Genomic DNA, 288,358 nt, shown 5'->3' on the forward strand with positions numbered 1-288,358 from the left:
CTAGGATGTAGTAAAAGCTCTCTTAGTTAAGTTTATGCCTGTAGTTTAGGATTTTAGTTTAATAAGGTTCTTCAGTTAGGTTAAGGTTCTATTAGTTTTAAGCGAGCCCTGCCAGTAGGTAGATGTACAGACCTGCCTATAAGTATAAGTATGTGTGTTTATCCTTTAAGGTTTTCCTAATGTTTAAGTTAGAAATGTTATTTTTGAAATTTGTGTCTGAGAATAGAAGCAATAGCCAGTTAAGGTCTGATATTAAGTAACAAGGAAGTTGACTCTGGAATGCTGCTTAGACCAACGCCCAGCCGACCCTTTGACAAGAACAATGACCTTCTTTGGACTTGCTAATCAAATCTGTTGCCAGCACCCAAGGGTCACCCAGCCTTGGAAGATGTCACCCTGTTTTGCTATTGGACTGTTTGAAGTTTTACTCTCAGGATCCAGAAGCTCATTGGACTGTTCACATCCTTACTTTCAGGATCCAAGAATTCATTGGATCATTTAAATTTGTCTTTGTCTAACACTCCCAAGGAACCACCTCAGGCAAGAAGGTATAAGCTTTTCTTCTGGGATTTGATCTCATCAGCATGTGCAAAGAGATTGTTTTCTCCCTTTGGTGTTCTAGGATATTTCTCTGTATTAGATGGAAGGAGACCGCCCCCTTCCTGGGTTTTGAACTATGGGGGTGGGACTGCCCTACACCCCTTTTCTGGGTTACTGGGAAATGTATAAAAGAGGCTGATGCACAGCCATGTGGGGGTCCTTTTTCTGCTGAGCTGTGCCAAGAAATCACTTGCAATAAAATCCTTCCTGCTTTGAAGAAACGCCTGCTCCCTGCACCTCATTAAGTTGCTGAGCTGAAATCACTTATTGTTACTGGCAATTCACGGTAACGTATTGTGCCCCAGTGAGGTTCCTCCCCAACCCCACCTTCCCCAGACTGTGCCCCCATATCTCCAAAAGACTCCAACCCAGAGCTGGCAAACCTAATGGTGGGCTGGTTCTGGTGGGTTTTCCGGGCTGTGCGGCCGTGGTCTGGTGGATCTTGTTCCTAATGTTTCGCCTGCATCTGTGGCTGGCATGTTCAGAGGTGTATCACAGAGGGAAGTTTCTGCTTGAAACCTTTAAATTACCCACCAATTATAAAGAAAATCTTACTTTCTTTGAAGAAACATTGAAATTCCACCCTGTTTTCCTTACAACCACTTAGGCCATCCATCATGCCTTATAAACTTCTACACACTACCAAAAGGATATAAATTGGGGGGAGGGGTGGAATTTATATTCCTGGTGGCAGCTACCATATGGGGAAGAATGAAGGGAACAAATATTAGTTGGCATTTATTATATTTTTATTTATAAAGAAAAAAGAGTGGACATTGCATTTGGTGGCCACAGGTGGAAAGGGCACCACAGATGGGGTTTGGGGAGGGGAGAGACCTTCTGCAGAGTATAAGCCACCATTTTCTGCAGGGGAGATGACCTCTGTCATCTGGAGATCAGTTGAAATTCCAGGAGATCTCCAGTCACCATCTGGAAGCTGGAAACCTTACCATGCTGCTGTCAAGCCAGTAGCTGATCCACCTTTTCTCAGCACTTCTCTGCCAGCCACGTATACCATGTTATTCTAATTCACCCTTGTAGTTTCCATCTGTCAGAATGATGCAGTTCCTGGATTATGATGGTGCCACTACAGTGCCCCCCCTATATGGGCTGCAGTTTGAAACTAGGTATTCCACTACTCTGTCCAATATATCATTCTAACATCACTAGACATCACAAGCTACCATTAAGTACAAGGCCTCATGAATATAACATATAGTTACTCTTTGAATGTCCCTATTTAAGTGTATAAGTTAGAGAGTAATATTATTACAGCAATTTGTTGTCTGAGCCGCTTCCCAAAGCCAAACCTTTAAAAAATGTAAATAACCTCTAATCCTTTTATCTGCTCCTAGGCTTTGCTTGATTTTGTGAAGAGCACAGCAGAAACACTCCTATGTGAAATCCAATATATAAATACACATGAGCAGTGTTACCATACTGCCCTGGCATAGCGGAGGGAATGCTTATTCACAGGTATCCCTGCCCGCGTGCCCGCCTAAAGGATGATGCTGGTGTTGCAGAGATGGGAAGCCCAGTCTCTGCCAATAGCCAGGTCTACCTATAAGGAATTTCCAGGAAGTTTTTTTCTTTCTGTTCTCAAGCTCTCAGCTTGCTTGCCATAACAGCACATTTTCAGCCCACAGCCAAAGAAGAATGTGCCCTAAACACAATACAGTAGCCCTGCTGAATGGATACTCATTTCCAGCCACAAGAGGACCCCTAATGACATTGCCTCCGGATTATCTTAACCCAGATACTCCCTTCTATAACTAACTTCTCCTGACCACCTATTGTTTCTCGAACAATCCATCTGGACCTCTCCCAGAGGCTATCCTAGCACCTCCCAAAGATCATCCTGACACCCTGCAAGGCTGGTTCTTCACCCAATAAATATCCCACCTTCCAAAGGGCCAATAACCCAGTGCCACTGACACCTTTCCTTTGTCTCTGTGCCCAATGCGTTGCCCCCTTGAACCAGACGCTGGCCATTTTGGTGAGGCTGGCCGCAGACTGGCTGCCTCCTTGTGAGGCCCTGCCATGGTTTTGTCATCTCTGGCAGTGCCCCCGCTGGTTTCATCTTTGGGCGCTGCCAGCCCCTCCCAGCCTTAAGGCCGGCCTTAAGACCTGGTGCCACCAATATGGATAGTCTGTTATTATTGGAATTGATGCTGCATATTGAATTTAAATGTTTTTAGATGTTTTAAGTAACTTATTGGTTTTTATTATATTGTGAACCGCCTAGAGCCCCTTGGGGATGAGGCGGTCTACAAAATCTAATAAAATAAAAATAAATAAATAAAAATAGGTTCTGAACCCCAGATCTTCTTCACGTTACATATGTATATTCCAAACCCCTGTCTATTCCAAACCTATTTTCCAACCTATTTATATTTTAGGAACTCTGTGTGCGTGCGTGTGTGTGTGTGTGTATATGTGTGTGTGTGTGTGTGTGTGTTTATTACATTGAATCAAGTGCTTGTGAACCTCTTATCCCTACAATAAAGACTGTAAAATTTGCACTACATCCCTCTCTGTGGATTTTCTTCCAAGAGCTGATCTTTGAATATGTTTTTATTGGTATTAAAGATTCCCTACCCAGCCTCTTGCAGTATTAACAAGTAGCCTGCTCTGTGCTAATTTTCCCCACATTATTGAGCGACTGCATCTCCATGCTGGGTAACAGCAGGATGTCCTGGGTTTGAGTTTCTAGGAATTAGTTTGGTTTTGAGTGTTGTGGAGCTTATACCCAACCATTTTGTGCACTGCATGGATGTCATGTACCTGGTGAAATTAAAGTTTTCAGGAGGGAATTTTTTGGAGTAGGGAAAACACTTTAAAATGTAGCATAGATATTTGGATGGGACCTGAAAACTACTTCCAAATCCGTTCGAGTGAGACCGAATATTATGCTGCAGGCAGTGATGTCACTCAAATTTCTTAATTGCCCAGTTCAATACATGAATTTACCCAGCTCATAATGGACCTGGTAAGCTGCATTATAAATAGAATGCAATTTCCCTATGAAATTCTTCTCCAGCTCAGAATGCTAAAAGAGATTCTGAGCATGCACAATCAGCACTGAGCAAGCCAAAACCGGCTGAGCAGAACTTCTTTAATCCCTCATTCTTGATTAAATTCTCAACGGATTGACACGACCTTCAGGACCAGTTTATCTGACCAAGCAGCCTTTTGATGGATCCTGTGTGGTCTTATCAGGGTTAGTAGGTTTCTTTTCTTGCTTCTAACAAATGTTTTGTGCGGTTCTTAACTAGATTTAAACCCCATTCTTGTTCCTGGGTGTGTTTGTCAGAGGAATTTTCAGACAGTATTCCACCATGTCCAGGGGTGAGGGGTAGATGCAGAATAAATGAGACTGAACTACAGTTTCCAGGGGACAATACAGTCACACGCATGAATCAATATCATAATCTGGGCGAAGACTGAGGCCCCTTCCGCACACGCAAAATAATGCATTTTCAAACCACTTTCACAACTGTTTGCAAGTGGATTTTGCTATTCCGCACAGCTTCAAAGAGCACTGAAAGCAGTTTGAAAGTGCATTATTCTGCATGTGCGGAATGAGCCTGAGTGAATGCTAGGGTTTCTGTTATTAGATCTCCAAGTGTTTCATTTTTAAAAATGGTTATCAGGTGTGTGGTTGGGGGAACTCTCGGGATCTTAATATATGAAGGGGAAGCCTGACCTCATGCCATTTTCCCCATCTCAGACAGTCCGAAGGTACCTAGGTATATGTTTCCTCACTGGGAGAGCAGGTAGCTTCCCAAGGTCATTTCCCCATTCTGAAATGCCCCCTAAGTAGCTGTTATTTTCTCTGCTGAGAAAAACTACAAAAAAATCACAAATTGGGAGGGACATTTAAACTCCCTTCCCTTGTATTATGTCCCCAATCAGAATTTTGTTCCTACCACAAGCATAGCTATAAAGGGGCAGGGGGCCGCACCACACACCAAGCACACACCTTTGCACCCTCCCCCCTCCAATTTACCTTAGTTTAAAGCAGTCTGGTGAAAACTACACTTCCTGATGTAGAAAAAAGCAGCCTGGTGGGAACTACACTTCCCAGGAGACCTTGTGAGCTCCACTCTCCCAGGGAGGCCTTTGCAGGAGTTGCAAGGTCTCCTGGGGAGTGTAGTTCCCACCAGGCTTCTTTTAACTAAGGTAAGTGGGCTGCGTGGGGGGCACTGGGAGGATGGGACCAGGCGCCATTTTGCCCCAAGCACCATTCCCCCCTCCCACACACACACCCCTCTGGTTCCTACTGATAATCTATTACATTTCTAAAAACCACTGGAAGCTCTGATAACTTTTCTACCAGTGCCTCATCCAGTTTTGGCTCTCAGAATGCTGATGAACTTTTCCAAAATGCTCACTGAGAAAGTTCATAAACCTAGAGACTAACCTCTATGGCCTATGATGCATTTCTCATCTGCCCCACAGTGAGTATACATTCCCTTTGGGGCAAGGTTTTCAGCCCCAAACTCAAGGTGCCCCAAATCCCAAAAGCCCCATGGTTTCAAAGAGTGGACTAAGCATCCATTTGCCCTGCTTCACCTTTTCGGCTCCTCTGCACTTTCCCCACCCACTCAGGAGCAAATCCACCCACTTCCCAGCAGGCATTTCTGCGGGAGCAATGGGCTTTTAAAAATATATGTATATGCTAATGTTCTGTCGTGAGGGTGATAGAACAGTGAAACCTCCTATTTAAAAGTCGATAATTTTAAAGCTGGTAGTCAACCAGCCAGACTAGCAGCAACCTAAAAACCGTGGGAGATAATGGCAGCTCAGCTTGGAATAATCAATAGGGTCTCCTCACATGTACACAGAGAAACTCAGAGAGACCCCATTGTGGAGCAAACTGAATCCAGCTAGGTAGTGAATGCATAATGGGCCTATGTTTGTAAACACACAGGCAAATGCACACATACTCTCAAGAAACAAAAACTCTATTACTAACTATTTGGATGAACAAAAATTTAACCTATTTTAAATAAACTTTATCTGCAATCAGGATTTGCCTGTCCACCAGTACTTATGAGCTTCCTGTATACAGCATTTTGGAGCCAATCAATGACCACTGCCAGACCAGGTAACAGTTGTGGCTTCAAGTAAAGTAGACACCACAGAGGAATGTCCCCTGTCTTTTAGTGATACCCAAGCCTATACTGAGAAGGAAGGCTTCTCTGCTGTCTGATGTCTAGCTGTGAAGAAGTATATGAACAAGTGGAAGCTAGTTCAATTATGACTGTCTTTTTGGAGTAATATGGTAAGAGATCACAGGAACAATCTAGCCAGTCTGACGCATCTTTAATTTCTTTAGACCTCTTCATGCATTGCACAGAAGCAATGAGAGAGAAAATATGAGTGAGTCATACTATCCTTTCTTTAAGCACAGTGAGAGGTGGTATAAATCATTAATGCTTTCTGTCTTGCTATTTTGGTGGAATGGGCAAAGCAGGCAACAGGACATTCAGGTTCCACAAATTCTTCAAGTCATATAATCCATGGACTGGCCATTCTTAACTGTTTTCTAAGGGTCAAAGCTGTGTTCTACCAGTTGTGCTTATCCAAGGTCCAATATGACTAGCAGAGGTTCTGCCCCTGGGCCTGGAGAGCTGTCGACAGTCAGAGTGGACAGAGTAGACCAGTCTTCCTGACAATACACAAATAGGGGAGGGGGAGTATTTGTATATTTAACCTACCTCTAGATATTCCAAAGCTATGGTCTGGTCAAAAGGAGGGGAAGTCTAATCAGATGCCGCTGTACCTCTTTCAGTGTCCTGCAAAGCCATATCTGAGGCCTGAGTTAGCTGTGAGGCTGCTAAAACTTCCCTTGATGACTGTAAACAAGATGATGAGCCATCTGTGCTGCATCTTGTGCAAAACAGCTATGTGCACTTAGCTTGATGCATAGTCTTTGGAGATGCTATGCTGGCATCCTAACTGTTTTGCACAGATTGCCACACAGTTTAAACAAGACACTGAGCCCATGCTCAGCACATGGGAAGCTCTTTGCCTCATCAAACTCATATTTAAATTGAGCCTGAGGTGAGCAAGGAGCTAGAGGCAAACAAAAGACCAATTTGACTTTAATATTGATTTATTTAGAACATTTTTAATAAAGCAGTTCACAATCTAAATCTTACATTCCTTGCTGAACTTGTTTCAAGTATATAGAAAAAAATGCTACAAAATTGCTTTCCGTGTCTAAATTTAACCCTGGAATATGTGCAGAACAGATGAATGGGTTGGATTCTGTGAAACCATTCCACCTCCCACAGAAGTACCTCCACGAGTGGGACAGATCCATGTGATCCAATTTAACACACCCTTGAGCAAATACAGAATGCATTTCCAAAGTGCATCCATGTATCAGGAAAAGGACTTCCAGCAAGTTTAATCTCTAGTGTATCTCTGCCTAGAAATTAAGCACTGCACATTGACACATAATAACCTGAGATCATCTGTCGCGCAAGTCACTCTCTCAGCCCACTCTCCTCACAACGTTGCTGTTGTAAGGTTAAAATGGCAGAGGGGAAGGCAATGCTATAACCCACTTTGAGCTCCCATAAGGGAGAAAAGCCAGATATAAATATCTAAATGTATAATAGCAAGAGAACATAAACAAAGCATAATGGAACTATCCAAAAGGCCTAGAACGTTGTGCCAGTTTCCCTCTTCCCAAATTCTGAAACCAAAAATGACACAGTCAGTTAAACCTTTCATACTTTGATGTGGGGCTATGCAGACTTTTTGCTAAGGTGGGCTGTTAAAGTGAGTATGTAAAGGGCGGGAACTGGACTGTGCAGAATGACGAGACTCCTTCATTGTCTTACTGTGACCACTTTCAAAACTAAAAAACTATATAAATTCTGTTCTAATTTTTTTCTATTGGTAGCTAGGAGAGGAACTCATGTAGGCCATTTCTATCATTTGTTGATGCAAAGAGATCATTGCACAGTTATGATAGATCAGGCAAGGCAAGAAGGCAGCAGATGTTCAGAGAGATTTCAGGTGGAATTTTGATAAGGGAAAGATTAAGTTGTGTAGTAGTGGAGGAACAGAGAACATAGTCCAAGATCAGATTAGGCAAGAATTTTTGTTCTCTGTCCTGACACTTAGGATAAAGGACAAAAAACCTGTATCAAACAACTTTGGCAATCTCCAGATGATTCCACCATCCTCAAAAGTTGGGGGGGGGGGAGGTGCACCAAAAGGTTATACAGTACACTACTCTGCACCTTCAGCTATAAGTACTACCGTACAGATCATCATTCATATATTTTTCTTTTAAAATATTTATATACCATGGTCTGATCTGCCCCCCGTTGGATGGAGTTGAAAAACTTTCTATGTCAGAAAACATAGGTGTACTTTGGTCAAGATACCTACCTGTAACTTATCTACTATTTGTTCTCTCCAATATTCACCAATAGATTATGTGACGGGGACCATTGAGAACTGCTTGTTCTATCCTTAAACTAGTCATACAACACATGGGTGAATAATGTTCCCTCCCCATTTTTCCAATGAAAAGGAGTTGCAATCAGAAGTTATGTGTTGCGTAGGGAGGACTCAGCTGTATTTCATCAGGCCAGTTTCTGGGTCAAAATCACTCCAAACTGTGTTGGAGCGGGGGGACACAGGGAAAGCCCTGTTTGCAAGTGATATGTTCCAACCATATCATTCTATCACAAAATAAGCCTGAATGACCAGGGCCTAAAATAAACACTCATTATGAATTTCCCAGACCCAACTTGCCTACATTTCAGCCACATAGCAGCTGTAGGGAATGTCATTTTAAAGGTCTTGTTATGAATTCTGCACCTATAGCCATTTTCCATGGCAAAAACCATATAGAGGTTCCTATAGAATAAGTGGAACACAGCAACAGCTGGTGGCTTTTGCCTTTTTTGTTTTTTATTTGGTTGGAGCTTAAACTTTTCTGCCGATGTGTATACTGAGGCAAATAGTGCCTGTACTAGAAGTGGCAACTCTAGAAACTATATCAGATTCGTTTAAAAATATGATTTGGCATTCTTCCCAGACTCCACATCTGCTTTTCACTTCTACCTCTCAGTATTCAGCGGTCAGGCGCGTGTGCTGAGAGAATGCAGGATTAGTCTGCGACTTGAAAAGTAAAGGCTTATTCAGAGGCACAGTGAAGGTGTGCTCTAAATGCATGTGATTATTTTATTTATTGATTTAGATAACATATTTGCTGCCTCACCTGAGACCTTCTCAAGATAGCTTACAGTGCAATCCTGAAGGAGGGGGATGGGCTGTGGAATTCTCATGACCCCGTTGCCAGTGTAAATGCCACTCCAAACAGTAGAAGTAGTATCTACACTGGCAGCGGCAGATCGCCCCCCCCTCCCCATTTCACAGGTGTTGCCAGCATTTGGCTGGCCCCTGGAGACCTTGGAGTGTTTGATTCAGATTTGGGAGAATCAGATTCAAATTCCCACTATGCTATGGAAACTTGCAGGGTGACCTACACACAAACAAACCTACAGTAGTACTGTGAGGATGAAAATGGAGAGGAGAATGGTATAAGCTGCTTTGGGTCCCTACTGAGGAGAAAAACAGGATATAAATTAAGTTAGTAAATACATATAAATAAGTAAATAAACTAGGAAGGTCGTACTATTGCTATGGTGAATGTTGTGTTTATTTGTCTTTATTTCATATGAAATGTACACAATTACATCTCACCTTGTGCATCTTGACATTTATGATCTTTGGACCCTGCTATGGATGATTTTTTTTTCTTCCAGCCTGTGTACACTGTAACTGGGAGCACTGGGTTTTGGCACAAGCTTTCCCCCGTCCCACCCAGAAGTCACTTCCTATGTAGAAAGCCAGCATAGTTGCTGTTGGAACTCTAGCCAGATGGGAAAGTTCATTGAGTGAACCAGTTGCTCATACAGTTCCATTCCACTCATGCCAAAACAACCCCTCTGTTTTGTCACAGATTATATTTAGCATGGTTTGCCCCTGTGGGCTTGCCCCATGCAGTTGCGCTACAAATAGCAGTAGCAATCTTACCTCCCCGTCTGTACTCATATACTTCTTGCAGGGGAGAAGAATTGGAATAATCTGGGGATGGAGATTGAGGTCATTGGGATGAGAAAGGTCACAACAAAAAGGAAAGTTTAGTGTCTTTCAGAAGAATGAATTGACATCAATTCTCCGAGAGTTTAGGTGCCTGGATATTTTTTTCCTACAACCCCACCCACTCTTAGTAATGCTGCCTGCTTCCCTTCACTTACACAAGGTTTCCACTACGTGGAAGTCCCGTCCCAGCTGCAGACAATTTAACTGCCTTTCTGATTAAATTTACTATGACAAATTCCATATACAAGAAGAACCTTCCTACAGTACTGTTCACTCATACTCTTTCAAGTTCCCGTTCTTGCTAACTGAATCTTAAACAAAACTGCCAATAAAGTAGCAACAATAGTGGGAAATGGCATTTTGTAAAACTTCAAGGCATGAAACAGTGATTTTCAGAATATGTTCAAAGAAACCCCAGGGTTGTCGAAGGCTTGTTTTGGGTTTTCCAGGCTGTGCAGCCACGGTCTGGTGGTTTTAGCTCCTAATGTTTCACCTGCATCTGTGGCTAGCATCTTCAGAGGCATGCCGTGATAAGACATCTTTCTCTCCATGTCACAGTATTCTTTGGCAGCTGGCCTGGGATTTCTCTGAAAAGATCAGTACATAAACTCTCTTGAAAGGTAGTCTGCTCACATCTAGGACTGCCAGTAGGCCTGGGGAGGGCGGGGGGGCGAAGTCCTGTTCCTTCAATAATGTGTGGAAATGGTCAGCTGAAACTTTTTGTGGAAATGGTCAGCTGAAACTTTATGGTTAATCATGTCACCTAATAAATAACATCCCATTAAGCCTCTATTAAAGGGACAGGACACTTTTCCCTGCGGGGTATTTGGCAACCCTGCCTACTGCCAATGTGTTTATATTGCATAGTCACCCGAGGATGTCACCATTAATGCAAGACACCAAACCTGACCTAAAACATGCTCCTGAATCTTCTGCAGTATGTCAGGATTCTGTAAGGGATCCATTGATACAGAAAGAGTGTTCTAAAAGTGAAAAAATATGGAAAACACTGACAAATACAAATATTTATACCTATGTGGTCATATTAGCTCATTCCCACAAACCAATACAGTGGAACCTCGAATTTTGTCCATAATCCGTCCAAAATCCATTGACTAAATTCAAAATCAACTAAATTCGAGGCGAACTTTTCCATAGAAATTAATGCAAATCCAGTTAATTCATTCTGAACACCCAAAAATAATGGCAAAAACACAATTTTTGAGTAAAAATACAGTGTTTACTGAATATAAAAGACAACTTCACATGATGAAAAGACCATTTCAAACATTTAAGATGAACATTCAACCTAAACATGAACATTTAACCTGCAGAAACTTATTCTATGGAAGGAAATTCTGTCTTATGCACACATTCTGGGGTCACTTCCCACACATACACCCTAATTAAAGGAGCCAAAAAGTTCACCCTTTTGGTTTTCCAAAAGCTGCCCCACACAACACTAACTAGAATGAGCCAAAACTTTACTTTCTCCACTTCACTTTCTCCAGCAGCCCCCCCGCCCCAACTAAGCACTGCACGTCAAAGGAGGCAAAATGAACGTGCCACAAAGCAGGCAAAGGTTGCACCCCCTCCCCCCCATACACATCGCTTAATTACCTGGCACTAAGTAAGCTTTCTCACAACAGAAACTCTCAATACTGCACAGTAGCTCTGTTCTCTACAGTTCTCAGCACTCCCTTTGGTCCCATTACAAAAGGAAAGGGCAATTAGTTTCACTTTCAGCTTTTTTGCACCAAATGAAATTTGAGGCAATCGACGAAATCCGAGACAAATTTTCAGGGGGGAAAACCGACGAAATTCGAAACCGATGAAATTCGAGGTCAACGAAATTCGAGGTTCCACTGTAGGCAGCTGCTTTTGTACCATCTGTAGATTCTAAATACTATTCCAAGGAAATCCCAGGCAGATCATGTTACAGGAGCCCAACCTGCAGCATGACGATGGATGAGTCTAGAAGGGAGGATAGTTCTCTAACTATATATAACTGAGGGGCAAGGCTACACAGAACTTTTAAAAAACAAGTCAGGCACCGATTTCCCAGACCCAACTTCTCTACATTTCAGCCACATAGAAGCTGTAGGGAATGTAATTTTAAAGGTCTCCAGGGGCCAGCCAAATGCTAGCAACACCTGTGAAATGGGGAGGGGGGGGAGCGATCTGATGAAATAGCATCATGCAATGTCATGACATCACTTCCAGCTGCATACTCAGAAGCAATATCTCTGCACTATGCAATGCTCTGGCTGATTATACACAAGGCATCTGCTGCACAATGGGGGGAAATGTATGATTTCTTGTACAGATGTATTTCTTCAAGCCCCGCTTTTCATTTCTATTCTCTCTGTGGCAAGCAAGACCCCTTCTAGCATGAATTTAATTTTTGCTTCACAGCCAGAGTGGGTGGATTTTCCAGTGGGCACAGCTTTGCCCTGGACCTCTTCCCTCCGGTCACAGTCAGCCTGCCTAGTCTCAACCCCCCCTCCCTTGCATTGCTTTGCATGTTTCCCCCTCGCCCTCCTCCCTGTTGGCAACTCCTTCCTGCCTCTCTAAATTTCTTCACAAGAAAACACAGACACACGTACTGAGAGCTGTACTTGTATAACTCCCATCCATTTCTCCAGTTGATGTAACTGAATGGTTACAAATACTGAATGCTGCAAAGGGACCTACTAATAGAATTAACAAGGAAGTAACACATTAGTCCCTGTGGTAACAGAGATGGCACTGGAGCTCTTTTTGTGCCAAAGCCAGACCTGAAAAACTGAAATGGGCTAAAAGCAGAAGTGTCATTCAGATATACCTGTCCACATAATTATGTGCCAATGCCCACATAATTTTTCAGTTGATATACGTGGACATTCACACATGACAAGCTTTATAGTACAGCTTTCAAAGGGAAATGCTCTCTACAATTACAGTTACTAACAGCCTGCAGAAAAAAAAATTGACTTCTTTAATAGGGGTCTAATGGGGTATTATTTACCTTCATGTCATGAAAACTTCTGCTGCCTACTTCCACACATTCAGTCTCTATCAGTGGGACAGGTAATTTTTCTCCAGACCTGTTAGCAAACCTAGCTAAGCATTTGGTTCAGTATTTTCCTGATGACTGATGTCTCAGCGAAGTACTTTTCTTGTGTGGGGCCAGAGGTGGGCTGGAGATTGGATATTTCCATCATGCATCCCATCTAAATCAAATTGCAGTTTCCCTATATCAAGTGGCAGGGTAACTGATTCACCAATGCCTCATCAAGTGCCTGAGACTACACCCAGGGCACATTTAAAATCATGTTTAACTTTGCTTTCTTTTAAGAAAGCTTATTGCCTCACAGTGCCTCTACAGAGATAGTACTCATCTAGTATTGTAAAACTGGGCAGAAATAATGGCAAACAACAAGGTCACTGCATGCCTTTGCCTCATTTCCTCTCTTACCCCAGTAAGTGAAGTCTGTATTTCCTCTCTCCCTGCCCCCCCCCACTCACCCTCATCCAAACATGCTGTTTTAAAAAGGCAGCACTGTCTTTGCTTGCTTTTTTAAAGCAGCGCTGGAAAGGAAAGTTATATTTAAATAAGTAACTGCCCCATCCATCATATGAGGAGAAAAACTGGTCCTAAGGTGATATCCTAAAAAAAAGTCTTAAAAGTAATCCGGAAAAGTGCTCCAATATTTGTGGGATGTTTAAGTATGCAAAACAGCAATATGAAAGAGACCCCAGTTTCATAATACATAATGAACATCCCTTACTACTTCTGATGCATAGCACTTTTTAAAAAAATGTTTATTTGGAAATCCCAAGTTGGCCCCTCTGTGCTGGAATGAATGTCCCATGATGAAAAAGCACATTCATGAAATGCCAAAATAAAACAGCCAACCTATTGACAGCCAGTGTAACAAGAAGGGTCCAAACATACACTTCATTGCTACAATTCAGCCAGGTAAGCTTAGAGAGTTCATCTGTATAGGCCATGAAAAGATAACCCTAGGATGCTTTCAAGTGGAGGTGGGGGAGCTTATATCACCAAGCTGAAGGGAGCAATAGCTTCACCCCACTGGAATGCCCATCCCCCAACTGGACTACTTTTTAACTGTTTTGCTGCCAGACCTTTGTCCATCACCTTCCCTTCCATGAACTACTGCCTGGGAGAGGAAAAGATTCCAACACCCAACTACTTTATGCTCTTCTGACTTCTTGCAAGACACACTTTTTAATGTGGAAAGTCTTGTAATCACACTGTTCTGAAGTAGTGGGGTTTTTTTGGGGATATGGTATTATTTTGCAATTATTTGTTGCCTTCCAAGGCCTTTCCAAGTGAAATAATGTCAAAAGTCACTGAAGAAAGACATTCATAATATGAAAAGATACACAAGGAAGGGAGGCTTTTCATATGTTGAAATGGAGCCCCAAATTATGAATAAATTTATAAACCAGTCAGGAGGAGAGCTTTCCCCTGTAGAAATTTTGAAGCTGAAATTGTGCTATCGTGTTGCTCTCCCCCATCCCATTTTATTGGTGCCAGAAACTGAAGGGTAGTTCATGGGGAAAATGCAGGTGAATGAACTGGATAAAAGAAGTGATTCCTTTCATTCAAGCACAAAGCATACCTTTGCTCTCAGACACAAGAAAAAGATTGTGTGGATAGGCTTTCTGGAGTAAAACTGTTTTTTTACAGGTTTTTCATAAAGAAGTGTGTTTGTGTGTGTGTGGAAAGATGTTCACAATCTAACCATGAAAGAAAGATGAGGTCATGTACAGACGGGGAAAAAACTCCATACAAGTCATGTGGTTAAAACAGGGAGAATCCTCCATTTGCAAGCATCTCTGGTTAGATTATGAGAAATATGAAAATGGTCTGAAAAGCTGAAAGAACATTTTTGTGTCTTCAATGCCACCTTTTATTTATCAAACATTTTATCCTGCCTTCTCTCAACCTTCCAAAAATGGGTCCAAGGTTACTAACAATCCTAATACATACGGTAACTGGCTAAAGAATGGAATGAGTCAACAGCTCACTCTTAACCAGTCAGTGCGCAGGGCTCACTTCCAGCCGTGGAAGTAAGTCCTGCATGGGGATTGGTTGGTTGCCCTGCCAAGCCTGGAACCAACCTCCCCATCCCCCACCCACCCCTCACAGCCCCAAAGATAACTTGGGCCAATGGTGCAGCATCGCATGGTGGTCCACTGCTCTGCCAAGTCCAGAACCAGCCTCCCCATCCCCTTCACCCACCCTCTCTCACCCCCACACCCACCGGCAAGCCAGGCAAGTCTAGCTCCCTATCCACCCATCTTCACCCTATTTAGGGTTGCTGTATTCCTTACCGTATAGCAGGCTTGAATGCTAATAAGTATTATAGCAAGAGGTATTATATAACCCACCTCATTAAACAACTCCATGTACAAAATATTACCATCAAAAACAATTTTCACCTACTGTGTTCTGATTCAGCTACAAAAATCTCTCTGAAATCACAGCCTTACAAGATTTACGAAAGACAAGCAAAGAAGGTATTCTCCCCTGGAAGTTCATTTCAGAGGGAAGGGGCTATCATTGAAAAAACAACCATTGAGCTAATTCAGATCTTACTATCCTAGTGGGAGGTACTGCAAGCATTGCTGAGAGCAATGAAGTCGCTGCATGCATTCATACCACAAGAGACAGTCCTCCAGGAATTCTAAAAATATTTACACAAACAGTTTGCCTTCCTCACTGAATCTCACAGTAGATGTGAATGCTCCAAGACATGAAGTAGTTTGAAAGTAAGAACTAGCACCTGCTGAATGAGCTTCTGTATTTTGTATAAATTTCACCAAGGGCAGCCCAACTTCATGCAAGAGATCGTTCTAGGTCTGGTTCCTTAACTACCGAGTATACAATGTGTGTGCCAGGTTAAAAGGTTGATGGACTGTACAGGCCCATCCACTGAGAAAGCCACTATAGTACTGTGGTTGGAGTACTAGACCAGGACCTGGGAATCCTCCATTCAAACCCCCACTGTACCATGGAAGCTTGCTGGGTGATCTTAGGCCAGTCACTAACATTCAGTTTAACCTACCTCATAGGGTCATTGTGAAGATGAAATGGGACAGGAGAGCTGTGTAAATTGTTTGGGTTTCCACCAAGGAGAAAGGTAGGATATAAATGATGTAATCAAGTAAGCAAACACTTAAGAATAAAGGTTGCCTTGCTAGACCAAAGCATGGTCCATCTAGTCAGCATAGTGTTTCCAAAAACAGCCAGTCAGATGACAGCAGGTATTCACAAGCCGAGCATCAAGTTCTTCCTTTTTTTTAATCAGCATCTGATATTCTGAACTATAATGGCAGTCAACAGATATTTACTTCATGAAGTTGTCTAATCTCTTGTTAATGTGAGCTAATAGCTATTAACACACTTCGTAAAAGACAGCTCCATGAATTTATTGGATCATCAAGAGTCTCCAACTCTCACCTCCCCTCCCCCCTCCCCACATATATACATACCCGCGCCGTCTGTGAGTTTCATGCTGGTGCTTGAATGGCTGAGAGAGATCTGCTTTGAGTATAAACACTTCTACTTTAGGGATGAAGTGAGCTTTGACTTATGAAAGCTAGAATAAATTTTGTTAGTATTTAGAGCACAACTGGACTCCTTGTTAGTATTTAGAGCACAACTTGTTTAGTTGCTAGAGACTAACATGGCTACTCATCTGAAATTATCTTGACATTCCGGTGGCTTGAATACTAATCTTTTCTTCGGCTTCCACAATGAGTCCTCCATTACAGAGCTAGGTGCTTGCTGCTCAAGCACTTTGCATTACAGAAGCATGCTGCAGAAAAAGGGTTAGACCCCATATCTTTGCATACTTCAACACATTGATAAACTATACTTTTTTTCCCACAGCCCAAAGGCCACACATCAAAATGCTTAAAACAAACAAAATTAACCACCACTACTAGTCTACAAAATGGCTGCCATAGGTTATATACATGCACAATGACTGCCACAGGGACTGGATCGAATAACAAAATGCTTGGAGATTCACAAAAGGTTAAGTGGTTCCAAACCAAGCAACGTCTTGTGAGGTCTGGAGGCAGCTGTTTCCAACAAGGTGTTCCCTCTGCAGACATGAAAATGATGCTTTCTGGGCTTCTCTAAAGCACTTTCTACTGCAGTAAAGTGGAAGAAATTTAGGATTGACACTGCTTTGAAGAAAAGGTGCTATGGGAAAGCAACAAGTGGACATCAGGAAACACATTGGTTGGTGGGTGCAATAGTGCATAGTGTGGATTCTCCCCTCAATGACACATAAAGCCTCTGCTGGCTCCAGGATTTGTGGTCATACCCAGATCAAGGTTGCTCACTGGCCACTTCCCAGGACACTGGGGTGGGTGGGATTTATGATGTCCTGAGACACAGTAATGTCACTTCTGACTGTGTAACTGGAAATGACATCACTGCATTGTGGGAAGCTCTAGGATTCCTCTCCAAAAAAAATCCTCTAGAATTTTTAGTGAATCCTACAGTGTCCTGTGACACGGTGACATCACTTCTGGTTACATGTTAGAAGCGACATTGCAGGATGCTGTTTTACCCCTCTTGATGCCCTATCAAAGCAGTGGGGGGGGGGGGACACCAATGGTGGAAGGTCATTCACCAAAACAACCTAGCCAGCCTAACACTAATATAGAAGTTTTGTGCTAAGTTCTATTCATTCATTAGGCTATTATGTAAAAGATGCTCTGTTCTAAATAAGAGCTGAAGTGTACATTGAGTTTAGAAACCCTGCCTCATGCAGTACTGTCCTCTTTGAATTACCACTGGCTTCTGCCGCTCTATGGATCCCACACTTAAAACATGTACATCCCTTGTAGTGAACCTCAAAGCTAAAAGGGATACACCGCACGCCCTTCTTTCAACCAATACAATCTTCACAATCATACACCAAATATAGTTATGTCTCCTCAAACTGCTGTGGGTATGAAGAGAGGGAATCCATAAGTTAGTCATGTGTGTGAGAGAGAACAAGGCTAAGCAGACACCTGTTTAGGAAATTGCAAGAGTGCCATCTTGTGTTCAGCTTGTAACGCAATGAATACATTAGTCTGTGAATCATACATGCCCAGAAGAAAATCAGTGTCAGTCACTGGGATTCTCATGTTTTTTCTTAATTTTAGAATGGCATTTTACTCTAACTTAATCTGCTGATGGGGAAAGAGTATATCTTTAAAAAAAATGATTTTCATTTACTCTACTGATCTTTGTAACAGGCAAAAGATACATTGTAATCTGCCAGTAGGCTACTGGTTAGTTTGTTGGATCACTCAGGGAGCTTCCTTGGATTCCTTCAAAAAAGCCAAAGGATCTTGGTCGATTCTGGACTGTTATGCCAGAGTGCATCCTCAAGATTTCTTCACAGTTAAAGATTAAACCGAAGCTGAGGTTTGCTCTGTCATTTGCACAATTAGTCTGCCCACCCCTGCCCCATAACACTAGTGACTTCAGCAGTAGGGAACGTGCATCTTCTAAAATCCTGTATATAAAACCTATAGTGTAGAGCTGGTGAAAAAATCCCCATCCCAAATACAAAATAAGATCATTTACTTGTACCAAAATGGAAGCTCTGACAGAAAGAATCAGCCAACAAATGTCTTATAGTCAGTGGTGGGATCCAAAATTTTTAATAACATGTTCCGATGGTGGTGGGATTCAAACAGTGGCGCCGCCGCACACACACACCTCCAGTCCCTATTGGGCAGGGAGGTTGCTTTAGTAACCCCTTCTCGGCACTCAGAAAAAATTAGTAACCACTTCTAGAGAAGTGGTGAGAACTGATTGGATCCCACCTCTGCTTATAGTGCAGTTTTGGTTTTTGCTGATTATCTTGTTTTAAATTTAAAAATGGCTTGGGTTCATGTTCATAACTTTAAAAAATTCATATGTGCACTTAATCTTTTTCTGGCCACCACTCCCACTGAGTTTTGCTAGAAAAGGCACCATTTACATACATGTTCCTAAGTTATACTAAAGGTATCACTTATGACGTGATCCTAAGAAAGAACAGTGACTCAGAATGAGAGGTAGGAGGGAAGCTCCACACATCTTGGTTTCAACAGGGATTAAAAAGTAATGTCAGAATAGGAATGCCACTTCTGCTGAACAGCAAACATCTCTCCCTATTTAAAATCTGATATCAGCTTTTCACTTCAGGCACTGCAGCAGTGGAACAGGGAAATGTATTTTGAGCCATGTGAAGCAATCGGGCAAAGTAGCTATATGGCCTTTCCCCTGAGGACTGAAATTTCTTCCACACTGGCTAATTCTCTCAGGCTTCCAGGTCACTGCATGAGTTCATAACTGAGCTGCAATTTGAACAAGCATCTTCCTAGCTCATGGCTACTGTACTGTGTAGTGACTCTGTATAATTTAGAAACACATCCTTATAAGGGTGGGGGTTTCAGAGAATCCTTGCTGGCTAGAAAGGAGGACCACTGGCAATAAGTGTTACTAAGGGAAGCTAGGAGAATGCTGTGTTTGGCAATAAACTATGACATTTATTCATTCATTCATTCAACTTTTATACCACCCACCCCCGGAGGGCTCTGGGCGGTGTACAACAACTAATATGATCTAAAATAACAAGAAGAGCACATTCAATAAATACATACAATATAATTATTATTATTATTATTATTATTATTATTATTATTATTAATTCAATTTCTATACCGCCCGATCCCCAAAGAGCTCTAATAAAATTAGAGCTCTAAATCTCACATTAAAACCATTTAAAACAGCGCACAAAACATCACGTCCAGCAATCAATCTAAAGGTCCCTCTGAGCAGGGAACGGAAAGGCCCACGATGTAAAAGGCCGCAGATGATAAAAAGGGAAGGAGAGGGCACCATCAACATCCGGCTTCTCCAAAGGCCCGGTGGAACAGCTTGGTCTTACAGGCCCTGCGGAACTCTCCAAGGTCCCGCAGGGCCCGGATAGTTGGAGGAAGAGCGTTCCACCAGGCAGGGGCCAGAGCTGTAAAGGCCCTGTCCCTAGTGAAGGCCAGCTACCAGAAGAACGCAGAGGCCGAACTGGGACATGCGGGGTCAGATGGTCCTGAAGGTATGAGGGTCCCAGGCCGCGTAAGGCCTTAAAGGTTAGCACCAACACCTTGAAGATGATTCGGATCTCAACTGGGAGTCAATGCAGACGACACAACACCGGCAAGATATGATCTCTAATGGCACCACCAGTGAGCAGCTGGGCGGCAGCATTTTGGACCAGTTTCAGCTTCTGAATCAGACGCAAGGGCAGGCCCGTGTAGAGCAAGTTACAATAGTCTAACCTGGTGGTGACTGTTGCATGGATCACAGTGGCTAGGTCCACTTGGGAGAGGTAGGGGGTCAGCCGCCGGGCCTGACGCAGATGGAAAAACGTAACCCTGGTTACATGGGCTACCTGGGCCTCCATTGAAAGAGACGAATCCAGGTGGACCCCCAGGCTGTGGGCAGAGGAGGCTGGTGCCAATTTGGCCCCCTCCCACACCGGCAGTTGGAAATCCCCAGCTCCCCCTTCGCAGCCCAGCCAGAGGATCTCCGTCTTCGATAGATTCAGCTTCAACCTGCTCTGCTGTAACCAACCAGCGACCACCTCCAAACATTGCTGTAGAGCTGCAGGGGCAGCGAACGTTCCCCCCTCCATCAACAGAATGATGGTGTCTATCTTATATGATCGAGCCCTCTTACTTTGGTGTCTATCTTATATGATTGAGCCCCTAACTTATTAAACACTCAATACAGAACTACTCATCTCTAAGTTTCTTTCTGTTGTGAACAGGTATACATATAAAAATTGGAAGCATTAACCAGGACATGGAGGGGAGGTTGTTATAGCAACAAATATGATATGGGCAGCCCAATCCATGCGAGAGGGGGAGGGCTGAACGCTCACAAGGAGAGGCAGAGGGCTGCGTTGATTAGTTTGCCCTTTTCACTGGTGCAAGGGGCACCCCATTGGCGGGGGGGGGGGGGCAGAGGTGCCAGTGGCTGGCTGACCCTCAGCTCCGTGGAAGCAAAACCCAGAAGTCAGTGCAGCATAAGCCATTGGCAGCAATGGGGTGACTTGGGTGGCAGAAGGGATGTAGAGTTTCACTCCCTTCTGCACCACCCAAAGCTTCTTTGGAGGCTGTATGGCACTTCCTTTGCCACATTGCCTCCAGCCACCACCGCAGTCCCCCCTGAACTGGACTGCACTATTATGGATCAACTGCTGTACATTGTAGAACCTTTAACAATGCCGGCTATTTGAAAACAACTGGGACTTAGCTACATAACAGTGCTCCCATGTGTTAAGTTTAAATTGATCTTATTACAGTAGCATTTAGGTAGCACTCCCAGCTTACAAAACATTTTACATGCATTATTCTTACAATAGCATTGCAAATTACATCAATATTTTTATCCCTACACTGCAGACAAGAAGTTCCAGTTCATGGCAGAGGTGACATTTGAATTGACACTTTTCTAGATCTCAGCTCCTTTTAGCTACCACATTATGCTGCACCACCTCATGCTCTGCTCTGTAATTTTCCATCTGAGAATCCAAATACAGAAGAATGTCCACTATTTATTAGGGTTGGGAATACAGAGAACATCAGAGCCAGTCAACCCCCCATTTTAAGATGCAATGACAGTTGATCCAATCTTAACTCCAAATGATTTTTACATTGGCTTTGGCTCATTCTGCACATGCAGAATAATGCACTTTCAAACTGCTTTCAGTTTGTTGTCTGACGGCTTTCTTATGTTGTCTGACTGAATTGTTCTCCTATTTTGTAATCCACCTTGAACCTCAGCAAGAAAGGTAGGCTATCCATAAAATGATTCTCAAACTGTGATTGGCTTGAAGCTGTGCGGAATAGCAAAATCCACTTGCAAACAGTTGTGAGAGTGGTTTGAAAACGCATTATTTTGCGTGTGCGGAAGGGGCCTTAGATTTTTAAAGAGAGTTTTAAAACCTCACATTCACAAATGGCCAGTTCCATTTTGTTGGGCATCTGTCCCAAATGCTACCTTTACTTTGGTATACTCGGAGTATACCTTCAACAGGCCAATATTTTCCATATCACTTCACATATTCCTTCAGAATCTCCAGCTAATACAGATCACTGCAGAAGGGTTATTATTTAGAGATAGGCAGAATTTGCATATTACACTCATTTTGTGATCACTTCATTGCTTACAGACCACATAGCAGATTCAAGACAGTGTACTGGTTATCACCCACAAAGCCCTGCATGGCCTTGGATGCATAAGCCCACAGAACTGCCTCTCCGGGTCTGCTTGTCATGCCCCCACAGAGCCTTTGTTTATTTCCCCTTTAGTTTCCCCACAGTTAGTATGGGTTTAGCTATGTTTTGTACAGTATTCAGTGGGAGGGAACCGAATTTAGTTCTGTCCCTTTAAGAAGCCCTAGGGCTGGTGTTCTACGGCAGTTATTACCCAGCAACCTGTCTGATTTGGCAGTTAGGGGCCAACGGAAGCTGGGTGACAGCAACAAGTTAGATAGTCAAAGATGTTATAGATTCACAGTATTTAAGTTAAACAGTTATAGATGTTATAGTCTCACAGTATTTACAATAAATTCCAGACTCCAGAAAGTTTCTGCAACAAAGTAACCTTTATTTAGTTAGACCAGGGAGGAGTCAGGGTCTGTCAACATTGTTACAATTAAAGCTTTAAGTATTGAACTGTTAACTGAGTCAGTGAGTCTTACATTCTGCTTTAATGGCCGGAGTGCAGTGCCACCCTAGGATAACCACCCTGAGGGAGCAGAACAGGTTCCTAGCAGATATTTCCAGTTTCCTAAAAGGAAGGCGAGATCTGAAAGTTTCAGTGCCGATTGAGGAGAAGCAAGGCAAGGAGCCTTTGCAGTAAAAGGAACAAAGAAAGTCTGCTTTCGCTTAACTTAGAATAGCAGATTGGGTTCCTAAAATAAGCCCTAAAGAGAGAAGCTGGAGGCATAGGAAAGTTGAAAGTCTATACTTTGCTTCCAAAGACACCGGCAATGCACAGAAAGAGAAGAAACTCACTCAGAGCCAAACAAGCTCTATTTCTACAAAGAAAACAAATGCTAAGGAAATAAAAAGCCCCACTCACCAAAATGTTATAGCATCTTTTGCAGAGATCGAGGTGAATGTATTGCAGCTCAAATGCTCTAAGGCATTGGCAAGACCTCCTAGCAAATTTATCCAATCTGGAAAATGCACCTTGTACAAGAAGAAGAAATATTAAGTTGTAAGTGGGAGACCTTTAACAGCAGCGGGTAAATTCCTTTTATGGAAAGGTCAGCTAGGAGATCTGATTTCCTCCTCTACAAATGATAGTGAATACATCAGAGAGTCCTTGAAATATCAAGACAAAGATGGAGAAGGGATCAGAGAGAAAAGGCAAACTTCTTTAACAACATTATGTGTGGTTTTATCCAGCAAGTTTCAGGGATTTTAAAAGCAAAGTCAACAATCAATGAGATCCAGCACTTGGCACTTAAAGAAGTAAACAATCCACCAAACCAATCTGTAGACACTGCATCCCGCACGAGGGAATAGGAAGAGAGGAATAAGCCTTCACTCTCACATTTCCAAGAAAGGTTACACCTGGAAGTGCCAAGCAAGTGTGGCAGTAAATCTGCAACTAAAACCCTCGCCTCTTCCACACATCCCACAGAACAAAGAAGCACTAAGTCAGGCTCAAATTATAGTAGTGCCTCTTGGCTGGTTCCCAAAAGATTGGCTATGGAAGATGTAGAGAGCTTTAGAAAGCCAAAGCCGACTGATGCAAGCTGGTGACTGCAAAGAAACAAATGAATTTCTTAAAGAAGCGAAAAGAAGAAATCATTTGAAGGAACAAGAAACTCATTTGAAAGCCAAGGAAGCTGGAGTCAGGCACAGTTAAAAGCTCAGGAAGAGTCACCGACAAGCAAAAGTAGAAGCAGCCTTGTCAACACTAAAACAAAGAGCAAAGGCAGAGAAAAGCTGATAACTTGAGGAGCTCAAGTTTTGGGAGCAAGGCCTTAAAGAGAGTTTATTTACCTTCCGGCTCTGAGGAAATGGGAAGAAGATCCTATGGGATGCAAGGTATCTTCCTATTTAATCCAACAGACATCCAACCTTGGAGAAGTGATCTGCTGATTCCGGAAGAATTCAGGAGTGACAGAACATCTGGCAGCTGCAGAATCAGCACAGAACTAATGTCCTAGAGATGTGTCCAGGAGTGCAGGCCAATCCATGGTCCCAGTCTCCAACCACAGCATAGGGCATGGATTTAGCCTAGTAGTGGTGAGAGTCAGCAGACAGTACCCACAAAAGATAGAGCTGCCCCTAAGTAATCCAACAAGCAAAGTCAGTTATGCAAAATGAACAGAAGAATGAGAGGGAGGAAAACCTTTACAAAATCCAGTTGGGATGCCCACTCGATTTAGAGCTATACAGTTTTAGACATGGAGCAGAAGTCTCCTGAAGACACAGCTGTGTACACCTGGAATTATCAGCTTCCACAGTTATAATGCTCTACCTCCGCATCCATCCAGGCAAGCAAATCCCCATTATGCAACCCTGACATCCCAAATTTGTCCAGGCGTTTTGAAAGCCTACCCTTTCCAGAAATCCTAGAAAGATTTAGCAGACAAGAGGCATTCAAGTTTTTCTGATAAGCCAGAAGACTACTTACTTTGGAAAATTACATTCCAGAGAGCTCTCAAAGACCTGAAACTAGATCTTGAGGAAAGAGCTGACCTTGCTTATAGCTTGGTTGGGAACAACATCGTCAAGCATAAATAAGAAGAGTCTATGCAGCACATGTAAGAAACCCTCACATGGCTTTAGAGCGAGCATGGAGTAGATTAGACGAAAGATATGGAGCATCTTCAGAAATAGAAGCTAAAACTGCAAAGGCTTAAAACCTTTCCCAAACTTGCAATGAAAGATTGCAGAAACTGTGGAAGTTGACAGATCTGCTTTCAGAGATGGAGTCTGCAAAAAAAAACCCGAGCTGCCAGGACTTGCATGTTTGGATCAGCATTGACTCAAAGAGAAGTTATCGACAAGTTGCCCTCCCCCTGAAAGAGCAATGGGGTAAAGTTTTTTAATTACAAAGAGAACCATCAGCAAAGGTATCCACCATATTCATATCTTATGAATTTATATCAAGAATGGCTAAAGAAAGAAATGATCCTCAAACAGGATTCCCTTCTTTGTACCAAGGTGTTAGAGAAGAAGTCGTTCAAAGGTTTAAAAGGTAAACCTCAAGTTATGGTAAGGAAGACAGAGACAAATACAAACTCGAGTTAAACAATTCTCAAAGTAAGCCATTGGAAATTATGTGTCCAGTTCATAAAATTGCACAACCTCAATGACTGCAAAGAGTTCAGAGAAATGCCTTATGAAGAGCTGTCTACATAAAAGCAACAGAAACTGTGTTTTAAATGTTGCTCTTTAAAGAACCATATATTATGAATGCAAAGAAAGGTAAAGTGCCAAAATGCTCCAGTGAACAGCATTGTTCAGCATTGCATCCGCACAAAACCACTTCCAGTTACCAAAGAAAGAGACCAAAGAGGCAGAAAATATCCTGGAGAAACCATCACAACCAAAGGAGGGACAGAGCGGCAACAGCGACATGCACTGCCAGCCAATGTGATGGAACAAAAAAAAGATCATTACTTGCCATCGATTTGTCTGCATGAATGTTTACTCAAAAGCTTCACATCAAGCCCAGCATTATGTATGTGGCATTAGGCGCTACAAAGCGATACTTCATTAGCCACTCCAGAGTTTTTTTGAGATGTTTAACATACACACTCGAAGAGATAGAATATGTCATGACCACATGTAGTGGAAATCAAATCATGACAGGAAGAACAGCACCAGGATTTGTTCTGCAATCAACTGATGGGACAGAGCAATTTAAACTACCTACTCTCCTTGAATATGGGCATATTCCTAAAGGCGAAAGACAAATCCCAACAAGAAGCATCATGCGCACATCACAAGCACCTGGAGTCTATAGCAGACAAGATACCAGAGCTTGACCCAAATGCTAAGATTCTGCTGCTTATGCGGCTGGGTGTCCAGAGGTGTTAAGTAGTCAAAGAACAAGTGAAAGGTCCCCAGGAATGCCATTTGCTCAGAGGTTAGGGCTGCGGGGTGGACCCATTCTAGGCCCAGTTTGTTTGAACCACAAAAGAATACCTGAACATGCACACACCTTCTGCATGGGGTTTATGCCAAATGGACGTGCAGATGTTGGACTGCTTAAATCACATCCAGATACAACATCATAGCATAGAGGAGTTAGGTCATCAGTGTTTAAAATTACACAGTCCATGATGACCAGCCAGCCTTGTCCATAAATTAAAGCGTTCCTAGCCATAATGGAAGAGAGTGTGGCAGGGATGAGCAAAGGAATTGGATCGCACCTTTACCCTTCAAAGAACCCAGAGACAAGTTACCAAATGTCGTGTCATGGCACTGCAACGTTTGAAAGCACTCCAAAACATGGAAAAGAAACCACAGTTAAAGGAGGATGTTATTGCCTTCATTAACACCATGATAGAGAAGGGCCATGCCGAAAAAGCTCCTGTGACCATCAGCAGGGCAGAAAAACAAAGTCATGTACAGAAAAGCAAAAATCAGCTCGCTGTAAAATCGAGGCAAGTGAGAAGAGATGGTACTGAATCAGAACCTGAGATAGATGATTTGATGCCTAAGTTGATTGTTACATCCTCTGTGCAGCAAGAGGAGAGATGTGCACCAGGAAAGGAGATAGAAAACATCACAGATCCAGAAGATGATCTCATAATAAACAGTTGGCACTCTGAGAGGTGTTCCAGGGCATGTCACAAGAATCGAAAGTTGTTCGGACAAGTTAGAAAATAACAGGTCAACGACAGAAAGTAAAATGAAAATATCCTCTCAAACACAAAAGAATTTCTAAAAGCAGGAGGCTGCAAATGGCTTTTCAACTCCACCACATGTGTCCCATATGGGAGGAGCAGGGGAGAGTGATAGGGATAATAAAAGACTCCTGGATGCTATGCCTTTTGAATGTTGCAAGCAATCTTGCACACTGAAGTCTTAGTTACCTGATGACAGAGGTGAAGTCTCTATAGTCAAATAGTCAGCCTTTTGAACGCCTAATTTCTATCAGGACACAGAAAATCCAAAAAACAACTGTTAACTTTTTTTAATGCTCAGAGTGGACCCATTAGGGCAATCTATAGCTCCTCTAGATTTAAAAAGGCGAATAACAGCACTACAAACAATGGCAACAGGTGCAGTCTTTGGCTAATGCATTCTGGAAGAGATGGAGGGAGAGAATATTTAAGCCATTGTTACAAAAGAAGCAAATGGGAAGAACCCCAACCAGATCTTTCAAGTGAGGGAGGCGATGGTCTTGATGAAGGAAAAAGAATCTCCACGGAGGTTCTGGGCCATTGGACATTGTGATAGAAGTGAAGTTAACGCAGGAGAGGACCACAGAGTCGCGTATAGGTTAAAAATAAAGACAATCCTAAAAAGCAAACAGGTGTGAAGAAGAGACTTCTGCTTGAAATTGGATAAAGCCACAGTTCAGCTTTCCATAGGAGCAAGAGATGGAGATGGCTGCCTCCCTTTACATGAGAGCACCGTCGCGGCAGCCTCAACTCCAACAAACATACTTCTAGAAATAACCCTGAAAGCTTCAGGACCCCCCCTACAGTAAGTTGCTGCAAACAGGACAAACATGAAAAGAAGAGATTCTCTCTTTGTAGCCCGGTGGATAAAATGTCTTGTGGAAAGCATCCATTTTCTGCTACTTAATGACTTTAACCTGATTTTAAGAATGAAGATGGAGATTCTTCTTTTATTCAGAGTTCCTGAACGCTATGAACTTCAAGTGAAGACCACAAAGCAGTTTGAATTCTGCAATCAAGATTTATAGTTATAGTTAGTATAGAAGTTTACATGCGTTAGCTATAGTTGGTGGCTTATGTATTAGGGATAGATAGTTATTAAGAGTAGTACAGTAAAGGCAAGTTAAGTATAGTTAATGGAAGTTGATAAAGCTGCAAAACTTCCAGGAGGAAGTTTTGCAAGCGAAGTGTCATGCCCCGGGAGCTCTTTGTTTATTTCCCCCTTTTAGTTTCCCCACAGTTAGTAATAGGTTTGTATATGTTTTGGTACAGTATTCAGTGGGAGGGAACCGAATTTAGTCTCTGTCACTTTAAGAAGCCCTAGGGCTGGTGTTCCCATCTGACAGTTAATGCAGCAACCTGTCTGATTTGGCAAAGTTAGGGGCCAATCTGGAAGCTGGGTGACAGCAACAAGTTAGATAGTCAAAGATGTTATAGATTCACAGTATTTAAGTTAAACAGTTATAGATGTTATAGTCTCACAGTATTTACAATAAATTCCAGACTCCAGAAAGTTTCTGCAACAAAGTAGCACTTTTATTTAGTTATAGGACCAGGGGAGGAGCTGTGGGATGTCAACATTGTTACAATTAAAGCTTTAAGTATTGAACTGTTAACTGAGTCAGTGAGTCTTACATTCTGCTTTGGCCGGGTGCAGGGCACCTAGATAACCACCTGGGGAGCAGAACACTGCTATGACAGCTTCACCAGTCAGAGCAATATCTTCTGAAGGTTCCTCCTTCCAAAAGGATAAGACTGAGAGCTTCCTGTACACTAGTTCATGTGTTATGGCTCCCACCTTGTGGAATGGTCTGTTTGAGATGATCAGGAAGGATTCCACACTTCAATTATCCCACAGAATGTATAAACCATAAATGTTCGGGAGGCCATATTCATAAAGGAAATAGGGCTATATTATCATGCAGTGGCTCAGGAGAGTGCTTTTATAAGGGTTTAGGATTACACTGTTTATGGCGCTGTTTGTGTATGATCTTGTTTTTGCTGCCATGTCTTTTTGTGATCCTTGACCTAGTGCATTGTTCACTGGCTTTCTTATGTTGTCTGACTGAATTGTTCTCCTATTTTGTAATCCACCTTGAACCTCAGCAAGAAAGGTAGGCTATCCATAAAATGATTCTCAAACTGAGTTCTAGCCTTTTCCCATGAATGTTCATTGGTGATCTTTGGAGAACAAGTGGGATACAAATGTGTATAAGAAAAATTAAGGATTAAAAAAAGGATTATCTGCACCCAATTTTGCTCAAGTTGAATTTTAAGATCAGTTATGTCCTAGTAATTCAATAAAAGTAACGCTACTAAAGAATATATAACACATGAGATCAAATTTGTGGACAGTCCTGCTTTACGTTGGCAAAAAGCTTGTTTTAACTAGTGAATATACCCTTAGAGGCTCACAGGGGGTTGCAAGAAAGATGCCAAGTCAAGAGTGTGTTTCATATACATATTTATATATATATTTCATGTACAAAGTTACATTCTGAACCCCAAAGGATTCAATAATAAATACTGAAATAACTTCACTGCTACGTGAGCTTTCTTGGCTCACAGAAAAGAAGCCTCAAGTTTAAACAGACAGCAAGTTAAACGCTGCAGTATCAATCTCAAGGTTACAGAGGCAAGTAAGATTCAGCGTAAAGTGTCTAGACATTTCCAAAAAAAGTAAAGACCATAAAATGTTTTAAAACATGTTTAAAAGGTTGAGAAATGTGCCGTAATGAAACTGTTAGAGGGAAAGAAAAACATTTAGTGTGTAGAACAATGTTTTGAGGTGCAACATAGGTTGTTACAATATGGCATAACCCTGTTAGGAAAAATAAAGTTAGCATCCACAAAGAATGTGTTTTCTCCATTCTGTGTCATTTAAAAAAACAAACAAATTAAAGATCTTCACAAGATCCTGTATGCACCAGGGTCAATTGTAAGAGCGCCGAGTCAGTTTCAGTCCTTTGGTAACTTTCATAATACTCACATGGAAATAAATATTCAGTTGCACATTATCTTCAAGACACTGTGTTCTTTAGAACAATTAGCATATTAGAAGATTATAAAACAATTCTGAGTTACTAAGGCAGCCTATGATAAAGTGTCTACGCTCTGCCAGCTCTAATCGATCCAACGCAGGAAGACTTTATGAGAAATTAACAAAATGGCCGGATATATAAATTTTGTTTTGCCTTTTACCATGCAAGACACATTTACCCAAGACAAATCATGTGCTGCATATTTTTGTGCTCGAAATGCTCTCTCAAGCTATTAGCAAGACTGTCCGCTACCAAGAGATTCATTCCCACTCCTGATTTTTTTAAAAACTGAGTATGTGATAACATAAGACAGTGGTGGCGAACCTATGGCACTCCAGATGTTCATGGACTACAATTCCCATCAGCCCCTAGCAGGGGCTGATGGGACTGTAGTCCATGAACATCTGGAGTACCATAGGTTTGCCACCACTGACATAAGACATTCTCAAGACTGAGTTCTTAGGCCATCATCTGATGCAGGAGATTACCACACTTTACCACCTATCCTTAAAAGTGCTCAGCAACAGGGAGTGAATAAATCTCAGTGAATTGTGGTGACTCCTACCTTCTAAATTGGCTATTCCTTAGGATAGGGGCTACATTTAAAAATTAAACAAGGGCAAGAAAATGTGTGTTCAGTCCCTCACTGGCACTGATAGTAGCACTGAAGTCTCTGCTGAAGTCTCATCTCTTCTACTGTCTACAGCAGTGGATCCAATGAGAACAGAATGGCACAGTTTATCTGACACATCTAGTCCGACATTCGCACGCTGCCCAGATGCATCTGACTGAAAGCAGTGAAGCACTTCAGAGAAACAACACAGTCGTTTTAAATAAAGGAACTACCCAAAGTGTGTGCGTGCGTGGAAGGGAACAATCTTGTGGATCTATTTCCAATCATTTAAATGTGACAATTAACTTCTCGTGAAAGGTCTGAAAACCACGCCAATTCAGGCAAGGAGGCCAGAGGTGCAGTGCCCAGAGTGACATTACTATCTCACATTACTACAAAGAGATAGCAAGAATTTTATCTGGATACCCAAGATAAAAAGAGCTCCATAATGAGCTTGGAAATTTTGGAGAACAACACAGAATGAGTCTTGAGTCACATGCTGTGAAGGCGTCTTATTTTTTTTCCAAATTTATTTTTAATCACTCCCATCTAAAAAAGTGCTTGAAGTTGCAATGCAGCGTAAGTTTAGTGTATGTGTGATTGCGGTTTGAAAAAAAAGGACCAAAAGCTACATGCTCCTTTTTAGATGCTTTTTTCTGAATTTTCTAAGAACAGTTCAGTTAAGCTAAAAATTTTGAGAGTAAGCTGTGATCACTCATTGCTTTTGGCATACCAGAGGAAAAAAAATTACTACCAAGGTATAAGACATTCAGTGGTTTTTAACCACAATGATGGTCTAAATACATACTTACCAGAACCAGTCAGTTGTGTACAAAATATGCTCTTAAAAAGTATTTATACATATAAATCTATAACTGAGAGACCTGAATGGAGTTTTACTGAATTTCATCAGGTTAAGATCCACATTTTTTAAAAAAGCTGTCTAAATAAATATTTATACAATAGACCTCAGCTTACCATGTTTTAAAAAATTAATGTGTGTGTGTATATAAATACATGTTTCCTCAACAGATATTAAATTGCTCCTATTGCATAAAACGTTTAGACAATTTCTCAAGATAGTTTTCTTTTTTCTTTCTTGTGTTTTTAAATACTTTTGAACTTTTGTCATTTAAACTCTGTTATTAGTTCCCATCTAATAAGAATAGCCCCAGTCTCTTGGAGGGCACTCGCTCAGTAATAACATTTTAATTCATACTTTCCAAGATATGAAATAATATTGGGAGGATTTTATATCCTTTAGGGAATTAAAAAGTGTAGCACTTAACTGAGTTACGTCAACAACTAGGGTGAAAAGAGGTGACTCAACCCAAGAATGAGTTGTATGAGGTTATTTCTTGGTATACTCCAACTCAGACCCTGTACGGTGGTATTCTCCAATTAAAGTAATGCGACTACATAAATACAAGTAACTGCCAATCTGTTGCTTATTCTGTTCAAAGAAGAAAAATGGCATATAGAGCTTCATTGGTTAAATGGTCTATGAAAAAAGCAATGAATTTAGGCTTCATAAGGGCTCCTCCCCCCAGTAATATGAGCTGTTGGATTCTCTGCTGATTTTCTGCTACTGTTGAGTTCTTCTTCACAAGGGACTATGAAACTGACCAGCTAAGGTCCAAGATGGAAGGTGTGCCAAAAACAATTTGACCTCTGCTCAAGAAGCAAAAAAAAAAAAAGTTTGAAAATCATTCTAAACCTCTCCTTTGAGATGACTTTAAAAGTTCCAATATAAAAGGAAAGAAATCATTAGAAAGTCTCCCCACCAAAAACAGAACCCCCATCATCAAGAGACAGAACTTCTCTCATTTCATATGTGATAGTAATTCATCATGAAATAAGTTATAATTGTTCTGTGTCTCCATAACCACTTCTGCCTTCTTCAGGATCTTGATATGAGCAAAAGACATTCAGCACAGCAGGGTAAACAAGACCGGTGGGATTTAGAAATGACCACGGAAAGATTTATCTTGTTTTAGCCCTCGTTGAATGTACAGAATGAAGCTTGATTATAATTCATCTGATATTTTAAAAAATACTTAGCTGAACATAACTTTGCTGTTTTACTTAATAAATGTTGTGCAGATGAACAAAAGATGTTCTGACATTTAAAAATTAGTTTGTGGTAGAAAAGTGACACTGCCAAATGAAACAAATTCTTCTACAGACAGAGACAATGCAATACGGTAAAGATGCAGAGCTTCGGTTTGCTTGGGGAAAACAGATCTGTTCTTGCTACATAACATTGATGCAGTAAAACAGCATGAGCCAATTCCGGTACTGTTATGGATGGAGACATGTGTGACATAAAGCCAAATGGCAAAGGAATGCTCCAACTGTATCAGTGAAATGGGTTTCACAAAAAATAAAGCGAAAACCAATGACATGCAAAAGGTTTTCGAAGTCTCGAGCTGCTTTCCACAGGGCTGGGGTGTGTTATTCATTGCCACCCATTACTTGCCACACAATCAGGTGGCTCCTTTCAGCTTTGGCAACAGAAGGCTCAAGTTGTAGTGCCTCTCCGAGGAGTTCAGATTCACCAACTTCATCACCTGAAAAACAGACAGAATATTTTATAGGAACAGCCATGTCTTATTAAAAAATTAAGACCAAGGAACTTTAAGATGTTGACTGTCCCTACCATAGCTACATACTCATCATTCTTACTATACTGAGTGGCAGGCTGACTCAACAAATGCACATTTAAGTCCCATCCCTTCCTCCCATGATATTGGCTACAGGAAGGGAACCAAAGGGGCCCCCAAAGAACAACAGATGCCTGCTCCAAGCTCAGCTGGATTCTTGTTGCAGTCTCTTGGAATTGTAATCTTAGATAAGAGCCTTCTATAAGAAAAGAAGGCAACAGAAACCTGGGCTGTTTCCGTACGGCCATGCTGCGGGGGGGTGTCAGCGTAAATGACGCCAATGCACCCCCCCCCCCGGGACCGTTCGCACAGACAGTCCCGGTAGGGGCGGGGAAGACGGTGCAGCCTGCATAGAGGCTGTGCCATCCCCCGAACGCTTTACCGTCACTCCGACTTTCCGGCGCGTCACCCAGGCCAGGGGGCACGCCCCCCTGCCCTGCGCGAAAGCTTTGGAGGTTCGGAAACAGCGGCTTCGCGGCCGTGTGAACCGCTCCCCAGGGATGCTGTTTTTAGCATCCCTGGGACGCTGTATTCTGCCCATGCAGAAACAGCCCTAGATAAGAATTTAGAAACTGAACACTTCTGCTTCTGGCATCATGAATGGCAGTCACTTTCCTGAAGGAGAGATGAGTCCGTTGTCTCTTTCTCACTTAGATGTTAGTTCTGAGTGACAGTGGCTCCACGGATTAATGGAGCTACAAGAGAGAAAGGTGCTGTGCTTCAGAGAGATGGGAATGGAGGGGTGAGAGGGCGTTGGAAGAAAGCCAGCAACCCTGTCCCTTTCTCCCACCAGAGCCCACCCACCATTATCTCGGCAATGAGAAAAGAAGCAGTTTAAAGCTGTTTTGAGCTGTAAGCAATGCTGTTTATGTTTTCAAAGATGAAGGAAAGAAGAGAAATGAGAAGTCTAGTCTGAAATCATATACCTTAACCAGGAGTTTGTCGCCTACAAAAAGTTATGTACAATTGAGTTTATATGCCTGATTTATGAACTACATCACAACTTTCACCATGTTGAAACAAGATACTTTAATGTGCTATTAAAATATCCATAAAATATATCTAGCAGCAAGGGGTTAATCAGAAAAGTATGTAGAGCAAGAAAAACATATAAATACAATAATTTCTAAAGATAGAGGTAATGATAAAATTTAGATACTTATATTCAGGTTATATGTCAAATGATATAGTATAAAAAAGAAAAAAATAGTAGAACGCTGGTTTAAGAGAATTTGAATATTTATTGTTCATACAGAATGTTCATGTATATAATGAAGGCGAGATGAGAATAATGAAGTTTTTTTGCTTTCAAATCTGTAATTTCTGTGTATTCTTTTTTATGTCACAGAATGTTTTGGGGTAATGTTTTGGGGACAGAGGTTGGCATTTTACTTTTCATTTCTTTTACTGTTATCTTTTGTAGGGTGGCTGGTTCACCATTCTTGCAGTTTTGCAGGTACAAAAATATGCAAAAATCATATTAAAAAGAATGTAGAAATTGGATATTCAAACCATTAAAAATGATAATAAATAGGATTTTTAAAAGAAGTTCACGTTATACACTATTTTATTTTTACAATAACCCCTGGAGGTAAAATGGACTGAAATGGCCTGAGTGGACCACAGTCATACTGTGAGACTTAATAGAGAAAGTGAAGGTGGGAGGGGGGGCTGAATGTGGATCTCAAACACTCCATTTCAATATTCTAACCCCCACACTAGTTCTTAGCATTAACTATAAGATTTGAATAATATGTGAGGCTATATTTCATGCACCCGTACATATTACTAAATTGGTTGGTTTATAACAGCAGAGGGTATATCAGAATTATATGTAAGTATTTTACTGATGGAAGTAATGTATATAATTGTTTAAATGCTGGTCTATGACCATAATAATAAATCATTCATTCAAGTATAAAGAAAGAGAATTCATGAGGGAATAAAGCATATGATATTACAATATATATGATATTACAATATAGACAATATAGACAATATTTCCCTCATGAGAATTCATGAGGGAATAAAGCATATGATATTACAATATATATGATATTACAATATAGACTATACATTATAGACAATATTTCCTTGAACCCCTACTTAAAAATGTTATATTCACAAAAATTGTATTGGACATAACTGTAATTTGCATGTGCCCCCTTTTTTATGGCATACTTGTGGGGGGAAAGTTAGTCCTACGCTTGAGTAAATATTATAAATGAATGTCTCTCTCTCTCTATCACACTATCAGTATGAACAAGAAATAGACCTGGGGCAGAGTTATGCAGGCAATGAAACAGGGTTATAATGTTAGGACTGGTTCTATTCTCATTGAATTTTATGACACAAAGTAAGTTGTTGGTTGTTGTTGTTGTTCTTTATTAATCTTATATACCACCCTCCCCTGAAGGGCTCAGGGCGATGCACAACATAGATATAACAGATAGAGCACAGTATAAGCTTAAGCAAACAACCATAAATAAATAAATAAATATAGGCTCTATTCATATTAAAATACTAACCCCATTAAAATGTGTTCCAAGTTACAAAATACAGCAGATGGCATCCAACAGCTAAAATCCTCCTGAGAGGGGGAACGGCAGGGTCCACTGATGTTATAAAGGGGGGGGGGGGCACATCAGCGGCCAGCCTCCCCAAAAGCCTGGTGGAACAGCTCAGTCTTACAGGCCCTGTGGAATTCACCGAGGTCCCACAGGATCCACACAGCAACCAGTTGCAACCAAAATATAGCTGGAGGGTAAAGACAATAAAATCTCCCCACTGCTGACAATATCCTCCACCGAAACAAGCCCACAGGGAAGGTGAGGGAGCACAACATTCAAATAAAGTCACTTCTGCAGATAATCTAGCCTGGGTAAATTGATAGTGAAACATATCACAATTTTCTATAAACCAAACACAAAATCATAGGAAAACCTCCAGGGCTGCCTATATGATCTCTCTCTCTTTTCTAAACAAAACTGAAGGAGATTTAGAAACATCCCCAAATCACATCTACTTTGCAAATCAATGGAAAAACAAACTCTTCTCACATTTTACTGAGCAGACCAAAGCAAATAAAGTCCACCCAAACAAGTTCAAAGTTCTTACCCATCCTGAAGTCAATGTACCCTTCTCCTCCACTTATGACCAACATAGATTTCAAAGAAGCTTGGCTGGTGGACTCCTGTGCAGCGAGCGTCGTTTTATCACCTGATAGATCTGGACTTCCTCCTGGCTGAGGGCAAATAACCTGACCTAAGCGTCAAAAAAAGAAAAGAAAAAAACCCCATCCACATTACATTTCAACATTACATTACAGTTTCACATATAAAGCTTTCCAAAATGATTAACTAGATCAGAGATCCCCAGCCTTTTTGAACCTGTGGTTATGCTCAACTATAATAGGAAATATTCAACATGTTCAGCAGAAGCTTTGCTTAACAAAATGCCTTTTAAGTTGAAGATATGGTTTTAAAAGATACACACAGCCTGCCGTCAGTCAAATCAAAATTCATACCACTGCATCTTGTCTAGATTTTGGCTATTTCCCCCCTTGCTCCCCTTCCCACCCTCTTCCCAACTAACTCAAAATACTTGTGCATGTAATCACTATCCTTAATCAGTGTTGGTTCTTTATCACTCTGAGCCTCAGTTCAAGCTTGTTACTTATCATGAAAGCTCTAGCATCTTGAACAAGAGAGAACTGGATCCCACAATCCATCAACAGAAGGCTCTGAGAACACCAATCTTCCCATCTTTCCCTTCCCCCTAGCAGCCGACCCTGGGAAAGTTTACTTTGAGGCAGAGTGCTCACAGGGACATGTGGGGGGGGGGGGTTCACATGTCCCTGGGCGCACACCAGCTGGTCAAGTGGGGGGGCAGAGAGTTGCCCTTCACACCCCTCCCCTCAGGCCCATCCCACTAGGCTGCTCCTTCAGCCAACGGAGCCTCCACCAGCCGAAGGAGAAGCCTAGCTGGGCCGCTGCTGGGCGCCCCTCGTCCCTGCCCCTCCAGGCTGCTCCTTCAGCCGGCCGAGGTCTGAAAACCATGCCAATCCAGAGGCGGTCTGCGGCAGGCTCCTACCGGCTAAGGTAAATGGCATGCAGAGGCGGGTGGGTGGAGCAGGTGTTGCCCCAGGCGCCATTTCCCCCCTTACACCTCTGCATAAATGTGTCCTGGGTGGGCCAGGCCCTAGGACGGGGAGTGGCTGCCTCAGAATGGCACTGGGAGGTGCCTGGATTGGCGAGTCCTCAGCGGGATGGGTGACTGCCTTGAGGAGGCAGTGAGCCAGCTGAGCCCTCTCCTGAAGATGGGAGGTTAGCCTCAGTTGGCTTGCAGTCCTGATAAACCTCCTCAAGGGAACACATCTGGCCCCAGGCCCCATGTTTGATACTCTTGCATTAAAAATTTCAAAAATACCCCCAAAGTCCAAAGAAAAGAAACTGTTAATATTTCTTCTACCAACTCAACCAGTGATCTTACCAGGCTGAAACCGGAAAGGGTTGCACACAATACTTACCAGGGACTGCAACAAAGAATTTAACGGCATCACGGTGCCCATGGAAACAAAGCTGTGCATGTGCCATAGAACAATAAGGTATGAAAGTTCCCGGTGTCACTTTGTCACTGTTTTCATCACCATAGACCCGTATTACACTGCCTGGCCGGTTGCTGGAACCTGCTGCTGCTTTATTAGCTACAAAATAAAGACAATATTTTCCAATCAAAATTACTCACTGTAGAGAAGGTTATTCATTTGTATATATGTGTAAAAACCTTATGGGACCATCTAGAAGCTAAAGCCAACTCAGATAAATGAAACAGAAGGGGCAACAAAATGCCAGTTTCAAGACAGAGCTGGAAAGGAATAAAAAGACAGCATGCTTAGTTATTTGAAGTACCTCTGGGAGGGAAAAAATGGAGCAGCTTGCTAAGTCTAGCATAACTGGGATTTTATTTTTTTAAATCTACATTCACAACAAAATGTAGCAGTTTTTTTATATGGAAGACATTGAATAAATCTCACCAACAAATGCTAACTACTCTTTAAAAAAAAGGCTAACAGAGTTTCAGATGGATAGCCATGTTAGTCCACTGTAGTACAGGCAACCCAGCATCCTGTGGCACCTGAAAGACTACCAATTTTATTGTAGCACATGAATATCTATGCTCCAACACAACTTGTCAGTCATTAAAGGAGCTAAGCGAAGCCTTCCTTAGCAACTACAATTCCTAATCTGCTAAAACAAAAGGAAAAAGCAGCAGTAAGTGGCCATCTTCAGTCCCTGAGGAGCCCTACGTCAAGTGCGTTGTTTGAGAGATTTTTAAAATCCACAGACCAGTCCATCACTTCTTACAAATCTGTATGCTAGACGCACAAAACCATCTCCATTTCAAACAATATATCAGAGAAGGATAGAAATGCAATTCGTCATAAGAAGAAATATGATATGGATTAATTACAGTTATAAGGTTATGGTGTCACAAATGGCACTGGAAGAAAAACAAAAACAAAAATTGGCATAAAACAAAATTCAGCTGCAACAGAAGATGGAGGCACTAAAACTGCTGAGCAGGACTGGTGGCCATTTAGCAAACATAAAGATGCTGCAATGCAAGTAACTGCAAGTTGAAAAAGGTTTAGGAACATACAAAGGGGTGGGGGGGGGAGTAAATTTAGAAGTGGGGAACGGCCTCAAAGTGGCTATTAGAGAAGCCTGAGGATATGGGTTGCTTTGGTTCGGGATCGGCACTTACCCCTCAGCCCCAGTAAACGTCCCTGGTGGAGGATTACAGCTAAAGTAAGAAAGGAGGAAAGGGGAAATGGACAGGTGTGACAGCAGAGGAGAAGGATTAATGAGAACCCACCATGTGTTCTGGTATTTGATAAGAATGAGCTTTTTATATATCAGCTCCAAAGTACTGAAGATACAATCAAATGAGCAGTCATAAACAAGGCCTTTCCTCCTAGACATTTTAGTTCAAAGTGGCCAAAGAAAGTAGCATCGCTTATTTATCAGCAAACTATGTATCCCCTTTCTCTCTTTTCTTAGAGAGATGCTACTGTAGTTCGCAGGAATAAAACCCCAAGGCAACATTTAATACATTTCCTCTTCTGGTAAAAAGGGGCAAGTCCACCCCTCTTGGAAAATGACTCTTCTTCAAATATTAGCTTGCGTATTGTTGAAAGCTTTCATGGCCGGTCTGGTAGTTTTTGCTCCTAAAGTATCACCTGCATCTATGGTTGGCATCTTCAGAGGCATGTCACGGTAAGATGCATTTCTTTCCATGGCACAGAGAGAAACACATCTTACCATGACATGGCTCTGAAGATGCCAGTTATAGATGTGGGTGAAACGTAGGAACAAAAGCTACCAGACTATGGCCGCACAGCCTGGAAAACCCACAACAGCTAATTAGCTTGTGTGCTGACAAATATCAAAAGGGTATTCAGCTTGTCAACACATGTGCTGCAGCAGCAGGCAGTGTCTGGGGGGTGGGGGTGGGGGGTGCTGGCTGTCATGCAAAAATCCCCTCCATCACCACGCCTACCTAGTGCTCTACCATTCCAATAAGGCTATTGAGGCTAAAGAGTAAGGATGTTAGAAGCATTATCACAGCACACAATGGAATAGTTTCTGCAGAGTTATGAAAACACTTTCTCCTGTGTAGTTGTGACAACTAAGCTTTGGAAATGGGGGAGAGTGTACATCTACCCTTCAAATGAGTACTTCTGATTTTCTGCAGGGTCTGCCAGAAATGCAAGGAAAAAACAACCTCCTCTCCCCCACCCTTTTTTTTGGGTGGGGGGGAGGAAGCATGTGCTCCTAAAATTAGGAAGAAGTTCCTAGCACATTTAGTTCCAATATATTAAAAAAAAGCAGGATTGCTTCTCTCTCTCAATGTCCCTTGGCACAACTGACTAAAGCAGACCATTGGTCTTGGCAACATGGAATGAATGGGGCAAAGGGATTAATTAATACCCCCCCCCCCGCCTTATATTCAAACAGTAATATACCATTCTTGTCTTCCAGCAATTACACGGAAGTCGTTAACTAAGCAGAGGATAAAGAATACAGTTTAAAAGTTTCCAATTTTGATAGGGCCCTTTTCAAATGACCTATTTATAACATGTTGAAAAATCTTGAAATTTTTAAAACTTGACACACACAGCACAAAATTAAACATTTAATGGATGATCATGTAATGATACAGCATGAAATACAACGCATGAAAAACAATGGTGTTCAAAGCAATACAGAGGAGTACATTATTGGCAAGATTGCTATAGCATGGCCTCCCAAAATACTCTACCAGTCATAATGCCAATATTACAAAAGCGATTATATCTAAAGATAAGGTGTTTCATGTAACTAAATCCTGTCATTCAAATAAGGAAGCCCACGTGAAAAGGGGGAGGGTTTTTTTGGTTTGGGGGCGGTTTTTTGGCAAAGATTTATAGAATGAAATGGGCTGAGTAATGAAAACATTTTTCATTATCACATGCACACTTCAGGTAGTCTGAATAATTCAGGTAGTCAGGTAGAATTAGGTTCCCATATGCATTAGAGCAACAGAAATTTGACCCCAACTTTACCTGCCTTCCCAGTCAGAATATGGATTGTGATAGTGAGAGGGGAGAATATAGCCAGCTGCAGGATCAAACTGGAAATTCAAGAAAGTCACCTTGATTTTGACATGAATTGCTTTTGCTCCCCAAGCAGCATTTGAAGCCATAACCTGTTCAGCAATCACACACCTGGTTGGCATAATCTTCTTGGCATAATACAAACATACCACTTTAAGCATAGTATCAGGCAAGTGGCTGTATGAATCTGTAACAGCAAAACAAAATTCAAGTCCTATAGTACCTTAGAGACCAATAAAGTTTTTCAGGGTATAAACTTCCACAAATCAAAGCTCATTTCATCATATGCCTCAGGGGATGATCCAGTGTTATTTAATGTTTATAGGTAACCCCTTCACCCAGTTGGTTTGGAGCTTTGAGCTGGGCTGCCACCAGAATGGGGACGACACCCAGCTTTCCTTGTTAATGGATGGTGAGTTGGCCACTGTCCCAGATGTTTCGGTCGAGAGTTTGGAGGCCATGGTGGGGTGGCCGCTTGAAATTAAATGCATCAAAGATGAAGGTTTGCAGCTGCATTAGCAACCTTTAAAGCCCTAAATCAGGGGTCTGCAACCTGCAACTCTCCAGATGTTCATGGACTACAATTCCCATCAGCCGCTGACAATTGGCCATGCTGTCAGGGGCTGATGGGAATTGTAATCCATGAACATCTGGAGAGCCTGCCCTAAATGGTATGGAACCCTTGTATTTTTGGGACCACCTCTCCCAATACACACTCTCCCCAGAACCTTGCACTCCTCTTCAGATAATCTCCTGCTGATCCCTAGGCAAAAATCATCCGGCTGTACTTGACCAGGGCCACAGCCCTGCCTGATGGAACTCTCCGTCTAAGGAGGCCAGCCCCTAACAGACCTTTCCCAGTTCCATGGGGCATGAAAGACAGAGATGTTCTGCAAGTCCTATGGCTGAAGACAGTGACAGTATTTCACCTACAAGGTTCCATCGGCTGGCCTGGGCCGCCAAAACTCCCTCCTGCCCATTTTTTTCCTCCAGGCTCTTCTTCCATCTCCACCTTTCTGTTGTTTTGTGGTTTTAAGCAGGTTGGGAATGTTGCTCTGATCGCCCCTTGCATTGTTTTGTTACTACTGGAGAGTTGTTGATTGGCATTATTGCTTTAAGTATGACTATGGAATAAGGAATAAGGAATAAGAGGGGAAGTCCTCCTATGGATTAAAAACTGGTTGAGAAACAGGAAGCAAAGAGTGGGTGTAAATGGGAAATTCTCACAATGGAGAGATGTAGGGAGTGGTGTCCCCCAAGGATCCGTTGACATTGGGACTGCGCAGTGCTCTTGGGAACCTATCTCATAATTAATGAGACCTGGAAGTAGGGGTGGGTAGCGTGGTGGCCAAGTTTGCAGATGATACCAAATTATGTAGGGTGGTGAGAACCACAAAGGATTGCGAGGAGCTCCAAGCGGACCTTGATAAATTAGGTGAGTGGGCTAAGAAATGGCAAATGCAGTTCAATGTAGCAAAATGCAAAGAGTGATGCACATAGGGGCAAAATCCAAACTTCACATACACTTTGCTAAGCAGGGGTCGAGTGTGCTATCAGTCAACCAGACCAGGGAAAGGGATTTAGAGAAAGCCTTAGTTGATAGTTCCATGGGAATGTCAACCTGCAATGTATGGCAGCTGTAGAAAGAAGGCAAACTCTATGCTGCCAAGGATAATTAGGAAGGAATCTGAGAATAAAACTGCAAAGATTGTCAACATACCCATATATATATGACTGTAAGTGCGACCGCAAAGACTTTGGAGGTTAACTGTGTTTCAGTTCTGGTCGCCACATCTGCAAAGCGAATATTGTGAAGAGATAGGAAAAGTGCAAGAGAAGGGCTTAACGCAGGATGATTGAGGGACTGCAGCACCTTCCTTATGAGCAAAGGCATGCAAAGGCGTTTTGGGACTCTTTAGTTTGGAGAGGAGACGATCTGAGGGGGGGATATGATTGAAGTCTATAAAATTATGCATGGGGTAGAAAATGTTGACAGAGAGAAATTTTCTCTCTCTTTCTCCTACAATCCACACAGAACCAGGGCATCTCATTGAAAATAACGCTGGGGAAGAATTAGAACTAATAAAAGGAAACACTTCTTCACGCAACGTGTGATTGGTGTTTGGAATATGCTGCCACAGGAGGTGGTGATGGCCACTAACCTGGATAGCTTTAAAAGGGGCTTGGACAGATTTATGGAGGAGAAGTCGATTTATGGCTACCAATCTTGGATCCTCTTTGATCTGAGATTGCAAATGCCTTAACAGTCCAGGTGCTCGGGAGCAACAGCCACAGAAGGCCATTGCTTTCACATCCTACATGTGAACTCCCAAAGGCACCTGGTGGGCCACTGCAAGTAGCAGAGAGCTGGACTAGATGGACTCTGGTCTGATCCAGCTGGCTTGTTCTTATGTTCTTATGTTCTTATGTTTTTATCAAATATGGTAGGATGCATTTTATCATATTGTGATCCTCCCTGAGCCCATCTTAGTGGGGAAGAGCAGAATATAAACAAACACATTTTAAAATTATTATTATTATGGTTGATTTCACTGCTGCCAGTTCTTTAGCTGCTTGTTGGCCTTTCATTACAATTCAAGCCTCACTCAGAGGCTAGAAAGTTGTAACATATCAGCGTAGTATTTGTGCGGATTATTATTATTATTAGATTTTGTCAGATTTATTCTCTGACAAAATGAACTTTGACTCATGACAGCTTACATCCAAGAAAATTTTGCTGGTCTCTTCAGATGCTATGGTACTTCAATTTTAAGCATGCTTTTTGTTTGAATATTTTCCTTTCCTGCTTTTTAATTGCATCATAATGTCCTTGCTTTAATTATGCAATCTACCTTCTATCAGGGGAAAAGGCAAACTATAAATGAAATAAAATATGAAAATATGAAAAAACTAGAGTTCAAAACTTTGTCAAAAGTGGGTTTTTAAAAAAACTGTCTTACTCAAAATTAATAATGCCTGTATCTGAAAAATGCTATTATATCTTTGCACCAAGGGACAAACCACATATAATATTTTGCATTCCGATTCCCACACGTGTAACTAAACTGCAAAAAGCAGTCACACTGGTCAGCTGGAGAACAATATGCGTTGGGGCTGCTATGCTGGGAAAAGGAAAGTGTAACTCACACATACAACCTTATGCTCCCAGGATGCCTGTATCTCTGGAAAGGGGGCAAAGGCAGGCACAATACAGGTACCCTCCCATGCCACCCAGGATTGCAATTTTAAGTTGAGAAAATGGCTGGGGGAGAGAAGAGTCAAGGCCTCTTTTTCCCCATTATTGCAGTCATGGAGATAGTAGGTGGGCTCTAAGCACTAGATGCAGTGGAGAGCATATTTCCTTTCTCCTCCTTCCCACAGCCAGTTGTAATTCCTAATCCACCCCCCACCCCCACCCCCGGGAATGGTGAGGGGACCATTAAAAATAGCAAAGTAGCAAAAAGATCTCCAGCAAAAGAGAAGAATCAGCAGAAATCATGGACCCTTATCCAGCCAGTGTGGTGTAGTGGTTAAGAGCTGGTGGATTCTAATCTGGAGAACCGGGTTTGATTCCTCACTCCTCCTCCTGAGTGGCCGAGGTTTATCTGGTGAACCAGATGTGTTTCTGCATTCCTACATTCCTGCTGGGTGACCTTGGCCTAGTCAGTTCTTCGGAACTCTCTCAGCCCCACCTACCTCACAAGGTGTCAGTTGTGGGGAGAGGAAGGGAAAGGAGTTTGTAGGCCATCTTGAGTCTCCTTACAGGAGAGAAAGGTGGGATATAAATCCAAACTCCTCCTCTTCTTCTGCAAGCTAACATTCTGCAAAGTGGAGTAGTGTGCAGTGGATCCAATCCTAAGGCTATAACCCTGCACATATTTACACTGAAGTGCCCCACTGAACATAGTGGGACTGTCAAGTAAACATGCACAGTATTGTGATAGAAGTTCTTGAGTCCCTCAAACACACTTTATAAGCACCAGTATAAAAAATAGCATGGTATATCAAGGTGTCAGACTTTAAATGGAGAGTCCTTAGATCAAATCCTTATTTTGCTATGAAGTCAATTAGGAGGCCATCAGATCAGTCATTAACTTTTGACCCAGTTCACTACATAGAGTTGCCATGAAAATAAAAGTGAAATTAACACACACTTCTATATATGTGCATCCGCTGAATGAATTCCTGCATCTCTCGGGTACCATCAGGTCTCCAACGAGGCTGTTTTGTCTTAGCATGGAGAGATGCCCACTAGAAGAGACACTGTTACATTTGGACCACATTAAAACTGGGAAACTGTGCAGCAAACGTTAAACTAATTTTCTATCACAATTTCACATTGAAAATACCTGGCACTCTTGTTTAGCCTATTGTACTTACTTTCTGTTAGTGGTATGGAGATGATGACACCATTTCCTGTCCCAACCCATAACCGATTACAGGATACCATAAGAGCTGTGATTCTCACAAATGAAAATCCCAGTTTTCCAGTCCCTGGAACAGCCACAATAGTGTGCATTAGAAATTTAAGATAAGTACTCCTGCAGAAATCATGTATTGTAGAGCGTAAAATAGAAGTTGGATACTCTTGTTATCTTGGGAGTTCAATTCTCAGGTGCAATTTTGAAAATAAAATATCCATGTGCCTCAAAATCAAAATATTAATTCTGATGACTGTGTGTATACGTGGTCTATCAAGTTTTCAGAGTACATGCATAAGGCTCAAAACTATCATACAAAGTTCATCACATGCACTTGTGTAAGAGAACTGCGCAAGTAAGTTAAAAATGAGCATCCAGTGTGATGAAGTGACAAAAAAGGCTAATGTGATCTAGGAGTATGTCAACAGGGGCAAAACATCCAGATCCCAAGAGGTGCGAGGGGCATAGTTCAAAAGTTTGCCGCAGGTGCTATTTCCTGTAGCTGCCCCCCCTCCCCCGGGCTTGGGACGGAGGCATCTTCTATCCAAAAACAGGGCTCAGTCATTTATCACACAGCACCCCCCTCCTAGCCTCCCTCCTTTCCTTTCAGAGATTTCAAATGGTGATAAATTACATTTAAAAAATAATATATATGCTATATAGTGTTTATGTTAATTAAGAATCTTTTGAGTTTTGAGTGTAAATAAACATGCACTGTTTGTTCATCGTTATTCCACTGCTTTCAATCCCATTATTGGGCCATTTATTTGCAGTTGTAACATCTAAATTTGAAATAACAGCAACTGTATTAATATACAAACATTTTGCTAATATGTGGGTACATTTTCAGGGAAATAGATTGCCAGGGGGTATACGAGTGGGGGGAAAAGGTTGGGGACCACTGGCCTAGAGGCCATTCAGGTCAGAGCACCTGACGTTACTAGACTGTCACGCGCACGACTAGAATTTCACCATGAGGTCAAAAAAATGTAGTAACAAGTTAAATTTTCTGGGCTAATGTCTGCGAACCCTTGCTCCATTTACAAATGCACGATTGCAACATAATCGTTATTCTTTTTTTAAAAAAACACCCCAGAAACTTGTCTCATCTGTAAAAGGTTGCCAATGACTTACCGAGCATTTTGCTAACGTAGGGCTCAATGTCCACATCTTGCAAATGCTGGTATGTGTGCGCGTGATAAAGACGGAGTGTGGAATCTAAGCGGATGGATACCCACACTCCATCTCCCACCCAGGCCAGCTGTCTTACTTGGCTCTCTTTCCTCGGATGTGCATCAAAGGATTTCTAAAATAAATTAAAGCCTGATTAAAGTTTCATAACCAAGTATTCTCTCCGCTATTAATAGATATTTATGGGAAGAGACCACACATCATTTTTAATGCCCAGAGACCAGACAAATACATTTTTATCATAAAAAAGAGTCTCTACTAACATGAAGTCAGTTCTGTGACTCCCTTTATTTTCCATCCCCTCCGTTTCCAAAGATAAAATCAGGAACGACAACAAAAATATCATCAGCTTAAAAAACAGAACTGCATAAACATCAACAAACAGATCTCCAATCATCATCAGCCTACTGAATGCCTGATGGGAAAGGGCAGCTGTCTTCACCTGCCTCTGAAATGAAGACAAAGAAAGGCACAGGTAGACTTTCTGAAGAACCAAGAAGGCTTTTTTCTGCCAGATGCTAACTTTATGATCATAGATAGCAAGTTCAGCAGGGCCTTGTTGGGACACTTAAGGTGGAGGGTTCATATACCTGAGCCCTTCGGGGGGAGGGCAGTATACAAATCGAATAATACAATACAATACAATATAGAAGACCATGTGGTAGAGCATTACATATTGTCGAATTTAATTCTAATAAGCAAACATAGCTAGCTTTTCGGGTTCCATTGTTAAAACAACAAATCATGTCCCACAGTTCTTGCTGTTGTCTGAAACTGCCTTACTTGTAATTTCTGCTTCTGGCAGTTTGGCGTACTATCTCTATGCAATAAAAGTCACTTGCCTACTGTTCCCTCCCTGTAAGCCTGCTCTCACACAAAACCAGTGGCATAGCGTCAACAGGGCCAGGTAGGTGCAACACCCAAGGCAGAGCAGAGGAGCAGGCGTGGTCAGGCCGTGGAGGGGCGGGGCATTCCGGAGGCATTCTGTGGCGGGCGCCGCTGCAGCAGGGGCGCAGGGTGCACACGCACCCTGGAGGCAGTTCTCCCTCGCTCCACCTCTGCACAAAACTTTCCCAACAGTCTGACTTCAGGCCCCTCAATAGGCAGAAGTCATTACACTGCAACAAGTTTGGCCACCCTATAAGCCAATGACCCGTGAATAAAGCCAGCCTATCAAATTCTATCAGCTCTCTGCTGCAGCCAATACTTTTAACTGAGTCCAGAGTTCCCTACATACACGTTGACACTGACAGTCAGAACATAAGAACATAAGAACAAGCCAGCTGGATCAGACCAAAGTCCATCTAGTCCAGCTCTCTGCTACTCGCAGTGGCCCACCAGGTGCCTTTGGGAGCTCACATGTAGGATGGGAACGCAATGGCCTTCTGCGGCTGTTGCTCCCGATCACCTGGTCTGTTAAGGCATTTGCAATCTCAGATCAAGGAGGATCAAGATTGGTAGCCATAAATCGACTTCTCCTCCATAAATCTGTCCAAGCCCCTTTTAAAGCTATCCAGGTTAGTGGCCATCACCACCTCCTGTGGCAGCATATTCCAAACACCAATCATGCGTTGCGTGAAGAAGTGTTTCCTTTTATTAGTCCTAATTCTTCCCCAGCATTTTTCAATGATGCCCTCTGGTTCTAGTATTCTGAGAAAGAGACAAACCTTTCTCTCTGTCCACACCCCCTACCCCCTGCATAACTTTCTAGACTTCCATCACATCCCCCCTCAGCCGCCTCCTCTCCAAACTAAAGAGTCCCAAACGCTGCAGCCTCTCCTCATAGGGAAGGTGCTCCAGTCCCTCAATCATCCTTGTTGCCCTTCTCTGCACTTTTTCTATCTCCTCAATATCCTTTTTGAGATGCGGCGACCAGAACTGGACACAGTACTCCAAGTGCGGTCGCACCACTGCTTTATATAAGGGTATGATAATCTTTGCAGTTTTATTATCAATTCCTTTTCTAATGATCCCCAGCATAGAGTTTGCCTTTTTTACAGCTGCCATGCATTGAGTTGACATTCCCATGGAACTATCAACTAAGACGCCTAAATCCCTTTCCTGGTCTGTGACTGAGAGCACTGACCCCTGTAGAGTGTATGTGAAGTTTGGATTTTTTGCCCCTATGTGCATCACTTTGCATTTTGCTACATTGAACTGCATTTGCCATTTCTGGGCCCACTCACCTAATTTATTAAGGTCCGCTTGGAGCTCTTCGCAATCCTTTGTGGTTCTCACCACCCTACATAATTTGGTATCATCTGCAAACTTGGCCACCACGCTACCCACCCCTACTTCCAGGTCATTTATGAATAGGTTAAAGAACACTGGTCCCAAAACGGATCCTTGGGGGACACCACTCCCGACATCTCTCCATTGGGAGAACTTCCCATTTACACCCACTCTTTGTTTCCTGTTTCTCAACCAGTTTTTAATCCATAGGAGGACTTCCCCTCTTATTCCTTCTTTGCTGAGTTTTCTCAACAGTCTCTGGTGAGGAACTTTGTCAAAAGCCTTTTGGAAATCCAAGTAGACAATGTCCACTGGTTCCCCCTTATCCACATGTCTGTTTATACCCTCAAAGAACTCTAGTAAGTTTGTAAGACAGGATTTGCCTCTGCAAAAGCCATGCTGACTCTTTCTCAGCAGGTCTTGCTTTTCTACATGTTTTATAATTTTATCTTTAATGATAGATTCTACTAATTTACCAGGAACAGATGTCAAACTGACTGGCCTGTAATTTCCCGGGTCCCCCTAGATCCTTTCTTAAAGATTGGTGTGACATTGGCCATCTTCCAGTCTTCAGGGATGGAGCCTGATTTCAGGGATAAGTTGCATATTAAAGTGAGAAGATCAGCAATTTCATGCTTGAGCTCTTTAAGAACTCTTGGGTGAATGCAATCTGGGCCAGGAGATTTGGTAACATTTAGTTTATCAATGGCTGCCAGAACTTCTTCCTTGTCTACCACTATCTTAAGCTAGTTCCTCAGTTCGCCTCCTAAGAAGCTTGGTTCAGGTGCAGGAATGTTCCTCACCTCCTCTTGGGTGAAGACAGATGCAAAGAATTCATTCAGCTTCTCTGCAATCTCCCTGCCATCTTTTAGCACACCCTTTGTTCCTTTGTCATCTAGCGGGCCTACCGCTTCCCTTGCTGGCTTCCTGCTTTTGATGTACTTGAAGAACTGTTTGTTGCTGGTCTTGATGTTGCAGCCATGCGTTCCTCATAATCCTTTTTTGCCTCCCTTACAGCTAACTTGCTTTTCTTTTGCCACCATTTGTGTTCCCTCTCATATTCTTCATCAGCCAAACTGGACTTCCATTTTCTAAAAGACATTTTCTTTTTTCTGATAATTTCCTCAACCTCTCTTGTTAACCATGGTGGCTTTCTTTTGGACTGGGTGCTGCCTTTTCTAACCTGTGGAACACATTCCAGCTGAGCTTTTATTACTGTGTTTTTAAATAACCTCCAAGCATCCTGGACATTTTGACTCTCTTGAAATTTTCCCTTTCTCAGCTTCCTGCACACTATCCCCTCATCTTTGAGAAATTTCCCTTTCTGTGAAGGCAAATGTAACTACATTTTAGTAGTTGTCAATTTGTTCGCATGCAGAGATACTGAATCTGACAGCATTGTGGTCAATGTTCCCTATCGGCTCCAACAACACTGGACTTCCCCGCACCAGGTCCTGGGTCCCACATAGAATTAGATCTAGGATCACATACTCCCCTGGTTGGTTCCTACAACCATCTCGCTCTAAGCCACAGTCATTTAGCATAATCCAGGAATGTTTCTCTCCTTACTTCTATGACCTGAACATGCATTTTTCCAGTTTATGTGGGGATAGTTAAAATGCGCCCATTACCCACGACATTTTTGCTTTTGTTGGCCTCTCTGAATTTCTTTTTTTCCATCTCTCAAGAGAAGTCCTCCTGTGCACTTTTGGTCAGGGGGACGATAATGCCTCATTATTCCTAATGTTGAAACTATGCTTCACCCCTGGTACTGATATCCACAGATTAGCTTCTGTAGAGGAATCCAGCTCCCCTGGCATTGCTCTATTTCTTATGTGACACTCATGCTCTCTTTGATGTAGAGGGCCACCCCACCCCCTATCGCCCTGTCCTATCCTTCCCTGTAGAGCCTGTAACCTGGGGATAAAAAGCATCCCACTGGTTCTCCTCATTCCACTTTTATGTCTCTGTGATTGCCCACTATATCCAATGTCCTCCTTCAAAACTCTGTAGTCCCAGCTCCCCCATTTTTTTTAGGTCTAAGGCTTCTTACTATTAAGGCATAGAGACACTTGTATACTCTGTCTCTGTCCTAACCTGGGATTTATGTGTTTTGCCCTCTACCCTTTTGTAGACACTCATCACTTATCACATTGCTATGCTCGCACGCTTGTATGTATTGGTTGGATTTAGAAAAACCTCCCTCTCTGTCTGCATCCCCATAGATACTGTATTCCGAACCGAAGTCACCTCCAGCTCCTGTCGGCTTTCCCCAGTGATCCAGGATTTAAAAGCTGTCCTGCCACCTTTTAAATGTTGAGCGCCAGCAGCCTGGTTCCTCTTTGGTTAAGATGAAGCCCTACGTCCCGTTTGTACAGGCCTGCCTTGTCCCAAAAAGGTTCCCCAGTTCCTGGGACAAATCTGAAACCCTCTGCTCTTTACACCACCTTCTCTCATCCATGCATTGAGACCCTGTATCTCGACGCTTGCCTAGCTTCGCCCTCTTGCGCTGATGGAACGGGTGGCCAAGCATTTCTGAGAATGCCACAGCTTGGGAGGTCCTGGACTTCAACCTGTTTCCTAGCAGCCTAAATTTAGCTTCCAGAACCTCCCCTGGGACTACATTTCCCAATAAAAGTTGGTGGAAAGCCAATGTGGGACCACAACTGCCCTGACTCCCAGCACTGTCTAAAAGCCTATCTTAGACGTAAGCGTGACATCCATGGCGAACCTTCGCACTCAGGCAGGCAAGTCACCATCGCCCGGTCATCACGCCTCTCACAAACCCAACTCTCTACATTTCCTTAATGATCAAATCACTCCACTACAAGGAGGCCCCCACCTCCCCTGAGGGGTATCCTCGAGTGCGAGGAGGATAGCTGATCACTGCCAAGTTAAGGAAGGGATCCCATCTAAGGGGAACATCTTCCCCCACCTCAGAACCTGGCACCCTCCGTCCCCAAGACCTTCATTCTCCATGACATCTGAAGAGATGTCACCTTGGGAGTGGGACCCGGCTGTTAGGTCCCTGAAAGCCTCGTCTGTCACCCTCTCTGCCTCTTTCAGCTTCTCCAGGTCTGCCACCTTGGCTTCAAGAGAATGCACACGTTCCTTGAGTGCCAGGAGCTCATTGCAGCGAGGGCACACCCACGACTTCTGTCCTAGTGGCAGATAGTCATACATGTGACACTCAGTGCAAAACACTGGAAAGCCCCCATCCCCCTGCTGGCTTTCTGCCTTCATATCTGGAAACCTGTCACCTCTCTGCTCATTCTTGATGTTCTCAATGCCCCTGCTTATCCTTTATCTGTTTAAGGAAACTGTGTTTTAAGCACTGGGCACATGATTGCAGACTGGAACCTGGTGGTGCTTTCTTTGGGCCTATAGCTTAAAAGAATTAGAGAGGATGGAACGATTATCATGCACCCACTCTGATGGAATATTTTTAACTTGCCTCTATTTTCATGGCTTTGGGTTGAACCACGTAGATTTTATTCCTGTAACCACACCAGACTTTATCATGTACCACAGTCATACATCGGATGGAATGATGAGGTCGGCCCAGATCTAGAAGGTGATAGTTGGTCAAATCCCACTGCCCATCTGTGAAAAAATAAGAATTGGAGTGGATTAAAGGAGAAAAAAAGAACTTGTTTGTATATATTAGTTTGTGTACATGACTACTCTGCCATTATACACTGCATCTGTGCCATCAAGTCACAGAGTTTTCAGGGCAACATCTGCCTCTGCATGAGGGACAGTGGCATATAAGTTTAATAATAATAATAATGATGGGCTGAAAGAAGTCTGAGAGAACTTGATTGATGAGTGGGGAACGGAACCTGGTTCTCCAGATTAGAGGCCACTGCTCTTAACCACAACACCATGCTGGCTTTTAATTGTACACTAGCATGTGTCCATTTGGTTTTTCAAAGACGTTTAGATTCTGTTCTAGCATTTACATATGTTTTTGTCACAAATCCCATGTTTACATACAGGATTAATGACCAAACACAGGCAACCCATGCCTTGCATTCCAAAAGTTATCACTTTATCACATTGGACTATGCATTCAGATCCAATCCAGCAACAGGCAACACAGAACATTTCATAGCCATCTGAAACGACGACACTGCAATATTTAAGGCAATTCAAAATCCACAGGAGAGACTCTCAGTAACCCTTCAACTGGTTCTAGGGAACAGAACCAGCTCTTAATAGATCAGCTCAATGCTCTACAACCCACAGCCATATATTATCTGCCTACATAATAGCAGCAAAAGTTGCACAAAGTTGTTTAAAGAACTACAAGTACTCTGTATAGAGTTCACGCATTAAGGGCGGGGGACACAAACAGAGGAAGTCTTCACACTTAATGACACACACATAAAGCAGGTATCCATGTAAGGAACTAAGAAGCCTTTGCATGGCTTGCTAATAAAATGAAGGTTAATATTAACAAAAATAATCACTCAATAATCACATCCCACTAAGCAATGGGCAGCAGAATATAAACCTTTCAGAAGCAAATCAGATATATAAATAATGAGACCAGGTCCAGTTGCCTGGATTGAATACTTACCTACTCCTCTGTGAAATATTGCTAAAGTTCCATCTGCTAGTGCAACTAATACTATTCCTTTTACATGTCTGAATAAGAGGGAGAGAGGAAAAATATAATGTAATATGAGAATTAGGAGCATAAAACCAGAAGGCTGTGGTTGTCAATATTTCTCTACCCCCACATCCCACCCAGGTCCTTCCCTTACAGTGCAGACCTAAGGACAGTTACTCCAGTTTAGAAGAAGAAGAAGAGTTTGGATTTATATTCCCCCTTTCTCTCCTGTAGGAGACTCAAAGGGGCTTACAATCTCCTTTCCCTTCCCCCCTCACAACAAACACCCTGTGAGGTAGGTGAGGCTGAGAGAGATCCGAGAAGTTGTGACTAGCCCAAGGTCACCCAGCTGGCGTGTGTGGGAGTGTACAGGCTAATCTGAATTCCCCAGATAAGCCTCCACAGCTCAGGTGGCAGTGTGGAGAATCAAACCCGGTTCCTCCAGATTAGATACACGAGCTCTTAACCTCCTACGCCACTGCTGCTCCTTTCATTTCAGTGGGCTTAGGCTGGAGTAACTCTGCATAGGATTGCATGGTTAGAGGGGTGCCTTCTTCCCCCTCTAACAGATTATCAATGCTGTTAGCATCCAGGTGAAAGTTCACAGAAGCTGATACATAATTAACCCAAAACTAGGAATAATTTTGAATTTATCCAGAATGACTCTTATTAGAAGAGACTAAGTATGTTGTTCCACAGTAAGGAAATTTTCAACATCCAAAATTTTATATGCTTGGCCTCTGAGGAGGTTCCCATGATCCATAGCTCAAGCGACATATTTCACGCCATCAGATGTCCATAACTGGGCAAAGACAGCACGAACATTTTGAAAATAAATAACAATTCAATAAACTTTTAAAAACAGAATGCAACTAATATATCGTAAACACTCCCCAGGGCTAAAATGGGATGGTAGATTTAGTTTGGACACAGTATTATCTGACATTTGTGGTAGAGTAGATCTGCACACAGAAACCTATCTTTTCTTACAAACCACTGTTAACAAATAGGGTTAATTACTTTAGATAGGGTATATTACTTTAGAAAAGGTTAATTTTGCTTGCAGGGTTTTTTTCCCCATCATTGCATTTAGTAGTTACACTGACCACAAACATTTCCAGGAAGATCCCAAGAAAATATGACAGCTTCATAAACGGAGACATCACACAACCCTGCTGACATAATTACAGCTCATTGTTCTCTTCTCCAAAAGAGAATTAAAGTTATTTTTTTTTTCAAAACAAATCCTGATAGCTTTCAGTATAATTGTTTTCTGCTCTCCAAATATCAGATTAAAACACAGATGCAATTTGGTAGCAACTTACACTATACTGAGTATAGAATCTTTAAGTTTAATTGCATGGACACATTTCCTCCACTGAGCCACTGAAGAATGAACATATAAACTGAAATGACAAAAAGAGAAACGTATTAACAATTCAAAAGTATAAGACCCATGCCAGTGATTTATGAATGGCTCTATTACTTTGGACTGAGTTACCAAAAAATTCTAATGGAAAATACATTCCTAATTTCAACCAGCCTGTATTGTTTTCATGGTAGTAGGTAGTATTTAATTTATTAGCAAATAGATCGACAGATGATGCTGTTAATATGGCTTTGCACTATATCCTACAGCATCTTGAATCGCCAAAGACCTATGCAAGGGTCCTCTTTGTTGACTTTAGTTCAGCATTCAATACTATCAGACCGGACATTCTTCTAACCAAACTAAATCAGCTAGCAGTACCTGAGCATATTTGTAAGTGGATCACAAGCTTCCTAACAGATAGGAAACAGCAGGTGAAGCTAGGAAAAATTACATCAGACACCTGTAAAATGAGCACAGGGGCCCCCCAAGGCTGTGTACTTTCACCACTTCTCTTCTCTCTGTATACCAATGACTGCATCTCAAATGATCCATCTGTTAAAATACTGAAATTTGCAGATGATACAACAGTGATTGGTCTCATTCGAGACAACTTGATGAAACCTATACAGAATGGGAGGTTGAACAACTAGCCTCGTGGTGCCACTGGAACAATCTAGAACTGAACACACTTAAAACCGTAGAAATGGTGGTAGATTTCAGGAGAAACCCTCCCATCCTACCTCCTCTCACAATACTAGACAACACAGTATCAACAGTAGAGACCTTTAAATTTCTAGGCTCCATCATATCTCATGACCTAAAATGGACACCTAATATCAAAAATGTCATTAAAAAAGCACAACAAAGAATGTTCTTTCTGCGCCAACGCAGGAAGCTCAAACTGCCCAAGGAGCTGCTGATACAGTTCTACAGAGGAATCATTGAGTCTGTCATCTGCACCTCTATAACTGTGTGGTTTGGTTCTGCAACCCAACAAGATCGACACAGACTTCAGAGAATAATCAGAACTGCAGAAAAACAATTGCTGCTAACCTGCCTTCCATTGAGGACCTGTATACTGCACGGGTCAAAAAAAAGGGCTGTGAAAATATTTACTGACCCCTCGCATCCTGGACATAAACTGTTTCAACTCTTACCCTCTAAACGTCGCTACAGAGCACTGCACACCAAGACAACTAGACATAAGAACAGTTTTTTCCCGAATGCCATCACTCTGTTAAACAAATAATTCCCTCGATAATGTCAAACTATTTATTATATATTTATTATATAATTACTGCACTACTTTTTTCATCATTCCTATTACCCATCTCCTCCCAATTATGACTGTATGACTATAGCCTGTGCTGACATTTCATTTTATTTTATGATTTTACATTTTATGTTTTTATTACTATTGATTGTTTCCTGATTGCTTACTAGACCTATATGACAATCATTAAGTGCTGTACCTTATGATTCTTGACAAATGTATTTTCTTTTATGTACACTGAGAGCATATGCACCGGAGACAAATTCCTTGTGTGTCCAATCACACTTGGCCAATAAAGATTCTATTCTATTCTATTCTATTCATCTTTGCTGATTCTTTATCCAGATGTTCAGCTTGTTGTTAATTCTTAATGAACCATTAAGACAGGCATGCAAAGAAATCTGTGGTGCTTCACACACAGTACTCAATGGAGAAAAAATGAAGTTATAAACCAAAGTTCCCATACCATGACAAGGGAAATTCCTTGTCTAACTTTCATTCACTTCCTAATTCAAAGTTAATTAATACCTGGTTGGGTTTCTCATACCATTCATTCTGAACACAAACTATTGTTGAGCATAGCGACTATTAATAAACTGGCTGTTCTGGTTTTCTGGGCTATGTGGCCATGGTCTGGTAGTTTTTAATCCTAATTTTTTGCCTGCATCTATGGCTCCCATCTTCAGAGGCGAGTAATCTTATTATGATATGCCTCTGAAGATGCCCGCCATAGATGCAGGCAAAACGTTAAGAGCAAAAAAAAAACCTACCAGTCCATGGTCACACAGCCCAGAAACCCCAGAACAGCCGGTTGATTTAGGTTGTGAAAGCCTTAAACTACTGATAAATTTCAATTAACATTCATTGAAAGTCTCCACTTGCATCCAAAGTACTGCCGATCTAAGATGTATGGATTATCCCTGCATTTCACTCCCCATTCCCACTTTTGACCCCTGGGAAGATTATACATGGAGCTGAGGGGTTCCCGAGGGATGAAAAACAGGTGGGGGGAAAACGGGGAAGGTATTGCTCTAATAATGAAGATTATAAAAGTGATGTCTTGCCCTCTCTTGCCAGTCAAACACTCTAGAGGGCATCAGGGGCATGTGGGTGGGTCAGTGTTTTACTGGCACTTCACTGGGTTCAAGCTAATAGCTCAAGACTGAATCACGGTTGTAATTCCGAGTCTTAAAGGCTGATGTTTCATTTTCAGACACAGAACCAACCATAAAAGGACTTCTATTGGGAAGCTAATACCAAACAAAGCAAAGCTCTTGCTTACCATCCATTCTGTGCTCCAAGCCACATAGTCGGTAAAAGGCTGCTCATTTTCTGAGCTTCTTCTTTGACGAGATCCTGCTCATTTGGCAATACAGCAACATCTTTATACAAGTCGGATTCATTACTGAGAAGGAAGGGGAAAGCCACACTACTAAGCAGAGTAGGAGCAAAGGACATTCAGAAATTATACTGCACACAAGTCTAACACAATTCCAGACTAAGCCAACATAAAACACACTTAACACAGAAGAGGTCAACACATTCAACTCCAAAGCTGAGTAAGGTCAAAATGAACTCCTTGTAGGAGAGCTTGTTTATTTGATTTTTTAATGTGTTTATTTTCTGCCCTTCCTTCATAAAACTCAAGGCTCTTGCTTTCAGCTCTCATCCTCACAACAGTCCTGAGGTAAGTTAGGTTTTCTCCATCTTCTGTAAATCCTCACAGGAATTCTCATTTTAGAAAATTACTTTAATTACACATCACTTGTTAACCTGTTACCAGGAGTTTTATACAGTGATTTCTCCTCTATTTCTGAACAATGAAATAGGTTGGTGAACCTTAATTATTTGAGAAAGGGCATTCTTAGCAATGAAAGCAACAGAATACTGCTCTCATTTGGTCTAAGTGTATCAAATTTAACAGACCTAATGAGGGGTACACAACATGTTGATGCAACATTTCAGTAACTATAGTCAATTGGTTAGTATTTTTTGTTTTAAAGGTTTCTCTAAGGGAGGGGGGGACCAGAAGGAGAAAGTTAGTAATCCTTTCCCTGTTCCATAAACCTATCTCCATAAAGCAAACGTGTTAGGATTTTAGAAGTGCCTGCTTCTGGCAGATATCCAGGCACATATAGACTGCCACAGACTCCCAGACTGAGCCCTTGCATAGAGTTTGCTGTTCCTACATTCAGTATCACTTAATTTTGTTATCTAATAAAGCTGTACAAAACAACTAACTTGCATCTCTGCCCTGTTAATTCATTGCAATACAATACAATATCACTTGAAGTCCCAGGCAGATGACCACTTGTATAGGGCACATTGGCAAGCAGGGAAGTAGAACAGTCCTAGTTCCAACCCCTTATTTCTCTACTGACTATATACTATCCCAAAGAAGCTTTTGAAACCAATGGACACTAAGGCCCTTTCCGCACACAGGCGGAAACAAGCCTCCACTGGCATAATTTATGCTGGTGGAGGCTCGGGGACCGTTCGCACGTCGGTGGAGGCTCAGGGACCGTTCGCACGCCAGCATGCAAGCAGCCCCCACTCCCCCCCTAGCCAGAGGGGCGGCTCCACATGGAGCAGCCTCTCAGACAGCCCCCTCCACTCACCGTCATGTCCAGCGTCGCCCTGGAGGGCTGCAGGGACCTGCCCACACTGCCCTCCGTCGGAGGACAGCATGGGCGGGTCCCTGCAGCCCTCCAAGGCGACGCTGGGCATGACGGTGAGTGGAGGCGACGGGGGAAGCAGCATCTTCCCAACGGTGCGGTTTGCACCGTGCCGATGGGAAGACGCTGCTTTGCAAAAACCTCGCTTGTTTATGGAACAGGGAAAGGATTACTAACTTTCTCCTTCTGCCCGGCGAAACCTTTAAAAACAAAAAAAAATTGTTTTAGCAAAAGGTGGGCGATAAAAGCGGCAGCTTCACGCCACTTTCGGGCAGCCAGGACAAAAAAGACAACGATGCTGTACAAACGTTGAACGCATGGGCTTGTCATGCTTCATATTGTTTTTGCTGTCCCTGGGCCGCTGTATATCGCCCATGCGGAAAGGGCCTAAGTTACAGTTTGCATGCAACACACACAAGCAGTGCTACATGTTTTGACAAGATTTTCTCCCAGTCATTTTACCTGAAAGACCTTTTTAAAATTTAATCTTCTTTTTTAAATTCTGCAAGTTCTGCAACAGGAATCCATTTGAAGACATCCAAGAGAGAATACCTAACAGCTTAACGTTCTGTTACAAAACCAGTTTACTTCTGTCTAAGAACCAATCTCAATTGAGGGATCACAATCATCAGCAGTAGGGGCAGGTTGCACAAATCCACTCTGGGCCATTGATCTCACACTGAGTTCCCCGTGAAGACTGCATGACAATCTGACAACTCATTAACAGGCAAAACCCTGTAACAGATGCCACATAAGCTGTACACAGTGGCCACTATATCTACATAAAGGTTTCATATCTCCTAAACAAACACCTCTGCTTGACCACCAATGGAGTGAGATATGTAGTCTAATAGGTATTTATCAGCCTCATATTTTGTTAATGCAAAAACGGGCATACCAAGGTGGATATGCTGGAGAACCCTCCACAGTATCCTGAACTCCCAAAGGATCTGTGAAAACATGCTCTGTGTAGACTCCAGTTTGGACAACATCCACTCCTTCTTCTCCTGAACCAGCACTGACTTCTGTTGCCTCTGTTGCTTCCTCTGCTGTCTGGACATTTTCATCTACAGCATCGTTGTCTTCAGCAGCAACATCTGTGACGCATATTTTCAGTTACAAGGTGAACCCAGATAATCATTCAGTTCCCTACTGCTAGACTTCCTCGAACGCACGGGCTTGTCATGCTTCATATTGTTCCTCTACTCCTTTCTATTCTCTTTCTGCTATTTCACGCTTGATAAAGCCACATCTTACAGCCCATTTTAACTCACTATCTGCTGTTAATGCTGGACTTTGTAAACCCCTAGATGTGCAGGCATAAAACAACCTCACTAAGTCAGTAACAGTCTCTCCAGAAATCTGGTAGTGCAAGGACAATTCTGCTATTTATCATTCCACACTATTCTAACCAGTGTATTTTATACCAATGGAAGCAGGGAAAGGCATCCATATCCTTCCTAGAAACAAAGGAAGGATGGTTTTATCCACAGATTCATGCTCCAATTGAAAGAATTTACACTGGCAATAGTTAACCCCAAGGTTAAATGTAAGTGAGAAGAGCAAACTTCTAACTCCTACATATGTTTGAGTGGTCTTCATAATGTGTTTTATTTCTCAAAGTGGGCACAAAGGCTGCGTCGACTTGATATCTCTATCTCCTTTCCCCAATCTCATTATGGTTAATGCACTGCAAATGGTTGTTGTATTGCCAGCTGAGGAACAGGTCAAAGTCAACCTGGCAAAGCCACTGACAAATCAGTAAAAACAGTTTGCATTCTGCAAATATGGATATTCTGCTGAAGACTTTAATCTTTAAATATGCTGCTGAAGACTTTAATCATACTAATTTAAAAACAGTGCTCCCTAAACTCTACCAGCATGTTAGGTGCCCCACTAGAGGATCCAATACATTGGATAAAGTGTATACCAACATTAAGGATGCCTACAAGGTGATACAATTACCACACTTGGGTCAGTCAGACCATTTGTCACTGTTTCTGGCACCAGCATATATTCCACTTGGGAGGCGGGTGTTGCCTGTAATAAAGACTGTAAAATCATGGCCTGATGATGCCTCTAAACTACTTCAAGATTGTTTTGAGACAACAAATTGGGATGTTTTCTACCACCCAGATCTGGAGGAGTATACCACTGCTGTTCTGAGTTATATCACCTACTGCACAGACACTCTTACTGTGGATAAGCGCATCCGGATTTACTCCAACCATAAACCCTGGATGACAAGGGAGGTTCAGCGACTTTTGCATGACAGGAATATTGCTTTCAGATCTGGTGATGAGGCAAAGTATAGTGCGGCGAGAGCCAGTCTCAAGAGAGGCATTCGACAAGCCAAGATGAGTTATAAGAGAAAAATTGAAGATTATTTTAATAATAACAACATGAGGCAGGTGTGGCAGGGGATTCAACAAATTACCAATCATAAACCAACCAATGACATCTCTGTAGATGGGGATTCTTCTTCTCTGGCAGAGGAGCTAAATCACTTTTTTGCCCGCTTTGAAACAGGTCTATCAGAAGGAGATGACACACAGCCACTCAGGTGATTGCAGCTCACACCTCACTGTGGAGGAACATGAGGTGAGGCAAGTTTTGAGGGCTGTGAATCCAAGGAAGGCTGCTGGACCGATGGTATTCCCGGTCCGGTGTTAAAGGACTGCGCTAACCAACTGGCTGGTGGTTTTACTGGGATCTTTAATCGATCTTTATCCCAGTCCACCGTGCCATCTTGTTTGAAAGCTTCCACCATTGTTCCACTACCAAAGAGATTTCCTGCTGACAATCTTCAGGACTATAGACCAGTGGCACTCACCCCCATCATCATGAAGTGTTTTGAAAAAACTTGGTCCATAGGCATATTAGTTCTTGCCTTCCAGATACATTTGATAAACATCAGTTCGCATATCGGACTAATAGATTCTACGGAGGATGCCATTGCCATTAGCCTCCACACAGCTTTGACGCATCTGGAACAGCAGGGGAATTATGTGCGAATGCTCTTTGCGGACTTTAGTTCCGCATTTAATAATCTCGCCACAAAGACTGGTGACAAAACTTGTGGACCTTGGACTCTCACATTCAATCTGTTTGTGGATTAGGGATTCTCTTGTCTGGATCGTTCCCAGAGGGTTAGACTGGGAAATCGGGTTTCCTCAGTTCTTACTCTAAATATGGGAACGCCACAGGGCTGTGTGTTGAGTCCTTTACTGTTCACCCTTTATACATATGATTGTACTCCTGTCTATCATAGTAACACCATTATCAAATTTGCTGATGACACAACGGTGGTGGGGCTCATCTCTGGAGGGGATGAGTCTGCCTATCGGAATGAAGTGGACCGACTGCTCTCATGGTGCAGGGAAATAACCTGGTTCTTAACACTAACAAGACAAAGGAGCTCATAGTGGACTATAGAAGGAATAGCTCAGAAATTCAGCCCTTGACTATAAATGGAGATCAAGTGGAGCGGGTGGCTAGGTTTAAATTTCTGGGGTTGATGATGATAGAGGATTTGACCTGGGGAGTACAGACTGCCGCGGTGGTTAAGAAAGCCCAGCAAAGACTGTACTATCTGAGACTTTTAAGGAAGCAGCAACTGGATGGAAAACTCCTGGTGTCCTTTTACCGCTGTGCTATAGAGAGTGTCCTAACCTACTGCATCTGTGTATGGTTCTCCAGTTGCACAGTGGCGAATAGGAAGGCGCTCCAAAGGGTGATCACCACTGCACAAAGGATTATCGGCTGCCCTCTCCCCTCCTTGGAAGAAATCTATAATGCCCGAAGCCTAAATAAAGCCCAAAATATTCTGAGGGACCCGTCTCATCCAGCACACTCTCTTTTTAAACTGCTACCATCTGGCAGACGATACAGGGCCCTCAGAACTAGGACAAAGAGGTTTAGAGACAGCTTCTACTCTAGAGCTGTGGCTATGCTAAACTCCGCTGCTTCATATTGATGTATTTGGGGCTGTGTAGGGATGGGTGGAGGATGATGATGTATGAGTCTGAAATTGTGTGCATCGAGGAATGCTGCTGTAAATTTCGTTGTGCGTGCACAATGACAATAAAATGCTTATGCTTATGCTTATGCTTATGCTTATGCTTATATTCCCTGGCTACTACTGGAATCCTTCCTTCCTCTAATCTGAAAACTGGATTCTACAAGCTGAATGGCTGCTGCTCGATCTGCTACACAAAAAGAAGAGTTTGTTTTTATATGCCATTTTCCTCCACAGGCACCTTGTGATGCAAGCATGAGGCTGAGAGAGTTCCAAGAGAACTGTGATTAGCCCAAGAACATCCAGTAGCCTTCATGTAGAAGACTGGAGAATCAAATCCCATCATCCAGATTAGAGGCCATCATTTTTACCCACTACACCATACTATTTTGTATACATATATAAAAAAATGTTTTCATACCTGGCTGTTTATCTGCCTCAGGTGAGGCACCATTGGTGTTGTGGGAAGCAGGCGGCCCCGTGATGCCTTCTGCAGTACAACCAACTACTGTGATTCCTCCTAACAGACTGTCTGTTTCTGCGGAGCTGTTGCTGTTCATACTGCTACACAAAGATGACTTGTCCACCAGAGCAGAGTCGGTTTCTTGTGACCCTTCCTCTCCTGTAGGATAGTCAGTTTCCCTTGCCCCTGAAATAAATACAAGACTTCATTCAGTATCGTGGATGTAATTCTAACGCTTCAGTGTTCTTTTGGGGTGTGGGGTGCTGAAAAACACTGCTGGTTTACAGGATGTAAGCCATTCAACAAAATGTACTGGAACCAAGCAATCTTTAATAATGCTCACAGACCAGATCTCACTGAAACATCATAGTCAGGTAGAAATGCATTGGAAAAAATAACACCCGCTTTAATACTAAATGTACAAATAAAGTAACTGATGCCTAATTTTATTAACACGTATTTGATTTCTGGATTTAAGTTAAAAGTCAAGGATTCAAACACAGAGGTGGTAATAAACAATTTAGGTTTTAATTTTTCATTTTTGCCTCTGAGGATGATTCAATGCAAATCACTAGTAAAATGAACTGGGAAGCAATTCAATTATATCAACTATTTAATACCACTATCAAGACTAGTAGCAAGAACCAATTTGCTCTGTTTCTGGAAAACAACAAAAGTTGCATACTAGGTATTCCAAAACGTTCACACAACCACCTTCAAGTTCCATGGTACAAACTTGTAACAGAATCTGAACTGGTTAAGACTCATGCAAAGACTATATGTCGTGGCCTTTATGCTACCACTTGAAACAGCCTATTGTGCCAATGAAATTCAATAGATCCAGCATCTCCAACACAGAAACAAATCTTTGTTAACTTCAAGAATTGCTCTTTCAGATTTCTTACCTGGCACACTAGCTATACAAAGTACATGAGAATTGCACACAATGAAACTGTCTAGGATGTTTTCTGGCTGGTTAGCATCCACAATGATCACTTTTGTGGCAGTGTGGGTGCTAGTACAGATCCAAACAAGGCTTGATAGTTCCTCCTGATTTTTCTGTTCTTTCTGCTGGTCCTACAAAGAGGAAAACCAAGAAAAACCAGTGTAAGTGAACAGCTACACAGTTTATGGAATAATGCTCACAGAGTGCTACATCCACACTGAATTGCCTGATGTATTCACTGAAAACAGAGATCAAAAGGCAAATATTCAGTCTTGCTTACTGAGCAACAAAGGTAATGTATCATCGAAGGCTTTCATGGCTGAAATCAACTGGTTGTTGTGGGTATTCCAAACTGTGTGGCCATGGTCTGGTAGATCTTGCTCCTAATATTTCATCCACATCTATGGCTGACATTTTCAGAGACATGTCATGGTAAGATAGCCCACATAAACCCGAAGAGGTATGATAGCTGCTCTGCATATTCTTAAGGTCTCCACTTGAGTTTAATAACCATGTAAAATCTCAGACAGAATATGCTGTCATGAGCCAAGCTGAATAAGTAAGTTTAAAAAAAATAGTTACATTTTACAAATGATAAGATGTGTGGAGTTACATGTTGGGGTTCTGCCCACATGGAGCCAATTTTGATAAGAATAAAAGTTAGGGCAACAAAACTCCTTTTGGAACCCAGAGGCTGATGACTGACTTACTGCAGAAGAATGGAGTGTAAACTGGTGAACACGGGTCAGGGAATCATTACATATAAGACCTGCTGTATGGACAATGTAGCGAGTTTCTAAGGAAGTTGCACATAACAGTCGGCATGTTGTAGTGGTTATACTGTTGGACTAGGATCTGAGAGAACCAGGTTCAAATCCCCACTCTACCATGGAAGCTCCCTGAGTGACCTTGGGCCAGCCACAACCTTTCAGCTAAACCACCTCACCAGGTTATTGTGAGAATAAAATAGAGGAGAGTAGAATATTACGTGGTAAGTAACTCTGGATCCCACTCCAGGGAGAAAAGAGGGGCATAAATGAAGTAAATGAAACAGATAAGTAAAGCAGTGATTTGTGAAGACTGCAGTGCTTCTACAACCCAGAGCGATAGTCCAAAGACCTGTCTTAACAGTCAGTTCTCAAACACATAGATGAGGTCTGGGTAACCTCAGGCTTCTTGTTCAACCTTTTTAGGCTGGCACAGCAATGATAAAAGGACTCCTACCTTTTTATAACTAACAGGATTACACCACCTTCCTCCAGTGGCGTAGCTACCATGGGACAGGGGGGTGCGTATTGCACCAGGCACGCCTGCAAGGGGAGACAGCAAAAATGATGTATTTTTGATATTTTTTTAGTGTTTTTTTTTTTTACTTTGTTGAGCCGGCCGAGGGTATAGGCTAATTAGTTAGGATAGCAGCATCCGAACCTTTTCAGGATATCATCCGGCAACACTCCTGATGATACCAGCCAAGTTTGGTGAAGTTTGGGTCAGGGGGTCCAAAGTTATGGACCCCCAAAGAAAGTGTCCCATCCCCCATTGTTTCCTATGGGAGCTAATAGTAGATGGGGCTACCTTTTGAGGGTCCATAATTTTGGACCCCCTGAACCAAACTTCACCAAACCTGGGAGGCATCATCAGGAGAGTCTCCTAAAGATACCCTGAATTTCTGATGTTGCAAGCCTAAAAACTGTGCCCCCTGCAGGCTGAAAGCTGGAAAAATCACTAAAAATACAAAAAAACACAAATGAACAATGGGGGGAAGCAAAACTCCGATTCTGCACCAGGCTCCATTTCCCCTACCTACACCTCTGCCTTCCTCAGACCAGTGATCAGAGCACTCAGCAGCAATACATGAAGTAAATATAAGGTGTGCTAGAAAAAAATGCTGCCCAGTGTGCACAGGCCAAACTCTGAAACAAAGTCTGTGTAACACATTTTTTGTTGTGACATTAAGCTGTTCAGTGAAGGGCAAAGAAACAGAACACAAATATTAGCACAAAAGCCCTGTGTACTCTGTCATGAGAGCACCTGAATGATCACTTTAACTACAAGCCTGCCCAGTGGTTAGATCATGATCTGAGACCCTAAATTTGAATACTCAAAGGCAGAAGCCTTTTCTTGGAGGCATGAAAATTACAGAATTTCCTCCCCACACAAATCTGTCTGGTGCCAAACTTATCAATAAGGTGCCAAACAAAAATGTTTGGCTTTCCCCAAATTGTTCAGTAAACCTGATTTGAATCCCACAGAGAATATCTGCAAAGGGGTGGGGAGAGGCGGTTTCACCGATTTTCCCCTCCTGCAGTGGATCTCAGCCTTTCTCCTATCCCCCAAGAGCAGTCTTTGGGGGATGATGTAGATTGTAATAGGAGAGGAAAGTGAGAATATCATTAAATCCCTTCTGTCCATGGAAATTATCTGTAGGTCCCAACTTATGTCTGATATTTTATTTTATAATTTCAAAATGCAAAGTGCAACCATCGAATATGTACACAAGCCTATGTCTGGTTTTTATGCTTACACCCATTTTTGCTTTTAGGTCTGCTGGTGTCATTTTTGTCTAATTGATGTTTTAGTAGTTATATACCTGTATTAAATTACTTTGGTTTTATGCTGCTATTTTTACTTAGGCTTTTAAAAATTTACATAGGTTTAATGCTTTTATCTTCTTGCTGTAAGCTGACTCAAATATATTTACACAGAGAATGCTGAACAGAATAAATAAAAGCACAATGCTAAAGTCTCCCATTTACTTGAAGTTCTAACAGACCTTTAAAACTTGTTCATTATTTGATTATACATCTGGGCCATACCTTGAGTTCCTGATCTAATCTATCCAGGCTACTCTGAGACGCACTTCTTTGTTTGTTGCTGTGGGCATCCAGAGCTGCCACGTCATTGTAGAAGACGCTGGCACCAACCACGGAACCTCCGTCTCTTGTCTTCCCTCCTGATAAGTTAACTCCTACTGCACACCACAGCTTGAAAGACAAAAGAACTTCGTATATAAATAGCCCAGCATTGTGCAACAGTGAAGAGCCAGCATGCCCATAATTTTTTTTAAATTTTTTAACACAAAAAAGACATAATACAAAAAAGAAAATGGAATAAAAAAGAAAAAAACAATTAATGGATTTATATTAACAACTTATACTAAAGGAACACCAAACAGTTCAAAAGAAAGAAAAAGAGAAAGGAAAAAAAGTTTAGCACTTACGTTTAACAGCTTATGCTTATAGTCATCATGTAACTAATTCATTTAAAAGTATCTACTGTATTTATATTAGAAAACTGATCATAAATTTATGTTATTATACTTCAGAAACATGTTAATAAAACAAGAACTTAATAGTGATAATGCTTAGCAGAAGGCTCATATTCTGCTGCAAACTCAAACAGAAATAATCTATTCAAATATTAGTTAGTTATGCCATTTTAAGATATTAAAATATTCTCCCCTTATATCTACCCAGTTCCCTTAGGTGGATATTCTTTCTGATTTCCATATAAAAGCAAAGACAAACTTTTCCCAGAGTTGTTAAATATAGAAATTATTATTATTATTATTTTAAAGAATGTTATAAAGGAATACCTGACTACATACACTATACCAGTGGCAGCGAACCTTTGGCACTTCAGATGTTACGGACTACAATTCCCATCAGCCCCTGCCAGCATGGCCAATTGGCCATGCTGGCAGGGGCTGATGGGAATTGTAGCCCTTAACATCTGGAGTGCCAAAGGTTCACCACAACGGCACTATACCATAACACCATCTGATCACCGCACCCCGTAGCCTAAAAGAGTTTTCAGAAAGTGCAGCCAGGAGCTATAAAAGCTCAGACCAATCAAGATGCCATGTTCTCCGGAAGTCAGTGAAGAGCCAGCATGGTGCCTTGGTGACAGTGCCAGAACAAGATTTGGGAAATCCAGTTTCAAATCCACCTTGCCTTGAAACTAACTGTTTGACTTTGGACAAGTCACTCACTTACTCTCATGCAGCCTAAGCCACCCCTCACAGGATTGCTTCTGTGAGGATCAAATGAAAGAAGGAATAGAACAGTGGTGGCGAACCTGTGGCATGGGTGTCACCCCCCCACACACACATCTAGGCTGGCCTGGGCCGCTGGGCTCGATTATTAGCATTAAGCCTAAGACCTAGTTTTGGGGAGGCAGTGTAGGTAACCCTGTTAAGCGCTATTAAACCCCACTGATTTTCATGCAAAGAACTAAAGTGCAATTCTTTACCTGGGAATAAGCTCGGTTGCTGGCAATGGGGCTTGCTTCTGAGTAAACCCTCATAGGGTTGTGATTCACCCGTTAGAAGAGTTGCACAGTTGCTTCAAAGCAAAGCCACAGACTACCACCAGCTTACTCCTGAGTAACGCATGCCTCTGAGCCAACCGTTTTTTCTAAACTAAAACCTCAGTAGTCAGGTTAAATTGCTGTGTTGGCACTTTGCGATAAATAAATGGGTTTTGGGTTGAATTTGGGCACTTGGTCTCGAAAAGGTTCGCCATCACTGGAATAGAACCATCCTTGAGTGTCCCACAGGGGAAAAAAAACTAACAAAATAACCTTTTGTCATAGTTGTACCAAAAGTTTGTTGACACTAGTGTGTATGGAATTGATCTTACAAGTCACAAACAGATAGCTTGAAAACATACTATATTGTGTCTAGCAGTACAACTCTAAGCAATATTAAATGTCTTGGCAACATTACTCAGAGATACAGCAGCACTGTATCTGAATCACTTAACTCTAAATCAGAGCCCCCTCCCCTCAAAAATATGCTGCCCCCTTATCATTTCTAGAGTCAAGTTTAGGATACCAATTAAATCTGCAGCCAATCACAGATCTCTCAACAGAACTATATACACCTTACCCAAGACACTCATAGATCACAGGCTACACAGTATGGGATACTCAGGAGGGTTGCTCAAGGTATGCATAAAAATATGACTTCGAAACTTAACCAAAAGAAAAACCCTATCCATTCAGTTTGATGAGGACTGAATGTATTCTAGAAAGGTCAGTGTATCCAGCGCATGCCACTGGAGTATAAAGGGAGGGAGTCTTAGCCTGTTCTATCTCCTGACAGCTCAGCCTGGAGATTTTTCCCAACTGTTTGTCTCCCCCCATAGTGATTCCTCAAGGGTACCCCATCTTGTAAACAGTTTATTAAGCATCTACACATTAACCTTGGCACTGCTCAGAAACTCAGGCCTTCCAATAAGCAGATGCAGGTTGCTCAGATAGTCTGTCAGACCTGACATAATATGAGAGAGAAAATAAACAACTCTACCTTCATGGATGTATCTTTTTCATCAAGAGGTCTCAAGTAAACAGGCACAGGTAAATTCCTCATCTTGTTATCACCCTGGCCACCACCATTCACAATCTAAAACAGGAGGGAAGTTATTCAGTTAACATGAAATAAAATGCTGGTATCTTGCAGATTAATTCAATCATATCAAGAAATCTGTTCAGTTACTCTAAGAGCACCTCTGTGCAAAATGGGTCTCACCCACATGACCTGAATATTGAGCCTTCTGAGAAAATAAATTCGTGAATCTACTCTATTCATGTCATGATGCAAGAGAGATACAAAATTCTTCCATAGAAATAAAAAAGTCCATTTTTTCAACAAACGCATGCCAAAAAATGAAACAAACACATAGATACTACAACCTTCAAAATGACAATTTTACTACAGCAATAATTTTATGCCCTTACAATGATATATCTCAAACAAAAGACTCTATTTACATGGAAATGAGATAAGTATACAATATACAACTGATAATATTGATAGAACCTCTCTTTTGATCACAAGCAGCAAATTGCCACTGAAAGAATTACAGGGTCCTTTGATTTTTCCACCCTAACCCTAACCCATTTTAAGAGAGAGGATTTCTAAGATTATTTTTTAGATACTGGCCTATTTTATATAATTTACCAGAATGTGATCTCTCCCCCTCTTTTGGGACTTAGAAGGAATAAAACTATTGGCAATTATCTGGTCAGAACTGGTATTAAGAAGGCAATTAAAACAAAACCTGCAACAGTGGGACATTTTAAATATGGACATTGCAATGTATGTTCATTGTGTTTTGAGTGTAAAGAGATTATTGTACCAAAGAAGAGATTTCATAGGAAATTGTGTTCCTTTTCCATATGCAATACGTCTGTTTGAACATTTGTCCAGAATACGGAATTTCGTGCAAGAAGCACCGTTAGTCACTTATTTCCATAAAAAGGCATGTTCCTGATTCTTTACGTTTTGTGGCATTGGAAACTTTGGACACTATGCCAGGATCTCTTCCAGATAAACAGAAATTACTCAGAAGAAAAGCATATTATAGTTGGACTGCGTCGCCCCCTTGGGGCTACATCAGAACATTGAGTTTTCTTCCTTTTTGTAACGGCTGTAGTCGCTAACATCTACGCATTTAAGGAAATTGATGCTGGGTCATTTTGTCCTCTCATTTAGAACAGGTGGTTGGGATTTGAGAAGTACAATTGTCCCTAATAGGTTTGTGTTCACATTGTTTAGGGATTAGTATTGGTCTCGTTTAATGGAGGTGTTTATCATAAAGTTAAGGAGCTGTGTGGCATAGTGGTTAAGTGCTTGCACTGCCACTCACATGGTCAGGAGTTCGAGCCCCCTGTGGGTCAGATATCCTGGCAGCTGGCTCATGGTCAACTCAGCCATCCATCCATTTCTTGGTTGGTAAATGAGTACATAGCTCATAGCTAGGAGGTAAAGAATAGCCGGGGAAAGCAATGTCAAACTACCCCACAAAGAGGCTTGCCTATAAAATCACTGCTCGCAGTGGTACCCCAGGGTCGGACACGACTGAAGGGGAAACTTTACCTTTTTTACCTTATCATAAAGTTATTGTATGCAATTGAATTTTATGTTTTATTTTGTAGGAGTGGCACCACAAAAAAAGAAAAACAAATCTTTTTGTGTTAATCATTAAGAATTTTTTACAAGGTCTTTATGTTTGTGAGTACAATAATGTATGTCCAATATTCATTTATTATAATAGATAATGTGATTTCTCATTAGGATATTTTGTGCTTATGTTTCTACAGATGGAGCCACAGAAACAGTTCACAAGGCATAACCTAACCCGGAGGTTAGCTAGCCCCTTGTATATTGTATACTGATCTCATTTCCATTTGTTTGAGATATATCATTGTAAGGGCATAAAAATTATTGTTATAGTAAAATAGTCATTGTGAAGGTTGTAATATCTCTGTGTTTGTTAAGCATTATTTAAGGAAACTGTGTTTCACAGTACTTGAGCCTCAAAGATACACAATATTTTTTTTTATAACTTTCAGGTGTACCTACCCTTTTTTTCTTATGAAAAAAATGAAACAGACAACACTGTGCACGTTACAAAGGGAATGCTGCTGAATAATCAAAGAGGCAGTGACATGTTTTAAAATGAGTCAAAATGTTTTCATAGCAGCTAACAAACAAAGAGAAAAGAATAAATAAATAAGTTAATGCATGCCTTGCAAGCAATTTAAAAGCCATATTATGCACATTGCTAGTTTTTATTTGAAACTATTCTTGTTTTCTATCACAACATATATGTTTCTGCAAACAATGGACACCGAGTATGCCATCACAAGCAGCCATCCCACTCTTCTGTGACCTTTTACAGCTAGAATTTTTCCTCAACAGCACTTTCTTTAACTTGGGCGGGAAGGGGGGGGATGTTGACTTTTCATAAGGAGTCTAAAGAAGCCTAATTTGCCAACCTCTGAAAATGACCTTTAATAGCTTATATACATTATAAGAGAGATATTACTCATTATCTATCATGCGTGCATACACACACACACAGATATATTCTTAGGATACTTTTCAAATTTCATGTTTACATTTCCCTACATATCCTACTGGAGTAGTGATTTCAAAATGATAATCTCAGAAAGGGAACATGGAAGCTCTACAAAACTACCATTTTGTCACTACTGCTCCTTATGTATCCTAGAAAGTAAATATTGTTCTTTGCCATGATTTTATGTTTACAGCCTGCTGTCCTACCAAATCGCAATTAATACGCAGACCAAACAAATAAAGGAGCAGGCTTTCCTCCCAGGTGAAGTGATTGACAGACAATACTGGCTGTCGCCTCAGAGGCCCTTTTCCTTCTTGAAAGCACCAAGAAAGCTTAAGGGGTAGGAATAACAGAAGTCCTCTTGCCAAGCCTCCTGTTTACCTGGCTACTGTCACACAGATTTCCAACCATATTTTCTCCAGTTTTTATAAGTGAAAAGGTGTCTCTTGTGACCTGCCACACAATACCACCACATTAAAGGGTATGGGAGCAGTGGGAATAATGCAGCAGTTAGAATGGTAGACAAGGATCTGGGAAATTCGGGTTCAAACCCCCACACTGCCCTAAAATTAAACGGGTGACTTTAGGTCAGTGAATCTCTCTCAGCCTAACTTACCTCACATGGTGGTTGTTATGAAAGATCAAACTGAAAACAGGAAAAGAATGAACGCTGCTCTGAATTGTACTAGGCAGCTACAATGAGGAATAGGAGCCACCACACAGTCCAAGTGGGATTTTACAGTGCTTTGTCATGAGGTTAGTACTTGAAGGACATCTTTAATCACCTCAGCACAATACCTGTTTATATTTCTGAGGAAGGCTCCAACCAAAAGCTTGTACTCTGCCATCTTCCTTTTGAACATGGGCTTTCACTTGGCGGTACTGTTCTCTCTTCTGCTCTCTACGTGAGGCAAGACTGGCCTCAGACCTGGGTAAAGGAGAAAAGATACCAACTATGTTCCATTTTGCTCCACTCAAACTCCAATTTGTTCAGTATAACCGGGGGGGCAGGGGGGAGAGTGTTACATAGCTGTGGCATAGCCAAAAAAAATGAGAACTTGTGAAGTTAGAAAATGCCTTTTCCTGAACAGTACACAGTACTAGTTTCTGTGATATCCTTAGAACAACCCTTGAACTCTCTCTATCAAGGCTTGCAAGGCACCATGTCTTCTCAATGCTCTGGGTTCTATCCAGTGATCCATCAGTAGAAGGAACGGATGTAAATCTAGGATCCTCTTCTTTCAGAATTCACGAAGGGCTTTTATAAAAACCTGTGCTCTGCAATCCACATAAGATATGGACTTCCTGATACAACAGTATATTATGTGATTAATGGTTGGCAAGTCACAGCCCCTAGAGGAGCTAGCCCAGATTTGTTCTCCCAACCTTTCATCTCTCAGCTATATCTGGAATCCCAGGATGTGATGATGGCCAGGTGTGCTTTTTACCAGCTTCATTTGGAGATAAGACGAGGACATTTTTCAGTCTGATGATAAACTGTGAATAATGGTTTAGGCTTCTAAATGACTGAAATAAACCTCACTAAATGGGGCTGCTTTTCAAAACTACTCCAATATATAGCACTGTAAACGAACAATACTCCAGCACTTGTATATCTGGGGAGGGGGAGGAAGAATCCAAGGTGCTGGTTGTACCAGCTTTGATCCCACACACAGAACCAACATGATTCAGTAGTTATTGTGTATGATTGCAACAAGTCCCAGACGCAAATCCCTACAGTCCCATGAAGCTCACTGACTGATAAACTACACACACCTGTTTTAAGATTTTTATGTTTTTTGTATGATTTTATGTTGTTCACCGCCCTGAGCCCTCCGGGGATAGGGCGGTATAGCAAGTTTAATAAATAATAATAATAATAATAATAATATTTGGCCAGTCAACTCTGTCTAACCTACATGACAGAGTTGTTGTGAGGACAAAATAGAAACAGGAGAACCAAATACAATTCTCTCAGCTACTCTGAGAAGGATGGAAGAATATAAGAGAATATAACACAGCTTAGGGCCAAAATCTCCTGGGGAAAAAATCTTCTCCCATGTGCTCTATGAGGAATCTTCAGATCATTAGGAAAAGCAAATGGAAGAAAACTGGCCTAGATGCAAGTTTTCAGGGGAGTTCAAAATGTCTAAACAATCTTTTTAAAAACTCACAAAAGGCACGGCTTGTTTAGGCCAATGTTCCAGCAAGGAATGGAATGCTGTTGAATACGTGTGGGAAGGAGACAAGTTCCTCTCCACCATAAACTACACACACCAGTTAAACTTGAACAAATGTCACAAACACAATTAATACCAAAGACTAAATTGTCAGCGGCGCACAATGTTTTCCTATTTAAATAACATGCATTAACTGCTTGCACTCCCGTCATAACAAAGTACAACCTGAGCAAGACCAAAAAAAAGGACACTATGAATGCAAACATTGTCAAAGAAAGGAAAAAGATTATACAGAAGGGACCTGAAGGTTTGTGGCTGTAAGTTACAAGAGTCAAGTAGCACCTTGCTGTACTGTAGTGTGCTTTGCCTGGAAGTCAGAGAATCAAAAAGAAACTGCAAATTCAGGTTGTTTCACCCAAGGGGTTTTATGTAGTCATTAACTACATTGAGCAAACATGACAGCACTGCCACAAAAACCTAGCTGCTGATATCTGACCGCTTGCGGCTACTGATACGTATTTCTGGAAAGTAGCAGCAATCTGCCACAGATATTGAAATCTTCTCTACTCTGGCCACAAGCACAAAGAGCGGCACCCCTGACTGATTATAACTATCGGTTTACAAAGTTGCTATTTATCATCATTATTAACAATACAAACAAAACAGGTCTTACTCTTCACTGAGGAAGTCAAAGGCTTTTGATTTGTCACTTGGTAGCTGAGATAAAGTGCTGCTTCTTTTCTTGACCGATGGAGTAATGTGAGAGGTTGGAGCATTGTACTTAACATTTACTGGTGGTTCTGGTTTCTTTGTGGTGGTGCCCGAGGAGCTGAACAGCCTGCTAAAACTGAAGAATAGGGGGAGCACAAGCAGACATATTCATAAATACGTATAGAAGACACACTTGTTTGGCATAATTTCTTATGTACACTCCACACACTTCCCAATTCAAAGCAATCACTGAGGACAAAGAGTAGAGAAGAAATGAGTCCAAACACAGCAGACTTTAACTATCCAGCACAGCTCACGCTGTCAGAAAGCTGGCAGATGTTTAAACACTCATAACACTCACTGAAATGGTCTCATGCACTTCCAAACTGGGAACAGAGAAAGAATAGACATTTATACGTAGGAGCTGGAGAATGCCCAGATGTCTAAAAAATCTGGCGCAATGATGCCAACTAGAATCATAGAGTTGGAAGAGACCCCAAGGGCCATCAAGTCTAACCCCCTGCAATGCAGGAACACACAATCAAATGTGTGTATGACTATGTAAGAGCTTGGTTCGTGAGAGCTAGAATACTTTTCAGCCTTCTTTATACATATGTCTGTTTTCATGTATGTCTTAAGTTCTGGTTTTGTGAACTACTTTTATAACACTGTGTTTTTCATTGTTAGCTGCCTTGGTGGCTCTGATTGGGCAGAAAGGATAAACGTTTTGTAAATAAATAATGCCGAAAATTTGTTACTGTTATTCAAATACAGCTAATTATCTGAGCTCTCAAAGCAATATAACAATATAATATATTAATGCAGCTCATTTTCTAACATCTATAGGCTTGAACCCTTTCTGATGAACATCTGAATTAGTGCGGGATAGTAGCCAGTGGGTGGCCTGCGGCAAGATACTATCTCTCATGCCAGTTTTACCCATATGTTACAAGTGAAGAAGAGGCTATCTTACAAAAATCTTTATAAGGATCAAGAAAACAAGATTCACATGATTTAAATATCACCACGTGTGTGACAAAGTGAGGGCTTAATATACTACTCTGTATCTTGGTGAAACCCATAACCTCAATATTATTAGTTTTCTCACAACAGAAGACAGGGACAAACAAGAATGGTTCTGATTCAAAATGCAGGGCTCAATAGAGCCATGAAGACAAAGAGGATCTTGCAGAAATCTAAATCTTAGTGATCCAGTAGCCTCCTCTGTATATTCACTAGCCCAGTCTGTTATCTACTCAATATTCCTGTATACTTCAGATCAAAATAGAGGAAGGGAACTCTGAACACACAGAGGCCTTCCACATCTTTCTCACATACTATTTCAGTAATAATCCAAAACTTCACTGCAATTTAGCACTTCAAATTCTCACATGAAAGTGTGGGCATTCTTATTCGCCATCAAAATGCCTCTGCTTTATGGCAACCCTCTGAATTAATGTCCCACATTTACAGCCTGCTGAACTCACATGCAAACCACACAAAAAGCACCCCGATTTCAGTTTATTGCAATTGTCACAGAAAAGCAGCTACAAAGCTCTAATCTGTTGTAACAGGACACTTCTTCCTAATTGTTAAAACTCAGATGCAATTAGATTATAGAAACTGCATTTCTCTGCCAAGTGTACAACCATCATTGCAAGATGCATCTTACAATACAATTCATCTTTTAGACCAGCCTTACCCAGTTGGCATACTAGATAGCAAAAAAAGAGAATAGATTTGTATTTTAGTCCCTTAGATTCCAAAGAAACAAAAAGACCAACTGCATATATATTTTAGAATAAAAGACTGTTTTTCAACTTACAATTGCCAAAGGCTTGACCTCTTCTTCTCTTGCATGGCTGGATTTTCTCTTGATGCCCTAAAGATAAAGAACCATGAACTAATAGCTTGAGCAGGAAGGAGACAGATGGCCACCTAGAATGGTCTGTGCTATGTCAAAGAGTCACACTATCAAACAGAGAGATAATTTTAATAAAAACACAAAATACTTCATTTTTTAAATTATGAGCTAAAATAAAATTGAGAGCTGGCATGGTGTAGTGGCTAAGAGCAGTGGATTCTAATTTTGAGAACTGGGCTTGATTCCCCGCTCCTCCACCTGAGTGGCAGAGGCTTATCTGGTGAACCAGATGTGTTTCCTCACTCTTACATTCCTGCTGGGTGACCTTGGGCTAGTCACAGTCCTTTGAAACTCTCTCAGCCCTCCCCACCCACCTCACAAAGTGTCTGTTGTGGGGGGAGGAAGGGAAAAGAGTTTATACGCCACCTTGAGACTCCTTACAGGAGAGAAAGGTGGGGTATAAATCCAAACTCCTCCTCCTCTTCTTCTAAGACAATAATGTAAAATCATTGCCTTTGTACATGAAGATAGTTTGTTATTTAATAAAAGCACTGGTGGGAGACACCTGAGAATATCAACCTACATATTCTAATACAGCAGGCATCAGAAACTGTCTGTGCAGCCAGAGATAGAAAGAAAACCCTGCTATAGTATTTTTCTATCCAAGTAATTTTTAAAAAATATCCTAATTTTTTTTAAAAAATTACTAGTGTATTTAAGGTAAGAAAAGCTACGGGTTGGGAAGGAGTAGCACAAAATATTAGGGAGCAATTCCAGTTTTAGAAACACAAATCAGCAAGCTACACTGAATGAATCCAAACTATCTTGTTGCCTTTCAAAAATAACATTGTTTTTGTGCAAACCGCTGTTACAATTCCACAAGGCTGTTGTCTCTGGCATGAAAGCCCAACGCTGGACCACTCTCATATTATCAAATATCCTAGCAAGGTTTAAATAGTATTCAGAACACACGAGCAGATACATCAGCAAATTTAATGGCTCTTAAGAGCGTTTTTATATCAAGATAATATACGCAGAAAGAATAAGGATACACATTTTAGAAATCTCCTTGAATTTTTTATCACTTTCCTCTCCATTCCAAAAAAGCCTCTCGGACATTAATATTGACTGCTTCTTTGGTACATTGCTTAAGGGATAAACACACTTAAAGGGGTATTCTGCATCATAAAATGAGCCAAACACAGGGGTGATATTGTAAACGCAGTAAATGGCGAAAACAACGCCTGGGTTTGAGGCAGATGGTTGAGTTTCCAACCAGAATATTTAGAATTTTAATGAGAAGGAAAAGTGCTCGTGGTTGCAAAAGGCACAATAAGCATACATACAGGGAAAGGAGGTAACAGTATATTTGCAGTGTGTGACTGTAGCTCTGATTCATACAGAACAGTCCTAGTTAATCACAAATAGAAAAAATTCTCCTGCAGTCACTAGCTAAAGATGCTGTAATGACACTGGCAGCAGAATGTGATGTTAATTATGGGAGTGCCAAGGGAAGACCAAGCCAGACACAACTGCAACAGAGAGATCTGTTGAAAAAAACAGATCAGTGGAAGAAAGGTGGGGTATACTATTGACAACAAAAGGCTGTGCGGGTTAGGAATACACACACACCCAGGGAATCAAACCCAGATAGACACACACTTTCCTTCCCTGCAGTCTGTCCTTCACACCCCCCACAGGTGCTTTATTCCCCTCTGTCAAGCTCTGACACCCAAAATAGAGAAAAGTGCATGTGGAACAGAATTGCAAGAAGGTAAACAGCAGATGGAGTGAAAGGTTACGTTCTCCTCTAGTAAAAAAAAAATTATGCCCAGCACAAACTGGTTTCACAGCAAAAAAAGAGTTCATGATGCAAGACTGTGGCTCAGACAAAACAAACCCTCCAGCCTGGAATATTCAGCAGCGTATTACCAATGTGTCTGATGCCAGCATGATGTAAACTGGGCCAGCCCAGAAACAAGCTGACACACAAGGCAAAGCTTGCCTGCATTCACCAATATCCGCAGCTCCAGGGACAAGGAAGGGATCCTGATAAAATTAGGGGTCTCCCTCAGTACAGCCATAGCAAAGTGACAGAAACCACTCCTCTGCCCCATCATTGTCAACTACATGACAAGTAGGCACCTGCAGACCACAACACATCTCTATTAATTATGGAAATTTTTAATACATCCTTCAAACTAGTTCACAGTGACAGTTCCCCCATCAGATCCTCTGAAGATGCCAGCCACAGACACAGGTGAAACGTCAGGAGAAAATGCTACTGGAGCACGGCCATACAGCCCGGAAACCCCACAACACCCCAGTGATTCCGGCCGTGATAGCCTTCAACAATACACTGAAGGTTGGATTGTTAGGAATCCTGTTTTTTAAAATGGGGTATGTACTTCAAACTCTTTTTAGCAATAGACATTGTCGCTTTTGTTAACATGCAGCATCTAACAAGACAACTACCAATTTTCCCTCTCTCAGTTATTGGTAACTTATGCTGCCCCCCCCCCCCCCAAAGGAATACAGGATTCTCAGAAATCAGAGCTCTAATTGTGAGACTGCCGGTGACGGAATGATACAAACAATTTCAGACTTCTGGTAGATGAATGGCTAACCTACTGTAAACAATGCAAGACATTCTTAGTCACCACTGTAAACTAATTGAACTCTCTCTCCAAAGCCACAAGAAGGAACTACGAACTCAAGAATCTATTGGGAACTAACCACTCTCACACCCCAAAATAGGGTCTCTACTTGCCTTATCATCTCAGTCCATCGCACTGCTTCTTGGAGCTCCATCAGTCTCTCTTTGTATTGATTTCTTTCCATCAGGACACGTGCCATCTCCACCCGAGTGAACCGTTTCCTCTGGGCAGTGGGAATATCACTCTGTGGCATGTCGGGCAGGGAGAAGATGGGGTTTTAAGGCGGGGGTGATGGGGATGACAAGAATGATAAAAAAATTAGAGGGTTTTAAAAATATATATTTCTTGGCTGCAATACTGCCGAACTACAGAAGATCAGAACAGAACATTCAAAACTATTCAGGGGGCTTTACTGCTAAGCCTAATATGCAGTAATAGCTTGGAAGAAACAAAGGCAGCAAATGGAAGCTTCTTTGTATAAACAAAACAACCCCAAAAGCAGGTTTTTTAGAACATCCCCCATCAAAATAGCAACATCTCTGGTTGTAATCCATTGCGAACTATGATCCAGGACTGCCCCAGTAAATAAAGGGAAAGCACCCAGTCCACAGTAAATACACACTTCTCCTCAATAGTTCCATTGAAAGATTGTCACTTGGCAATTTTACACAGAGCAGCAAAGAAAAAAAAGATAGATAAAAGGTCAATTCAATTACATACATCATCCTCTTCCTTTGCTTTTTGCCTTGCTTCTTCTGCTTCTGCTCGGGCTCTAAACAAATGCAAGAGGTACCAATTACATTAACCGGAATGCCTTCCATGGCCCTTTCTGCCACAACACACGGGGAGTGTATTACACTCACTTTCTAAGTTCCTCTTCCAGTTCCTTATTCTTCTCTTCTAGCTTTTGTTTGGCTAGTTTGACAGCTTCCAGCTCTCCTTTCAGAACGTCTTTCTCACAGGACAGCTCATCCACTTTTGCAATTAAGTCATTCTTCACCACATTCAAGGCATTTCTAAACAAAGGAGATATTTGCCACAGGTCAATTCAAGCAGTGTCGTCCAGCAACACAAATAACACTCAAGTTCCATATTTCACTCCTGCCATAGGAATGTATGCAATGCCTTCAATCAAGCAGAATCTGTGGTATTATGATGCACCAAGCAGGTCATAGTGCAGTCTTGATTCCCTGCAATCATTTTGTGGACTTAATGTATGTAGGTATTTAAACAAAAAAAATATATATATAGGTTTAGGAGTGTAAAATCACCACTTCAAGCTTTCCCACATCCCTGAGTATAGAGCCATTTTATTTTCTTCACAGCATAATCTGCCACACTCAGTGAGGAAAAAAGTTGCTCTAATCCAGCACTCCAGCAGTAGCTAAACAGATTCTCTGAGAGGCTCATCAGCAAGTCATGATGAAGTTCCTCTCCCTGTTTGTCTCTAGTATTTGCACTATCAGACAGAGATAACTTCTGAACATGAAAGTCCAATTCTTAGCTATGCTGGCTAATGAATCATTATTAGCTCTGCTAGCTAATGAGTTATCATTACCGCAATTTTATCATTGCTACCACTGTTAAATTTATCCCCCATGTATTATCTAATCTGATTTTAAACCCAGTGGCTCCCACCGTGGTAACAAAATTCATAAGGAAGCTTTATTGTATTATTGTAACCCGTCACAGAATTCAAGACAGCACATGTGGGTCAGCAGAAGGCACAGAACAGACCAAGGTTTACTTTACGACAGTGAGGCTGCCATATCATGTGTCTTCAAATCATACTACTCCTTCTGATTAATCTGAAGCTCTCAGATACCACCTCCCACAATTCCTTAAGGGATCAGAATTGTATCTTTTAGAATTAGCAACCTCATACAAGGGTTCCAGCAGAGCACACTGAAAGTGGCTAAGGGGGGATCTTTCTCCACAATCTGTCATTTGTCCTGAATTTTTTTCTGAAGATCAGGAGTGGCTCACAAGCACCTTTACCACAGTTGCATGCAGCAGATGGAAAAGGGGGAAATGAGGAGATTTCACCCGATTTCCCCTTGTCAGTGCAGTCCCCCATTTTGTGGCACATTTGACTATGGGCCTCTGCCAATGCTGAGGCAGGAGCAAATGAAAGGCTGCTTGAGTAAGGGGGATGCAAAGAGAGATCTGCTCTGCCAATGCCATCCATGAGTTCTTCTAGTGCAGGGGTGTCAAACTCGCAGCCCTCCAGATGTTCATGAACTACAATTCCCATCAGTCCCTCCCAACATGAGCATTGGCTATACTGGTAAGGGCTGATGGGAATTGTAGTTCATGAACATCTAGAGGGTCGCGAGTTTGACACCTATGTTCTAGTGAATCCAAACCTATGCTTAACAACAAATAAAACAGGTTAGTAATTCCATGTTTAAAAGCGGAAAGGGATTACTCACTTGGTTTCTAGCAGTTGTGTATTTTCTAAAATAAGGTTTTCAACTTCACGACCCATTCCTTTCAAAGACAGAAAAGAGAAACGTTGAAACTTGTATCAGATGTGTGTGTTTCAATCCAGAGTTCAGAGTGTAGAGATACTGCACAAACAGGACTCAATGTTAATTTCAACTGAGAGAACTGACCTGCACACACAGAGGAGTGTACATGTTCTCCACTGAGATGGAAGAGAAGTCTGTGCAGTTCTGTTCATATATTGGCGTACCTGTGCCCATGATTAATGGACTGATAAGTATCTTTAAAAATAAACTGAGTCTATTTTGCAGGTAGAATTTGAAAATGCTCAATATGGAAGCTGACACCCTTCAGAAGAAGAAAAACATTTCAGTCCAATATCTAACGTTTGAACATTTCACTTCTATGGGTTTTTGCCTCTCATCTGTTATAAAACCCTTCCTTGTTGCCTTGGCTCACAAAAAGTGACAATTTTCCCCCAGTTAAGTTAAATGAATTGAAATTTACTATGGTTAAAATCAACCAAAGTTCTTAGTTTAGTTGTAGTATATGCTCTGACGTTCAAGCTAAGTAATTCAAATACAAAACAGAAGACATGCTGAATATGGAAAGCTCAGAAACAATGCAACTCTCCCTGCAAACAATCAAATGAGATGAAGCCTTACCAAAGAAATTATGGTCTTTTAAAGCCCATGCATTCCATGAAGAGCAGAAAGAAGAAAAGACATTTCATGTGAGGAGGACAGTATGGGTGAGGTGTGATACAAGACTAGAGATCTGTTAGATGTGAAAGATTTCAAAGTAAAGGCGACACTGAAAATTTGAAACAAAATATGTTCCAATTATAAGAGAGAGAGAGAGAAAGAGAGAAAGAGAGAGAGAGAGAGAGAAACTAACAGTTAAGAGAGTAGTGTCAAAAAGAGCAATATAAGGGCCATCACAGGTCCATCTACTCCAGCATCTGATTTTCAACACTGCCCAAACTGATGTTGCTAAGAAGTCCAAGAAACAGATTATAAAAAATACAACCTACTTCTTCAGTTTATCTGCAGCAGCTGATATTCTAATGTGCCACTGCTGAACATGGAGACTTCAGTGAGCCATCATGGCAATTAACTCTTAAGAACTATCCTCCAAGGATCTAACTCCCTTGCAAAGCTATTAAACTATCAGCCACACCACATTTTGAAACAATTCTATGTACTGTGTGAAACAGAATTTTCTTTCATGTGTCCTGAACCTACAGCCAATCAGTTTCTAAAGCTGACTCAGGTTCAAATTTAATATTATGAGATAGGAAAATACTTTTTTTACCTGACTGAAGATTATATAAATTAACAGAAATAGGAAAATACATTTCCTTGCAGCCACTTTCTTCATACCATGCATAATTTTATGAAATTTGGTCATTCTGCCTGTCCTTGCTGTACCTTTTCCAGCTCTAGACTATTATTTTTGAGATGGGGCAGCAAGATTTGTGCAGAACACACTTGAATGAATCATATTATAAATGAGGACTTAATAATGGGCAGTGATCTTTGCTATTCAAGTATGGAGGGTGGGATCATTCACAGGTTATAATATAATGCCTCTACATTTCAGTTCTTCAAAAAACAATTATATTTAAAGAAACATTTTTAGAAAACTTCAGTAAGAGCTACATGTTTGATGATGCATCGTGTTCCATCTAGACCAATGATGGCGAACCTTTTAAAGACTGAGTGCCAGGGGCGGAGCAAGGGAAAACTGCATCCAGGGCATGTGTGCACCCTGCGCCCCTGCCTGCCCACGCCCTGCCCTGGAATGCCCCGAAACACCCCCATCACACCCCTGGAACGCCCTCGCCACACTCCCACAGGGTCACACACCCAGTGCGTTGCGCAACCCTCGCCCCCTTGACACTATGCCACTGCCAAGTGCCCAAACTGGGGTGATGGCGCATGTGCCCACAAAGAGGGCTTTGAGTGCCACCTCTGGCACCCGTGCCAGAGGTTCACCACCACTGATCTAGACCATGTTCCATGTCTCTTAGAACACAGGGGCCAATAAAGGATGAGAGATTCCATAGCCGATCTAGAAAAATTAATCCCAGGCATATGTATTAAATTGGAACAGACATATATTTATAAACTGAATAAATGAAACTTCATCCTATGAACACATTTATTTTGAACGCAAGACCAATGTCCTGTGCTACATGCACAAATTTGCTTTTGTACACACATGGAACTCTCAAGCAAATGGGTTTTTCCATTCACAAGGTGGTATGACTAAAAAAACAGAGTTCAAGAAACAAATCCTTGTGTTAGGAGGTGAACATGAAAGTCCTTACAGGGCAGAAAGTTCCATGTACTCATCAAAGACCTGAAGGAAGTCACTGGATCAGGGAAAAATCCTGCTTTTGAACTCACTAAATGTAGTTAATTTTTTTCACCTTTTGAGTAATAGGGATCGAGTGAGGACAGCCTGCACAGAACAGTAATTAGAGTACTCGACTCGATTCAAACCACCATTTGCCATAAAACTTACTGGGTGACTCTGGGCCAGTCATTTTCTCAATCTAACCTAATTCACAGGGTTGTGAGGATAAAAAGCAAATGGAGAAAACACTAGTGTCAATCTGAGTCTCCTGGAGAAATAGCAGGATAAACATGCGCTAAAAGAAACAACAAATATTATCTCTCATGCACAGAAATGATGGCATCGTGATCAAAGTTAATAGTGTTTCCTATGGCCATTTCCAGAGCCTGCATGAGTTTATAGCAGTAGAGGACTCCACCTTAGAGATCTCCAGATGTTAGTGGATTACACTCTTATCAGTCTCCTTGCCAGCATGACCAATTGGCCATGCTGGCAGGGGCTGATGGGAATTGTAGTCCATAACATCTGGAGTGCCAAAGGTTCGCCACCACGGGTCTAGTGGGTAAGGTGTTGGACTAGGATCAGGGAAACCCAGGTTCAAATCTCCAGTCGTGCCATGGAAGCATGCTGGATGACCCTGGACCACTCGTACACTCTCAGTCTATATCCTGGCTAGGAGACCTCCAAGGAATACCAGAGTCATGACATGGAGGCAGGCAATGACAAGCCACCTCTGGACGTCTCTTGCCATGAAAACCCTTTGGGGTCACCATAAGTAAAATGTGGCTTGATGGCTAAGAAAACCCCTTACATTAAATGGCCATTTCCACCACTCCTGTAATGTTATAGAAGTCCTAAAATGGAAGACTCATCTCCAGCAATTCAGTATGCCCCAATTTTATTGTGAATAGAAGAAAACTTGTACCAACCAGGCTACAATAAATACTTCAAAAATTGTGTCTCCTACTGGAGTACCAATTTACTTAATTTATTTATAAGTAACCAAAATAATTTTACAACACAATAACCAGATGTTTTGGAAAAATTATTACATCTGGAGTAATGAAAAAAACTTTTTGTATACAGTTTAGAATGTTTTGAGAAGCATAAGACATTTTGAGAAACATAAGAAAAAACTAATTGCAGGGCACTGTTCTGCTTTATTATAAGCACTATTGTACTTTTGAAAAACCTTGACCTGCCTTTAACAGACTTGAAGTAGTACGAGGCCAGTTACTTATCTAGAATCTGGCTAGCTGTTATCTTTGTGTTAAGATTATACTGCTGTGCCATTCTAAACTGTATACAAAAAGTTTTTTTCATTACTCCAGTGGGAGAGATGTAATAATTTTTCCAAAACATCTGGTTATCGTGTTGTAAAATTATTTTGGTTACTTATAAATAAATTGCTACTCCAGTGGGAGACACAATTTTTGAAGTATTCATTATAGCCTGGTTGGTACAAGTTTTCTTCTTTTCATCAATTTTATTGTGGGCAGTAACCCCAACAAACTTTTCTGCTGGTGCAAGAAGAAAAAGAGATACTCTCACCCAATTCTTCTCCTCACTTGAGCTCCACTGCATGTTTTTGTTGTTTTTGTTGTTGTTCAAGTGATCCCCACAATTATCAGCATAAGCTTTTTCTAGGTTAAACCTCTCTCCCTCCCCCCCCCCCACATTTGTATCAGCACAAAAGTTGGTTGGATCCAACCCCAGGCTCACCTAGTGCTGGTGCAGTGGCACTGCAATATATTATTTATATCTTACCAGTAGCCAGTAGTTGTATTTGCATACTACAATGTGTATGGCATGTTTTAAAGATAAAGGATTGTCCCTCCATCATGCACTCAGTAACTGGGACCTAGTAAAGATGATTCCAGAATTAAAGTCCTAGTCATGTGCTTACCCCAAAACACACTTCTACTTGGAGGGTTTGTAGAAGGCATCATTTGTATAGATGTTAGTCAATTTGAAAGAAAATGGGTTTCCCTTTCCTTCTATGAATACTTGTGATTTGGCTTTTTAAAAGAATCATTTTATAAATCTTGTCCAGAAAGAATACTGGAGTTTTTGCACTACTCTTTTAACTGCAGGCATCCCTAACAGAAAATTATTAGGCAAAATAAAATATACAAAGCAAGATTGTTTTTTAAAAGCACATACATTATGAGATCAGCAGTCATGAATGTTGAATTTTAATATGGTCACTTTCAAAATATAGAAAAAGCATACACACCAGAATATTCCCCTGGGTATGCAGCCCAAGAGAAAGCAGATTAGAGAATCCCAATTAACTCATTTTGTAGAATTGTGCACCATAAATCAAATGAAACAATACACAGCATGTCAAACTACTTATTCAGAACATTTCCCTGTAATGTAAATAAAAACAGAATTGCAGTCCATGTAGACTTGGTTGTGAAACTTACACGCTGTGTTTCTGTGAATAAACATGATCTAGGTCATTCACGTTAAAAATTATAAAACACATTTTTTCCCTAAAAATACCACAGAAATGCATACAAATAAAATGTATTTAGATTATTTATATGGAAAGTCAGTGAGGCTTCTAGGTCCTCCCTGAAAAGATCCCAAGCCTGGTAGAATTATTAAAAGCACTGGATCATATTACAAAACAGCTCTAGTTGCGCCTAGGAAAATCTTTCAAAATGAACACTGTTTACAAACCAGCTCTGCAGCAAAATATTGATCATGAAACACTTGATACTTTTCTCTAAAGCGAAATGTGTTTGGTTGGATCCAAGCTCCTAAAAGTCAAAAGGGTCAGCAGAAGCAGATCATAACTTCCCTTCTTTTAACCTAGCACCCTGAAAAACTAAGGCACAAGGCCCCTTCAGATAACAAAATGTCAAGTGTGTGGGGGTTGCAAGAAGGAAATTCCACCAACTTCTCTTGCATACGAAGTGATTCAGGACCTCCAGTGCATCACCAAAGGCATTTGAACGACAAGATATAGAGCTGAGTATCATCTGAATATTGTTGACATCCAACCTCAAATCTACAAATGATTTGTCCAAAGGGCTTTTCATAGAGATTGCAAAGCACAGGGTATAAAACTGTGCCCTGTGGAACCTCACAGAATAGGTTCTACACTGATGACAGCTGGCCTCCAACAGAAACCCCATCAATCCAGTCCGTGATAAATTATTTGAACCACTTCAGTGTATATCCTTTGAGACTTTCTTCTGCCTCCAAGCAACATAACAAGATCTATCAAAGCCTGCAGAGGTCCAATAGTAGCAACAAACAAGAATAGTCATGGTCCACACTCAGATGGAAGTTGTCAACTAAAGACAGCAGAGCCATCTCTTGCCTAAAGCCAAACTGAAAAGAGGTCTAGAACAGATGAATTATTCAAGATCTGCAGTTGGTCCATTACTGTTATCTCACCCATTCTGCTAAGAAAGGTTAGGTCAGTGACTGGGCAATAACTGGCCACATCATTTTTCTGTTAACGATAAGCAGTGGATGGATAACTGCCTCTTTGAGTGTTTGAGCAGAGGTGCCCTGAGTTAGTGGCTGATTTAGGATAGATAGTAAGGGTTGGTTGATGTAGGCCCGTGGTGGCAAACCTTTGGCACGCCAGATGTTATGGACTACAATTCCCATCAGCCCCTGCCAGCATGGCCAATTGGTCATGCTGGCAAGGGCTGATGGGAATTGTAGTCTATAACATCTGGAGTGCCAAAGGTTCGCCACCACTGATGTAGGCCTTACACAATTTTAGCAGCCAGGTTGGGCAAGGATCCAGAGTACAAGTAGTGGCCTTTACTGATCTCAAAATCTTGTCAGTATCCATTAGAGAAAATGGGACAAAATGATCCATAAATGGAGCAGGCAGTGTATCAGTTTTGTCTTCTGGTCTATGTAACAACTGACATCCAGGGCAGAGCATATTTTCGACATGACAGCTAGCTATCTCTTTCTAAGACAATAAAGGCTAAGATTTTGGCATCAGCAATTGTTGAACTACTTTTAACAATCAGGATGGTTGCATACTAGCTACTGCTATAGTAGAAGAGTAGTAACATTTCTTTGCCACCTTCACCACCACTTCATAGGTTTTCCAGTGGGCTATATAGGATAATTGAACAAATCCAGTATGTGTTCACTGCCAAAGTCATTCTAGACATCGCTCAGCTTTTCAGGTACCCAGTTCTGAGGTAAACTAGGGAGCCTCATGGGTGGAAGTGGTTGTAGAAGGGCAACCTTGTCAATAGCTTCAGAAACTGCATTCCAACTGCACCTTCAGCTGAGAATGTAAGTTTTAAGAAACCAATGCCCTCAGTAGCCATTACTAGGAAGATGAAGAAGAGTTGGTTTTTATACTTTGCTTTTTCTCTACCTTTAAGGAGTCTCATAGCAGCTTACAATTGCTTTCCATTCCCCTCCCTGCATCAGACACTTTGTGAAACAGGTTGAGAGAGTCCGGAAAGAACTGTGACATTGACTAGCCCAAGGGTGACTAGCAGGCTTCATGTGAAGGAGTGGGGGAACAAACCTTGTTCTTTAGATTAAAATCTGCTGCTCATGTGGAAAAGTGTGTATGGGGGGGGGGGGGGGGCTCAGTCTACCAGATTAGTGTCCGTTGCTCATGTGGAAGAGTGGAGAATCAAACCCAGCTCTCCCGGTTAGAGTCCACTGCTCTTAACCACTACACTATGCAGGTAGCTACAACAGTTTTACTAACAGAAACCAAGCCTAAAACATTGGCAAATGGCAGGGATAGAGGGCAGCGCCCTTTCCAGGGCTGTTTTGGCCAGAAAACAAGGACTCATTACTATACAGCAGCAAGTTGATACCACTTGCAGTATTTCTCTACACCCAGCTGCTTGCTCTTGTTCAACAACAGCCACCCCACAAAAGCCAGCATGCACAGTGGATAGATTTTCAAAGAAGGATCTGGAAGACCCAGGTTCAAATCCCCACTTTGCCATGAAAGCCTGCTGGGTGATCTTGGTCCAGTCACACACTCTCACATACCACCCCCTTACAGGGTTATTGGGAAGATAAAATGAAGAGAATGATGTACACTGTGGTATCTACTGCAGTTCCGCAGGCCCTGTAAGATGAGGTTGTCCCGCCAGGCCTACAATTGAGAGCAGCAAGGGTATTCCATCTTTGCTGGTCTCTCCTCTCTCTTTCTTTCTTTGTTTGTCATGGGTTTATTGCTGCTGTCCTAGTCCTTGCTGGTGTACATATGAAAGGGCACCCCAGCATGGAATCTATGTTGTTGTATACTGCTTTAATTGTATAATTTACTGATGTTCACCATCTGAAGGGGAGAGCACTTTGTAAGTTGAATGAAATCGTCATCATCTTCAAATTGACAAAATCAATATCTGTCAGATTCAGAAGGCAACCCTGATGTGATCTGCACAAATACTACACCGATACTTTACAACTTCTAAGCCTCTGGCTGAAGCTTAAATTGTAATGAAAGGCCAACAACCTGCTAAAGAACTGGCAGCTGTGATATTAAACAACATTAAATAGTAATAGTATTTGGGTCCCCCATTGTGGAGGAAGAAAGGATATAACTGTAGCAAACAAATAATATAGCTGAAGATGGAGGGGGGCAGATAAAATGCAGACTGGGTGTGTGGAAAGGAGAGACGGAACTAGGGAATGGTGAGGTTATGGATGTTACTAGGAGAAGGGAAAGAGGAAATACTTTGAGAGAGGGATACAGAAGAAAATGAAATGCCTCCAGCAAGTCACTGCAGGTTCCCCATGACCAGGCCTAGTGACCAACATTGTACAACTAGAGGGAAGAAGGGAAAAGCTGAAGACAGATACAGATAAAGGGTAGGTTGGCTAGTGAGTGGGAAGGAGTGAAGGAGACAGGAAAAGGGGAGAAGGCTATGGGAGCTTTTGAAATGAGATGCTCCTCACAAATCGTTGGAGGTCCTTTGCTAGTACAAACTCTAACATCAAGTTTACCAAGCAAATTAGCTAATGTACATGTGCCTTGAAAAGGCACTGAAATAATGAAGCACTTCTCAGAGGACAGCACCCTTGGCAAATATGGCTATACAGCATAAATGAAGAAATATATTTATTTAAAAAGGCAATAATTTTAGATGAACAAGAGAAGAATGTTGTCATTCCTGATGTTAAAGAAATAATTTCTTTGTCTAAGTGGTATAAACAAATTTGATTATTCAAAGGACAATTAAATAAAAATCTATTCTAAACTCATCATGAACATTCCACAAAGTGACTAAAGGAAGAAGAGTTTATACCCAACCCCTTCTCTCCTGTAAGGATACTCAAAGAGGGTTTCCCTTCCTCTCCCCCAACAGACACCTTGTGATGTAGGTGGGGCTGGGCAAGTTATGAAAGAGCTGTCACTAGCCAGTCACCCCAACAGCTTTCATATGTGGGAGTGGGGAAACAAATCCAGTTCACAATAGAAGAGTCCGCCATTCATGTGGAGGAACAGGGAATCAAGCCCGGTTCTCCATATTAGAGTCTACCTGCTCTTAACTCCTACACCATGCTTGTATGATGAAGTCATAATACTTCATCATATTCATCTGCAGCATGACAATTAGCTGTCTTTTTTTAACCTAATCCTGCATGCACACTTTCAAAGCTAGGGTGGCCAATTTTTTATTTTAAAATTCTAACACTTAGATGGGGCCCACGGTTAAAGATTCATTCTAGGTTTCAGTGGAACCACAGTATAGAAGAAGATATGGTTTTGCTGTTCTGTTTTGTGGTTGCTTCTGGCCAATATGGTAAGGTGAGCCTATGTTTGTATTCCTGTCCACAGTGAACATCATACACCATAGGGAAGTAGGTGTAAGTGCAGCCCCCATACCTGCTGCTGCTGTTACCAAGTCATCATACAGCTTGTCATTATCTACTCCATCTCTCCTGACTCAACAGAATTGAGTGTTAAAAGGGAGAGAAAGCTACAAGAGAGATGGATCCACTACATAAATCCAACAGAACACCAAATAAATGGTGCACTAGGGCAGAGCTCAACCAGCCAACACATACATAGGTTGCACAGCTCAAACAGGCACAGTCAGTAAAATGTACAGCATTGGCTTGCACTTGATGGAATTCCAGCAGTACTCAAATCTTGCCAGCTAGCCCACACTTATGATTTTTACATTAAAAGTTCTCATAGCTGGCACACAGGTTTACAAAAAAAAAACACATACACAGCAGGGTTCTCTTTTTTTTCAGATGACAACCATATCTCTACAGAGACTTCTGGAATACTGACCCATCTCCTGCCTCGGCACTAGATGCCGTCGATCACCAGAGGCAGAATGGTCAATAGTTACTAGAAAATTCCTGGATGGCCTCTACCTTCATTTATCATATGGATTAAAAGTTACAATTTGTTTAAACGTTTAAAAGAAAGGGGGGAAGAAATGAGGCCTTTTTATGTTGTTTTTAATGTGGGCTTCATTAATGAACTCGTAAGAAAAATCTGATCACCCCAAACAATTTTCAGAGTATGTTGGCAAAGGGACTCCACCAACTTCTAATCTTTTTTTGACATCAACTGCCTGATCATCATGCATACAAAATTCTAACTCAACCATATTATAGCACCCAGCGCCTGGGGATCAGGAAGTAGTACAATTTGATGCCACTGGATGCTTCTATGAACAACTGAACGGAACAATTTTGTTTCATCTCTAGGAAATTTGATTAAATTACACAGTGCAAGATCAACGTTGACAAAGAAACTGGAATTAAGTGGGAATTCAGAGGGCACCTTGCCCACATTAGCACCAAGGCATTCGTCATGAGTTACAATAAAGAGATATGGGCCATACTCGGGGAGATGTGAGTTTGATCCTAGAACTCAATGCCTGGATATGATTAATTGAGGAGGAAGGATACTGACTTATACCTTCCTTGAAAAACCAGCAATTTATTGTACAGACTGGAGATTCTCGGAATGGCTTCAGAGCTTCCCATGACAAAATACTTGATTCCTGCCTGGAGACTGCCCGCAAGCTACCCTTCTTTCAAACCTGCGCTATCACTCTGCAAGGTTTGAGCAAATTGGTAGGCACATTTTAGAACAGAATGAAAGTTTTCATCCTCATTAAACCATCTGCAAAGAATTCAAAAGGAATATGACATAGTAAAAATTTAACCATCTTATTTCAAAACTTCTTTAAACACAATTTAATCTTTAATAGCCATAGAGCAATTATCTTCATAGTTCTTAAATTTCCATTTATTTTCTCTATTTATCAACAATGGCAGATTTTGAAATATCCACTTACCCAGCAAGTCAGCTCCTTCGTCTACATCCCCAATCAGACCAGAGCCAGCAGAAGATAACTCTTCAAAGAGCGATTCTGTATTACGATCAAATGCCTTGTTCTCTATGCCTTTGGTAGGAGTGCTGTACAACAGAATTTCAAGTTGAAAATTAAGTTTCCAGATACTGCTTACCTGTGTAGACCCAGGCTAGCCTGATCTCATCAGATCTTGGAAGAGAAACAGGGTCAGCCCTGGTTAGTAATCTGATGGGAAACCACCAAAGAAGCACAGGCTTGCTCAGCCAATCCAGGAAATGGCAAACCTTCTCTCAGCTTCTCTTGTCTTGAAAACCCCGTGGGGTTGCCATAAGTCAGCTGAGACTTCAGGGCACTTTCCACCACCATCAACCAGACCCAAATCCATTTTACAAGTAGATTAATGAATTTTCAACTCTGAAGTCAAGACCTATTTAAACTATACTAAAAATGTCCTCTTCTAGATAGAAAATGTCCTGTTCTATCTACTCAGCTGATCCACCAACAACCTTCTTAACCATTGCATCCATCTGACAGTTCTTGCTCATAAAGTTGCAAATTCATCTGTAAACTGCTACAGGGAGGCAGACCTCCATTAAGCAGAAGGGTGGGGCACACAAGTCATAACCATCACACTGAAATACTCGTCTTCTCTTCTCTTCCCACCTTTTGTCTTCTTCTCCATTGCTAGTCTGACACACCTAATTTCCTTTCTACCCCAACATCAATTTGGTTTATGTTACTCTTCTTCTCCCCTCTTCTCCCAAGTCCTCTGCACGTCTAAGGGGTGTAAGTCCTTCACTCTGCGCCTGGCGCTTGGAAAGAATGGAAGCACAAAGCTGGCAAACTGCCCTTAACTTACTGAGGGACCCTGCGTAAAATGCTTGGAACTTGTTGGTAACTCAGCTGAGGTAGCACAGGATGTATCCATAGAGTTTCTGACCTTCCTAAGCACCTTATGTAAAACTATAAATGGCACTGTGGCTAACTGAACCACTTAGGGCTGCAGAGGCATTTGCCTTAATCAAAGATGGTTATAACTTTTTAATTTTTTCTAAATTCTTCACTGGCTAAAAGACATCAGCCAAATACCTTGAATCTTTATATCCACTAAGGTCTTTATCCATATCCAGTTCAGGGGTGGATTCAATGATTGCCTGAACTTCAGATTTGTCTTCATTTTCATTAGAACCTTGGGAAGAAAATAGCAAATATCAATTAACAGAAGGGGAACAGAAGCAAATATCAATTAACCCTGCTCATGAAACCTGTATTGCGGATCAAAGTGCTAGGCCTTCAGAAAGCAGAATTCCACCAGCACATGAGTTTGTATATATACAGTTAATCTAACATACACTGGATAAAGAAGCCCAAGCCAACTTTGTTTTGCAGTGTGCATAATGTTTTCTATATTTATTTATTTCTCAGATTTCTTAATCGCCCCTCCCAAAAGTGGCTCACGGCGATTTACAGATCACCACCAATACAATAAGAAACATCTTGACATATGTAGACCCATAAAATTGGAAACCCAAGTACGATCTAAAATTTATATGATAAATACCACTATCAGATGGTAGACCAATAATGATGACGACAATCGCAATACACCTGCAGTGGAGTGGCACATACCCATGGGGGGTAGATGGAAACAGCCGGGCCTCAACGGAATGCCTGGTGGGTGCTTCCTGTGTCACAATATTTAAACAGTCCTAAATATTAACATAGCTGGTTTTCTAAAACACAGATCTGCCAATCTTATCTTTTAATAAAGTCATACATTTGGATTTTAGAATTTCTCAAAATATTAACTATAGCCACACAACTGTTTGAGGAACTTACCGATGGATACATTTCTTGTTTCTTGAGCTACTTGTACTTCAATGTGTTTCCCTGTGTCTGTTTTCTTGTCCCCTGTATCCGAGCTCTTCACAAGTCCTTCACTGCTTTCATTCAGGGGAGTTTCAGCAAGCGCAGGTGCATCTGATATTGGTGTAGTAGATTTTGAACCTGCTTGGCTATCAGAGAGTTCATCCTAAAGGACAGAAAAATTTGAAAGAATTATAGAACTTTATGCATAATTTTATCATGACATTCCTGGATGGATACTGAAGCCAGTTCATACGTTGCCTTTCCTGGTGCGAAAATGTCTATTATTACTAAAGCAGACAGGAGGAGTAATCCCACATGCTAGTCACCCTCCTTGACTAAAGGAGAATTTCCTGTTCATAGGAGAGGAGCTGAGATGTTGTGCAAGTCCTTGAAGTAATACTACTCACATAAATAAAGCCAGTGTGGTAATCTGGACAGCATTTGACTGATCCAGTAGATCCATGTTCAGATCTTCACTCATGGCCAAATTAAACAAAGCTTTTTAAATAGCAGGGGTGCTTAGGCCTGATACAGATCGAGCCTGTGGCATAATTTCTTAAAGGGTCTACCCCTTTCCCCTCACTCTCTCTCACACACAGTTGTCCCAACATGAAACAACCCTACAGAGTTACTATTTGCCACCCCTCCCCACACCATGGAAATATGCAGGTATACCCATACCCATGCCTCAAGAGAGAAAACAGCTGCAAAATGGAATGTTTCAGGTTGATAAAATATTACTGGATTTCTTCCCCCACCCCCTTATTCCCCAGGCTCAATCTGAATGGAGGCTACATGTACCTTTAATTTCAAGGAGTAAGCAAACTGCTGGGTGGTTTGCAGCTTCATGTTTGATTGACCCTTGGCTACAAAATGCATTTAGCAGAAGTGAACCATTTTTTGGTTTTGGTTTTTATTTAACCTACCTCTGAGCTGCTGGGCAGGTCAAACGGAAGAAGACTGAACCCAGAATGATGCCCTAAGCTCTTCGGCGGAAGGGAGGGATTAAAATGTTCTATTTATACTATGTTTACACACGTCACTCTTACAAGCAGCAATATAAATGGGTCAACCAAGAAAGTAGCCGGCTTTCAGACCATCTAGAGACAAATGATGACATCCTACAAGAGGTCCATTCCACTGAATAAACACATATCTCTCCCTTACTGTAAATAATGCTACCTTTAGAGGCCCTGTCCTCCATTACCATAGTGCACACCACCTTCATGAACCAGCCTCTCTTCTTCTCTTGCACAGTTGATTACATAGTCAATTGCGTTGTTACAACATGATGGCTATATAAGGAATGAAGAAGTTATAGAAAAGCAAGCCACTCAGCACAAAATGCTCCATTGTAGAGTTCAAAAAGCAGGCAAAGATATGTAAGAAATCCTATCAAATTCTTCCTTCCATGAATAAGCCTTTATACTGACATTTTTGTAGAAGGTTAAATACACAGCTTTTTTTATCTGGGAATAGATGGAATAAATTTTACAAATTATTTCTGACACAGCCGCCCTGTGTTTTCTTTACAACACAAGCTGCTTTTTTTCTGCATAATCATCTATTAATACTACATCTATTAATACTAGAAACTGAACACACAAAGGACTAAAACATACTGGCCTGGGAATAAAGGACCACACAGTATCAAAAGCTGCCAACACTAAAAGCCAAATTAGATGGAACAAGAGAAGCCATGATTATTTAAGTATATATTTGCCCTGTTCAAATCTCCAAAAACAGAGTTAGCAAAAGTATGTGTGGATAAGAGTAGCTGACATCACTCCTCCTGCTTGTCTATGCTCCGTAATTGGAAGCACCATTCTCACTCTGTTCAGAGCTGGAACAGAAAAAAAAAGCCTGCAGAGATGACGCACGCTGAGGTAAGGCAAGAGATGGGAAAGGGTCCAGAGGGTCTCTCTCTCTCTCATGCACATTTTGCTATATCCACTCACCCACCCACTCCAAAAAATACCAGACTGCCACCACCACCATCCCACTTGGTCAGACATAATATTCATTTTATAAGCATAGCATTTTTATATAGATAGTGCTCAATGGTAAACTTCACATTTTTCAGAACACTTGCTAAACATATGCATAATAAAGCAACACAAAAGAGTGGTATTTCAAATAGATCCATTTATACTGACCAAGGGTCACAAAGGCAATACCATATTTTGTGTTATAGAAGTATATAGAAAACCTCTCAAGACAATTCAACATCAACATTGAAGCAACACTTTAAAAAAAAAAGCCTTAAAGGAGACTAAGAGCAAGCCACAACTGACAGCACCAGACCCGTGCTTTCAATTGCAAGTCTAGCTCATTGTGTGACATGTCAGGAGGGAGGTACAGTTTAAAGCTTGAATAGGGTTCACGCAGGAGTTGCCTCATCCTGCTCCGCCTCCCATGCACTTTCATCCCACTAATGTAGCCTATCCTCTCAAAGTAGAGGAATAGCTTGCACGGTGTGGGGGAGCATGGAGTGAGGAGACGAAAGGAGAAATTGTTCCTCCTTCCTCTTCTGCAAGTGCAGCTCAGCCAAAGGCAAGGAGAAATATCATATCTGCTCATTCCAACATCCTTTGACCACAGGAATTATTGTTCCTGCAGCCTCTTCTGACTGATGAAAATGAGAAGACAACAGAACTCAATATACCATCCATTAATGGATTACTGGGTACAAGGCAGTATGCCCTTGCCTAACATAGTTCTGGCTTCTTCTTTTTTGCCATCTCGCTTTTTGTTAATTTAGACTTTCTCAATATATATTTGGAGTTAAGATTTTTTTCCCCCTCCAGTATATATCATTTTGCTCACCTTGCTATGTAATTCAGTGTGAACAGATCTTCCTGGAGCTCTTTACAATCTGATTTGGTTTTCATTATCACGAATTTGGTATCATCTGCAAACTTGACTACTATATAACTAACCCCCAATTCCATATCACTTATGAACACGTTAAATGGCACCAGTTGCAATATCAGTCTTCATGGAATCCCATTTCTCATTTCCCTCCACTTTCAGCTTCCAGTTCAACCAACTTAAATCCATAAGAAGATTGGCCATGCTATCCTGTGATTGTTAAACTTACTCAGGAGGCTTGGCCATCAGGTACTTGGAAGTCTGCATATATGGCTTCTACCAGATCACCCTTGTCCATATGTTTGTTAACCATCCTCTCCAAGAATTCCAAAAGGCTGGTAAGGTAAGGCTTCCTTTTGCACAAGTCATACCAATTTTCCCTGAGCAGACAGCTTCTTTCACACGATGCTTAATCTAGGGTGTTGTGTGGTTTCTGGGCTGTATGGCCGTGTTCTAGTAGCATTTTCTCCTGACTTTTTGCCTGGATTTGTGGCTGGCACCTATTAGATGCTTAATCTATTTTTCATAAATATTTCTGCTAGAACAAAAGTCAGGCTATCTGGCCTATAATTTCCAGGATCTCCTCTGAAACCCTTTTATTTAAAATGTTATATTTTCTACTTTCTAGTCTAGTGAGGAAGCCGATTTTAGAAAAAAACCTAGCGGGGCCCAGCCACGCGTTGCTGTGGCTTATTGTGGTGGAATGGGAAAGGAACAGTAGCAGCAAATCAATTGCAGAGGCCAGCAGTACGTGCTCATGGAAACGTGCAGGCTGATACTGTGCGATGTCATTGATGTGTGTGACCGCATTCCTTGGGGGAGAATGGAAAGGCACCCCTCCCACACATCTAGGCTGACTGGTCATGATCCTTTACCTGGGAGTAAGTTGGGGTGATGGCAATGGGTGTCGCTTCTGAGTAAACCCTCTGAGGGGCGCGACTCAGCCATTCAAAGTATTACACGGTTGCTTTACCGAGCTTACTCCTGAGTAACGCCTGCCTTGGAGGCAACCTGGTTTTCTGAACTGTAACCTCAGTATTCAGGGAATCTAGGCTGGCTGGGCCCTCCCTCCCCTCTCTTGCATGCCACCCCCCACTCTCTCCCCTCCCTGACTTCTGTTCCCTTACATGGCACCCATCCCCCTATCTCCTTCCCCTTTCCCTTTGCTAGAGTGGGTGGGTCATATCCAGATGCTGGGCCTCCTCCCTCCCCTCCCTTGCATGCCACCCCTCACTCTCTCCCCTCCCTAACTTCTCTTCCCTTGCATGCCACCCCTCCCCCTCCCTCCCTTCCATCTTCCTCTGCTAGGGTGGGAGGGTCATATCCAGATGCTGGGCCTGCTCTCTCTCCTCCCTTGCATACCACCCCTCACTCTCTGTCCCCTCCCCCACTTCTCTTCCCTTGCATGCCTCCCCCTCTGTCCCTTCCCTCTCCCTCCGCTGAATGTGTATGAGAGTAGGTGTGTTGTGTGGTAGAAGTGGGTAAGGCACAGAGAGTGAAAGGTACCTGTGTGTGAGGGGGGACCCCACCTGATGTCTCACACGGCAACATGTGTATATGTGTCACGTCCACACGAGTTATTGCCTATGTACTGTTTTCACTGCTCATATCTGGCCATCTGAGCGAACATTCTAAGAGCACGAACATTCTAAGGGTGACAGTTACACACAGGCAGCTTCATGGCCTGGTGCGCCAGGAAAAAGATGTTTTACCTCGCTCAGGTGTGTTGTCTGACAGCGGGAGGTACGTAAGAACACAGTCGGGGGAATGAGTAAGTGTCTGTGAAATTTTCAGAGCGTTTGGGCCAGCAGGTGTGGGGTTATTCTCGAAGCAACAAACGTATGGTTCCATTTTTATATATATAGATTACACATAGAGATTAGAAGGACAACCATTTTCCATCTAAGTTTTTAAGAACTCTTGAGTGTGTGCCACCAGGACCAAAAGACTCTTTGTTTTTAATTTGCTTGTGGTCCTTTAACTTGATATATCATCACTTCTATTTGAGTCAGTCCTTCAAAAACCCTTTTCAAGAACAGCAGGTTCATCATAGGTCTCTGTTCTACATTTTTCACAGTGAAAACAGACTGAAAGAATTCATTTGATTTCTGTTATTCATCAGTTTTTCTCAGACAATCCTTCCACTGTCATCCAATTGCTCACTTTCCTTGCCTGTTTCTCTTTCTGACAGGTCAGGAAATGCTGACTGGTCACCTTTAACCATCTACTCAAATTCTACTTTTGCTTGCCCTATTGCTAACTCATTTCATCACTAATTACACTGGCGCCCTTTTAGACTTGGTGATATCTTTTTTAACCTGCATTTTATTTTAATATGATTTTAAATAAGGTCCAAACTTCCTGGAGATAGTTTACTTCCTTGATTTTGTCTTTCAGCTTCCTCCTAATTAGTCCCTGCATTTTTGCAAAGCTCTCTCTTTTGAAATCAAATGTGACTGAGTAGTACTTCTGAGCAACTTTCTATTAACATATAAGATGAACCTAACAGCAGTCACCATTTGCAACTGGTACAACAACATCTACATATGCAGGAATGTTGAGTTCTGCTCAGAACCATGCCCAGGGACATGGTTCCCTGTCACTGGATCTTTAATCCATCACTAAAATGCATAATCATTTATGGCATCCAGAAAGCCTGTTTCTATGGCATGATTTCAGCAACACATTTTTCCAATCAATGTGAGAACATCCATTATTACATTTTTTAGGGCAATCCATTATCACTCATCGACCAGCCTTCACAGATGCCTCAGGAAAGAACCTCTGGGAGAGATTTCCAGTGACCCAATTTAGTTCAACTGCTGCTCTCACTTGCTGAAGTCACAGCTGACTTACAGCGACTCCACAGGGTTTTCAAGGCAAGAGACATTAAGAGGTGTTTTGCCATTGCCTGCCTCCACCTACCCCACAATGCAGCTGAGCACCTGTTTTCTATTTCATCATTGTTAAAAATTCAAAAAAACAAGGAAAATGCAGTCCAGAGCTCACACATGCAGGGGAATAAAACCTTGGCTTTGTGCAAACATTTCTCAGCTTCTGTATTCCAACTGCATCTGTGGAAGAATGCAGAAAACACACCACTGACTTTAGCAAACAAAAAACTTCCAACGAATGGCCTGACTGCCAAGGAGAAAAAAACAATCACGGAAATTTCAGTCATTAGTTTGAACAGTTGAACAAAGAAAAGGACTAACCCAGTTGCATAATTAAAGTTCTACTGATTGGAAATGTTTCATTTCTGGTTTTACATTTCACGCTTGCAAATTTTTCTGACTAAAGACCTGTTAATAAATTCCTAAAGTAAGTGTGTGTGCTAATGATGCCATCTGATTATTTTAATTTCTGAATGTCATTTATTGGCCCTTATGTGATCAGGAATGAGGATCAGGATTCTGGGTTCTCCTATCCAATTTCTGTTTCCTACTACTGAATACAAGAGCAGAAGATTTACAGTTCCATCATATTTATCTTGGGGTGTGGGGGGGAGGGGCGTTGTGCTAATACTCCCAGTTGAAGTCAGGGAAGGAAACCCGCTCCCATAACACTTAGCAGGAATACATTTATACAAAAGGAGGGTTATAACATTTTTTGATACCATAATGTAATTGTAAAACCTGCACACGATTGCCCTTTCTAGTCTATTATCTTTCATGCCCTTGCCTGAACTAATATTCATGTGAGAAATAACTAGCGAGAGGGAAACTCAAATGAGCTCTTAAGTGACTTGTGAAAATGACCCTGGTTACGCTGAAAAAAGGTCTTATGCAAACTTCACAATTTCAAGAGCTTTATTGCACACAAGTCAACACCCATTTAAAAGTTTTAGAACACCTACTTTCTGCACCATATTCTCCTTAAAGTGAAATAATTATTTTGTCACGTACACAGAGGCTGTTTTCGCACGGGCGGAATACAGCACCCCAGGGGCTGCAAAAACGCCGTCCCTGGGGAGGCGTTTGTACAGCAGGCGCTGCTGCAATGCAGCAGCACCGTGCTCGCACCGCCCAAGCAACGCGGAAATGCTACTTTTGAACCTCACTCCACAAGCAAGGTTTTTCAAAAGTGGCACCTTCCAGCCGCTACCGTGCAAACGGCAGCAGCTGGAAGGCGGCATTTCCCTCCCGCCTTCCCCAACTGGCTTACCTGCTCCTGCTGGCATTCCGTCACATTGTGGAGGCCAGGGGACACACCCTGGTTTCCATCTCCAGAGCCATCGCTCTGGCCAGAGGGGCATGTCCCCTGGCCTCCACAATGCGACGAAAGCCAGCAGGAGCAGGTAAGCCAGTTGGGGAAAGTGCAGCCTGTGCAAAGGCTGCGCCTTCCCCTGCGCCCCTACCAGGACCGATGCACCCCCGCTCAGCGCCCGTGGAAATAGGTCCAGACTGTAAAATATTCTCACCTAATATCAGAACTGTGTCACAGGAAACAGAAGGGGGCATGTCTTCAATATATGGGTAGTTTGCGTGTTTGTTTTTAATTTACTTCACATAATTTAAATACTTCACAGTACTTTTCACCCCAGGATATTTCAGTATTTTCCTATGAAATGCCCCAGACAGAGCACAAAAGATATCCCTTCACCAGATGCTCCCAATTCACACTATCCAAAGAAAGAAGTAGTAGAATGTAAATGATCACTTCTTTTCAGTTTGGTTTGTGGACAATTTTCTTTAAAATAAATTTTTGCTGTCAAATCACAGGCAACTTATGGCAACCTCATAGGGTTTTAACGGCAAGAGACTTTCAGAGATGGTTTGCCTTTGCTTGTTGCTGCATAGAAACTGTAGCTATATAGTTGTCATATAACCCAAACAATTCAGTTGCTGTCATGATTCCAGTTTTGAGCTGTCTAAAAAATTTTAACACTGATAGAAATTGAGTCATCATTGATTTTAGTAAGCCATTCAAGAACTCCTAGGTGGGCATGTACAATTTAGAGGCAGAAAGGAGAATATCTTAAATATCTCTATACATACATGTTATCACCTTGATTATCAGGTCTACCTGAAAGGCACAACACAATTTGCATTCCCTTACAAGAAGGAAACTTCAGATTTTTTACACATTTTTTTAATTTTCGGCTTTTGATCTAAATCTGGACATCATTTTTAGCTTCTAACCTCATTTATTTTCTCAAGTTTTCTTCTCCTATGAAAGACCTCAATCACAACTCTGAACACGCTGATAAGCCAACAGAAAAATATAACCTTTTAGTCAATTAATAAAGGCAATAAATGCACAAATAAAAAGCTGTACACATCTAGGATGAAAAGAATGAAATGGTGTTCCCAGAAAGCTAGAAATCAAAGTTTGTGCTTCCCACAATACCAAGTGCCATCTCACTGCCATTTATCAAGACACAGAACACAAAAAACTCACCGTCCACTTACCTCGAAAGACTCATATGTAGAAGAGTAATAACTAAAGGCAGATATTGGGAATGTAGGTTATCAACTACCAACAATGCTACTGTAGAAAATATTGCCAAAAATTGTCCATGACTGGAAAATGCTCCCTAAAACACTAGCTCACCTTTAGGCTGGTGTGAGAGCGTGGTTGACTTAGTTCACGGAACTTCCAATTATCTGACCCAGGAGTTTCTGCTGCGCTTCTCTGAGTGTCAGGTGTAATAATTGCATCTCCTGGAGGTAGTGGAAAGAGGCCCAGTGATATAGGACGCTCCTTTCTGCTGGGGGAAAAAAATTGCATCAGTTTCTCATACTACATCTGGTTTTGAATCGTGGAAGTAGCAAGCACTGACAAACATTTTAAAAATTCAAATTTACTTAAGGTAGCAAAGCTGCTTTTTTATATGATTTACTTTAGACCGGCGATGTTGGATGGAACATTTTACAGTGCTTTGTTTTTCTGCAAAAAATTTCTACTTCTAAAGATTCATTGCTTCATAAAATTAACAATGAATTTATGCCAAGGCAAGGTTGGCCATTTCAAAGTGGTAATTAACATTCAGGCACTTATCCCTGTGAATTTGAGCGAGTACATACATGTTTCACTGATATGCAAACTGGGGGGGTGGAGGGGGTGGAAAGGGGGATGACACAATTTCAGATTATAATCCAAATTTTAAATATCAAACTATGATCTCATCTTTCTTTGCAGGGTAAAAAAAACCCAAAGCTGAAATAGATGTGTCTCCTCTCACATCATGGTAAAGGGACAGCGTAATCACCAACCTGATACGGAACTAAATAGTAGTACTAATGTTATGAAGAGTGACTGTGAAGTTGAGTGTCCCCATGACCTCCATGGATCAGAGTTAAATTCTGTTGACATTGATTACTTGGCAACTACCAGTATGTTCATAGCACATACCATACATAGTCCTTTGGGTGTGCTAAAATCAGTGTGTCAACAGTTTTCAGTCTTTTTCTTCAAGTTGAATAATTCAAGGAAATACAAATTATATTTCTCATACATGTTCACACATTTATCAATAAAAATAATTTCCATATAAAGCTTTTAATTTAGGTTTTTGTTGCTATTGGGACATAAAATCCGTACGGGGTACTTTTAAAACAGGTCAAAATAAACATACTAAATCAGATTATATACAATTGAGACCACTGTCACATTTTCCAAGTCTTGTTTTTCCAGAAAACTTACATCACTGGTTTAAACTGATCAAGCATACTCCTTTTGGAGGGAACTGGTTATAATATTTGGGTGCTGTGTGGTTTCCGGGCTGTATGGCCGTGTTCTAGCAGCATTCTCTCCTGACGTTTCGCCTGCATCTGTGGCTGGCATCTTCAGAGGATCTGATGTTGGGAAAGCAAGTGGAGTATATATCTGTTGGAGTGTCCAGGGTGGGTGGAGCCACCCACCCACCCTGGACACTCCAACAGATATATACTCCACTTGCTTTCCCAACATCAGATCCTCTGAAGATGCCAGCCACAGATGCAGGCGACACGTCAGGAGAGAATGCTGCTAGAACACGGCCATATAGCCCGGAAACCACACAGCACCCAAGTGATTCCGGCCGTGAAAGCCTTCGACAACTGGTTATAATAGTTTGTATTATGACAATGTTCACAATCAGCAGTTATGGCTATCCTGAAACAGCCTTTAGTGAGGGGCTTGTATGCTCTGCTCAGTGAAGCTTGCCACCTTCCTCCATTTCTGTGGCTCCTCTAGCAGAGGAGCTACTTCAGTTGAAGGAAGGCCTCAAACTTTGACAAGTTGACTGGTGGGGTCCCACCCACTATTTCTGATTAATACTAAAACCAAAAGGATTTCTGATGTCTGTTGAAGCAGCACTATCCCCCGGCTTATAAAGAGTAACTTGCTTACACAGCAGTGGGGTATACAACTTGATTCCTGGCAAACAGAAAGAAAATAAGAGAGTGGATTCTGTTTTAGGCTGTTGATGTGCTAGAAATGAGTTATACTGCATGGAAAAAACAGGTAGGCTAGTAAAGGTTTCTTGGCTAGTAACATATATGAGGTTGCACTGGACACAATGCATTAGGGTCAGCGGCATCACATCCTTGGTCAGTTCTGCACAAAATCGTTCCGAATTCTACCCCTCATCCCAACTGCAGTAGTTGTAATTTTTGCTTTCTCTTGACATAGGCGGATTCCGCACGGGTGGGGGGCAGCAGCGTCCCACCGGCATAAATGATGCCGGTGGAGCCTCGGGGCAGTTCACACGCTGAGGTGCGAGTGGCCCCAGAGCAGCCACTGCCCACGGAGCCGTCTCCATTCCCTTTCCTCACACTCACTTTCTCTCCTGACAGAGCCTCCCCATCCAGCCGAGCTCCGTCAGGAGAGAAGGTGAGTGTTGGAAAAACTGGAAGCACCATGGCAGAGAAACACTGTTTCCCAAATGCCTCACTCATCCAGCGAGGCAGGGAAACCCATGCTTCCTTCCCCCCAAAAAAGCACGGTGCTGCCTCACTGCAGAGGCAGAGGCCGTGCAAACCGCGTCCCTGGAAGTGTTTTTACCATTCCAGGGGCACTGCGCCTTACTGTCCTGCCATAGTGTTGCAACCGCCATAGTGTTGCAACCAGCTACAATCTGGGCTTTCCCTGGTTCTGCTGTGGTCTGGATTTCAGAAAGTGCATTTCTGCCTGTCCCTGCCCATATCTGGCATCATTATCCCTCCCCGTCCTGAGAGCCAGCCAGAATAACATCTTTTGGCCTCTCGGGGGTGGGGGATACTTGAGTTTTAATAAGTCGCCATCAGAGCTGAGTATTTTATAAATTATTTATCTGTTTTCACTCTACGGTGTTTTATTGTTGGTTTTAAATGTTGCATGGGGTAAAAATTTAATTAATAAATAAACAAGATGTTTTTATAGCATTTTAACAGAGATATCCCAATTAGAAGAAGAAGAAGAGTTTGGATTTATATCCCCCCTTTCTCTCCTGCAGAAGACTCAAAGGGGCTGACAACAAACACCCTGTGAGGTGGATGGGGCTGAGAGAGCTCCAAAAAACTGTGCCTATCCCAAGGTCACCCAGCTGGCATGTGTGGGAGTGTACAGGCTAATCTGAATTCCCCAGATAAGCCTCCACAACTCAAGCGGCAGAGCTGGGAATCAAACCCAGTTCCTCCAGATCAGAGTGCACCTGCTCTTAGCCACTGCTCTTAGCCACTACGCCACTGCTGCTTCCAATTAGCAATAATTATTCAATGGCAAAGTGTTCACCAGTGCTAAAGGGATAGTAAGTGGGAGAGGAAAGAACTAAGTGAATCTCCATGTGAAAGCACTGCTGTTGTCGTGCATGTAAGGAACTCACAGGATAAAGAGTTTGGATTTATATCCCCCCCCCTTTCTCTCCTGCAAGGAGACTCAAAGGGGCTTACAATCTCCTTGCCCTCCCCCCACACAACAAACACCCTGTGAGTTGGGTGGGGCTGAGAGAGCTCTGAAGAACTGTGACTAGCCCAAGGTCATCCAGCTGGTGTGTGTTGGAGTGCACAAGCTAATCTGGTTCCCCAGATAAGCCTCCACAGCTCAAGTGGCAGAGCAGGGAATCAAACCTGGTTCTCCAGATTAGAGTGTACCTGCTCTTAACCATTACACCATGTTGGATCGACCATATCAGAACAGTGAATCAATCCCATGCAGAATCCCATGTAACAACGTGTGGAGGTACCCTTGCCATCAAGGAATATGAAAATAGACACAAATAATTTGAAACTGAAACAAAGGAATTTGAAAATAGACACAAATAATGGTAAAGACTTAGACCAGCCTCCGTAAAAGAGGGGAGAAGAAACCTGAAATCACAGGATAAAGAAAAGTGAAACAGTGCAGAGCAAGAAATGTATAGACTCGGAGATGTCTGTAGGCATCATCCCCTGTGAGTACTCATGAAAGGATAATTATGAACCAGAGAACCACTCTGTAGCGTAGGAGGTTAAGAGCTCGTGTATCTGATCTGGAGGAACCGGGTTTGATTCCCAGCTCTGCCACCTGAGCTTTGGAGGCTTATCTGGGGAATTCAGATTAGCCTGTACACTCCCACACACGCCAGCTGGGTGACCTTGGGCTAGTCACAGCTTCTCGGAGCTCTCTCATCCACACCTACCTCACAGGATGTCTGTTGTGAGGGGAGAAGGGCAAGGAGATTGTAAGCCCCTTTGAGTCTCCTACAGGAGGGAAAGGGGGGATATAGTAGCTGAACATAGCCATTTGAGAAAAAGATAATCTTTCCCCTAAAAAGAAGGAGTGTAGAAAGAACAGTATCTGGATCACACTGAGTAAATTATTGCACACTCTCTATGCAAGAGCTACTTTGACTAGAAAGACATCCAGATTGAGTAGTGTATTAGCATATATTAGTATTTTTTTAAATATTTGCATGAACAAAATCTAGTTAAAATCACCTGTGAGACTGGAAATGCTACAGTTGAAAATATACCACTGATTAAATGCAAGGGCACACATAATTAATCCACTTAAGCGAAGGTTAATTGTGGACTACTAAAATGATACAGATGTGGAGCTCTGCAGCCAAATTCTTTATACTTTAGAAAAACCTGTATAAACTGTAATATAAACCCTTTAAAACAAACATTTCTTGCATATTATCCATAGTACCTTTAACTTTTTAAAAGTTCCAAGTATTAAAAGTTTACTAGATGGATCCTTGTAAATCATTTTTGTGAACAGATGTTAACTCATAGAGAAATTACTTGACTTTATGCTTTAAATTTGCCTAAATTTAAATTAGATTTAGTTTTTATATTTCCTTGGCGAATGGCGACCCTGAAGTTACATCACTACTGATCATTTCTCAAAGCCCCTGGGTAATAATAGAAACTATACTCTGTTCCACAAAGATGATCAGGGAGTTGTATATTCATCTGCCACATGCCGGACCTTCTTTGTTGCAGAATGCTCCACCTGGGTCCTAGTGCCCACCTAACCCTGCTCCCCAACCCCCATTTGAAAGCAAAAATACATTTTTGGATTTCAGTTTAATTATATAAAATTATACAACACTAGCACCCAACTCAGTTACACGCCTTAACTCCTGGCTGACCTTCCTCACTCGCCACGACGATGGTGCCTGCCCGCCCACAGTGAGTCTGGTCTCCCTGCAGGGCCTGCTGGGAAAGAGCAGCAGGTTACACTCCTCCCTTATCCAGATCCTGTTTGCTGATTGTGAGCAGCTGCCAGACAGACCCACAACCCAGCCGCACTGGAGAAGGGGGCCTGCCTGTCTGCTCGCCCTTGCAACTTTGTTGATGATTGCGGAATAGCCCAGGGATAGCCCTTTGCAAATTGGATTTAAAATAATACCAAGGAGAGTTCTCTCCAGAGGTAGATATGCCTGCTCCTGCTCTGTTGGCCATTTTACCAAGAAAAAGTATGACGCTGTTTTAAAGAGGTGAGTATTGGTGATAGTCATTTAAAGAACTATACATGCTTTTGCATCAAAGCACAATGTTCAATAATACACAAAATGATGGTTTTGAAAAGACAGTATGTAAAAATTACAATTCTCGTATTCATTTGGGACTATATTCTAATGTGGAAGCATGCAATTTTCTTGACCACTGCTCCTCAACTGACCGTATTATCATCTTTTTGTGGAACAGAGTTCAGTATAGGGACCAACAGGATAACCCCATACTATGGCTCCTCCCCATTCCAACATTAATTCAAGAACCTGGTCTTTGAAGTAGGGCAAACATCAAAAATGCCTATTTAGCCCATTAAATAAACTTTTGAGGGTATGCAACTTGTTTCGTCTTACTCAGCAAGGGACCAAAATTTAAAAGGGCCTGCTCAGGTGCTCCCAGTTTCATAATTCACTATGAAAAAAAATTAATTCTCAGGAGTCTTTACAAACTATAAAAGTGGCACTCTGTTTAAAGAACATATGCAAACTCTGCCTGAATATATTATGCAATGCTTAATCTGCCAGTACTTCAAAGGTTAAGTTTTAAAGTTTTAGAACGTAACATAAGTTCTCAGAAAGCCATATTACAATTCCAGCCACAGTTCTGCTGCTGGGCTCTTACAATGAAAACAAACAGAATACAAAAGCAAGGAAAAGAGCTTTAGTTTAACAGAGGTATTTAAATCCATCTTTTCACACTTCAATACTTAAAATGGCCTCATATCATTGAGGTAAATTTACAATAAGATTCCCCCCACCCAAAGGGCAATTATAATATTTTGCCTTTGAGAGGTTACTCAGTATCAAATTCTGCAGAATGCTCTGGAGAAAAAAAAGAGAGACAATAAATGAAAGGCCTCTGCGACCACAGTAGCAGCCAAACTGTCCAGTATTAGTCAAGCACCTGACAACACAGTGAATGCAAAGCTTTATCCACAATGTTTTCACACAGCATTTTGTGCAGTTTACAAGGTACATTAATGAAAGGGTTCTATTCTATTTCTGTTCTGAAAAACACAACTGACTTTGTTGCAAACTCAAATAAAACACAAAGAAAATGACATTTTAAAATTTTCAATGGACAGTTCTCGGATTCACACAGCATACGGAGGACCAGTTTAAATAAAGATCTGGGATCAGCACTGAGGGGATCACGAACCCACTACCTCCTCTCCCGAGAAGAGAGAAATAGCAGGGAACAAAGAACACAGCCGGCAGAGGTTCGGCAGCCCAAGTACCTGAGAATCCTTGGTAAGTTCTGCGTCAGAGCTGGCACGCCAGTGGAGATAGAAAAGTGCACAAGCAGCAAAACAGAAAGAGACACTAAAATAGCTGAATTAATGACCACCGCCCCGCCAACGAAGCCAAACACAAATAGCAGCATGCATCCAGGACTCATGGCGCTGCGCTGGCATGGTGAAATGCAGGAACCAAGGCTACACGGGGGACAAGGGAGTATCTTTGTAGTGAGAGTCTGTCATTCAGCCGCTGCCACAAAAACAATGCCATCGGCAGCAGCTTTCCAATCTTTTCCGCAGCAGCTCCGGAGCCAATGACATCACCTCGTTCTCCTCCCCCCCACAGAGCTGCTTCTCCTCTCCCTAGCATCTATGCAGCAACCTACAGATGGAAGCAAGCTGGAGAGCTGCTTTCTCCTCCCCACCCATTCAAAGCTTTATCGCTCCGGTTCATTGGATGGGGAGGTCTGGCAGCTACATAAAACGTAGTCACAAAGCTCTCTTAGAGAAGCTGTCTCAGGAACATGTGGACAAAAGTACAAATCATGCAAATGTAATGCAATTATGTCAGGTCCCTTCGAGGATTTGTTTGGGAGACAAAAGGAGAAAACCTGCCTAACCAGAGCTGTAAGAAGATACGCTTAAACTCAAAGCAGAGCAGATAATTGCAGCCAGGCCTCCCACTTGTCTCAACAGCAGGACCATTTCCAACCCCACCCCAGGTTTCTACATTGCTCCTCTCACACATTCCACCCATCCATAAAGTTGTTCTGATTTAACCAGGCATCATTGAAAACAATTCCACGCAAAGCCTTGAGGACACAAACAAACAGATTAAGGCCAGTGAAAAGTCAGTGAGGCTTACCTAATTCTACTGTGCATGATGGGCTCTAGTTGATCACCCCCGGTCAGTTGGTGAAGCTTGGCTCTTTCCAAGTGCTCCATATAATTATGAATCATCTGTTATCAAATGGAAATATATAAAGGTAAGAATCGGTTTTTAAAATTGCCCCATATCTGTTCCACCAGATTAGGAAAGAAACATGTGCTTTGTTCATCTCCCCCTGCCCAATAAAATAATTTGGTACTAGTAGCACTCCATGGATAGAGTAACAAGCTGAAGTTAGTTCATTAAATGAACTGGTAAAGTATAATTTTTTTAACCATTAAATATTTGTGCAGTGTTCCAATGTTAGGCTGATTTTTCTGTTTCAATATATAGACCTCAGCCACTTAACTAGCCTTCAGAGACAAATCACTTATCATTGATGCAGCCTTCGTGACTTCAAAGACATTAAACCAGCATGAGCACTAACAGTTACCCTGAATGAACGATCCCCAAACACAAACAGCACATTAAAAACACAAATAGTGTATAATCCATGTGCAATTAACAGAACCAGCAAATATCTTGTGAATGAGTGGAAGAGAGATTGTGCAGCAAGATGAGAAAGACACAAAATCACCACGAACTTGTGGGCACAGAGACCCTGACACCAATCCCTTGTTTACATCTGTATTTTAGCTATCATTTAGAATACACATGACACCAGAAATGCAAACTTTAGTGCATATATTCACAAACATAACTTTGGTATTAAGCAATTTTTAGAATAATTTCTTAAATAATTAAATCCACAATATAAGCATTTGGTAAATGTCTGAGAACTGAACAAAGAAGAATCAACATTTAAATAGACCTTAAACTCTCAAAATAATATCTGGGAATAAGGGGAGAAATTACAGGTTTTTCTATAATACAATTTATATTTCTAAAAATGAAATATTTTAGTTTTCATAGTAGTTCTTGATAAATATTTACATTGTAGCCTGATCCAACTAAAATAAGTCGTTCACAGATGCTTGGAGGAAGGGGAAGGATAGATAAAACAAAACTATGTTCATTAGTAGAAATGTTCTAACTACATGGGTGCTGTGTGGTTTCCGGGCTGTATGGCCGTGTTCTAGCAGCATTCTCTCCTGACAGCCCGGAAACCACACATTCTCTCCATACAGCCCGGAAACCACACAGCACCCAAGTGATTCCAGCCGTGAAAGCCTTCGACAATACGTTCTAACTACAATTTTTTAATCAGTGTTTATGGCTCAGATAGAAACCAGAGTATGTATGCATAAATACTGCACATATTAAATTAATGTGGTATTGCAAGCAACATTTTTATTCTCAAATTTAACTCAAAATTAAACTCAAAATTCTCAAAATTAAACTCAAAATTAAACAAAATGGGCACTTAAAAGAAAAAGAATACAGCAGTGAGATATTATTGCAAAGTTGAGTTGTCCCACATATACTGCAGGAACCCCAAGAAGGTACAGGTGGCTCTAACATGATCATTTTTGTACCGGGTTTGAAATACAGCAGTATCTAATAGTACAATTCTATGCACTGTTACTACTGTCTAAGCCAGTTGTTCTCAACCTTCCTAATGCCGCGACCCTTTAATACAGTTCCTCATGTTGTAGTGACCCCCAACCCTAAAATTTATCCATTTTACAGATGGAGAACACTGATGCAGAGAGTCTTAGGTGATCCCTGTGAAAGGGTCGTTCGACCCCCCAAAGGGGTCCCAACCCCTAGGTTGAGAACCACTGGTCTAAGCCCAGTGAAATGAACGGGCTTAGACTACATGAACTCTCCTTACGTTTGCACTGTTAATTGCATTCATTCTTAACTCTGCAACACTCATCACAGACACACTTAATGTCTGACCCTGTGTTATAACCTGGGGAATTTGTGCCTGGATCTCCTTGAATTCACTGAAGTTGTAAAATAGACCGAGATTCACAAAGGGTCAAGACAGACATAAACTTGGTATTGTGATGGGCAAGTGTTTTTTTTACCTACAGAGGGCATATCAACATAAGAGCATGCACAAATCAGCCTCACTTGCCCATGTTTCACTTAATACCAATGACATAAATGAATGTCATCCCTTGCTACACCTGAAAGCAAAGTGGGACAAAAGGACTGTGTTATAAGAGCTAATTTTATTCCCAATGAAATCAAGCACCCGAGTGCCACCGCTGCCCAAATTACAGGTTTCCGAGTGTCATCAGACTGGACAGAATGTTTCCAAGCCAGTTCTGTAGGTGACATATGTGGCATGGCACATTTGTCATGACCTAAGGTGAGGCTCTCTTACCTGGGGTGTAGGGACAAAGAATGCTGGAAATGCCCAAAGAACAACGGGGTAAGGAATCACTAGCAGTAGAAACAAAATTTACAGTGGAATCCAGAGAGGGGCGGCAGAAACTGCTCAGGGGATGGTGGGATTCCCAGGCAGAGGTTGCATCACAGTCCAAACTCATTCAGACCCCCACAGTGTGCCCAGAAAAAGGAACTGAAGTTAGGGTGCTCTGCCGTTAGGGAAGTGCACAAGAACACTTAATGGCAAGAGCGCCAGAGAAGAGCTTGAGATCGTTCCGTTCCTGGTTCTGCACATGCACAGTCCCAACGTGGGTCTGCACAGAAGCCACAATGATAAAGGGAGTTTTTTTTCTCAGATGAGCCAAGTTTTGCAGCAACCTCTGGATGACTGCGTACCATCTGACAAGACCTGGCTACTTGCTGCTGTTAAACAGCAGCCACCTTATGAAAGCCAGGAGTGTTAGAACTTCCAAGTAGGGTCTGAGAGATCCTGGTTCAAACCACCAGTCTGCCATTAGGTCATTAGGTATTGTCATGCCAGTCACATACTTTCAGCCTACCCTACCTTACAGGGTTGTTGTGAAGATAAAAGTAGGAGAGGAGAATGACTTAAGCTACTTTGGTCCCCACTGTGGAGAAAAGTGGGATATAAATGAAGTAAATAAATATCAACGGTAGCTGAAAATGGAAATCAGATAAAAGATATGTTGGGGAAATGCTGAGAGAATGAGGAGGTTAAATGGGAGAGGATATGGAAGTTGCCGGGAGGAAGGAGAGGAGAAATAATGTGAGGAGGGGGGTACAGGGACAATGAGATGTCCCCCATAAGCCATTGAGGGTTCCCTGCCATGCAACAGGGTCATCAACATAAGGCATCAAACACGTAACTATGCTATAGTTTTCCCGGGTGAAGACTCCTCAGGGGTGGAGGAAAATGTGAAGACGGAGGAACAGATAAAGATAGGTTTGATGAGAAGGAGATAAGAAAGCAGGAAAAGAGGAGAAGACTGTGAAGGCTTTTCAGGGAAGGAAAAGAGGAAATAGTGAGATAGGGGAAATGAGATGCACCCCACAAGTTCTTGCGAGTTCCCACGTGTCTTAATATTTTCTTTTTTAGTGTTGTTATGAGTTGCATTATAAAGGCTGACTCTTGCCCTAAGTGTACGAGGTTGTTCACACTTCCAGCCTTGATGCAGGGCAAGAAGAGGCATTTAAAAATTACATGTCTAAAGAACTTTGATACTCTTTGATGAAGTTGCTAGTCAATTCCTTAAAACAGCACAGAGACAGAAGAGTCTTAAGAACTGCACCATCTTCTAAGCCCTTGTGTGGCTAAACATCACCAACATTGAAAACAAAATCTCTCAATGGTTGGCATTTTTATGTAATTCGCTTAGCAGCTGAACTAATAAAACAAGCGTCTCTGCCATCTGGGGCGAGATGGGTGACACCCCAAGAAAGGGCCTTTATTGACCTGCCATCAAACCTTCAGAACTTTCTCCCCAGGGAGATTCATCCGCCCCCCCCTCTATCATTGTCTTCCATCCGCAGGCAAAGATTTTTTTACCCTCCATTCCCTGCTTGTAAGTATTTTATTAGTTTTATGTACTTCATGTGTATTTGCATTTTAAATGCTTCTTAATGTCTGAAATATTTTAACATTTTAATGTTGGCACCTTGCGGAACCTCAGTTGGATAGAAAGATGTAAAAATGTTTTCAATTAAATATATATATACACACACACACACACATTTCTGGGTTTAACCTACTGATAGCAGGGCACCTCAGCAGGTTACACTGTGGGCATTCAATATGCCAAAAGATTGCTTTTCCAGCCCTCAGGGCCGTTTAAACTCTAAGCCACAATATAAGGTAGTTCAATATTATCAGTATCAAAATGAAACCCAATAAACCATGCTTTTCTTCAACAATAACTGAGCTGAATTAATGCTCAAGCAAAACAGTTTTCTGATGTCACAAGTGTTATGCAATTCAAAGGAACAGACTTTAGTTTGCCAATATCCTGTTTGTTTGTTTGCATTGTATGCTAAGGAGCCCCATAGCATAGTAAGCTGTATCAAGTTCTGCTCACGTCCTGAGATCCCAACAGAAGCTGATTTCCAGTAGCCAGCTCAAGGTTGACTCAGCCTTCCAAGCTCGCTGGGGGTAAAGTGCAGATGACTTGAGGAAAGCAATGGCAAACCACCCATAAATAAGGTCTGCCTAGTAAACCTCATGACATGATGTGACTCCGTGGCTCAGTAATGACTCAGTGCTTGCACAGGGGGACTACCTTTCACCTTTAAGGGGAAGTAGGTAGGCTCACAACAATCCTCCCTGTTAAGGACTACAAAATAGGTTTATTACAAAAATAATAATCAGTAAACCACAAACAAGGTCAAAGCTAAACGAAATAAGCAAGGGGAGGTTAATAAAGAACTGAACATGGAGGAGGTGATATGCCTTGCTTTCAGTGTGCTACTGCTACAGCCTCGCGTAAACCAATCTCTCCAGCTCTCTCTGAGTTTTCTCCACACAGCTTCAACAGATTCTCACCAACTTTCAGTTCCCACAGTCAAGTTGAAAAGATTTACAAAGCTAAATGTGAATGTATTCACTCCTTTTATTTTATTTATTCTTATTTGGTTTCATTTAGTATTTCACCTTTTCCTGCCTTAAAACGAGGTTCATGGAGACTAACAACATTCAAATAACACCATTTAAAATACATATAGCAATAAAATTCAACAAAAGTCAAGTAAAATTCATATAACATTGATATGATGCCAAAGATTTACTAAATTAAATGCAATACTGCCTATTGGGGAAGACTTAAAATTATATCTAGCATCTGTCAATCAATCCTGCCCATCCCATATTCCTTTTTAAATTATATCAGAGGGAAGGGAGGGGTAGGGGACGGGTGAATTTGGGAGGCCAGCTGGCTGGAAAGCCGTTGCTGCCTCAACCATAGGCCCAGTGGAACATCTCTGTCTTACAAGCCCTGCTGAACTGAACTAGGTCCCACAACCCCCTGGTCTTAGGTGACAGAGAAGGTTCCACCAAGATGAGGCCAGAGAGGAAAACGCTAGCTGGCCGTTCTTGGGGCCAGGGACCACCAAGAGGTTACTTTCAAAGGAAAATACTGCCCTCCAGGATGATATGGGAAGATGAAGTCCCCTGGATATGATGTTCCCAGACCACTCAAGGCCTTAAAGGTTTACAGCAAAATCTTGAACATGATCCAGAATTCAACTGGTAACCAGTGAGCTGCCAAGATACAGGTCAAATATGTGCTCTTATTGGAGTCCCAGTAAAGACCCTCGCCACTGCATTCTGGACTAGTTGAAGTTTCTGGAGCAGTCTCAAGGGCAGGCTAGCATAAAGCTAGTCCAGCCAGGAGGTGACCTTACTTTCTGTCAAAAATCCAGAATTTGTATCAGTATTATGTGCAATTTGTTCATCATTGTCACTCTATATCAGGGACCTACTAGGGTCTTTATCAGTTCCCTTTCAGCATGGCCACCACACAAGGCCATCAGCCTGATGGGAATTCAGCATGGCCAATTGGCCATGCTGAAAGGGGCTGATGGGAATTGTAGTTCCTGAACATCTGGAGAGCCGCAGGTTCCCTACCCCTGCTCTATATGGATTGTACCAGAATCAGCTTGGCCTTGTGGGAATGATCCCAACTTCCAAAACTGGACTTGGTCACACAAAATAGCCACATGTAAGAAATAATCCTCTCCTCCAATTCCCATGTTTCATTCCTCTCCTGGCAGATGACCTAGCCTTTAATACTTGGTCTGGCTATATTATTTAAATGTTGATCTATCCAGCCTAATGAAGAGACCTAGTAAGCTCAAAAGCTTGCACAGTGTTTGTGTCAATTTGGTTGATCCTCTCAATACGTTCCCAAAAGAGAACTTCATTCTGTGAACAACAACCTATTGGTGATCCCTTGCCTGAAAAGTATCCAGCTGTTCTCAGCTAGGGCCAGAGCCTTTCCTGCATGGATTAATATGCTATACAACTGTTCTATTTCAGCCAAAAGATGGAACTGTCAACAGAATGAAAGCAGACCTGAGCAAATGTCTTCCCCTCGTAGGGGAATAAGATTTTAATCTTGGTCCTAATGAAAGGTACACTGCAATATGGTTTTGTTTTTTAAAAGTAAATAAGCCCAGGAAATTGGGGGGTGGGGGGGATAGTTCAGAGAGCAGAGGAAGCTGTTACCTTTCTGTGCAGTGATGCCATCTGTGGTAGTTTATAAGGTTCTGGGATGTGAAGATCCAGGAGGACGTAACACTAACCAGAATGTTAGAAGGTCCAGAATGGGTCACTTGGCAAGGGTACCAACCAGAAATCCAGGTATCATTCCAAGCAATAAATCCAAGGTAAAAGGAATAGCATGTATAGCAGGACAGAGAGAAAACAAGGAAACCTAATTCCTCAGAGACACAATTTCAAGGCTCCATATGAGTTGGAACAATAAGGGCAGCTCTTGTTCCAGTGATTAGTAACAACAGAAACCAAGTTTGAATTATGTGGGGTTTGAAGCAGGTGGAATAATCTGAAGGAAGTCTCTGGTTGGGGGAGGAGGGTCAGGTACAGGAGATACATATTTGGGAGGCATTCTCAAAGCCAATGTCTTTCCCAATAAGGCCAGCCGGATCAAGGAAGAATAAAGGAATAATCACAATAACCTTCTTGAACTACATGTCTGAGAATCTCCTGAAATGTTTCTGTTTAACTAGGTTGGAACTGCACAACAAGGCACAGAGTTGTGACTGAGCTGAAACATTCTAGAATAGCAGTGACAGAGCTAATTAATGCTTAATTGATTCACAGAAGTCTTTCTGTGCTAAGGCTGGACTTGCTGGTCACTTTACTCCATAAATGAAATTCAACCAAATAGATGTGCTCTGCAGATGTCGTTCTCCTGGCCTACTTCTCTCTCTCTGTATTGGCATATGTGAGGGAGAATCACCTAATTATTTAGGTAGCCATTTCGACAAGGTCAAGCAAGACATTTTAAAGACAGATCAGTTTTTCACAGACAAAACCGGGACGGAAGCTCCAGGACAGAGACATGGCAACAACAACTGGTTCATAGCACTTAATAACGTACTGCCAAAAATAATTGGGAACATTTAGGTTCTTTGTTCATAAATCAAGGTATTTGTATTCAGAAATATGGACAAACTTCATGTTAGATACTGGAATGCTTCTGACCACACACATACAGAAAAAACATCAACTAGGGCACAGCCATAAGGATCTGCAGTAAGATGTCAAGATGTGCCACTTCAGATCAGTTTTAGTTATTCCAGACATATCTGGGACAGCTGCATTTAGATTTCTGGAAGAATAAAGATGACCGAGCCATTCATCAGAGGATTGCAACATTCCTACACAAAGTTTCTGAATGAAACTACATAAAATCTCTTGTATTTTATACTGGGCAACTACTTATATTTTACTATGAATACTACCCACATCAATTTGTTCCAGACAACAGGAGAGAAATACGAGTAATAAGGTGCTCGTGGTGTGCGTGTAAAACAATGCCTTCTTAATGGATGTCTACATGATGTTTCTCCTGGACCTTGAAAAGGGTCCATCCTTCCCTGAAGATAATTCTGCCAGACTCTTATATGACTTGGGGGGGCGGGGGGGTGAGTGTACTTTCTGCACAGCAGGAACAAAGATGACACATATTTGCATGTCATTCTCCTCAGATGCAGCAACACATAACTGGAGCTCCTAAGATATCTGTCTCCTTGCCACCTCAACATTATGTGCCATTCAATACTTTGGAACTTATTTTCATCTAACAAGAACTGAAAGGTCTTAACAGATTTTTTAAAAGAAATTAAAATATTGGAAGGCCTTTTCATTACCAGTGGCCCTATTTTAGTTGTGCAAAAATATGAGAAATAAGATGGTGACCAATAATTTTACCTCAGTAACTGATTAAAACTTAGCATTGCAAAACGTATTTTACGTTCTGCCAGAAAGATCACCATAACTGCTCCAATTAACATAATCACAGTATTTATTATTGTCCAAACTCCTTTAACAATGTAATGTTATATAACAATGTAATGCATTGTATTTTAACATCAAAACAACCAGACTTCCTCCTCCTCACGAATACTCTCATTTCATAAGCAATCCCTTGTATATACCTGATGTAACTTAACCCTGACCACACTACTCCCCCCACAAACATTCATATAATCTCTCTCTGGGAAAAAAGCCAGTGAACAAGGAACCAACAAGTTCACTAAACAACTTTATTCTTCTGCATCCGTCTAAAAGTGGCTCTCAAGGTATGCAGAACTCAGAAGTGGAGGGTATCTGAGGGAATATCTGCTGCAATTTCTCCCTACCCTGTTACAAAAGCTTTTCTACAGAGCTAGAATTACACAAGAATGGGAGAGGCAGTTTCTGTTACTAAGGAGGGGTAGAAAACCTGCTTTGATCCTAAAGGGTCCAGGCTTCAATTCCTGACTTCTTCAGAAAAATAATAAGATGATGTGAAAGACCTCTGCCCGAGGTTCTAAAGAAATGTTGATACTCAGGCTAGACCAGGGGTCTGCAACCCGCGGGTCCGGAGCCACATGCAGCTCTTTCAGCCTTATACCTCATGCTCCACGTGGGCCTGGGAGGTCGGAGGGTAGCATGGGTATGTCCCTCCAGCCCTCCAGAGAAGCGCTGGAAGAAAAGGTGAGTGGAGGGGCCGAACTGGAGGCTCTGCAGCTCAGTAGATCCTTGGGGCCGTGGAAAATGGGTCCAAATGGCTCTTTGGGTGGTAAAGGTTGCCGACCCCTGGGCTAGACAGTACTGGGCTATACAGACCAACTGTTTGACTCAGTATAGGGCAGCTTCAAGCAATCTTCCCAACTTCCTGTGGGGTAGAAGCTGAAGGCCACTGATCTCGACTGGGCCTCATTCAGCTACTCAGAACTAGGACCTACTCCCTTTATAATCTATAGTAAGTTGGATCCAGATTAAATTTTCGCTAAGAGAAGGGGGTATGGGTAAGGGATTTCTCCTCCTCCCTTCTTGGAAGACCCCCCTTCTAATTGCATCTCATGGTGTTATGGGAGGACTCCTTATCCCCAGGAGCAGCATATTGGGAAGTTCAGCTTCAGTGGAAGAGGGAAAGCCGTCTGCTTCACTGACAGAAGAGACTTGCACAAATGGAGTACTTAGTCTGGATCCAACCCTTAGACTCTTAAGAGTTTGCACTTCAGCAACTGTCTTGTGAAAGTAGTTCACGTCTTTCAAGGGTCAAAGCTTCCTGCGACGGCCTCAAAAAAACGCACGGGCCTGGGGCGGTAAAACGCCGCCCCCCAGGCAGCTCGCTCGGGCTTCCCGCGCCTTCCTTCCCCAGGGCGCTCGCTGACTGGCGCTCTTTCCCCAGGGCGGGCGCTGTCAGCTTTCAAAACAACAACAACCTTTAAAGGGTTGTTGTTGGCGGGAAGCATGCCTTCCAGCGGATATGCTGGGTGCTTAACCGCGACCGGGCCAGGAAGACGCTAGCCTTCGCCGCTTTCACTTCACGAGGGCCATTGCCAGCCGTTGTTGAGCCAGGCCCCGCTTCACACCTGGGTTTCCTCCCACCCTCCAGGGGTCGGAGGGCAAAGCTGTGGGCATGGGCTTCCACGGGCCAGCAGGCTACCGCACGGGTGACTATCGCGGAGTGGGGCGGAGAAGGGGGAAGAGGGCGGCTCCGCAAGCGGAGCCTCCCTCTCCCAAGCGGGGGCCTCTGCTTGGCCTGCTCGCACGCCTTATGCGGCAAACAGGTTTCATGCCTCCCCACGCCGGCAGCAACTCTTTGGCGGCGTTTATGGCATATGCCTTGTGGAAACGGCCAAGATTTGTCAGCAGGCTCCCCAAAGTATCAGTTACTTAGGAGTGAATATTTAAACAGGTAGGAAAAATAGTCTGGCTGGTCACCAATGACAATATTGCATGTATTCTGCTTACCCAGCTTCTCCCGTGGCTAAGGAGTTCCCTGACATCATGACTGCAGGAGCAATGAGAGCAACAAAGAATACTTTTGTTTCTTAAAAATATAGGAGTAACTTTGCTTAATTTTTCATATGATTATTGTTAGGGCCCTTGGTTCCTGTGGGCCTGTCTACGACAATTAGGAAGGTGCAAGAAGCTTCATGTCAAAGTCTGAACAAAGTCATACATACAAAACTGCCATTCCAACAAAGAGTAAATGGGCGGTGGGGGGTGGGGGGTGGGGTAATGGAGATAAAGACCACAGAAATAAAAGATAGAAAAAGTGTTAAGACATGCAGAAACTGACATAAACTCTTCTGGACAACACATTTTCAAATTGGCATCAAATTAAAAGGCTGTTTCAATTAATTATCTCTTTTTCTGTTCACTTCTGCACTTCATCCTGCCCACAACCTAACACATTTATTTTTTAAAAGTACAAAGTACACACCAACCTGACCATACTACAAATGACCCATTTGTGGAATCAAACATGCAGTTCATAAATAGAGGCATCCTTACACACACACAAAAAGTGATATTTGGCATTAATTCCTATAATAAAACATAGATGCTGCAGAAAAATTCCTCATCAGTTCTCAACATGCCTTTAAAACTTGACTGTTCGTTATTATATTAGGCTCTTCTCTGAGTAACTTGAAACAGAATGACTGATATGAGCACTGAAACATCACTCTATTTCAAGCAAATAATCGGATGAAACAATCTGACCCAGAAAATCATTGATGAACAAATATTTTTCAAGACTTCTCCGCACATACTCTCAATCCAAAGAGTCAAATTCCACTTGTTTATTTATTTACATTGTTTATTTTCTGTTTTCTTACTGGGACACAAGCAGAGACGTAGCAAGGGGGGAAAGCACTGGTGCGTCTTCCGCCCCCACCACACCCCCACAGGGGCACGCACCTTGTGCGTCCCCCCACCCCACCCCCTTGGAGCTACGCCTCTGGACACAAGGTGGATAACACAGAGTGATTCAATATAATCAACAGGATGGAACATTTTAAAACAATGCCATAGGATTAGGGTTGCAGAACCAACCAGAAATCTAGAAACAGAATCAAAGCAAAGAACATTATCATGATACATTAAATGATGCAAAATTACATAGCAGGTTCTTAGTTTCAGCAAGCTATACATAGTATCATGGAGTGCAGTCCCTAATCACTGATCTAAGTAACTTTGTGAATCACTTTATATAGTGCAATCCTATTGCCTGCATAGAAAAGCTCTCTTCAATAACACAGTTTTATATAATTTGCAGAGAGCCAGGAGAGTGGGAGTCTTCCCGACCACCACAACGGAGAAGGCACAAGTATGCACAATGGCTGATTCTGCCCATTTGCAGCTTGGCACATGCAGAGGACCTTTCTCAGGTAAGCAAAGCAGAGCACAGGGCAGAGACATGCCCACAAGGATGAGGGCCTGAGGCCATGAAAGGCTTTGCAATAGCCAATATCTTAAATTGAACCTGATGTGTAGTCAATCAAAGGCTGCAGTTAAATCCAATAAGAGCTACAAAGAGAAATGGCCTTTGTCACTATTGTGTTTTTACAGTCATTATTGGATATTAAACAGAGGCCAAACAGAGTTACAAAATCAGGGGAGGGTAAAATTTATAGACAGAATCAGCTGAATGAGAATGTTTAATCGTTCTACTCAATTCTCCAGTGGAAGTGCTCCCATGGAAAGATTTAAAGTTTTCTCAAGGAGCAAGACCAGTATTGGAGGGGCATCCACAGGGTATGGGAAATATTAAGCACTCCTCATTTTAGCCTCGCAGCCATCTCTGACGAGTGTCCCCTTCCCATCACTGAATTCTCATAATGTCAGGAGTGGCACCTGCCTCCCCCTGGCATCACACAAAGGGCAATGAGAATGGCATCTGGGCAAAGGAGTATTGCTTCTGCTGAGGTGGGGGCCTACACACTTACTTTCTATGTAACCACACCTGTCATATGTTAATGGACCTTCTGTTTCCTTGATCCTTTTCTATGCACTTAGACATGCAGATAACTAGGCTGACCCTGCTTGATACTTGATGGGAGGGGGGAGTCGTGGAGGTCGCGGGGGCAGCCCAGCAGGAGACTATGGCTGCCTTGGCTTTGGGATATTTGTCTTTGAAAACAAAGTCTTTCACACCTCATTTTCTCACATTCTCTGGGAAGTTGGGAGGGAGGAATTCAGGGGAGTCCAAGGGGAATAAATATGATAATAAAAGCCAGGATCAACAGAACTGGCTTTCTGAAACTGAGTCCTTGATGCCAACCCAAGAAAGACTACTGATCCTGTATCTAGAGTCAGCTTACTGATTGTTGGTCCAAGACCTGACACATTAACTGGGCAAATGCAGGAAGAGGGTCAATATTCTGCCAATATATAATTTTGTTCCACCCCAAATACATCCAGGTAACAAAGTCTTGAACAATGTGCAACAGACTGCCAAAAACCCAGATAAGAAACAGAAGGAGGCACTAAACTGCCCCTTACACAAGTGCCTACAAGACTGCAGTCCAGGAAACAGCTTCAAAAATTCACTACATACCTCTGTATGTCTTGAATGAAGAGCATTGTATTCCTTCTTCAGTTCTGCTTCCCTCTCTTCCAGTCTGCTAACTGAAAAAAAGATAAAAGTTGGCTCATTCAAAAACAGTTGACACCAGCATCAGAACCAATGTCCATTTACATCTATTTCTGATCTTCTGACAGCCCATGGACATCTCTTTGTTCCAAGCAGGCTTTGGAGTCACGGCTTTAAACTGAACTTATTGCTGTTGATTTATCTACCAAAGTCCCAATTTATCTGCCCCGCCATCCAGGCAGCAATCCAAGCTGCCCATCTGAGACAACACACTCACAAAAGCCCACTGCAATAATAAACTATGGGGAAGTACAAGAATACACCATACTTGTCATTAATAGAAGGGTAGCTAATGAGGGACTCCTGCCCACGTTGACCCCTCAAAAATGACCAAATATTCCATAACCAGCAATGTGCACTCCAAAACACTAAATATTAAGTGGAGAGGTTCTCAGAATTGTAGGATATAAGATTTTTCACGGAACAGAAAATTTTCAGTGCATTATTTCCACAGAAAAGTTTCCAGTTCCTGGAGGCGGTCGGGGACAGTGCTGCTGCTGCATCGCTCTGCCAGCTCCAGAGGGCTTCCAGGCAGCACAGCTAGAAGCCAGAGAGTTCCCTGGTTACCTGAAAGCCCTCCATATGAGGAAAATAACATTATGCCAGCCAAAAGGCTGACACAAGCCCATCTTCCCTGCTGCCAGCATTCCTGGGGCCAAAGGCCTGTGGGAGCCAACTAATATTGATGCCGCCTCCAGAAATGTTCCCCCAGAACAGGGGTAGGGAACCTGCGGCTCGAGAGCCACATGCGGCTCTTCTGCCCTTGCACTGTGGCTCCACGAGCTGAGCCGCAGGACCCATCCTTGTCCACCCTGCAGGCAGCAGGGCGGGCGCACCAACTGCCCGCGGTCGGCTTCCCCTCTCGCCCACCCCGTTGGAGCAGGGCAGCCGCTGGCTTCCCGAGCCGCCGGCTTCATCCTTGCCCACCCTGCAGGCAGCAGGGCGGGCGCATCCATGCGCTTCTCAGAATGAGCGGAGTAAAAGGTTAAAAAAACCCAATATATATATATAGCGTTATCTTTATTTTAAATGTCAAAAATTATTTGCGGCTCCAAGTGTTTTCTTTTCCCGTGGAAAACGGGTCCAAATGGCTCTTTGAGTGTTAAAGGTTCCCTACCCCTGCCCCAGAACATCCTCAGTTGCATCGGCCTCCATGTTAGGAGTGGCAGCTGGAAGCTAGTCAGGCACCACGGAGCACAGCAAAGCTCTGCAGCACCCACCCACTTCCCTATTTGCCCTCCCAGCCAGCGTAACTACCACTTACACTGACCAGGAGGGCAAATGCATCAGTGCATGCCTGCATAGATTCCAGTGGCCCACCCGCCACCTGGATTGTTAAATTCCATTGAGTGGGCAATTCTGTTCATGGTGCATCATGTCTGGGTGTACTAAAATGCCTATACTGGCTATGGAGCTCAGTAGAATCACTGCTCTCCCTGCTACGGCAGGAAAAATACTGGAGCACAAAATGGACCCCCAAGCATTCCACAGAAAGTAGCAAGTTTGTAGCTGTAAAGCTGTCATGAAATTATGCTTGAACAGATTTAGATGATACCAGTGCTGAAAAATATAAGTTATACTTCACTTACAAGTATTATTCAAACAAAAATAATTTCTATAGAAAGCTTTGAATGTACAACATTTTAAATCACACTTGATTTTTCTACTAATCAAATATTTCAATTCAATTCAAGTATTTGTCGCTCTTGGGACATAAAATGAACATGGGGAACTTTGAAAGTTTTACTAAATAGGCAAAATAAATATCCAAAACCAGATAGTATTTCATTTAGAACACTGGAACATTTTCCCAATTAAACCACAAGTGCTCTAAAAGGCAATCAAAGCAATAGATTACTAATAATTTAGCTTTGCCAGTCTGTACATATAAGGGAAACTGAGAAGAACTGAGTCAGGGTTATCCTGCATATTTAGATATTTACAGGCAGAATTCACAACCAACCAGGTGGTTTACAGCCCATGATTAAAATAGTATAACAGAAAATGGAACCTTTTTTTAGTTGTAAAATTTATAATACCTCCACAGCATATTTTATCACTGGTTTGAACATTATTTTCTTAAATTAAAACAGCAAGTTTGGCAACTGTTTCATCCTGTTTTCAATGTCTACAGCCATTTACTATTTAGTATACATGTGGACAATCCTCTGACTTCCCCCAGGATATCACTCCTGCTCGATGCAGCATCATAACAGAGCACACCAAACTTCCATCACTGGGATGGCTCTGATGAAAAAATACAAATACCAGGTTAGCAGAGCAGTGTTTCCCACCTCCCCCTTCATCCTGCAACTTGTTCCTTGTCCTGAAAATATTTTCTAGGAATCAGGGAACCCTCCTGAACAAAGTATACCACAATTCAAGGGGAGCAGGGAGAGCTAGAAATCAGGCATAGCTGTCTCCGCCTCCATTATTCCAGCAGCAGCAGGGAAAGAACATTATTTTGCACAATTTCCTTTTTTACATACTGTAATACACTTGGACCACAAGCGGCTCCCAACCCTCACAGAAGACTTTCCAGAATGCTGGGAGTGACAAGAAGGAAAAATGCACCCATCAGATGCACTGACTCCTTTTGCAACCTTTGGAAGCCATTTCATTATTTATGATGTGACTTTGAATTTCCTCAAATATGTTTTTCTTCAGTTACAAGTCACCATCATATAATAAGCTTCCAGTTTAAATGGGGTTCTAGTAGCTAAAGAAGTCCATCTGCAAACAAAATACGCATCCAAGACATTTTCCTTAATCTCAACTAGTTGCAAGAATGCAGAAACTATGATAAACAGTATTAACAGGCTGGTTTTTCTACTCCATTTCATTTAGCCTCCAGTTGTGTAACATGATTATTCCTAGATAGTGAGCCATCTGACAAACAACTGCTTCTCCACCTAGTGGACTACTGATTTGACAACATGCAGACTCTGGCAGTGTAAGCAACGTCATTAACGTCCTGTAAACATCATAAAGACAGATTACTCATTCCCCCTAAAATAGGGTGGCGACTCTTGAATAATGTTTAACATAATTTCATTTCACTTTTCCAAAATGCTCACAGCAATTAATATGAATTGTAAACAGCTAAAAAATAGAATATTGTTCAAACTTTACCCTTAGTCATGGCAGAAGACATCAGCCCCACAGCAATCTCATAAAACCTAAGGATTACGATTCATATATACAGTGCCTACACAGGTAAAGCAGAAGGTCTTCTGAAGCAGACAGATTTTGCAGGCCTTTCCGAAGGTCAGAAAGATTTGATCAGTTTCTTCAGGGAAGAAATTCCATAGTTTAGGAGCTGCTACAAAGAATGCCCATTCTTTCACTGAGGCAAGCTGTACTGAAATGGGGCGAACAAAAACAACTGCCAGGCCAATTTATGGACACATGATAGACTATACTAGGTACTACAGCCAAACAGCATATAGTTGCATAATTAGATCCCAGTTGCTTCTGAATATTAGTTTATGATGTTTAAAACAGTGACAAATGTTCCAGTGTTGCTTAACCTCTTGAAATAGGAGCCACCCTTCAAAAATCAGTACTACAGCACTTAAAACAGGGGTCTGCAACCCATGGCTCCGGAGCCGCATGCGGCTCTTTCGTCCTTGTACTACAGCTCTGTGTGACTTGGGTCCTCCCAGCCTCCTTCAGAGAGTCGCGCTAAGGGTTAATGGGAAAGAGTCCCCGTTCCTAGAGAGGCACAGCCCGCTACAACTATCCCAAGCCACTTCTGGCTTCCCTGTCCCAGCTGCCCAGCTGGCTGGGCGGAGCACCGCTGGTGGATCCTCTTGAACAGTGAGCGATGAAGGGCAGGAAACGGGAGGGAGTTGCAGGAGCGCAGATTTTCAGCGCAATCCTAACCTCAGTCCACCCCCCTTGAATGGAGGGTCAGGGGTCGACCCTGCTTTGAGTGGTCTCATTTCCCCCTCCCCGGGGCCTTCTTGGGGGTCAGACCCCCATTTTGGGTTGCAGACCCCCCCCCCCAATAGCCACGCTGACCTCCAGGGGCTTTCCTGGTGGATGGCAGCATGGCTGAGTCCAGGTGAGAAAGACGATGTCAGGTTTTAAAGGAGTTATTACCTGCAGCCCTGCAAGGTTGCACTCGTCGGGGCTGTTTGATGGGGAGGCGGGGGTGGGTGGGAATTGTTTGCTTCTGCATTGCCAAGGAGGGCAAAAGCACATGGGGAAAGCCTTGCACATGGATCTTGGAAGGTTTACTTCAGAATAAGCCAGTGGAGCGTAAGCTTGTAGATCATGGAAGGAAGGAAAGCCGGGATCATCCTCAACCATGGTTGTTGCAGGTTGCCAACTCCCAGCGGGCAAATCCTAGGACATTTGGGGGTAGATTCTCAGAAGCTGTGACTTTTGGGACCAGGGCAGGTGCCATGCTCAGTGAGGAATATGGCTGTCCAGTCCACCCCCCGTGGCTGACATGGAGGTCTGTTATTATTTTTTAAGAGTTCAAAATGTTCAAAATGTGTTCTTTACATAAATAAAATATAATTTTCTCTGTAGCACTTCATGGATTTCATAAGCAACACACTATAATTGTTTATACAAAGCATAAAGGTTAAAAAAAACAATATATACAGTGTTATCTTCATTTTAAATGTCAAAAAATATTTGCGGCTCCAAGTGTTTTCTTTTTTGTGGAAAACGGGTCCAAATGGCTCTTTGGGTGTTAAAGGTTGCTGACCCCTGACTTAAAAGATACTTTAAAGTGAATCAGATCATTGATCTTTTCTAAATTCATAATATTTACTCTGACAGGTAGGGTTTTATGGTAGGGTCTTTCACAAAAACTACTTGGTCCTTTCAACTGCATATATCAAGAACTGAACCAGGGAATTTCTGCACATAAAGCCCATGCTTCACTGACCACAGAGCCATGTACATTTATTTGTCCTCCACAGTATAACTCTGAAGTTTGGATTGTTAAGTAAGAATAAGTGAAATCAGAATGAAAATAAAAGAAACACATGTTTCTTTAGCCCACGGTAAAGTAAGTCAAAATTTAATGCTTCCTGGGTTAGCTAGGGAACAATCCTAGAATGTTATCTTCCTTATGGCTCAATCTAGATGGGGGGCGGCGGCAAAATAGCGTTTGGGAGTGACAAAGGGCTTGCTGGCATGTTTGCCCTCTCTACTGGTAAGAGAAAGTGCAGCAGCATTTAGGCACCTCACAGCTCCAAGGTTGGCCAAACCTGGAAGTGGGCACTGCCAGGGAGCCTTGACTGCATCCAAGCAGATGCTGTAGTGGGCAGGCTGGGGACATTTCCATAGTTGGAGCTGACTTTAGTTGGCTTCCGCCATCATTCCAGCCTAGGAACATTGTCTTCCACGGCCACAGGCTTACACCACACTTTTAGGCAATGGGGCAATTTGGAAGTCAGTTTGTAAAAGTCCGTCCTTTCCACACCACCCAAAGCTCCTGTGAAGGAAGCGCAGAGTCACCTACGCCATGCTGTCCCCCAAAGAACTCTCCCCAGAGCAATGCACATCTGAACTTTATATGAAAACTAAAAGCCACAGAGATGTTCCATGATGTTCAGGTTCCATTTGTAACATATAATAGAACATGTAGATGAGGAGAGCTTACCATGTAAGGCAGGCCGGAAGAAATATGCAGCAATTAACCACTGTGAGTCGGGGGCTGTTAAAAGGAATGTCTATCCTGTCAAAAGTTCTCGCCCATTGCCCTTTTTCTCCAAAAATGGGTAGACAAATGACAATATTGACACAGATCCTCCCACAGCTAATGTGATACTCAAACTGACAGATGCCTTGCAGGTCTCTGCTTCTGGCCACTTCCAGAAGGAGCCAGTCATTTGACAAGTACACAATTTCAGCCTCCGAGGGCAAGAACACAGCATCCAATCTAGCAACCAAGTAACAAAGAGAAGGAGTACAATACCAAAATCTTCCGGCAATAGTCAGTGTTACCTGAAGAATTTTGAAGTACTTCGTTTATATAGCCGAAATGTCTCACCTGGATTTCAATACATTATTTATTTGCAAACCTCGCTACACTGAAAAAAGCTGAATAAACATTTTCAAATAAATTATTAAATATGGCCTCCCATCCAAAAACAACTCCCTATTTCAGGTTTAAACACACTCAGCAATAAACTAAGAGACTTGACTGAACAAAATAAGCATTTATATTAATACAGACTAATACAGTTCTAGGTTTTTATGCAACACCCACCCAGGATGCACCTACATATCACTGGCTGCTGCTAATTGATTCTTCCTGTGGTTGTTCCTTGCTGCCATTACTATTTTGCTGGGGGTGGGTGTTGGAGGAAAAACCAGTTGGGCAATGGTGACTGATGGAAAGAGCAATCAGATTACTCAAAAATGGGTATAGATAGATTTTTCATTCTTCCTCAATCCCACAACCAATTTCAGATCTCCCACTATCAGGATTTCCATAACTCAGCCATTCCATTTTGGTACACAGCTCATTGACAACTCATACATCTGGTGGATGGTATCACTTCTCAACCCTCTATTGCTAAAGCAGTATAAGCAAAAACCTTAACATATAAAAATAGACAGCAGAATAAACTGGACAGAAATAAATTATATCAAATACATTTCTATCACATCACTCCTGAATTCAAGAGGCCTCTCAATAAAAATATGACCGAAATTTTTAAATTGAAATTGGCAACTACAAAGGAATTTAAAATAGTTAATCATGGGCTACTTGTCCTAAAAACAGGCAAGCAAGCAGGAGCTGCTCTTCTAAACAGGGATAAAAGCTAAATAAAGTCAGCCTACCTGATCTAAAATTCCACTTAAACATGCACATTCTTTTGGGTAATACCATTTTCTCAAAGAGGAGAGTCCAGGAACCTCTGGGAGTCCCCAAGTGCTTATGTGTTCCTACAATGCAGGGGACTGGATTTGATGGCCCTTAAGGTCTCTTCCAACTCTATGACTCTAATTGTAATCAAGGACTGTCTGTAAGTGAGAATGCAGTCTCTTCTCATGCCCATCTGGTTACCATTAATTGAAACCCTCTCAGCCTTCTAGGAAGGGAGCAGGGACTCTCCACCTCAAAAGGAAGGGGCAGATTTAGTTTCCCTATCTTTTAGAGGGTAGGCACTCATAGAGTTCTCACCACCTGGAGTCACCTAGTTTCCAGATTCTCTCAGAGCACTAGCCAGAAAACACACTGATTGGTCCAGGGACCCAAAGAATGCCCACTGGCTGAGTGGCACCAAAGCAATCATCATACTGACTTCTGAAATAAAACTGCACTGGTTTTACACTCTGTATTCCAGTGCAAATGATTTCAATACTCAGAGTTTCACTCCAGATCAATAGACAGTGGCAACCTATGGTGTTTTTCAACACAGTATCAGAGACTTCATTCAGCGCTGGTCCTTTTCTATACAATTAGTTCTGAAAAAATATTCCAAGCCTACCCATGTTCAGCTACCCTCTAGCTACAAGTTATTAACCAGTAAAGAAGTCTGTTGCAGACTCCCATGCAAAAGCCACTTCCAATCAAGACATGAAACTGACCAGAACTAATTTCAATCCCTTTCAAAATATGGTTGTAACTGAACTAGCTTCATTCCAAGACCTGATCTTATAGGTCATTCAGTGTATGGAACTGAAAACTAGCTGTCCAGCACGTGGAAATGTCCAAACAAGGAGATGGGGATTTTTTCAAATGTTTGAAATGTTGAGATTCAAACATTTCACATCAAAATGAACTGCTCAAGAATGACAAACACTGGGATAATGCATACAGGCGCTAGCTGCACCATTTATTAACAGACTCATATTACTGGGGTGCTGTCTGGTTTCCGAGCTGTATGGCTGTGTTCTAGCAGCATTCTCTCCTGACGTTTCGCCTGCATCTGTGGCTGGCATCTTCAGAGGATGCCAGCCACAGATGCAGGCGAAACATCAGGAGAGAATGCTGCTAGAACCCGGCCATACAGCCCGAAAACCAGACAGCACCCCAGTGACTTCGACAAGACTCATATTACTTTCAAATGCATTGTGCCAACCAGGCTCTAAATACTATTTATGAAAAATTCATTACAATTTTACTGCAGCTCCAGCAGGAAGTATTCCTTACACAACAGCAAAATAAATGTCTTTCTCTTCAAACTTAGTCAGAATTTACAAGATAGCACGATAAACTTAAAAGGTTTATTTTTTCTGAGAAGGAAAAAAAATACTAGACTGTAATTAGAAAACACAGTTCTCCTCTTTCATCAATCACTTTTACGAGAAAATATAATATCCATGAGCTAAATCAAAATCTGCAACAGTGAATTAATGGGAAGTATTCTGATACAGTAATAGCCTCCTGCTGCTGCTTTGTTCCATTAGCAGTCAAGCCTGCACTGCCCCCACTAGCCTCAGTACGTCTACTACAATGTATTACATTCAAACATAATCTTTACATTTAAAGATCAATAAGCAAATCTAAACATGTCTGTAAAATCCAGTACAGACAGTATGCACATCAACATCACTATATATCAACAATTTGACTTAAAGCAACTTTTTAAGGATACACACACACAAATCCCAAATAGGGGTGTGCCCCCCGCCCCCCACAAAAGGGTAAAATTCGGGTTTAGATCTAATGGATTGCAGGAAAAAAATTGAATTTTACCCCCCCCCCCATTCCCCCAACAGTACAGTTGCCACCCACCCCCATGGAGAGCCTGGAGGCCACTGCCGCAGCCAACACAGAATAGCATGCGGGGCCAAGCCTAGCGTGCACCTCTGTGTCGCTTGGCACTTCCAAGCCCCACATGGAGCCTAGAGGTGACAGCAGAGGTTGGAGAGGGACTGCATGCCAGGCTTGGCTGGACTGAGCCTGGCCTGCAGCTCTGCATAAGCCACCACTTCTGACCTCCATGTAGAACCCAGAGGCTGCAACAATACAGCTCTGTGCCAACCTGGCAAGGTAGGTGAGGGAGAGAGAAGGGAGGTGGAGAGGGGATTTTTGTCAAGCCTTTATTTTTAAAATGGCTTTCCCCAGGTTGCAAAAAATATCAATAAAATTTAGGTTTGCCAAATGCATATCCCTAGCTCCAAATGAGCAATCATATTAAAGCAAGGCATATTGAACACTGGTATCTCAATAACCTGTGACTCAACTTTCCTTTCCTGTCCAATTATAAAAAGAAAGGTTTCACAAAGGGCCTCTAAAGCTGAAACTATATTTCCTAAAAATACAGTTTATGCAACAGCTGTATAAAATTACCCTAGCCTACCTTATAGGGCCGTGACCAATTTACACTCCCTGTTCCTTAACTATGGCTCTGGGATCACACATCCCCTTCCAGTCCTTTCTACTTTGAACATATCCTCTCATGCGCTCACCCCCTGGTTTAACTTACAGTTAATATCTCAACCACAACATTCCTTATCGTTAAGAACAAGCAGAGTTCACATTTAATTAGTATTTTAAAGTAGCTTTAATCTCTGATTTCAAATCCTGTTGAAGTGTTACCATAAAATATTATCCCAGATTAAGGCTGCCAGGAATTCATGCTGAGTGGGGATAGAATTCACAAGCCTACAGTCTGTTGCAAGTGTTTTACATGCCCCAGAGGGGTTTGTTGGTTTTTTTAGAACAACACACTGCTGAATTCCTGCAAGGAAATGGGAGCTAGTATTACCAGTTCTGAAATAGTAAAGCCTTCATCATTGTTTAATAAAGCGAACAAAACCCTAAACTGGTCAGCATCCAAAGAACCAAGGAATTTTTTTTAAAAGCAGCAAGCCTTTATTGGCATAGACAACAGTACAACAATAGTAAAAAACTGATTAAAAACATATACAGTACAGGAACCATGGAACTTCTTGCGTTAGCCCAAGATGGCTTTAGATTTACTTTGGTCAAATTGAGAAGCTTTCAGATATTCCATGAGAGTCAGCAATCCAAAGGGGAAAAAATACAGGCCTCCATTCACTAGTCACCTATTTAGAAAAGGGAAGATGCTTTTCTTGTTTCAGTGAGCACCTATGGCTGTTGGTTTCCGAAGAGCAGAATAATCAAGCGGCTGAACATTCGACTCTACAAAGCTTCCTATTAGACCAGGGGTAGGGAACCTGCGGCTCGAGAGCCGCATGCGGCTCTTCTGCCCTTGCACTGCAGCTCCACGAGCCAAGCTGCCAGCTTCATCCTTGCCTGCCCTGCAGGCAGCAGGGCGGGCACACCAACTGCCCGCGGATGGCTGGGCTGTGCCATGGGTTTCCCCTCTCGCCCGCCCCGTTGGAGCTGGGCGGGCACTTTCCCGGTGGCCGGCAAGGCCGAGCCGCCGGCTTCATCCTTGCCTGCCCTGCAGGCAGCAGGGCAGGCGCACCAATTGCCCGTGGCAGGCTGGGCAGTGCCGCAGGCTTCCCCTCTCGCCCACCCCATTCGAGCAGGGTGGGTGCTTTCCCGGCGGCCGGCAAGGCCAAGCCGCTGGCCCCATCCTTGCCTGCCCTGCAGGCAGCAGGGCGGGCGCATCCATGCGCTTCTCAGAATGAGTGGAGTAAAAGGTAAAAAACCCCAATATATACAGTGTTATCTTTATTTTAAATGTCAAAAATTATTTGCGGCTCCAAGTGTTTTCTTTTCCCATGGAAAATGGGTCCAAATGGCTCTTTGAGTGTTAAAGGTTCCCTACCCCTGTATTAGACAGTCACAAGAGCTGATCTACACATTTAGAAAACACAAGTGAAGGACAGTATAACTCAATGCTCCTGTGAAATAATTAATTGCCTGCAAAAGACTAGCTGGTCAGGGTTCTAGCCTAGTTTTCTCCCTAATATGCTAAGCAGCATATGCTTGGTAATACATGATAATGTTAAGGCAATATTATTCTCATGTTTCAGGTGGGGTTGAGAGAACCAGAGGCTTGCCTAAGGCCACACTATAATTATATGGAAGAGCTGAGACTGAGAGACTACATCACTAATAACTCAGTTTCTTAGTTGCTATACTTGTACAGTGGGGAACATTTTATCATGTCATGCACCACCTGCATTGTAATGTGGTACAGTCTCAAGAGGCTCGAGTCCCATGACTTTTCTAGATGAGCAGATCAACCCAACCAGGAAACAGTTAATGATGTCTCATAGGAATCTTCCTTCAGTTATACTTCCAGAAACCACTGGCAATTTCCTGTAAGATGCTACCAGTGCCATCTAATAGAATGAGACAAAATAAATTTGATGAATGGGGAAACAATGATACAAAGACTGATTAACTACTCAGCTTGTCTCCCTTGACAGCAAAATAAGAACTAAATCAGGTATATTTTTATCAGTGAGAGTGAAGAATAATTAAATATAGTATATAGTCATTCTATTTTGTACAGAAAGAGAAGTGAAAAATGCATGCAAATGATATAGGAAAGTCCAGTTTAGAGACTGGCTTATGTATTACTTCTTACTTTGATCAGCGTAGTTTTTTGCTTTCAGTTCAAGCTGCCGTGTTTGTGACTCTAAAGCTTCAACTCTTATCTGCAGATCCTTCTTCTCTTGTTCTTGAGAATCTTCAAATTCAATAAATTTCTGATGGGTATAAAAATGTAAAACACAATTAAATGAATATGTATTAACAAACTTTCTATTCATAGAATGTTGCAACATTCTCTGAACCCATTTATTTTTTTAACAGTGCAGAGAGGTCACAGTACATTTCAAGTCTCACATCAACTGTGCTTCTATGTTTCCATACATGGATGGCAACCAGGGTGGATTTGATTTAATTCAAATAGATATAAATCATGATTCAAATCACAATTTAAATCATTAGTCAGTAAGACTAGATTTAAATCATGGTTTTCTACATAAAGACTCATTCTTGATGGTATAATCTTCATGTTTACAACCAGATTAAGGTTTCACTTTTAGAAAAACTTTTCAGATTAGCTTTACAGTTATATCAAACATTTGGTTATAATATTAAAAATATACAGATAGACAATTATGAAATTATTGCAAGGTGAACTATCTCCAGTGTCATTCAGGCCACCAGGCCTTGCATTTATTTGTTGCAGATTTTGCATTTTGCACACATGCCTGCATTACTCATAGGTAGAGAAACTTCATTTAAATATTCCTAAACTGGGTCACATTTATAGCCTGATACCATTATAGATTTTTTCCTCCAGGGACAGAATAATATGATAAATCTCAAGCTGTACACACAAAAACCCCAAGACTTGTGGGGTATTCTGCACAAAAAGTTTCACTTTCATTTTTACTTCTTGCCCCACCCTCCTCACACTCAGCTCCTTGTGCAGATCCATTCCACTCCACACAATCTTCTATTCATTGACTTCTTGAAACTTAGTACTTCCCAGCTCTGTATGTTTATTTTATAGCATTTTTCTGTGAGGAAGAGGAATGTTCTCTCTGCAGACACAAATTCACTATTTTGAGAACTGTAAAACCAAACATCTGTGATAAAATCTTCTAGAGAAAAAAAAGCTGTCCAAAACAATCTTAAAGAAACCTGGAAGAGTATGAGACTGTAAACAAATAGAATCCATTTACTAGCAATTTAAATATTGCATGAATGTACAGCTTCATGCTATATAATGAAAAACGAATCCTCATTTCATGATTAATAACCTTTGGACTGTAATGTATCTTCAATGGAAAACTATCTGTAGATAGATTTTCCTCAAAAAGCATTTAATTTTTAAAGAACTGTTTTAATAAGTATTTAAAGCATTTTAAAGCATTTATGATTTTATATATTATTGTACTGGATGATGAAAACAGTCCTGAACCTTTTAGGAAAGGGCAGTAAATAAATCTAATAATAAATAAAATAATAAATAAATAAACCAAACCATTGATTTTTATCAACATTGGTGGCAACACAAACTAAGTCACCAAATACTCTATTTTGATTTATAATGTTTTTGAGATCATTAAACAGTTTGTTGTGAGCTATCTTCAGGGTCTCATCAGGAATCAAATGGTAGGATAGACAAAATAAATCCTCTTGTTTGCTTCCATGTGTTAACCTAGATTAGCTGGCAATTCAGACTTCACATTGTACTTCTCAAAAGCAAATTCAGTCGGTGGTTACTGACTTGGTTTTGATATCACATGTAATGTTTTATACAAATATTGCAGGAGATTGGATCCAATACCACCCTTGCATGAATGGAATGGCGTTCAAACAAGGGGGAGTATTTCCACAGATTTCCATTTCCCATCATCACCATCCATTTCCAAGGACCCCACAAACCTCAGGAGTGGTGGCAGGGTTGTAGAGGTCTCCAACAAGAGGAAGATGGGAAATACCCATCCTGTAAGCAGATCTCTGCTTGTGGTTCTTTGGATCCAATTCACCATATATTTTAGAAATAGGGCACGATCTCTCGCAAAACAGTTTCAAAAAAACATGCTCCTTAGAACTGAAGATTCCTAGAATGATTCATGTGACACAAGAGGCTGCTACATGTAATTTGAATTATGTATAGAAGAAACTTATGGATCACCAAGGAGAAAGGTACATGTTTGAGCCAATTCTACAGTACAGCTGCATGCACATGAAAGTCTCTCAAATTATTTTCAGAAGTTGTCACGTGTCTGGAAATTCCACTGCACAACATTACCTCTATTGAGTCAATTGATGGTAAAAAAAAATTAGGGCAACACATTAAAGCTTTAAAGCTACAAGGGACTCTGAAGCTGCCAAGCACAGATGCAGGAGAAGATGCTACTGGAACATGGCCATACAGCCTGGAAACCCCACAACATTACAAGGAACTGTTCATACGGCAGGTCAGGACAACATTGAGAACTGCTTCAAAGTCTTAATTCTGTTTCAAAGACATTGGTCCAACAAGAGATAGCATTATTTCACCAATACTGTATACCAGTGGTGGCAAACCTATGGCACGGGTGCCAGAGGTGGCACTCAGAGCTCTCTCTGTGGGCACGCACGCACAGAGTTTGTCATGTGGGGGGGAAATCGCCACACACACACATCTAGGCTGGCCTGGGCTGCTGGACTTGATGTGCGTGCACCTCAGCGAGCAGGGAGGACTTGGCTGGTGGGCCTGGTGCCTGTGCTCCAGGTGGCTGCTGCCCAGGAGGGGTGGGCAGAGCCGGCAGAGATGCTAGAGAGGCGCAGAGCGGCGCATGTGGGACTTGCTGGAGGCTACAGCAGGCTGGCCCCTGCTCGAGGCAGTTATTCAGGTTAAATTGCCGCATTGGCACTATGCGATAAATAAGTGGGTTTTGGGTTGCAATTTGGGCACTGGGTCTCGAAAAGGTTTGTCATCACTGCTGTATACCCATCTGAAGTATTGCAACACCACGTTCAAAAAACATTAAGTACTAACCCAAAAGGCATAATTGAGACTAATTATATTTGCCAGCATACAGAAGAAGTCCTACGGACTTATACTATAAAGTGATGGATACATTGTAAACAAGCAGACAACAATCATGCCCAACTATTTGAGACTGTGATATTACTGCTTCTAAGGACTTAATAGTCCTGGGGTGCCCACAATTACTATAACTGAAAGCAGCTACAGTTACTGCTTTCTTCACACAGCCGGCTTTCCTCTTCCCTTCACTATCCCTTAATCATTCTCTTATGTCTATTACACTGAGCAAGATGTTATAGTGCCAATCCATTTCAGTTCTTTGTGTAGCTGTAGTTAATACAAAAAGAAACCATTAAGTCATGTTTACTTTAAGAAAAGTATGTCATGTGACTACTGATTGTTCATCTGAAATGTCTTAATTCCAACAGAGCATTTAACTTCGATTACTGCCCCCCACTCCCCTTAATTATTAAGTTTCTAATAACCAACAATACTTGGCTATCAGCTTGACACTAAATGAGGCCATCAGAATCTAGTTCTCTTATAAAAACTGCAAGCTTATTAAGGAAGTCGTTGGGTTTCAAAATAAGAACCCAGGCCAATAAAGCCCATGTCCAAAAAGTCACATGCCTTAACTTGGCTGCTGTTTGAATTCCAGAAAACAAATCCAGTTTTCAAATAAGCTGGCAAGCTATTAACGAAATTATTCTCCCGGTTAACTTAGCAAAAGCAGATGTGTGGATGTTGGGGGCAATGAATCACAACCCAAAACTATTAAGATGTTGCTTGCACTAATTGCTTAATGTAACTGTGTCACTTGGAAGCTACTATACGTAACATGTTTCTGACCTATATTTTTCAGCACTGGTATCATCTAAATTTGTTCAAGCATAATTTCATGACAGCTTTACAGCTACAAGCTGCACACTGAACCTGTCTGAAGGGGGGTTGGTTGTCTGGTTTTAATTAGCAATGGCTTAAAAATAAACATTGAGGAATACCCAGAGACTGTCACTGTGAACAGCAGGTGAAGCTCCCTGCATCCTTGTAACCTATTCCACCCCATCTCCTCTCCCAGATACACTCACTATGTTAGAACCAGTGGCAGGATTCAGCAGGTTCACGCCACTTCAGCAGAACCAGTTGTTAAAATGGTGCTTGTAAACAACCAGTTGTTAAATTATTTGAATCCCACCACTGGTTAGAACTATGAGAAGGGCCTGGATATGATCACAGAAAGGGAACTTTCCATCCTCGGTCCATAAAAAGCATCCTGGCCTTTGGGGATTAGCAGACCTCCAGAAACAGCATGGGAGGAGGAAAGTGAAGATGTGCAGTCAGAGGAAAATCAGCAAAAACCACCTCTTCCTCCCCTACAGCAGGTGTTTTCCACAAATGGCAAATCTAAGTGTTCAGCTAAAAATGGCAAGGTTAATTAAGGTTTACACCAGTGCTCAGCTAAGCAGCTTCAAAAATTCACCAAGTGATCAAAGTATGTTTGTATAAAATGTTTGCTATAGGATACAAAATGTATTACTTGCAAGGTATCTCTAAACAGGCTTCAGCAGAGGGTGAAATGAACTACCACACCACCAACAGTATCCAGAATCAGGCTCCCTGGAAGCATTTGAAGATAAAGGGAAGTAATCTAATATATATCACTGCAAGATGCAGGTGACCAAATGATTCCAAAGCAATGTATACAATGCAAACCGTCACAACCACAGAAGTCACAAGCACAAAAACCTACAATGCACAGGCTACAAACATTCAGGAGCAACAGATCACATGAATGCCCTCTGCCCATTTTTATGCCTGGAGCATCTCAACTATAAAACCTCTTTGCAACTGAAGTAATTTCCTTCATAATAGCCACTTTGCAAAACAAGTTATTTAACAGTCACATGCAAACCACTAGCAGATCATCAGATTCTCTATTTCCTGAAATTTAAGATACAGCAAACTATCTCTCACTGTTTGGAAAGGGCTAACAGAATATCTTATCGGTTTTAAGAACCTCATCACGTGCACCATGGTGATGATGGAAAATGCCATCAAATTGCACCCAACCCCATGGGGTTTTCATAATAAGAAGCAAACAAAAGTGGTTTGTCATTACCTGCCTATATGAAGCAACCTTCAACTTTGTGTCTCCCACTCAAGTAGTAACCAAGGCCAACCCATGTTACCTTCTAAGATCTGAAGAGATCAGGCTGGCTTGGTCATAATGGTAATGAAAAAAACCCTGAAATTTCTATAGGCTACACTTAAGCACAATTATTAATTTTTTAACATTTACTCACCCCACACACATACACAATATCACATTAGAAATGCAATAAAAGCTCCCCTGTAGGGGTGAACCCGCGAAACCAGCAGAACCGTAGATAGCGCGCCTGGAATGCCGGTGCCAGCTACGACCTTCTGGGCGCACACGCTCCCCCACCCCCACCCCCGTTCCCCCCGTGAGTCACAGGTCATGAACTACCTGACTCATGGTCACCAGATGTCCCAGACAAAGGGACAAAGGGGCTCTTGCCCCCAGGTGCGGATTAGACCCAGACGCAGATGCTTCCTCCTGCACGTAGCAGCCTGATGAGATCATGCATCACATGACGCCCTCCCGCTCTCCCGCTTTCCCGCTTTCCCTACCTGCCTGCCTCCTTTACACGCCCCCAGAGAAACCCTAATAAAAGGTGCCAGGGACTAGCGCACGGCGGAGTAGCCAGGTCCGTAGATCAGCCAGACCCACGGACCACGCTTCCTGCTGCTGGCTCTCTCCACCGGATGATATCTCCGCGTCTCGCCTCTTCCTTGCGACCCTGCGGGCACGACTTCACTCCTCCAAAAAGGCAAATCTAATTGTTCAGCTAAAAATTCAAATACATATACTTGCAAATTGGATGGAAGCAGCACCAGCATTCACAACTGCCTTATATGGAGTTAAATTTGTCCACTTAACCCAAAATTATCTGTCCTGACTGGCACAGGTTTTCCAAGGACTCAAACTAAGGCCTTTCCTAGCTCTGGCAATGAACTAAAACAGACCGTAGAGAGTATTAAGCCTATTCCACTTTAAGAGCGTATCTATATTTGTGGAAGAGGGACTGGCAGGACCTGCACCGAAACACTTGGTCAGGTGTTTGGAGGCCATTGTGAAATGGTTGCAACAGAGCAAGCTGAATCCTCAGAAGATGAAGATCCTGAGGTTAGGTCAGGAGGACAGGTGGGGGAAGACTGGCTGCTGAAATTGGATGGGGTAAGATTGGCAACTTCACCCACAGTCCGGAGTCTGGGTGTGACCTTGAACACTTACCTCATAAACCTTATAACGTTTATCTTCATTATCTATGGAGACCCAAGTCATGTGAACAGCCAAATGGGCATTCCACCATCTTCACCAGGTAAAGCAGCTAGCTCCCTACTTGTCTCTCACTGACCTAGCCACATTGATCCATGCAACAGCCACCTCCAGATTGGAATACTATAATTCACTCTATGCTGGGCTTCCCTTGAAGTTGCTCTAGAACAGGGGTAGGGAACCTGCGGCTCTCCAGATGTTCAGGAACTACAATTCCCATCAGCCCCTACCAGCATGGCCAATTGGCCATGCTGGTAGGGGCTGGTGGGAATTGTAGTTCCTGAACATCTGGAGAGCCGCAGGTTCCCTACCCCTGCTCTAGAAATTACAGCTGATCCAGAACACTATAATGGGAGTCCCCACTGAGACCCCAGTATGATAGAATATTATCTCCAGTGCTTCACCAAAGCTTTGAGTTCCAGATCAGGTTCAAGGTGTTGGTGTTGACTTTTAAAGCCCTGAGCGATCTGGGGCCCTCATATCTACAGGACAGCATCTCCCAGTACCACCTCTGGAGGACCCTACTTTCCCCCAGGAGTAACCTTCTGGGAATCCCCAGCACAAAAGACATCTGGCTGGCCTTGACCAGAGTCAGGGCTTTTTCTCACCAGCCTTGTGGAACACTGTACCATCTGAAAGTAGGACCCTGCAAGATATGGTACAGTTCTGCAGGGCCCTGAAAACAGAGATGTTCCGCCAGGGCCATGGTTGAGGCAGCCATGGTCTATAATCTACTCTCGCAACTCCTTCCTTTTTCCTTTTCCCCTGCTTTTTTGTTGATTGAGAAATTGAATATTTTAGAATTTAGAATGTGGGGGCTTATAAGGGGGTTTTTTTGTATCTTAGTGGGTCCCTTATTGGGACATCTTGATTTATTTTAAACAGCTGGGAAGCTCAAAGACCTAATAACACAAGTGGTTTTCAATTTAATTGTAGATATTTAAATTACTGATGTTTGGATTATAGTAGAGGGTTGATTATTAGATAGCAATTTTATTGGTTGTACTTTATATTGTATGATGTTGTTGTTGTTTACCAACTTAAGTCCAGCTTGCCAGGGTAGGGGGGATATAAATTTAAAATAAAGTAAAGGTAAACAGGTACTAAGGGTCATTCTTCAAAACTAGGCAGTGAATCACTATTCTTCTAAAATGTGTAATAGTAACCCCCAGGGTCCCAAAAGCTGACACATTTATTCAGAAAAGACAACCAGTGACTACTTGCTTGACAGAGCTGTTTCATTATTTTAATTTTTTTCCAGGTTTGCCTTTCACTGCTCATTCAGCTCAACAACTCTACATTAAAGTCACAATTTCAAACCTGAATCAAGGGGTTCAATGTAAACAAAAACATTTTCACCCCCAAGGTTATCTGTGACTGATATGCAAGGTCTAACAGTAAACAGATTTTGCTGCTTCAAGACCATATATGTGCACTTGTGAGGTAAATGAGCAAAAGATGGTGTGCATACATTTATTGACCACCTAACATATACAAATTTAATTAACTAACTAACTAACTATAACGACTACTGCTTTACAGATAATGTTCTACAGGTCTGGTAGACTGAATATACATAATACTATGTAGAACAGTGGAAAAATGACATCATCATACCAACTATATCCTTTCAAAGAGTTTGTGGAAGTTTTGCGCTTGTTGATGGACATTTGTGTGCCTGTCAAACATCCACAATGTCATACACAATAAGGAAAAAACAAGCACAGATAACCTCACTAAAGCACCAGCTCTGGACACCAAATATATGCATGAAATATAAAATGTCCACTTTTACCACAGTTTTTGTTCTATTCAGTATTTTTCACTCCACTGCTTTTGTCACACAAGGAAACATAACAAGGCAAGCCAAAGTTTCTATTCCTATCTCTTAACCTTAAATAATTTGGCACCTGTCAAATAAGTTGTTCATTTGAACACAGAACTCAAAGATACTCCACACAGTTGCTGTTCAATTCAGCAACAAACTACAACGAAGTGTGTTCAACATGCTACCTCTGAACTATTTGTGCTCTTGTACTCTGGAGTATTTTTTATTCTGAGTATCCACTACATCCAGGACCTGAAAAAACATTGTCTATTCTTAGCGATCAGCATCAACCATTTTAGGAAGTGCCAGGTCTGATCACACACTGAAAGTTAATAGTTCCCTTTTTCTAGTTTAATAAAACCCAATGACATCAACAGTAAAGGGACAATTATTTTTTAGTTTCGATACTATAGATTGCATCACTCAAAGTAAACAGGACATATGTAAACAAGTATGAATACAGTAGCTGTCTGCAGCTCTTCCCTTGCCATCAGGAGCTGGATTTGTGCAGAACTAAACTTGAAATCCCTGCACTGAAAACCTGAGCTCTTTCAAATGAGGTTATACTTGTTTTCTCCTCTGCAATAGCAGAAGTCGTGGACATAACTAGAAGAACAGAAACATGAGTGAGATAAGGGTGATTAGCCGTTGTCATAATTATGCTTCCACTTCCAGAGGAAAAGGGTTTTAGGATGTTCCTATCTAATTTCTTAATAAAAAAGCTGAGATCCTGAAGGAAAAGGCAAGTAACAAAAGCAACAGGGTGCCAAAGTAAAAAGAATACCATGCACATAAAATTTTCTTAGATACATGTTTCTGAATTCAAATATAAAATCAGTGAACGGCATTCACTTTGTTTTGCATTCAGATTTTTGTTGACATAAAATTTAGTTGGATCACCTGTTGCTTAGCTGAGATTCTTTTCATCCATAAGACCTGAAGACCATTACTGTGGTAGTTGTCAGCCTCAGGTAAAGGAAACATTAAAAACTAATAACCTTAAACAAGGCATGAATACAGGCTACCTTCCTATATCCAGCAACAGCCTTCAGCCTCATAGCACTGACATCTCTCCTGTACACCCACATGGACAGCATACTCCCTGTCACCGCATCCATCAGCTCCACTTCATTTATGTCAGAGATGCTGAGCCAATGTCCTTTGATTTCTACCTTGCCGGGTTTGGGAGCCCACCTCGCCTCCTTGGTCCCGCAACTGCCACACCCTGACTTGGGTTACCAGGAAGTTCCCCCATCTCCATCCTCAAACTTTCACTCACTCGCCTCTTCATCCAACCCCATTCTCGCCCTCTGCAACGAGACCAGATAGACCGGCTCGCCCTTTCTCGGTCCCAGCCTGGCGGCGCGACAGTCTGGGGCTCCCCCCACTCACCTCCTCAGCCTGCTTGCGCAGCGCCTTCTCCCGCTCGTACTGGGTGAGAAGCTGCTCGTTGTCGTCCCGCAGCAGCTCCAGCTCAACGCTGGTCTCCTGGCTGTGAGCGCAGACCGAGTCCAGGTTCTCCAGCACAGCCACCACCAGCGGCATCAGCTCGGCCACCACCTCCTCATCGTAGCGCCCGATGAGCCGCTCGAACTCGCGGTAGATGGAGCCCGCCAGCCCCGACACACGCTCCGACATCATGGCCGGGCCGGGGCCGCCCGGGTCCTCCTGGTACACCACGCCGTCCGCCAGCTCCATGGCTCCGGAGCACAGCGCCGACCGAACGGGCCGGGACGAGCGGGCGGGCGGCAAAAGCTTCTTTCCGGAGCAGCAGCAGCGATAGCAGCGCCTCCCTCTGCAGCAGGGCCTTGATTACAGCTCAGCGCCAGCGGGAGGGAGTCTGGCTGACAGGCGCGCGGCACTGACCTCACCCATGGCGCCGGGGAGAGGACGCGGGGCAGTGACGTCAGGCACGGGCTGGGTCCGGGTTGGCGAAAGAGGCGGGCATATTCGCGGTGACGTCACGGGGGCCGTGGGGAAGAAAGAAGGCTTTATTTATGTATTTTATTGGCGCAGAGTAGGGAGGTGGTGGTGGGCGATGAGCTTTAGAAGTGGATGGGCCGCAGGGGGCTTGGCTGGGGTTGAGTGGGAAGCGAGGAGTCTGACCCTCCTCAATAACAATTGTGTGGAACTTCCTCTAAGAAAGTGGCCTTTATATAACTACTCATGTCAATTCAGGTCACGTTTTACTGGTCATCTCGGACATAAGGAGATCGACACGAAACCGGTGCCATCCTAAAGATAGACTTAACACGGAAGATAACTTTCTTGTATATATCGTTCAAATGATGGGATACAACAACAACATAAAAGGGAGTGTCGCATATTTATGTTTGGGATATGAGACTCCTATCGCAATGGACCACGTTTCACCAAACGAATGTATACCGAATTCTTTGGGTCGCTAAAGTGGTGTGTTATATTTTTATTTCTGTCAGACGTTTATTTAAAACAAATGAAAGCCCACTTCCCCACCCGCAATCAAAGGGGATCTAGCGTGGAAAACAAAACCGTTTAAAGTCAAGAAATGTCAAGCATCAAAAAGCATCATAAAATGAAAAACACCCAGAAGGCTTAACAAACCTCTCCATGTCCTGACCAATTTTAATTGGATTTTTATTCTTGAGCAAAAAATAAAGCATTTCCCAAATGGAGAAAGTAGGTTTCAGTAGAACTTTGGAGTAAGCATGGACAGGATCCAACTACAAGGGAATCAAAGGGGGGGGGGTGCCATGGAGTAAGCATAGACAGGATCCAACTACAAGGGAATCAAAGGAGGGGGTGCCGTGGACCTTAGGGTTATAATGGTAAATTTGAACAATGTCAATATTGTAGTAATGCACTGCTGACCCAGCAGCACCGTGGTAGAACGTTGGAACGCCAACGGACCTACGGCCTTCTGGTCGCACCAAGACTTCAATTCCTCATCCCCCCCATGAGTCACGGGTCATGAACCGTCTGGCCTAGTCACCATGCAGGGACAATGGTCTTGCCCCCAGGTGAGGATTAGGCTCAGACGCTTACGCTCCTCTCCGCACGTAGCCAGGTGAGATCATGCATCACATGATGATCTCCCGACTCCTCCCCGCCTCCCGCTCTCCCGGAACTCCCCCCGGTCCCTCCCTCCCACTCGCCCCCGATAGAATAACAACAATAAAAGGTGCCAGGAACCAGCACGCTGGAGACTCGCTATGAACATGGACCTCCGGGCTCCCGCCAGTTGGCTATCTCCACCAGATGTTATCTCCTCCGGGTCTCGCCTCGGCTCTTACGCTTGACCACGTATCGCATCTACAAGCTGGTGCCGAAACCCGGGAATCCTCTAACCTCCACCCTGCTCACCGTCATTTCGGGAAAGGGTCACGATACCGAAGTCCGCTGGATCGGCGAGAGATCCAGGGACCACCGTTTCGGCATCGCCTTCTGTCCTCTGGATCGGCGCATCCAGAGACATCGCGTCCTAGGGACACTCTCTCATCTCATCGGAACACCGGTGAGTATGGGAGCTTGCAAAAAGCAGGGCTTATGACAAGCACGTTGACGAACTGAAAGCGCATAAATGCGGTAGGGTCCCCTGTGAAGAGAAGGGAGCTGCGCAAATTGGTTGCGGAGATTGACGCTCAGTGTCCCTCGTACCCCCAGGGGGGGACATTGAATCTTAAGGACTCGGAAACCATCGCGCGCACTCTTCGCATTGTGAGCCTCGCTCGCCTACGTCACTCGCTACTGACGTGGAGACAATGTTTTGTCGCCATCAGCTCCGCAAGTAGACCCATGGCTCCCTTTGGTTGTAGGCCGCCCTCACTTCGACATCTTTCACCTTCAATTTCAACCCTAGGGAATTTTCTCTATCCACTAAATTGGACGCCTGTCCTCCTTCTGCCCCCCTTGCTCCTTCGCCCATTTCCAAACTCTCTCAAGGTTCAGCCGCCCCCTCCCCTTGTCTTCGCCTTCATTTTCCTCAAGCCACTGCAGACTCCGCCATCACGTAATGGCGCTGGTTTCAAAACTCTCGCAGAACGTATTAGCCAATGATCTGCAGAAGAAAGAAACCCTGACGGAAGACGATGCCGATATTCTTGCATTGTCAGCCCCGGCCCATTTCACATTGAGATACCGAGGGGGAGGGTGGCGCCATTCGGCGGGTTGTCGAAAATCGCCCTTTAAACTATAACATCCTCACTGAGCTCTGCAGTTGCGATGCGTAGACGTAGGGAACTGCCTGTAGCCCCCACGTGAGAGGCAGGCATGTTGAGGCAATCGCGAGGGAATCACCTAATGGTTCCGATCTAATTGGAAACTTCACCTTTCGTGATGCTCCTGAGCTCCAGCAATAATTTAGATCTTGGGAAAGCGAACCCGCCAGCAATGTATCATAGGGGAGCCGCTACCGGGCGGCGCCTACACAGCCGGGCTCAGCTTTACGGCTTCGATGCTTTCGCCAACCCCAACGATCAGATTGTCCTGCCTGAGGCCTCTCTTACGGTCAGCTTCTTGAGTGCCTCTATAAGGTATTTTAACAAAGTCCCCAATGCCGGCCAGCCAACCCAGATTTTCTCTCCACCATCCGGCAAAAACCCCAAGAGCCCTATGCCGAAGTTTGTGAATAGGCTCCAGGAAGCGCTCAAGAGGCAGGTAGATAGCTAAGAGGCTCCAAACGAGCTCCTCATGCGCCTTAAAGAGAACGCTTCCACGGAGTGCCGCAGAGCAAATCACTGGGCCTGGGCAAAAATCCTGAACTGGCCGACATGCTTAAGGCTTGCCAGGACATCGGATCCTCCGCCCACCAAGCTAGCCTCCTCGCCGCAGCACTCTCCACCGGCGCGAGGCAGCCTCAGGATGCCTGCTTTAACTGGCGGGTAGACCCGGACACTTCCAAGGGGAGTGTAGGTAGCCCGGTGGGGGGGCCTACAACCCCGATGTGGAGGAGGGTCCTCCCCCAGGAGGAGAAGGCCACCTAAAACCCTCGCGCCCACGATGCCAGAAAGGTTTTCCCACTGGAGAAACCACTGCTCACTGGGAAACTCCCGCACTGGCGCCTCCCCAGCCCAGGACCAAGGAGGAGAATACTAGAGCAGACCCAAACACCAAGGCCCCCGCCAAAACCACCCCCCTCTCGTGGCATCTCGGCCAGATGCACCCAGCCCATCTCCTTTAAGTTCCCCTTAATGCAGGTTCTTGCAGGTCATTTCCCAACCCAGGCATGACGCAGCCCATCCTCACCGGGACTAAGCTAGTGCTGCCAAAGGCTCCTGCCGCTGAACAGGGACTGTCTTATCGTCCCCGGAGTGATCGACTCCATGCACTAAGGACCCATCCATCTCCCAAAAGTCTGGACAAACATCCCACAGGAGTTGCCTGCCGGAGCCAGCTGCGCCCAGTTGGATTCTTCTTGGCTCCCATGCGCTGCCCGGGCTACCGACTCCAATAAAGGCTACAAGCCCCAGCAGCTAACATGGCGCAGGCCTACACCCACCGTCGCAGAAGGTGGAGACGCCTATCGGGAGTCTCCCGCCCATACCTGGAGCTCGCCATAGAAGGGATGTGGCGTTCAAGGGCCTGGTGGACACCGGCGCTGATGTTACCGGCTATCAGAGCAGCCGGGAATGGGTCTCGGCCCAGTGGCTGACCCCGAGGCTTGCCCGCACATCTGAGGGGTGGGGGGGGAGACAAACCGCGAGACGGGAGCATCCGCCCTCACACGGTCAACAGCCCAGGACTCGAAGGCAGCTCGACAGTCCGCCCCATCGCTTTTAGACATCCATGTCAATCTCTGGGGAAGGGACCTCATGAGTCAGGTCAAAACGAATTTGGTCTGGGATGGGTAAAGCCGCCACAGATCATTGATCCCAATCAGGTTCCTTCCGCCAAAATTACTTTCTAACCTCGGGTGAAGAAAACTGTTTCCCTCTCCCCTCCTCTTCTCCTTCTGTTTTTCTCGGTCAGAGGCGGGAGGGCCACCTCTGGCTGACTGGGTCTCCCTGGATTAAAATCTGGGCCCGCCCTGATACCGCAGCACTGCCAGGACAGGCCCTAGGTTAAAAAGGGGCTGCCACCATTATGCCCCTAATACCTAAAACCTGTTTGGGTTATGGATGCCCAGCTGCCTGGCAACTTTATCAATACTAATGCTAGCGTCATATGCTTAGCCGAAACCGCCTCTTAAGTGAGCTGTCCCTGCAGGCTGCAATTCCCCAAGATAATTCGGATCACAAAACTTTAGCACCATCCAGCTTCCTGCGTTAGCCACTGTCAATGTAAGTGCAACTCCCTTGCAAAGAAAAAAACCCCCCTTTTTTTGTTTGTGTGCTAGGAATCTGCCTCTAATCGCCTGATTGTATCGTTCTCCGGATGCACCTATCTCCTCCCCAAAAGGTGCTTCCAAAAGCCCCTTTTGTGTTGCTGATTAAGCATGCATACCCACAATCTCTGTAGGACCCGGCCTGTCCCCTCCCCTCTCGAGAGCCTGGACCCTCGCCTTGACGCACCCTGATGACGCTCTGAAGCTAATTCCCACCAGGGTCGCCTACCTCCTGCCCTCCCTGTCAAACAATTAAAGAAAGAGGGAGTAGGGCGGCTCCCCAGTAGGATTGCATTAAAAGCAACCTTCACAGGCTGCAAAACAAGCTCTTCTTATATTAAACTCTAAACTCTAAACTCCCAACTCAAACAAAACCCGGATCCTGATCTCCTCATATCCGGCTCTAGAACTGAGCCTGGCGGGACCTCGGGCCCCCCCCCCATAACCTGGGGAAAGGGGGGGTGTTTCAGTCCCTCTTCCTACAGGTCCCTGTGGACTCCGGAGCCCGCCATGACAGGGCTAACCCATGGAATGGCTTGTGGAGGAAACCAACCCCATCCCGGAGATGGAACACATCTCTCTAAAGGATCCACCAGCGGTCTCAACAGGAACAGCTGGCCGCCAACGCCTTAAAGACCTCGAATAATGACCTGGGGAGACGTCTATACGACTACCAGCTAAGCTCCTAGAGTCAAGCCAAGGGCCAGCAAGACCACCCCGACACATTCGAGAACCTCTGTGCCGCTCTCTTTGCGATGATCACCACCAACTCGGGCGGGCCACCATCCTTTGCCTGTTTCCAGCTGCCTCCTGCCGAAGCGATGCGATCGGCCACCCCCCTGACGAAGCTTTCACCAGACCAACATCTGGGAGCAGTTTGCTGCCGCTGCCAACGCCTCCATCTTTCTGCCTGGGCTAGTACCTAGGGAGTCGGGAGCCTGCTAAGCTCCTGCCTGCCCCTCGGCCTGCAAAGCGCCCGGAGACTTCCTAGCGGGAGGCCCGCTGGGCTGGGCCCCCCCTTCATGCAATTTCATCCATCAGGGTATTCTATGAGCTCCGACTGGGGACCCGCCGCCCAAACCCTTCGGCCATGCTCTCTCCTTTGTCACCAAGACTGTCGCTAACCACGAATCTAACACCTCCGCCTGCATCACCGGGCGCAGCTAAACGGGGAACCGAATCGGGCTCCATTCATCGGCTCTCGGCCAATTGGAACCGTGTACACACATGGAGGATATTCCTCCCATGTTCGGAAACATCCTGCTCCCTAGGGGCTGGTTCTTGGACCTGCATGGGAGAGAACGCTTTAATTACATTCCCTTCACCGACTCTCTGTCGGAACTCTTTGTTGCCTCTAGTCGCCTCACCATCGCCCTACTCCCAGGCTCCACCCCTGGAGCCCTGACGCTGACGCCGTCACTCCGCTCTGCCTTTCAAGGTCTCCTCCTGTCGGAGCGACGCTGTCGCCCTCTCCTCAAGCGGAGTTCGCCTCCCTCGCAACTTCCCCAGTGGGAGTCCTCGGACTCGGGCTTCTTATAATGTTAAGACTATTGGCCGGGCTGGCCTGTGCCCTTGCGAAGTCCATCAACTCCACCTCCATTGCTCTGGATGCTCTTACCTCGGAAAGCAGCAGGTGTGGAACTTCACAAGCTTACCCTAGACAATCGTACGCTTATTGATTACTTATTGTTATTACATCACCAAGGTTGTGAGAATGTACATAATATGTGTTGTCATGACCTTCATAGATAATTCCCAATTGATCTATAAGGAAAGTACGTGAGCTGCAAGAAGTTGTATCTAATCTGAAATATGATGTTTTGCCCCATTGGTGGTCAGCCCTCTGGAGCTGGCTGCCGGGAGGATGGTTGAGTGCTATTGTGCAGCCCCTTGCATTGGTTTAATTGTGTGCCTCAAGTATCGGATCTTGTTTCGCTCCAATGTGTGTCTAATATTGCCTGTAACGTGTGTAAGAAGCCCCTCGAATTTCCCCTACCCCGCAACCAAGTTCTAATGTTACACAAGCAGCTCGGTCAGCTTGACCAGACGGGCGGAGGAGACAAGCCGCCCTTCAAATCAACACCCCTTAGCATTTCGGTCCCCCGTCTAAAAAGTAAAAAAGGAGGAGATGTAGTAATGCACTGCTGACCCAGCAGCACCGTGGTAGAACGTTGGAACGCCAACGGACCTACGGCCTTCTGGTCGCATCTCACACTTCTACTCCTCATCCCCCCCTATGAGTCAATGGTCAGTGAACTTACAGAGCCTGGCTCAGTCACCGGGCGCAGGGACAATGGTCTTGCCCCCAGGTGAGGATTAGGCTCAGACGCTTACGCTCCTCTCCGCACGTAGCCAGGTGAGATCATGCATCACATGATGATCTCCCGACCTCCCGCCTCCCGCTCTCCCAGAACTCCCCCCGGTCCTCCCTCCTACACGCCCCCGATAGAATAACAATAAAAGGTGCCAGGAACCAGCACGCGGGAGACTCGCTAGGAACACGGACCTCCGGGCTCCCGCTGCTGGCGATCTCCACCAGATGTTATCTCCGCGTCTCGTCTCGTTCTTACGCTGACCACGTGGGTCGACTACAAATATGATTACGTTTGGCAGGCTAATGGCAAGAACTAGAAAAGATGGAGTGGAGCTGATACCAAAGGTGGGGGTGTGAGGTAGAATATTAAATTATTATAATGGCTTTTCAAAAGTGAAACCTGTTGGCATGTGGGTGAAAAATGTGCAATATTACAATCAGAATCTTTACAATAATAGTGGGTGCCTACAACCTGGACATTTCGGATCAGAATCTTGTGTCCTAAAATGGGGATGTGGGGTAGGGGCACTAAAATATTGTTTGTAAAAATGAAGTAAAAACATCTTACCCTCACCAACAAAAAGTGAGTCTGATTTGTAATTGTTCTAAACATATGTACTCCATAAAGAAAAGGATGTGTGGTGTTGAGGGGAAATCGTTTTGTGCTAGGGACAGGAAAGGCTCTCTTGGCTTCCTTAGAAGAGGAATGGCAACAGCTGAGCCTGGGAAGGATGCCCACACTTAAATCTTGCTATATTTTGAACAAGTTCCAGCACCACTGGTGTGCAGGCTTATAGCCACATTTATTGGGGGGCCTGACAAGGGCAATGCCCCTTCTCAAAAGTGTTGTGCCCAACCACCCATCAGGGGCATATTTATTGTAGGGCAAGCATGGTACTTGTCCTAGGTGTCCAGGTGCCATGGCCTGCACTGCTGCTGGGAAAGCTTGGCAGGGCTGGTGGAGACAGGCCAGGCAGACAGTAGAGGGAAGCCCCACAGAACTGGCCTAGGGGGTCTCGACAAAGCCAAGTGGCTTTGGCCAGATCCCTTGCCTCTGTGGTGGGGCTGCGCTCAGCCAGCCAGCCAGCCAGCCAGCCACTGCCACCCCCACCCCCACCACCCCGCGGTTGCTGCTGCTGGTGTCCGGTGGCTCTCTCCATGAAGGCAGCAGCAACCGCAGCCGCTGGCAGGCCCAAAGCCAACGAGCATGGCCCAAGCACAGGGAGAGCCACCAGGCGCTGTTTCACCTTACCGTCCCTCTGACCTTCTGGCGCGTGGCCCAGGCCAAGGGACACGCCCCCTGCCCTGCAGGACAGCTCTGGAGTTGCAGGGCAGGGGCATGTCCCCTAGCCCGGGCCATGCGCCGGAAGGTCGGAGGGACGGTAAAGCGTTCGGGAAAGGGAGGAAATGGCGCCTTCCAGCCGCTGCCGTTCGCACGGCAGCGTTTGGAAGCCGCTTTTTCCGAAAAACAGCGGCTTCGCAAACAGCAGCTTCACGCCGCTCGGGGGTTGCAAGGCTGCCACTGCTGTGATGCAGCGGCGGCGGCCATGCGAACCCCTCCCCAGCCCGGAAACCCCACAACCCCCCACAAAAAGATTTGTTTCTCTTTTTTCATTTTTTCAACGTAGTGCATCTCCTACAAAATAGAACATAAAATTCAATTACATACAATAACTTCATGATAAACACCTACCTTAACAAGACCAGTAGTAATCTCTAAACACTATGACAATGTGAACACAAACCTATTAGCTTATTCGTGTAAATGGAAGAAAAAGCATTAGAGAAGATGAGAAACACTTATTTATTGGGTCTGTTGCACACATTTCCACTAGAGAGCAGCAAAGCCTTATCATTTAATTAGAAACAAAGTTTCAAACGATTGATACTGGATTTAAGTCAAACAAATAACCTTTTAAAACTGATTTTATAACCCTCTTATGAAAAGCTCCTTTTTTTGTAAAGGTGTTTGGTGAAAACTTTCATCAATCAGGTATCACAAATGGTAAACTTATATTAGAGCTCGATACTGTTATCCATTGATTCACCTCAGTAACTGTTTACTCTGGTCCATTTATGGCTAATTACTAAATGATCTCAGCATTTGTCTTTGTTCTCTTATTATAAATGCAGCTCAAAGAACATGGATATTTATCTCCTGATGCAAAAAGAATACTCATCTGCCCAGTAACTACTATCAGTCCTTCTTTCTGTGGAAGTTTTTTTGCAAAATGAGGGATGGGCTCAACAAAGAAGTTATAAAAAAAATAAGGAGGAACATACTGGTGCTGTTTGATCTTACCACAGTGTTTGAGGTTGTCGACCATGACCTTTTGACCCACCACCTGGCTGCTTCCGGGGTGTGGGGCACTGTCCTTCAGTGGATTGCCTCGTTTCTCCATGTTAGGGGTCAGCAGATATAATGTGGGGACCAGGCTTCCCAAAGGTCCCCGCTTTATTGCGGGGTGCCCCAAGGGGCCCTGTTATCCCCGCTCTTGTTTAATGTGATCCTTTGCTCAGTTGGTGCGGAGTTTTGGAATGGTCTGCCATCAATATGCTGATGACACCCAGCTCATTCTGTTGATGGAGGGGGGGCAACCTCTGCCCCTGCGGCTCTACAGCATTGTTTGGGGGCGGTCGCTGGTTGGTTGAAGCAGAGCAGGTTAAAACTTAATCCATCGAAGACAGAGATCCTTTGGCTGAGCCATGGTGAGGGGTTTAGGGATTTCCAGCCGCTGGTATTGGAAGAGTTCTCTTTAGCCCCGACCTCCTTGGCCTGCAGTCTGGGGGTCCGCCTGGATTCCTCCCTCTCTATGGAGGCCCAGGTGGCCCATGTTACCCAGATTACCTTTTTTCATCTTCGCCAAGCCCAGCAGCTGGCTCCCTACCTCTCCCAGACAGACCTGGCCACGGTGATCCATGCAATGGTCACCTCCAGGCTAGACTATTGTAACTCACTCTACACTGGCCTTCCCCTTTGGCTGATTTGGAAACTGAAACTGGTCCAACATGCGGCAGCTTGGCTTCCTACGGGTGATTCCTTTAGTGATCACATCACCCCCATGTTGCACCGCCTACATTGGCTCCCAGTAGAATTCCGGATCAACTTCAAGGTGCTGGTATTGACCTTTAAGGCCATTTGCGGCCTGGGGCCCTCATACCTTTGTGACCATCTTGCCCCATATGCCCCGAGTAGGCCTCTGCATTCTGCAGAGGCAAACCTGCTGGTAGTCCCTCACCCCTCGATATGCAGCTGGCCTCTACTCAGGCCAGAGCTTTTATGGCCCTGGCCCCTGCCTGGTGGAACACTCTTTCGCCAGCTGTTAGGGCCCTGCAGGACCTCAGTGAGTTTTGCAGGGCCTGTAAAACTGAGTTGTTCGGGCTTTTAGAGAGGCTGACTGCGAATTGCCTGCCCCCTCCTGATGCCCGGTACCACATTTTTATACCAAGTCTGGCATTGCCTTTGTATTATACTTGTACCATCTTGGCACTGCTGCCCCGCCCCCCGCTCCTGGCCTTAGGATCGGACGCCATCACTTTGATTCAATTCAATTTTTTAATTGACTTAATTTCTTAATTAATGTGGGTTTGTGATGCTGCTGCTGTGATTTTAAGGGATTTTAATCTTTATATTTGTAATATATAATGTGTATTTAATTTTATTGCTGTATTGTATTTGGATTTTTGTTGTGCACTGCCCAGAGCCCCTTGGGGATTGGGCGGTCTATCAAATTTAATAAACATCAACAACAACAACAACAACAGATGATGATGATGATGATGATGATGATGATGATGATGATGATGATGATGATGATGATGATGATGATGATGATGATGATGAAAAATTACACTGGAAGGAAGGTTCATGTGTATATGTGAACCAGCTTCTAAAGATTCTGTCTCTTAGCTCCTTGCTGTTTGAAGTGTGATTGTGTGCGACTGTACTACAACGGTTGGCACTGCTTACATTTTGTATCTGCTGAGTTATGTTTGATGAGGTAGAGTAATGCAGGCAGGCCTTTTGTCATTGATATGCATGGATTGGCAACATCTGTGCATGATTAATATGCATGCATTGCCTGATATGCAGTGCTGTGCCATGATTTCGTGTGTATCAGTGATGTTGCCGTGGATGCATTGAGAATGCCTGTTTCTGCTGTTTTAGTGCCATGAATTTACTTTAGATTCTCTCCTGGAAGTACACAGTATATGCTACATCATTATTACACAGAGAGTTACCAGTTTAGCATACCCATCGGATCACTCTGCAAGTTTTGAAATGAAAATAGATTTAGCAGCTCATAGTCAGATGACACTGGGAAGCCTGGAGTAGCACTCTATTTTTCATCCTATCCTACCTCAGGGTTACCATGACAGTATCCTTCTGATATCCTTGAATGGTGACAGGATACACAGGTAGTAAACAAAGGTAAATAGCAGTGAGACTTTTTATGGCCCTATAAACAGATGATTAGAATTGTGCACCCCATTTAAAAGCATCTCATCAACATTAAAAATGGAGGGAAATATTGACACTAGATATGCAGACAAAAACAGATGACTTGTGTTAGCAGACACAGGCTCAGTCAAGTTCTGTAGGTACTTGTGTTCCTAGGAGCAAAACTGGGAATTAAAAGGCAGAGGAGAAAAGGATCAAGGGCATTCACAAGGGTATTAAGTGTTGAAAATCCAGTGGGTAGATTAAAAGACCAACCATGAAAGGTATAAATAAAGATGACAGGACAGAGCAGTGAAAGGATAATGGAGGCAAAGAAACCAAAATTATCCAATGCAACGGGGAATGTAAAGAACAAACTGTGTGTGTGAAAATATGGAAGACAAGAAGAAACTGTTGAAAAAAGTAGGGAAGTTGGGAATATTAAACTTATTGAGATAGAAAAGCAGATATGTACTGACTCAAAAGGAAGAAAAGTAATTACTGCTTCAAAAGGGAAAAAAGTAATTAATATCCTAGTGGCATGACATGACAGCAGAAATCAGTACCTATGCCTGTTATGTAAAAATTATGAATCAAGAAGATTAAAGGAGGATTTAAACAAATGAAGGGAATAAAAATTCAGTTTCTTCCTGTCAGACTCCACTGTCAAGGCCAGAATTCGGGGGGGGGGGGGGGGGGGGCTCACCTCCCAGCTTCTCCTTTTCCAGGATGCTTGTGTGCACTGCCTCAGCAACGGAGAGGAGGGAGGGTACCCCTCAACCTGGTTCCCTTTCTCTGCGTCCTCTATCTGTCCCCTAGATTTAAAGACAAGACATGACTTCCTTCTTCCATGACTGTCTCCATGCAGGCCTTTCAAAGGAGTACATGGAGCAGGACTTCCCGGGATTCCACCAATGTACCCCAAGCCCCTTCAGTGACTGGCCTCCCAGCCAATGGTCTGTCATCCCTCCACCCTCTCCAGCTTGCTATTTCCCTAGGCTACAAGTCTTTTAAAGGTCATACTATTGACCATAGTATCCTGCTGAGCTGTCTCTCAGCATTGGGACTGAAGGGCACCATGTTAAGGTGGTTCAAGTTTTATCTGAAAGGTAAGTCTCAGCAGGTAGTGTTGGAGGATTTCTGCTTTGCCTCATAGCCATTGGCCTGTAGCATGCCACAGGGTTCAATTTTATTCCCCCTGCTATTTAATATCTATATGAAGCCACTGAGAGAGGTCATCAGGAGGCATAGCCTGCTGTGTCACCAATATGCAAATGATACCCAAATCTACCTTTCTTTTTTACCTAATTCTGAGAATGTGTGGCGTAAGTAATGGACTGGATGAGGGTGAACAAGCTGCAACTTAATCCTGGCAAGCCAAAGGTTCTCTAAAATAGCAGAAAGACAAATCAAGAACTCAGACTCTCTCATGCCTTGGATGGGGTTATACACCCTTGAAAAACAGGTTTGCAGGGTTTTTTTTTTTCAGAGCAATTGCATTAGAAAAACAGGAGGATGTGATGGCTCAAACAAGTTAAGAACCTTTGCCAAATTTTGTCTGGTGTGTCAGCTGAGCCTGTTCCTGGTTCAGTCAGATCTATCCAGGCCAGTGCAATCCTGTGGTCAGTTACTTCAGTCTAAAACCATTGAAATTAATGCATAACTTGCGACAGGATTGCACTGCTGGTTACATGTAGACTGAACTATTGCAATGTACTCAACTTGGAGCTGCCCTTGAAAGTGTTCAGAAATTGCAATTAGTGCAAAATACTGTGGCTAGAATACTTGTCGGGCCATCAACTGGGAGTATGTGAGCCCAATACTTGAACAATTGCTGTGACTCCCTATCCAATCCTGAGCCCAGTTCAAAGTGTTGGTTTTTGTCCTTTAAAGCCCTGACTTTCCCATAATGGTTTTGTTTGTTTGTTTGTTTAAGTGCAGAAATGTGTGTGTGTGGAGGCTCAGTGGAGGCTCAGTCACAAATATCAAATCATCCCAGATATATGTCTTCCACCTCAGTGAGCATTAGAACAAGCTTTTGAATCCATGGGGTGTGCCAAGGACACAAGGGACATGAACTGTTTTTAAGTCTTAGACGGATTAATGCTATAAGAGGCTCACAATAAGGAGACAGTAGACAGCATCTCTTTTTGCCGTCAAGTCGCAGCTTGACATGGCGACCCTGCAGGGCTTGCCATTGTCTGTCTCTGTGTCACAACCCTAGTACTCCTTAGCACATAGGAAGTGTCTCGAGGTCAAATAATTCTTCTGTTTATCCCAGGATTTTCACATATTGACAGCTTGCATTATTTTTTGAAGTTGAACTGGAGATGCCCCGGATTAAACCTAGGACCTTATACATGTAAATCTTGAACCGCACTGCTAAATTACAGACCCTCTGAAAGTTCCGTATATTGAAGATGTTTGTGTTTCTGGAAAGTTTTGAGAAGTTTGAATATAGAAATCATTTAAGAGAGTATATACAAGAGACCACAGATGGTAAGGAGCGAGCCAGGAAGTTAGCTCTGCTTTGCGAATTAGTGGCCCAACGGACAGCTGTTGGACAGAGGGGGATGAAGGGGCGTGTATTCAGTCAAAATTAACCTTGGATGTGGGCTGGCTGAGGCTTAAAGCATCAGTGGTGTTAGTATAGCTGCCGGTGCCAGCTCAGCCAGCTCAGCACAAGCAAGCAGGTATGTACACTTATGCAATTCTAGCCAGGATGGATGAAGCTTGGATGGCAATTAGCAAATGGGGGGCCCAGGCGGATCGGAAGATGTCTGAGGTCTGTTTGGAGGTGATGAGGTGTAATTCTGCTGAAAAGATTAATGAGAATCCTCTGTGGAAAGGATGCAGAGGGATGGTAATGGAATGCAGCTGAAGAAATCCAGTTTGATGGAGTTCATTAGATCAGAGATTCTGGAATGCCTAAAATATCTAACCGTCTGAAGAAGAACTCTAGTGGAATAGCCCTGTTTGTCAATTGCAACAAAAAATAAAAAGGAATATTTTGGCACCTTAAAGATTTACACACATTTTATTCTAGCTTGAGATTTAATGGACATTTAAGAAGTCCCTGAGGAGATGATATATGATGAAAAAGCTATATGGAACAAAGTGCCTGCACTTTTCTGCAAAGGGATTTGAGATCTGAAGAGCATATGTGGCACATTTCTGTGAGCTTATAATAGACAAATGAAATGAGTTTGAATGTGTTTTATAACCAAAATCATTGATGACTTCTCCAATACCAGAGCTTAAATGCATTTGCATGAACTAGGTTCCAGTGAATAAATTTCAAGTAAATGTATTCAGGATCCAAGTACAAGATTAGAATGATATTAGATTGTTGGGAATCATGAAGCATAAAGTGCAGTATTCCTGCAATAAATTTGTTCATTCTGTACTGTCAGGGAAATGAAGTAAATTTACTGTGTTTCAGATTGAAAACCTGAAGGGGGAATCTTCATTCTTTTAAAATTACTTTTTAGATGTTTCTGGGCAAACATACTATATTATCACAATGTGTTCTGAGAACTTATTTAATATGCCTGTCCTACCTGATCAAATGTTTGGAAAAGATCCTTTCAGTTTTCTTAGTGCTAATGTTCCATTACTGCATAGCTTGGATTATTTCTGTCATATATAATATATAATTGACTGTAAAATTTATGTATTCTTCCTGCCCAACATGTTTACATATTTTACCACTGACATACCTGTGCAACTATTGTTAGCCTGGGCTTTTCTTGATATGATACAAATATACTATGTGCACTATGATTTAATTAATTAAGCCGATGCCTTTTTAGCAGTTTAATACTGAAACATAGCACTGAGGTAGAATGTATTTTAGAGTATCTATAGCTCCATTGCACCCAGACTTAATTCTTGATTCTTTTGCCTCTATTTGCTTTTCTGTGTAGTGGCATAATGGCTTCTATTTCTGAACGCACTTTCATTGCTATTAAGCCTGATGGAGTACAGCGGGGCTTAGTGGGAGAAATTGTTAAGCGATTTGAACGGAAAGGATTCAAACTGGTGGCTATGAAATTAATACATGTAAGTGTTCCTCTTTGGTGATTCCTCTATCAAGATAACACCATTCATTAGATGTAAATGTCATTTACTCTGCCTATGAAAACCTGCTATTTTGGAGTCTTTCCAATATCTAGGGGAAGATAAAGCTATTCGGAGCACACTAATTTTAGCAAGCGGATTTCTTTAATCTAAAAGAAATATCCTTTGAGGTATATTTGAAGCTTAATGCTTCACATGTCCTCAGATACAGTTTTGGCACAGAGTTGGTGAAAAGCACTATGCAAAATTACATTACAGATTTTCACAAGCTAAGTCAGTTAGTTTACTGATATGGTGTTGACCCAATCTTTCACAACTCAGCATGCAATATAAAGATTAATACTACTCCTGTGGTTACTCTAAAATGGTACAAGATGTTCTTAAGTTCTTTGTTTTCCTTGTAGGCCTCTGAAGACCTTCTGAGAGAACACTATATTGACCTGAAAGACAGACCATTCTATGCTGGCTTAGTTGAATATATGCACTCTGGTCCTGTGGTGGCCATGGTAAGTTTTAGAAAAAGATGTGTAGTATGAACTTCATTTGCTCTGTGGGCTCTTGTCTGAATGCTTATTATTTGAACTCTTAACAAAAATTAAATTTCTACTGAAAATGAGAAAGTTTAAAAGAACCTGATATTAATAATGGACAAGATCATAAAATTAGAGAGAGTCTAGATTATAAAGTTTGAACCAGAAAAGTCATTTGTGAAATGTTGGAAGAGGGAAGCATGATAAAGGAACTCCATATATGTCAGTAATTAAATTCAAAATATAGTAAAAATGGTGAATAGAGTTTAATGTGCTTGTGTCAGTAGACAACTATCAAGGTTTTCTTCAATTAAAAATGAATGTGATGACATTCATGTTATCTGCAAATGTTAGGATAAATATTGCAATGCCATTCTAATCAGAATTACACCTTATGTATGAGCCTGTTTGTGCTTCAGGGGCATTATTGAAATATACCACCTTAGAAAGTGAGAACAAATTAGAAAGGAAGAAGATTTTTAAAGGCATGCAACTGTCATGTCAGAGATTGGTTGCACTTTCCACTGGTGTTTCCAGATATTCATGGAACTGCAATTGGCACAGCATTACTATCTGATGTGTCCCTTCTGCTTGAAGAAGGAATTTTCTTTAGCGAGCAACAGTGTTGAATCCTGAGACAGTTCAATAGCCCTCAAACAAAAGGACTTTCTTAAGGAGGGTGTGTGTGAATCTAATTCAACAAATTAGTAGGTCTAAGAAGAAGAAGAAGAGTTGGATTCATATCCCCCCTTTCTCTCCTGGAAGGAGACTCAAAGGGGCTTACAAACTCCTTTCCCTTCCCCCCTCACAAGAAACGTCCTATGGGGGGGAGAGAGAGAGAGAGGGAGAGAGAGAGAGAGAGAGAGAGAGAGAGAGAGAGCGAGAGAGAGCTCTGAAGAACTGTGACTACTTCAAGGTCACCCAGCTGGCATGTGTTGGAGTGCCGAAGCTAATCTGATTCACCAGATAAGGCAGAACAGGGAATCAAACCCAGTTCTCCAGATTAGAGTGCACCTGCTCTTAACCACTACACCACGCTGGCTCCTTGAGATGGTGATCTTGTCAAAGACCATCCTTGAGATGATGGTCTTGCCAGAATAACAATTCTTGATGCAGTTTCAGACAAGCATCACTTGGGTATTTGTTGCTTAATAATCTGTCATGTAAGGCAGATATACATATGTAAGTCCCATACAACTTAAAATATGGAATTAACTGCCAGAGTATGTAAGACTAGGTCTGGCTACTAGGCATGGTGACTAAAGAGAACCTCCACATTCAGAGACAGGGAGCCTCTGAATATTAGTGCCAGGAAGCGGCATAAAGGGAAAGCCTTGTCCTGTGTGCCCTGTTGTCAGCCCTCCAGAGTTTGGTTGGTCATAGTTTGAGACAGGATGCTGAACTAGAAGGACCACCAGCCTGATACAATAGGGCTCTTCATAAGAAAATCACTAGGGTTCATATGCATATAATGTAATCTTGGATTGTGTCCATTGTCTGTAACAGCTTTTAGAAAGCCTGAAACCGAATGCTTCATCTTCTGCATACATTCACTTTGTGTACAAAAATATAATCAGAGAAAATTGGCCCTCTAATTTGTATTACGAGAATCACTTTAATCTGTTTTTGTATGTGTGGTCAAAGGTATGGGAAGGCTTTAATGTCATTAGGACTGGAAGAGTAATGCTGGGAGAAACTAACCCTGTAGATTCCAGGCCTGGCACAATTCGTGGAGACTTCTGTGTACAAGTTGGCAGGTAAAGGCTAACGTTTCCTTTCATCAAATTCCCCATCTCTACCCCCTTCTGTCAGCCTCATTCCCTCAATATGAACTTCATCCCTTGCTAACTGTTCCACCTTCCGCATCCTGTCAACTGGATATCATTCCCCATTCAACACTCATTTGCTGACTCCCCTTTTCTTGTCTCCATATGTACTACACCCCTATGAAACCAAACCTCCACTGTAGAACCCAGCAGATGCCCAGCGCATGGCCAAGAGAACCAAACCTTTTCCTGAGACCTTGTTACAGAATGCTAAGCAGATATCTTCCTGGCTGCTGAAGCTGGCTTAGTTACTTCAGTGGATGTTATTTATTTATTTTATTAATTTTAATGTCCTGCCCTTCCCGCCCAAAGGAACTTGTGAAGAACTGACAAGATCTTGGTGGGTACCACACTTTCGCTCATATCCCATTCCCTGCACTATTCCTTCTTTCCTGGAAACTCCCGTATCCTCACTTTTCCCTGCCTTTTTATGTTTCCCACCCACCCACCGTTCTACCTACCTTTTATTTCTTCCCCATCTTCAACTGTGGCTCATTCCGCACGTGCAGAATAATGCACTTTCAAACTGCTTTCAGTGCTCTTTGAAGCTGTGCGGAATAGCAAAATCCACTTGCAAACAGTCGTGAAAGTGGTTTGAAAACGCATTATTTTGCATGTGCGGAAGGGGCCTGTGTGTATTATATTTATTATTTACTCCCTTCACTTATATCCTGCCTTTCTTCACAATGGGGGCCATCTTACATCATTCTCTTCTTCCCCATTTTGTCTTCAGAACAGCACTGTGTGATTAGCTAGGCTCAGAATATGTAACTGACCAAGGTCACCCCGTGAGCTTCAACGACACAGTGGTGATTCTAAATTTTGAATCTCCCAGATTTATAGTCGGAAGCTCTAACCACTATATTTAACACTAGCTTGTGTGGGGTAGCTGTTGTTGCATAGTAGTGAGCAGCTGGGCCTGAGTGAATCATGCAAGTCACATGGTAGCAAGTAACAGTGGTTGTGGCCCCAATTAATCCTCTTTCAAAGGCTAAAACAGTGCTGGAAAGGATCCATCCCCTCCCCTTTACTGAGAGAAACCAAGGCAACTTTAATTGCTAGATATCTTGGGTTGTTTAAGTTGTGTGTACTGTACAAATTGCTTTTAACATATAGGATATTTATTGTTGTTTTAATTGTAGTGGTGTTTTTATGATATTGTATGCCGCCCTGAGCCCCTTTGGGATGGGTGGAGTAAAAATCCATAAATAAATAAATAGATAAATAAAATCAAGGCTTCATAAAATTGTTGTGGTTGACTAGCAATGGCCACTGAGGGCATCAATTTTTGACAAGATTGGGCAGTTAGGCCATGCCACTTGTCCTCCTGATTATATTCTAACCCATTATTTTTTCCTTGTTTAGGAATATAATTCATGGGAGTGACTCTGCAGAAAGTGCTGAGACAGAAATTAACCTATGGTTTGCTCCTGAAGAAGTGGTTGACTACAGAAGCTGTGAGCACCCATGGATCTATGACTAAAATTGATTAGTCGATTGCTTATCCCTTCACTCCTTTGACTGTTGATCTTGAAACAATTCCTACCTCCTTTATCCTTTTTTGGGTTTTATCCCCTTCAATGTACTTGTTTGCACATTTGTGGAAATATTCTTCATGTGATTTAAAGTATATGTGCAATCCTTTTTGTGTGTGTTCTGGTTGAAGAAAATGCTTTACTGACTGGATTGCATTGTACTTACAGTTAGAAAATGCCAAGGAGTAATGGATGTGGGGAAAGAGCACAGTTTTCACCACTAAGCTCTTATTAAGCGGTTGCTCAGTTGCACATACCTTATTTTGTTACCATAGATCAATTGTAGCCAATAGGCTCTATCTAATATTTGTGCATGAGAGGTAGATGAGAAACTGCTGTGTAAAAACTGTGGTTTTGACTGTAGAGTATATTATATAGGAGATTTGGCATCAAATAATATATTGTCTAGAGTAGTTGAATTACTGTTCTGTTTGCCTAAAAGCTAACAAAGCACGGTACTGCTGTATAAACCATTGCACTATGAAATAATCTGAATGTTGTGTAAATCACTGCAAACTGAAGAATTATGGAACACGAGACTGAACTATCGGTATAACAAATGTTGGCAAAGTTCAAGCTTGTTTGAGTGTTGAGTGGATATGCAGTTGATGCTAATACATTTTGCAATTAATGCTTATACAGATGGTTATTAATTTTTTCCTCCTTCACTTTAGAATTGATCCTTTGTGCCATTGGAAAGCAGGATTAATCTGGCAGTTTATGCAGCGTGCTTGTATGAGAACAGGAGATTAACAAGAAGGCTGATCAGTAATCTCTTCCTTCTGTCACTTATTTCTATCACTTTGATATTGAAAACATGTGAATTATAGATTTCCTTCTTCAAACAGTTGAGCTATTACTTTTTTACTATCTGTTCATCTATGTTTCCTTTGCTTAATTACTAAACTTTAAAACAAGTCACACGTATGTTTAATTCACACACCATGCCAGAATTGGTTGAAAAAGGTGAACTATGGTTTGCTGTAGTATCTCAGTTGACAGACTATGGTTTGTAATCAGCTGACAAGCCAAAATCAGAAATGCTGGTTTGCAAAACATGGTTATGTACAATATCCACATTCATAAAGCAGTACAGTACAGTAAACCTTTATTAGGCATAAATAATTCTGCATACAGTATGTTTGGCATTCATAAAGCATAGTTACTATTGTGACCCTTCATGCCATACACCTGGAGAATGAAGTACTGAGCAGAAAGAAAATAAAAATAGAAAAGCAACTGTAAATCACAGTTTTCCTGGACACTGCAAACTTTACTAAGGCCCCTTCCGCACACGCAAAATAATGCATTTTCAAACCACTTTCACAACTGTTTGCAAGTGGATTTTGCTATTCCGCACAGCTTCAAAGAGCACTGAAAGCAGTTTGAAAGTGCATTATTCTGCATGTGCGGAATGAGCCTATGATTGTATTCTAAACTGTACTTAGTGCAAACCATGCTTTGGCATGCTAACCAAGTTGAATCACTAATGTTCACATGATAAATAATGCTGGATTTATGCTATTTCGCTCTAAACTGAGAAAACTTAGCATAGCAAATGTTTCATATAGTTCCACATCCTTATAATAGAATCTATAGCAAGGCTGTGAATGAACGAAAGATTTTAGCTAATCTTCAGCACAATCCTGATGGCTGCTGAGGCAAAGACACTGCTTGTCCATTCCCTAAAAGGGAATTGCATGGGCCAAGGACTGGGCAAATGCCCTGGCAGTGGGGAACAGGGCCATGAATTCACTGACATCCCCATTAATAAGTGCTTTTGAGTTCAGTGGATGTCACAAGGACATGACAGCACAGCTGTGACAGATGGGAGGGGGAACCAACCTGTCACAGGGTGGCAGCCATGGTGATCCAGCACTGGGGGCATGTGATCAGAGGGGTGGTGAGAGGCAAGGCCATGCTCTGTTGGGACACACCATACCCTCCCCTTAAAAGCCCAGGCCTTGCCACACAACATGGGAGGAAGCAGTACAAAAAAAAAAGGGGGGGGGGGAAGGGGCAACACCACCACACAGGACCAATCCCAAGCAGGTTCACCCAGAAGTAGGCCCCATGTGAAGTGACAGGGTTACCTCCAGATAAGTGGCAGGGAGAGAGAAAAAGGAATATGGAGGTGGTTGCAAACACCTGGTGGTTACTGGGGGAGGGTGCCTCTCCCATGGTCACTGCACTGTGGATGACTGCCTCTGTCTTATTAATGCCCAGGATATCAAATATTGGTATAACAAGCTATTTATAGAACTTCCATAACACCATAGAAAAAGAGCAAACAGCTCTTTCTCAGGCATTGCTCATCTAGCCACACCCTCAGTCGCCCAGTCTCTCTCCACTAGCTCCCTGTTTCCCGTTGTTGCTCCTCCCTATTCCAACGCCTTAATTAAGATTACATTTCCCCCTTTTGCGTTTACATCATTTGCTTCTTAAGCACACTAAGAGCAACACTGAACTATAACAATGAACTGCTAACATTTTCTGTGAACATTTCCCAATTCCCGCACTTTGCTGCTGTATCTTACAGTTCTCTAAGGCCCAATTTGCCATTCCATAAATCCAGAAAGATTGCAAGAACAGTGAAATATTCCAGAAAGGTCTTTGTGAATGCCTAGCAACAAATGAGTCTAGGGACCCTCTGCAAGAAGCATAGAGAAACAGCGATCAACAGTAGGCTTATGAGAACATATGAAGCCACCTTATGCTGAATAGAACAGAGAGCGAATAGAACAGACAGCTAGCAAAAGAGTGATCCAGGAAGTGAGGAAAGAGCAGGGCCTGAATTGGACTGCAAACACCCAGGTGCATAGTTTCAGCAAAGAGCTGCCAACACACCTGTGGCTGGACAACAGGATGCAAAGTGGATCCATTGTTGGGCCTTCATGAAACAAATTGTAGAGAGGTATCCGTCTTAGTTTTCTGCAGCCAAAATAAGAGTCTTGTGTGTGCGTGTGCTCGAGCATCGTGACAGAAGTCCAAAGATGGGAACTGTGGTTGATGAGAACGCATGCCTCAGCACAACTGACATTGTTTAAGAGGCCACAAGGCTCTCCACTATTAAAAAAAGGAGAAAACCGCACCTGATGTTGGCCTTCTTGTGTCTCTCTGGCCCCTTCCACACATGCAGAATAATGCACTTTGACTCCACTTTCATAATTTTTTGCAAGGGGATTTTGCTATTCTGCACAGTAAAATCCAGCTGCAAAGTGGATTCAAAGTGGATTATTCTGCATTTGCTGAAGGGGCCAAAGGTCTCTGCTATGTTTTCACGACTGTTATAGCCCTCCCCACCCCTTCCACAAACGGGGAGGGTTTGCATCACTCAAGTTAAGGAGCAAAGCCTTTCTTCCAATTCCTGAGGAGAAAAGGGAGCAGGCCCCATTCCCTTTCAGAAAACGACTGGGGATCTTCAGGCGCTTTGTGTAGGAGCACACCCTTCCCCATGGGCGAAGAGGGGTCTGCACAGGAGCAGGCTGGGAAGAGGAGGAGGTCCACGATGAAGACCGCCTTCTTGCCGGGCTGACGTTGGGTTCCGTCCCCGCCCGGCCTCGCTCCACCTCTTCCCCCGCGTGCTTTCAGGGAGACGGCCGCTGCAGCAGCGCTCTCCAGGCCTCACAAGAGCTGTCACACCTGAGGTAAGCGGTGCGCCGTCTTTTTTTTAAAATGCGGGATGAAGGAAAAGACATTGGGGAGAAAAGGGAGGGGGCCAACCAAGAAGCGACCGGCGGAGTAGAGGGGACGCCCAAAGCCAGCCAGAGACAGGGAGTGTGTGGGAGAACCCCCTTTGCAAAGGGCTGTAGCGATCTGGGTGCGGAAACGGGCCTTCCGCTTCCCGCGTTGCAGCGCCACGATCGTCTTTGTCGTCTTCTCCCACTCTCCTGCCACGTGGACGAGCGGGCTGGGTAGGCCGGCGGTCAGCCAGCCGCAGGGGTGGTGCCGAAGCAGCTTCAGTTGCTTGAGGCAGGGAGGATGAACAAATGATTATGGAACAAATGATCACGGCTGGATTCAACTGGTTCTGATGGGTTTTCGGGGCTGTGTGGGCGTGGTCTGGTGGATCTTGTTCCTAACGTGTCGCCTGCATCTGTGTGGCTGGCATCTTCAGAGGTGTATCGCAGAGGGACGTCCGTTTCACACTGTGTCTAGTCAGAAGGGAATTCCCTTCTCACTGGACACAGTGTGTAACACACACCTCTCTGTGATGCACCTCTGAAGATGCCAGCCACACAGATGCAGGCGAAACGTTAGGAACAAGATCCACCAGACCACGCCCACACAGCCCCGAAAACCCACCGGAACAAAAGACTCTTCTGAAGGGGGATTGGGGAGCGCTGGTCGGCCTCGAGCCAAGGGCTGCGGCCTCTCTTCCCAGTCAAAGGCCCATATTCTGTATAGGAGAAGCGCTGGCCATAAGATAAACGAAATAAAGAAGTAATTGTGAATGTGAAGTGTCTGTCTCTCTTCTCTCTCCCGTCGTTCATATCAACCTAACTTAGCCTCCTACAAAAATAAGTTTCTCCGTAGATTAGTAACAAATTCTATGGGGTTTTATATATAGCAGAATATGTGACCCTGCTCCATATGGCAGAGTATAGAAAAGAGACCTGTTCCCAGCTGCTGACCTTAAGCTTTATAGATGCGGCAGAGCCTGGGGGTGGGAGAAGAATTATGTGCAGTATTTGTTGAATGCAAATAAAGACTATGGGGCAGAGCCTGATTTTCTTTGTGTGTTGATTTAACATATTTGATTTGGAAAGTGCTTTTTAAAAGTCGGCATTCCATCTTGATATTAAAAGTTTTAAGACTAGAAATTCCAGGTGTTCTCAAAGTGACAGGGCTTATCCCACGAGACAAGCAAGAGCTGTTGCCATTTATATGAGGATTTATAGCTTGCTTTTGAAAAATTAATGTAGAAAAAGCTAACATTTTATTGGTGTTTTTCATTGGTGTTGAAACTGTAAGGAGCACTAGAGTGAAATGTAAAATGCTGAGATTGTGGGGTAGATACTACTGTGGGTGGGGGTTGCTATTTTTTTTTTTTTTGGCATTCAGTTCCATTTTCAAGGTCCCCTGCCTACAAAAACAGCACATCAAGAAGTAGTCTAGCCCAGAATTCTTCCTGCCCTTCTGGATTTATACTTGTAGTGAGTCTTTTATGTAGGGGAACATTGACAAAATATGACCCCTGTTAGTGGTGTAAAGTGATGCCATCTATTCTATTACTTCCTCATTTTGGCCAGTCACACTGATGATCAGGAAACATTTAGTACATTCTTGTGTGGCTGGCTTTTGACCTGCTTTAAAATCTTGAGTTATGGATTGGTGTCCTTGATTTGGTGAGCTAGATTCTATGGCAATGTTTTGCAATATGGGAATGAACATAGTGCTGTCCTGTTTTGCTCTTTATCTTCAATGTTTTCTGTCTGCATTTCTCTTGCAGTATTCATGGCTTCCAACACAGAACGCACCTTTATTGCCGTCAAGCCTGATGGAGTCCAGCGGGGATTAGTGGGAGAAATCATCAAGCGCTTTGAACAGAAGGGCTTCAAATTGGTGGCTTTGAAATTTATGCATGTAAGGTTCATCCTTGCTTTGATGAGTAGCATGTGGACAAGCAGCCCCTGTATCAGTGTGGGAAAACTTACCAGTGGGTTTATGCTACATGTTCAGTGGGGTTGCCATTTGTCATTCCAGATGGGAAGATTTCAGTAGACAGAAGGGATTCCTTCTCGTGGAATGTGACTTTCACCTTCTGCTTTCACACTGGGGCCCAAAATACCACCTGAAATGCTGCTGCTGGGGGAACAAAGGACACCCCCAAGAACAGCTGGGGGAGTCCATAAAAATCAGCCTCTACCAGCTGCTGATATCCTCTGTAGGATTCAAGCCAATATACACAGACACACACAAAATATGTGAGATAAAGGGTGAAAATAGCAGCAGCAGCATGAGATAAAATGCTGAAAACTATATGTGCCTGTTTTTGTAGTGGTGCAGTCCAATCCACCACATAAGACTATGGTCCTGTGTATATTGTGAAGGGAATGTGGTGGTGGATGGGACTGCATCGCTTAAGACTGCAGGTGGAGGATGATATGGCATCATGTTTAGTCCACTCTCTTGTCTTGAAAAACTCTCTGCATAATAGAAAACAACCACAGTAAGCAAAGAGGGGGGTATCTGTACTGTTAAAGTTCTTTATTTACATGGAGATTCTTATGTGAGAAAAAAATTCACAGTTGGAATCCTGCACCTGCTCTCTCACATAGTGCAAGTTCATTCTGTCCTGGGACCTCACTATCACCTTATTTTCCTGCATGTGTGAACCCAGCTTTAATTAGAGCAGAAACATATTTAGGATGAAATAGACAAAAATGCACCACAGTTATTTTCATCATGTTGCTTAAAAATGTGGTGGTCTTTGAATTGAGTTCTACTGAGTAAGGTAATCTGTTATGTACTGACAGCAGAAAGTGAAAATATTGCTCATAGATAATCTGTTGAAACTGCTTTGTAAACTAATTTCTGAGTGAGGCAATGCGTGTTTTACTGCTTGCTTTTGATGCTATTTCAGTGGTGTTGGGAGGGGCTTAAATATGATTTAATTAGCTGTTGCTTTATCAAATGTAGAATAGAAGTGTTAATCTTTTGTTGGTGCCCTGTAGTATTTTTTATGACTTTCTTATCTCTCTAAAGGCTTCTGAAGACCTTCTCAAACAACATTACATTGACCTGAAAGATAGGCCATTCTATCCAGGTTTGGTTAAATATATGAATTCTGGACCTGTAGTGGCCATGGTAAGTACAGTTAACTTGAATTTCGCCACTTATGCCATAAATCTCTGTGGACCTGATGTTTCAACTCTTCATGGGGAGGAGGAGGGAGGGACCTGAGTCAGAAGAGGCTTGTAATAATGTATTGGTTCTCTTCTGTGATACAAATATTACAGGGATAGAGCAGGATATAAATGTAATAAAATAAATAAATCTATCTCCTGTGTGTCATAACTGCCCTCCTCTTGTATCAGAGCAAATGAGAGTTGCAAATTTGTGGATAGTTGTTTTCTTTGGTGTGCAAGGCCAGTGGATAGCTGCTGTTCTTTCTGCCTTTTGCTAGGCTTGATAATCACTTGCGTTGTAACCTCAAAAATCATTCACTGGGCCTAGAGTGACTTAAACTATGGGAGACTATATGGAATTTTGCCTAAAAACCATTTTAAATGCTATGATTTCACTTGCTGGAGTAACAATAGAACTTTAGTGGGGAAAGTGAATACCTATTTGTACCTAGACAATTGTGAATAGGTTTGTGAGCCAGGTATAACTGTCATGGTAGAAATATTTCTCGGCTTGTAAACTGTCATGATAGAAATCTGTCTTTGATATCTGTCCTTTTGATTCATATTCAGTTTTACATTGTGTTATTTTTGGAATGTTCTAGTTATTTGAGAACTTTCCATGATTAAGGAAAAGAGTGTGATTTGTATGCTGTTTAAAACAAAATGGACCACCTGTGTATAGATGTGCAACATTTTGGAAGATTAAAACAAAGGATTACTTTAGACCTTTAGAAACCTTGGTCTCTAAATAATTCTGTGAAAGATAAATATCTAATTAGTGTTTCCATTGTTTGTAAGTAATTCTGCAATTTTTCACTATTTAAACCTTGAATGGAGTCATTGGTGCCTCAGTTGGTTTAAAATGCACATCTTTATGCTCTTGAGAGTCTGTGTTGTTGTTTTTTTGGATTCATTTTTATTAGATGTTTTCAAGGCTTAGGTTTTTACTTAGTAAGAGGAGCCCTTCTAATTTTACTGAGAACATCTAATTACTTTCCAGTTTCTAGGCGCCCATGTAGGCTTAATAACATTCAGCACATTCATTAAAAAGTCCAGTTTCCAAAGCTGCGGTTTGTTCACTGCAGGTTTTCAGTCCTTTGTAGCATTGCTCCAGGAAGGGACCACAGAGCATGTGTGATGAGGAGTATGAGTTCGTGTTTGTCAGTGTTGGAGGTACTGCTAGATCAGGGGTAGGGAACCTGCGGCTCTCCAGATGTTCAGGAACTACAATTCCCATCAGCCTCTGTCAGCATGGCCAATTGGCCATGCTGGTAGGGGCTGATGGGAATTGTAGTTCCTGAACATCTGGAGAGCCGCAAGTTCCCTACCCCTGTGCTAGATATACTGGCTGCTTGAACCATGAAACCATGTTGAAACATGAACCATGTTTGTGTTTTGGTTTTTTTTAAAGAATGTATTCTGTGCCTAACCCCTGTCTTCTGTTAAGTTGCCAGGGTGAGCCACATATATTAAAGAACTTTATTGTTGTAGGTTTGGGAAGGCCTTGGTGTTGTAAAGACTGGCAGAGTAATGTTGGGGGAAACCAACCCTGCAGACTCCAAGCCTGGCACTATCCGTGGTGACTTCTGCATTCAAGTGGGCAGGTTGGTACAAAAATATCTGTTTAAGTGTTTGGAAGGTTTTCCGGTTGAAAATACTAAACTTTAAACCCTTCAGAAGAAAACGTGAAGAACAGAAATTTTATGATACAAAACTCTTGAGATATTTGGGGTTCTACTGACATAAAGCAGAACATAATTCTTTTTTATTACAAGATGGGTTAACTTGCTTATTCAGTGTTGTTCTAATTGAAGTGGTTGGGTAGCGTTGATTCAACTGTTTATTTTTTCCAGGGTTTGAATTTTTAAAACCGCTGTTCTACAATTACAGCTGAATAGAGCCCTGGGCTAATTAATAGAATGTGGCAGGATGAGTTTATTTTGTGCATGAATATGAGAAATGGATGTGTTAGTTTTAAGCTTTGATTGAATCTTGTTCGATGTTTGTGTGTCAGTAATGTAGTGAGTGTCAAGTCACAGCTGACAAGGGTTTTCCAGGCATGAAGAAAAGAAGAGTTTGGATTTATATCCCCCCTTTCTGTCCTGTAGGAGAGCTTACAATCTCCTTTCTCTTCTCCCCCCCCCTCCCCCGCACAACAAACACCCTGTGAGGTGGGTGGGGCTGAGAGAGCTCCAAAAAGTTACGTTCCTCCAGATTAGAATGCACCTGCTCTTAACCACTATGCCACTGCTGCTCCTAGTCTCACTGCTGAGACTAACAGAGATGGTTTGCCATTGCCTTCTTCTACACAAGAACCTTGGCATTCCTTGGTGGTCTGCCATCCAAATGTTCTCCAAGGCTGAGGAATATTTAGGCCTTGAAAAACTTAAATTTATAGCTGTGTAGGCTATTAGTTCCAGATTTTATCTTATGTCATCAACTCTGTTCAAGCTTCAATTTTGTCCTTTTTTTCTTGGAAGGAACATCATTCATGGCAGTGACTCTGTGGAGAGTGCTCAGAAAGAGATCAACCTGTGGTTCAAGCCTGCAGAACTTGTGAGCTTCAAATCTTGTGCTCATGACTGGATTTATGAATAAAACAAGCCTTTTGGTGAATTGTGCCTTTTTCTAACAAAGCATCTCATTCCTCTGACGTATTTGAACTGGCAAAATTATCACGGTTATATTTAATTATTGGCACTGACAAATAAACTATCATGAACCACTGTGCTTCTTTCCTTTATTTTGAAGAAACAAAGGTAATACATAAACAAATATCCATACAGCTTTTAGGATTGTAGATGGTAACGTCCCAGTGCAGCCTTTTGCATCTCGGTCAGTGAGTTATCCTGTCAAATTACAAGGAGGTTTTTATCCTCAGATACAGATGTGCTGTGATCCTTTGAAGACCCCAAAGGAATGGGATACTTTCAACTGAGAAATCACCTAGCACACTCTTTCAACAGGAAATATCCCCTAACACAGCAATATATAGTCAAAATGGCCTACACGCTCCCAAATTCAATAGTGTGAAATATCCAAGCTTTCAAAATGTAGATTAATGTATCCAAGCATTAATGTAGATTTAAAATGGGCCTTGTACATCAGTCTTGATGGAGAAGGGAAGAAGTTGGTGAGCCTGCATAGTTATGCTACTGAAGAGTTGGTTGTCTTTAGTTCCACAGACAAGAGGGTAAGAGTTCTAATCTAGCAATAGAGTTTCAATTGACTGATCTACTATTGAAAAACAACCTTCCTAATGTGGGGAGAGATAGGGTATTAATTATACTATATAATGGGCTGTCACAAATTTTGAGAATGAGTTTTCCAAACTGCTCTAATTAAAGGTGACTCTGGCTCCCTAAAAACATAACTCTTGTTAGTAAATGGGCAAAATTGTACATGTCTGACAATTACAATATTCTCAACAATATTATAAAAACAACAAGTCTGACATGCCCATACAACATATATCATTAAATTAGAACTGTGTTTTCACTGGTTCCCTTCCCATTCCCAGTTGAGTGTTAAACAGTGCTGCAATAGTATCTCCCCTGGTCCCCATTTTCCCTAAATGTGCATCCCTCTGTTAAGGGATGTTCCACTGAACCAATGCTTTGCCTATGCGTAGTCTTCCTCTAGTCCCTTGATATTTTATGATGATGAACCAAACAGTTTTATTTCAAGGCTGTAAACTATAAGGATACTTTCTAAATATTAACCCTAATTGATTGCAGTAGAGCTTGCTTCTAAATAAACATGCCTCTAAGCAGCTGTCAAGAATAGATTTCCCAAAATAAACTTCAGACAATTTAAGTTTGTGTAGGGGCTTTCTTTGGAAAAGTACCATACAATAATAAAGCACAATGTTTTATAATTTTTTCAACTCCATAAACGTTCAAAAACTCTTACATGGTTTCCACATGCTAGCATCAGTTGCTTTAGATTATTTTGCACAGGACTGTCCACTTTAACTCAATTCAAACAAATTCTGGTTTTTTAGCTGCTCTTTTTCCTCACTTTTCTTTATATTGTTGTGATGGACCTAAGGAGCAGGGAGAGGCAGAAAAGCCTGACTCTGAATTGATAATCCCTTGCAGAGCTTGTGGGTATGAATGACAGACAGGAGTGGGTAGAGTTTAAGAAGAGTTAGCTTCTGACAGGATTAGAAATGCAGCTGCGAGTTACCACGAAAACAGATGTATTTAGTATCTGTGAAAGACTTGTGGAGTGGGTGGGGAAAGAAAGGATCCTACTCTAGCTAAGGAGGGGAATTTACTTACAGGGAGAGAAGAATCCAGGGACGTAGGTATAGACTTTTTATGGGGGGTTCGGGGGTGGGGCCACATCCCACCTGCTCCTAGGGCATGCCCACGCCTCCCCATGCCCCGCCCAAGCGCTTATAAAAGCAGCTCTCCAAGGCCGGGGACATCAGACTCCCCCGCCCTGATCTCCCCTGCCCCCCACCAGCTGGGTTCCCAGCCGGCAGCTGGCAGTTCCTTCTGCCCTCCCCTTTGGGCAGAGGCATAAAGGGAAAATGGAGCCCGGTGCAAAATCTGAGCCCCCCCCCCCCCCTTCCCGGCAGCCACTGTGATGCTGGAATCCATCCCCAAACAGCATCACTTTCAATGATGTTTAAACTAGAGAGCCCAAATTCTCCTTTTAAATCCACCTTAAAGGGAGAATCTGGGGTCTGGTCGCTTAAACAACATACAAAGTGCGCTGTTGTGGGGTGGCTTATTCCCCACCGTGAAACAATGCATCACTTTCAATGTAGGCGTGGTGGTTAAGAGCAGGTGCATTCTAATCTGCCGGGAGGAACCGGGTTTGATTCCCTGCTCTGCTCTTGAACTGTGCAGGCTTATCCTTGGGAATTCAAAATTAGGCGCCTGTACACTCCCACCTGCACGCTCCCAAGCTATGGGGTGACCTTGGGCTAGTCACAGCTTTTCAGAGCTCTCTCAGCCCCACCCACCTCACAGGGTGTTTGTTGTGAGGGGGGGATGTCAAGGAGATTGTAAGCTCCTTTGAGTCTCCTACAGGAGAGAAAGGGGGGATATAAATCCAAACTCCTCTTCTTCTAAACTGAGGACCTCAGATTCTCCCTTTAAATCCCATGCTACTGAAGGGGTTTGGATTTAAAAAAGGAAGAATCTTCGGAAATTTAGGAGTGCCATGCTGTCAGGGGTGCACCAGATTTTTAGGAGTATCTTTAGGAGACTCTCCTAATGATTACCATCAGGAACTGGTGAAATTTGGTTCAGGGGTCTTAGAAGTTATGGATTCCCCTCAAAAGATGTAAACCCATCTCCTATTACCTTCCATTAGAGCACTAATGGGGGATGGGGAACACACTTCCCTGGAGATCCCATAGCTTTGGACCCCTGGACCAAACTTCACAAAACCTGGGTGGTATCATCAGGAGATGCCCCAAACAATCCCTGAAAATGTGGTGCTGCTAGCCTAAACAATGCGCCCCCTGCAGGCCAAAAACCGGAAAACACTAAAATGTTTTTAAAATCCACAAACGGGTGGGCGGAGCTTCGGACATGAATGCGGGGGTTTGAACCCGAGGAACTTCCCCCCCCCCCTTTACCTACGTCCTTGGAAAAATCCCTAGCCTAGGTTCTAAGAGCAGAGCTAGTTGTTTTTCTGGACAGAGTGGGTAGAACTGAGGGGGCAGGCAGTGAAAAAGTTTGTGTCAGTGGGTGACTATTCTGTAGTCAGGAGGGGAATTTACACTATGTGTGGGAGAAGAACTCCCATCCCTAGTTCAGTAGAAGGATTTTTTTCGAACACTGTGAAGTCATCCTAAAGTTTGAGAAGTTTGAATGGAAACAAAGTTGGGAGAATACTCCTTTCTGTATAGTTTACAGGCACCAGAGCATGGACCTCTGTGTGCTAGCTTGGGAAAAGTCTGTGAAACATCTTGAAAGTCTACCAAAAGCATTAAGAACTTTAATCAACTGAAAACCTAGTCAGCCAAACATCATGTGTGCTGAACTTTGAAATCATCTTCATATGTGTATATAAAACGACTTCTTTCCTTATGATCAATATTCCCTCCTATCCTATTCCCTTGAAGAGTTTAACCAAATTCTATTCATTTTTTAAACTTTAAAAAGCTTCTTGCATGGTTATCTGAGGTAAAACAGAGGGAAAGCAAGATCACCTCAATTCCCTAAGCTGGTTCAGGCATATGTTTATTTTAAAGAGGTACAGAGTGGGACCACTGAAAAGAAAATATGAAAGAAAATGGCCCCTCTAAAACCACTTGGTGGACATGGGCACATTGGGAATCCCTGACACACACACACACACTTGCTCTCTCAACCAGCAGCAAAGAAAAGAAGTGCTTAGAAGAATTAGGAAATGTTCTTTGCTTTTGGGAGGTGGGAATTTTACCCTTTCCTTCACAACTGTTCAAGAAGCCCTAGAGTATTTTGATTCTTTACTTATGCCCAGATTTGTACCAATTAATGTCACTCGCTACAATTCTAATAATACCAGGGGCCCCTAATCTTTCAGTGCCTATGGGCACCTTTGGAATTCTGGCAAAGGATGGTGGGCGCAATTACAAAATGTCAGGGATTGAGGTTATATCTGACACTGGATCTCTTCCAACATTTCAGACAGAAGTTGTTTAGTAAAATTCCTTTTAATTTGCACAGCCAATCAGAAGCTCTACTGGGGAAAAAGCCCCACTTGGTCCCACTCATTTTCTAAAACCACTTGGTGGACAGGGGCACATGATGTCCACAGGCACTATGTTGGGAATCTCTGACTAGTGTTATCTAGATTATTTCCTGGAGCACTTGGACTCCCTATTTCTACATGTAAGCTTTTCTGTCTGGTGCTGCCCATATATTTTCTCTTTGTTGTTCAGTGTTACACTTTATGCTGCTCCCCTGCCTCATCTTCGCTTTAAACTTACATGTATTTTCAAATATATCTTTCTCCCCTTTACAGAAATTATCTGTACCTCTTCAGACTGTGTATTCCAACCCTCTGTGTGGTGTTATTCTTAAGCATTAACCACAATTACTATTCTTGTTTGCTTTAAAGGAAAATCCTGGGGACTTTCATTGTGTTGTTTCATACTTAATGGTGGTTAGTTCAATGAAAATATTTTACACTGAAGGTCAACTAGATACTTAAGAAATACTGTCTGTATTTTTAAACGCCTCAGCGTATGAAACAAGGACAACCAATGGCTTTCTATTTTGTCGTCGTCCCCCTACATCACCCACCTTCCCTAGTTACTGTGAAGCATTATTCTTTCAGTTCTGCTATTAGCTAAACCAGGGGTCAGCAACCTTTACCACCCAAAGAGCCATTTGGACCCTTTTTCCATGGCCCCGAAGATCTACCGAGCTGGAGAGGTGGCTCCGCATGGAGCCACCTCTGGTTCAGCCCCTCCACTCACCTTTCCTTCCAGCGCTGGGAGGTGGAGGTGCCAGGCAGGGAAACCCGCTCTGCTCGACGGAGCAGGCAGCCACCTGCTTCGTGGGGCAGAAGGGGGATGGCGGCTGTGGCCTGCCCAGTGCTGCCACCTCCTGTGCTGCAGGAGACAACAGCGCCGGGCAGGGAAACCTTCTCTGCCTGATAGAGCAGGCAGCCACCTGCTCCATGTGGCAGAGGGGGGATGGCGGCCGCGGCCTGTCCGGGGCCACCACCTCTCGCACTGCGGGAGGCAGTGGCACCGGGCAGAGGGGGGATGGCAGCTGCAGGGATGGCAGAAGGGGGATGGTGGCTGCTCTGGAGGGACACGCCCACGCTACCCTCCAACCTCCAGGGTCAGAGGGCAGTGTGGGCATGTCCCTCCAGCCCTCCAGAACAGTGCTGGAAGGAGAGGTGAGTGGAGGGGACATGAAAAGCGACACCCTCACACATGAAGCCGCCTCTGGTTCAGCCCCTCCACTTACCATTCCTGGAGGGACATGCCCACGCTACCCTCCGACCTCCAGGCCATGCAGAGCCACAGTATAAGGCTGAAAGAGCCACATACAGCATCGAAGCCGCAGGTTGCAGACCCCTGAGCTAAACAGATGCTGGAGAAAGACAGGTGAAAGGAACAGTGGAACAGCACAGGCCCTGGTTAATTGCCTTAAAGCAATTTTATCACATTTATGTCTATAGTCCATCTTTCAAGCTAGGATTCAAGACAGATTACAAGCATGAAAGACAATGCAATTGATCAGCAAGCAGATTGCAAAATATATTTAACTCTGGCAGCAATTCCTAGTAAAATGACATCATTCAGTAGGGTTGGGATCAATGAACTGGAAAAAAGCACATTATTCCCAAGCTGATCCATTACACACTACACTACAACTTTACTTCCTCCATGAGACTGTCCTCTGGAACAATGATGTTTTGCACATTTCGTAAAACAGAAGTATGAGGATGCTGAAGAACAGGAAGTTTCCCATCTAACCTGTTGCCATGGTGGCACCTTTAGAAGGCTTAGCGCTGAAGAACAGAGCTGCAGTGAAACATGGCAGAAGAGGAAGTCTTGCAGATATGTGGATGCAATGCCATCAAGGTCTTTGTAGACAACAGATTCTTGAGTTGAGTCTACTACCTGATTGGTATGTCTGCAGGGCAGAAGTGACAGGCAGATTTAGCACACAATAGTAGCTGGGGATGAATGACCTTCAAGGACTACAGGCTGGCACAGATGGATGCCCCCTTTTTATCTTCTAAAGAATAGTGTAATCCTGTGGCAGTTTATTCATTAGTTATGTTGAACTCAGTGATATGCATTAGAGGATTAGGATAGCAACAGTGACATACCAATAAACCTTCAAAGGAGCTTTGACTTGTATCTAGATGAGGGCTAAACAACCAACATTTGATACGTCCAATACTAATAGAGCTACAATTTACCAAACTGACTGAAGTACAAACAAATGAAAGTTTCATTATGTTATTTCCAAGGGTTTCCATATTCTTTGAGACACACATACCTGAACATTATTCCCAAAGACAGACAAAAGTCAAATCCATCTTTTTACTTTAACATCTTTTATTTTGTGTAAAAAAAGGCAAATTTAGTGAATTATTTTCATCTTGTACACAAAGTTATACTTTTAATGCTTTTTCACATCCATGCTTGAAAATCTGCAGTCTGGTAAAAATGAAAGTAACATTAATTTCTTCAAAAAGCATTTTTCACTGAGTTATGTACATTTCATTAGAGGTTTTAAAACGCTCCCATTTGACCACACAAGTTACCAAGAAAATAAAAGATTGAATTTATACAGATATTGATCTATATATCAAATACATACAGAAATGATGTAAAAACCCTATTCAGTTTTTGTGGTTTTTTTTAGAAAAAACTTCTGCCTGGATAAACCTTTCCCAGGGCAAAAGTTGTTGTTTTTTATTCTTTTTTTTAATAAATGGCTGACTGTACTTAAATATGAAAATTAAAAAGAAACAAATTTCAATTTAATCACAGTTTTAATCCCTTTCCAATAAAGGATTGTTACCAAATATATTAGCACCATAGTACAAATATGGATGGGAGAGGGTGTTCACATCACATAAAAATGACAACAATAAAAACACACACTGAAACCCGTGTTAGTATCAATAGAACAAGAAACTGATAACTGCTTTTGCTTTACTCAGATCCAATTAGGAAATTTAAAAACAAACTTAAAAAGGGGTCAGCTAAGATTCTGAGCGGTGAAAAGAAGGAACACTTGCAATACAATTACCTGGCTGGCAGTGCACTCTTCGATAGAAAATCCTGCCATGTGCCAACTACTGAACCTTGCTAACCCTTAGCATCAGTACAGGCTTCAAAATCCTGACAAACCCCCCAACCCCACCCCCACCATCCCAATTTGTTTGTGTAAATCAGTTCACAGTAAAAATAAAAGAATGTTCATAGAGCGACATTATACAAAAATGCATGCATACCAAAAGCAATTAAAGCTGCGCAAAGAAAAGTTTATCGTCTCCCAGTCATCTGCCGTGTGATGAGGCCATGAGTAAATGTTGTACAGAATCAAGAATGAAGTAAAAAAAAAAAAAGAACAGAAAGAAAAGAAAGCATTCCTATTCAACTAGTCCAGAACAGAATCAGCCAAGATAGTTGCATGGCATTTAAATTAGAAGTTTAAAAACAGGCGAGATTCCAAAATATAATTTTTTTACTATAGGAACATCTCTTGCAGGACATGAAATCCTGCCCATAGAAACAAACTTGGGCTAGGGGGAGACTGGCAGTGTCACCAATATGACATAATACTCACCTCCCACTACTGGAACCATCTTCCTTTAAATATGCAAGAGCTACCTCCAGAAATCTGAGGACTAGCAACACTGCACAAATCAAAGTTAGCATCCCACAGCACAATCCAAGGTCTGACTTGGTCCAGCAGGCTAGTTTGAATGTTTCCATTTCACTTTCTAGGCTGATGTGGTAGGGATTGAGGCTGGCTATGTATTTTCCAGCAGCTGCCATATTCAGAGGTAGAAGTAGGGTGGCCACCTGTTTTCCTGACAAAGGTCATGTGCCTTAAATGAGCAACTCAACTGGCAGAAATTCAACAGGTGATGCTTCCAAGTGTAAATGTGCAGTGATGTATCAGCTGAATTCCTATCTACTGGGTAGTTACTGAAAAGATACAAAGCATGCCAGGAAAACAGGTGACAACTCCAGCTTGGGTGTATTGGTTCAAGTTCAGATTTTATGTTCATACAAGAATCTGTATATAACAAATTCAAGCTTATACTGTAGGATGCCATGATTGTTCCACATGTGCAACAGAATGTAAGGTGGAATCATGAGGTGACTAAATGTAGGTGGGAGAAATCACATTTTTAAAGTTCCCTCATGTAAAAACTCCCAGGGGGAAAGCCCCTCACACATCAGGGTGAAAAATTCTATCCTAGTCTTTTCCCATGCTGGCCTAGTTTTCCATTTACAGCGAACTATTAATGTAGAGGGATTTTTTTTTAATGTATGCACTTTCCTGAGGTACAACTATTCTACCACCTCATTCTGCTGCATCAGTACTCCAGGTCTATTACAGGCCTTGTTCTGGATCTTTTCATATTAAGCAGTATTATGCATACAAGTGGTCCTTACTGAAACCAAAAGAAATACAAGCACTACTCTAAGTCCCTCAGAGTCTGACCACATGACATCATGTGGAACATATTCTACTCTTGAGCACTGTGATCTTGATATTCTACTAGTTTACTACCTGCATACTACCTATTATGATTACTTATGGCCCAGATTGACATAGCCTTGCCTACAAATGGGAAGAACAGTGGATCACTATTATGTCTTAGCCCGATTTCCTCAGGACGGTTGGTTTGTTAGGTCATTCCTTTGCAACGGCTGGGCAGTCAGGTGACATGGGTTATCCGGGGGGGGGGGGGGGGGGGGGCTTTAAATAAATAAATGCAAAGTAACTTTACCAGAAGAAAAAAAGAACGACGCTGTTTTGACTAGGACTTTTGACATTGATGTTGGCTGTGATCCAGTGAATCCTTTTATGTCAGCACACAATAGAGCTTCTCATCTCTGGACAGCAGCCCCCACTGTGCTGCTTATGAACCATTTTAAAAATAGGAGAAATTTAGAATGCAACTGGAGGTTTTACAGATGTGATGGGTTGGGTTGTAAGCTGCTCAGAAAAAGAAAGAAGGCCCAACTACATCTAGCGCAGGGGTAGGGAACCTGCGGCTCTCCAGATGTTCAGGAACTACAATTCCCATCAGCCCCTACCAGCATGGCCAATTGGCCATGCTGACAGAAACTGATGGGGTGCTGGATTCAGGCTATCTGGAAACCGCAGGTTCTAATCATGATTTCCTCTCACAGTTCTCTGGATCATGACCATGATATTTTTGGGACATGAAGTATCCAATTACTAACTAAATTTAAATGTATCTGACACCCAAAATCAGTTTTTAAAATATGCATACCTGAAGCAGTTGACAAAAAAATGGCCCAGCTATGTGGAAAAAATGACTAGAAACTGTTCTCATACATTCCTATACTGTACAGAAAAAAATTTACTTCCAGTAGTTACTATAACATTTTACACCATTATCCCCTCTTGCATAGAATGTGGTAAAACCTTTGCATATCACCAATGGTATATTCTCAACAATAGAGCAAGATAATTAAGAAAAGAATCAAATTGCTGGTTTTCAACTTTCTATGCGTTTTTAAATATTCAAAACAATTATATTCCCAAACAAAACTGTCTCTGGGGCTTTTGTGGGTTGCTATTCATAGGCTTAACGGTTGCAGAGGTTAATCAATAGAATTAATTCCTTCTCAATCCTACCCTAGAGTAAAGAATTCAACAAGTTATACTGCTCTAAATAGGACCTGCTATGACCCATAAGCACTTTACAGAACGCAAGCAGTTAATTCCTGAGAGTTTAGTTAATGAACCTTACTGGTAAAAGCAAAACCCTTGACACACATCATCCTGTCACAATACCGCAGAGTGGAGATGTTCGCATGTTCAATTCAATGACAAAAGATATCTGCTGATATCTAGACTTAACTCTCTGCAAAAAAGATTCTAGGCAAATTCAGCATTCTTGCCAAATCAGTCACAAAAACTCTTGAAAATACATTAATTTAAAACGGTTATCAGCAGCCAAGTCGAAGAAAAAAGGGTGCCTAAAGCCAGATCCAAACATAACCTTCAGGCAAACCAGTTTAATTCATTACAAGCTAAAAGCTCTTCCACATAGGGGAGAAAGCCAAATGTCAGGTCCAAAAGTAGACTTGCACCTTCCCACGTTGCATTTGTTGTTCATTTGAGTCTTCCAGTAAGATGAAAAGTCAAACTGTAGATATTTCCCACAAAAGGGCCTGTTTTGCTTGCATAAAACAAAAATCCCAAACCGAATTCCATTCTAAAATCTCTCCAGTTGATACCCTTTGACATTTTGCTGATCATTTGCTTGAGTATCCTAAGAATTCAAAATGAAATCCAGAATGCAGCTGTATCTAGCCCACCATTCACTGACTTCAGTAGAGACTGAACATGATTTAATAGAATGTCAGATAGAAGACGAGCATGTTGTCACTTTTTTGGAAAAATAATCCTCCATTCAAACTCGGTTTCCACCTCATTTGGGCACGTTTTCACCACCCTAAAATTTTAGTTTCAAGACTTGACTATGGAAAGGACAGGGTATATAACTTGTGTTAGCTTTAAAATTCAGAATCTCCCAGCTGGTACCAGAAGGTTCACCTGTTATGACAGTTCACTTGTTTTTGAAACTATACTATCAACCTCCAAGGGTTTCCTGCGAACCTGCTCACTAAGCTTTTAATCCTTACCAAAAAATTAGAGCTTCATTTTTAAACCAGCTTGTACCAATAAAATCTGAACTTGAAAATGTTACAAAATTCATTTAAAGTTTCAAATGCAACTGAGTGTCATTTTTTATGGCAAATTGAAAAAATCTTTTTTTTCACTAAAATAGTTTCCTTGTCCTCCAAAAATTCTCAACTGAGATCAGTTAGCAAAGTGCCCTTAGTCGAAGCCATCCAACTGTATCCTCAGAATGGGAACATCAGTCATTTTGTACAGGCTTCCAAGTTTGCCCTTAGGGTTCTTGTTTGATGTAGTGACTGGCAGACCCATTGCTTTCCTGATCAGATGCTCCTTGAAGAAAGTTGTATTCTTCTCCATCCAGTAACTCCTCTTTCAGCTGCAGTGAAGACACTAAACGTGAAAAAGGAGGTTAGAAGTTGATTATATGAAGACACTGGGAATGTTTCGTTCCAGTCACTTTTCTGCCAACTGCTCAAACTTTTGATGCTATAAGCGGCAAAATGTAAGCTCCAAATCTGAGGTGGGAAAGCAAAAATTTAAATTCAGTATGCATAATGAAAACCACCCAAAGTAGTATGTTGGCAGACTGAATTAGAAAGTGTGACCATGAAAAAAAGGAAGGTGGACATGGAGATACTCTTTAAAGATTCTAATGCAATTTCCATTCAATAATTTTAGACAGATTTACTTTGCACTGTCAAGACAATCCTCATCGTCATGATCCATAATGTCTCATGAGTTCTTCGGGGAATATTCTAACTCCGATGACTGAAAAGAATGAAACATGCAAGTGGTTAAGGAGGGATGCTTTCTGACAAAGAATGGAACTGAAAGATGGGTCCAATCAAAGAAAATCCCATTGCTACATTACCTTTGGCCAAGAGATCCACCCCACTGGGTCTATGTAGTTACACTATCATCATTTACTATTTCAACAGCACTCACCAGAAAGTAAAGTGCTTTACAGTCATATTATTTGTTCCCACATCTCTCCACCTGAACCCTGGCAATTCATTCACCATAGCTTGTGTGGTACAAATTGGGAAAATATGGCTGACAGTTATTTGTCCCAAACAACTAAATTCGTTCTTACAGTGGAACTTTAAACCTAGATTTTGTTCTAGTTGAACACACCTTGTAAAACTACACATTGATTATCATGGCTGATAATCAAGGATTATAGTTGTGGGCCGAGGCAGGAAGGAAGCAATTTATCTGTTACAAATATCCATATATTGCTTAGTCAGAATTTAGGTAATTAGCCACAGGAAGCTGAGATTTCTTCCTTCATCTATCACTGTAGAGCTGACAGCAAAATATGCAGGCTGTTGTCTAAGCGAAGACATTTTAGTTGACTGTTTATCTGTTAAATCTGCTTAAGTTGCTTGGGTACGATCCTATGAATCCATTCTGTTTGTGGAGGCATCTTCCTCCAGCATAAGGAATCTTTCCTGATATGGGGACCTGATTTATGAAGGCAAGGCTCCTTCCACCATAGGAAAGCACCCACCCTTTAGCACAGACAGGTTGAAATAATTATTCGGAGGGCACACAATGAAGTTGGATCATCAAATCAGGGGAGACAAAAAGGAAATCTACTCAATGAGTGATTAAATTGTGGATTTTACAGCCAGTGGATTACAGTAATGGTCCTGAGCACAGATGGTTTTAAAAGGGCATAGGACAGATTAGCGGAGTTTTGTTCATAAATGGCTACTAGCCAAGATGACTAAAAGATATCTCCATATTCAGAGGCAGTAAATCTTAGAATCTGTGCTGGAGTTCAGCCTCCATGCTCTATTTACAGCTCCTCAGTTGCAACTTGTTGGCCACATTGTGAAACATGATGCAGGACAAGATGACTACAAGTCTGAACCAACCCGATGTTCTTGGTGAAAAAGTACAGCCTCAGTAAGAGGCTATACCTCCTTCAAATGCAAGCAGCATTTCCACTTGCACAAAATTTCCACCCCATCTTTCCCTCTTATTTTGGGCTAGCATCTGCAGGACCTCTGAACATAGCGACCTAGGAACCTACAAGAGCAAAATTTCAAGCTACACCAAGAAGAGGAAGGATGATCTACTATTTATTCTACCTTTTAAAAAAATTCTATCTTTCTCCCAGACTTCCTTTCTAGGGCGACCCTATATAACTTATGTCTCATCAAGCTGAATGCAACATATCCTTTTGCAGTCTTAGTTGAACAGAAACAGATTGTTATCAAACTCCTGGAAGGAGTTTGGTGTGACAGATCACGTTCCAGAACTGGTTCGGTTTTCTTCATCTTCTCAGAATGAACTGTATGCTACTATGGTCAAAGTAGCTAAAATCTATAACTTCTGCCAAGTTTGCTTCCTAACTTAACATACATGTGTTGTTGAAGCAATGGATTTACTCGGAGTAGATGCATGTGTGTGTAAAAGTAAAACTGGCAGCCTATACAGTATTTAGGAAACTGCCCCATGCTATGCTGGGTGGTTTCCAAGAGTTACTTAAAGCTGATTTTCCTACCACCTGCATAGCTGATTTTCCTACCACCTGCATAGCATTTTCCTACCACCTGCATAGCATTTCAGCCACAACTTACAGCACCTTCTTTAATTTAAGGAGTCTTACTTCAATGCCTAAAAACTGCCTTCTTCATAAAGTTTGCCCTAATTTTTAAGAACCATTCAGCGTCACTGGGTAAAATCCTAGCCCTACCAAATATCATGCTTTTACTATGTAAAAACTGCCCTGTGCAACAATTTGAACTTTCTCCTCTGTGTTAAGAGTTTTCTGGAAAAAATTTTTGTCTTTAAAAAACATGGAGGCATATTTAAACATGAACTCCTTCATTTACAGTTTAAAACAGGGTATTCTTTCAGAAGGTATGCACACCTTCTTAACTCTATCAAAACCAAATCATTGTGAAAGTACAGAGGAAATTGGTAAGAACTGGTTACCTTAGGGCTGTAGAATGTTTTCCCTGATTAAAGGCAAAACTAGAACTTTTGCCAGGAAACACTGCACATTGTTTTACATAGATTTCAGTGGTAAAATTAGTACATCATTTGATTTATTTGAAAGGTTAACAAACATTTACTGATTTTATACTGAATTTTGGATTTCATTTGGGGATGGGTTGAGCTACAAATCCAGTAAAATGAGAACTTGTTGGAACAGTGTTTTAAAAGGCTCCCAAGAGCAAGGAAGGCACTAAACACACACCATTTGACATTGTGACATTAGTAAGCCATATGAAACATTCCTATGTAAATGCCCCTCTACAGCTTTGAAATTGCTTAGGCTTAAGGTATGAAAAAACTTTACAAAAGCTGGGCTCATTACAGAAGATGCATTAGAGCTGAATGAATAGAAAGCAGATCCAGTTCAAACATTTTTAGATTACCACTTCTTGGTTAAAAGCAGGATAAAAAGCAAATGATCATGATTACTGCAGGAAAAAGAGTTCACAAATTAAAACCATGCAAAATGCACAAAACAAAGAAATTGACCAAAGGGGTTTAAAATAAATGCAAATATCCCATATAAACCAAATGACTGATGATCAGGAAATAACAAAACACTGGAGAAAAAAACAGTAATATAAAGTTCTTCGAGGAAAAAAGTGGGTACAGGGATCTGATTACGCTGTAATTGCTGCTTCTCTTGCATGCTACTTCTGAAGCATCCATTAATTGCCATTTTTGGTGGTGGGTTAGCTGTCCTTTGTTTTAATGCAATATGACCATTCACATTACAAACATTGACAAAAATGTCATTTTTTAAAAGTACAAAGGAGTCTGTTGTGGCGTAGTTTCAAAGCACAACCTGATGCTTCTTGGAACCTTACTAAAACATACAGGCCACTTGATTTCTCTCTTAGTTTTTAGTTCCTATATCATCTCTCCTCGTTGGCCACACATTCTTCCTGCTGATAATAGAACTATTTAAAATGTGGACATGAGAATTATATAACAAAATGCAAATGTATGTAGCCAATACAAATTTTTGGCTCTTCCCAATGTATACATGCTTCGCCCTCTGTGCCTTCAGATTAAAACATACTTCCTTTCTTTTGTCAGCCTACAAGAGCTCCAGACTTCATCAGAACAGCTAAATCCTTCTGTCACTTGCCTATTGTCAGGCTGTGCATATATAACTCTCCACACACAGCAACACTGTACCAGTTCAACCTTGTAACCTTCAGTTTTAAAGCCAAAAAGGCACCCAAGAAAAAGGGGAAGGAGGCCACAGGGAAAAAGATCAAATGTCGGCGTATGGGGTGGCCAACCTCTGGTGCTCCAGATGTTCATGGACTACAATTCCCATCAGCCCCTGTCAACATGTGATCTGACCAAAAAACCCTTCGGGGAGGGCAATATATAAATCTAATAATAAATAAATAATAAAATAAATAAATGTTAGTAATGTTTAAAATGGAATCCATGGTTTGAGACGCTGATTCCTGGACATCTTGTCCTATGAACTCCAGTTTCATTGGGTCACTTAGATCTCCATAGTACATGGTGATTCAATCCACACATTTATTGCCCACAACTGTACTGGAAAAATGCTGTATTTGCCTTGAGGGAACAATCCAGAGATTTATTATGGGGCTTTTTTAAAAGGGTAATTGTTAACATAAAGCGAAGGTGAAAGAATTTGCTTTCCCATGCATTGAGAATGACAAGGAAACCCTGGAAGCCCTAGAATCCACATCTGAATCCAAGTAAGGTTGAGGAGCACATGAAGCCAAAAGGAACAAAGGCCGCATTTCATAGCTGTGGAGTGAGTGTTAAAAGGGGAGTGCCATCTGCCTCTGAAGCGTCCAGTTAGCATGATATCCAAAATGTAAATCATGATTAAAATAATGGCGTCTAGCACATGTTTTTCCTTAAAGACTTTACACTAGCGTACAATTCCTCTAAATGACTGAAATGCATTACGAAGAAATGGAGGTATCTCCCACATGTGATTACAAGAGAAGCTTCTAATAAACTTTCATGAAGACCTACAGGCAGTTCAAAGAAGGAACAGTTGACAGAAACTATAGAGGTTTTGCTTCATCCCTTCCAACAAATGCTTGCTTTTTCTGTTCAGAGAACCACAATACAGCTCTGCAGAATAGCTACAGAAATGGAGACTTGCTGATGAACCACATCCCAAGGTCATGCTCCTTCAACATCTGAATTACAATACAACTACATAGTTTATATTGCAACCTTGTGGATTTGGGTGAAGGAAAAAATTATCCAAAGGCAGAAAAGATACAAGCATATGCAAATTTTGTCCCTGGTCTTCATAAACTCAATGCACTGCAGCAGTTCTCTGTGAGAGTCCTTCCCCACCCACCCCATTGGAAACACCTGCAGGGGGTGGGGTCTGGCAGCTATAACAGGAGTTCTACCAGCAGCCCAAGGAAGCCAGCATGGGTAGTGGCCAAAGGGCGGTGGCACAAGGGCACCGCCGTTGAGGGCCTGTTTGGGAAGGGTTATGCTGTAGGTGGAACAGACTCTATGTTAATGTATTGTCGAAGGCTTTCACAGCTGGATTCAACTGGTTGTGGTGGGTTTTCTGGGCTGTGTGGCGTGAAAAGTGCAATTGGATCTTGTTCCTAACATTTCGCCTGCATCTGTGGCTGGCATCTTCAGAGGTGTATCACAGAGGGAAGTCTGTTACACACTTCCCTCTGTGATACACCTCTGAAGATGCCAGCCACAGATGCAGGCGAAACATTAGGAACAAGATCCACCAGACCACGGCCACACAGCCTGGAAAACCCACCACAACCAGACTCTATGTTAGTTCATTGTATTTGCGTTTTTGCACTTGTGGGATCTGTGATTTGGGAGTTAGCTGGTATATTTAATTAACTGTTTCATGTTTTATTGTTTGCTGTATTAATTTTTTGGTTGTACACCATCCCGAGCCCTGTGGGAAATTGGGTGGGATAAAAATGTGAAAATAGATAAATAAAACAACTCCTTAAAAGGCTAATGAATAACAGTGTTACTATATTTTAAAGCCAGTATAGTATTAGCTAAGAAAATCAAATATATCAAAAATGGAACTAGCTTGGGGACACTACATATTCTTCGGGAAACCATTCTCTCAAGGCTATACATTCTCAGGGCTGAAAAGCAATGATTTTACCACTGTTAACATTTCAAAATAACATAAGCAGCATTAATAGTTCAGGAAGTAAGAACAGCTGTTAAACTAGCAGAATAAATCATCACTCAACATTGCACCTGTTGAGATGTTCAAATGACAGGAAAATGGGGATGTATAATGATCTAGATTGAGGTTCTTGATAACTATTATTTTAAACAAGTTAGATGTCTTCAGCATGCTTACTGGAAAAAAGAAACAAGCTATTCCTGTTCATGAGGCGGCCATTGACAGGTGTCAAAGAGAAAAAGCTCATTAATGATTATACAAACTGCTTGAGAAGTAAGGAAGGTTAAAAACTGGGAATGAATATGAAAGAATTCCATGGATCAATTTAATGTGCTTCTAACCAGGCATTGACTTCCATGGAATTTCAAGTTTTCTGCTCCAACACCATAACTTGAATCAAAGGTCTCTATACATAATGCAATATATGGTGCAATTTAGGCCTTCTTTGCTATAGGCCTTAATAACTCTTTGAGAGCAGCTGGCAGAGCCTCATCTGGATGTGAAAAGAGAGGCCCTTTAGGTGATAGGACACAGCAATGTTGCCCCTTGAACTTGGCATCATTTTGTCCTAAACAAGCTCAAAATGCCAAGAGACTTCTTTGAACAGAACTCCTTATGGATTACATACCAAAACAAAATCTGAACCAGAAAGAACCTCAAAATCCAGAGAATTCTGCCTTAGGTGGAATTTGCTATCAAATTCACAAAAAAGGGAAGCTAGTTGGGCAGCTAGGGTTGATTCCGTACGGTCCAAATATCCAAGGTTGAGCATGGGAAATATCCCTGTTTGGCCAAGAAATCGCATGGTTCCCGATCCTAAAGCGTGTTTGTCCCGCAATATTTCCCTCATCCTGGGTTTTGCAAAAACCGCTAAAATCACCATCTTTTCCCAAAATCCCGCATTCCGTGCAAACGCCATGGAAGCAAAACTGATTTTTTCCCCACCCTGCTGCCTGACTTCCCTGCCTTACATCATGTCAGTTTCATTTCTGCTAAGTTGCAGCCCACCCTTTTTGAAACATTCCCCAAGCAAGTTTTCTGCCCTTTGACAGCTCTTCCAGGAGCCAGGCAAGTGAGCCCATGTGGGAAAGCACGAGCGCTCACCCCGTTCCTGCTCGCTCTCACCAAACGCCACTTGCTAGCTGAGCCACAGCCCGGCCAGCCCAGTCCTGCAGGTCCAGACTCACATTCCCAACGGGATCCTGGGAGGGACCAGGAACCTGTTCCAGGAGCCAGGCAAGTGAGCCTGTAGGGGAAAGCATGAGAACTCACCTTGTTCCCACGCACTCTCACCAATCAGAAGCATTGCCAGAGGCGGGGGGGGGGGGGGCAATCAGAATGCAGCACACCAGGGATGTTTGCGTATGCATGCTGCATTTGCATTGCAAAAACAAAAATAAGCTGGGCTTGTGCAAAAGAAGGCGGAGCACTTCCTCCCAGTCTTAACTCGATTCCTTCGTGGAAATGGGCACCCATGCGAAGGGAGAAACCGGGATAAAATAGACCCAGATTTTTAAATGCCAAATGTAACCTGGTATAATTACGCTGTGCGGAATCGACCTGCTGCACCTATTTTATCAGCTGTCCTAGGGATTTTTATTGAGCCCAGTTTAAGTGTTCAGTCAAGAAGCCCTAAGAAGTTTAAACAAATTTGCCCACTTACAAGAGAAATTAGTCATAACTTCTTTGGGGCAAGGCTACAATTCTGTGCACATGCCAGCTGCATCTCAACTGAAGTAACTGAGAAGTATTTATTGGTCAGAGGAGCCCTACGTATGCAAATTACACATTAGCTTGGACTGATAAGCAGGACCTTAAGGTTTTTGTTTTGCTAAGTTCCTGATAACACATTTACGTTTAAACTTATCATGCTTGCATTTCAAGAAGATTTCCTGCTTGAAATTCCAGTGCAATCAATTCTCTTTGGGGGGGGGGGGGGTCTGTTATCCAGGCTTTAAAAGAGAAGCAAGTGTTAACTCTTGTTGTTTCTTAAACCATTTTACTCCAGTAAGTTAACTGAAAAACTCCTCTAATTATTCTTTCCTCTTTTTGAGCACGGATTGCTAATTTATAAAGGTGGCATAGATGCATCGTAACCATACCAAAATCCTTTTGCAAGATTCTGAAGAAGCATAAAAAGGGACCCCACACTTATGATTAATTCAATGAGATGGGCTGATGCGTAACCAGAGGAAATGAATGTTTCTTTCTATTTTTAATGGAAAGTGAGGGCGGCAATGAGTCAGCATGTTCCATGCCTGACCACACTTTGTTCTTAGTCAACTTTGCCCTCCATAAGAGGATTTTTTTAACATGACCAATTACCTGTTTTGAGGCTGGGACTGAACACTCTGCTAGTCCTGGGAGGCTGGCAGGCCTCTGGGGCTGTCTGTGCTGGAAAGGTTCGATACTGAGGAGGAGTCAACTCTTCATCACCAGAGAAGCTCCTCCGTACCCCACCTGTCATGGGGACGCTCGACAAACTGACAGGCTTCTTCCCAACTGGCATCTTCCTCTCTAAACATCAAGTCAAACTAAAGTAAACACTTAGATAGAAGTGCATTAAGGCAACTTAAGACTAATGACCTACCGAGAAAGGCTTCCATTGATGTTCACTTGTTTGATGAACATCTTTGTTTTTCTCTAAACTTTCAGTGAATTCCGGTCTCTGGTGGCACAGCAGTAAGAGCCTACCAGAGTTTCACGCAGTACGGTGCGTCATAGGGCACCATATTCTTTATATACTTTATACTTTCTTATAAACATTAAGCTTTCTTAGAAACATTAATAAATGAGATGGCAAACATTAACTAGCTTATTACAAACATTAATAAACTAGCTTATTTGGGGAAATACTTTAAGGTAACAGTGAAAAAAATCAATTTATATTCTTCTCCTAGCTTATAATTTTACTGCTGTATAAACATTTAAACAGGCTAATTTGCTAAAAACCTGAAAAGCAGAGATCTCATTTGATAAGCCCATCTCAAGCTTATTTTGTGAAGCAGAAACTAAGAACTGGTCTGTAAGCACTTCTCCCTTGATAAGCATACAGAATATGCTTACTTAGCTCTCAGCAGCTACCCTTTAAAATATGGAACAGACACCCGGAGACAATAGAACAAATGCTTTCAAATGTCACAAAAATTAACCCAAAGCAGCACTAAATTTAAAGAAATTTTTTTAACCATGCGTGTATTTTAAACTAATGTTGTTTGCAGCATTTCAGTCTGTGCTTTTTCTGAATATAAATGTAACAAGGCTAAACTGAATTACACTACTAAGACTGAACCTGTATTATATAGCTCATTAGATAACCATGCCATTCTTAAAACAAACTGGGGTTAAAGAATTTGGTTCCTGAACCAACAGGCACAGAAGTGAAACTAGTTTGGTTAAAGAATCAAGACACTCACATGAGTTTTTGTTAAAGATAAACCTAACAGAATCCTCTTAAAAATATCTTCTTAAAATTAAGAAAAAAGTAAAGGGTGTTGCAATTCACTGAAGAGTTACAAGGATGACAGTCCATAAATCTCTTGTATTTAAATTTACAGCATGTTCCTTTCGCTACCTTTAGAATGTTTTCAAAAGTTCAGAAAAACTATTAGCAGAACTTAGCAATATTACTCCTTGTTTGTTATAAAAGAGTGACAGACATGTGAGCAATACATCTCTTCACTGTTACATAACTATCCATTCAAAATTTGTTTTGTAAACCCTGAGTGATGTTCTACAATGTTTCAGAAGACACTATCTAATATTCATTACAGGTTATCCCCTATCTTCTCTGATGTGAAAGAAGCAAGCCCTGGTAATAGACGAAGAAGACGGCAATCTGGTCACAAAACAACAAATGCCAGACATGACCAGTACATTACATGCAGTGCATAAAAATGGTGTAAAGCCTTCTGTTGTAGGCCATACCAGAAAAAAGAAGTACTATGGAAATGCTAAATCCATTACACTATATTTCACAACTGAATTCCTATAGTAAGACAAAATGTTATAGATTAAGAAAATAGAAAATAAGAATTTCCTTTATAAGCTTAAATTTTCAAGTAAGACAACACTATTCTATATAAATTCAGATGCTTTGGTTCACGACTTCTTAGAAGTTATAAGTTCAGGATTCTGTACTGGTACTAATTTAAGCAATGAAGATATTTCCTAAGATGTCTATTCATTTTTGCCATTGCTTTCTACTATGAAGTAAAGCTGTAAGAAAAGGCTTTAAGACTTCAGTTTAATACCACCACTGTTTAGAGTAAGAAAGGTTTGCAAGATTATCATTTGTAATGTTCAACAGCAAATTACATTTTCCAGGCAAATTTTAAAAATCACTGCCATTATCTTTCAAAAGACACATCTTAAATATGAACTCAGAATAAAGCTATTAGGCATCTAAGTGTAGAGATATGAAATTCCTTGTCTGCTGTAAGACAATGCAATCTTTAATGGATGAAAAATACAAGCATGGCAGCATTTTAATTTGACTTAGAAAATACCAATAGTGTGAGAAATCACCACACTGTGGGAAGTAACTCAGACTAGTTGCTTCCATCTCTGAGCCCCTGGCCAGCAATCCAGTGTAATAAGCACTAGACTTGCATACAGAATTTTAAAATGTTTATCGTTCTTTGTTATCAAACTGCAATTTGGTACCATCAGATCAAGAGGCAAGTTGTGAAATTGAGGCACAAAAATGTAAACTAGTCATGGTTTCAGAGAGTCAGACTAATTTGTACAAGATCTGCTCATTACCAGAGACAGGCCTAACAACCAAGCATGGTTTTGTCTCCCAAAGATGGAGCTGAAGCATTCTGCCACACCGCCAGACCGAAATACCTTTCACTCTGTCTGCTCTTTTTCCTGAGCCAGACCTGAGCTGTCTCTGCTTTCTTTCTGAGGCAGATCTCAACTACCTTTTCTCCTGTGTCCCTCTCACATCTCATTCCCCTTCTCAAAGTGGCTGCCTGTCCATCACAGACAGCATTAACAATGAGCTTGGGTGAATATTAAGGATGATTGTGTCATTATCAATTACATGCTCTCCAAGTGCATATCTTTCCATAACTTTTCCCATTTGTATATTCCATTTGATTTTTCATATGCGGAAACTGATTTCATGTTTCCACATTTTTTCCTGGAACTCATGAAAAGCAGACATTTTGATTACCAGCTGCATAGATTCTAAACAAGATGCAACAGAAACAGCCTATCTTGCCTGTATTGCTAGAGTTTACACAACTAATGCCTTATGGAGGAATCCTATCTCATCCAGGCAACCAGAAATGCATTTTTACATCACACTTGCCAGATGACATCGTCCTCTCCTACACTGCATGATCGTTGAACTTCTTGTTTGTCTACGCTTCTGACAGAGAAATTGGCCAGTCCACATACTGGCTGAAGAGCTCCTTATTAATCTTGGCTGAACACACTATCTATCCCAGAGAACAAATGCAGAAGATAGAAATGACATTATGAAGAGATTTCTGTTAGTTTATTCTTTATCTGGAAAGACTCTAGAACTCATGAATCAGAGAAACATCTTCCTTTCTGATGAGAGTATATAGCCATCTACATATCAAAATGGCTTGAACAAAGGTTTTTCCTCACAACCAAGTTAATTTGAATCCTCTAGTAATAAATATATTGACCCACACAATATTTTGAAAGTGTTTGCACTTTAAAATGTTTGTGCTTAAAGAAATTTGTGTTTTTATCATTTTTACATTTTTATTGTTTCAGAAATTTGCTTTAAATACCAGACAATCTTTAATTTCCATTGTAATTAACCAAGCTGGCTTTTTAAAGACAGTTCTGTGCCTGGGGTATTTTGCACATTGTCAGTTTATGCACTGTGCTAGCTAATGACCAATATATAATATTGCTGTAAGAGAAGGTTAATTTAAGAACCATTTAAGCTACTTGGAGAAGATAGATAGTGGCCATTTACCAAGTTTAAATAAATTTGGAGGAAGGGCAAGATAAGTGGCAAGGAATGGGACAGGAATTTGGGAAACAATAACCACTATATACCTATTCTCAGATTCTGAAGTCCACCAACATGAGGATTTCCAGACTGTTTACTGAAAGTACCAGAGATTTAACATATATGTGAATACATTTCTCCTATGGCAATGGCCAGATTGCCAAACCATTATGGTCTTGAATAGTCTCAGAATATTTATTTCAGTCTCCTAAAAATCTGTTCAAATATAGCAGATCTGTTGCACAAGTTCTCTAATTGGTGTGCCAGCAATGGGAAAGTAGGATGGTCTTTCTCCCTCCTCAGAGAGACACACAAGCTTCTGAGTTCAGTTGGGAAGGGGGTGGCTATTGTACTGTTGAGTCATTATTCTAATTGATACTGTGCTAAAGAGGGGAGGAAAATCACATCACCATTGGGAATGTATGGGACCAATTTCAACCTTGCACTGCAAACTGTATCTCTGGCCTGCTGAAATGATTAACAGTAATCGAATTCCTTTTGTCCCGAAGTATCAGTGCTTACAGTGCAATCCTAACCAGAGCTTCATCCTCCTAAATCCATTCAAGTCAATGGTCTCAGAATGGTATAACCCTGCTCAGGACTGCTTTGTTAGATACACCGTTGCCAGTGCTCTTTTCACAGCGCTTCCTTACCAACATCTACCAATTAGCTATTTAATACTTGTTTCAAACCCAATTCATCCTTAAGTCATATCTCTTAATTACCCTTCATGTCAGGTGTATGGGTCTTGTCTATGGACACCCACTGGAGAGAGAAGGGCATTCTGCAATGCTCCAAGGGCGTACTGTTCCTATTAATTCATATTTGTCAGATTTTTTTCCTCCGAAAAGAACAGGCCCCCCCAACTACGCCCTGGTGTGCTTTGGCTCAAGTTAAAATCTTTTGGTGCCATTGGCTTTCTATGACTATGACTGATAAGAAGGGCCCAAAGTCTTTTATTCACAAAGCTGTATTCATAAAAGTTTAGTCTGCCCTAATGTCGCCAACAAAATGACTCCATTACTTCCCAAAGTAATTAACGTGTTTCACTAACAAGTTAAAAGGTATGCCCTAATGCCCCTAGTGTGTCATCTTTGGGTCTCCCTTAAATGTTACAGATGATTCTGTGGGATCTTCCCCACTACATGGGTGGGGGAAACAGTACATATCTCTAGTAGATAATCACTGCCTGAATGCTACTGGGCAGGGGAACCAACTATGTAATAAGAATATACATAACTGGCTCTATCCAAGTAGTTATAGGTAATTTAAAATGACACCAGTATTGTAAGGTGAATCCACATAAAACTATCTTTCTTTGCTACATAAAGGGCACTCTACTTTCTCTAGCAAATGAGAACAATTTTAAAAATGTTTGATTTTTTTATAAAGCTATCTTTTTCTAGATTAAACACAGAATCTAGTAAACTAGACTGCAAATGTTAGCCACACTATTCACATTTTGTTAAGACAGTACTTAGATTTAACACTACTCTAGTCTCAGGTTTTAAAGTATCAGAACAGTTACTGCAGTGCTCCCTTGTCTATCTCCACCTCTCCATTATGTCTTTGTGGAAAGTTTAAGAAATAGACATCAGAAAAATTTTTATGCTTAAGATGTTTCAGGAAAATTTCTTAAAACAGGATCACTATAAGAATTCTAGGAATTGCAACTAAAGTGGTGTTTAGTCTGAATTCTTTTACTTTTAAAGTCTCAAAATACAGCTGTGGTTACTAATTTTCTTATATTAAATTCTCTAATAACCATGAAGATATAGAAAATGCATTAGAAGCATTCAGAATATACTTCATAATCTCCCATCTTTAGGACAGAAAAGGCAAGATTGCAACTTTTTGGGACTTAACTGCAGACTGGACAGTTCTTACAACAAGATCCTATGTGACAGTTAACATATGCAAGAACAGTGCTGATGAAATCTGTGCACTCATTTTACTATTGCTGTTGACAGTGTTGGTTTCTGTTTTGTTTTGTCGGCATTGATTTAATTCCTAGTCATCTACAGTAAAAAAAAATGCCAACTTCTTATCAGATCCTTCCTTCTCACAATCCTTCCTTAGGAAATGCTAAGCAGCTCCAGAGGCAACTCAGGTTTAGTGAGTGTCAGCTCACTCCAGATTTATATGGTTTATAAATTTAGTCACTTAAAATGCCACACAAATTTAGCCATTAAAATGTAGTGATCCTAGCATGTGTCTATTCAAAACATACAGTCTCATTTGGCTAGCATATGTAGTACATTTTCATTATACTTTTCTACACAAGGTGTCATTTCCAGTGTTCTTCAGACCATTCACAGATGAGGCTCCATACAGTAATTGCTGGCCAATGAAATGAAGACAAAAGTGCTCTTGAAAGATACGATGGGGAAAAGATCATGTTGAGCAAAACTAATGATGAAATTGTATGATAATATTAGCCAACAGATAGAATGTTTGTCTCAACATTTTCTTCTCATCTATTTTTCAAGCACAATTTCTTCAAACCTCAGGTTCAATGTTAACCCTCTTACCCAATTCAGCAGCCTTTTAGAAAGTCACAGTTCTCCACATTGAACTTCAAAAGGTTACACGTGATACCAAGACAGCCCCAATTTTGTAGTTCTATGAACAGTTACATGAAAAGTATCATTTGCCTTTACTTTTGTAGAATAAGGCATTACGATTTTACCTCTAATTTCTGAAATGAAAAAGGTTATATGAAAGGGCATAAAACAGAGTACTGAAAAGGTTGCTGATAATATCTGAACATTTTAACTACCACCTTCATCTGCATTTTATTTCACTTCACTTTATTTCATTACAAAAATATAATTTTCAATTCCTTTATATGCCATAAACACACTTTAAAGTTTAAAACAGTTCACTGAGAAACAGCAGCAAATTCATCCTGAAAGAGACAGAGCTTTCTAACAAGAGGGTAAAACACACAAACTTTATTACCCACTTTTTTTGTGTCCTTTGTACTGTTGCGACTTCGATTTTTTCTTCTGCTTCGATGAACTTGACTGGCTGTCTCTTGATGCTGAAAATGCAACAAAAACGTCTGTTTTAATTCAACCTCTGCAAGATTGTCTCAGGAAATACATTTCTTTATGGAGAGGGAGTATATGCAGGCAAATATACTCAGTACAGTTTTAGGATTAAAGCAGCTGACACTGCTGATATTCTCCAACTGAATTTTTTTTTAATGGTGCAGGATTACAGACGTCATTTTCTGACCAGGTAGGGATTAAAATGGTTTAAAATAAAAATTAAGAATTCTACTGACAGAGTTGCAAGCTTTTGCACAAAATCTTTTACTTAATTAAGAATATTGATTTAGCAAAGTAAGTTTCTCCCCCCACACAGCTGTTAGTCCATTTTAAGTTTTGCCTTTCCTGCAATCATACCACTCTTATAGCTTCAACAGCCACCCTAATTAGCCTGTAGCAATAGGATCCTTTTTTTGATTGGATCAATGTCAGAAATCAATAGGAAGAGTGAAATATAGAAGGAGAAAAATCAGAGCACTGGGACCAAGTCCAAGACAGTGAAAAATTCAGATGAATGATTCAAAAGTGATAAAACTGAATACTGACTGAAAACTAAATACTGACAGGAAGGTCAAACTAGAAAATAGCTGATGTCCTGTATCTCCTCCAGAATATTTTTCCAGTTTTCAGCATGGCTGACTTAGTTACTGCTGCCCCAAGTTTCTGTGTCTTTAATCTACATCAGCTGACAACTTGTCTGACATCTTTGAAAAGCAGGAATCTGAGGAACTGATAAATGTCTCTAATATTGGAAAAAGGAGGAACCAGCAAGAAAGTAGGACTTGGACAGAACCTATGTTGACAGCGGCAGGAGGGGCTATGCTCTATCAGAAGGAAGGAAAAAGTTTTGGAGAGATGAGAATCATGACCAGGGAGACAAATTAGCACCGCTGAAGTGGAGTGGTTTTAGAGTGTCAGAGTAGCATACGAGGGAGACCATGTTCAAAACCCCACTGCTACATCAAACTCGTTAGATGACCTTGGGTCAGTCATTCTTATCCCACTCTATCTTTCAGGGCTGCTGGGAGGCTAAAATGGAGATAGGGAGATCTGTGAGCATGCTGAAGGAAGGGCGAGATCAAAATGTATTGAACAGAATACATAAAAGGCCCTGAAAATGCTGCTGTAACATTAATGGTTCCTTTGAACGGGATCTCTGCCACTTATAACTTCTACTGTTGTATCCCAATAGGATAACAACGGCAAATACAATGGATGGGGATGAAAAGCATATACTGCCGTGTTTCCCCGAAAATAAGCCCTATCATGATTTTTCAGGATTTTTGGAGGAAGCTTAAAATATAAGCCCGACTCCAAAAATAAGCCTTACTGGCAGTTACAGATCAGGATGGTGTGATCCAGCAGGGTGCTCCCTCCCAATGAGGATGCAGCTTGCATCACACCTGACAGGGAAGCAATGGGACTGCTGAGAGCCCGCCTTAGTGAATTGTGAAGGTACCGTATTTCCCCTAAAATAAGCTCTACCCCGAAAATAAGCCCTAATGCATCTGTTGGTGCAAAAATTAATATAAGACCCTGTCTTATTTTCAGGGAAACATGGCATGCCAAGGTAAATCAGCCAATTTCTGGTTGAAAATGTTCAGTTTTGAAGCTGTATTTATTGGAGTTTATTATATTTATATCATACATTACATACTATTATTCTTGATGTGATGTACTTTGTGTTCAATTGTAGGTGAACCCCATGATTTCTATTATTGCATTTCCTGCTAACAACTAGTGCTCCAAAGTACAAAATACTAAAGGAGGAATGGGGCATGAGTGGGAGAAAAGACACTATTTTGTACCAAGAACGTGCTACCTGAGGCTGAACACCAAAATCATAAACCATCCATCACACTAATCTAGCAACATGCAGTTATATTTTCACTTATCGCGCTGCATCCCAAGCTGACAGACCCGACTTTCTGCCAAAAAGGAAGGTCAGGGAAGGTTAGAAATCCAATGACAGCAATACACTGTCTAAAAAATCAAAAGCTACTTACATTGCGAGGCAGGAGGTTGTAGTTGATACCCAGTTAGTTGACACCACCCAACAGGATAGAGGTCAGGAGATTCACAGTCTACCCACTGATCATATTCATCTTCCCAGCCATCAAAATGTATCCTCAACAGACGATGGATAATGCGAGTTATTGTGGCCACACATACTAGACGAGGTTCCATGAGATCGACTGCCTCCAGTTTCATTGCAACATGAAACCCATGGTTTGGAACTTCCTGGAATGGGGAAGCATGACAATCAAATTGTACGAACACTGCCTATTTCGGGCAAACTGTAACGTATGGCCCAACAAATACTGGGTTAACTGCGTTGAAAGTGCTCTCTCTCTCGAATGGCTTCAATCTACACAAGTTCTACATCCATCACCATTTTGGGGGTCCGGGGAGTGGGTTCTTGCAGAACAGAAGGATGGGAAAGAACTACATCTACTCCCAAACAATTAAGAATCTGGTCGGTGTGACAGTTTACCTTGTTGAAGAGCTTCACAGGAGCTGCTACTGAACCCATTTCCCTGAGGTAGTCAAACCATTTGAAAGGTAGTTTTGCATAACCTGCAAAGTTAACAATTATGAAGTAACAATACAAAAACACTTCTCAATAACACAGGCTCACTCTCAGTGGTTGTTACACAAAGGAAGCATAATCATGCCTCATGTGGTCTTATTACGAACCAGCAGATTTGTCTTCGATTAAATCATTGGTTACTAACCACTGATCAAACATTTGGACAGGGAATGTCAGCAATATTTAAAAATAAGCATAAATGATAAGTTAGCTAGTGGTGGTAGGCCAAATCACAGCCATATTAAGAAGGGAGGGATGGCAAAATTAATATGCCTATACTTGTTTCTGCAACCATTTTCAGCACCCATTCACTGTCCTTTCCTTCTTTCATCTGACTGACCATTTCAATCTCAGTCGGTGGCAATTTTTTGGGATGGAGGAAACCCAAAATGGGAACGACCATTCCTTCCTATTTTCCCCTGAACCTAACTTTTAGTTGATTGCGAGGAGGAGTCAAAGAAAGCCACCAAGAAAGTTGGTAAAGACTGATGTAGTCTAGGCAAAAGAGGGAAAGAGCCATTTGCTTTGAACAGATGCATGCAGAAGTCATTAGGGACAGTAGAACACTAAGCCTGGTACCTTCTCCCATCTGCTTAATCTCAGGGAGCAAGCAATCGTGTGGCAAATCCCCAAATTCTTTTCACTTTTGCTTAGCCTAGCCATGCCAGATTGTATCGCCAGTGTCTAAAGAGGAAAGGAGACCGAGAATGCAGACATTACGCCCAACCCAACCCACCAAAGAATAGAGTAGGCAGTCATGAAGGGCTGTTTTCTGCTGAACAGCTGCTGGGTAAGCAGCTTCAGTCTAGACTCTGAACCGAGGTTCAGAAGCCAAATCCCGGAGAGGTAGATTAAAGGAACTAGATTCTTTCACATAATTGTTGACAAACGTATAATATGTTTATGGCTAGGCAGGCATAAATACCTCGGGGTGGAGTTAGTTCTATCATGTTAATTTCACAGAAACCAACTGGGAATATAGAAGGGGAAGCGGCGTGGTAACAAAACCAGTCAGACCCATCTGCTGCCTCAGAGCCATCAATTCCAATCATAAGATATCCATCGGCTAATACCTTGATAAAACAAAAGACACAGAAGAATCAGGATTTATGCTTACTTAGAAGTTAAACACAAGACATAACAAGAGGAGATAAAGGCAGGAAGTATCGAGTAATAAGCAAAGTTAGTTCAAACTGAATTCTTGTAAAAACGTCTTCCACATCGTTTGTATTCACTGAACTATGGGCCAATATACATGCAACAACCTTGATTATTTGAAGAACGTTAATGGAACAGATGTAGGACATTCTTACTATTTCCCACCTTGATACAAATTCGCCTTATCAGCCTTAAACATCATTAATGCTAGCTACAGATCTGAAGCTGGTTTTAAATTATGATTCAAGTTGATGTTGAGATATATTTTGACACATGGCATAGGATGGCAAGGATAGGACAGAGGCGGGTGGCAGGCATGGAGCTGGGTGGAAGGCTGTGACCCCAAAGCACAGACCCTTACTGTTATTAAGAGTTCGAGAGCACTGTGTTCAGTGGTCCTTAATAGGGAACAGCAGACTTAGGCATGCACTAATTATGTTTCAGCAGCTGCAGTGAAAGGAGACAGTGTAAAACAACAAACTGCATCAAAATATCGGATGCTGCAGCACTTCTAGATATAATGCAATGGTACTTTGGCTTGCTCTTTGCTGGGATGGGGAGTGTTAATAATTCAGTTCCTTGGTTTGAATAAGCATGTCACTCAATGGTTCCTGGAGAACTCCTTTAATTAATCCATCAATGGCCATTTGTACTGCAGAGCCATGGGGATTAATCAGGTATTAATCTTATTTTAGCCAAGCAGCTAGCTCCACAGCAAATGTAGAGAGAATGGCCACAAGAACTGCCCCTACTCCAAAGTATGTTAATCTTGTTACCTTTCTAATCGTTGCCACGCATATTGCAGAAAGGTTTAATGGATCTATGGCTTCCAACTTCATTCCCTCCTTGAACCATTCTCCACTTGACTCAACTTCTTTTACCTGAAGAAACCACAACAGACATTTTTCAGAAGCAACCCATAAACACTATAAAATCAGAAATGGTCAGAATCTAAAACAACTACTCACTCAGGGCTAAGCTACAAGGGACCAGGGCCATAGGTCTATCCCATGGCGACAGATGTCATTTTAGAAACACCTGTAGTCTTTAAAAATTGCCATGAATCCCTGATCCGTACCTGACATGCAGTGGCGTCAGGAGCTCTTGTCCCTTCCCATGCCTTTCCAGATGCAGAAACAGTTTCCCATAAGAGCACATAAGAACTCCTGGGATCTTGTGCATTCAAGTCTAAATTGGAGCCTCAGGGCAATTTTTAAAGAACCACAAATGCTTCTTAAAAAAGGTGTAGGCAGCCATAAGAGAGACCTGCAGCCTTCGTCACTTGTAGATTTGCTCAGGGTCTCAAACCTCTATTTTTTTATTCACTTCTCCATGAGTATCACATGGCAAAAGGCACTTCTTCAGCAAGAGGGAAATACAGCATTGTCTACTTGCTTCTCAAATATCAGTGATAACAATCAATTCCTTCCATTTTAAAAATTGAAATTTGTCGTAAAACAACGTACCTTCACAAATAAATGTGGGGGTGCATCATAGTGAGAGTCCTGTTTCTTGGCAATATCTGTGAAGAAAAAGAAGTAGAAACAAAAAGTAACAATACGTTATGAAAATATAAAGGCTTCTGGTTCATCAATTCAAAGGTAACCAATGTGCGATAATTGGACCAATGTCTATGAAAATCAGACAAGAAATATTTATACCACTCATGTTTTCACGGCTGTAGTAAACAAATCAGGTAGACATATCAACATGCTTTGGGGGATGGACTGATCATCCATTAAAAGGAGATACCCAATGATGGTGTTCACTCTATACCAGGGGTCTGCAACCTGTGGCTCTCCAGATGTTCATGGACTACAATTCCCATCAGCCCCTGCCAGCATGACCAATTGGCCATGGTTGCAGACTCAAGCTCTATACCATTCTTACCAGATGAACTTACCAGATCTTTTGAACCGATGTCCTATATTTCGAGACCAACCAATGGGATGGATGAGAGGACTGTACATATGGCACCAGAAATCATCTGTTTTGTCTTCACTTTCTTCATATACTAATCTTAACCTGCCTCCAATTACATTGTCTACGACAGCTACCCGTGTTCGGCAGAGATGCGTTTTGTCAACAACTTCGACTCTCATTGAAGGTTTGAAAGGATACTGCATGCTTTCTGATACCTGAAAACGAAGAGGAGATGGAGTAATAAGCAAAATGTAACACACTGCACAAAGTTTTTTCACTAAATCAGTTTTCACCTTTTGAAAAACAGTAAAACCTTTTTATTTCAGCATTCTTTTCATAAAGGAGGGAGGCAAAAGGACTCCAGAAATTATCTTATTAACTAGACAGCATTCGTCACTGCAATGTTATTTTGGAGGCTATAATGTTAATAATTGATTAGGATCTATTGTTTTTACGGGGAAAAAAGTTTTATGGCACTTAGAGACTAACAAATCCAATGTAGCAAAAGCTTATTGTTAAATCAGTGCATACTTCACCAGTTATGTGAAATGTTACATTCAGTCAGCACAAAAAAAGCATACACAAAGCTACAAACAGCAGAACACAGGAGTTCAGAAGGCTTGGTTTTCCAGGACAAAATAATATTGAGAAGAACTAATTGGACTCTCCTCCCCTTTTTTCCTATGGCTTTGGGTATGCAACTGCATACATCTATTGCCACTGTATTTTAGATTAGGTTTTTAAAACTGACATGTATTATGGTTTTACTGTATGTATTGGTGAAATGCTGGAAGTCACCCTAGGCCCTTGAGAGAAAGGGTGGCATGTACAACTACTAAAATAAAACATAAATAAAACATCTGGATCCTCCTTGTATGCAGAGCCATTTTTCTTCACCGGGTATAAGGTTAAACTAGTAGTATATGCAAACTTAATCCAAAATAATTACTTATACATAATTACTTGAAGAAATATTTACACTAGAGGCATCTAAAACACTGCTGAAGCAAGACCCAACCAGAATTAGCAATGCAGAGCAAGAATCAATACATAGACATAATGACTTGACCTTTAAAGCCTTGAATACCCTGAACCTTGCTTAGTTCAAGGACCACCTTACTCCCAATTCTCCCCTTAACTGCTTTATGACAAGCAAATGAAACACTGCTTCACCACTATTTTTAGATGTATTGTTCAGTGCTTTTCCTGAAATACGAAATTCTAGGCCATCAAGGGCCAGAAAGGCAACTTCCTTTGCTCGTTTTGGATACAAGTGAAAGCCTAGTTATTCTGCTGAATTTTTATAAGCAGAGGCTTTTGCTTTCATTCAGAGTCTGGTTATATTTGTTGGCAGATGTTACTTCCAGTTATTAGATACCATGTTGGATCTAGCAGTCCTTCAAAAAAGGACTATCTCCTGCAGGAATCTGTGGGGTCAAGGGACCTCTGTGAATTAAGAACCACATAGGTTAGGAGTCAGTGCGGAGCAGCACAGAAGGGGCAACACTGCTCTTTGCACCTTTTCCTGTCAATACAGTGACTTCACCTCCTTCCCCCTCTGAAATGCAGCCCCCTAATCCATAGGGATATTAGCCCATGCAGGTACTACATGTCTGGGAATCCACTTTCCTGAAATCAGAACTGATGGGATGAGAAGAACAGAGAAGTGATCCACAGCTGTAGTGCACACAGATCACTGAATCCAAATCACAATATTTTATTGTTCTTAAGCTGTTTGTATATTGTTCCTGCTCAAATGCAGTATATAAATACTACAGATTAAATGAGGAATAACCTTCCTTTCTTTAGAAGCTTGTGTTACATTCAGACCTACCTTCTGAGAGAAATCAGGAGGAAGAGTTTTGGCACCAGTGAGTCGTTTCACTAGAAAAGCCTTCCAGTTTGTGTATTTGTGATGAATGGCTGTCAATGTTCAGAAGAAAAAAAATTAGCTGTATTTTACAATACTGAGTGACATATGTAAAATGATCTACTGTCAGAACTTGTCTGCTGTGGAAATACTTCAAAAGGTTTTGATAACTTCACAAGGTTCTGGCACCTACCCTGGGGTCTTATCAGAAACAAGTACAGCTCTCTGTTCCATTCTAATAACCATCTTTATACATGTATGAAGCATACACATTTTGCTCATGCTAAATCAGGAGGAACATTAGTTAAGCCTTTTTGCATCAGGCTCATTTTTTAAAAACAGGATATTTATGTGACATAATTACATGCTCAATACCCAAAGCATTAGATTAATAACAGTTAATGCCAGATTTACATACTTCGAGGTGGTACTAGAGGTTTCCCACTGGTTGCACACCAACCAACCGGGTGGATATCAGGAACACAAATGTTGCACCAGAAGTCGAGATTTGAATCATTTTCGAAGCCTTCGTATCTTAGTAAAGCATTGTAACCTGAAAACAGAGCAAACGCACATTCTGATTCACATTACTCTTAAGGAAGGATCACATGGAATCCTCTTCCATCTCTTACTGGCTTCTACAAAAAGGGAACTAACGTTGGTAACGTCTTCCAGCTGCCACTGGCTGCCAGAGGAAAGAAGGTGTTCTTGTTTCTTTTGGAAGTCACTTTGGGTCCTTTGTTAGGATAAAAGTTGGGTAAAGTATTTCAAATAAATAAGCCAAGTCAAACAAAGGTGGACAGAGAATAAGAGGTTAATGTGTGCATTTCTCACTAGGAGAAAAATGGGAAGAAATTGGGAATATCTAAGCCATCTAAGTAAGATCTGGGTTGAGCCTCTTCGCTCAAGTCAACTCCTTTTATGCAGGTACCTTAAAGCCCGGGCTGTGCAAGAGGCACAAAACTTTGGCATGCGTTGAAGGGCAAATACAAAAGGCCTCCAGCTCTTGGCCCACGGCTTGCAGTCTGGATTTGGGCAAGTAGTACTAGCAGAACCAGCAGCAGCCCATGATGTTCTTACAGCTTATCACATGGGTTAAATTTGACTGTTGGATATGGCAAATTTTATTTACATTTGTATTTTATATTTTATGTTGCAAGTCCCTAGTGCAGGAGAAAAACAGGGTAAAAATTTAAATAATTAAATATATTCATACCACTATACTCTTCTTGTTGCAAGGAACCTTTTAGAAGACATTAATCTGAAACTTTTTTTCAGATTATAAAGACATTTGTTGAGTGCAAATTTGCTTTCGCTTATGCAGGAAACTAACTGAGCTGCAAATAGAATTTAACGGCAAGAAACCCCTTCTTTAAAATACTACCAGCTCCTAAGCATTACTGACGCCTTAAGTACTATGCATTAGGAAAAAAGGTTAGGTAACAAGAAAAAAACCCCCCTGAATTTCCACATACTGACAGTACCTCGATCCATCAGCTTGCAATCCAAAGATGCAAGGACTGCCAATTTTCCCTGTGTTGCTTCTTTCTATAGCAGTCCTTTCTGACTTTGGAAATGTTTATATTCAGGACTGCGGAAGCCCTGTGGTATGACAGCCACAAGTCAGGAGGTTGCAGGGGGAAAGGGAAAGGAGGAGAAATCACCCTGTTTCTCTTCCAACAGCAAAAACTGCCCTGACAGCAGAGGTAGAAAGAACAATGCAGACTCATTCTGGGATTGGGGCAGGGGAGAGAGATCTGCAATCACCAATACCATCTGCTGACACATCATAGGATCCAGCTCTTTGAATAAGTAGACTGTTAAATATAAAAGAGACATCACGGAAGGGAAATGAGGAAATACTTAATCCTGGAAGATCTCAGGAATCACTCCTACCAATGCTGTAACAATCACATCAACTGCTCCAAGTGCCTTTCAGCAGTTTCAGTTGGCATGTTAGCTGCACCCTTCTCAAACAAAATTTTTTACATCACTACTGTTATAATGTGGTTACCTCCAACTTTAATTCCTACAATGCTCTTAATGTGGGGCTACATTTGCAGATGATGTGCAGATTTCAACTGTTCAAGAGTATATGGTGGTTAGACCTACTTCCCTAATTCTGAAAAAACATCACTAGCTCCCCATGTGCTTCCAAGTAGAATGCAAAGTGCTCCAAATGGTCTGAGATCAAAATTGCAGAAGGATTACCTATTAAGATCTTCTGTCAAGACCTTTCTCCATTGCTACACTCAAACTACATTCAACATTTAAGCACTTGCACATTAATTCATAGGGTCAGTATGAGATTAATAGCTAAATATGGCACTGCTTTGCTATTTGTGTTTCATTGTTGGTTCTATTTACTGTTTTGTTGGTATTCTTTTACTCCTTTTTTGTCAATTATTTTAAACAGATTGTCTTTAAAAACTACAGTAATAAAATAGATGAATTCATTCCAAACACCGTCTGTGAAAAAAGTTCAAGAAAAACTGTAGAAAGCAATCTTTGTACAGTTCATTAGGGCAGATGTTAATATGACATCTGTTAACACGTTAGTATGACTGATTAGCGCATTCAATGGTAGCATTTATAAGCAGGACTTACTGCTATAAGCACCGTTCGCTTAAAGGTTTGCCACATTATAGCTGACTATTCAAGCCTATTACTATTTTCCTTAAAAATGAAAGATTCACTTAATTATCTCAATCTTTTCTAAATACCTGCATTTTAAAAAACTTAAATTCTATGTAAAATTAGTAACCTGCTAATTTTACAATCCCAGCAATCCAGAAGACTTTGGTAGGTAAGTTGCAGTCTGTGTTAGGGACTTCTACACGCACACCTTCTGAAATGTCGCCCCAACAAGTCCCCATGGGGGCCTGCAATGAAAATTACAAAAATAACATTGTCACATTTTATTCAGTTTGAATAGATATACATGTACAAGAAATACATGCACAATTTTAAACCTTCTTCTAACAGTGGGTTTGAATAGAACTCAACATATCCATTTTTTTAGTAATCTTGTACCACTTTGTATACTCAGTTAAAATATATTCCACTGTTTCAGCCCCACCCCTCTTGTTCTTAAATTTAAAAAAAAAAGGAAAATACCAGAACACTACAGGGCTATAAGTGACCTCTCCTGGAATGAACAGGGAAATGAAAGCACTGGCACCAACACATTATAGATTTTTGAAAATACATACACGGATACATTCTATTAGAAGTGTACTAGGGATTAATTAGACTCCAGAAAAAGAACTCTGGTTACCATCTTACCAGTTTATTTTATCTTTATATTCTTAATGGACCAGGTAACCCTTTCCTAGCAGGAAGTTTCAAAAGGGTTTTTTGTACTTGTGTAGCTGGCTGAAACCCCTTTCTTAAACTGCTGCAGTTCAGGTCTCTGCCACTTACAAAGTGAACTACTGTAGTCTAATCTCTGAAAGTTGTTACCTGCTGTCAAAGCAAGGTTTTGCAACTAATACTATTATGTACATTTTCCAGGGCAGGGAGAGAAAGAAAGCCTTAGTGCAGATAACTATACTGGTTGAATGTAACTCACAGTAACAACATTGTTTGATATTGGTTTCTTCACTTATTATGCTTTGATGAGATTTTCATTTTAATCATAGTAATTCTAAAAGTAATACAAAGGGCTATTATGCTGGAACTTCAGTACTTTTCAATAAAGCAAAAAAATCTCCTTTATGCTAAATTAGAATAATTTTAAAATAAAAAATATATTTCCAACTTCAAATTATTTGAGATATATCATGCCCAACAACAAATTAACACAGCATGTTTGTAAGATAGAAATGGATTGTGATAGAAAGACAACTATTCTCAGAGAGATAATGTGGTTACCCCTTCTAAAACTGGCAATTCTAGGTTTACCTCAGTGGACTAATCTTGATCCTCAGCTACCAATCTTGATCCTCTTTGATCTGAGATTGCAAATGCCTTAACAGTCCAGGTGCTCGGGAGCAACAACCGAAGAAGGCCATTGCTTTCACATCCTGCATGTGAGCTCCCAATGGCACCTGGTGGGCCACTGCGAGTAGCAGAGACCTGGACTAGATGGACTCTGGTCTGATCCAGCTGGCTTGTTCTTATGTTATTCTTCTTATGACTGTAGTGATTCCTGCCGCCACCCCCACCCCCACCCCCATCCCCATATACACATACCACTAACCTCATATTTAAACCTTGACTTTTGTTTAAGGCCCTTGCTGCATTACAGATTTGTGATCACATCTCCTCTTAAAGGGGACATATGAAGAAAACGTAAAGTCTTGCTAGAAAATGGCTGCAATATCTTCTGTTTGTTAGTAATAAACAATGTGTGGACACTGATTAACACATCCTATTCTTCAAGGGGGAAATTATTTCACAGCAATCTTAAAAGGAAAAAAGCAAACTTACAATGAAGGACTCAACAGATTGCAGCCAAAGGATCAAACACAATTATTGGGAAGATATATACTACTCAATGGGAAATCAGCAGAGTGCCCAAGGATTATTATGAATTAATTTCAGTCCTGAAGGCCTGACAAAAATAACCCTTTAGGAGTTTAGGATTTATATTCCCCCTTTCTCTCCAGTAAGGAGACTCAAAGGGGTTTACAATCTCCTTGCCCTTCCCCCCTCACAACAAACACGCTGTGAAGTGGGTGGGGCTGAGAGAGCTCAGAAGAACTGTGACTAGCCCAAGGTCACCCAGCTGGCATGTGTTAGAGTGCACAGGCTAATCTGAATTCCCCAGATAAGCGTCCACAGCTCAAGCGGCAGAGCAGGAAATCAAACCCGGTTCCTCCAGATTAGAGTGCACCTGCTCTTAACCATTACGCCACTGCTGCTCCTTTGAGGATTCACAGAACGGCATCACCAGTTGGGATAATGGAAAAATCATATCTTAAGGAATACATGTCTCTTCAATTACTCCAGCATCAATAACTAGGAATATTCAAGAAATTGTATTTGAAAGTTTATTATTAAGAAGCTAAAAGAGACTGCCTAATAAGCAACCTGGGCTGATGAGGAATAACTTGTTGGCTACATGAAGGTATGTTCTAAAGAAGAATGCAACTATGATAGGTGTATCTAAAACCTTAAGACATTTTTCATGAATGTTTTTATAGCAATACTGGTTCTTTCTGCTAAATATTTATCATTAGGTATACAGATTTGGGAATAATAAAACAAATAGTGACTATGAACTACCAATAAACTAAAACCTTGACATACTAAGAGGCTAAGCTAACTACTAACAAATATTAATATTTTAGAGAACACAAACATGTAAAACCATTGAGTGTTGAGACCAATGAATGATTAAATTATATATATTATGCAATACATATAATATATTATATTATGCAGCTATCCTGGCTTTGTATTGCCTGGCCTTGGACAGCTTCTGACTAGCAACAATTGCTGAAGAATCCCGGGGATGACATTTCTATGCTCCTAGTTTCCAGGGTAAAAAAAATGTTCAAAAAAGATAAAGAGTCAGTTCCAGTGGCGGAGCTGCAAGGGGACGGGGGGCGGTGCGCTTTGCACTGGGCACATGCCTAGGGGGCGTGGAAAATTGCCCCAGGCCCCTCCCCCTCCCTCCCACATTAACTTTAGTTCCTTTCCTTTTCCTAGAACTTTTTCAGGCTGAAAAAAGGCCTGTTCACAGTACAGGCAAAAAATGGCCTGAGGAACTACACAAGGTCTCCTGGGAAGTATAGTTCCCATCAGGTCGTTTTTAAGCCTGAACTGTGAATAGGCCTTTTTTTTTTCAGCCTGAAAAAGTTCTAGGAAAAGGAAAGGAACTAAGGTAAGTGTGGGAAGGTGGGGGGGCACCATGGGGGATGGAAAATATAGACTGCACACGGGGCGCAGTTTGGCCCAGCTACGCCTCTGGTCAGTTCAGACTATCATTTGAGTATTAACATAGCTCCTCAACTTCTTCTCAAGTGGATTAGTGTGTGAAGATTTAAATAATTTTAAGTTAAAAGTGAAATATGAAAACTGAAGGAAGCAGATTATGTGTGGAAAAAATATGCACATTATTTAAAGGCTTAATTACTTAAGAACAAGGCAAACAATGATCTGGTAATTTACACAGAAGCAACTTTTAGTGTAGGCAACCAATGATGTACCTTACAGCAAAAAAAGAATCATAATGACTGAATAGTGGTAAATTTTGAAGCAAATATTTGAACAAATGAATTACTCTGATGTTAGTTTGCTACCTACCACATGAAGGTCCAGAAAGCTGGGGAAAACTATTAGTCTGACAGGCACCTACTGTATAATAGAAATTAGGATTCACTGTGCATATATTAAATGAATTTGATAAAGCTACATAAATTGCTGATATCAGACCACAATTAAATGATCTAATATTTTAAAATAACACAATGGACCCAAATCTGCCTAAAGTTATTTGTGATTTAAGTTCAACTGAAGCAAAGGGAACAAGATTCAGACTTGTGGCTGGGCATGCTTTTGCGGTCATCCCTAGATCTGGATACGCAGGGGGTGGCGATGGACATAAATTAATTTTGTCGGCGATGTCTTTTTCTTGAGACCATCCACTAAGCCATAGTCATTCATGTCTATGTCTCTTTAGACTGAACTACTGTAATGTGCTCTGAGAGTCCAGAGGTATCAGCAGGTTCAAAACACAGAAGCCAATCACATGGACTATATTACACCAATCTTAGGGCATCTCTGCATCAGCTGACAGTTATTTCCATGATAAATTGAAAGGGATAATATTAACCTACACCAGAGGTAGGGAACCTGCGGCTCTCCAGATGTTCAGGAACTACAATTCCCATCAGCCCCTACAATTCCCATCAATCCAATTGGCCATGCTGACAGAGGCTGATAGGAATTGTAGTTCCTGAACATCTGGAGAGCCGCAGGTTCCCTACCCCTGACCTACACCAATCTGGGTCCAAGATAACTGAAAGGACTGCTTGCTTCTATATGAACGTGCCTGCACATTCAAGCCTTCTCCAAAGGCCCTTCTGTATGCAACCTAGCTGTGTGTAACAGTAGGTCGCTATAAAGGTCAATGCCTTCTCAACAGTAACATCAAGACTGTAAAACTTCCTTTTCCAGGAAGGTACCTGGGCACCCTTGGTGCCAAAAAAAGGCAGTGCTTTTTGGAAAAACTTTTGACAGACTCTTTACTGCTGCTGGGATTTTTTGCTCATGGCTTTTATTCTCTCTGACTGGCTTGTTGTTTTACATGCTGCAGTATTTTGAAATATGGCTAAAAGATGGCTAAAAGATGGCTAACAAAGCTAGCTATGGCTTACTTGTCCTATTGCTTTCAACGGGATGTAGTACAAAGTCACTAGATGGACTGTGGCCAAGAGGTTTGTTAAAAGACTACGTAATGTTAGGAACTATCCAACTATCCAAAGACTAATCATGGCTTATACAAAGACTAAAATGGCCAAATCTAGCTTGATATTACTGTCTCACTACTGGAGATTACAGCTCCTTATTCAGGAAGCAAAATGTACCAATTTAGCATATCCCTATATTCTGTGGTGGGATTCAAATAATTTAACAACCAGTTGTTTACAAGCACCATTTTAACAATTGGTTCTGCCGAAGTGGTGCGAACCTGCTGAATCCCACCACTGCCTATATTATACATGTGTGAATATGTCAACAATGTCTACAATGAGCCTCAATCTGTCTAAAGGAGACTGTGCAATCTAGGAGGATTGAGCATGTTGTAAAATATTGTTCTGTCTGTTAGTATAGTGATTCCTTGTGGGAGGGGAGGTTATTGGTTTTTGAGAAGAATATCTCTTATACTCCTGGTTTTTCACTATAATGTCAAATCTAGGGCAGGGAAAGCTACTATTCAAATATGAAAGTAATCACTATGCAGACAAAAATGTTTTTTGCGTCCAAACCACCTTGTAGTTCCACATAATTAATACCCTGAAGTTACCTAGGAAACATGACTCTTACCTAGAATAAGTAAACCCTCAAGATCAACTACTTTTTATAAACAAATTTTATATTTAGCTTTAAAAAAGACCTTGCTATACAGTTAGTTACATACTATTTCTGCATTGCAAACGCTTAGGTCTAGATAACCTTGGTTTATAATCTTATTCAATCAGATCCATCTTTTCATTGAGAGAAGTACATCCATGTAAAATGCTAATGTTTAGAAGAGACTGGACATAAACATGTGACCCAGATCAGTATCTCCATTACCATGCATCTTATTTTATTTTGGAAGAGGTATTGAGCTGGATATTTGTGAGTTCAGTAGAGCCACCTAAGTTGTTTCCCATTACACCAGCTCACAGACTCCCAAACTGTCATTTTCCCCATTCAACTGGTAGCCAAGTTTGACAAAACAGATTTCAGGGATGTGGATTGGTATAGGGGTATAGCAGAAATTTAAACTTGTCCTTGTCTGTGAAGATAGTGGTTCTGCTAGCTCCTCCTACACCAATCCATATGGATCTCATAGCCTTTAAATAATAGGATAGTCAATACACAGTCTTCTCTTGCCATCAAATTTATTCCTGGAAGAGCAGACAATCTACGGGTGCAATAGCCCATCTTCCTTCACACCGCCCAACTCAGCCTACTCAGTGTTACTCAAAACATGGGGGAAGGAAAATAAGCCCGAAATAGGTGCCAATCCTTATCCGAAAATAAATTGTACTGGTAACTCTCCTGGATTGGAATTATATGAACTAGCAGAACCATAGCATACAGATAAGAACAAGTTTACCTTTCAAACTCACGCCGAAGTCATCCAATTCTGGCTCCTTCCCAATAAAAGGAAGGTCTGCCTGGCCACCACCATATTGATCCAGCGCACACTCTGGAGGAATTATCTGTGAGGGACAGCCGCCTTCCCTGCAAGGTAAGTTGCAATCAGGAAGGTCTTGGTGGGTGAGGTCCAAACTTTAAGTAAGTAGGCTTCCTAACCCAAAAAAAAAGGCTGACCCTATAATTACTGCCTAGGACAACAAGTGTGTAGTCCTGGCTCTCTTGGTGTGGGTATACATATATATTGATTTTTTAAAAAACCCTGGCAAAATTTTTGAAGCCTCTAGAGTTTCCAAAGTATCCTAGGAACAGAATTTGTATGTAGTTTTGTTTCAGGGGGCCAAACAATGTATAACTGATGCCCATGAAAGCAAAGATTGCTTATCTTTTGCACGTGGAGGAGCTATATTCCAAAACTGCGATGAATTCTAAATGTTTCCTTTTCCCAAGAGGAATGTTTCCTTTTCCTTCTACCTACTTCACTAACCTTCCAGGTGCCATACGTGAGTTTTTTTGTTTTGGATGCAGGGAGAGAGCTGTTTGTTTTCAAGAACAACAGTAGTTGCTCCTTGGAATCAAGTAAGGAAAAACCTACTGAGCATGAATCATTTCTATACCATTTCTCTGAGGTCAGTATGATAATGATACTCAGTTCCATCTAGTGAAAAGGGGAGTCTCTCTCTAAATGACAGCCATTTTAAAAATAAGCTGAACCTGAAAATCAGTTTAGAGTAGTAACATTTGATGAATATAATTACAATTATTAACTGTTAGATTTCTTTTAAGATGTGTATTTTGTTTGGTTCTGGAGAGACATCTGAATAAGAACTGGCTTTTCAATTCTCAAATGGAGACTATTTTTTCTGAGAAGGCTTAGGTGCTACTTGAAACCAGTGTCATGAAACCAACTGTAATCTAAAACATCCTTCATAAAAAGCAGACTAAAGTCCTTAACATCAAGGCTTGGAATATCTCCCCCACTGCTTTTCTAGCCTGACAAAGTTTTCTGGAAATCTTGAAAAAGTGTACACATTGTTTTATGATACTTTCATTAATCCTAATAAAAATATTACATTTGTTTCATGTTCAGATTCACACTGTAATTTAGAAAACAGCTCTATCAACTCTTATGTTCACATGTCCTATTAATGAATAATCTTCTAGTGCATATAGACAAGTATGCACTGTAAGTTTTTGCTGCTGTCTTCCATTTTGCAGAGGTCTTATCCATGTAACATTCCACCCTTTCAAATATTGAGCAAGGAAACTGCGTAATGAGTAAATTTACAAAGAACATTCATTTCTGTGCAAGAAGAAACAAAACATTTGAGAAGAAAAGCTTTTAATAAGATTACTGAAGGAACCCGGTTTCGTTTTTAACAGAAGTCACACAATCCTACAATAAAGTTATTCCTGGGGAAAGCATTAGGAATGTAAGTCTTTATAATTTCTACAGAGCAAACTGACCTATTTATATGAGTTAAAAGTATTAGAACCACACTTGAACTCTACTTACAGGAAGAATGTTAATACACCTCATATTCTTTACTGGTCAACGTCAATCTGCTATTCACCAATCTCATTACACTTGTCAAGGAGGGGAAAAGTTAAATAGTAGGGAAGCAAACCTCCTCCTTGATATCGTCAAATAAAACATTTAGCAGCTAATGACAAAACTCATCAAGAAGGCATGGTTTACTTTAAATGACCTCCAGCAGAAAGCAAAAAGCTTTACCAAATTTAACCTATCAAGTGCACATGCAAAATATGAAATATAAATCAGAATTGTGATGTAAAAAGGTTAGTACTGCCAATATGTTTTCCACTGACAGGTGCCAGGCTTCATTTACTGATTGCCTTAAAACTTCCTAATGAACAGTTTCTCTGTGTGACTTAGCAGAAAGCTGCTTAGCTTAATTAGGTATTTTCAAATTATCTCTTCCTTAAAAAGTATATTCTTGATAGCCAGTGGGTTCAAACAAAATCTACCAAATGGTCATTTTTGTGGAAGGCGTTTATTCTGCCTGCACAGCAGCAGATCATCATACGACAGGTTGCTCATCCACCAAGGGCAATCTGAGGGACCTCGGTCAGCACCAGTAGTGGAAACAGAACACAGTCAAGACCTTTGTGCTGCTTATCATGTACAGCAGTAATTCTGCATACAGGATGAGACTGAGACACATTTGACATGATGGCCTCAGCTGAATGTAGAACTGAGAAAAAACCCCATAGTATTACAGACATGTAACAAGATGGAAATAGCGGATGAATTCCACTTAGCCTTATCAATCAGTTCTGGACTTGAACAATTCCCTAACTTTACCAGCCTTTTTACTTCAAAACATTAAGTTTAGGCTTTGTCACTTGTTTAACAATTAGACATATTGGATGGATCTCCCTCCCTACATAATGTTGCTACTTTAATGGCTAGAACACTTAGCTCATGTTTATAAACAGTTGCTCAAGTGTATCCAAAGCAAAATGCAAAAATAAGATAAGCCACATGTGTCACTTACCCTATGTTAAGGTGCAACTAGTGAACATCTAAAAGGCAAAAATTACTTGTGCAGGATCAATATAAATTTAATCTAGATTCAATATAAACCTTTTTTCTCCCTAACATTTCACTGATCCTAAGATCTCAGAAGATCAAGGTAAGGCCTGGATTCTCTCTGCTGCAGGGGCCCTTTTGTTTACAGACCAGAGCATCTCCTGATTCAACAACTCAAGCAGGGCTGCCAGTCATTCCAACAGGAAGGTCTCCCAGAAAATTCAGTTAACTGTATCAAGAACCATCCTAATGAGATTTCTACCCATGAAAAAAGCTTTGGACCCAAGAGAGCCTAAACCTAATCAGGTGATGATTGGTTCATGACAACTATGTCAGTAAGAACATCTCTGCCCTCAGGGTATTCTCTTTCTGACCTGAACAGATCACCAGGATTGAATGCCTTGTGGCCAGTATTACTGAGATGATTCCATGATTGTTATGGTGGCCACAAAGTCCTGCACTGCCAAAAACGCAGAAGAGTCCAACTAGAATGGAGTAGTTTTAAATTTTAAAATTTCAGACTTGACCATAGTGTAAAGTATGTAGAATCAGATAATAAGTTGATACACATTATCAGTGTCAGGAGACTGTGCAGGAAACCTGTGAAAAATGCCACATAGGAAAGGGCTGAATATTGCCAAATGTGGGGTCCAGGTGCCTCCATTACAAAAAATGTCCCAGCTTCTCGCTAAACGTGACCCCATCGATCCCACTGTTCCAAGAGCTCTGTCACAATGGCTGCGTATGTGCTACAACATGAAACTGGTTTAAAATCCATTTCAATCCATGCTATGTCTTTCACCCCAAAACCCCCACACTTCACTTTAACAAGGGCAGTCACAGGGTCCACTGATTGGGTCCATCTTTTTCCTGCCTTACACAATTCACACATTAATGATCCTCATGCAGGCACATGAGAGTCGATTGAATGGCACCTGGCTTTTCAATTTACATCATTTGGATTTTCCTTCTGGGTACTAAATTCAGGATTGCTTAACCCTTGTATTCAGACTATCTTCATACACATGCCCAATACCCAAACCCAATTTTTTTCAAAAGATTGACTCTTCAACACAGTGGAGGGGAGCTTGGAGTGCAGTCTTCCCAGACTTCTTGCAGCCGGGAGCTGAAGAGGCTTGGTCTGTTCCCCCTCTCCTACAGGCAGCCCTGGTACGCTCGGCTAGCAACCGGGCCATGGCCTGTTTCTCCAGGGAGAAAGGCGAAGTGGCCATTACTGGTATAGAGAGGCAGGGAGGGGTTAATCCCCAAGGCAGGGAAACGGATGGGAACGGAAGAGAAGCAAGGAAGAGGAAGGGAGCCGGGCGGGAGGCTGGCCAAGGCAAGACAAGGCTGTTAGAAGGAGTAATGGAAGGAAAATTGAGGAAAAAAGCTAAAAATCTGTTTTAAAGCCTAAGCTGCAAAAACGCTGTTCTCCCTGCAGAGACAGGATTTAAACTGGAACCAAGATGGGCGCCCAGCCGGTTCCCAGGAAGTGATGAAAAACTACATCCTGTCTCCCTGAGAACGAGCTGGGAAACAACCATCCAGACATCCTCCTTGACAGACTCAGTGGTGGGATTCAAACATTTTAACAACAGGTTCCGATGGTGGTGGGATTCAAATAATGACTGTTAAAAAGTATTTAAAATATTTTTAATATCACTTTTTATTTTTAGTATTAAAAATATTAATACTTAATAAAAATATTTTAAGTATTTAAAAAGTGATATTTTAAATTTTAACAGGTTTTACAGAACCTTCAGAACCCCCTAAATCCCACCTCCCCCTCCAGTAGAACAAGAGCTGTTCAAAGAAATTAAGATGTCCAAGTCAAAACATACCAACATCGATCTCGCTTTCAAAAACTTTTATTATCATACTTCCCAAAACAGATTTTAAACCTGCAAGGTTTTCTTTAAAGCAGTTCAGTAATTCTGTTGAAAAAGAAACTAGAGGAAAACTGAAACCTAAAAAAAAAGTCTGTTGCATACTTAGGCTGGGATCCTACGCATCATGCTCTGCCATAAGAAGGGACTTCTGACCTCCGATGCAATCTTTTGTGCCTCTCAAAGTCTTGCCTTATGGACCAGTAGGCTCCCCAGATGAGTGAACACTGCCCACCCCCTTTTCTGTAAGCAGAGGTCCTACCATATGCAGGGGAATTCAGAATTCAAGACCTGGTTGGCATATATGCTTACTTCTTTGAATGGCAGCCTCTTCTACATTATACAGCCAGTGCCTCCCTTGACACACTGACACCTACTATGATTAATCAAAACACAATGGCAGTTCCTCCCTAATAAATTCAATTTAAAAATTTAACAGTATGTCCCAATTCAAAAAGAGAACAAATATCATCCCTCATCCTAAATTTAAGATCCTGGTGGCCTTTCCCAGCCTTGTATCAATTGGCATCAATTCTCAACTTAAGACTCCCAGAACCACACAAACAAGCTTAAACCATACATAAATGATATTAGCTAAACAACTGGGTCAAAAATGGCTAGGCATATGTCTCACCCCTCACTGGGGGAAAAACAAGTCTCACTTAAAACTAAGCAACCACAGAAAAATAATGGAATCCCCCTGTTACCATAATAAATACAGGGGAAGTGCCTGCAGTGTATCTATCTGCTATACTTTTCTTCTTTCTCCCATATCTAGTGTTCTGTTGCTTTATAAAAGGATTCAGTTCTGAGGTGTATAGAACATTGAAGATCAAACGATTATCAGTTAGGAAGGCAGTCCCACAATGTCTGGCATAAGCTGCAAAGTGACTACACAGGTTCCTCTGCTTACAGGGAGCCTGCCTGCACACTGCTTTGCTGCCACCACACCTGCCCTACTTGCTGATCTGGGTTTGTTCTTTTGCAATATGCCTAAACTCACACTGACAATGGACAGAGGAAAAATGAACAGGAGAGGAGAAAATGTGATTAGGTGGCACCAACAAATTGTAAGAGTCTAAAAAAATTCCATTTTAATTTTTTATAAACATTTATACCTTGCTTTGTCTTGGTAACGCTGCCCTGATAACTGTGACTAGATTAGTTCGGCTGTCTGTTATTTCATTCAAGCTCCCCCACCGCCCTTTCACTGTGTTTGCTATAGCTACAGAAATGGGTAGATCCAGTAGAGTACAATTAAAATAGTACTGGTCGATATAATAAAATGAGCAAAGTGACACCCCCCGCACTCCGATAGCAACATAAAATAAATCCTGAATTGCCTTATGGCTGGAACTGTGAAAGAGGAGTTGTAGACATATCACTTGTATTAATACCACGAAGTTCTTGCCAAAGCTGTCGCAGTAGATTTTCTATTGGAGCAATTTTATCCTTGAACTCTGTAAGCAACGCAGCTCAACCTCATCACCTAGCTTAATAGACAATGCAACTTATTAATGACAAAGTAGGTTACGGCAACATGCTCCGTCTTGCAAACTCAACCTGAAAAACACGCTTGTGCTGAACTCCACCTTTTGCGGAGAAGGGTTCCATCAAGTATACAAGAAGTGCTCAGGCAGGAAGGTACTAAGCAGAACTCTACACCCAAGCCTAACATGATGTACTAGCTTTCAGTCAAATATGGATGTTTATCAGGGTTAATGTAGCAATTTAATGGAAACTGGAAGAAGCTATAAACATGTAGGTGAGAAGCACAGGAATAACCAAAGGTTGCTTTCAAGATTTTGTCACAATTATATGCCATTAAAGGTTTTGTATTTGTATTTGTATTTGATTTTGTCACAACAGCTCTATCAGCCATGTCCTTCAATGAACAGCAATTAGCTTCTTCCGGATAGAAATGGCTGAATCTGAATCATAGTTATATACTTCTGAATCATAGTTATATACTTCTTTACACTACTTTTGGTAAAATAAAACATACTTACATGTTTAAAACAGTTAACAGGAGCAGCGGAGAAACTATTGCTATTGATGTAGTTGCCCCAGCTGAAACCCTCTAGTGGAACAGATGCTGGAATGAGAATTATTTTATTTAGCAAGGTATACAAATAATTGATATCTACAACATTTCCCAAAAGCGGTTTCTAGTCTGTTGGAGACTCAAAGAAAAGCTGGGCTAGAAGGAAATTTCAAAGCATCTGTGAGACAATCTTCTATTCAGAGGCATAACCCACCATATTCAAAAGCTATTCTGTCTAAATAATAGATTTTCATTATTGCTAACTATTAGAAGCTGGAAACAGCATCCCCCGAAACAAAACAGTGTGATATGATAAAGTTATCTTTCCAATATTCCAATATAACTAAAAAGATTTAAAGGACCAATTGGCTAAGCTTCTCAATAAGTTTTATTAAGCATCTTTTATCAGACCATCACACCAACGTCCCACCACAGGTAAAATTAATCCTACTGTTTCAAAGACCCCCTCAAAATATTTAGAGAAATCATCCTTGCTTATTGCAAGTAACTGCTGATATACATATTTTAAAATATCATATAATTCTTTTGAAATTGATTCCACTCGGTTACAGATGTTACCATCATATTGGTTCCTCAGATACTTAATGCCCGTGTTACCTGTTTTAGTCTTTGACTGATTCTGTACTGTTGCTTGGTATTGAGCATATGCAGCTAATTTAGCAACTAAAGGTTGTTTCTGTAGCACTTTAGCCTTCTTAGTTGGAGGTTTTCCCTGGAACAACAAGAGCTAAATAAGGTCCTTTCCACAAACACAATGTCTGTCATTCTATTCTTTGAAACAGTGAAATACTTGTTTTACTAACAAAACTTCTCAGGAAGGAGTACACTTGTTTTAAACAGGCAAACCTCAAGTGCAAAGAAAAATTTACAAAAATATGTTTAGAAAGCAGATAGGCAGGGATTAAGTGCTGTCCTAAATTTATGGGTAAAATCCACTTGCCTCTATCAGATCATTCATAAAATATCTAGCCACCAGATGTTTTAACAACAGTATGAGTATAGAGAAAACACTCAAATCTATTACAGTCATGAAGCAGTTGTGTGATATTGTTATCAGGAACCCCACATTGGAAAAAAGCATAGGAAAAAAAATCATAGGATGATCTCCATATACTAATCTGTGAAATTCTGTCACAAGAAAAGGTGTGCCAGAAATATGTATCTGAGAAGGATTAGAATGATTAAAATCAAGGCCATCAAGCCCCGGCATATCGTTTTCTGTAAAGTATCAAGTACAGAAACTACTTAGGGAATACCGCTTCAAGTCCAAATATAAAGATTAGTGTTTCTTTTTGTTTGGAGGGGGGAGGTTATCTAGTGTATTAGAAAACCTTTAATTCCCACTCCTAATTATTCACACTCTGAATTAGGATTCAAGAGAGAGCAACAGAATTAGTCGTCATGATCTTTTAAGCTAACAAGTAGTCTCTGATGAAAATGCATTAGTATTCTGCTGTGACAGAGGGACACTTAACACTGCAGGTGCAACTAGCCCATCGCAGCCAGTTCTATTGTACATTTATTGCTCCAAGGGTAGCATAATGCACACATACACACTGCTTGCTTCCTTGTACATAATCATAAACAGGACAAGCAAGACCCACAGGACAATTTAGCATGAACCTCCCTATTGCCTCCTCCTGCTGCTGTTCAAGAGAACTAGCATATATTTGATTATTGAACTGTAATGCTTTACATACACTCTATCGAGGATTGAAAATGGTGGTTGCAGCAATTACGCTCATCCATTCTGATCTCACTCCTGTAACCAGGGTCATGTCTCATGTAGAGATTTCACAATTTTAGATGAAACAAATTGAAGTGCTTAAGCTGCCATCCTATGCATATTTACATTACGGGGTAATAGAACGTCTAGTGGACGCTTATACCTAGGCCAGAGAGACAGTGACCACCAGCAGTTAATATAGTAGCAGAAGAAAAAAAAAGCTCGTAGATTCCCTTCCTCCCCATTTCATTGAGGTACAGAGCATGGTTATGTCAGCGGGCAGCCAAGCATTTGCTATGCGTGTTCTGTGCTTCAGGGTCCATCTCCCTCCCCTCCCCCAATACAGGAACTGTCCTTTAGCCATTCTAGCCTGTTGTGAAGGAACATTTCTAGTAAGTCCTAAAGAGGCCAGGGGTGGCACCACTGGAAATCCAATGGTGAACTCACAGCAGCACTCCAAGTGGACCAAGCACAAGGGCATAGAAGCGTGTCAAGGAAAGAGTTGGGTGAAAATGTTCCTCTCCCTTTATTATGAGATTGTCCCCTCACTGATTTTGAGATCTCTTTATTATGAGATTGTCCCCCTCATTGATTATCCTAATTTTTTTTAAGGTGGTCTTACTTATTTTTGGCAGTGACTGATACAGGTCACACAATATGGCTTTGAAGCATTATGTGCAGGAGGGAAAGATATTGAGAATTGGATGGGCCAGCAGGGAGAAAGCCAGATTAAACAAATGGTACCCATCTCCTCCTCCGGTCGGTCCTTCTCTTGCCTCTGGGACTCATGTTACTATACTGGATTCCCAACAGTTTATTGTCAGGCCTGTCCTTAATCAATCACCTGCAATTTAGGACTTCGCTTTGGATAAAAATTGTATCAAATTCAGGCAAGATCAAACCCACCCGGCATTGACAAAGCATTATTTGGCCAGTTATTTGGCACAGTTTCAGCATGAAGAAATTGAGAGGTAAGGTGGATTGCCATAGAACTTATGGATATTATCTTGTTCACTGGGGGCCATAAGCCAACGATCTTTGCTAAACGTATGAATCCTGTATTTGGTACTAGCAAGACAGAATTCTATACATATACTGCCTATTCCACTAACAACAGACTCCCTGAGGTTGTAAATTGCCCTGGGCCTTCTAGGGAAGGGAAATGAAAAAATCTAATAAAAAATTGAAACAAATAAAATAAATAAAATGTCAACCCTGATTTTGGCAATGCCTATACTGATACTTCTCATATAGAGTGGCTTAAGACTTTGTGGCTGCTATGACAGTCATGAGGCTGTTTCAATGTTCCTTCAACATCCCACAATCTACAGAGCCAGCATGGTGTAGTGGCTACGAGCAGGTAGACTCTAATCCAGAGAACTGGGTTTGATTCCCCATTCCTCCACACGAGAGTGGATTCTTACCTAGTGAACCAGATGTGTTTCCCCACTCCTACATTCCTGCTGGGTGACCTTGGGCTAGTCACAGATATTCGCACCTCTCTCAGCCCCATCTACCTCATGAGGTGTCTGTTGCGGGGAGTGGAAGGGAAAGGAGTTTGTAAGCCCCTTTGAATCTCCTTATAGGAGAGGAAAGGGGGCTATACATCCAAACTCCTCTTCTTCTACCTGTTATTCTCTCATCTTGGTATTTTACCCTGAACATGAAGATGCTGATCTTTCAATGGGAAATATTTTATTGTTTCCCTCATTATGAACAATTCATTACCTGGGAGTCATGGGGTTTATTAGCTTTTGCAGGTGGGAGGAGACTGATTAAAAATGGTTGTTCTCCAAAGCTTATGAACTTCCAGACTAGAAATTCCCCATCCAGAAAGATTTTTTGTCAAACCCCTGACAGAATTCTAGAATTAAGAGTAGACCCAGGCCACTGAAAGAGTTGTTCCAGGTGTCCATTCTTGTGATGCAGACATGAGGCTGCTCCTTGATTTTCTGGAAGCCTGATGGAGATGAAGCTACTGATATGGCTGATTAGTCACCTACCACCTCCCCTCTAGCAAACGGTTTACAACCTATTTGAAAGCCTCTTACATGGTAGACCTGGTAGCAAAGAACTTTTATTTTTCTGCCAACAGACGCTTGTGAACTTAAAAATAACCTGCTGTCACAATTTTGCAAAACATCACGCAGACTGAAAAATTCGCATGGATTTGCTCCAACTGAGGCACAGTGCTGATTAATGGTTCCAAATCAAAATAAGGAAAGGGGAGGTATACCGCAGCTACAATCTGACACAAAGTAAAAATTTAATACAATAGGAAGGTGCAACCATATACAGTAAAACAACTGGTATACCAATGAAATACTCAACAGGAATGTTCAAGTAGAAACAGCTCGAATGGGTTTCACTGTATAAGGTTGTTCTTGATTGCTGTTCTGTATATAGTTGCTCTCTTGACCAACTGGCCATGCTGGCAGGGGCTGATGGGAATCAAAGTCCATGAACATCTGGAGCACCACATGGCCCAGAGGCAAAGCTGGGCCAAATTGCACCCAGGGCAGACTGTGTTTTCTGCCCCTATGGGCCCCGCCCCCTGCGCTGCCATGTTCCCCATGGCGCCCCCCCCCCCCCCCCCCTTTACCTTAGTTCAGTCTGAAAAAGTTCAGGTTGAAAAAGCAGCCTGTTCAGTTCAGGCTGAAAAAGCGCCCTGGTGGGAACTACACTTCCCGGGCTCTCAAGGTCTCCTGGGAAGTGTAGTTCCCACCAGGGCTCTTTTCCAACCTGAACTTTTTCAGGCTGGACTAAGGTAAGTGGGGGGGACGCAGGGGGGAAGGGGTGATTTTCCACTCCCCCAGGTGTGTGCACAGTGCCACCCTCACCCTCTTACAGATACGCCTCTGAGATGGCCACCCCTATTATAGACTAATGCTGTGTTCCAGTATTGATTCTTTTACTCAGGGCACATTTTGTTGTTTGTGACTGGTGACATGAAGCTGTAATAAGGGCCTAGTCAGAAAATGGCAAATCCATTTGTTAGGCAGGATCATGTGCCAGCAATCTTGAAGTTTGTTAGCACCTCCTTACAAATTTATTCGATTCCACCAGGCCTTCATCTAACTTACAATTTTAGGCAAGGTTCTCATCAAAGTAGCTGCTCGGTAATTTTAAATGCTCTTGGATGAAACTGATTATCTAGAGCACAGGTGTCAAACTCACGGCCCTCCAGATGTTATGGACTACAGTTCCCATCATCCCCTGCCAGCATCATAACATCTGGAGGGCCACGAGTTTGACACCTATGATCTAGAGACCCATTTCAAGTGGTTTTGGACTTGGTCCAGGATAGAAACAGCTCTAATGGACGACCTGCACCCAGAAAAAGACAAGGGTGTGTGACCTATGGATTCTTTTGAATCTCTCAGTAGCTGTCAATACCACATTCATGGAATTTCTCTGGACCGAATCTCAGGCTGGGTGGAAATAAAAAGCACTGGTACTGCTCCTTCATGAAAATAAATTTCCATCATGTGCTGCTGGGAAACTACAGTTCTTCCCTGTGGGGTGCCAAGGGAATGAATTTTGCATATGTAAAACCATTAGAAGTTACCCCGAGTCATGGGATGCAACATCAAGTATGCAGACAATATCTAACTCTGTCTCTTTCTCATCCAGTCCAGAATAGATGGTGATGTTCCTGATCCTGTGGCTTGGGTTCTGAATAAGGGTAAATAAACTTAAACTCAATCCAAATGAGACTTGGTGAACCTTTTTTTTTTTAGACAGAATCAAACTCCCTGTGAAAGTTCAGTTTCATAGCCTGAGGGTACTTCTGCACTCTACCTTGCTTCACGCATAGCCAAAATGTAATGGATGCATCTGCAAATTTATGCAGCACCTGTACTGAAATAACAACACTGGCTACCTGCATATTTACAAGCCCATTTAGAGATGCCAGATTTGAACTACAAAGCCCTATTTATCCTGGAATCTATAAACAAATGTATCATGAAATTAAGAACTATCGACGATGCCCGGCCTCAAGTTCCATCTTAGGAAGAAGCCACATTGATCTGTACAAGCAGCATGTTTCTGGCTTGACACCCTGGAAGTAAGTTCTACAATCTGTTTGACAGCCTCTTTCATAGTATTCTGGAAATAGGTAAAGACTACACTATTTGCAGGCAGATTTCCCTGCTCTGCTGCCTGAGCTGTGGAGGCTTATCTGGGGAATTCAGATTAGACTGTACACTCCAACACACGCCAGCTGGGTGATCCTGGGCTAGTCACAGTTCTTCTGAGCTCTGTCAGCCCTATCTACCTCACAGGGGTAGGGAAGGGAAATGAGTTTGTAAGCCCCTTTGATGTGAGGGGGAAGGGAAATGAGTTTGTAAGCCCCTTTGAGTCTCCTACAGGAGAGAAAGGGGGAATATAAATCCAACTCTTCTTCTACCTCATTCTTCTTTTGGAAATTAGATTTATTATGTATTTATGGCTTATTTTATTCAAATGTATTTTACCTGGCTATTTTGTAATCACATCGTACTCACATCATAAAAGGGCTTAGAAATCTTGTTACAACATAGCTAATTTGGAAATGATCTGTACTGAATTTAACAGAACTTACTCCTGAGTAAATATGCACAGGATTGGGTTGTGAAGCAATTTTTATCATCATATTTGGTACTCACATTCACAAAAACTTATTGAGCCATAATTTTCTCAGCAATATTCTTATATGCTATACACAAAATAGAGTATGTGCTAGCCAGGACTATCCACAAGAGAGGTCTTGGGATTCATGGTAGATAGATCGCTGTGAAAAGATTAACTCGGCATATAGAGAAATTGAAGGGGGAAAAATACAAGTCCACATAAAAAGGGCCACCAAAATTATCAAGGAATTAAATAAATTCCCTTATGAAGAGAAATTAAAGTTGGGAATATTTTTAGCTTAAAACATATTGTCCTGCTTTCTCAGAAGCACACGGCAGATCATTGCCAGAAACCAAATGCTAGATTGAATGGCCCTTCTAGCCTAATTGATTTAGCATTCTTGAAATAATGTTACATTTCATTTTTAAAAAGCTATCATTTTTTAAAGCAATTAATCTTTATATTCTTATCTATGTAATAAAGAGAATAAAATTGTGACTGTACCGTTACCTGAAGTCTGGCCAGAATGCTGGCCTTCTTTGAGTTCGATGAGTAGCTTCTTGAGCAGGAAACACTGCAAAAACGCTTGGTTTTAGAATAAAAGGCATCTCTGACACCAACCATCCCGCACATCTCACAGGTAGCTAGTGGGAAAGAGAATCAATATGCTCAGATCATGACACACAGATGTTACATGAATTGTCAAGTACCTATAATAATTAGGATTTTACTATACAGTTCACACAGAAGGTAGTCTCGTTTAACTTTCTCAGCACCAAATTTGGCAAAAGCCAAGTGTGTTGTATGTACACGCACACCCCTCTTAGAACCATATTAAGCACTCATAACAGTATTTTGTACATACACTCCTTTCTTTATTTTCATCTTCCTTCCTTAATTCTACATGGGTAACTAATTCCTGATAAAGGAAATACCAATGAACTAGAGTGGTATAGTGGTTAGAGTGTCAGACTAGGAACAGGAACATCCAGGTTCAAACCCCTATTACCCAGTTTCAGTCAGTCACCTCTCGGCCACCTTGTTGCGAGCATGGGGGCCTCTCTAGGCCTTAGAATGGGAAGAAGAAGGGTTTGCTTCACCTTATTCATCACTTTTCCAAGTAGTTACTGGAACAGCGTTAACCTGTGCTCTTTCTCCTCCTCAGCTATCATCAGGAGCTTCCCTTTTAAGCCCCATCACCTCCACGCCTCTCTGTCGCCCAACCCAGGCCCAGGTGCATCCTTGCTGGGACCTTGGTCAATCTCTGACATAAGACAGCCCCTCACCTTCACAACCTCTCCCATACCTATCCCTCCCACTTTCCTCCAACTCTGGCTTTCTCCTCACGACAAGGATGAAGGGCTAATAGGAAGAGACTACTGGGTTTTGGGGCTCAGTCTGACTTGCAGTGGGCCTGCCCTCCAGTTGCTCCTGGTAGGCTCTACCCCAGAGTTAGGCTATCAGCAGCTGGTGCCTTCCCCAGGGTAGTCATCCCCACAAGTAAGCGCAGAGTCTACCCCTACCACTCTTGCTCACTTCTCAAGGGATGCCTGGAAAAAAGTGGAAAGACCCAGGCTGGGAGCATGACTCACTCCCACTTCTGGTTGGCACAACCAGAAGTGGGGGCGAGTCATGTTCCCCATCCTCGGCCTTTCCACGTTTCCACTGGAGATCTCCCCAGCATGCAAAAAGCTTTCCTAGTTTTTGGAGGCTGTGGCAAATTCTCTCAGCCAGTTGTCTCCTAGGAGGCCTGGCCTGGCTGCTCTCTCAGTGACAGCTGCTCCAGGCAAGGCTTGCTCATTTCTGGAGCTGGGAATTCTATCTGAGCAGTGGTTGGCCACTGTACAGGTTGCTGGGGGGGAGGGGTGGCAGTACAAGTGGAGGGAGCCAGTCCCAGTCTGGAACTATCTCCAGACAACCCATAAACTTCCTTGCAGCAATCACTCACAGTCTGCTCAATCTCCCTCACAGGGCCTTTGTGAGAATAAAATGAAGAACAGTAGAATAGGAAAATCTGCTTTGAGTCTGCACTGGGGGCAAAGGCAGAGTATAAATAAACTTTTAAAATACCACTTGCAGAAAGTCTTTGCACGAGGTCAGATACAGATTAGGGTCTTCAAGAAAACCCGTTTGACATAATGCTCTTATTCTGTTTTGTAATGCAAGTTATCATGCTTGCTGTACGCTTGAAGTGCTGAAGCATGTACCCACTAAAAGTTACGTCAAGAGCTGGAAATTACTTTCATATAGTTCTTTGTTGGGTTTTTTGTTCGAATGACTTAAGCAGTCCAATGACAACTCTTTCGTAACAGTATAATCTCCTTTAGCGTTTGACCCAAACATCTCACGTACCTATAGAATAAAAGGACTCAGAAGTATTCCGAGACCGTTGAGTTCAGACAACGGAAGACAGCTGTGTCATTCAACTGAATGTCCAACTGAAACATCTATTTTTTGTGCTCACCCATGCCAGATTTGCCATCAGGATATGTGTAGACTTGTCCATTGTTCTTGATAATCGGGAGACTGGAAGGTAAAGGAGCAACTTCTTCTTCACTTTCATCGGAACTGGAACTACTACTGGTATCCTCACTGCAGCTATCATAACCATCAAACATCCCGAATGAGTCACGTCTCTTCCTTTCTGACCGTGAAGAATGTTCAGTCTAAAACACAAATTAAAATACTGAAGTCTCTGAAGATAGCAGAAAAAAATTAGCATTTGAGCAAGTTTTAAAGTTTGCACAAAGTATACCTTATATAGTACAATTCTGTATACACAGAAAATGAGGGATTCTTAGAAGATTATCTAAATATTAAGTGATATTTGTTTTCCCCCAAAATTCATCACCTGCTGATATGCCTCAAAATATTTAAACACTATGCATTCACTCTGGTTAACCAGAAAGTGACAAGCAGAAGGTAACAAATTATCTAGTTCAAATTTCTGAACTTCTGTGAAAAAATGAAAATATCCAGGTATGCATCGTTGCTATTCTTTACATTCTCTATAGTGTCATAAGCAGTCCCCTCATGTTTCCCTTCACATATTTTCAATGTTTGAAGTAGACTGTCTCCTCAAACAATGATCAGCCATAGAAGCAATTCCATGGTTACTGACAAACAGAACGAAACATGTAAGCATCTCAATAGTCTAGAACTATGTGTATGCCTTCACAATGTATCAGGACAACAATACATAGCAAAATTCCTAGTCACAGAATGTCATATCTAAAGTGATATCCCTTTCACAGTGCCAGTCAAATCACACTTTTTTAATACAGCAAAATAGCACACAATGAAAAAGACCTCAATTAAACCTACTGACCAAGACACAGTAAAATAAACCACCTGTGCCCGTACTACAGCTAAAAGATTTGTGTTGCAACTCTGCATAGATAAATGTCCACCTCCAATAAATCAATGGATAGTAGACTTTAGAATGCTATCAATATTTGAATGCATAGCATATAGACAACAATTGTACATAGATCTATCTTTAGATGCTTAGAAACTTATGTACAAATCTGTCAATGCTATATTTTTCACTATATGTATATTTGTTGTCTTTTTATTCTATTTAGTTGCTGGCTTTTGAGTTTTCCTTGTTTTCTGCTCTTTTTTAAATAAGAGGAAGAGGCATTGACCTTTGGTTTACAGCTAGGCAAAATGATCTTGAAAAACTAAAGCATAAATAAGGACACAATCTTGAATTCCCACCACACTGTAAACATTTACTCCCTTTCTTTACTCTACCACATTGTAAGCATTCAGTTTCAATTTATTATTTGTTATCAACTCCCAAAAGTATTCTCTCAAATACTGAAATGGTTCACTGCTGTTTCTGAAACTGCTGCACTAGAAAATAGTTTTGGTCATCATCTACATACTGAACACAGAAACTACAGCATGGACAATCTCATCTCAAGCCACATGTAAACACTGAAATATATTAGAGGTAAGATGGACTGCTATGATGCCACATAGGATAGTTGTAGCAGAGTACAGGGTATAGTTGCAGGGGTATTGCAGAGGAGTACAGCAGGTGTAACACCACCTTCTGATACCAGTTAGAAAGGAGAAGAAACACTGCAAAACCATGCCTTCTAGCCTTAACTCCGCATGGCAGCATTCAGGAATTTGACAGTCTGCCATGTCAAATGATCCATTGTATTAAAAAAGCAGATAGTGAGAGAAAGCCACCTGGCTTCCTGCCCCCAATAATTGATAGACTCCATTTGCCATGAGCTCAGGGGGTCAGGATAAAGCCTAGTTATCTACACAGCATGTGAAGTCATAAAGTAAAGATCAAGGAAAGAATGCCCCAGATGGCAGTGGTAATGTATAGCAGGCTGCTTACATATATCTTTTAGCAGCATTTGATTTGTAGGGCTAAGCAGTTACAATGAGGTAAGAATGCACCTCAATCACCTAGATGCAACCCCCTGACAATCTAATCCTTTAAACATCAGCCTTTCTGAGCAGAATCAGCTATGGTTTGTGTGAATTCAGCTTCAGCTCATTCTGCCTTAGCCACCTAATCATAGTCTCAGAGCAGTTCTCAGAGCAAAGAGGAACAAATTTGAAGACCAGGATAATTAATTTTAGATGGGGGGTTTCCTCTGCACACTGATGGCATCGAGCCCCAAAGCTCCAGATGACCTCACTTAGTGGACTCATAAATGTTGAGGAGCACAGGTGAGAGAATACAACCCTATGGCATCCACAGGACAAATTCAGAGGACAGGATTATGACATAATGTTTTGTGTGGATCACATTGTATTTCGTTAGGTAAAGGTAAAGCTTCCTCTTCAGTTGTGTATTTCGTTAAATGCACTTAAACTGTCAAAAGACTCTTGCTTGTTGAGCAGCAACAAATGCAATCTTAAACCAAGTTACACCCATCAAAACCAATAAGAGTAGAAGAGTAACTTTGTTTAGGATTGGAGTGCACTCCCTCTCAGTACCAATTAACGACAGCTATAAGTATTGTATCCGTATGACCTGATATTTTCCTTTCTTCAAAGCTCAAAGTCTCAGAAGTACTTGCAGAGAGGTTTAAGTTGCACATTGCCCATTCTGGTTAACATGGGGAAATAGGCTCCTACTCCAAAGGCTCTTCCCATTCCAAGTGCAGCAAGAGAAAAAAAAAAGGTTAGATAAAACCACAGACCAGGAATAGCCTTTTTAAACATTACTCCTTGTAGGATTATGTAATTGTGGAGGTACACAAAAAAGTTTGCATAGACTGTATTGTGGGCTATCTATTTTGATCTGATTGCCTTAAACTACAATAGAGATAAGCCTATAAACTACAATAGAGATAAGCCTATAAGCAAATATTCTGCATGGCATGTTGTACTAGCACAGATTTCACAGTGACCAAAAAGCTTTTAGGGTTCCCATTTTTATCACTCCTTTTCTGCAGAATTCATCTTCATTTTGTTCAATGACAAAAGTCAACATTAGGCAATGACAATCATTTTAACATAATGGAGGCTCCCAACCATAACTAATAACCAAAAATTATAATGTTATAACCAGCACAGTAATAATTGGTCCCTATCCTAAACATTTTCCAGTGCAGCTGATTGTAGCTTATGGCTACATGGCCAAGAACAAATACCACTGCGTACAGTTTATTCAGCCTGTCAATGCAACAGGCACTCAGGTGGTTTACAGCATGCATTCATGTGAAGCAAAAGTCTCACAAGCCATATCCCTAAGGTCCTAGGTAGGAGGATGGAAAACCCCAAAGATCACACAAGCCCCCTTTCATTTACACCTGGGGGGAACAAAAAGCAAAGTAGGCAGGATCTGCTGCCACAAGCAATATGTGTGAAGATCCTCATAGACAGAACTGCACATCCAGTACCTGTATTGACTTCTAAAGGTTCCACCAAACTGCCAAAGTTCTTGCTTCATTTCTATAAGCTAGTGCCAGTATGATCTATTGCACTTTTGCAATTTTATGCTATCATTCTCAAGGAATAGTCAGCTTGACAACTGCTCTTCTCCTTTAATGCTTTCTAGATAGCCATACCAAATAAATGGAAATCATTTGAAAAGGTACACATGGGATGCTCAAATATCAAACTGAGAAGGATAAAAAGAAAAAGTGAAAACACACAACTCTCTCAGTCTCTACTCATAACTTATCTGAATGGTGTTCTTGAAGTTGTAACTCTGTACCATTTTCTAAATGATAGCCCTTCAAGAACTTGAAGATGGCTATCAGATCACCTCTCAATCATTTCCTCTCCAAGCTAAACATGCCCAGCTCCCTCAATCTTTCCTCACAGGACTTGGTCCCCCCACAACTCACCATCTTTGTGGCCATCCTCTGGACACATTCTAGCTTGTCAACATTCTTTTAAGTTGTGGTGCCCAAAATTGAACACAATACTCTAGGTGAGGTCTAACCAGAGCACAGTAAAGCAAAACCATCACTTCATATAATATGGACTGTACTTCAGTTGATAAAGGCCAAAACTGCATTTGCCATTTTAGCTACGTCACACTATTGACCCATGTTCAGTCTACTAAGACCCCTAGATCCTTTTTGCACATTCAACTGCCAACAAATCTTCCCCATCCTATAATTATAAAATTGATCCTTCCTATCTAAATACAGTACTTTATACTCTTATCAGTCGTATTTGCCCAGTTTTTCAGTCTGTCAAGGTCATCCTGTATCCTGACTTTGTCCTCTACCATATTTGCTATACCTCCCAATTTAGCATCATCTGCAAATTTAATAAGCACCCGCTCTATTCTTTCACCCAAATCACTTATAAAGGTATTGAACAACACAGGTCACAGAACAGATCCCAGAGGCACTCCACTTGTCACCCTTCCAAGAGGAAAAGGAACGTTTTGGGTGCATTGTGTCAACCTTACAGATCCAACAAGCAGTAGTAGGATCTATACCATGTATTACCAACTTGTCAACAAGAACATGATGTGGAACCTTATCAAAAACCTTCCTGAAATCAAGATAAACTATGGTCGCATCACCCTCTGATGCTCCTGACATAAGAGCAAGATGAGTCTTAAGTGAAGGCCTAATCCATCTGTACCTCCAGATCTACTAATAGCCCAAGTGGCAAACCTGCCCCATTATCAGCAAACACTAGCTCCATCTTATCTGGATTCACCTTCAATTTATTGGCCCTCATTCAGCTCATTGCCATCTCCTGGCAGTGACAATGGTGAAAGAAATAAAGTTGGGTGTCACCTACACAATGGCTCCTCAATCCAAATCCCCAGACACCTGTGCCCCATAACTTTATGTAAATGTTAAGACGCAAGGAGAACAGAACTAAACTTTGCAAAATCCTATAGCCCAAGTATATCCTGTTGCATAGCTGATTTCCAGAATAACCTAATGGTACTGATCAACAAGACAGTTACTGAAGCAATGAAGTATGGTGCCGCATCCACCTTGGTCTCATCATCCTGAAGGCTAATTGTATCAAAAGCTGCTGAAAGATCCAGAACAATTACACTCAAGCCTCTCTCTATGAGGGAACTGTCCATCAGAGCCAACAAAGCATGACAGTTCCAAAGTCAGGAAGGTAGCCAGATCAAAATAGGTCTATTCCGTCCAATAAGCTTGGAGTTATTTGCTCACACACCTTTCGTAAAACTGGGATATTTGCTGCTGTGTGGTACTTAGTAAAGGTCACCAGGTACAAAGAATAACTCCCAGTGGGTTTGCTACGATTCTGGAGAGTATGACAATCTTAAACCAAATGTTCTTGGCATAGATGGAAAAGACCCTCCTTTTTAGACATCCTAAAGATGAATTCAATACACAGTATAATGGGTAATAACCAATTAACAGAGCAAGAGCTCTAGCTACGGAAATAGATACATTAATACAAATGAGAATGGTAGGCTGATTCCGCATGGGCCAAAAACAGCAGTGCGAAAATGGCATGAAATGGTGTAAAAGGGTTTAAAACAGTGTGAAAGGGTTTATACTGTTTTCACACCATTTTCACACCGCTGTTTTTTGGCCCATGTGGAATCAGCCATAGATAAGAATTTTCTCAATCTCAGCAGAAAGGTAGAAATGGCCAAGCCATTAACAATATGTCCACTTCTTTGGAGCCTCAATGAAACTCAGCCTCCACAAGCTAAACTGTCTCAAATATTTTAGCTACTTGTCAATCTTTTCCATAGCAAAAACAAATATCTGAAGTAGCATCCAAGGCTGACATTTCACAAACAGCATAAAAAAGGCTGCCTGTAAGTTTAGCAAACGCACTAAATTCAGCAATAAGAACGTCATTAGCAAACAAAACATATTAATGCAGTTTTTTCTTTTAAAAGTCAGCTTTTCACTTAAACTTTAAAAGGGGCTTGTTGACAAACCATCCAAAATGTTTTTAAACCCGAGGCAGGCATGACACACAAGAAGCTTACAGCATTCATTTCGCTCCTGAATGTTTACATCCACCGAAGCTGACTGTAAGAATCGCCACGGCATGTTTTAGGAAAAAACAGGACAGATCACTGTAGAACAATGAGAAGAAGAAAACACTAGACAAGCAACAGCAGTCTGTCCGTAGCTGCCAAATCTGATCTTCTCCTAATACTTAGAACTTGAAACCAGTTTCTCTCTAGCTTTTGCAAACGAACACATTACCTCTACAACCTTCAAATTCTACTTTCTACTTATGGAGAGCCAGCAGCACAACGACAAAGGAGCTTGCGAAGACATTACTCTGCACAGCCTCCTACAAAGAGCAGCATGTGGTTTGCCTAAGATTTCATGCAAAGCAAAAGCAGGAGGAATACTTCCGTACACCCACTCTGCGCACGCTACATTTTTGTAGAGAAACGCTACAGGGCACGAGACTGAGAAGTGCTGCAAAAGCAGCTCATCGTTAAAGAGAGTAGGAGGTCCCAGCATTGTCCGTGAAACAACTCAGCGCGAGGGATAGGCAGGCAGATCACACAAAAAAGGGGGCCTGGGAATCACGCCAGTAAAAAGGCATTAAGCATGCTTCCCTTAGGCAAATACAAAACAAGAGCACTTTTGCCGCCGCCGTCACTTTTTCTTATGCTACAGCAGCAAAAGTGGTGGAGGCATGAAGAGAAAAGGGGAAGGACCGCCGATAGGAACACCGATTGATCTTCACTACTTGATCATCTCACCTGGCAATCGTTGCTTTTGTGAAACTCCCCTCAAGGCAGCATGCCTGCCTGGCAACTTCCCTCCCCCTCTAAAGGCTCAGCCTACTCTCTCAGCCGCCAAAGAACAAGCAGCGGAGCCCTTTGCCGCATAAAAGCCTGCCAGGTCAAGCAGTGTAGCCAATCCTCCGCCCGCTCCTGCAGCAGCAGCTGCAGGTTCTTCTTCTTCCTCCTCCTCTTCTTCCTCCTTCCCCCCTCCCCCAGGAGAGGGTTGCTCTGCTCGGGTCTACTCACCAGGTCCTTTGTGTTTTCCATCAGGCCCTCATGGGCAGGGGATGCCTCCAACTGCTGCTGCTCTCCACCCCCCTCCCGCCCCCTCGGCTCAGCCCCCTCCCCCAGGCTCGCCCCCTCCCCTTGCTGAGGGGCAGGGCCAGGCTGGAGAAGGAAGAAAGTTCAGGCTCTCACTTTAACGAAGGAGCGAACAGACATTGAACTCCTCAGCCCCAGAATATCAACAACATTAGCATAACCGCACTGCGCACGCGCACAACGCCCCCGCCCACGGCGCGTTCTCATTGGCCCCCTCGCTCTGTGGATCGTCCTCGCTTGCCGTACGGGGGTGTTCGGCCTGAACTATCTGGCGGAAGAGATGATTGGAGTCGGGGAGGGGGGGTTGTTTTAAAAAAGCCGCCGTGATTGGTTCGACCCTCAGTTGTTTTAAGATCCTCTTACTGTTGTTTACGTTCGCTGAGGACGAGGTGTAGTTAGAAGCGGGTGTCATCATGGGAAAACAGATCCGTTTTCACCACCACAGTGTGACCTATGGAACAGTCCATCAAGAGAGCGGTTCTTATGAGGGAAAATAAATAAATCGAGAATCTGGGTCGCGTGAAGGGGAGGCGGGGCTTAACAGAGAGGAAGGAAGAGGTAAAAAAGCTGCGCGTCACCCTGTATCTTCACTTCCGGCATTCGATTAGCCACCGCCATAAGCGGGGCAGAAGTAACATAGGGAAACACTCTCAGATCTTCAGTGTTTCCTTTCTCCGGTTCTTACGACCCACTGTTCTTCACGTTCACTTAAAAAAACCAGAAGTGTCATTTAGATCCCTGTCCTAACCTCCCACCCCTTGGTGGTGAGTATTTGTGTATCTCTATGATGATGCGCGTAAAGAAGGGTTCTGGGTCACGTGAAGGGCGAAGTTGAGGACGACCTTTCCGGTTCCGCTTGGGAGCTCGCAGGCGGAGGAAGCATGGAGGTGGTGGCTGCTGCTGCTGGCGGCTTGCCGGCGAGGCGAAAGCGAGGGCGAAAAGACTGTGGGACTGTTAGCGAGGGTGGCGCCCGCGTGGCAGCTGCAGATCCAATGGAGGAGGACCGCCGATCTCGGCACTTGGCTCTTTTGGCAAAGAAGTGTGCAGAGGACCGCGGCCTGGAGGAGCTGGTGTTCGGGGATTCAGAGGAGGGAGAAAGTCTGCTAAGGCGGCTGCAAGGCCGCCCCTCTGCGCAGGTATGAACGGGGCCGGGAAGCCTCAGTTCGCCTCGCGGTTACTGTTACCGAGCAGGGGTTTCAAAGGGTGGCTCTAGCCTCTTTCTCTGGGTGAGGAGATGCAAGGGTGGTGTCAAAGGCTGTCTAGGCTGTTCAGTTTCTGTCTCTGTCGTGCAGACCCAGGAACTTTGGTCTGTTAAAAATTGTGACGCTGTTAATGGATATGTAAGACACTAAACCAGTTATGTGTTTCAGACTACATTTTGTCAGTTTCCAGTGATTTCAGAATTGGTAAGTGGAACGCTATGAAGTCTTCTCTTTAAAATGTATTTTAATTTCTTTTTTTATTCAAGCATGGGGAAGCGGTTAGTGGGAACCTTCTTGAAGAGGAATCCTGTGAGTCAGGAACTGATGATGATACAGACAGTTGCCTGCTATCTAAAAAGCCAGTGTGGATGGATGAGGATGATGAAGCTGAAGAGACGTAAGAGAACTTTGTAATAAATTCCTTTTATGAATAGAGAGATTATGTAAAGATGCAATTCTAGATGTTTCATTGTTTTATCTGAGACGAAGGGGGGGGGGCGCAAAATGGCTTGTGAGAGCGGTGCGGACCTTTGCAACATGTTTGTCCATTCTGCTGGTGTAAATGACACCTACGCTGGTCGAGAGAGCAAAGATGCAGTGGCAAGCAAGCGCTACACAGCTCTGCAGCACCCCAACCTGGAAGAGGCCACTGCTCAGAAACATGGCAGAGCACACTAGCACAGCAGGGGAACAGGCCAGGGGTGGAGCTGACTTTAGTCATCTTCCTAAAGCCACCTGCCACAGCCGCAGACTCATGCCACTGGGAAGTGTGGCATAAGCCTATTTAGCCTATGGAAGGGTTTTTCAATTTTCCTCCTTTTTGCGCCACTCAAAACCCCTTGGGAGATGGTGCAGCACTGCCTTCATGGCTCCATTTCCAGCTGCTGCAGAGCTCCCTCCCATCTGGACTGGGCTGCCCCTCCAAATGCACATGTTTGGAATTATGATCTAGTAACTTTTTAAAAATTTTAACCCACCCTAAGGCTGTGATAAAGAATGGGGAATAAATTTAAACAAATAAATAAATCCCAAATGTGCCACATTGATTTGAGTTGGTTTTTGTATGATTTCTTTATTTGTATATATTTTAATTGTTTCTTTTTAATTTTTAGAACTACTGCTAAGAGAATTTTTTATTGACTTAATAGAATCTTGTATAGCTGCTTAACAGCATAATCAGTACAGCAAAATCAAATGTCACAATTTATAAACTGATTAGCTGAATGGTTTTGGAAAATATGGCAAATTTAGCGTGTTACTTTATTTTTCTAGAATTGACATGACTCATCGATATAGGAAAAATATGATGAAAAATGATGCAGAAAGTAAACTTACTAAGGAAAAGCTTCAGAGGAGACTTCAAGAAGAGTAAGCTTTGCTAGTAATATGTAGAAAGCGTAATTTGGGAACTTATTTTATTTGATGTATGGCATCCAACATTTTGTTAAATTCAAAAACTGTCTACTTTTCTTCTAACTTGGTGTACACCTGCTCTCCTTAGTAATGTACATTAATTTGCACGTGAGAATTTTTCACACTGTAATCTATATATATAAAAAGCTAACAGTGTTTTTGTTAATGGTAGTATAACTCAGTAACTGCTGGGCCAATTCCTCTGAAAATTCCCAACCACTATAGTCAGCCAGGTGAGAGTGTTTGTAGATCTTCACATACCTGAAATTTCACACCTGGCCCAGGTAAAATGCCTTTTTCCTGGCGCTCCATGGTGAAGGACATGCAGCTGCCTGTGTGTAACTGTCACCCTTAGAATGTTCGTGCAGCTTAGAATGTTCACTCAGATGGCCAGATATGATCAGTGAAAACAGTACATAGGCAGTAACTCGAGTGGAAGAGAAACACATACACACACATACACACGAGGGAGAGGGAAGGGAGGGAGGGAGGGGTGGCATGCAAGGGAAGAGAGGGAAGGGACTGCGGGCACACACATCAATGACATCGCACAGTATCAGGCTGCGTATTTGCATCAGCACGTACTGTTGGCCTCTGAAATTGATTCGCTGCTGGCCTTTGCAATTGATTTCCCATTTCACCACAATAAGCCACAGCAACGCGTGGCCGGGCCCCGCTAGTTATGTATATAATATGAAATCTACTGTTATTATTTGTGCTGTTTTCCTAATGCTTGTTCTTTCTGTCTTCTTAAATTTGGGAGAGACTTGGCTGCTTTGCTATTAATATCATATTTCTGATTACCTAAATTAACAACGCTGTAGTGTATTTGTTGTATATAATATGCGGCATTATTGGTCTTAGATTTCAGGGTGTTATGGGATCAACTCCTTCTTGGGCAAAGAGGTCTATGAAGAAGAAAATTAGAAAAACAAAAAATGAAGGTAAATAAAGGAGTCTTTCTGCACTTTCATATTTTTAAGTGTAGATGAAATAAATGCAACATTCAAAATCATTTTCTTTAAGATGACAGTGAAGAGGACGAAGATGTTGATCTACTACGCAAAACAGGCAATTTTCTGACCACATCAGAGTCTTTACCAAGAGGTATTTTGCAGGTAATACATTCTTTATTGTTTTTATCCAAATTTGAATATCTGCAGTCAGACACCGTGGCAAACAGAAGTCTGTGCATGACAAGTACAAGTAAAGTATTGCTTTTCTTGCATTCTCCCCTTCTGTCCTCTGTTGCATGTGTAGCGTGACTGAAAGCGTCTAAATTAGGAAAGTTTTGATTCATTCCAGTCCACGACACCAAATGCAGGTTTCTGTGCAAAGAACAGTTTGCTTTGCCTTCCACACACCCTTGGGTCCCAGTTCATCCAGGCACCTTGGGTCCCAGTTCATCCAGGCTCCTGCATTCAGATGCCATGGCGAATTTGATTCAAGGCTTCTCACACCCTAAGGATGATTATGCAAGCACTGCAACAAGCTGTTTTTGTACCCATCATAAGTAAACTCCTGTTAGTTGTGATGTCTGAAGCAACTGCTTTAGCTATAAGAAAAATAATGTAAAGGATACTGAGAGCATTTCTGTATATTGTATATACTACTTGCAGAACCTTGCACTTCATTAGTTCAAGTGGACCTTTCTGAAAATGAGAATAATTACATGAAAGTAGAAAGTTCAGAATGTAGTTTAGAATTATTGATGTGCTGAACCTAGACAGTGACAAGATGCACTTCCTTGTGCACTCGCCTCACTCCCTGCATTTTTTCTGTCCTTTATATAAAGTTAAACATGAAAACTTCCGCTTAGGAATAAACACAGTTCTCATTGGTTACTTAAATGCTAGTGGTTTTAGGAAATACGTTTTATGAATAGTTCTGTCCACCAGCATCAGTTCTATATTATGGCAATTGCAAATGCAGACATGTCTAAGAGGACATGTCTTCTATTTTAAAATGCTGCCCTTCCAGATAACTGCCTTTATGTGTGGTAAATAAATAACATCTACCAGAACTAGGAGCCCTGCAGCGCAGAGTGTTATGCTGCAGTACTGCTGTCGATGCTGTGCTCATGACCTAAGTTCAATCCCAACGGAAGTCAGTTTCAGCCTTCCATACATCCGGGATTGGTAAAATGAGTACCCAGCTTGCTGGGGGTAAAGTGGAGATGACTGGGGGAGGCAGTGGCAAACAACCCTATCAATATAGTCTGCCTAATAAAAGTTGTGCTGCGACATTGCCACATGGGTCAGTAATGCTTGCACAGGCCATAATCTTTACTTTTTAATCTACCAGAAGAAAGGGCATCATATTGGCTGTGAATGAGTATATCACTGATATTATGCAAGTAGCAGGTTTGCTGGAATCTACACCAAATTTAGTTCTGGGGTTTGTTTTTCTATCAGTTCGCAGATTGTGCAGCTCTGTAAAGACTATATACATGCTTATTCTGATTTTTGTTTTGTATATTTACTATATTGTAGCCTGTTTTTGTCTCTTTTAGTTGAAAAAGTGTTTGCCTGCTAATAATGAACGTCTGTCAGACGTAAAACTTACAACTGTGCAGTTCCATCACTCTGCTCAAGTTGTAATGACAGCTGGGATTGATCAGTCTGTATCCTTGTTTCAGGTAAGGAATTAAAGCATACATCATTTTTTATTCCAGACACTGTAAATGGTCTGTAACTACATTGTTTTACATGACTATGTGGCTTTTACATTGCATATGTAGTGATTCTTTCTGGGGGTTTCTTGTGTTTCTATTGGTTCAGAGACATATTTGGCCATGTTATATGTGCTCAGTGAAATCAGTATGTGAGATACTAAACTTCATTACTGCCATCAATCCAGAGCATTGCAAGTAGGCCTCAACTACTATATGGAATGGAAGCAAATGGTCTTGTGAAACTCCATATGCAATACCAGTCCAAACGTAGGCTCTGGAATGGCATCTTTAGGTTGCGAAGGGATGTGTGTGCATGTACTTATTGTAAGGGTTTGATATTTACATTCAAGTCAAGCTGGTATTTGTAATTATGTTTATTATTTAGACTTCTTAAAATATGTACAGTCAGGCAGCAGATAAAAACATTTCTTTTTTAAAAGGTGGACGGTAAAACGAATCCAAAGATACAGAGCATCTTCTTAGAAGGTTTTCCGGTCTACAAGGCACGTTTTAGTGCGGATGGAGAGCAGATTATAGCCACTAGTATACGTGAAAAGCTGTTCTATATATATGACATGATGGGTGGAAAGATTATTCCTGTAAACCATATCAGAGGTAAGGTTCTAACCACTTTCTACATCTTTTTGCACACTTTTAAACAAGTACAATTGTTGTCAATAATGTTGACATGTATTTCGCCCCGCTACGCCTCTGCTCCCAAGTATCTAGACTGGATGCATGAGGAGGGGTGAATAATGTGAGTACATCAGGCTTATTCCTCCATAGTTCTGTCTTGTCTCCCCCCTCCCCTCCAATTAAGTACAATAGCCTTGGTGTTTGGGGCGGGCAGTGCTCGCAGATGCTGATGACAGGAGGCTTAGAGTGATGTGAACCCAAAAGAGGTTGAGGTGTGGAAGGCTTGACCTATAGCAGATCTTCACAGCCTTGGGACAGGGGGCAGCAAATGGCAGCCCAAAGAGATTGGCCAGGGTGATGATGGGAGGGGCATAATTGTTCCGTTAACTGGTAGACAAAGCTTTAACTTTGGTTAAGTGAGGACAGGGAAAATAGGCAAAATCACGTGCATTTCCATTTATTAAACATTTGATCCCCCCAGTGCCTCCTCAAACGAAGGGGCTGGAGCAGGAACAATAGTGAAATAACTCACCGGGCATACCATCAGCTAGAGTTAAGGAGTGGTAAACATTGGATGAGGGAGGAAGGGGGAAAGGCAATGGTTCTTCCCTTTGAAGAACACTTCCTGAACCAAGCTAATTGCAGAGATATCCAACTGAAATTGCTGTCACCCACCTTTTAATTTAAAGTGTTGGGAGCAAGTGTAATATTTCACATATTCTCTCCCTATTAAATAGCACGTAGTTATGATGCGGAAAAGGAGGTGGGGGGTATGGCAGGAATGGGTTGATCTGCTTGCCCAGTACTAGGAAGTAGATGGACCCTCTGCAGCACAGTAAGTGATCTGAAACTGTGTTGCATGGGAGATCGTATGTAAGAGGATATTTATATCATAATTTGTTTAAAAGTGGCTACAAGGCCAGTCTGTTCATTGACGAAGACTGTATAGAAGTTGTTGTTGTGACAGTGCTTTCATAAGGAAAGGATAGTTTTCTATCATGCACTGGATCTGTGGCACCTGTAATAAAAGAAAGAAGGCATAAAATCTCACCTCAGTTCTGTAAACCGCTCTTGTAAGAAATAATAAGCACGTGCTCGGATTTAGCACACAACTATTCTCATAACTGGTGGCTAAGTCTGTACAACAGATAACTTGCTATCTGTGGTTTTGGAAAATGACTTGTATATACTGTGTAACAAAGTAAAATGCTTTTTTTTTTCTCCTTTAAGGTTTAGAGGAGAAATTTGTCAGAAAATTTGAAGTATCTCCAGATGGATCATTCCTACTGATTTCTGGGCTGTCAGGATATCAGCATTTAATATCAATGAAGGTGAAACCACTGCTTCAGTGTTTACAAAACAAAATTGTTGGTTCAAGCTGTTGTTTGAGTCTATTGGAAAGCTAATTCATTATTTTTAATATCACCTATGATTGACAGTGACATTTAAAAAACTAAAATGATAAATTTAACATTTTGCATGCTGATTTTTCCCAATGAGCATATCTGTTTGAATAGTCAGTTCATGATCTGCGGCAGATGAACATTCTATCTAAGTTTCGCGTTTTCTGTTGTAAAAAGTATTAGTGTAGTCAGATTTGTTTAATGAAAAACATATGGTGTAGACCATAGAATGGCATCTTCCTTAGACAGGCCAGGCTTCTTTCACTTAAGCATCCTGTAAATAATTGCACCAACAAGCATTGTGTCTCTATCCTAGACAAAAGAGTTTGTCGGCAGCATGAAAATAAATGGGAGAGCCATTGCATCAACTTTTTCTCCAGACGGCAGTAAAATCTACACCCATTCTGGTAAGTCAGTCTTGATGCTGTGTGGAAGTATGTATTTTTCAGAGAATGATTTAATGTGATCTCTGTTGCTGTTCTTTATGGGCTGCTTTAAAAAGCAGCAAGCAATAAAAGCCAAATGATTGAAATCTAAAACAACACAATTTGCAACTCAATGCAAACTTCCCCCAAACAGTAGAAAACTAGTATGGTGAGGGTGGAGGGTATTAAGTACTGCCGAGTTACAGCCAATTTATGACAAACCTGTAGGATTTTCATGGTAGAGACAACAGGGGTAGTTTGCCATTGTCTGCCTCTGTGTAGCAACCCTGGACTTCCTTGGTGGTCTCCCATCCAATTACTAGCCAGGCCTAATCCTGCGCAGCTTTTGAGATTTGATGAGACCAGACTGGTCTGGGTTATCCAGTCAAGGCAGAAACTAGTGTACCAAATTAAAATAACTGTTGTCCCTTTGATTAGATGATAATCTAATGTTGAATGTACAACTATTACAACACTTTCCATTGCAGGGACATTGTTTTCTCTTAATCCCTTTAGGAAGGGTGTGAGGCAGGTTTTTGCAAGGCAGCTATTTGGCGATGGCTAGTCCAGACAAGTTTTTACTGGTCTCTTCAAATTTTCAGCAACCTTTAATAGGCAGATAAAATAGACTCTAGAGCAGTGATGGCGAACCTTTTCGAGACCGAGTGCCCAAACTACAACTCAAAACCCACTTATTTATCGCAAAGTGCCAATACGACAATTTAACCTGAATACTGAGGTTATAGTTTAGAAAAAAAATTAAAATCTTGGAATGCAAAGGAACAGTTGGGCTAAGGTCTTTCTTCTCAACTCTGTATGTTTATAGCATTTTTGCTGTGAAGCATGCTATCTCTGCAGTTACAAATGCACAGTTTTGAGAACTGCAAAACCAAGCATCTGTGATAATATCTTCTAGAAGGCCCTGAGCCCTTCGGGGGAGGGCAGGTTACAAATGTATGTAGACAGACAGACAGACAGACTGCTCAAAACAAATTTACAGAAACCTCTGGAAGACCATGACATTGTGGATGGATTAATGGACTTTCATTTACCAAAACTTAAATATTGCATGAATATACATCCTCATGCTATATAATTAAAAACTAATTATTATTTCATGATGAATAATTTTTGGACTATAATGTATCTTAAATAGAAAACTATCTTTTAAATAGATTTTCCTTAAAAACCCAATTTAAATAAAAAAATGATTTAAACTTTAAAATCCTATTTAAATGTTAAAATCTGATTTAATTTTTTAATCTAATTTGGAGTATCCTATGATTGGAGTATCCTATGCCTTGTAGCTTCTTTCACAGGATATTGCATAAAATGCAGTTGGTGCAAAGCATGTCATAAGAACGCAAACATAAGAAACAAGGAAAGAGTGAATTTTTTAATTGTGCTAATGGACAGAAATTGCAATTCTTTCTCAGCTGAAAGGGTGAAGCATAATGACCACTACTTTATTGCAAATCACCAACCAACATGTAATGCCAACACCACCTGCCATGCCTGTTGGAAAAGCTAATAATGGGGCCAGCCATTTGCTTGGAAGCACAGTAACAGGTTCTGAATAACACTCCCAAATTTGTGAGATCATTAAGGCAGCTTGCAAAATGTAGAACACAATATTTATTACCCACTATTTTAGCAAGTTTAGCTGTTCCTGTTTTCACATGAGTCTTAAGTTTGTCAGTCATTTTGCTAATCTTCCTTTCTAGTCTGCCATATCTGGCAAATTCATCCATCATACTAATTGTTGCAACTTCTTGCTTCATGTTCTGAATTTCAGACCTCACCTGTCTGTTTCCTGCTCTACGTCCTTCTGTAGTAACTTTGATATTATGGAGGAGCAAGAAAGCAAGGGGATTTTGAGTATTGTAATGTTACAATTACCTTGTATTGTTGAAGGCTTTCACGGCCGGATTCAACGCCACATGAAAGCCTTGCCCTGCCTGAAGAGATGGGAGTGGGGCCAAAGAATTGAGCCGATCTCGAGCCGCCTCCCACTTGGGAAGCCAGGGAGAAGCAGTGTCACGGTGGGATCTGAAGCTGCCCTGACAGCTAAAGGCGCCGACAGGGGCAGGGCGGGGGACCGTGGCCGCTAAGTTGATCCAGCTCTTCCGCCCCTGCGGCGGCTGGGCCGTGGGCCGTGGGTCTCTTTTGCCCAATGATGCCACAAGACAGCCTCACCCTGCCTGAGATGGGAGGGGGAGCTGAAGAATGGGGCCGATCTGGAGCCGGCCCCGCAAGAGCCGGGGAGAAGCCGGACGCGGCGGGACCTGAAGCCAGCCCGACAGCTGAAGGCAGGGGCAGGACGGGGACCGTGGTTGCTACGCTGATCCGTGGTTGCTACGCTGATTGCTACTCTCCCTGCTCAGTTCCTGCTCTTCTGCCGTTGCGGCGCTGGCGGCGGCTGGGCTGTGGGCCTCAGTGTAGCAGCCACGGTCCCCCGCCCTGCTCTTGCCGGCACCTTCAGCTGCCGGGCCGGCTTCTCCCCGGCTCCTGCAAGGTCGGCTCCAGATTGGCCCTGTTCTTCGGCCCAACAATGTCACAAGACAGCGTCACCCTGCCCGAGATGGGAGGGGGGCCGAAGAATGGGGCCGATCTGGAGCCGGCCCTGCAGGAGCCGGGGAGAAGCCGGACGCAGCGGGACCTGAAGCCGGCCCAACAGCTGAAGGTGCCGGCAGGAGCAGGGCGGGGGACCGTGGCCACTATGCTGAGGCCCATGGCCCAGCCGCCGCCAGCGCCGCAGCAGCAGAAGAGCAGGAACTGAGCAGGGAGAGCGCGGGAGGTGGGCGGGGAAGAGGGTGGCCGAAGGGAAATAAGGGGTGGAGAAGCCAGGCTGAGGAGGAAGAAAGGAGGCGGGAGCGTGGAGGGAAGGGAGGTTGCGGAAGAGAGAAAAGCCGGGAAGGGGAAAGAGGAGGTGTGGGCGCCTCTGAATGGCCCCAGCAGCCACCTCCTTCAGGGCGAGGGGGGAAGGGGGAGGGAGGAGATGTGGCCCTCGCGTGCCGGGAGGGAGGCCTTGGCGTGCCACCTCCGGCACGCGTGCCATAGGTTCGCCATCACGGCTCTAGAGCGTTACCAGACATTTGTGAAGTGCAAATCAAGAATACATTCAAAACACAGACTTAGAAGTTGTATCTAGCATTGGACATTACTTAGAAAGTTCTGTCACTTGTAATAGAAATTTTGCTACTTTTTTCCAAGAGCACGACATCTGTATTGTTTAACAGAAGCTCCACAGCAGAACTGTCAGTGTCTCTTTCTGATTTGTCTAGGGCCAGCTGAGTAGAGAAATTTTTAATGCCCACTTATCTCAGGCAGTCAAGTATAATATGAGCAAGAGTCTCCACTTGGTTTTTACTGGTCCTTGTGGGTACACTAACCAGTGCAGAGAATGGGTTTACCATTTTGGCATGCCACTTCTAGGCACCCCAAGGATTGGCAGGATAGATAGAGATACTGCTGTCCCCCAATCCACCATGGGGCAGTCGGGTAACAGTAAATCCAAAGTGTCATTCTGCTGTACTGCATTTCGTGGTTTAGTTGACTGTTTTTAAACCTAACATAGCAGTTTGATGTCTAAGTGGTGCTTAGTGTTTTTTCTTAGCATCTTATTTGTCTGTCTGCTAGATGAAGGTGAAGTCTTCATATGGGATGTGAAAAGTAGACGATGTTTGAACAGGTTTACTGATGAAGGTTGTCTTCGTGGGACGAGCATTGCAGTCTCAAAAAATGGCCAATACGTGGCTTGTGGGTAAGTAAATTCAGCAGATGTATTCCTTTAAACCATAAAGGCTAATGTCTCTAGGAGACAGTACTTTGTAGATGCTAGAGTTGTTGCTGATGTCAAGGATATCCAGACTATAGCAAGGACAAATTTAGACAGGAGGAGCAGTAAAAATAGCTTATTGAGTCATTTTGGATTATCTTATAGGAAAAAAACCAAAATAAATAATAGTAATTTTACTTGTAGTTTGCATTCTAAGTTTTTAAAAAAGATATTGTAGATATGTTGTTTGTAAGTAGTATTTGATAGGTGTAGTGGGCTCTTCTGATTTGTAGGCAGTCTGGAAAGTGAAATTTTGAGCACCTCTTCCTTCAAGGATGGATAATTTTAATCCAGCCCCATTTTGTGAAGCTGTTTTGTAGCTAGCTCTGGCTAACTCCAGGGGTATAAAAATAGGACTACTGAATTGTGAGCGGGGCAGTCAGTGTCCCGAACATGACTTATTTGTTTAAAATATTTATAAATCTCCTCAGGTTCCCAGGGCAGTTAACTTCAGTGACCTAGATCCCACAATCTAGGTCAAGGTTCAGGGATGTTCCCTTGTTCCCCTTCCTCCAACACTCACATTGAGTCTAGGAAAGCTAATTCCCTACGTTGCAGGTCTCACATGGACTAGTAACCACACAGGTTGGGAGGCTGCAGGAGCTTGTGAGAGTGGAGCAAAATTGCACACTCTTCCCTCTTCCATTAGCTTGAAGACTGCTTGTTACTTATACTGACAAAGTTAACACCTGTAATGGGTCAAAATACTGGGTTTAGCTAATTAACATTTACTATGAGATTAAAAATCCCAAATATCAATTTAGTGGAGGGGATGTGGTGTGAAACATCTTAATTAATCCCAATTCATCAATTTTATGCTGGAGTCTGCAACTGAAGTTCTTTCACTAAAGAACAGTCAGCAAGAATATGATATGGGAAACAGAAATGTTCTCTATCTGGTTTCTAAATACTGCAGTTTTTAATGGCAGATTTCTGTCCTCTGGCATGTGTGCAGAGGTGTTTTCTGATAACCACTAATAATATTGAAGCCAGTTAATCAACAGCTATAGGCCTGTAAGCTTAACTTAGTTTAATTAAGACTTTTTAAAAGTTTAATGTAGTTTTCCTATAGTTATGCCCAAAGTTTGCCTTTCTGTACACAAGAATGCACAGTTCTTCTGGACAATTCATGGATGAGGTGTTTGTGTGAGAGAGAAACTTGTTTCTGTTTCTTATGGACTGAATTGTTCTTTCTAGTTCCAGTTCTGGAGTTGTGAATGTGTATGCCCAGGATGACTGTCTCAGAAAAACCACTCCTAAACCTCTGAAAGCTGTAATGAATCTGGTAACTGCTGCTACATCGCTGTCCTTCAATCCCACTTCAGAAATACTGGCAATTGCTTCCCAAAAAATTGACGATGCAGTGAAGCTGGTAAGAGGGTGTTTTTTTCCTTTGAGTGAAGGAATAATTACAGTAAATTGCATCATGTATTATGCATGGCTCTTTAAAGCAACTATGTTTAAGCAGGGTTTTTTTTTACAAAAATGCACTGAGTACATAGCTGTTTTGTAAGGCAGACATTTTAAGTGCTTGTTTGTTACATGGATTAGTATTTAAGAAGAAAAAAATCTGGCCTTTGTACAATTTTATGATGCCTTCTTTTTTTGGCCTGTGTAACTTATTAGGCACGATAACCATAATGCCTTGCATAGTTTATGATGCCTTGTTTCTTATTTTGTATCAATTTATAAAGCCTCTTGTGAGAAGTTTGTCAATTCCATCTTTGTTACTAGGTGTTATAGCTGCAATGCCTGTATAAGTTTATGATGCTGCATTTCTTTGTATATGTTTATAATGTTGTTGATTATATTGATTTCCTTAACAGTGACACTGTAACTGTTTTATTGGCTATTCTGGGTTGTGTTTTTAAAAAGAAATAACAAGAGTTTTTGTTTTACACATTAATAGCATGGGTTATTTCTTTTAAAATTAATCAGTATTTTTACAGCTAGTCATTTGGTGCAATTTATTGTTGATGGAAAGCACCTTAGAACTTCACCACAGTCTACTTCCTTTCTCTTGAGTCAGACTTTAGCAAATCTAGTGAAACTTTGACATGCTGTAAGAGAGCCAGCATGGTGTTGTGGTTAAGGTGTCAGACTAGGACCCAAGAAAACCAGGTTTGAATCCCCACTCTGCCTTGGAAACTTGCTGGGTGACCTTGGGACAGTCACACATTCTCAGTTTCAACCCTTGCTATTATTTGGATGAGAGACAACCAAGGAATACCAGGAACATAACATGGAGATAGACAATGGCAAACCACTTTTGAATATCTCTTGCCTTGACAGCAGAAAGAGAGAGGGAGAGAGACTGGCTGGTTCAAAGTAATAAAGGTGTCCTATTGGCATTCTTCCCTCTGACCCCAAATTCTCTTTCCTTCTCTCTCACTTCCTTCCTGTAGCATACAGCCCAACCTGGGTCCATACTCTGTAAGTTTTAAGACAGCTACATCTGGCAGTCCTACCCTTAGGGGTTTTCTTTGCACAATATCCTGATCGTTGACTTCTGATGCTTACAGAGCACCCAGTTGAGAGATGTGAAAGCTCAGAAAAAATCAGAGAGAAAAGTTGTTGTTTTTTCCTGAGGACTCTTTGAGTTTGCCAACAAAAAAAAAGGGGGGGGGGAATCTTTGGGGGCAAATGTGAAATATTTTCTCTTTTAGAATGAGTGAAACACTTTTGGGGCAGGGATTCTCATTCATAATGTAGAGCACAAAAAAGTCTGACGCCTTCTCAGTTTCTTAAATGGGAAATTTTGGGGAACACAAATACTGTATGTACATTCTGTCAACACATGGAAGAGGGAGAGTGGGCATAAACTCTAGCTGTGCCTCTGCCTCTACATGACCTTCTTGACTCAAGTAACTGCAGCCAGATGACTTGTATAGCCCAGTCCCACTGCTGGGCCTGGCCTGGATCACTTGTAGAGACACTGTGATTGCTGGACTCTTGAGAGTTTGTTTGGCAATGATGTGACTCATCTAGGCTCAGCAGCATCTGTCATTGCACAAGTTGTTTGAGGCTGGCATGGGCAGCTGTGTGACCTGTGCTGGCTGAGCCACGCAGCATTGGCCACTGTTGTTGTGCAACTTGCACAGCTTGGCCTTCCAGGTGTTTACATGACTTGCTGGATGGCAGCAGCCACAGCTTAGCCAGCCAAGCCAGGCACCACACACAGTCTGCCTCTGACAACATTTTTAGATCTCAGTATTCACCATCATCCCAGGAACTGATCCTAGTTCAAATTTATTATATACTTAGCATACATTTTTCGCAACCATTGTAGGGTGTTTTAGTGGCTTGTTGCGTAGTGCAGGGAGCTGGAATCAGGCTAGTCATGATGACCAGCATGCTGAAATCTTAGCAGATTTCTGGGACTGAAACTATGATCAGGAGAGAAGCAGTTAAAATTATAGTTTGAAATCTATTTTACTGTTCTTCAATCAGAATGCAAGCATTTGATGACAATAAAGTGCACTTCTGTTCATCTCCCTTCCATTTAATTGTTTTGTTTCACTCTTCTTAACAGGTCCACATTCCTTCCCTTACAGTATTCTCAAATTTTCCTTGGTCTGGGAGAAAGGTAATATACTTGGCTGAATCCATGGACTTCTCACCCAGAAGCGGATTTTTTTCTATAGCAAATAACAAAGGCAAAGCTTTATTGTATAGGTACGTGTTGAATTAAACTAGTAGAACTGATATTGCACTCTTACCTTATTGTTTCCCGGGTGGTGTTTAATACATTAGAAGCTTTGTTAAATGGCATGTATGGGGAATGGAGCTCCTGGTTTACTGAATATGCTGATTAACAAAGCTTTTGTCCTCCCCCAACCCTTGGGCCACCTTCTGATTGCTTAGGTGTGGCCAGACCTGTCCATTTGGCCTTGGGGTCATGCCTAATAAAGGTTTGCCTAGAGGTGGGGCCACCCCAAGCTCTGCCTGTACCTTCCAAGTAGGGGTGAGGCTTGGCTCACTCCCAGTTCCTGGGCCAAAGGACTTCCTTCCTTCATTGGCCTTGCCTGACCTGAGGGCTCAAAACAATCTTCTGCAGGCTCATCCTGTTCCCAGGAAAAAAATCATCACCCTGCCCTGTCTCTAGTTCTTCCTTGGTCTGTGATGGCCATTTCAACTAGCACAGCTTGCACAGAGACTACTTGTACCTTTAAAAAGGCAGAAAAAAACCCACTCCTTGATTAATTTGTTCCCAAGAGAATCAGACTTGTATGTGAGTGACTCCATACTAGCTCTCCTCTTGGTCTGCAAGTACAGGAGAAAAAGTTCTAAGCAAACTTCCAGGGTTTGGGGGACATGTAAGATTGAGAAATTAATATATATCCAAAGATTGGGTATGATTCAGCCAGTTCATATTTTATTCAGTTTGGAAGTAACAAGCATATACTTAAATCTAATCCACTAAAATGAATAGAATGAATAGACTCCTGCTATTCAGTTATGTACACTTAAACCCAGTAAAATCAGCTCTTATAATGCTCATAAGATTGCCGCATTAGAATTACTTTAGTGTGGCTGCATTATACCCATTCTGTTAATGTGAAAATTACTGTCATTATATCTGAGGTCTTGTACACAGTACTTCGTATTCTTTTTTGTGCAGGGAAAGAATAGCTATATGTAAAACTTCATGGAAATAGTATACTACTACTGAGATCTAACTTAAAGATAAACTAGTTAATAGCAGCTCAGAGTGGAAATAGCTCTCAAGTTGTGAAATGTTTACTCTGTTTTAACATTGCAGGTTGCAACACTACTCAGACTTCTAAGCTGTCTACAATGAGGTAATTTATCCACCAAAAGAGGGATACCATTGGGGAATTGCTGGCTGTGTCACTTAACCCTTCTTGTCCCAAAAATCTCAGCTATTTATCAGTAGGCAGAAGCTTAACCTGTCCAGCTAACTGCTAATTCCTGTGAAGATCCACCTAGCACTTATTTGGATTTGCTTAAATATGACTTTAGTTATTTACTTTACTTGTAACCTGCCTTTTTCTTCAAGGGGTATCCAAAGTGGCTTACATAATTCTCTTCTCCTCCATTTTATCCTTACAACAACCTCATGAGATAGGTTAAGCTTAGAGTGTATAACTGATCCACCAGCTCCCATGGCAGAATAGGGATTTGAACATAACCCCATCCAGAGGGGAGGGACGAGTCTGCCAGTGGAAGTGGCGTGCAACCGTGCCAGCCAATTTGCCCTCCCTGGAGCACTTGCCCCAGTGGAAGGGCGAAATAGCTGGCACCTGGACATGACAGCCCTCTCCAGCACAGGGACACAGTGGCGGACACAGTGCCAGCATCCCTGCTCTGCCACTGGTATAGCAGGGGCAGTCCAGGGGCGTGGTTCAGGGAGAAGCCAACTGTAGACAGCTTCCTCCCAGCCAACGTGGCATAAGTCTGTTCCGGCTAATACGGACTTCCTGGCGGCAGGGAGGCTTTTTGAGCCTCCCTGTGCTGCTGCGAAGTCTCTTTGGGGGTGGCAGCTGGTGACAGCTGTGGCTGGTTGCCCAGCTCTTGGATGGGGCTTTGAGTTTCCCAAATCCGAATCTGACACTCTGTTACACCACTGTCTGAGATTAAAGGGTAATTAAAATATTCATCTTCTTATCCTGACTTAAATAGATTTTAGTGCCTTCAACAGTCATTGATTTCAGAAATCGATGATTGCCAGGCATCAATTTCCGCCGCCGAAAATAGTTGGCTGCCTTGGTTTTCGGCAGCCGCCGAGGTATCTGTGGCAAGCTGGCCTTAGCGGCGTGCAGCAGAAATGCATGCATTTTCAAAATCGTAATAATGAAATACTCCACAGGACGGATTATCCAGTGATTTTTAGAATTTTACCACTGTATATATTTGTTATTTATACTCCAGCTTTCTCTGAGGAACTCAAAGCAGATTACACATAGTGAATCAGTAGAGAATGGGGTGTTTAGCAACCAACGCATTTTGTTTTTAGAAGTTAGGTATATAATGATTCTACTTGCAACTAGGTATACACAGCAGTACAGACCACAGTCCCTAATCATTTATCCAAGCAAGTCTGAAACCAGAAAAGCCCTCTTCAATAGAATTTTGTATAGTTTGCAGAAAGCCAGGAGAGTGGAACTCAAATTTAATTATTTCCTTTCAGTAGGCAATCAGTATTGTTAGATGTTTTAATACCATTCTGATGCACCACTGTTTGTAAATTTAACCTACAAAAGGAAGTTGTAGTGTGCAGTGGTTTTTACAGGCACTGACACTGTGTTTTTCTCTTTACAGGTGGTCTAATCTTTGGCTTTAAAGATGTGGATGAATTTCATTTTTTAAAAAAAATTATATGCATTTCACTTGAGTAATAATACAACTAATGGTAACTTTACAAACTGCTCTCCAGCCTTTTTCCTTTGCGTCACCAGTGTAATATCAAAAAGAGCACATTGCATAGGAATGAGGGCAAATCCACACATAAAGAGAAATTGCGTTGCAAGCTTTCTTGGGGCCACTAACAGCAGAAAAACCTAGGGAGGAAACAAAAATGATAATGTGGAAGGATGAATCATAGGCTAGTCCTATTTCTGACATTCTGTTGGAGGATTTTTTCTGTTGGAGTGGAACAGCTAGGCCTATGATTTCCCTCACTTGTGATCTGGAGTGATCAATTTCATTCAATAAACCAGGGATGGTGAACTTTTTGGGCTCAGCGTGTCAAAAGATTTAGAAAGTGCCTAATAACTTTTCTGGTGTGTGTCCCCCTACCCTGAACAAAAGAGAAACAGTTCTTTACACATTCATTTACAGACCAGTACAGACCAATCATGTGTGGTGCTATCTATATATATAAAAATCTAAATGTGTGTTTGTCCCTGATGGTCTCCCTCAGAAGCTGCTGGACGGATCGCCCCCAAATTTTCACATGATGTTTCTCCCTGTTGCAGGCAGGTAATCGGACCTTCAAATCACCGAAAGTCCATACCTGAGCCAGGAAAAACGTCTTTTTCCTGGCGCACCAGGCCATGAGGCTGGCTGTGTTTAACTGTCACCCTTAGAATGTTCGTGCAGCATGTCTGTGGCCTGAGGGGTTGGTATGCCCTTACAGTGTTCGCGCAGATGGCCAGAGATGAGCAGTGAAAACAGTAAATAGGTAATACTGTTAGGTAATATGAGTGGAAGTGAAACACATACACACTTTGCCATGTGAGATGTCAGGTGGGGTTCCCCCCCTCACATGCTGGTAACTTTCATTCTCTGTGCCTCACCCACTGCTACACACCTACTCTCATACACATTCAGCTCATCCTCACACACCTCACTCTGCCCTCCCTCACATCCAACCACCACTTACTCACTTCCTCACCCATATTCGCCACAGCTCTCTTTTACTAAAAGTGAGCTGAATTTTGTCTTTTTCTTCTAAGAAAATCTGCGGGGTGGGGGCAAACCAACACTACTGGCTCTGCTTCTTTTGCACGTGGCCCTTTAAGAACCCAGGGAGCTGGCCTCGATCTGAGCGCCTCACCACCCTGCCTCTGATGCCTGACTGGGATAGCCTGCTTGCCCCAGTTCTGCCTTACCCAAGCCAGGACTGTGCGTGTCAACCAGCCTCATGGACAGCAGGATTCACACTCTGGACAGTTCCGTTGTGGAATGGAAAGGATTACGTTATACTAAAAAAACAAGACAGCACCATATAACGATGTGCATTGAAAAGGGAAAGAGGGATTCCATTTGACCACCCCAAAAGGCTATGCTGGGGATCATTGGATCTGCATGGACATCTGTGTGGGTTGCAGACTGTGATGAGACGGACAATTGCCACAGCAATGGGTGGCCGGGCCCGCTAGTGTATTATATAAGGAAACGTCAAATAATTACAAAAATGACTCAAACTCAGATCGGGAGAATAGTTTTGGGGCAGTGAATGCTGGCGTGTCGCTCAAAACATCATGGCATGTCACCTGCTAAATACATTAGAATTGTAGGGGAAGACTGTATGAAGTGAAATTTCTGTCATATTAAAAACTAAAAACTATGGCGTGACATTACCTAGCATTCATTGGTGATGGACTTATGACAAGAAAGCATTACTTCCATATACATTTCATGTAGAATGTATATGGAAGCGCTGTTGGCTTAGATGACTTTTTTTAAACAATTTGACCAGTGGTGGGATCCAAACATTTTAGTAACAGGTTCCCATGGTGGTGGGATTCAAACTGTGGTGTAGCGCCAATGGGGCTGGGCGAGGCACGACAGGGGCAGGGCATTTCTGGGCGGGGTTGTGGCAAGGACGCAGCTGCTGCGCCGGTCCTTGGGCGGGAAACGAATGCACGCAGGTGCAGGCTGCCACGCACGCCGGTGCACCTCCTGCTAGACTGCTTCAAGTTCTGCGTGCTACTGCTGAGAGGAGGGGCGTAACTAAGGCAAAAATCACATGGCAAAATCACCAATTAGTAATCTACTCTCGGGAACCTGCTGGATCCCACCTCTGAATTAGACGAATTTGTTTGGAATAGTACACCAGTGGTTAAACAGAATGTAATTGGAAGTAGTACACCTTTGTGTAGTAGATACTGGAGACAACTATTGGAGAAATACATAAGTGGAACATCATTGTTGGAAACAATTCAGGAGAGGATGACTCTTCAGTCTGATCTGGCAAATTCTTACGTGTTTGGGCTACTTGACCTCTCTTGAGCACATCCCAGTCCTCTGAGTTTATCTTCCACATGCTGAGAGTTCCGTATAACTGGTAATTATTTTATGCATCAAGTGTCTGCACATAGTTAACTTCAAGCTTATCTCACTTCTTTGTAGCAGTAGTGTAATACTGACCCCAAGCGGTCATTGTTTGTTACTTGACTCTTTATCATTGGTTTGCTTCTATTAAAATGTTTAACAACAACAAACACCCAAAGCCTGTTTTTCAAATATATCTCTGGGTTACAATAATGCAAATGTTGCCATCACAGACTTTTCTGAAATGTTTACAGCTACCTTCCATGCAGCTCAGACTAAGGCCCCTTTCGCACATGCAGAATAATGCACATTCAATCCACTTTCACGATTGTTTGAAAGTGGATTTTGCTATTTTGCACAGTAAAATCCAGCTTCAAAATGCATTGAAAGTGGATTGAAAGTGCATTATTCTGCATATACAGAAGGGGCCTTAGTGCTGCATCTGTAATTTACAATGGAATCCTCAGAACAGTTACTAGGATAGTCAGCGCTCTTGAACATACCTTGAACAGGTGTGCTTAGGGTTGCTGCCAATTTCTCAACACTGTCATAAGTACTCCACCTTAATTAAGAGGCAGGGCTCATGACTCCAAATAGTTTCCTGCAAATAATAGGATCCAAAATTGTTCGTTTCTAAACCAGCTGGTTTTCTCATATCATGCCTGGAGGGAAAGTAGTGACGTATTCTCCCAACGTATTTCTGTTCAAAGTTCCAAAATGGGAGTACCAGCATTTTACTGTGGAATAAATATATCTTAAGTGGAAACAGCATGCATGCCAAACTAGATCTGTTTGTTGTTTGGCTTCTGTAATTATACAACAGCTGTATAAATAACACGTTATGTAAATTTATGATTGCCAGTAAGCAATACATGTTGTGAATAGAGAAGTTGATGTGGTATGTCCATGCAAAAATCCATTATTTATTTCAAATTTATATCCCACCCTATCCCCGCAGGACTCAGGGCGGGTCACAACCACAATAAATACAATTCATAAAAACATATAAAACAGAAATATTGAAAAATTAAAACAATAGTACCATAACGCCTAGTGTAGAAGTATATAGCAACATAATCCCTTCCAACTAATTCTGTTCCCTCTCCCACCCCCTACCCAGTGGTGGGATTCAGCAGGTTTGCACCACTTCGGCAGAACTGGTTGTTAAAAGGGCGCTTGTAAACAACCAGTTGTTAAATTATTTGAATCCCACCACCAGAACCGGTTGTTACATTATTTGAATCCCACCGCTGCCCCTACCCCCCGGAGACTGAAAGAAGATGACTAATTTGTTGAATCTGGCTGGCTAGATAGGAAAGGTCTGGTGGAACAGCCAGGTCTTGCAGGTCCTGTGGAACTGCAAAAGCTCTTGCAGGGCTCTGATGTCTCCTGGAAGCTTGTTCCACCAGGCCAGAGCCAGCGCTGAAAAAGCCCTATCTCTTGTTGAAGCCAGCCGAATAACCCTCGAGCCGGAGATCAATAAAAGGTTCCCCTCCGATGAACAGAGAGGCCTCGGAGGGCAATATGAGGAGAGGCAGTCTCGCAGATATGTGGGTCCAACACCACGTGGGCCTCAAAGGTCAATACCAAAACTTTGAAAATGATCTGGAACTCGACTGGCAGCCAGTGCAGATCTTTCAGGATAGGTGTCAGGATATGACCACAACTGGCTGCCCCAGTAAGCAGTCTGGTGGCTGCGTTCTATACAAGTTTCAATTTCCGAATCCGAGACAAAGGTAGGCCTTTGTGAAAGTAAACATATATGTTTGAATGTTAACATATAAATAGAAATTCTAATTATGAATATAACAAGGGAAGGCTGTTATTTCTACATTAAGGAAAATTTGCTGTCGAGTTCATTAGGTAAAGCCCATAGACTTCAGTGCAGACTATTTTCCTTGACAGCTGCTGATTCAAAACACCAAATACTATAGTCTGTAGTGTTTTGCTAATATATACTGAGAACCTAATTTTTAAAAAGTTCAGCCACATTAATGTACCTTTTATCCCATCCTTTTTATCATACTTAACTATCATTCCTACTTGTTTATCCCAATAAACCTTTAAACACAATCCTACAAAAGATGGCTTTGGTTTAAAATCTTTCATCAGTAATTTCAGAGAACACTGAAATGAGTTGATTCTTGTTTCCCACTGGTTATACGGCTTGGAACACTCATTCTGAGACACATATTGCCTCTTCTCTGCAAGGGTGTGTGTGAGGAAGTACTCTTTTTATCTGGATTTACAAGACTAGTTGCAAAGTTAAAATGGCCCAGTTAAAAACCAAACAGAGCTATCATGCAGAGCCAGCGAGTAGCAGTTAGTGTCACAGCAGGCACTTGGAGATCCAAGTATGAATCCGAGCTCTGGGAGAAGCTTGCCTTATGACCTACCGCATATGGGTAGTGTCATATTAAAATGGAGGAGAACCAATGTTGTAAGCACTTCTCTGTCATGGGGTGGGAAAGTGCTATCTCTGAGTATATAAACAAATGCAGAGAAGGTGTGAAATCCTGAGATCAAACCCAACTATTTCAAGAGTATTTGGCAGTGGGAATTGGAGGTAGTTGAAAAAGTGTTTAATAGTCAAAATTCAGCTAAGAACTTTTGAGCAGATCTGAAGATACGAGGGTAGCTGGGGCTACTATGTCTTAAGGCGGCAACCGTTTTATGATAGTTTAAGCCTACTCCATTGCATCGTTTTGTAATGACTGAGGAACTTCTGAAGTAGGAAATTATTGCTTCCCCAACAGCATAGTTAATAAGCTCCGATATCAAGCAATCTGAGCCTACTTCTAATGATGAATATATTATTTCTACATTAAAGAAAATTTGCTGTTAAGTTCATTAGGTAAAGCCCATAGACTTCAGTGCAGACTATTTTCCTTGGCAGCTGCTGATTCGAAACACCAAATACTATAGTCGGCAGTGTTTTGTCAGTATATACTGAGAACTTAATTTTTTAAAAGTTCAGCCACATCAATGTACCTTTTTACAAATCCCTTCCTTTTTATCATAGTTAACTATAATTCCTACTTGTTTATCCCAATAAACCTTTAAACACAGTCCTACAAAGGACGGCTTTGGTTTAAAATCTTTCATAATCTTTCATAGTTAGAAAGGGCAAAACTCGGTGGAGGGCAGAGGCTGCCTTGGCTGGCTCCTATCGGTGTCCTCGGACAAAGTCCTCGGTTCGCCGCCATCGAGGAATATTTTGCCAAAGGCGATTAACGAAACGCCTCAGCTGTTCTGGAGACGATGCTTCTCCGGGCCTGACAGTCTTCAAATCCTCCCCCACACCCGCTTTCCATCCGCGGCTCCGCCTCCCTCTCTGGCTCCGCCCCCTGTTACCAAGGAAGTGAGGTCACATAATATGGCGGCCGGGACCTAGCTGCGCCGAGGGAGGATCCGGGGTGCCGGAGAATCGGCGTCCATCCCTCTCGGCCGGGGTGTCTCGCTGCCCCTGAGCCCTTCCGGCGTCGAGAAGCGGGACCCAAGGCCGCGATGGTGGCGGGAGTTGCCCTGCTCTGAGTCCGGGGTCTTGCAAACAGGTCGGGTCCGATCTAACCGCCTCGATGGAGTTGAGAGTTGGGAACCGGTACCGGCTTGGCCGGAAGATCGGAAGCGGCTCCTTCGGGGACATTTACCTAGGTGAGCAGGGGCAGCCCCGGCAGGGCCGCAGAGGGGAAGGCGGTTTCCCCTGTGGAGGGTTGGGGGGCAGCCCTGCCTACTCGTTTCGCCGGGAGCCCCGGTTAGCCATGTTCGCTGCGAGGTGACAGGAACGCCCCGGAGTCGCAGTGAGCTCAGTACTGGGAAGTGAGCCCTTTGGTTAGCTGGCTCAGTTACCATCATACTCTTATTCGGAGCAAGTCCCAGTTTCTGGAGTGGGATTTGCTTCCAGGTAAACATGTTTCAGCATTCTGGCCCTAATTTCTATTCCGGAAGTGCGGATTGGGGGGGTCAGAGTAGTGCCCAGTAACTTCCTTTGTGACCTTGGGCAAGTCACTTTTCCTCCCTCCCCTTTGGGTTTCCCCAGATGGGCTTGAAGATCCTGCCCATGTTAGTTACTTGGACAGCTCTGAAGGTGACATGAATTTCTGAAACATCATCTGCTGTTTATGAGGGAAGCAAATACAATATTTGAGCTGTTTATGCTGAAAAGATCCCAGAAACTAATCCAGTTTTCAAAAGAGAATCCCTGAGGTTTTGTACATATTGCTTTTTGTGGCTTGTCATGCCTACTGTGATAGGGCTTCTTTTTTCAGCTTTTTTTAGCTTATTTTTGGAGCAGGCACACATTTGTTCTCTAAGGAAAAGGTATGCTAAGTTATCTTCCAATCAAGCACCCAGTTTTGATTATATAAATTGTGGGCCTGAACCAGAGGCCTCTTAAGTGGTAATGAATCATTGATGTGGATTTTCTCTTTCCTTTTGTATGCTGTAAACTAGTCTGGGTGTCTCCTTTCAAACTGCTGTGTTTTATGCATAGGTAAGCCAGAAAAATATCTGATAATATACTGATGCTGGCAAATAGGTTTGGGGTCAATTCTGCAAAGTCTTCTGCTAAGCATTGCAGTATGCATTGAATGGCTTTAATGGGATTGCTGACTGTGCATGCTGATGTACAAGAACCTAAGCCAATCCAAGTCTGAGCACTTGTGGTTTAAAATACACTAATTTGTGTGTGACAATAGCAGGGAATCCATCAGTGAAATCTGTTAGCTGGCGTTTGAAGTGTACCACTTTATGATTTTACTCTACTGCAGTGTTCTGAATTAGAATGTTGACATGTCTAATCGATTATGCACTTGTAAATTTTTAGCTATCTGTATGAAAAAATAATGAAAACCCAAGACTTCTATTTGACTGTACATTACCAAGGATTGGAAGATTTGTTCAGAAGATTATGGAGATAAGAGTTCCTTGGAATATGTGTTGGGTGGTGTCTCTGGTGCTGGTTCTCAGACACCTTGAGAACTGTTTCAAAAGGCTTCCTTTGCTGTATGCCACATGCTGTCATTATTTTGTTAGAGGGTTATGAGGTAGTGCTTCTGGAGCGATATGTCAGGGTGTGCCCCCAGCAATAGAAAGAACTGTCATTCTTTTCTATTGCATCTCCACCTATGGGAGCAGTAGTTGAAGCTGTTGTGCAGGTTGAGAGACTAGATATAAAAACATTTATTAATCTTAGTAACACCGTTCATCTAGATGTCAAGTCTCCAGCGAGATGCTAAACAAGTTTGTGGAAAGCAGCAGTCTATTTTGATTTTCTTTTTAAAGAGTTATGTACCAGAAAGTGTGCTGGTATGTGGACCATGTACTGTATACAAATACAGCATCTTAAGGATAGAATGGGTTGTGAGAGAAAACATTATGCCACTGCACAATGTATATGCTACTTATTCCTTGTATATTAGCAACCAGACTTGAGTCTTTATGCTCCGATCATTATGAAATTACTGAAACTAGTGAAAACACAACACTTTAGATATTAAACTGTTTAATTATCCTAGTACTTGAAAAAATCTCTTAACATGTTAGTACTGGAGCTTTTACTAACTTAAAATACGTTAGGTCTTTAGTGTTTGTCATGAGTGTTTAAGCCTGACACCAGTTTGATTGGAAGATGCCAAAAGAGAAATAAATAAGCGAGAGTCCTTTCAACTAGACCTCTTCATGAAATAGCCCATCAGCATAACTCAATTTTCAAGAACTATCAGACTCTAACATTCTTTATTTCCATATTGTATCATTAATAAAATTATTGTGTCAGATTAGTTGGGAGGGTTTTTAGTAAAATTAAGATCCTGTGTTTGACTTTCTCCTCCCTTGCTAATTTGGAATGCCACTTCCTAATTCTAGAAAATAACTGTCTAGCTCATTAATGCAGTGAAAGCAGTTCCTCCTGTCAGCTACTATGCAACAAGAAAACTATATTGTCACATCTCAGACTCTAAGCAGAGTTAGTCCTGGTTACTACTTGAATGGGAGACCACCAAGGAAGTCCAGGGTCGCAAAGCAAAGGAGGGCAATGGCAAACAACCTTTGCTCGTGTCTTGCCTTGAAAACCCTTCAAGATTGCCATAAATGGGCTGCAACTTGACAGCACTTTACACACAAAACAATTTCTAAGGTAGAGTTTAAGTATAAGGTAAGATTCTCTTACAGAAAGGATGGCAGTTTAAAGTAGGCGTATAAAACATTTTTTTTTCTTTTCCATCTTACAAAGGGTCTGTCATTCTCAATAAGTGTTTGCCTCTTTTAAAAAAATCATATGTATTACTGTTGTTGAAAATAGCGTTAATATCAAATATTGTTCCTGGGGTTTTCTTTGGAGGGATGTCATGGGTCAGAGCAGGGAAGGTAGAAGATCGTTTGCCTTTCCACTACTGATTTCCAAGACAGCTGTTGTAGGTACAAGAAAATATGCTGAAGAGAAACTTAGGTTGATTCTGCATGGGCCAAAACCAGCAGTGTGAAAATGGTGTAAAAGGGTTTAAAATGGTGTAAAAGGGTTTATACTGTTTTCACACCGCTGTTTTTGCCCCATGCGGAATCAGCCTTATACTCATGCAGTGGTAGAATACTCACCTTTATATTATATGGTACAAAGGTATGTGTCTTTGACAATGACTAAGAAAGAAGCTGAACTTGGTTATTTGATTTGACAATAGCCATGTTCTCCCAGAAAAAATACCACACAAACTTCTAACTTTAAATAGGAGATTGTAGGGCTTCCTCAGTGGTTCTCAACCTGGGGGTCGCAGCCCTAACCCTCGAACGATCCTTTCACAGGGGTCGCCTAAGACTCTCTGCATCAGTGTTCTCCATCTGTAAAATAGATAAATGTTAGGGTTGGGGGTCACCACAACATGAGGAACTGTATTAAAGGGTCGCAACATTAGGAAGGTTGAGAACCGCTGTTTTTGTTGGTTATAAAATAAATGTGGTAAAGATATTGAAGCGTTAACATTCAGGCCTGTGTCTGAAGCCTGGCAGGATAAATTCAGAGACTACAGCAAAAAAAGGTTTTGTTAATTCTGACTATTTTAATACTCTGATAATATCCTGTCTTCATCTGAGGCTGTATCTTTTCATTTTTGGGATGGTGTGGGGCCACAATTACCAGACATTAATCTAGAAGTATTTTTGCTGTTTGCTGTGATGTGCCCATATTGTGCATTAATACCAAAAGGTAGCCAATCGTTTAGAGAAAGAGAGAAAACTCCACCTTGCATATTTGCAGCACTTATCTCCACATTTCCTCATTATTTCTCAGACCCTGACCCTTACTCGGCTTCTGTTTTCTTAAGAATTGTGAAATGTTCCCCCTTCACTAAAAAAAAATTGTTGGCAGAAAATGTGCTTGCTTACCTGAGAACAGTGGCTTCCTAGTTCAGGAATCTGTGTCCAACTGCAGCTGTGTACATTTGATCCCTTCTTATGAAATGAATAAGCAACTTATTTATGTCCTGTGGTTTAATGTCCTATTCTGTTAGAACATAAGAAAGAGCCTGCTGGATCAGATCAGAGTCCATCTAGTCCAGCACTCTGCTACTCGCAGTGGCCCGCCAGATGCCTTTGGGAGCTCACATGCAGGATGTGAAAGCAATGGCCTTTGCTGCTGCTGCTGCTGCTCCCAAGCACCTGGTCTGCTAAGGCATTTGCAGTCTCAGATCAAGGAGGATCAAAATTGGTAGCCATAGATTGACTTCTCCATAAATCTGTGCAAGCCCCTTTTAAAGCTGCTGTGTTTCCCTGAAAATAAGACAGGATCTTATATTAATTTTTGTTCCAAAAGATGCGTTAGGGCTTATTTTCAGGGAATGTCTTATTTTTTCCCCATGATTTTGCACCCCCCACGTGACCAGATCTGTAACTAGGGCTTATTTTTGGAGTAGGGCTTATATTTCAAGCATCCTCCAAAAATCCCGAAAAATCATGCAAGGCCTTATTTTGGGGGGGGGGGGGAAAGGGTATCCAGATTAGTGGCCATCACCACCTCCTGTGGCAGCATATTCCAAATACCAATCACACTTTGTGTGAAGAAATGTTTTCTTTTATTAGTCCTAATTCTTCCCCCCAGAATTTTCAGTGTATGCTCCCTGCTTTTAGTATTGTGAGAAAGAGAGAAACATTTATCTCTGCCAACATTTTCTACCCCATGCATAATTTTATAGACTTCAGTCATATCCCCCTGTTGACAGTCTAAGTAAAATGACTGACCGTTTGAAAAGCTTGCTTTTTTCCTGTGTAGCTCTGTATGAGCCATATGGACGTATGCAGGATTGTTTCTGGTAGAAACACTCATCTTAATTGTCCTTATTTTTAAAAAGATCTGAAATCCAGTTTGTGCTGTTTCATCCAGTTTGGGCAAAAAAGGAAATGGTTTGAGAACTTTTAGTTATTGCTTTTGTAGATAGTCTTATCCATCTCTCTCGCCAAAATCTTGCAGGCAGTTCGTTTATTTACTTCATTTGTACCTTACCTTTTTTTCCATTGAGGACCCAATCTGTTCTGTTCTCCATTTTATCCGCGCAACAGCCCCATGAGGTAGGTTAAGGCGAGTTTGTGTGAGTGGCTCAAGGTCACTCAGCACGCTTGCATGTCAGAGTGCGAATTCAAACCTGGGTCTCCAACATACTCATCAAACACTAACTACTGCGCCGTACTTAGAGGACAGTAGTTAATTTTAATGTTAAACACTAGTTTGGGATAGGCTGTCACATGTTTGTGTGCTTGAGGAGAGACAACATCTTCTTACAGAGGACTTTACCAAATCAGTCTGTTTTCATTTAGATTTCCTATGCACTGTATCCAGCAGTCTCTTAGTGCAAGGGGTGTAGATTTTCATCATGTACTCCTCTACCCAGCAATCCCTACCAACTCTGGGAAAGTTGTTTTGCAAGGCTGTAGATCCCCAGTAATGTAGGGCACAGGACAATGAAGGGAGAAAAAATGCTCTCTTTTCCACAAGTACAGCTTCACTGACAGAAGAACAGCAATTTCACTCTCTTGTCCCCTCCTCAGTGTTGTGTCCTGGCCCCACATCGCTATTAGCCCATACACATCCTGTGATTCTGGTGATCAGCTTTCTGGAGAACAGAAGGAATTGTTGGATGTAAGGAGCATAATGAAGAGTCACATATGTCAGCAGTTTCTTCTGATAGGTTGCTGGATCTAACTATATCTGTTTTGTCCTAATTAATATATTGCCACAGACCAGGGAAACCCAAGGGTCTAATGCCAGCAATTTTTCTGCATTCAATACATTTATGTGCTCTGTCTCTTCTCCCCTCCCCCATGATCCAGAGGAGTGGGAGAGGGGATACAATGGGTTGGTCCCCTAAGATCTTCAAAAGGAAACCTTAAGGAATGTGTGGAAATTGCTTTCTTCCCCACTTTTACGCAAACTCAGGCTAACTGGATCTTGTCAGATCCTAGAAGCTAAGCAAGTTTGGACCTGGTCAATATTTGGAAGGGAAGACACCAAGGAAGTCCAGGGTCTCTATGTGAATGCGGCAACGGCCAACTGCCTTTGAAGTTGCTTGCTTTGAAAACCTTACAGGGCCATCATAAATTGGCCGTGACTTGACAACAACAACAAAAGTCACTGACGGAAGAGTTGGGGCCTAGCACTTTTTCTTTATAGTAAGCTTGTAACTATTTTTGCCCTTGCCTTAAGCCTGCTTAGTAAATATAATTTACAGGTCATCATGATAAAGGAGTGCATGTTACCTTACAGCTAACTTAGCAAATGCTTAGTGATAGTTGGGAAAATGCACCAGTAGTTCTTGAGAATATCTAGGATGTTGCCAGTTACAAAGCAAGGGACAATGTCTGCAAATATTGGATTGGATATGCAGAGCCATAAAGGAAGGTCTAGCTGAGTTGTCTTTTTTTGTAGAGTGGAGCTAACCACATGCTTAGCCCCACCCCTGAAAATTAAATGGAATCTAATTTTGGTGTCAATAGACTGTTTTTATTTATTTATGAAATCACAGCTGCCAGATCTTCATCCGGCATTGGCCTTTATGTGTGGATCCAAGCAATGTGGCCTTTTGTACTTGATAGATGGAGATTTTATCAATACGTAGATGGTTAAAGTGCCATTCAGGGTTTTTTGGTATGTCACCCAGTGTACCGATAATCACTGGGACTACAACTGCTGGAGGAGGAGGAGAAGGATTGCTTTCTGTTGGATTGAAACATTGGGAAGAACTGTATGAATAAATGTTTATTCATGAAAATAGATTCAAGCAAGTTCAAACTCTTCTGGTATTTCTTTACTTTTGTTTGTTAAATTGGCTGGGATCCAGCTTGTTTCATGTCCCAAAGGGAGCTTTGGACTTCTGTTTTGAACAACTCAAGGTGCCATTTGGCGAACTGTTTTTGAATCCAAAGAGATTTCCAGAAACCATTTATTAATGGCATGGGGGTTTACATCTCACAGAACAAATCTATAATTCTCATGGGCTAGTAAAAGACTCTTTCCTGATAAATTTGTACATCAGGAACAAAAATTAATTTTGAAACACTGAACAACTCAGTTGTGCCACTTTTGGGACTAAAATGCACTTCAAAGACCTATTTCAAAAATATTCTAAAACTTCCAGCTTTTGTAAAATGAGGCTTTTACCTTGCACTCTTCACGCAGATATTTAAAATATCACTTATACTTTTCATCATTGTCTGTTAAGCCACACTTCTTATTTGCCAGCTTTGCTAGCTTGGTAAGATATGATTGTTTAAAAAAAACAAACCCACACAGTAGTACAAAGGATTCAAGTAAGCGGCAATAGTATACATCAAAGGAAATGTTAAATGTTGTAATAGAACTTAATGTGTTAGAAATAATTTATCCCTGTTCAGGGAAAAGGCAAACAGTTTTGTTGCTAAACTGAATACATTCAGTGACCTTTCAAATTTATCTTGTGCTTCCCTATGGTTTCATGATTCTAGGGTAGCCCATGCTGACTGTATTTGTTCATGAGGGCCAATTAATACTTTTACTTTTTGGGTTATGACGTTGAGTTCTCTTTGCTTTCAGGGACTGACATTGCTGCTGGGGAAGAGGTCGCCATCAAATTGGAATGTGTGAAAACCAAACATCCTCAACTCCACATAGAGAGCAAAATTTACAAAATGATGCAGGGTGGAGGTAAAATTACGCTGACAAATTATGTGTCTGTTAATGTTCCCATTGTAGTTGTAGGAAAGCAAGGAATTAGTGCAGTATTCCCAGTATTCCTTCAAGGTAATTTACTGCTATCTGTTCACATGGGAACATGATGCTGAAATACTTGGAAGTCATGTCATGAACTTGTGGCGTGAGCATGCTGCCCAATGTTAAAGCTGGATAGCTGGTCTGGTATTTCTGTGTGCATTAATGGATCATGCACTGCTATTTATTACCAAACTGCCAGAGCTTTGGAGAAAAAAATATTTCCCTATGGATAATAGATACCTCTATCTCCTGGTACTTCAAGCGTACCATCTTGGTGGTAACTTTTCCAGTCTGCAAAATCATGTCAACTTAGAGTTTAGCTGTTAAACTTTACTGTTTTTCCAACTCATTTAACAGTGGAGATTTGAACTTTTCAGTCATATAAATGTGGTACCTTTTTCCTGGGAATTATTTTCAGCCAGTAATATTAAGCATGGATTGATTTAGGTGGACTGACAAACACCTTTACATAATGCATTATCTCTGTGTAATAAGTAGAGATATAAGGTTGAAACTGTGGGAAAAAGCTGGGAGGGCTTTTTTGTACCCTGGGAGGGCAACTTTTGGAAAATTAGAAAAACAATATAATGCTTATCAAGCCTAAACATATTTCACTATTTCAGCAACATAAAATGCACAATTTATCACTTGGTTGACATATACAGTTACATTGTTTGGCATTTAAATTTCTATGAAATTTAAATATGTTCTATCAGCAGCTATAAATGCAGTTGTAAATACTCAATACTACAGAGAGGGAGAGTTACAAATTTGCTGCGCCCTCTGCTACCTTGGCTCATGTATTTTAGTATGTTCCATCTGAGGTGTCTGGGTAAATAAGCTGAAAATACACCACACAAGTTTTATGGTGGATGTGGACAGAGGCTGTCTCATAGTCATCATAGGACTTGCCAGCATGTCTAGTTATCAGGTTAAACTTCATGGAACACTATTGAATGTTTCCATTGTTATCAGCCATGTTTAAGTATGTCAATTGTGAAGAAATTAGTGATTTGAAACAGACATATGCTTTATATGCCGATCCTAGGCATAAGAATTGTCTAATGCTGCAGTCACACATAAATCTTCATACTGCACATTTAAAATAAATAAAACTTAAAAGCATTAGTCCCAAGCAGGAGTTTTCTCCGTGTTCTCAACATTTACAATTTTTCCACCAGAAAAATAGGGAAAGTCTTGCAAAAAACCCAATTTCTCCCTGGCATGAACTTCTTAAGAAGCTTTCTAGTTCAGACCTGCAATTCTTTTCAGTGACTACCACCCAGTTTTTTATGCTTTCTAAAGCAAGGCATTCATTAGATTTACCCCAAAAACTGTTGGTGCTAGAACTAGAGGAAATACCACTAATGGATGTATCCAGCATGCACCAATAATTATTGAAGAACTTCCCCAATTAGAATGACGCCAGAGGCACTTTAAACTCTCTGTCCTGTCTTGGAACATTGCAGGCTGGAGTAACAAAGTAAAAAACAGATATTTTATGAACTTTCTGACAGATTTGTTAAAACCAAGTTCGTACGTGTCTTCGTGGGTACCGTTTGAGTGCATGTGTACTGCTTCTTCAGATCTTGCAATTTATTTCGCACCTTGGATTAGATCCTGTCATGAACCTGTTGAAAGGATACCACCATCACACACCACACACACAATCTTGCACCCTGACAGAAATCTGCCCACTTCAAGTGATGCTTGGTTCCTTACTGGAGAGACCAGTCTGGAGGTTCTGCAGTGCTGCTTTGTAATACTCCAGCAACTGTATGGAGACACTTGCTGTCCTTCTTCTAGTCTTGCATCAATACTACTTAAAAAAAATCTCTAAGCAGGTATCATAGAGGCCATGTATTAACTCTTCATGGTGTTGAGCCAGATGTGTTTTCTCATCTAGGCTTAAAAATTGTCTTTTAATACTGGAAGCCAGATAGTTATGTAGTGTTATGATGATGCGGTACTGTTAAAGTGAGCAATGCAAGTAGGTGGTTGAAGCGGGCAATTTCCTCTGAATAGTATTGGTAGAGTCATTTATAGTAACCTGTTAGCAAGTACTCTGTGCTGTAATTGTCCCCAAATGCAAGTTCTGCACCCAGAATAAATAGTATGGGTTCAGGGTCCTGGTGTGTATATATGCCATAAAATGCATTTGAAGCACTTAGCATGCAGATTCGTGTGAATCCATTACAACTTCAGATGCTTACCATATATGTTAATTTGGCAGCTGGTGATTTTGTGTGATCCTGGTCTGTTAATACTGGAAGCCAGATAGCAGAATTGTGTTTTTCTCCTCACTCTCTTGCCTTTTAGTTGGAAGTGGTGGATGGTTGAAGGAAAGAGCACATTTCTCTTAAGAAGAGAAGAAGAAGAGTTTGGATTTATATCCCCCCCCCCTTTCTCTCCTGTAGAAGACTCGAAAGGGCTTACAGTCTCCTTTCCCTTCCCCCCTCACAACAAACACCTGTGAGGTGGATGGGGCTGAGAGAGCTCAGAAGAACTGTGACTAGCCCAAGGTCACCCTGCTGGTGTGTATGGAAGTGCACAGGCTAATCTGAATTCCCCAGATAAGCCTCCACAGCTCAAGCGGCAGAGCGGGGAATCAAACCCGGTTCCTCCAGATTAGAATGCACCTGGTCTTAACAACTGTGCCTCTGCTGCTCCTTCAAGAGCAGTTCTATCCCAGGTGACCCAATTTACCCCCTCTAAGAAAAATATTTTTCAGAAAGAAGATAGCTGAAATATTGATAACTATGTGTAAAACGTTGATAGCAACATTGGAGCTGCTTCTGCAGATGTCTGATATGCAGTGCCGTTTTCACAGAGCAGTATGAATAACGTGTGTTTCCCCTTGTTTTAGTGGGTATTCCCACAATCAAATGGTGCGGGGCTGAAGGTGACTACAATGTAATGGTGATGGAGTTGCTGGGACCAAGTCTTGAAGACCTCTTTAACTTCTGTTCAAGGAAATTCAGCCTCAAAACAGTCCTATTACTTGCTGACCAAATGGTATGACATTTTTTTTGTATTCCGTTATTACTGGATATGAAGGTTTCCAAGATTCTAATTATTGACAGGGTTTTTTTAATTTATTATTTAGATTTGTAGACCACCCCATCCCCAAGGGGCTCTGGGCAGTGCACAACAGTGTCAATATACATACGAGGTATAACAAGGATCACAATAGTGACCACATTTACTAAAATCCATTAAAATCCATTAAAACAGCGGTCAAAACAATAATAACAGTCGTCCCATAACCCAGTTCATTAAAAACCTCCCCCAAAAGAGGGAACGGCTGGACTCCTCCCTAGGAGTTGTAAAAATAAGGGAGCAAAGTAAAGGGGAGGGGCGCCCTACTCAGCGACTGGACACTCCATAGGCCCGGCGGAATTCACCAAGGTCCCGCAGGGCCCGGACAGCTGGAGGAAGAGTGTTCCACCAGGCCGGGGCAAGAGCCATAAAGGCCCTGGCCTGTGTGGAGGCCAGCCGCATTATTGAGGGGCCAGGGACCACCAGCAAATTGGCCTCTGCCGAACGCAGAGGCCGAGTAGGGGCATATGGGGTAATGCGGTGTCTAAGGTACGAGGGTCCCAGGCCGCGTAAGGCCTTAAAGGTCAAAACCCATACCTTGAAGATGATTCAGAATTCCTCTGGGACCCAATGCAGCTGACGCAACACAGGTTGGATATGGTCACGAAAGGCGCCCCCTGTGAGCAAGCTTGCCGCTGCATGTTGGACCAGTTTCAGTTTCCGAATCAAGTGCAAGGGAAGGCCTGCGTAGAGCGAGTTACAATAGTCTAGCCTGGAGGTGACCGTTGCATGGATCACAGTGGCTAGGTCTGCCTGAGAGAGGAAGGGGGCCAGCTGCCGGGCCTGTTTCTTTCATCGCCAAAAAATAAAACAGGTTATCATTTAGAATAAGGGATATATTGTAAGCTTATTTTTGCCTGTATGGATCTGATTGAAGGAATCACTGTGAATAGCTTGCTTATACCTTCTTCAAAATATTGCTCTTCTCCCCCCACCCCCCAAAAAACCAGATTATTTTTGAGATTGGGAGTGGGCATCTAAAACAGCCATAAGTGTGTACTTGGCCAGTTGTTGTGTACGTTGATTTATATCCTAATCCTTTCATTTATGGAAGAGATGGTCCTTCACTGTACAGCACTTTCCTCAAACCCCAAATGCTTTTTAGTTCGTTGAAAGATACCTGTCTTGCATGGCTGGAAGCTGCTCGTGCTTGAGGAAAGCATTCTGCAGTGAAAGATTGACTCCATCACAGAAACTGTGTGGCAGAAACAAGGCTTAGGATCCAAGCCTTTATCTCTTAGAAGCATCTATTTACAAACGTTGCAAAACCTAAAGTTTTAGGTGTTGTTGTTCCTCTGGAGTTTAACAAGCAGTTTCAGCTGTGTCGTTCAGGTTGTTCTTCCCAACAAAATGTAAAGATGTTTTGGTTTGTATTTCCATCAGATTCAGTCAAAACAAGAACTAGGCTTGTCTACAGAGGATATCATAGCTAATGGCTTCTAAGTGCAGTCATAGCATATGCCCTGTATGTGCATGTGTGCCAGTGTGAGCTAGAGAATGATACTGCATTGTTCAGCTTCCTGGAAAACTTGGTATTTTTCTGCAGACAGTGCAGTTTTAAGAAAGTAGGATAGTGGTAACTGAAAATGGGGCTGAAATAGTCTTTTTTCAGCCCCAATAATTAACCCTTAAACTGAGCTCTGTATGGACTAGTTTGAGACTCCATGGTTGGCTCCTCCTCACATTGAAAATCTGATAGTGGCTTTTATGAAGCTTTTTTTCATCTGGGTCTCCGTTTTTGTCTAGTCAGTTCTGCTGGCTTTTGAACTAGGAGCCCACTTCCTCTGGGAACTTTGCCCTACCAATATGTAAAGTACAATCTAGTAAAAATGTCCACACTAAACATTGAATTGGACCCCTTGACTCCAATCCAGCTTTCCTCCTATGACAGAAATGCCATCAGAATGGAGTCACGTCATCCAAACTATTGTAAAAAATTTGTTGAACAGCAGAAATATGGTAAATTGGCTGGCATTATTTTCAAAGACCAGTTAAGCAGACAGAATAATAAACATGTACTGTTTAAAGGTGACCTTTTGCAGAGTAGTATTGATAACATTGTAACCCATCATTTTCAGTAATGTATTCAGTGTTGATATTGAATATTCAGTTTTATGTTTATTTTGTTTTTTCTTATCAGATTAGTCGAATAGAATATATTCATTCAAAGAACTTCATCCACCGAGATGTAAAGCCTGACAACTTCCTAATGGGATTAGGCAAGAAGGGCAATCTTGTGTATATAATAGATTTTGGGCTGGCTAAGAAATACCGGGATGCTCGTACCCACCAGCACATTCCATATCGTGAAAATAAAAACTTGACAGGAACTGCCCGCTATGCCTCCATCAACACTCATCTTGGAATCGGTGAGCTGGGAGCAGATTATTTTTGTTCACTGTTGCATCCAGTCTCATAAAATGAGGGTTGGAGAAGTCAAATGGTTTTGATTTACATTTTGCTGGGTGACATTCTGAAAACAGCATGTTTAATTTTCCAAATGCAATATAGTCTCAAGCAAGGAAGTTCATTCCACCTCTTAAAAAGATCAGGCAACCCCAATATAGGACAAAATGCTTGGTGATGTTTTTAGCCAATACATTTCTATTGGGGTGGTTTGATAGCTGTGTTTTGGTCAGATTCAGACTGATGTCTATGTTCGGAGAAGGGAACCCTGACCCTGAGCTCAAACTGGCAAAAGTGCTCTTAGGTTGGGTTAGCCTTGCCTTTGTTCAACACCAGTAAGACAATCTTAGACAAAACGAAAGTTCCGGAGCAGATAGGTTGGAGAAGAGTGTCTTGCTTTGATGTGTTATGATTAACCCTGCAGAATGTGGTGTGGATCACTTGTGTGAATCATTTCTAATTACCTTTCCACATCTTCCTGGCACACTGTGGTCTGGATGACAGGGTTTCGAAACATCCTCACTGTTGGCATGCATTGTTCCCTCAAATTCAAAAAGCAGCATGAGAGAGGCAGAAGCTCTGTAGTAAATGAAATAGACCCCAGCCAGCGGCTTCCATAAATCCTTGGGTGCATGCAGATAATTTGGGTGAAAGAGGGAAGCGGTGGTGGCCAGAAATAACTGGCTAGTAAGCCAAACTAGAATTTATGAACCCCTGACTGACAGGTGAGTAGGCAGGCAGTCTAGGCTCAGTGGTCTTGTGTAGGAGATTTGCTGGATGACCCTGGTCCTACAAAATCCTTTTCAGCACCATGGGAATCTTTATGAATAAATGTGGAAGTAAATATATATTTTTGATTGCATAACAAACTGAACCCCTCACCCCAATATTTAGCAGTGTCTTTTTAAAGTAATATTTTTTTTGCTAAGTATCATTTGTTGCATTAAACACCTTTGTGCTATTTCACCAAATAATAGAACCTAATGGCTCCACTCTTATACTCTTGTAGAACAATCTCGCAGAGATGACTTGGAGTCCTTGGGCTATGTTCTCATGTATTTTAACCTGGGCTCCCTCCCCTGGCAGGGATTGAAAGCAGCCACAAAGAGACAGAAATATGAACGCATCAGTGAAAAGAAAATGTCTACACCCATTGAGGTTTTATGTAAAGGATACCCTTGTAAGTTTATTCTCTGGAATAGATCATCTTGAAATAAATCTGCGGTCAAACTTATCAGTTAAACGTCTGTTAACTTAATATCATGTCCTCTATTACATCCCCAGCCCACCATTCACTCTGGCACTCCTTTTCATATAGCTCAGTGAATGTTTGTGTTTTCTATGTTGACTCAGCAACTCCTTTTGCCCTTTTATCTTTTCAGATGCATTTATTTATTTATTTATTTATTTATTTATTTATTTATTTATTTATTTATTATTTTAGATTTATAGGCCGCCTCTTCCCCGAAGGGCTCGAGGCGGCTCAACAACATGGCTGTTATTAACAGCAACTCAACAACATAACTTAAACATTAAAACTCCGGCATTTGTTCATTGTGTGCCTTTTACACTGCCTAGAGTGTTTGCTCATCATTGCATCCTAAAGGGAAAAGTCTTTTGTGCACTTAATGTCTACATGGCCCAATAATGTAACCTATAGTTGCTAAGTTCCAGCATTGTTCACTGTATCCCCAGCAACTATTTTCCTATGCATTTGTCCTATAAAACTGTTGGTGCTATTTCATTAGGATGGGTTAATGCCTTGTTTTTGTCTGCCATCCTTTTAAAAGGGAAATGCTATCCTGTTGTTCTTGAGAGTGACTGGAGTTGGGGGGCCCTCTACTCTTATGGAATGGCTCTAACTAATGTAGCCTAATGACATCCAAAGGGTGATATGATCATCACGGAGAAACTTTCAGCATTTGAAGAAAAGACCTCACTTCTCTATTGTGGGGGACAAAATCGATCACTTCACACTGTACAGTTCTGCTGTTTCATTTGCCATGCAGCTGGGATGTGGAATGTAGAAATGCTCAGGAGTGCTTTGGAAAGCTGATTAATCAGCACTGATTTTTTTTTCCTTTTTGCATTGACTTGGATAATATGATCAGGATTTCTCATTTCAGCTGAGTTTGCTACATACTTGAATTTCTGCCGCTCATTGCGTTTTGATGACAAACCAGATTATTCTTATCTAAGACAATTATTCAGAAACCTCTTCCACAGACAAGGCTTCTCCTATGATTATGTGTTTGATTGGAACATGCTCAAATTTGTAAGTAGCCAGATAATTTAAATATCTTTAAAATTTAGGGGGGAAATTGGAAATGCTGTTGTGGGATAACTGTGTATCTTATTTTGGATTAATTGTTGTATTTGATATATCGATTTGCTACTGAAAAGGTGGGTTAAATAGCCAACCTTTTTGATGTTGAACTTCTGGGGTATGTACTGCATAGATTGCCTTTACATCTGAACCAATTGGTTCCAAAGAATAGGACTGCGACCCGAGTTTACAATGTTTACAATGACTGGGTCTAACTGTGTGTATTTGGTAACCTATAGTCCAGGGGCGGCCAACCTTTGATGCCCCAGATGTTCATGGACTTCAATCCCCATCAGCCCCTGCCAGCATGGCCCGTTGGCCATGCTGGCAAAGGCTGATGGGAATTGTAGTCCATGAACATCTGGAGTACCATAGGTTGGCCACCCCTAAGTGTAGTCTATCCAAAGTTGACCTAATGTGATACTTGCCTCACTGCTTTATCACTTGGATCTGACAGAGCATTTTGGGGGATGGAAGGCTTTCCATCCACGGCATGTAACTTATCTCCTTCTTCCTACTGCAGTAACTTATCTCCTCCCCCCACGTGTTTTGTTCTGAGAAGTCTTTTGTCTACATAAATGCTCAATTGGATCGAAGCCATTCACTCTTAAAAATTAATGATCCTTTATCATCATTTCAGTGGAACTGCTGGTGGTGTTCTGATGTTTTTGGCCCACTTTTATTTGGAGAGGGCCTACTATACAGTATCTCGTGAGTGTAAGGAAAAATGGCAAACAAACAGAACTAGACTGGCTACCTGCGTTGATTTTAATTACCTTTGTTTTATAACTGCAAACTGTATTAAACCAATGTTGCATGAGATCACTCGAGCTATTTGGAGACATTTTGCCACAGGTTGCCTGTTCATTTTAAATATTACTCTTTAGAGGTGTTCTGGTTAGTCATGATTGTTCCAAAAGCAAGGGGTAAAATAGAAAGAGGATGAGAATAGAGTTGTTGGATGGTCTCGGGTACATAGGCCTTAATCTTTCTTATGTTTAGGTGCTTGACTGATAACTGTTTTATTTGGAATCAGAGCAATTCTGTATTATGCCAAGATTAAGAAAATCTGAGCTAGGGTGTCCCTGTGGTCATACTAGTTTTTCTTTGTTAGTTTCTCCTGAAATTACAAATTTTGTTTGATGTTCTGATCTCTGATAGTAAATCATTGGTTTAGATGTCAGGTTGTCCCATTTATAAGGAACTTGTGTTTTTGTTGAAATTAACAACTAATACAATTTGATTTAAGCATTGTAACTATGTATGTGGTGCAGCTCTATAATTGTAGTGCACTTTCCTGCTGAGATGCAGTATAATTCATTCTAGATCAGATAATTGGGTTTGAGGCTTTCTGCAAAGAATATGCTAAACTATCCTTGTTTTTAATATTGCCTGTATTTAATTTTTCTTTATGCATTTCTTTACGCACAAACGTATCAAAATTGTAACTGTTCAGTTTTGAGCAACTTCATCTGTTGTTGTCCAGTATTTTGTATGATTGGATCAGCCCTTCAACTTTTAACTCATCTGAAGGCATAAAGGGGTTGGTAGTATGCTGCTATTGTGTTATTATGCCAATAAAGGGACAATTTAAATCCCTTTCAATCAAAACTAGAAGATGGAAACTCCACCTGTTGTTTAAATGGGGTCTACCCATCATAGGTGGCATGTATCACCTCTAGTATATCTATTTTGTGTTGTAATTATCCTGTTGGGGTATGGTTACAAACAGAGATGTTGAACATCAGCTAACTATCACTTTGGACCTTAAATCAGTGTTCTATCAAACAGTCATGACTGTCTATTAATTATGCTGGCCATGTTATTTATCACACTGGCTGCAGGCCTTTCTGAAAATGTTGGGTTTTAGTCATTTGTAGATCTGTGCTTTGATTTTTAACACACTCTTCTGGACATTATTCTCCCTTCCTCTCCCACCATATCACACTAGCACAACAACAACACCTTTTATTGGCATATAATACATAAAATAGCATAAAACTATCTACTAGGGATAGTCCCACCATATCATCAGTGACTATCATGTAGGCACTGGCACAAAATAATCCTAAAACCTGGGAACAAACCCCACTGCGCAGGATTCTGAGTAGACTGAAAAGCTAAAAAGGGGGAAAGAAAGAACTCAGCCAGAAAAATACAAGAAGCCTCAAAGGTTGAACTAAAAACTATAAAATCTGTAGCACGATGATTATATTTATTATATGGTGTACACACAAAAAAGAGTTAAAATGCAGCACCTACAATACAGGCTACACATTAGAAAAAAGTCATATGAACTATTACAAAAATCTCAGACACCGTTGGTGATACAATCATTGTCAATAACAAATAACTGACCGTGCATATTTTCAGCCTATGCGGCCTTCCTCAGTGGTCATTAATACAAAATAAGATTATTGAAGAAAACACATCCAGAAATATGCCACCCACCACCACCACCCCGAAAATAAGAAACCCTTATATCTTGTGTGGTCATGTTGCCTGTTAATGCCCTGGGTCTTTCACCATTGAAACTGACTCACATTGAAATCTGGTATTTAATTACCAATGTTTCTGAATATGTAGTACCAACCAGTGATAAAATGCATTTCTGCTCTTTTTGCTAAACTGAATAGATATTGTCCGTTGTTGAGAATGGACTTGTTGCTTCCTTGAGCAACTAGAAATTGTGGGAATGAAAAGGTTATTGGCCTTCCTAGGTCAGCTGCCCAACCTGGCCCCTCTTCCTGCACTCCTGGTTGGCTCTTTCTCTCCCTGGGTAATTCTGAACTAGGAAGTTTTCACCTGAGTGGCCTTAACTCAGTCCTCCTCTGCTGCATTGCTGCTTATTGGCCTAAATATTGCAGCAGGAGGAATAACCCATACCTTTTACTTAATGCTCTAAAGCAACAAAGAGTGAGCCCTACAACAGTCTAGATGAGCAGTAATTAACACAAGAAAACAGCAGTCAGGAGCTATTAGGCAGCAGAGAACTTAGGCCCCTTCTGCACATGCAGAATAATGCACTTTCAGTCCACTTTTAATTCACTTTGCAGCTAGATTTTACTGTGTGGAATAGCAAAATCCCCTTGCAAACAATTGTGAAAGTGCATTATTCTGCACGTGCAGAAGGCGCCTTAGGGCATTCATCAGCTTGGCAACCTCTGGAGTTTATTAAATAGAACTAAACAGTTAAAACAATTTAAGGATGACAGATTGAAATAGCATGCAATTTGTATCAAAGTTGATAATAAATTATCAAATGTGACATCATGAACTTACTCCAGAGGACACCCAATGTAACTTTTTTTTAGGGGAGAGCCAGGCTTGTTCTTGTGCTTTTGTCTTCCCAGGCATTGTGATTTAGTTGTGACTTTTATCCTTTGCTCTTTCCTGACTGGGCCAACTGCATATCTGTTATGGAGCTGGATACTTTTTGTTCCAGGAGATTAGTCATGTGCAGAGGGGGACGGGGGGATGCACCGAGCTCGCCCCCCTGTGGGGCTGTGGCGGGGGCATGGCGGGACGGGGACGAAGGACGCACCAGGGCCCGGGGCGCTTTCCCCCCTTGCTACGCCTCTGGTCATGGGAACCCTGCTTTTCCCTCGTGTAGCCCCACCTACCTCACAAGGTGTCTGTTGTGGGGAGAGGAAGGGAAAGGAGTTTGTAAGCCACCTTGAGTCTCCTTACAGGAGAGAAAGATCGGGTATAAATCCAAACTCTTCTTCTACCTGCTAGCCTGTAAAAGGCACTCAGCAGTCTCGGAGCATAAATAGAACTCAGACCTGATTATTGTAGCTTTTGATATGCATTCCAGAGTATAAGGCCATGGTGGCGAACCTTTGGCACTCCAGATGTTATGGACTACAATTCTCATCAGCCCCTGCCAATTGACCATGCTGGCAGGGGCTGATGAGAATTGTAGTCCATAACATCTGGAGTGCCAAAGGTTCGCCACCACTGGTATAAGGCATTTTCCTAATAAGCGTTTTCTCAGGTTATGGCATTTGAGTTATCCTTTCTATCCGTTTTCCCCTGGAAAGGCTAATGTTGAGTTGACAGTCAATAGATGTGAGTCTGCTTGGAAACATGTCTTTTTCCTCCCTTAAGGTGGAAATGTTGTTAGCCATTAGTTTCTCTTCCACAAGAATGTGCATGAGGTTCACATTGAACCTACGAGAACTACCTACCAGCCAATGTCCGATTTGGATCCAGTTTGGAGTTCACGGACATGGACCCCAGGATATGGTTGGAGAAGGTTCCGTGGCTTTGGCTGAAGCTAAGCAGGTGTGAGTCCTAGTGCCTGGAACCATAGGTTCACCTTCTTGAATTATGTAATGGAAGGAAAGCAGGATATGGATGTAATAAATACACTGCCTGTCTGTCTCTCAGTACCGCAGATAAATTGAACAGCTTTGCTGTGAAGTGTTTAAATCTCACAATATGAATGCATGCTTTTAACAACACAGCCATCTGAAATTCAGGAGAGGATGTGTACATCGTTACAAATTCAGGGTCTGGGTCACTGGGTCACATACAGTGCTTTAGTTATCAGTTTCAGTACTGTGCACAGTAGTTCAACACCAGTCAGATTACTTGTTAATCTTTCAGGGTGCCAGCCGAGCAGTTGAAGATGCTGAGCGTGAACGAAGGGAGAGAGACGAAAGGCTGAGGCATACACGGAACCCAGCAGTTCGTGGTTTACCATCCACTGCCTCTGGCAGGCTGAGAGGGACACAAGATGTGGCCCCACCAACTCCTCTTACCCCAACCTCACATACTGGTACGTAGTGAAATACTCTGATTTCTACTCCCAAGACAGATGCAACTGTGTGGAACATAACAGCATCTTTGATCCCTGGGATTCAAGTTGTTCATTCAGGAAGTGCGTTATACCCAAAGCATTGTCTGTTGCCTTTGCATATACTTGTTTCTATCACTTTGTATAAGAGATAAATTAGTTTATTTTTAAAAAAATCTTCCATCTTTGACAAATGCAGAGATAAGATAGGTGACTTCCTGTAACTTGGGATTGAATGCAGCAGCAGAACAAGGGGAAACTGCACCTGGGGCACATGTGCGCCCTGTGCCTTCCACCGTGGCCTCCGGAACACCACACCCCCTCCACAGCCTCACCGCGGCTCTGCCCAGGGCATCGTGCCCCACTGCCCCATGGGCACTATTCCACTGATAGAATGATTATACAATTGCAGAATGAAAATTTGGTAAACATGTCTAGATAGAATCTCTTCTCAATTGCCACTTCTGAAGCCAAGCAAAGTGCTGTCATTTCATGAATGTTGTCAATAAAAGAGTTGTTTGTGTTGTCCTAGCCAAGTTAATTTAAAAAAAAAGGTAATTCATCCCAGTGGAGGATCTTAGCTGCTGTTAACCTGGTAATGTTGCTGGAATTTGAAGCAAGCTGATGGTTGAAGCACAGAATCATTACTTTGCTGGTGATATTTAGAACCTAACTGTTCAATTTGTCACGCATTTGGTTTCATCATTTTACCACAGTGGTCTTGGCCCTGTGCAGTTGCTTTCAAGCTAGGTAAAATATCCTGGCTGGAATTCAGAAAGCTACCTCAGGGGCAACCAAAAGTTCGAACCTGTGCCAGGTGACATGTTTTACTTTGAACAGCAAACTACAACCACTCAATGCCAAATCATAACCTAATTTTGAAAGGCCTCTGGATTATAAAATGTTTACCATATTTCTGGGAATGTACCCGTATTGCTCTTCTAGAGGACAAGTCCAAAGTATTCTTAAACCCACAGTTTCAGGTCTGTATTAGATTGCTGTAAGTTAAGATAATCATGATGATGATACTGGGTTGAAACCTTTATCCTCAGTTATTCATTGTTTGATTAGAAAATCTAGAACAATCCACCAGACATTTTGTTTTGAGCTCTCCTACCCAGCCTGTTCTTGAAATACGGGTTGTCTGTCACTCCTTGGCAAACACCAATACTAAATAGCACAGTGTCTTAAATGGTATGTAGTACTGAGGTATTGTGAATCCTTCCTTGGATCTGTATAATTAAGAATAGCAGAACTTCTGATGTTCTTCTCTGAAGTGGTCCGCAGATTTAATAGTTTAACACAATCAACAAGTATAATTCTTCACTTTTAAAAAAATCTTTTTGTCAGCAAACACCTCTCCTCGTCCAGTATCTGGAATGGAGCGAGAACGGAAAGTGAGTATGCGATTGCATCGTGGTGCACCTGTCAATATCTCCTCGTCTGATTTAACAGGCCGACAAGATACCTCGCGCATGTCAACCTCACAGGTACAAAACTGTTCTGATTTATTTTTGTGAGGGAGGAGGTAGGAGTTTAGTAGCCTTCCTTAGAATGAAACACAGGAATAAAAATACCCCTGATAGGAAAGTTCACCTCACAATTGTTAAGGTTAAATCTCTGAGCTGAACATGGTCTCTTATGAAGACCCACATTCTTTGCCCTTTGTGGTTTGAAAGTAAAGGGCACAAAAATCTAGGGATGGGTACCTCCTTCGTCTTTTAGGTTATTGCTAGGTACAGCCTTTAAGACCCACACAAATTTTAGGGACGTTTGTTATACCATGTGAATTATCCAGTGGTGCAAAGCTTCTATTTTTTTTCCTAAGCAGTGTAGCTCATAGAAGCCTTGTGTAAATGAATAAGCACCATTTGTATCTTTTACATTTCATGGAGGAGGAGAATTAATAAGAGCTCTTCTCTTACCCTTTCTACAGAGTCTGTCCAAAGTTAGATTAGTAATAAACGGAGGCATTCATTCAGTGTGTAACTGTAAAACCGTTCCTCCCCAGAAATATTGTCATAGCATGGGCTGTATTTCAAAACAAACTGCCTTCTGTGAGAAATGATTACTAACTTTTCATTAGTATTAGCAAACACAGTCTCTGTGTGCTATAAGAAGGGTGTACTTCAAACTATTTTGTGCAAGTGTTATATCTAATGAAATAAGACTGACGACCCAATCCAGAGCCCTGGAGTTGTCAGGGACAGCGGCGCTGCAGTGCTGCCCTGACGCATCGATGACTTTTCGGTGGCGTGAGGAGGCAAAAAGCAAAAACCCCTCTCCACTTCCAAAAAGCCCTCCATTGGCACAATGGACTTACACCACCCAAGCCCTGGGTGCTATTGTCCTGGGAGACAAAGGTGGGATGGAATCCGACTTAACGTTGACTTCACTTCCTGCCACACCTCTGGAATGCCTGTGCTATGGAGAGCCGCAGAGGCCTCCTGCTGACGGATTTGCCCCTCCGCCAGAGTAAGTGCCCTGAGGAGGGCAAATCTGCCAGCATAGTGCCCCACCACCCCCACAACTTCACCCCCTCTGGGTTGGGCTGTTAGTCTATCTTGCTTGCTTTGTTGATTGTGTTACATAGTGGAACTGTTCATACAACTTTGATTTTCTTTTCTCTTCTAGCACATTTAGAATCCTCTGCATAAGTTTGAGAAGTAAAAATGGTTTCCAAGCTAGCATTGGGCATGCAATTTTTGTTGAAAATGTAAAACTGATCTAGATTAGGTAAATGGAATTTGCAGCCTGTGCAGTAAACTGGCTTCTTATCTTTGGGGCAGTGGGCTTTGACCTCTAAACATGTTAATTGTTGTCCCAACTTCTCCCATGCAGTATGTACTTCTTTTTTTTGTAAGGTTATGTCAAATGCTTAAAATACTTTAGTTTAATTACAGCATCAGTTGCATAAGAGGCTGTAATGTGAATGCTTATTATTGTATGCAAATACAAGTGTTTGAGAGATAGGATACATGGTTGTGAAGTGGAATGAGAGTTGATTCAGTTTTGTTACATTTTTGTTGCTCCCCCACTGTTTTGGAAACTCGTAGTCATGATGCTGAAGAAAACTACTCATCAACAGGCAAGAGCCTTTCAGGTTTTGTACCTGATTTATTCCATTTCCAAGAGTGCATGTGTGTCCTGAAACCAAATCTGTCATTTAATCTAGGCATCATCAGTAAGATACTCATCACATGGAATCTTGAGCAAGGAAAAATGGCTTCTCCATGGGCTGTGTTACTCTTTCTAGTCTGAAAGAAACAGCTGTGAATTTAGAAGCAATAAACAACAGATTTAAGAGTTTGATGACAGAATGTATCTAGGTAATGAGGAACATGTGAGAGATCTAGAGAAGCCTGTTACAGAAAGGAATCTGGTAGCACTAAGAATTTAGGCAAGATTGTGTCAAGGAAATAGCTCTTTAGAAGCGTTAATGAGTTAGTCTATGGTTGGCTTTCAAACAAAGAAATGCCAAAGGAGCAAAAACTACTGTGGTTGGTCAGTGCATAAACATGGATGATGCAGTCATGAAGAATAATTTTTAGACCACACTCCTAAATCAGTGAATGAGGAATATTAAACATTGAGTTAAGAAAAGGAAGAATTGACAAGTTTGTAACACAGGAACTCAGAGCTCTAGTATCTATGACTTGTTTACTAACTGAGAAATATTCTACCAGGTAATAAATCACACATACATCCCAAAGTGTATGGAAGCGACTTTGTTTACAGATTGTTAATTTTAATACGGTTAAAAAAATCCCCAAACCATTCTATAGTAAAACTTCTTCCTAACAAAAATTAGTAAAAGTTTTCTCACTGTTGCCACATTTTAACACTTCTCTTTATGACAGTTGTTGTTGAAAATACGTAACCTGAACCATCAGAGTATTTGAGCCTCTAAATAGTCTGTGAGGTAAAAGACAACAACAACAGCCCTAAATTGGAATGTGGAACATAGAGATTGTAGCATTGTGGAAATACAAATTGTGATTCAACACAAAAAGCAGCAGTAGCATGCAAATTATTACCATAATATACTAGATTGGATCCTACAGAGCTTTCCCATGGGAGGGGGAAGAGAAGATTTTGGTTGGTTGTCTGACATCCACTACAAACTTCAGGCTGAACACTCATGCTGTTCCAGGGGGATTCCTTGCCTCCCCCTCCCCACCCTGAAGCAGCAATTGATAGGCATAATATTTGGCTCTGCAGAAGCAGGGAAGTTGCGCTCTGACAGAAATCCCTTTGTCAGCATTTTTTTTTGCAGGATCAAAAGAACCTGCAGAATAAAATAATCAGTTTTGAAGGATTTTATAATTTTCTGCTAACCCCAGTTCTGCACAGGAAAATCAATATAAATTCATTCAGACTGTTTTGCAGCCTTTTACTCCATTCCTGTGCAGGTAAAGGTTGCCTGTTGAATACATCTGTGAACATATTCATTGTTAGTACTCAGGTAATGAGGTAACATCTACTCCAGAAAATGAGGGAAAATTCTATAAAATAGTGTTAACTTACTGTGTGGTCTCCAGTTCTCGAGAGTAAGATGATGTTCCTTGGCCTCAGACATAGCATTCTGAGCCTGTATACTGGATGGGGCAAGGAAAGAGGCTTAGGGTTTGAATGAGGGCATGTTGTGGGGATGTATAGAGCCTGCTGATTCTGAGACTCTCTCTTTTATCCTTCCACGTGTAAAGCCAAGTTCCCGCTGACCTCAAAAGAAGAGGAAGAAAGTGTGAATTTAACCACTTAAATGACCTGAAATAAAGCCCTTTTAGACTCTGAAATCTTAATTACTTGCTTTCCTTTGTATCGGGCCATTTGAAGCTCATCAAGCTATGCCATAATGAAAAGCTGCCAGTATTTTTACTTTGGGAGGCGCTAATTTCCAACCAGTGTTTTCTAGACCAGCATCTCACTTTTCTAGGGTATGTCTATATAAGAGGAAAGTTTTTGTGTTGCATGTTTGGGAGAAGGATAAAGCAAAGTATCCACTCTTGCTAAATCGTCACCACAAAATCTGATATGAAGTTTGTGTGAGCAGTGGGCAAAATGTGATGCAAGTAATCATGTACATAAAGTGCAGTTTATTAACTTAAAGTTTTTCCGTGTGACTTGTGTTTGTGTTCAGAGATAGTGGTCAGTCTTTGAGGCCCTTTGATGAAAAAGGCTGTATTCCAAGGAGCAGTATTTTCTCAGATGTGCAAAGATTCAGCTTTCTGTTCTGACACAGTTTCTCTTTATTCAGATTGTTTTATCCAGAAAATTAATGACACAACATGGCCCCCGCATCATGTATGAATATGTAATAGTGCTATCAGCTCATAAATGTAGTTCAAACAACCATGAGTCTTTTTATATTTTTTAGTTTGTTGACTGTTTGAGAGGAAGATGATCAACCAATATCTTTTTAAATTGGTTGACTACATATTTGAACCAATTTAATTAAAGTGTTTCAAACTGTCAGGTTTGCATTTTGTGTCCAGTCTGCTTGGCTTTGGAGTCCAGCCTCTCCAGATCCTTCCAAACAGCACTTCTGGAAGTTAGCCCAACGACAATCGATTTGTGTTACTTCATTCTGTGAAAGAATTCACTCCTCAAATAGGATCGTGTCTAACTTAAATGTCAGAGATCCAAACAGTGAACACTTTATACATTTCAGCTTGGTGATCCTTCTAAAAAGCTGCAGTCAGTTCCATTGCACATTCTTGGACTTTATTATTATAGAAGGTCCACTGTATACAATTTTCACTATTGTATAAACTAGTGAAGCCAAAAAGGACTCCTTATCTCCAAAGAGCCAAACTAATTGTCAAAATGTGTGGACTGTGATTCTGTCCAATAGAGCTTGGGTTACTTTGTGGGTTTACCCTGTGTAATGCTTTGAATTTCAGTATGAGCCCCTTGGTGACTACCTGATATTTCCCAGCAAACATTTATTGGATGCCTTTCTTTATCACAGGAACTCAAAGCAAACAACACAAAACACAATAAAATATATTAAAAACGTTTCATTTAAAATCAGTAATTGAAAATTGCTGGTAGCAGAAGAATTGACAACTGGTCCAAATGCAGTGATTAATAAAACTATCTTCAGCTGCCTCCTGGAGATTGAGCATGAGAAGGCCAGAGTCATCTTCCTTGGGAGGTTATTTCATAATCTTGGGGCTGCTGGTGGAAAAGCCCTCTCCTGTATACGCATCAAATGAGCTTCTTTGGTTGATGGGACTGTCAAGAGGGCTTCTCCCTGTGACCTTAGTTCCTAGACAGAAACAAATGGGAAGAGTCTGTTCTTCAGGTTCCCCAGTCCTATGTAAGCCTTTAAAGGTCAAAATCAACACCTTGCATTGGGCTTGGGAGCAGTTTAGAAGTCAAATCAGAAGCTATAGGATTGGTGTCCTGGTAGCTGGCCCCAGTCATCACTCTAGCCTCAGCTTGCTGCATTAGCTGTAGGCTCCAAACATTCTTCAGGAGTCCCCCCCCCCC

The 288,358-nt window shown here is 41.9% G+C and overlaps 6 protein-coding genes and 1 pseudogene across 26 annotated transcripts in view; 4 read left to right on the plus strand and 3 right to left on the minus strand.

Moving 5' to 3' along the window:
* Positions 1–29,134: 29,134 nt before the first annotated feature.
* On the minus strand, positions 29,135–144,375 carry SPAG9 (sperm associated antigen 9). 14 transcript variants are annotated; one of them, XM_048488217.1, is made up of 32 exons: positions 143,921–144,375; positions 134,433–134,553; positions 122,890–122,960; positions 109,994–110,088; positions 102,544–102,697; positions 94,090–94,282; positions 93,340–93,439; positions 92,233–92,354; positions 86,187–86,198; positions 82,255–82,269; positions 81,577–81,634; positions 80,008–80,160; positions 79,865–79,916; positions 79,258–79,388; positions 76,449–76,505; positions 74,586–74,759; positions 72,531–72,660; positions 69,176–69,271; positions 66,684–66,851; positions 63,827–63,998; positions 62,880–63,107; positions 59,339–59,537; positions 57,048–57,170; positions 54,446–54,526; positions 53,088–53,155; positions 51,960–52,108; positions 46,217–46,388; positions 45,042–45,155; positions 38,771–38,809; positions 37,533–37,709; positions 36,122–36,268; positions 29,135–32,911 (listed from the first exon to the last, which is right to left on the minus strand). In XM_048488217.1, exons 1-32 carry the CDS (start codon positions 144,224–144,226, stop codon positions 32,796–32,798), a joined length of 3,993 nt encoding a protein of 1,330 aa, XP_048344174.1. In that variant the 5' UTR covers positions 144,227–144,375; the 3' UTR covers positions 29,135–32,795. The 14 variants fall into 14 exon arrangements, with proteins under 14 accessions (XP_048344174.1, XP_048344173.1, XP_048344176.1 ...); XM_048488216.1 differs by having other exon boundaries at positions 102,544–102,700; XM_048488219.1 differs by lacking the exon at positions 82,255–82,269.
* Positions 144,376–158,170: 13,795 nt separating this feature from the next.
* On the plus strand, positions 158,171–164,400 carry LOC125428461 (nucleoside diphosphate kinase A-like). 2 transcript variants are annotated; one of them, XM_048488597.1, is made up of 5 exons: positions 158,171–158,277; positions 159,511–159,646; positions 160,069–160,170; positions 161,839–161,951; positions 163,386–164,400. In XM_048488597.1, the coding sequence occupies exons 2-5, from the start codon at positions 159,518–159,520 to the stop codon at positions 163,501–163,503; spliced, it is 462 nt and encodes a 153-aa protein (XP_048344554.1). In that variant the 5' UTR covers positions 158,171–158,277; positions 159,511–159,517; the 3' UTR covers positions 163,504–164,400. The 2 variants fall into 2 exon arrangements, with proteins under 2 accessions (XP_048344554.1, XP_048344553.1); XM_048488596.1 differs by lacking the exon at positions 158,171–158,277 and adding an exon at positions 158,303–158,369.
* Positions 164,401–167,047: 2,647 nt separating this feature from the next.
* LOC125428462 (nucleoside diphosphate kinase) lies at positions 167,048–173,132 on the plus strand. The gene is made up of 5 exons (XM_048488598.1): positions 167,048–167,202; positions 169,008–169,141; positions 170,264–170,365; positions 171,898–172,010; positions 172,887–173,132. Exons 2-5 carry the CDS (start codon positions 169,013–169,015, stop codon positions 173,002–173,004), a joined length of 462 nt encoding a protein of 153 aa, XP_048344555.1. The 5' UTR covers positions 167,048–167,202; positions 169,008–169,012; the 3' UTR covers positions 173,005–173,132.
* A 9,119-nt stretch (positions 173,133–182,251) lies between these two features.
* MBTD1 (mbt domain containing 1) lies at positions 182,252–238,194 on the minus strand. Of its 4 annotated transcripts, none has more exons than XM_048487924.1 (16): positions 238,035–238,194; positions 230,625–230,826; positions 228,665–228,804; positions 222,418–222,532; positions 221,765–221,850; positions 209,263–209,380; positions 206,917–207,051; positions 206,463–206,551; positions 204,609–204,843; positions 204,172–204,227; positions 203,482–203,586; positions 202,473–202,620; positions 201,452–201,534; positions 200,964–201,198; positions 198,870–198,947; positions 182,252–184,130 (listed from the first exon to the last, which is right to left on the minus strand). In XM_048487924.1, the coding sequence occupies exons 2-16, from the start codon at positions 230,776–230,778 to the stop codon at positions 184,012–184,014; spliced, it is 1,896 nt and encodes a 631-aa protein (XP_048343881.1). In that variant the 5' UTR covers positions 230,779–230,826; positions 238,035–238,194; the 3' UTR covers positions 182,252–184,011. The 4 variants fall into 4 exon arrangements, with proteins under 4 accessions (XP_048343881.1, XP_048343879.1, XP_048343878.1 ...); XM_048487922.1 differs by lacking the exon at positions 238,035–238,194 and adding an exon at positions 237,597–237,673 and having other exon boundaries at positions 228,671–228,804; XM_048487921.1 differs by lacking the exon at positions 238,035–238,194 and adding an exon at positions 237,597–237,673.
* A 309-nt stretch (positions 238,195–238,503) lies between these two features.
* On the plus strand, positions 238,504–255,952 carry UTP18 (UTP18 small subunit processome component). The gene is made up of 14 exons (XM_048487925.1): positions 238,504–238,807; positions 239,140–239,270; positions 240,146–240,241; positions 241,151–241,230; positions 241,313–241,404; positions 242,799–242,924; positions 243,401–243,575; positions 244,827–244,927; positions 245,316–245,406; positions 249,064–249,187; positions 250,460–250,634; positions 252,795–252,937; positions 254,025–254,064; positions 255,545–255,952. Exons 1-13 carry the CDS (start codon positions 238,553–238,555, stop codon positions 254,047–254,049), a joined length of 1,614 nt encoding a protein of 537 aa, XP_048343882.1. The 5' UTR covers positions 238,504–238,552; the 3' UTR covers positions 254,050–254,064; positions 255,545–255,952.
* Positions 246,823–247,267, minus strand: LOC125429306 (annotated as a pseudogene).
* Positions 255,953–261,360: 5,408 nt separating the features above from the next.
* Positions 261,361–288,358, plus strand: part of CSNK1D (casein kinase 1 delta) — a 37,595-nt gene continuing 10,597 nt past the window's right edge. For 3 of the 4 annotated variants that reach the window (XM_048487787.1, XM_048487786.1, XM_048487785.1), the window contains exons 1-8: positions 261,361–261,655; positions 269,055–269,165; positions 272,098–272,246; positions 274,471–274,699; positions 275,746–275,916; positions 276,863–277,011; positions 281,674–281,845; positions 283,214–283,353. In XM_048487787.1, the coding sequence (XP_048343744.1) occupies positions 261,580–261,655; positions 269,055–269,165; positions 272,098–272,246; positions 274,471–274,699; positions 275,746–275,916; positions 276,863–277,011; positions 281,674–281,845; positions 283,214–283,353 (1,197 nt within the window). In that variant the 5' untranslated portion in view covers positions 261,361–261,579. Of the gene's footprint in view, positions 261,656–269,054; positions 269,166–272,097; positions 272,247–274,470; positions 274,700–275,745; positions 275,917–276,862; positions 277,012–281,673; positions 281,846–283,213; positions 283,354–284,497; positions 286,660–288,358 lie in introns of those variants that run through there. The other variant, XM_048487788.1, reaches the window with a different exon arrangement.

The sequence above is a fragment of the Sphaerodactylus townsendi genome, linkage group LG03, assembly GCF_021028975.2.
Source record: "Sphaerodactylus townsendi isolate TG3544 linkage group LG03, MPM_Stown_v2.3, whole genome shotgun sequence".
In the NCBI taxonomy this organism is placed as follows: Eukaryota; Metazoa; Chordata; class Lepidosauria; order Squamata; family Sphaerodactylidae; genus Sphaerodactylus; species Sphaerodactylus townsendi.

What these genes read in the sequence shown, in the direction of transcription:
- SPAG9 (XM_048488216.1), bottom strand. Translation starts at nt 144,226, where the DNA reads ATGGAGCTGGCGGACGGCGTGGTGTACCAGGAGGACCCGGGCGGCCCC. An exon ending in TTGTATAGCTAGTGTGCCAG is followed by an intron (nt 63,108 to 63,826) that starts GTAAGAAATCTG and finishes TATTTATTTCAG; the next exon opens with GGGCAAGGGAAACTGACTAT. An exon ending in TGAGGCAGATAAACAGCCAG is followed by an intron (nt 59,538 to 62,879) that starts GTATGAAAACAT and finishes TATGCGTCACAG; the next exon opens with ATGTTGCTGCTGAAGACAAC.
- LOC125428461 (XM_048488596.1), top strand. Translation starts at nt 158,311, where the DNA reads ATGAAGCTTGGATGGCAATTAGCAAATGGGGGGCCCAGGCGGATCGGA. An exon ending in TGGCTATGAAATTAATACAT is followed by an intron (nt 159,647 to 160,068) that starts GTAAGTGTTCCT and finishes TTTTCCTTGTAG; the next exon opens with GCCTCTGAAGACCTTCTGAG. An exon ending in TTCTGTGTACAAGTTGGCAG is followed by an intron (nt 161,952 to 163,385) that starts GTAAAGGCTAAC and finishes TTCCTTGTTTAG; the next exon opens with GAATATAATTCATGGGAGTG.
- LOC125428462 (XM_048488598.1), top strand. Translation starts at nt 169,013, where the DNA reads ATGGCTTCCAACACAGAACGCACCTTTATTGCCGTCAAGCCTGATGGA. An exon ending in TGGCTTTGAAATTTATGCAT is followed by an intron (nt 169,142 to 170,263) that starts GTAAGGTTCATC and finishes ATCTCTCTAAAG; the next exon opens with GCTTCTGAAGACCTTCTCAA. An exon ending in CTGGACCTGTAGTGGCCATG is followed by an intron (nt 170,366 to 171,897) that starts GTAAGTACAGTT and finishes TTATTGTTGTAG; the next exon opens with GTTTGGGAAGGCCTTGGTGT.
- MBTD1 (XM_048487921.1), bottom strand. Translation starts at nt 237,617, where the DNA reads ATGGAAAACACAAAGGACCTG. An exon ending in TCAGTCAAAGACTAAAACAG is followed by an intron (nt 221,851 to 222,417) that starts GTAACACGGGCA and finishes TTCTCATTCCAG; the next exon opens with CATCTGTTCCACTAGAGGGT. An exon ending in ACAACCTCCTGCCTCGCAAT is followed by an intron (nt 198,948 to 200,963) that starts GTAAGTAGCTTT and finishes TTGCATTTTCAG; the next exon opens with CATCAAGAGACAGCCAGTCA.
- UTP18 (XM_048487925.1), top strand. Translation starts at nt 238,553, where the DNA reads ATGGAGGTGGTGGCTGCTGCTGCTGGCGGCTTGCCGGCGAGGCGAAAG. An exon ending in AAGGCCGCCCCTCTGCGCAG is followed by an intron (nt 238,808 to 239,139) that starts GTATGAACGGGG and finishes TTTTTATTCAAG; the next exon opens with CATGGGGAAGCGGTTAGTGG. An exon ending in GATGATGAAGCTGAAGAGAC is followed by an intron (nt 239,271 to 240,145) that starts GTAAGAGAACTT and finishes TTATTTTTCTAG; the next exon opens with AATTGACATGACTCATCGAT.